This window comes from Miniopterus schreibersii, assembly GCF_964146895.1.
Source record: "Miniopterus schreibersii genome assembly, chromosome: 9".
NCBI classification, from domain to species: domain Eukaryota; kingdom Metazoa; phylum Chordata; class Mammalia; order Chiroptera; family Miniopteridae; genus Miniopterus; species Miniopterus schreibersii.
The window spans coordinates 49541289-49829646 of NC_138118.1; the positions used below are offsets into that span (position 1 = coordinate 49541289).

Consider the following 288358-nt stretch of genomic DNA (forward strand, 5'->3'; position numbering starts at 1 on the left):
AAGAAAAGCCCTGAGGAAGTAGAAGGAAGGAAATAATAAGAATCAGAGCAGAAATTAATGACATAGAGACTAAAAAACAATACAAAAAATCAATGAAACCAAGAGCTGGTTCTTTGAAAAGATAAACAAGATTGATGCACCTTTAGCCAGACTCACTAAGAAACAAAGAGAGAGGACCCAAATAAATAAAATCAGAAGTGAAAGAGACAATATAACAACTGACCCAACAGAAATACAAAGGGTTGTAAGAAAATATTATGAGCAACTATATGCCAACAAATTGGACAACATGGGGGAAATGAACAAATTCCTAGAAGCATACAACCTTCCAAAGCTGAATCAAGAAGAGGCAGAGAACCTGAATAGGCCAATAACAACTAATGAAATTGAAGCAGTAATCAAAAAACTCCCAGCAAACAAAAGTCCTGGACCAGATGGATTTACAGGTGAGTTTTACCAAACATTCAAAGAAGAATTAACACCTATGCTATTCAAATTATTCCAGAAAATTCAAGAGGAGGGAAAACTCCCAAACTTTTTATGAGGCCAGCATCATCCTAATCCCAAAACCAGATAAAGATGCTACAAAGAAAGAAAATTACAGGCCAATATCCCTGATGAACATAGATGCTAAAATCCTCACTAAAATACTAGCAAATAGGATCCAGCAATACATTAAAAAAGATCATACATCATGACCAAGTGGGATTTATTCCAGGGATGCAAGACAGGTACAATATCAGCAAATCAATAAATGTGATACATCACATAAACAAAATGAAGGACAAAAATCATATGATAATATCAATAGAAGCAGAAAAAGCATTTGACAGAATCCAGCACCCATTTCTAATAAAAACTCTCAGCAGAATGGGAATAGAGGGATCATACCTCAACATAATAAAGGCCACATATGACAGACCTACAGCCAACATCATACTCAATGGGCAAAAACTAAAACCATTTCCATTACAAACAGGAACAAGATAGGGTGTCCACTTTCACCACTCTTACTCAACATAGTACTGGAAGTCCTCGCCATAGCCATCAGACAGGAAGAAAGCATAAAAGGTATCCAAATTGGAAAGGAGGAAGTAAAACTCATTATTTGCAGATAACATGATTTTGTACACAGAAAACCCTAAAGACTCCATCAAAGTACTACTAGATTTGATAAATGAATTTGGCAAGGTAGCTGGATACAAAATCAACATCCAGAAATCAATGGTATTCTTATACACCAACAATGAACTTTCAGAGAGAGAAACTAAAAAAGCAATACCATTTACCATTGCAACTAAAAAAATAATATACCTAGGAATAAACTTAACCAAGGATGTAAAAGACCTGTACTCAGAAAACTACGTGACACTGAAAAAAGAAATAGAGGAAGATTTAAACAAGTGGAAGAAGATACCATGCTCATGGATTGGAAAAATTAATATCGTTAAAATGTCCATACTACCCAAAGCAATTTATAAATTCAATGCAATTCCTTTTAAAATACCAACAGCATATTCACAGATCTAGAACAAACATTTCGAAAATTTATATGGAACCAAAAAAGACCCCGAATAGCTGCAGCCATCTTGAGAAAAAAGAACAGAGTGGGAGGGGTCACATTACCAGACTTCAAACTCTATTACAAAGCCACTGTAATCAAAACCGCCTGGTATTGGTACAACAACAGGCATATAGATCAATGGAACAGAACAGAGATGCCAGGAATAGACCCACGCCATTATGGTCAGTTAATATTGGACAAAGGAGGCAAGAGCATCCAATGGAGTAAGGGCAGTCTCTTTAATAAGTGGTGCTAGGAAAATTGGACAGATACATGCAAAAAAAATGAAACTAGACCACCAACTTTCACCATACATAAAAATAAACAAAAAATGGATAAAAGACTTAAATGTAAGTCACAAAACCATAAAAATCCTGGAAGAAAACATAGGCAACAAAGTTACAAACATCCCACATGGTGGACTTTTCACTGATACATCTCCTAAGGCAAGAGAAACAAAAGAAAAAATAAACCTATGGGACTACATCAAACTAAAAAGCTTCTGCACAGCAAAAGAAAACAGCCTCAAAATACAAAGGAACCCTATGGTCTGGGAAAACATATTTGCCAAGGATGCATCTGATAAGGGGCTAATTTCCAGTGTACAAAGAACTCATATTACTCAGCAAGAGGAAGACAAACAACCCAATTAAGAAATGGGCAAAGGACTTGAATAGACACTTCTCCAAAGAGGACATACAGATGGCCAAGAGACATGAGAAAATGCTCAATGTCGCTAGTCATCAGAGAGATGCAAATTAAAACCACAATGAGGTATCACTTCACACCTGTCAGAATGGCAACCATCAACAAATCAACAAAAGGCATGTGCTGGCGAGGGTGTGGAGAAAGGGGAACCTTAGTACACTTCGGGTGGGAATGCAGACTGGTGCAGCCACTATGGAAAACAGTATGGAGTTTCCTCAAAAAATTAGAAATGGAGCTGCCTTTTGACCCAGTGATTCCACTCCTAGGAATGTATCCTAAGAATCCTGAAACACCAATAAGAAAGAATATATGCACCCCGATGTTCATAGCAGCACAGTTTGCAATAGCTAAGATCTGGAAACAGCCCAAGTACCTATCAGTAGATGAGTGGATAAAAAAGCTGTGGGACATTTACACCATGGAATACTACACAGCTGTAAAGAAGAAGGATCTCGTACCCTTTGGGACACTATGGATGGACCTGGAGAAAATTATGCTAAGTGAAATGAGCCAGGCAGAGAAAGACAAACATCAGATGATCTCACTTATATGTGGAATCTAAAGCACTTATTAAACTGATGAACAGAATAGATTCAATGACATGGAAGCATAGATGAGACTGACAAATGTCAGAGAGATGGAGGACTGTGGGTGGGTGGAGGGGGAGAGAGTAACCAAAGAATTTATATGCATATATGCACAACCCAAGGACATGGACAATGGTTGGGAGAGGGACTGGGGAGTGGGATGGGACGGGGTGGAACAGGTCATGGGGGAGAAAAAGGGACATCTGTAATATTTTAAACAAAAATAAAATTTTTTTAAAAAAGTCCCCAAATCACAAAAGAGATCAAGAGAAGGAAAGAACAGAGAGGAACCATAAAAACAACCAGAAAATAATTTACAAAATATCAATATGTACATATCCATTAATAATTAAATTTAAAAGGACTAAGTTCTTCAATTAAAATATATTGAATGACTGATATGTGCATATATATATGTATATATGTATATATATATATGACATTCATATGCTGTCTTTAAGAGATTCATTTTAAATGTAAGAACACACAGAGACTGAAAGTGAAGGAATGGGAAGAGATATATATTCTATGCAAATGAAACCCAAAAGAAAGCTGGGGTAGATATACTTATATCAAGCTTTTGGTAGCTGTCATATACTGTTACAGAAATGCACTGTATAAGAAGAGTGGTATTATTACTCTAGAAAAAAACCATTGATTGTATTTCCAAAATAATCTGATTGAAATTATTCAAAATATTTAAATATTTAAAATATATAATTATTATTTTAAACTTTGACCTCTCACTTGAGACAATATTTTCCATATTTAAGCTTTTATTCAGGTTAAAACGGATTCATACACCCCTCAAAGACCACATGGATACCTTAAATACCCTGAAAAGACATCTTGGTCTGATAAACGCTTCATGGGCTACATTGGTGTTTCTCTAACTTTACGTGCATCGAATCACCTGGGGATCTTGTTAGAATGCAGATTCTGTTTCTGCAGTAGACCTAGGATGGGGCCTGAGAGTTTGCATTTCTCACCGGCTCCCAGGTGATCATCCTGCTGCTGCTCTGCAGTCAGCAGCACAGAACTGAGCTCTAATTAACTTTCTGTAACTGCCTTCCTTTGTGAGATGGATCAAGTAAATATTTCTGTTCCTTCATCTTCTCACTGGAAAATAGTGATAACATGTGCTTTAAAGGCCTCAGAGAGCTATTGTGAATATAAAATAAAATTATATGTGATTATTCAATAAAATTTTTAAATATTCTACCTATATTTTATAGATTCAATGGTTCTCTCAATGGGTATTTTTAACCCTCTTTCCCATGACATATGTGACATACATTAACCATCCTTTAAAACTTCATTTGATTTTCCACATAGTTCTGGTCTTCTAATAACTCACTAACCCATAGGAATGATTTAAGTAAGAGTAGGAAAGAGTTAGGTGTGAAAATAGAGAGACAGAATCAATTAAAAAATTATACTGATTTTTACTTTCCAGTCAAGATGTCATATAATGCCATAGGATTTTATAACTTAAAGAGATTTTAACCTCATTTTGTCAAAGTGTAAATGAAGATTCAGGAAGAAAAAAGAGAGAGAGAGAGATAATTGTCCTATGGTACATACACGTTAGTAGTCAAGAACTAGGTTGTACAGCCCTGGCTGGTGTGGCTCAGTTGGTTGGATTTTGTCCCATGCACCAAAAGGCTGCCAGTCAGGGCACAAACCTGGGTTGTGGGCTCGATCCCCAGTAGGAGGTGTGCAGGAGGCAACTGATCTCATCAATATTTCTCTCTCTTTTTCCCCTCTCCCTTCCTCTCTAAAAATCAATAAAAATTCTTAAAAAAAAAAAAAAAAATTAAAAAGAAATAACTATGTTGTACAAAATTTCAAGATGAAAGAACAATTACTACTTTCTGAGATTAAAAATAATCTGCACATAAAAGTGTTTTAAAAGTGTAGGGTAAAGATAAAGACATTAAATTTTAGAAACAAATAGATTGGATAATCTACTCCAAGGAACTCCTTAGGTTTTACTTGTAGTTTGTCAAAAGTCCACAAGATGGCAGAAGAAATACAATGTTAAATATGGTGGCAGCGAAGAGAGAGAAAAATGGTCCAGAGGCTGGTTATTGAAAGACTGGGCCTCTGACTTCGACATGTTTAATCAGTTTATCAATGAAACTCCTATCACTAATATACAGAGATATACTTTACATGAAACACGTCCTATACCTGAGTTTGTTTAACATGGAACCAATGGCATGGCTGTGTATTTATAGTGGAAAGAGCATAGAAAGAGGCTTGTGTCCTAGTCACAGTTTTAACACTAGAGGAATTATATTGAGCAAGTTATCTAAGAATTTGAGATTCATATTCATAAGACTCTTATATTCTTACCCATAATTGTGGATAACAAATAATAAAGCACTACTTAAATTGGAGGGTTGGAGGGTTGTATAGAAAATTGTTTTTTAAACTATAAAGCACTATACAAGTGTTGATTACTTATATTATTTCAGTCTTTTCCTCCACTTTTTTGACTGAGATGGTGGGACTGAGGACCTCAACTCAGGTAGCCTTCCCCCACTCTGGCAATCACCCTCAGAGCCCTCAAGCTCCAGAAAGCATCAGTTTTCATTGATTCTGGCTGGTGTCCATATATCTGGCTCCCAGACTCCTTTGGACATTTGCAGGCTTCTCTACTCTAGGTAAAACATTCTATCAGCTCTAATACTGTGTCTCACAGGACTTTTGCTCCCTCTGTTTGTAAAAGTCCTCACTTGGCTCTCATGAGAGGATAACAGGAAACTTCTTCAGAGTCACATTGCTGGCGTCACTTAATTTTCAAATCTATGGGACAGAAGCCAGATAGTGTCATACTTGGCCCCTCACACTTTCCTCCATCGTTCTAGGATCCTTTCTGTAGAGGTTTTTCTTCCCTTCTGTTACTGTCTAAACTCCAGTAATTCAGACTCAGCAATAGCCCCAACTCTCTCTGTATCCCCAAGAAGGGCATGGAGTCACACTAGCCAACCACATCCCAACAATAAAGCTTAGTTGAAGATTCAAATTAATCACTACAGTCTGAGGTTACATGAAATATGACTCAAACTCTAACTATAGCAGCAGCATGTGAAAACACTCGTGCTAGTCCATCTGTGAGAAGGGAATAGAATGTGACTTGTCAGATCTGGAGCTGGATAGCACAATGGGCTGTAAAATATTCCCCAGCAAAGGTTGTGGCCAACTGTTATTATTGGAAAGAGTGGCCTAAATGCATTCATCAGAGGGCATCTAGCTATTCCATGAAGATACAGTGCAAGTCTTTGAACACTCTGAAAATTCTAAGTAATAAACTCTAAATTAAAAATAACAAAACATTTATCAGCTACTTACAGGCAGGTGTTTTCTATCATGAAAACTTTTTCTCTGTCCTTTTTGTTAATAAATTTTCACACTAAAATTTAAACTCCTCAGCTGTTTAAGTTATTATCAAGATGTGCTTGTCCTCATTTGTGAAGGAGGTATATTTGATCCACTGTGATTTCCCTCTGGGAACTCACCAGTCCCAATTTCCAGCAGTACCTTGCATTCAAACTTTCCTCCTTTTCCTCCATCAAATCCTACTTCCCAGACTTGCATTTATACTGAATGATAAGAACCTGATAAGTTCAGAATGAATTAAGTATTCCTTCCAAAGCTTTTCACATTTCCAAGAAAGTAGAACAGGATAAAGCAGGAAGAATGGTTGAGATTTTAAGCAGTTTCTAAGGCCCCTAAAAAATCATCTCTATGGTCTCCTAACATCTTTTAGTGGTCTATATAAATACATCAAATTTCTGTCCTTTGTTACTAGATAGACAAGTGATAGAGGTGCAACAAACGGAAAGATTATGTCTGGAATGATTTGACTTGAATGGGCTGTGTGAGCATGTAAGATGGACTTTAACTCACCTCAGGAGCACATCTCAAAGATGTAAGTGGGCAGCCTCCAGGGCAGAGGCAAGTAGGGTACAAATAAAGGCCCATGTGACTTCCAATTGAACACAGAGTCCTATACAAATTAGGATATTTCATATAAAGAGAACACATAGTGCTTTTAATTGGCAACCACTAAGTCGTAAGTGGCAAGAACAAATTATCCAAAATATAGGCATTAATATGTAATTAAACAGCTCTTCACTTGAGCAAGTGCAGAGGAGTGGAATTGTTTATACAGACTGAGCAACAAGAAGGAGGGAAGGTAGTAAATACATATTAATAAGCTTGTCTATCACAATGCTAATATTAAGCTCAAATAAGGAAAAACACTTTTGGCACATTAGTGAGTACATATAGCAGAGTCTAAAGCAGTGTAGAATAACTTCTGATAAGTTGCCAACTTTGACATATTATAATTACATCCCTTAAAGGTGTTGGGTGGAAAGTGAGGGACAACTCTCATCCTACCATGTCTTGCTTAGACAGCCCATGACTTCACCTGCTAACTAACAGAGTGGACAGACCATTCTGTCAGAAGTTTCTCAGATTTCTTTTTACCCACCAGCATTATTATTTTCATAAACTGATTTGTAAATCTCTCATTTCCTCATCAGTGCAGAAGTAGTCTCTTCCACTTGAGCATATAAGTATGCTAAAATATTTCCTATCTTTAAACTGAAACACATTAAATTCCTTTTGCTATTGCAATATTCTAGGCAAGTGGTCAAAGCCTCCATTGTCTTTACTAACTGGAAAGAAGGCTTCCATCTTTGCCACTCTCCCCACCTCCTACTCCCACTGTATTCTCACCCAAGTATTCAGAGTGTCCCTGTTAAAAATGCTGATCCATGTCACTCCTTGGTGTAAAACTCTCACTCAGAGTATAAGGCAAAGTTCATGAAATATCCTTCAAGATTCCAGGTGGTCTGTCCACCATCCACCTTTAACTCTGACCTTACTTTCTATTGCTGTCTCCCTACATCATTTAGTTCTAGACTAACTGACCAGCTTGTCCATCTTTGCATATGCCAGGCACACTCCCACAACATGGTCTTTGTATCTACTGGTCCCTTGACCCAGGGGGATATCTATATTCCCAAATATTCACAAGGATTTGTCCCTCACTTATTCAACCTTTTTGCTTAAAAATCATTTTCTCTGCCCAGCCGGGCGTGGCTCAGCGGTTGAACATCAACCTAGGATCCAGGTGATCAGGGTTCAATTCCCTGTCAGGGCACATGCCCGGATTGCGGGCTCGATCAATGACTCTCTCATCATTGATGTTTCTATCTCTGTCTCTCCCTCTCCCTTCCTCTCTCTGAAATCAATGAAGATATATTTAAAAAAAAAAAATCATCTTCTCTTGAAGTCTACCCTAATCACTTTATATAAATTTGTATTCCACTCCTAGTTCCTTCATTCCAGTTCAGGAAGTAAATATTGGGTGAAAGTGGTATGGACATAGTGGTATGGACTAAGGCTGCTGGTAGTTATGGTGGAGAGGAGTGCACAGATTGAGCAACATGTAGGAGACAGAAGTGTCAGGACAGTGAGTGACAGGGTATGGCATGTTAAAGGGGAATGAGCTGTCAAAGGAGCCTGAAAAGAAGCAAACAAAATAGCCAGAAGAGAGGGGATGTGATGAGAGACAAAGAATGTATTTTTCTTGGGGGGCTGGAAAATAGTTAAGAGTATCAAAGAAGATAAGGACCAAAAAACATTCCATTGGATGAGATGGCATGAAGAAGTCTGTGAGAATGCATTGGATATAATTTCATGAAAGTCCATGGTTGGTCACTCTTCCACTGCACTGCTTCTCACCAAACACATCTCCCTTTCTGTCTTCTCTTCTGACCAGCACACAAACATGTAAATCTGCACATCACACATGTACACAGACACGTCTTCACTAGGTGTGGTAGCTTTAAAACACATGCACAATCTCTTTGATATTTTGACAGTCAAGAGGTAGTGTCAAATTCTCCTGCCCTTGATTATGGGTTGGCTTTAGCGACTTACTAAAAGTGATGCTGCCAGACTGCTGAGGTGATATAGCTGCTGCTTGGCTTTGCCTCTCTGTTGAGACATGTCCCTTTGGAGCACTGGGCCACCATGTAATAAGGCTGACTACTCTGAAACCACCATGCTGGTGAGACCAGAAGGAGAAAACACACAGAACAAGAGAAATACGTGTGGAGCCCCATTGCTTTCGGTGTCCAGCTGCCTGAGTCTTAGCTCACTCCACTGTGGGACTGAGGAGGCTTTTGAGATGACCCCAGCCTCAAACTGCATCTGACTATAACTACAATAGAGACCTTTTAAAATATTGATATTTAATATAAAATTAATTTATTAATTTTTAAAAAGTTAATTTTATATTAATATTAATCAGAACAGAATACCGTATCAAAATAACATAGACTGAGTAGTTTAAACAACAAGAATTTCTTTCCTCACAGTCTAGAGGCTGGAAGTCTGAGAAGAAGGTGCTGGCATGGCCAGGGTCTGGCGAGAGCTCTCTTCCTGGTTTGTAGATGGCTTGCTACCTTCTTGCTGTGTCCTCACATGGTGGAGAGAGAGAGAGAGAGACAGGAGAGAGAGAGAGAGAGAGAGAGAGAGAGAGAAAGCTCTCTGGTTTCTATTTCTGGAAGAACACTAATCTCATATGAGGGACCCGTCCTCATAACCTCATCTAACCCTAATTACCTCTCAAAGGCCCCATCTCCAAATACCATCACAACAAGAGTTCAGGCTTCTCAGTTTTGAGGGAACATAAACATTTAGTCCATAACAGAGATCATGGTCTGGAATGCCTTACTGAGTCTGGTGCCTACTAGAACCATGAGAGATAATAATAATGAATAATTTTTGTTTTCTGTCACTACATTAGGGATAATTTGATGTACAATGATAAACAACTAGAACACTGGATGACTCCTATTTATCTTTCAGGCTTCTTCCAGGTATTTCATAGAGGAGAATTTTCTGTACTAGCCTCCCCCATTTCTCCCACCCAGGTGTAATGTAGCTATTATTCCTATGCATTCCCCCAAAGACTTTATTTCACTTTACTATGGTATTTATCTCAAATGAGTGTAATTGCCCATTTCCACTATGAGTGTGTCTGAAGACAAACAATATAAAAGTTGTAAAACAAAGTTTCTTCAAAACAAAAATGTTTAAAACCCATGCACATCTGATATCTCTGAGGAGTACCTTGGGATAGAGAGGAATTAGGGCAGCATCTGATGTGGAAGGAACAATATATTACTCCTACAGAAAACACAAGTTTTACTCTCCATCTTCAACCTCCAATAATTGTGTGTGTGTGTATGTGTGAGTGTGTGTGTGTGTGCATGTGTACAAGGGTGTCTAACAAGCCTGGATGAATTTTAAGAAGGCACAGACCTGAGGGAAAGCATAACCAGAGGTAGCATGATTGTTTTTGATATAATTATAATAATTAAGTGGGGCCACAGATGGTGATTAACATTACAAACATTAAACAAAGGAAAGCTCCAATGAACTCAATTAATCAAAGCATATTTATTGAATATCTGTAATGTGTCTAGAACTATCTTATTTGCTATGGGAGAAATGAGAGATTTATAAGGAAACCTTCAAGGAAGTGATTATCTAATTAGTGAGACAGGATATAAATATAAAATGTATTTAATAATAGAGGAGATAAATGGCTTATTTAAGCATATTAAGATCTGATACAACCCAGCAGGAAATAATCCATGTAAATAACATTGTGAGCAACACTATGTTCAAAAATATGTTTTAAAGTTGGGACACTTAAGGTTTAGGAATATGAGCTACACCAAGTTGAAACACAAGAGGAACTGCTTATATTTATATGTTTCATTAATTCAGCAACTATAAAAAATGCAGATATCCCAAATTAAGAACTCTCTATTCAATTTTCTAATTAAGAAAAAGAGAAATGAACTCCTATGAGATCAATAAGCACATTTACTTATTAATTTTCCTCTTTCAACTTTATGTTTTTTAAAAGCCTCAACATCAAAAGTTTTCTTATGATCCAAGGAAAAGCGCTACATCAAATTTGATTCAGGCTATCCAGAAATATCTGAATGTTTCTTCTTATAATTTTCCCTGAAATTCATAAGTCCTGTTCCAAACAATTATTACTTATTCTTTTGTAGGCTTTGTGGGTCAACTTGATAATTTTTCTCAATAAAAATCATACTGTTTTTACTTTTATATATAAGGAAAAGTCCATATAAAAGCAAAATTATTTTAAAAATGAACAAGACACGTAATAGAGAGATTAAAGAAAGCAATAGAAATGTGTTAAACTAGTTACCTTTCCCTTTATTCTATTAGTGAATGGCTCCATCATTTACCCAACTATAAAGAAGATCAACTTAAGTAGCTTCCAATTTAGTGGGGATACAAATGATAAATAGGAAATTGTAATACATTGCTCACTGCTTTAATCAGAGCAGAACAGAAGGCTATGGAACAGTCAGAATGAAAGAAATGGAAAAGAAACAGGAAGGATCGGTAAAACATTATTAACAAAATCAAAACAGGGAGCATGTTAAGCAGAATTAACATCACAGGAAGAGATATAAAGAGAAAGGAGATTCATCTGCAGGAGCAAAAGCAAGTCTCATATGGCTACAGTCTCAAGTGCAAGTTAGGGATTGACAAAAATAAGACAAGAGATGAACAGGAAAGAATCTGTAAAGTTAAGGAGTGCTGGACATACTGAGGAGCAAGGTGGAGGCACTGAGGGTTTTAGGTGAGAAAGTGAGATTTGCTTATTGATTTTCCTCTTTCTATTATGCAGAGAATTGATTAAAGGATGTTAAAACAAACTCAGTGAAAGAAATTAGTGATCTAAACTAAGGTAGTTGAAGTTTGCAATGCACATGGAAGCAATTCAAGAAGTATTAAGGGTATTGAGACAGGATCTGTTGATTAATTTGTGGGATGTAAGATAACTTTATTTACGGTGATCTGGCAACCTGATGGATGGACTTGCCAATCCCTGACACAGATGACACAAATATAAATATGGTTTTGGTTGGGTGAAGTGATGTGCTCAGTCTTAGAAAGTGGTGATTGTTTCAGGTGCATACAGAATTTGCAAGAGGAACTCAAGACATGGAGTTGGACAGAGCTACAATTTAAAGCCATGGAATGGAATGGATTTATGCAGATAAAGTGTATAAAGTAAAAAGATAAGTCTAAACAGAATCCTGAGAAGCACTGACTTCAAATAATCAGCTGTGAGATGAAGCATTTTCAAAAAACCCCAGCGGGAATGCCAGGAGTAGTGGGAACCAAGAAAAGAGTATGCTTTTGGAAGGAAGCACTGGAGAGTAGCAGCTGCATCCTTTTGCTAGACGTTGGAGAGGAGAAGCGGCAATGGACTGGCAGTGGTGGAAACCATCTTACCCAAGACTGAGTGAAGTGTTATGAAGTATTAAAAAAAAAAATGTATATGTAACTTTTTCAAGAGTTCTCATTGAGAAAAAAGAGGTCATCAACTAAATCTCATTATAAAGATTAATTTTTGAGAAACTAAAAGAAGGTAGCCAGGATGTTGTTACATGTAGAAAACCTCCTTTCTGTTCTTCTTTTAACAAACCTAAGTGAATACATTGTCTTCTTAGCAAGTGGTTATCTTGGTGAACTTTAGAAAGCCTCTAAAATTCAACTCAGCAGTCATGTACAGGTGCCTGCTCCTGTATGAGTCCATCTCACCCTCATTCAACTGAAGCTTCAGTTCCTAAACCTTTGCCTTTTCCCTTCAACCCCTAATCAATCAAAGATTGAATCCTGCAATGTGACTGGGATGGGGTAGTACATGGAAGAGGTCACTCAAGCTGGGAATTGGTAAGAGCCTCTCATTTTCTTTCATGTAGCACCATTTAGGAAGAACTGGGACTTCAAAGAACTTCACCTTGAGACTTCATGGGTAATAAAAATAGACCCTAACTTGGTCATCCCTTTATGGCATTTTGGTACTGTGAAAGCTTGAGTCTAAACCTGAGGACGTGCTTTCTTGAGGATTCTCAAAATTCTTCTTCCACTTAACTTGAGTACAGCCTCTTTTTGTAGTCTTTGAAGGAAAGAACACAGCTATCTCCATGTCAAGAGTTTTCCTAATTGAGTGTTCTACTTCTGGATGTGATGAAGGCAAAGCTACTTGACATTCATAATAGATTCTGATATTATAATCACTCAGGATAACCTGTCACCAAGATAGTTCTGTTTCTTTGGATACGTTTAACTTGCTTTGATTGAATTGGCTGCTTATAGTAGCATTTCATCTGCATAAGAAAAAACACTTCGTTCACAATGATCAATCATCTCCTCCCCCCCCCCAAAAAAAAAAAAAACCTGCCACGTTTCAGCTACTTTTGGTGGTTCAGATATATAGCTATGCTTGTATGAATGTTACTTCCACACTTAAGAATTTTTCTGATCTGGCATAGGCTAGTGGGATAGAGGAATTCACCAGAATGAAAGCATATTTCATAGCTTTTGAGAAATATTTAGAACACTGAGATTTAGAGAATGGAGTCTTGAACCAGAATGACTGGGTTCAAATCCCATCTTCATCTCTTATTAGCTATGTGACATTGGGCAAATGATTTATCCTTTCTGTCCCTCAGTTTCCTCATCTATAAAATGAAGATATTCTTGGAATCTTGCTTAGTAGGTTGTTATGAAGATTAAATAAGTTAGTATTTTAAAGGACTTAGAAAGGTGCATAGTACATAATACTATGCATAGTGCATACTAAGTGATAAATAAGTACTTGTTAAACAAAATGAAGCATTATAATCTAGACAGGCTTAAGTCACATCCAAACTGAAGTTAACTGAGGATAAGCTATTTGAGAGAAGAGTTCTTTCCACATTGTTATCTCTCCTGTGATGTCTGGCATGTTTGTCTGTACATGGCACTTTCTCAATAAGAGTTTATTGATTTTAATTTTATTCATAAGAACAAAAACCTAAATAACTCTGGAGAATTAGAACCAGGAATTTTTCTAACTGCAGGTCAAAGAAGAAGACAAAATGGGAAGTATTATAAGAACACCACAAGTTTAATTACTGTACCATATGCAAATAGTGGTAATTTATGGCCAGAGTTATAATTTCCATGCTAAATAGCAAGCCCATTTCCAAATGCTGAAAGTGTGATGTACACTGCTGTCATGTCTGTTATAAACTTTTATTTATTATTACCAGGCTGCTCCGGCCTACAGTTGAATTCTCCCAGTGACCTTACTGTCCTCTTCTTGTATACATAATTGACCTAGCTTGGCTTCTCAGAGTCCCTGGGGTGCCCTTTGGCTCTCTACTCACACATAGTCCTTCCATGGTGTATTCAACACATTGCACATCTCATTGTCAGGCACACCCACCTGGACCCATTCTCCTTCTGACTTACATGTGACACTGCCAAACTCTTCATCATCATCTTGAGTCACTACTCCCCTGCGGTCTTACATCTGGCCCAGGGACTTGGAGAATCAGGAGTGAGGCCCAAAATTCCTGGATAGCTCTCACTGCTATTGGGATTAACATTTGGGTTAGACTAACCATGCTTTCAGCTTCTATGAACTACAGAGCACAGTGAACCTAAGTGTATCCAGCATGACAGCTGACCAAGCCTTGAATCCACAAGCAAAGTTTAAGCAAAGTTTAAGCCTTCTCCAGCACACAGCCAAGATTCAGAATTTCTCATTTTTATTCCTCATTTTATTGCATTAGGACACTCCTATTGTCTCCTTATTCTAACTATTGCACATGAGGCTAATAATACTTAATGTAACAAAGAGCTTTACCTTGTCCAAGCATTAAAAAGCCAAGGTAAAATAATTTTAAAGCAATATAGAAGCTTTCTAACTTGATAAAGCCTACTTTACTTTGGACATGACTAATTTACTTTTTTTAAGTTTTCAAAAATTGGTTTCAGGTATATAGCACAGTGGTTAGACAATTATATAAATACAAAGTGAGCCCCCTGGTAATTCTAGTACCCACCTGGTACTATACATAATTATTAATTACATTATTATTGAATACATTCCCTTTACTATACTTTACAATCCTGTGACTATTTTGTAACTTCTTTCTCCCTTCATCTTTTCAATCATTCCCCTCACCTTCCTCAGATGTGATAACCACAGTTTGCTCACTGTATCTATGAGTCTGTTTCTATTTTGTTTGTTCATTTACTTTGCTCTTTAGATTCCACAAATAAGTGAAATCATATGGTATTTGTCTATCTGACTTATTTCACTTAGCATAATAGCCTCTAGGTCTAACCATGTTTTGCAAATGGTAAGATTTCATTCCTTTTTATAGTCAAATAATATTCCATTGTGTATATGTACCAGATCTTCTTTATCCAATTATTTGTTGATGGGTACTTGGATTGCTTCCATATCTTGGCTATTGTAAATAATGCTTAAATGAACATAGGACTACACATATCATTTCAAATTAATGTTTTAAATTTCTTCAGCAATATTCCCAGAAATGAAATTGCTGTCATAAGGTAGTTCTATTTTTAATTTTTTGAGGTAACTCCATACTGCTTTCTACAGTGGCTGCACCAATCTGTATTCCCACCAATAGTGCATGAGGGACCCTTTTCTCCATATCCTCGCCATCACTTGTTTGTTGATTTTTGATGATAGCCATTCTGATAGGTGTGAGGTGATATCTCATTATGCTTTTAATTTGCATCTCTCTGATGCTTAGTGATGCTGAACATCTTTTTATATGTCTCTTGGTCATCTGTATGTCCTCTTTGGGGAAATGTCTATTCAGGACAACTGCCCATTTTTTAATTGGATTGTTTGGGGGGGGTTTAGTGCTGAGTTGTATGAGTTCTTTACAAATTTTAAAATTAACCCCTTATCAGTGTATCATTGGTGAATATCTTCTATTCTGTAGGTTGTCTTTTCATTTTGATGATGGTTTCCTATGCTGTGCAAAAACCTTCTAGATTGATGTAGTCCCATTTATTTATTTTTTCTTTTGTTTCCCTTGCCCAAGTATATATATCAGGAAAAAAAATTACTAGGAGCAATGTCAGAGAGTTTACTGACTATATTTCCTTCTAGTTTTACGATTCTGGGTCTTACATTTAAGTCTTTAATCCATTTTGAGTTTATTCTTAAATATGGCCTAAGAAGGTGGTCTAGTTCCATTTTTTGCATATATCTGTCTAATTTTCCCAACATCATTTATTGAATAGACTGTCTTTACACCATTGTATATTCCTTTTTTTACTACTAATTTTAGAGAGGGAGGGAGGAAGGGAGAGAAAGAAAAAGAGAGAGAGGAAGAGAGAAAAAAAGAGACATTGATGTGAGAGAGATACATAGATCAGCTGCCTCCCATATGCATCCTGACTGGGGATTGAAATTGCAACCTAGGTATGTACCGTGAGTGGGAATCAAACCTGCAACTGTCTGGTGCATGGGACCACACTTCAACCAACTGAGCCATACTGGCCATGACCCATTGTATATACTGGCCTCCTTTGTCATAGATTAATGTGATCATATAGACTTGGATTTATTTCTGGGCTCTTTATTCTGTTTCACTGGCCTATGTGTCTGTTTTTATGCCAGTGTCATGCTGTTTTGATTATTTTAGCTTTGTAGTATAGTTTGATTTGATATCAAGTAGCATGATACCTCCAACTTTGTCCTTTCTCAAGGTTACTGTGGCTAGTCAGGGCCTATACGTTTTAGAATTGTTTGTTCTAGTTCTCTGAATTACATCATTAGTATTTTGATAGGGATTGCATTGAATCTATAGATTGCTATGGGTAATATGAACATCATAACAATGTTCTTTTTTTTTTCTATCCATGATCATGGTGCATGCCTTCATTTATTTGTATCTTTTTTAATTTCTTTCTTCAATGTCTTATAATTTTCCGAGTATAGGTCTTTTACCTTCTTGGTAAAATTTATTTCTCTGTATTTTTTGATGCAATTGTAAATGGGATTGTTTATTTAATTTCTTTTTCTGATAGTTCTTTATTGGTGTGTAAAAATGAAACCTATTTTTACTGAATTCATTTATTATTTCTAGAAGTATTTTGGTAGATTGTTTAGGGTTCTCTATATATTTTATGGACATGACTAACTTTTAAATGGTCAAGAGCAGTGTTCTTCAATTGTATTCCATGATACTGGAATACAATTTCCAAAGAATGTTAATGGTATTTACTCAAAGAAAAAAAAAATAAGAGGAGCAGGCTATGAGAATAACTGAACAAAGCTGCATGGAGTATAAAAAATCAAACAGGCCCAGCTGGGCATGGCTCAGCAGTTGAGCATCGACCTAGGATCCAGTAAATCTCAGTTCGATTCCCAGTCAGGGCATATGCCCGGGTTGCAGGCTCAGTCCCCAGTCAAGGGAGTGCAGGAGGCAGCTGATCAACGACTCTCTCATCATTGATGTTTCTGTCTCTCTCTTCCTCTCTGAAATCAATAAAGATATATTTTTTAAAAATCAAACAGGTTGCTTTATTGCAGAATTCTTCAACTGTTAGTAAATAATATCACAGTATGAACTCTTAAGAGGACAAGAATGCATGTGGAGCTTCTTAGGTAGTTGATGTTCCATAGAATGTGGTTAGGAAAACATGCTTTTCTAAGGGCATCACTACTGACAGGCTTGCACAGGTTATGCATATGCATGAGCTACCAAATGCTAGTGAGTTTGAATTTGCTTTAGTTCTAAGATTGGGGAAGACCATCACCTGCATTAGCTTCTAGTGCTCTTGCAGTCTCTAGTAGAAAGAATAACTGTACAATACAGCAGGTTCTCAAATAACATCATTTCATTCAACATTTTTCATTATAATGATGGTAGATGCTGTGCAATATTTTGTTTATTTAATTAGCCTATGGTAAAATTAGTTCCATTGTATGTCATTTTGCTTAAAGTCACAAAACCAATTAATGACTTCAAGTGAGGACTTACTAAAGTTGACTGACTACATTAGGTCATAGATATCAAAGGCATCAATTAGTTAATCATGCTAACATCAATTTCTATTTGCAGTTTTTATCCAGATTGAAAATAGAGCAAAGTTAATCATCTCTCTGGCCTTACTTAGCTTTTTAGCTAGTTAGCATTACCCCTCATGAGTCCATGTAAATAGGAAATTTGAAATAGAAGTTAAATCCAAGCAGATATAATATCCTTTAAAAAATAAAAATAAAGGCTGATGTTCTCACCTACTGGTCAGATTTTCTGTATGCATTTCCAGAATCAACTGATACATCAAGAAATGTTGAAAGCACAAAATAAGATCATGATAAACTGTTTCCTTCCAGTAAGATAGCTGAGGATGATTCATCTTATGGAGCCACAAAAGGTAGACAGTTTCTATGGTCATTCTTATTGTGTGAGGAAAAGAAGTGGAGGAAAGAATCTGCCCTTTTTTCCCAGTGCAGTATTGTGTCCTAAAACAGAATGTAGGGTTCTCTTATCTGTATGAGAGGAGGTTTTGAATTCTTAGGAAAAAAGGTATCATATTAGCCTAAGGTTTTAAAAGGTGATTTTGAGAGTATTCTGCTCATCTCATCTGCTTGTTATTTTGGGACCTGTGGGTACCACTGTTTCAGGATCTGGTGTCCTGGTACTAGTGAGTTACCACACTCTGAAAAGTGATATTATTTAACAGTGTGCTTTAAAACAGCATCTACTACTTCAAATCAACAAGGGCATTAATAGCTCCTTAAAGCTCAGCAAGCATGGGATCCAATTTTCTCCTTTCAAGATTAGAGTGTATTATTACATCAAAAAGATGAAAACTGAAAGCTCTCAGTTGTAAAACTGAGGATGTAAAACTGAGGATGGTTTTATCTTCTAGACAATTGATGGAAGCAAGAATGTGAGTATTACCAGCTAGAGTAATATACTAAATATTAATCTATTTTGACAGAATCTTTTATATAATGCACATCATATAAATTATAAATCTATAACATATTTATTACATAAAATGTTATACACACTTTTAATATTTTATAATATAAAATATTTATAAAAGAAAACATTAAATAAAACTGTAAATTAGGACTGATGTCACTGAGATGGTAACATAGGTTATTCCTGACTTTGCTGTCTCTCACAAGAAAAACAACCGACAGCTATTCACATACAAGACATCACAGAGAGCCTGTTCTGTTGCCTTGCTAGGGCAGGTAAGCTAATTAATAACCCCATCTATGACTGAGTATAGTACCAAATCTGGCCATCTAATAAGTCTGGCCAGAGAACCCAGCCAATGGCAGAGACCATACTACAGCTTCACTTGGTCAGGGAACCAATCCAGCAGGCCTGTCCAGCTGTGCTGAGCCACTGGCACCCCCGCTCCTGACCTCAGAGTTTGGGCATTAGCCTTACCCCCTGCAAATCTCAGAAAATTCTTGTTCTTGAGATATGTAAGGACACTACCCCCAGTACTCAGTGGGGAAAGGGATACCCCACTTCCATTGATAACACTTTTACTATGACAACACTCTTGGCCATAGTTTAAACTCAGGATTTCCATAAATGTTCCACTGAACCTAGTATTAATCAAAATAGACATTTAGAAAACAAGGTAATTTATTTTTATCAGACAAATTTGGGAATAACATACTATATCCTCCTTCTTAGAGTTTTAAAGACTCTCTGATAAGTCCTGTTACAAAACAAAACAAAACAAAACAAAACAAAACAAAACAAAACAAAACATTTTTTTACATCATTTGCTGTTCTTATTTAATAAGAAAGGATCTGTCCCCCTCAACTTTCTACAGGGACATAATGAGTATATTTAAAACAGTGTTTGGAAGTGATTTATTCTCTTTTTCTCTTCTTCCCATTCCATCTGTTCTCTATTAGTTTGAGCTATAAGAACCTGGCAAGTGAAGAATGAAGGTTAAAAAAAAAGAAAAGAAAAATAGGTGAAGAAAGGAAGAGAGAAGGAGAAAAGTGTGAGGAGTGGAAATTTTCAACAAATGTAAATGGGCGAACCAGAGGCTGAGCTCCGGAGCTATGGTCACCTGCAGAGGGAAGGCTTGGAGGTCGAACTGCTGGAAGAAGAAATGGGTTTTCCTCATCCACAAGGTTTTTCATGAGGAAGCTCTCCCAATATCAAATGACATGGTGACAAATATCTGTGGTTGTTTGTAGAGAACAGCCAGGGAAGAGTTGGTATTTCAATCTTTTCGCTGGCAGAAATCCCCTGAAGTGGTAACGCAGATGATTCTTCACTTCCCTAGAGTTTTACAAGACGGGAAGTCAAGAGAGAGCCATGAAGATCTGCTGACTGGACTTGTGCTTATATAACTAGAGCCCTTAAGTGATTCTTTAAAAATAATTTTATTTATAGAATTACATATGTGTTTGCATGTAGATGGGTGTGCACAAAACATATAATGTATATTGATGTTTTAAAGAAGAATAAAATAAACACTTGTGTTCTCTGTAATACATAAAGTTAACAATATCTTTGGGACGGACGCCTCAAAAGCATGTCTCTGATCACAGCTCTCCTCCCCTCCAGAGTTAACCAGGATCTTAGTTTGTGTTTATCGTTCCCTTGTGTTTGTTAATTTATCACACATGTACATATCCTTTAGCTATATATATTGTTTAGTTTAACATATTTTTTGAATGATACATGGCCTCAAATTATATGTTCTTCTATGACTTGCTTTTGTTGTTGAGCATTGTTTGTAAGATTTACCCATGTTGACATGTGTAGCTCTTGTTCATTTACTTTTATTGTTGAATCCATTGCATAACCATATCATAATTTATGTAGTCCTTTTCTATTGCTGGACAACTTGATTATTTCCACCTTTTTGCCAATACAGTGGTGAACATGCTCATCTTGAGCATATAGTTAGGGAATGGAATTATTTAGTGCAAGCATAATAACATCTTGAATTTGCTAGATCTGAAATTGTTTTTCAGGGTAGGTGTAATGGTTAGCACCCATTTTTTAATCCTGTGCTTAGTTATTTTGACTCTTATCTTTAGCTTATGTTCTCTCAACTTTTAACCTTCAGCTCCACTGTGAAGATTTTTTAAAGAAAAAAAAGACAGCTGAAACAAAGTCAGTCTCCTACCTTAAAACTCATTCAAGTTCACCTGATATAAAGTGAGGAGCGAGCCAGTGAAGCAAAATGGGCCCTTGCTGGTAGCTAGCATTGGTCCAGGTCTGCAAGGTGGTCCTGGGTGGGCCTTTCTGGAATCTGTCTCCTCAGGGTCATGGTCTCCACTGATTGGTTTGTGCCAAGGTAGGGGGCCATTAGTCATCAGAGCTGGTCCTGAGGTCAGTCATGGCATCACCCCCTCCCCCCCTCCCCCATGCCTTGCTACTTTTCTGGGCCTGGAGCTGAAACACATCTGAGGCCTAGATGTTATCTCTAAGGCTTAATGCTTAAGGGAGTGGTTGTACAAGGGCTTGTATGGAAGTTGTATGAGGCTATTCTCTGGCCCACTTTGTTCCTCTTCTAAGGGGGTCTACCACACGCTAGGCGAAGAAAGGTCACCCTGGGGGCAAGGTCCTACCTTACAATTGTGCTTTGCTGGGCGCTGGAGGCTTTCTGCTCCACTGACCTTCTATACCTGGCCTATCGTGGTCCCTACTCTGCTCATGCCTGTCTAACTGGCTGCCACATAACTATTTGTATTCCTGCAGCATTTATAAACCTTGCAGTTTATTCACATCCTCAAGAACACTTGGTTTTGTTAAACTTGTAGCCAATTTGCAGCAGGGCAGTAGAGTTTACTCCATGATCAGCTGCTAGGAGGCGGAACTTGTGGAATTTTGAATTTACCCTCTAAGAACATCTCTGTGCTCTTGCTTCCTTGTGAGTCAGCATGAGTTCAGGCCCAGCCACTGTGGTATAGTGTCCTATGTCGGGACATAATGTTTGATAAAATAAATATTTACCTATGATCTCTATCCTTGAAGCTGAATAATTCCACTCCATCCTGTGCAGATATCTAGACTAGCAAGGATGCCCCTGCAGGAGGGGAGAAGCATCTTCTGATCAAATCAGTGGAAGATGTGGGTTAATCTGACTTTATAATCCTCTCTTTCTGCCTGGTGCTTGGAGGCAGAGCTAATGTCCTGGTGCTGAATAAGTCCTTTGGTTCTGAGACAATTTAGTGTGGCATTGGGCCAAGAGGATAGGAGCACATCTTAAAAAGGAAAATGGAGGACCTTATGCTACATAAGGAAACTTGAAAGCTCAAACAACTAACTGCAAAATAAGAACTGTGATTGTATTTGTACTGCAAGCAAGTTAACCAGATGATGCAAATTCATTTTATTTGGTGACATAAAAACCCTCCATGTACCTCCTATTTCATATTAAACCTAATTTAAACTTCTCTGACAATCTGCACCTTAACCCAGCTTTCTTGTAACTAGCAAGCCTTATTTTTTACAATCCTCTCCTAAATTTCACCTTGTCTTGTCAGTTTGGTATCCTCAAAGCCTTAGGGATATGTTAGCGTTGAATTGTCACTATTTACCTTTCTCAGGAATGATCTCTCCTCACTTCTTTCTCAATATAAGTAGTCTGAGGTTACACTTAAACTGTACTTTAAATCACAACAGCTACAAGCCTACACCAAACTTGCTAGAAGAAATTCCAGGTTTTGTAAAGACTTCCATTTTCTAGAAATTTCCAACATTTGTTTGTAGTTAATAATGAAATTTTTGTCAAGCTACAAAGAAGCAATACCTCAAATAAAGCTCCTGGAGGTCAAACCCCATTTCCAAACCCTTTCTTCCATCTATTGACTGTGGCCCATGTGGCATTGCCAGTGATTTACTGCTGTTCTCCCCAGTGGTGCAACTGGGCATAAAATGTCACTGCTAACTCTGCTGGGAGTACTAGCAACTCTTCAATTCTGTGGCTCACCCAAACATCAATCATCTCTTCCTGAATCCCTAGTGTCATGTTCCTCAAGATCCTGATGAAAACTTCTGCCAGTGGTTTCATCCATTCCATGAGTGGCCTCATGGTCTCCCTCTGTGAAATAAGGATATCTATTTATTAGTAATGACTCTCTCTAAAAGAAATCAAAAGCAAATTCAAGCTGCCTTAAGCAGTAAACAAGTCAGTAAATAAATATTGACTCATATACCTGAGAAGTCTTAGCATAAGATAGATTTTGACCAGATTTCAATCCAGGATCACTAACAAAGCTGTCAGGCTTAGTATCTCTTAGTTCTGCTTCCCTTTATATGATGACTTTATTCTTATTCAATATTTTCCACATGGTAGAAAAGACAACAGTTGTCAGCCTCAGGTCAATATCTCCATAGTTTATGAACAAAAAGAAAAAGTGTCTCTCTCTTTCCCAGTGTCTGCTCTCATGAACTGCTCAGATAGGTTCTGCTTGGCTTGCATGTCCATCGTATCACACTCATTGATTAAGAGATAGGTTATCCTGATGAGCTAGGCCAGATCTGGGGCTCAGCCTTGTAGGCAAGGAGATGGCAGAACTATGCGACTGACAGGCCCCCCTATGAATCACGTTGAATGAAAGAGGAACATTTCTCCAATTGAAACAGTAGTGGTGAAGCATGAACATGTGTGAACACAAACAGACACACACAATGTCCACTAAGCCACTCTAAACTAAGCCCAGTTAGGGGTCCTACACTATAGACTCCCATGGCCCCATGTGGAAGAGCTCTTTGATGGCTCTTTCTTATGGCACAAAACTATCAAAAGGTCAGCATCTAAATTTCCCTCAATGTGAGCTTGGCTGATTAGAGAGGTTCTGGAGTTGTGCACAATTGTGCCTAAAATCACTTTTCTCAGGTAAGTTAGACTTTGGCACTAAGTATGGTTCACTGGTCCAGCTACCCCTGCTCAGATGAGTTTCTTTTAGAGGAACTCGCTTGCAAACAGCAAGCTCAACTCACTCAGTTCCACTCTGGTCAATCAGATAGGATTTTATACCTTTAATCTCAGTGATTAAGGTGTCGGTTCCTTTTCTCCTAGGAGGGTCCTAAATACAAATGTATACTTGGAGTAGAGGTGCCCACTAAACCTACCACTGATACCCAGAGCCTAACTTTGGAAATGAATGGTGCCTCATTCCATTGTTCAATGTAATCTGAACCCCAAGTTCTAAGACTGCAAAAAGAACCCACATTATTTTCTCTCAGGGTCCATGTCATTCCTGTATCTTTATGTTTTCCTTGTCTATTTCAACCAATATTGCTATACTTTTTCTCTGAACAGTTATGCATTTGTAGTCTTTATAACATTGAACACCTATACACCATAGTGAATTGTATGTTTAACAAGAGTATGTAGTTATAAAGCAAATTTTATACTTCTTGTATTGCTTAATGTATACATTCGATGCATACTTTTAAATAGTCCTGAAAGTATAAAAATTGGTCACCTTTTCTAAAAAGCTTTTTTTTTCTTAACTAAAAATTGTAATATAGTTCTGAGAATAATTATCTGACAAATTGGTTTCCTGAGAGATGGTAGATATCTTACTGCAAATCACTCTTTTCCATTTTTCCTCAACTTTCTTGGAGTGAAACATTTACTGATACTTTTGAACTAATGTTCCTCAAACTGTTCAATAAATTGACATTGATTCTGCAAGATGTCTTTCCAAAATATTCCAGAGATATACTTACTATTTTTCTCTTTTGGAGACTTACAAAGTAGATTAGCAAAATAAAGATTCTAAATGTGTCTGTGCTAAAGAAAGCTGCTAAACTTAATTTAAACGTAGTACCTTCCTATCTTATTTTAGCAGAGATTGTTTTTATATGAAATGTCTATTAAAATCATGTGACTCTAGTACTTATGGAACATAGTACAGGAAATGCTGACCCATTAAGAGACATGGACTTCACTTTAATAAGATGACATCTCTGAAATGTTTTTGTTTTTTTTTCTTCCCCTAAACGACAGCTACTTCACTCAAGGTAGAAATAAAAATATTAAAGTATCATCAGAATGGTGTAAGAAAAAAGGACAGCCCTAGCTGGTTTTGCTCAGTGGTTAGAACATCAGCCCGTGGGCTGAAAGGTGATACATTGGTTGCAGGCTCTATGCCTGGCCCCATCAGGGCACATGTGGGAGGCAACTAATCAATGTGTCTCTCAAACATTTATGTTTCTCTCTCTGACTCTCTCTCTTCCACTCTCTTTGAAAAGCAACGAAGGGGGGAGGAAAGGACATTTACCTGGGAAATCAGTCATCTAGGCCCTACGTCAATCATAGCACATCTAATGCACAAGTTTCACTTCTAACTCTATATCACTGTATTATTTTTTTCTTTGCTTCATTTCTTGTTTACATTTAATTTGCTATTTGCTATTTGTTTTTAGGGTGTTTTAAATTAAACCTTTCATTTATTCTAAAATATTTATTGAAAATATATTATGTATGGGCTCTGTGTTAGATGTAAGAATGAAAAATTAACAATAAATAGATGAACAATACCTTTAATTTTCCAGCCCATGGAGAATTTCAGATAAGTAAGCAATCTATAACACAGTATCATAAGGGAGATTCTAAGGTCCTTCAGAGAGTGTTATCTCAAGTTTGGACAATAAGTTAAGTTTTCTGGAAAGATATAATGTCAAAGACTTGGGTGATAGAGCGACAATGGGGTGACCACCTGTCAGGGAGCAGTGTTCCAAGTAGGGAGATTAACGTGTGTTCAGCTGAAAGGAGGTTCAAGCAACATACTAAACTAAACATTTAGTGTGGCTATGGCATAGAAGGAGTTGAGGCAGGGGAAGAGTGGATAGATGAAGTGAGAGGTTATAAGACCCTTGCAAGCCATTTGTAAGAGTTTGAACATGATCAGATTTGCATTTTAGACAGATAATGCTGACTACAATGTGAAAAATGAATTGAAAAGAGATAAGACAAAGCAAGGACATCAGTAGTGGAACCTATTTAATAACACCAGGGATAACAGGGTGATTTTTAAATTGAATATTAAAGTTCCAAAGTGGGAGCAACTCATATATATGAGACACTCTGGCAGCTGATCCATGCTTTCCTTGGCTCTCTGCAGCTTCAGCTAATGGGGTCACGAGGGAAGGCAGAAAGCATGGTCAACAGAAAAAGGCAACAGGAACAACCACACAGTAGTCTATGCCGAAGATCCAGCAACTGGTTGACTTATAGAACAAGTATTCATAACTCATAACAGTGCATCTTGATTCTGCTGCTAATTAGAACCACGAGAGAATTTGTTAAATGCTGATGTTAAGGCAGAGATTCTGATTCAACTGATCTGGATTAGGGTCTTAAAAACATCCCCAAATGGGATCAGTAGGTAGGGCTGAGATCCAATGAGAACCAGGAATTCAGACCTATATATTTTAGCTTTGTTAATTTATATTCCATAGTCTAAGATAGTTGTTCTCAAACTTTACTAGGCATCAGAATTGCATGGAGGCTTGTCAAACTCAGATTTATGGGCTCCATTTTCAGAGTTTCTGATTTAGTAGGTCTGAGTGAGATCTGAGAATTTGCATTTTTAACAAGTACTAAGGTGATGCTGCTACTGGTCCAGAAACTGGACTTTGAGAACCTTTAGTCTTAGAATCATTTTAGAAATGAGAAATTTTATAAGTAGTTTATTTTTTACTGGAGGAAGTTTTCTTATTTTATTAATTTATATATGTGGAGTCTTTTTAGTTTAACACTCTGTGTTCTACAAAAACACCAAAATGGGAACAAAGATTAAAGAAGTATGGTATGCTTTTATTTCCTTATAGATGTGAGAGGTAAATACAAAGCTTTGAAGAGTTTGCTTAAAGTGCTCCTTAAGCTGATTTTTCTACTTAAAAATTTTTTTGTTCTGATTCATATAAGGGAAGATGCCCATGTTTTTAGACTGAGGCATATACAGTGGGAGAGTATATGATAACCTCATGGTCCATGACTGTTCACGATTTAGGAAAGCTTGTCCACCATAACCATCACAGGGGTATGTCCGACCTATGTTTCTGTCTGAAATGAGTCTACAGCTATGACAAACCCCAGAAGCTGGGGCTGTCTGGCTGTCTCAAAACTCAGAGTCAGAATCAAGTACATCTTACTCTGATCACGCTAATTCATTATTCTTTATGTGGCATTTTTGTTCTTTTAATTCTCTAGGAAACTTGGTTAGTTTACAAAGGCCCTCTTTTACCCAGCAAAATATTACCAAGCAAAATTTGATTTTCTAGTTAAGCCTGATGTCTTTCTCAAATGCACACAAACCATTTCAGAGTTCTTGTTAAAAGTAAAATCTACTTTTTCTTTACTGTTCATGGTTTAATCACATAATATAACTTAGGTCAAAAACTTAATGGTTTTTAATATAAAATAACTTTCATTCTTTAAAAAAAGTGAGTCCCACAATGTCAAAGCTTTCAGTGTTACTCTTTCTGCTTAGCTTGTCAATATTTCTTATGCTAACTGGTGAATAAAGTTTTATGGATAGTAAGGAATTTTCATATTAAATAATTTATTTAAAAATTTAATTTTTAAAATGTTTGGCATGTTTTATACAAACTATACATTTTATTGCAACAGTATTATTTTTAGCAGTAACAAAAAGAAACCTACTCAAAAGCCTAAAACATAATAATTATTATGGACTTCTATTTCTAAAAATGTACCAACATCAAACATTACTGGAACTATAATATAAAACTAACACCATCTAAATAAAATGAAATGATGCAATTTTGATATTAAAAAACTGATTGACTTCTCAATTAGAGAAAAAAAATCTAGCTAAACAGATGGATTCTTGAACATGTACCAAGACTTGTACCAGGTCTTGAACATGAATACACTTGGTTTTATTGGACCAAGACCACTAGCCTTGGTTGTGATCTCTCCTTGTCATTAACTCATAACACTTTACCAGACTGAACTGTTCCAGGAATAAGATGACAATTGAATTTGCTTTGGGGAGAATCATAAAAACTGACAGCAAAAGCCAATTTGACCAACTTCCCACACTCAACAATCATAATCACCTGGGGATACTTGAAAGAATTCAGATTCACAGGTCCTTTCCCTGGAGAGGTGGAACCCAGGAATCTAGTTTTCACAATCACTCTTGGCAATCTGATAACTGACCCAATTTAAAAACTGGGCCCTGACTTACTGATTTAAAATAGGCTCAGTTGGCTGATCATTGTCCTGAGCACCAAAAGGTTGTGGGTTTGGTTCCTAGTCAGGGCACATGCCTGGGTTGCAGGCTCAATCCCCAGTAGGCAGTATGTAGGAGGCAGCCAATCTATGTTTTGCTCTCACATCGATGTCTCTCTCTCCTTCTCTCTTCTTCTCTCTCTAAAAGTCAATTTAAAAAGTGTTTTCTGTTACTCCTCACCTGAGGATATTTTTTACATTGATTTTCAGAGAGTGGAAGGGACGGGGAGAGACAGAAAGAGAGAGAGAAACATCACTGTGAGAAAGACACATCTATTGGTTGCCTCCTGCATGTGCCTTTACCAGGGCCGGGGATCAAGCCTGCAACAGAGGTACATGCCCGTGACCAGAATCAAACCTGGATCCTTCAGTCTGTGGGTCAACACTCTAGCCACTGAGCAAAACAGGCTAGGGCAACAAAAAATGTTTTTAAAGAAAACAGGCTTCAACAGTTCTCGGTTCTCAACCTTGGTACATAGACTCAATGAAGGGAATCAGTAAAATACCTTCTGAATGGGAAGGTATGCTGCAGGTCCAAGAATTTCCATTGTTTCCAAGTTTTCAGTTTCTATAACCAGGGTCTGGGTGATGCTGTGCAAACTGAGGCAGATTGATTCACAGTAAAATGCTCAGAGGTTGCTGCAAAGTCTGCAGAAACTCGTACATCTGCCTACTGTTGCCCATAGAACTACAAAATGGCTTTCGCTGTTTTTATTTCCTCCAAATCTGAAAGAGGTTCTTCTGATTAGTGGAATCTAAACTGGAAACTCCTGGTAGAGATTCTGGAAAATGTAGTTGCCAGGTTTCTTGCTGTTACAATGGGTGGGTGCAGCCATGGGTGGGGGAGAGTGGAGGATGAAGTGGGTGCAGGGATGGTGGGGATGGGAAGCTGGAAAAGGGGAAATTCTGTTTAATAGCCAACACAAAAGGTAGCAAAATGTGCAGGTAAATTTTAGCAGGAGTTTGTTCCAAACTATGGAAGTTAGTTAGTCCCTGACCGTATTCAAAACATAATACAAAAATTTCTCATCTTTCCTGTGATTGGTTCTGAGTAGTGCAGTAATGAGGTAGGCCCAGTGGGTCCCTGATCTTCTGCAGGGTGGGGACTAGTGTGAGGCAAGAGTGAAACTTAGGGTGCAACGTTTAAGGAGTCACTCAGTCTCGGGGTTGTGGCACTTATCTTGGGCCACATCTCTTTTCATTTATAATGGCTCATCAGGTCCCAAGGGGAGCTCTGCCCATCAGGAGGATTTTTTTCTCACTGATAGGTTTCAGGGTGAGCCCAGAGTTTCTTGTAGTGCACAAACATCCATTTTAAGCTTGCACCTACCATACCAGCTGAACCATCCATTAATCCTGCTCTTCTTTTTTTCTCCTCTGTAAATGCCATGAAGAGCTTTCCATGAGTTGGTAGGAGTGAGCTGAGGGAGAAGTGACATCTAACAGTGACAAAGGACTGGGGATCTGAAACACATGCTCATGCAGTTTGCTTATGCTTTCTGGCTCTGCTAATGCTCAATTCCATATGTACCACTTCCATCTTACAATGGATTGCCCGCTGGGCCTTCCACTGCTTGTGACTTGTTGATTGCTACTCATGAGGGAAACTCTGGTCATGCAGTCACCTGATGGCCCAGGATCAGTGACTCTTTCCTATTGGGCTTGTTGTAAAACCTATCTCATATCATATGAGATTGCACTATATCAATAAACTCTCTCTATTCAACTTTATTCCCCTTGATCTAGCATTCTCAAGATCCAGTATTATACACATGTTCCTTCCTCTTTCCAGTACATATAATTCCCATTTTGCAGCTCCACTAGTAGCATATACCCACTGAGCCGTGCTTGGATTTGACCTTTAATATGGTAGCCCGCAGGGAAAGTAGAAGTAGAGATTAAGAGGGCAAACATTGCATTGTGGGTGACCTGCTTCATTTGAGACCTCTGCCTAATCTTCAATCAAAGAAAACAGCTACTATCTTTCAATAAGAGGGAATGGGCCATGTCTTCATGCTCAGTAGTTTCATGGGACTCTGGGAATTCAAGGAGCTCAACAGCATCTACTCTTTTCCATTAGTGTTCTACCATGGTACAGAACTTTCAGAGCTGATGATTTAAACTCTTTTACATTTCCCTACTCCTACAAATAAATTGTCATCCTCTCCTCTCCGCTTTCTCACTGCAGGAGGCTAGGATTTTTATAAAACATGCTAAGGAGGCTCTCTGACTCTCAGATTGTGCTTCTAATTAGTGATTTATCACCTTGAGACCATCTTTATTTCTCTTCAATGATGATCAGCAATTGCCACCCAGTTTAAGAATGTATTTAACCTCTTTCTTGCAAGTGCCAGAGACAGGCCATCAGTCAGCACATCTTTCTCCACTGGTGTCTCATCCCACTTCACCTTCAATGAAAGTTTTAGCAATTGCACTCTTACAACATACCAGTGGCTATCCATACTTCTACTACTACTAATCATGGGGTTCTCATTGTCAGCTCACCAAAGAGAGATCTAGCTCCCAAATCCAATTTAGAATCCACTTTATAGGACCACTCTGGTACCAACTATCTTAGATTGGATTTTCTGAAGTGAATTCTGATATGAGAAGTTATGAGCAGAAAACATATTGATCTCAGCCAAAACTATGGGGGCTATGGAACTGAGATGGCCCTTCAGAATTACCCCAAACTGAGACAAGAGTTCTTTGTTTTCTCACATCAGGAAGTAGTTGGTCATTGGCTACCCTTGGGGAAGGATAGAATTCTGAGTAAAGCAGTTCCCTGGCTGAGTGCAGCTCCCACTAAGGGATGCAACTGAGAAAAAATAAGCACCAATATTTGGAGCAGCTGGGGGATAATGTTTGGGTCCTGGAGTGGAGATCTGGATGGAGACTGTCATTGCTCTTTGTTGCGCCACTAAAACTATGCCTGTTAAGCTGTCCAAACCAATGAACACTTTTTATATTTTAACTTGACTTGATTCTTTGGTCATTACTCTCCTTTTGAAATACTCTCTCTGGCTTCCTTGAAATTACTTCCTTAAACTAGAATCTGTTGGTTTCCTTATCTAGTCATTGCTCATTCTCTAAAGAGAAAGGTTATCTTTCTCTGCCTGTCACTTAGAAGTTAGTTTTCCTCAGAGTTCTGTCCAAGGCTCTTCCAATCCCCAGCTGGTGTCACTGCTGATCTGAAAACCTGAGATATTGGGACTGGGGGCACTTCTACTCTAAACAGAATAATTTAATTTTGTTTTCATATTAGGCCTTCTTAGCACATTTTTCTTTTTTCTTTTTTCAAAGACAAGAAAGCAAGAGTTAAGGCAAACATTTGCTATGCTCAATAAACAATGGACATTTAGGTTGTTTCCAAGCTTTTGTTGTTAAAAACAATGCAGAAGTGGGTCAGAGTAGATATAATTCACATTTCGGTAGAAATCATCAGATTGCCTACTATAAAAAAAAAATCCCATTTACCATTGCAACAACAAAAAATTAATGTACCTCTGAATAAACTGAACCAAGGAAGTAAAAGACCTGTACTCAGAAAACTACAGGACAATAAAAAAAACAGACAGAGGAAGATATAAACAAGTGGAAGAGTATACCGTGTTCATGGATTGGAAGAGTTAACATCATTAAAATGTCTATACTACCCAAAGCAACCTATAAATTCAATGCAATCCCTATTAAAACACCAATAGCATATTTCAGAGATCTAGAACAAACACTTCAAAAATTTATATGGAATCAAAAAAGACCCCCTATAGCTGCAGCAATCTTGAGAAAGAAGAACAAAATTGGAGGGGTCACAATAGCATATATCAAGTTATACTACAAAGCCACGGTAATCAAAACAGCCTGGTACTAGCACAAGAACAGACATATAGATCAGTGGAAGAGAACTGAGAACCCAGAAATCTACCCAAGTCATTATGTTCAATTAATATTTGACAAAGGAGGCAAGAGCATACAATGGAGTAAAGACAGTTTTTTCAATAAATGATGTTGGAATAATTGGACAGGTACATGCAAAAAAATGAAACTAGATCACCAACTCATACCATAAACAAGAATAAACACAAAATGGTTAAAAGACTTAAACATAAGTCATGAAACCATAAAAATCCTAGAAGAAAACATAGGCAAAAAAAAAAAAATCAGATATTTCACATAGCAGAATTTTCACAGATACATCATCTAGAGCAAGAGAAACAAAGAAAAAGAAATAAACAAATGGGACTACATCAAACTAAAAAGCTTCTGCACAGCAAAGGAAACCAGCATCAAAATGAAAAGGGAACCCACTGTGTAGGAGAACATATTTGCCAATGATACATCTGATAAGGGGTTAATTTCCAAAATATATAAAGTGCTCATACAACTTAACAAAAGGAAGACAAAAACATCCAATTAAAAAATGGAGAGAAGATCTGAATAGATGCTTCTTCAAAGAGGACTTACAAATAGCCAAGAGACATATGAAAAAATGCTCAAAGTCACTAATCATCAGAGAGATGCAAATTAAAACCACAATGAGGTATCACTTCACACCTGTCAGAATGGCTCCATCAACAAGTCAACAAACTACAAGTGCTGGCGAGGTTGTGGAGAAAAGGGGAACCTTAGTACACTGCTGGTGGGAATGCAGACTGGTGCAGCCACTATGGAAAACAGTATGGAGGTTCCTCAAAAAATTAAAAATGGAACTTCCTTTTGACCCAGTGATCCCATTTCTAGGACTATATCCTAAGAAGTCTAAAACACCAATCAGAAAGAATATATGTACCCCTATGTTTATAACAGCATTATTTACAACAGCTAAGTTCTGTATACAGCCCAAGTACCCATCAGTAGATGAGTGGATTAAAAAACTGAGGTATATTTACACAATGGAATACTATGCAGCTGTAAATAGAAGGATCTCTTACCTTTCAAAACAAATAGAGGGACCTAGAGAGTATTATGTTAAGCAAAATAAGCCAGTCAGAGAAGACAAATATCACATGTTCTCACTTTTATGTGGAATCTAATGAATAAAATAAACCGACAAACAAAATAGAGCCAGAGATGGAAGCATGCAATAGACTGAGGATTTTCAGAGGGAAGCTTGGGGGGTGAGGGTGTGGCTGGAAGAGATTAATCAAACACTATATGCATATAAGCATAACCAGGGACACAGACAATAGTGTGGTGAAGGCTGAGGAGGGGGTGGGAATGGGAAAAAGGGAGTCAATGGGGAAAAAAAAGAAAAAGAGAACATTTGTAAAACTTTCAACAATACAGATAATTTTTTTAAAAAAAGAGTTACATGTAAGGAATAAAACCATTAAAAGATTTAAAAAAACCTTCCCAGGGCAAGGGAGTACCATCTCCTGGCTACCTGCTTTGAAGTATGAGGGCCAGGTAGAAAAGAACATTTCGAGAGCAAAATAAATTATCTCAATAATTCATCCTGCCATATTTGAACACACACTGACATACTCTTTTAACAGTTCACTGCCAATACTTCTGTCATCCAAAACTGAGTCATCCCATGTGCGACCATTGACCTTCCACATTCCTGTGACCCACATTAGTCAGCAGTGACAATTTATCAGCACTGATCAATCTGATCCATTGCTTTGTCTTTCAGTCCTTCCATCAGCATAAGCCATTGCACTTGGTGCCAGGGTAGCCTGCATTGCTCTCTCATCCTCAGTCCTTTCCGGGCCATTGTACCCGTTAGTGAACCTTGCACTCCACGTGACACATTTCCCCATCTGTGTCTTACTGAGAACATTTCTGTTACTCTTTAGCAATGTCTTTTCATTGGCCTATGTTACTCTCATTTCTTTAATTTATAGTCTCCATTATGTTTAATGATCAGTATTATGGCATATTTCTGCAATTCTAATATATATATATTTTTAATCTATTGCTTTTCAGAGAGAGTGGAAGGGGCGCGAGAGAGAGAGAGAGAAAGGGAGAGAGAGAGAGAAACATCAATGTGAGAGAGACACCGATTGGTTGCCACCAGTACTTACCCAGACAGGGGCTGGGGATCTAGCCTGCAACCATTTCCTTGGAGGGAATCAAACCTGGGACCCTTCTGTTTGAGGGTTGATGCTCTAACCACTGAAAAAAATGGCTAAGGCTAGCATAATATTTTTAACATCCATTTTGTTGTGGCTATCACACAAATTTTGATCACAGGACTGAAGATTAGATTAACAAACTTTTATGATTAAAATGAACTTCCTATTTATTTTGTATATTTGCACACAGCTGTAGTAGTGTGTGTGTGTGTGTGTGTGTGTGTGTGTGTGTATGTGTGTGTGTGCAGTATAGTGTGTAGTGGAAGCAAAGATTTAATGAAAGACTTGAGACAGTTTCTCAACTGAGTAAGAAAGTTTAATCCCCCAACCTTAAAATGCCTAAATTAAATACCAGGATTATCTCACCTTACTATTAAATAAGTTTTCAAATTCCTGTTAGAGCCCAAGCAAAAAGGAAAATCTACACTTTAGAAATGTTTTCTTCCCCTTAAGCTACTTGTAAGCAACCATTTGATCAATTGGACACATTTTCTAAATCAAAGCCACTGACATAAAAGATTCAGATAGAAAATCAACCTTTTTAAATAAGTAGTTTAGTATTGTGCTTAGTACTGTGAGGTGTTCAAAATGGTCTTAGGGTTTTGTGTGTGCATATACACATAAAAATGTAAAGTTAAATACATAAGAACAAAACCTTAAATGTCATAAGGCAGTACATTTTTCATACAAATGCTACAAACAATAAAAACCATTCATTGAAACTTGAACGAAATCAGAAATCATGTGAACAGGTATTCGGTAGGCCTTTTATTTTGTTTTCTTTATGCAGGCTATTTTGATTGGAATTATAATGAAAACTTAGGGCTTGAATTGGGAATGTCTTTAAAAAGAGAGAGAAAAAAAAGGATTGGGAAAGCAGGGACAAATGTAAGGGAAAGCAAAAAAAAAGAGAAAGAAGCAGAAAAAAAGGAGATAAATGAATATAAAATCAGGTTAAAGAGGATGTCACCAATAAGAGACATGCTGCTGAGTTGCACCCAAGACACAGACCCCAGGGCACCCTCTGACTTGGGGGAGACCTAGGAGGGTTGGATGGAAATCAAATTCATGTGAGTGCATTACTTACCTCACCTTAGTCTCATTTTTCTTTCTGCAAAGAAAGAGTCTGACCCCAATGACCACCAAGGTTTCTTTTTGCTTCAAAATACAAAAATCCTATGAAAGGCCACACTCTCAGCCAGGTGACAGCTGGGCAATGCGAGCCTGTGTTTACATTCCAAACATGTTTCAGAAGCACCCTGCAGAGTTCGAAAAGCCCCCCTGAACTTGTCCATCAAAAATTCTTAAATATGAGCTGCTCTTTAATCTTTGTAAAAGTGTTCTTTCTTCTTTTGTAAGAGACCTCTGTCTAAAAAAGCCATCTGGGAAATATTCACCTCAAGCTCTCTGTAGGGTGGAGACACTGTTGAGCTGCCTAGAATGAGTACAAATCTGTCCAATGATTAGTAACTACCATCAAAACCCTAAATCATTTTCAGCTTGGAGGAGACATATGTGCTGGGATGGGTCCCAATCAATTTGTCTGTTTCAGTTGAGCCCCCGAGTGAATTAGGGCTTAAGCCAATTCTTAGTAAATACACCAGATTTTAGCATCTGGAAGGAAGCTGATCCAAAACAAATTATATGATCCATAGAGTATGTAGCTCTGGTGTGGTCATCTGATTCCTGAGCAGTGACCATACTCTGGGTGAGTAGGGCGAACTTTTAACCCGACAAATGACAATTTAGTAAACAACAGCTGCACAGCCCTTTCACCAGTGGAACTATAAAAACTCAAATAAAATGAATTATGTTTACAGTGGTATTAGCACTTCAAAAATGGCTATTTCCTTTAGTCTGCAGCAATCACACGATTCAGCTCTTCTTTAGGAGATAAACCATGCCTTAGGAAGACTGAATTAATGTCTTTCCTTCTCAACTGGCTATTTTATTTTATCTTCAGCTCTATTTAGAGTCCTTTCTAGGGACAGGAAGAATCTGTCTTGGATGATTTTGTTAACAGCGTGGCTTATGCGACATTTTATTACTAATTAAAATGGGACCGAAACTGAGTAATGGCGTCACAAATTAACACACTCCCATTTGGATCCCCCAGGGCTTGACTCAGCAGAGTGCGCCCTAATCATGTAGCCCTAAGCACTTCTAGGTGGTTACTGATTGAATCTACAGATTCAGTTACAGCGAATGACAGTATGTGGTCAGTCTCTAAATTACTTAATGCAGTCTCTGGGTCATGACAATATGCACATTAAAACAGGTGGTGTAAATTTAGCCAGAATGAGCCTGGTTAAGGCAATTTTTATAAAAGCTACTCTCCACAACTTGGAGATATCTCAAATTCAGTTAGGCAAAGTGTTTCAGTGAAAGTGGTGCATTATCCTAAAAGCCTTTTGGTGATGTTATCTTTTGTTTATAAAATGACCAAAGGAAAATATTAAATTGATAAGTAAACTGTAAATGTCTGTATATTGGAGTGTAGATGTGCAGGGTAATATTTTGCCCAGCAGTAAGCTCCTTTTTAAACTAGAGTAAATAGGAAAAAATGATGATGCCAAATTACTAATCAGAATGCAGTGGATTCTTATTAAGAACTCTCATTTTATCCTAAACATCTCTGAAACACATCTAAATGCTAGATATGGACACCGTGTAGTCCTCAAGGCATAAAATCAATTAAACCACACTATATCATCTGTTAGTTTTCTTCTACTTTTAATACTTTATTATTCTATGAAATAATTTCACTTGTCAGTTTTTTAATTTAGTTTTCATTTTTGGTTGAAGCTGATTTGCTATTCCACCCAAAAATATTGCAAGGAAGGAGCCAACGATGAAGATTTGGGAGAAACTACTGAGTTCAGGCTCTCAATGGGAAATAAAAGGTTTTCAGTTGTAAGATTTTTTTCCCTCAAGATTGCTAAACATCCCATGATTAATTGAGAATTATGTGTATTTACTTATTGATTCATCATTTTATAATAGTTGATCATACATGCATTTCCCTAGGTCCTTAGCCTAACAATGTCATATGTTTTTTGAATGACAGACACAGAGCCCAGAATCAAAATGCTGTGCTCTATGTCATTCAATAGCATATCCATTGCTTTTAGTCTTATTAGTCTAGCAGTTAGAAAGTGTAACATACTCTATTATCATAGTTATAGTTCATATTGATTCTGTGTGGTATGTAAGGGAGATGAAAGGAAGGGACGTGTCTTCCAGCTGCCTCTCAGAATTCTGTTGTTCACCTTATTTCTAACTTGATTCTGGAAGGCTTCTTCACAGGTAGTTTCACAATATTAGTCTTAGAAATACAGAAATTTCCTTAAAATATCCATAATTTGGGAAATATTGTCTTAAAAATCATAAATAATTACCATAAAGATCTACTCTATCAGTTCCCTTATTTTTTATTAAAAATTTATAAATGCACTGTCATTTTTTCCTCAAAACTAGTTTTAATGGAGCCAATTTTTATGCACCCTTCCTTTTGCAATTCAGGATCTATTTTTAAAAATCATTTACATATATATAAAGAACCAAAGATATTCAGAACACAGACTTGTGATCTAATGTTTAGGGAGCAAATCCAAAATTAACTATGAGGTAAAGATAAATGCAATAGAAGATTTCATAGAGACACAAAGTTCTATAGAAGATAACAGAGTCAACATTCTTTCTCCTTTGTAATTTTCCTTGAGTTATGTTACCCTCCTTTGTAGCTTCAACTGTTTCTTTGTGGAGAGTCTCTCAGTGGTTCCTACTGCCAGCTCTGAATGCAATCGTGTGAATCTCTTCCTAATTTAGTATTTGGTGACTTCATACCAGTGGCCATCATGGTAGTATTTATACAATGAAAATGAGCAGATGGGCCTTGGTTGGCTAGCTCAGTTGGTTAGAGCACCATCCTGATTCTGCCTCAAGGTTATGGGTTTGATCCCCACTCAGGGCACATGCAAGAATCAACCAATGAATTTATAAATACATGGAGCAACCAATCTCTACGCCCCCATTCCTTCCTCTCTCTCTAAAATCAATTTAAAAAAGAAAGCAGATGTTACACATCAGGACTTTTTTTCTTCTTTATAGCCAATTGTTAAACTTTGGCCAGTACATCACTGGTCTTAACCTTATCTTAATTCAGGTTAAGTCGTGGTGAAAATAATTTTAACTTTTTTCTCAGTGTTTTTAAAATAAGTGCACAGAAAATCATATTAATTTAATGAGTTATTGCTATATGTTATACAAAATTAAGTTCTTTAGAGAAAAGTTTCTCATAGATTACTACAAAAGAAACAGGTAATAGTATGCAAAGATAAAATGTATGATTTTCAAGCCTGCTTCAGCTGTCCCAACTGAAGACTGGTTCTCCTGACTGGAGAAGCAAAGGAACACTGATTTTACTGTGAAAAATGGGGGAGAAAAGCAAAAAAAGAAATTCTCTCTTTTTTTTTTCCAAATTCTACCTTCATCCTCTCAACCATCAAATATAAAAGTGAAATAGGTCTTGCCACCCAAAGTATGGTCTTCGACCATCAACCTGGGCATCTTCTAGGTGTTTGTTAAAAATGTGGAACCTCCAGGTTAATCCTAGACCTACTCAATAAAAATCTACCTTTTAACAAGGTTCAGAGGGGATTAATGTACACAATGAAGTTTGAGAAGCACTGGAATTGAGGGGATAGATGCCTGGAAGAGGCAGGGAAAGGAAGGAGCTTTGGAGGAGGGTAAGATAATGTTGGGTTAGTACAGAGCTACATCCATTCAGTTGTTAGGCCATGAGTTGGATTCCCAGAAAAGGAGAGACACAGCAGAAGACTAACCCAGGAGTTTTCTATGACTTCTTTTTCAGATAACTGTTCTCTCCTCTACACCTGTGGTTGATTGTCTCAGTCCCAGCACCTGTTTTAAAAGACAGTGATGCTGACAAGATAATTCTCAATTACTGCTGAGAAAATTGGAGAAAGTTGTCACTGTGACCCCTGAGGGTGAAGCTCTTCATTGTTTCACCCCATAGAAAATGCAGAGCAAGGAAAAGTTTATTCGCCTTTCATTTTGGCACCGTTTCACACCAAGGCCATGTGTAGCTGAGCAAAGCCAAATGAGACTGACCAAAAAAATCTGGTCTAGTTAGACAGTGCAATTGAACAGCAGCCAGGCAAGAAATTGGAATCCCAGAAACTCAAGCTCTTACTTATTTGATGCTGACAGCCAGGTTTTTTGGTCTTGTGTGTACTTTTCTGCACTATATAACCATATCTCTAAGTCACTTATGTACATGAAAAAAGCACTGCATTGAGAAATAGAAGACCTGGCTTAGTTTCCAAATGTGTGACCTCTTTATGGGTCTCACTTTTATCATCTGTAAAATGGTTATGTGTAACTGCTATTGGGACCACCCTGGTCTTTCCACCTGTCCTCACACTTTTGACCTTAGAATAATCTGATCTGAGCCATTTATCTACAAAACATTTTGTTCTCTTGCTCCAGCTGTTTCAGTGTGTCCTAGCAATGTGTTTCCTTTGTCTTTTGGGTCCTTAAGCCCTACATTTGTTACATTTGTCAGAAAGCTTTTTCGGAACTAAATCATGCACAGACATTGTGAATAATTCTACACATGAGCAGTATTTTAACCTAATATTAAGCATTCATTCTTTTTGTGATAAAAGTGATGTCCTGAGACATCACAACTGTTGGTACAATTGACAGTTATTTGAAATTCTAATATGGTGAAATCATATTATCTGCAGAAGCAAACATCTTTTAACAGGAAGACAAAACTGAGTTTTCTTTTATAGACATTACTCTAATATTTCCTACTAAAAATTATCCCCAACATTAGAGATTGCTTGAGTTTCATAGAGCACCTATGGATACTCGTAATTTAATAGGACATCATAATTTAGAAAATTCAACCTATTAACTCTCTTACTGATGTTAAATTTCTTCATATTATTATGACTTGGTTTCATCATCTGTAAAATGGTAAATAATAGTACACAGTTCCTAGGTTTGAAAATGAGAATTAAACTAGATAATGCTTATGAGCAATGCTGCCTGGTAATCAGTAAGCATCTCATTAATGTTAGCTATAGTGTAATTATTATTATTATGTCTTTCATAAAAACCTAAATCACAAGGTTGGCAATATTTCAAACCATTTGATAATTATTCAATTAACACAATCCAGATATCAAGGTCCTTCTAGGTTTTGACACACGTGTAATAAAAATCTAGTCCAGGTGTGCTCACTGAATTATTGAGAGAAGAGAAGTATTCCATTTTTCTTCCACCCCTTTAACTTATTGACTCCTAATGGTACCTTCTCACTTCAAATTCCTTTGAGAAGTAGCCAGGCCTTTCATCAGCCAATCAAAGTAAGTGTTCATCTCCTATCTCTCCTTTCTTAAATATATCCTTCTCAAAAACAGATAGCAGGCTCCATTGATTTCATTACTCACTCCCTTCTCTTGCACGTTCCCCTAACGTTATTTTTGTTCTTCCATAACTTCTACTCTCAGAATCAATCAGTAGATTCTTTTGTGTGTTTCATTATGTTCCCACCTCTAGATCTACAGAAATGTCCTTCTTCCTCCGCATTACCCTCTGTGAATTCCATGCTTCCATTATTATTATTACTTATTACTTCCATTATTATTATTCTCAGGTTCCCTTGCAACATGAAACCTTCCCTGATTACTACAGTGAAGTCTCCATTCTCTCAATTCTTACTCCTTGGGAGGTATAGAGTAAAAAGTAAGTGTGGTTTTCAATCTTAGTCTAGCTTGCCAGCTGTGGAAACTGTAAGCTTGTTTTTTCATATATAAAATGTGCATAACAATGCATAGCAAATAGGTATTGCTGTGGCAATTAGATGAACTAGTGAATAAATAGAACTTACATAGCTAACAGAGCATCAATAGAAAAAAGTAGATATTTTAATCATGTTCTCTTGTTGCCCTTGTAATATAGGGTAAACTATTTGACTATTTTATGTCATCATTGTTTTTTAAAATATATATTTATTGACTTCAGAGAGGGGAAGGGAGAGGGAGAGAGAGATAGAAACATCAATGATGAGAGTCATTGATCGGCACACCCCTGACTGAGGATGGAGCCCACAACCCGGGCATGTGCCCTGACAGGGAACCTAACGAGGATCTCCTGGATCCTAGCTAATGCTCAACAGCGGAGTCACACCCGGCTGGGCTTGAGTCATCTTTTATTAACAAATGCTCTATATTTGTCTTAGCTTTCCCTTGGGGAATTGAGTTGGTGTTATTCATTTTTTATTTTATTAAATTTTATTGGGAAGACAACAGTTAATATGAACATATAGGTTTCAGGTGTGGGTTTCTATGTTACAAGATCTGCACATAGCACTGTGTGCCCACCACCCAAAGTCCTATTTTCTTCTGTCACCAAATGTTAGGACCCCTTTCACCCTCCACCCCCTTCCCTCTGACAACCACCACACTGCTGTCTATCTCCATGAGTTTCAGTTTTGTATCTCACATATGAGTGAAATCATATGGTTCTTAGCTTTTTCTGACTTATTTCACTTAGCATAATATCCTCAAGGTCCATCCATGTTGTTGCAAATGGCAATGTTTCGTCTTTCCTTATGGCTGAGTAGTGTTCTGTTGTGTACATGTCCCACATCTTCCTTATCCAGTCCTCTATCGCAGGATGCTTTGCTCCATTTCTTATATGGAGGTAGATGGTATATTTTTAATTGTTTGTTGATAAGTTTTAATGAGTGTTCTCACCATAATGAAAAGTCTATGGATTATCAAACCGATAACTGTTTATGTTCTGAAATTTGTATTATAGTACATATAATTAAGAATTCCTTATTCATTAGACATGAGACTTTTAAAAGATTTGCTATATACTATCAAAAAAAGAAGGACCCACATGTTTATTAAGCACTGATTACATGGTCAGCAGTATCTTAGATGCTGGGAATAAAAAGTGATTGAAATAAAAAGCTCACACTGTAGCTGTCAAGAGACAAAAGCAACAGATTAAATGCAATAAAGGGGGTAAATGCTCTAATATAGTGTGGACAAGCAAGGAGGAACAAACCAACCTGGAGAAGTAGAAGAAATCCTAACAAAGCTGTGCTGTTTTTCAAATGAAAGTGTTTCAAGGAAGACTGCAAAAAGGTTTTCATGAGCTCTATCTTGGTAGATACTGAGCACTCCCCCTGCTGTTCTCTTATGTAAACATCTTTTCTTTTTCTTTTTCTCTTTTTCTTTCTTTTTTTTTTTTAAGAGAAAAGTGGATGGGGAAAGATTAATCAAAGAACTTATATGCATATATGCATAACTCACAGACACAGACAATAGTATGGTGGAGGTTTGTGGGGGGATTGCGGGGTGGGGGGGATCAGTAGGGAGATAAAAGGGGACATCTGTAATAGTTTCAACAATAAAGATAAATTTAGAAAAGAGAGAGAGAAATGTTGTGCTTAATGGTAAAGTTTAGCACGGGGCATGGCCTGAAGTGGAAGCAGCAGGGATGGGTAGGTGACCCCTGCAGAGCCTCATGTGTCAAAGAAGGTGAGGAAGGCTACCATGCAACAGAAGAGCCCCTGACCTTAGACAGGGCAAAGCCCAGAATGGCATAGGAGAAGGGTTGCGGCTTGAGAGATGGGTTCTTGGCGTAGCCAATGATCAAATTACCAAACACTGTTCTAATTCTGGCCCCTGAACCAGCCACGCCCACAGGGGCAGCCCCAGCACCATGCACTTGGCCGCTGAGTCAGTGTCCCAGGTGACACCACTGCTTTAGAACCTCGTCTGGCCATCCGGACCGGGGAGCCGCTGTAGCAGGGCTGGGGGTTTGGTGGTGGTAGTGGCAGGTATGGTACAGGATAATGCTCTTTAAGGAGGGCTCAAGAATCAGTTTTTTTGTTCCGTTTTTTCTTCGTCAGATTCATCTTTCACAAATATTTTCAGCCACATTATCCATAATTATTCTGTTTCTGAGAAGGAACCTGGGTTTTCCTCCATACTCAAAGCCTCAATGCCTGCTAAAGGGAATCAATCTAGGGACCATCTTTCTAGAAACAATTTCCCCTTTTCACCCAGCAGAGAAAAGCGTTAATCTAGGGGATGATCTGTTGTGAGGAGTGTAATAGTCCCAAAATCCCTGCTCCCATGGTGACCCTAGTGCCTTAATTAAAGATTTGAGTTCCTATATGAACTGCATTATAATCCCATCTTTCTGCGAACTGGTGTTTCGCCACACACTCCATTCTCTAAACTGTCCTCGTTCGCTTAGACAGCTTGTTTCTAAGTGCAAGATGAAAGTGCATCTCTTCCCTAGTAAATTAAATCAGGATTAAGTAACAGCGACATTAAGGCAGCTGGTCTTTGCAAATAGCTGGCCTCTTAAGCATGTCGCATTGTATTTTCAGTGCGGTTATTTATTGTGGACTCTCATCCATGAAGGCTGTTTGCATCTCAGTTATTTACAGTCACTGTCCATGTGGTCCCAGCCTTTCTTAAAGCATCCACACACATTGTCTTTAATGGCCCCTGGATTTTCATCCACGACTGTTTTAGTTCCCATTATTGAAACTGAAGCCACTTCCTCCTCTGGCTATTACTGCGTAATAAACCTGTCCTGACAGTTTCTGCACATGCTAGCTCTGGGACCACCTCTAGCGCTCTCTCCAAACTGCTTCTTTCCCACTGGTGTGCACCGCCCAACAATTCTGCACCAACCTCAGGGGATGAGGACTTTCTCATATTGCCCTTTCCCCTTATTTCAAAAGTACACTCCAGGAGGGACCCCTTTCCAGTTGATTATACCTCCGTGTGAATGGAAGTCAGTACTGAAATCTACTAGAGTTATGCACGCTTTTAAAATATGTCTTGGACTCCTAGTTGATCTTTCTGATTTCTTTGTTTGCATTTTTGCTCTCAGAGGTCCTCTGAAAAACGGCCAGGGCTATTCTGTATTGAACGTAACTCATTTATATGACATCATTGGCTTCTAATGGCTTTTGTAACCCTGAGAATCAAACTTAAATTTTTTACCCCGGTCATCAGGACCCAAGTGCCTTGGATTCTCTGCCTTTTGGATCCCATCTCATACGTGTCTTCTTTCTTTTCTCTCACTTAGATCCAGCCACACAGATTTTCCTTTCTTTTCCTCAGGTTGGTGAGAACTGTTTTTACCCTAGGGCCTCTTACTGACTCCTCCCTTTTCCCTGAATGCACTGTCCTCAATCTTTGCATGATTTCCTTACCTTTCTTTAATTTTCTTCATACTGCGTATCTCTACCTAACCAATTATATGATTTTTTTGTTTGTTTGTTTCTTGACTTCCTCTCTATAAAGTAAGCTTCACAAGAGCAGGGACTTTCTTTTTGTTCCCTGGTAAAACCTCAACACCTAAAATACAGCCAGGCACATAGTAAGTGCTCAAAAAAAATTAATAAATGGTATTTCCAGCAGCAAAGTTATAGTAATATGATAGCCAATATTATCTGATATTCATTTTACATCAGGTAAGTTTTAAGCACTTTACATAAATTATCTCAATCTTTTTAAAAAAATATTTTTTTTAATTGATTTCAGAGAGAAGAAGGGAGAAGGAGAGATCGAAACATCATTTATGAGAGAGTCGTCATTGGTCGGCTGCCTCCTGCATGTCCCCTGCTGGGGATTGTGCCTGCAACCCAGGCGTGTGCCCTGACGGGAAGTCGAACCTCGATCTCCTGGATCATAAGCCAATGCTCAGCCGCTGAGCCATCACCAGCTGGATGAATTATCTCAATCTTGACAGTCAGGTGAGATTGATATTATCATAATGACCTTACACCTGATAAACTAGATAGTAGTAAGTAAGAAGGTAAAATCCAGACCTTTTGACTTCATGGCCTGAACGAGATGTTACCTAGTGTTCTCTAAATCATATTACAAAGGCTGCTCTATGTGAATATTCTTTAGCGAGACTCTCGATAATTAAATGTGGAATATACTTAAAGTTTGGAGCTAGACTCTGTATTTCATGCTTTGCGGCCTTAAAAAAGTTATATAACTCAGGGCAAGTCTCTAGATGCATTGGACTCGGTTTTGTCATTTACAAAACTGATTAATACCATCTACTTCAGAAGACCTGGGAAGGAAGCAGATGTTATGTGTAATGTGCAAATATACAGGAAGGTTCACAGAAAAAGATCAATAAATGGTTATTTTTATGAGGATGGTAATAGTGGTAGTTCTAGCGGTGCTACAGCTGTTGGTGCTGTGGTTTGCCAAGCACAGCTCAGCTTCTCTGCCAGTGTAAATGCGGACATGACTGCCATGCCTGGAGGGTGTTTGCCAGGACAGAGCCGACAGGAGGCTGTAGTATGGGGATATCGAAGAGCTTCATGGATAAAGGTCACATTTGTAACACTGCGGATGACAACTGACGTCCAGGATGAATAAATCTAAGCGCCAGGAGAGCCAGCTTCTCACAGTAACTCCAGTGTTACCAGGTGAATGGAGAATAATTCAATTTGAGGAAAGAAAGAGACTGCTACTGATTTGGGAAAATAAAAGTTTAGAGTTAAAAATGAAGACCCAATAGGTGCATAACTTTCTAATGATCATCAGATTGGCTGTGGGCCAGTTGCAGGAAGAGCAGGAAACTGGAGGAATAAGAAAGATAAACTGTTACTGGAACTTCTGAATGAAGTAGAAGAGTTTTATAATAGCATGTAATGAGAGTGTAAACTGAACTAATTAATATCTTAATCATGTGGCAGAAATGTTATAAACATTACATATAAAAATGATTCCAACCCTTACAACAACCCTATAAGGTGAATAAAATTATTATCCTCATTTTTCAGATGAGGCACGCAACAGGTACAGAGGTACAGTCACTTCCCCAAGGCCCTCAGTAAGCAGGGGGCTTCTGGGAGTTTGTATTACAAAAATTATCCTGGAAAAACCATGGAGGTGGCTACATTGAGCCAGAGAACACATCAAAGATAAGATTAGAAATATTGTTACAAATATTAAAAATAAAATAATGATGGTTCCCAAACATTTCTTTCATTTTTTATTTTTATTTATTTATTTTTTAATCCTCACATGAAGACATTTTTTTTTTTTTTCCATTGCTTTTCAGAGAGTGGGAGGGAGAGAGACAGAGACAGAGACAGAGAGGGAGAGAAACATCGACGTGGGAGAGACACATTGATTGGCTGCCTCCCGCTCAAGCCCCGACCAGGGTCAAGGGTAGAGCCTGCAACAGAGGCACATGCCCTTGGCTGGAATCGAACCCAGGACCCCTCAGTCTGAGGGCCAATTCTCCAATCACTGAGCCAAAGCAGCCAGGGCCCAAACATTTCTTTAAATAAAACTGCAAGAACACAAACACAAATTGTCAGCTGATAAATTAAAATAAATTTTGACAATAAGGATGTGACACACATTCTTCAAAAAGTATTTGAATATTTGAATAGCAGCATTATAATAAATGTTTTTCATTCTCATCTAATTTTGTAAGCACTTTTGCTCATGCTTATTAGAAACAGCATTTTTGGTGAATCTTGTTTCCTTCTCTCAAGATTTATCTGCAGGTAATTTAATTAATGGAAGAAAAAGAAGCTCCATCTATCTCATTAGATAAATTTTCATTGAAGATTTTTCTTTTTATGCTTAGTAATTTTCAAAATTTGATATATATTTATGGTCTTTGGCCAAATTATGATAATTTATAATTTTAACTTAACCTGAAAGATAATATTAATACTTAAAGTCCGATGGTTATGATATATTTTAAATGAAAAGTGAATATACATATTTTTGTTGCAGAATTGTATGAAAGAAATCAGTTTTTAAAATATAAAACATTATATTATGATAAAATTTTGTAGAGCAAGTAGAATAGAAATATGAATATGAGAAATAGGAATAATATTAAATTTCCAAATGTTAAATAAGAGCTTGTTATTTATTAATTAAAAATATGGTAGTGGGTACAAAATTCTTATATTTTGATTCCATTGCTCTCATTTTATAAAGCAATAATAATAATATATTGTGGCATCTATAACATGTATATTAATAAATGTTTTATTTATTTCCTCACCATAAATATCCTGAGGATATTTTCTCCATTGAGAGTGGGAGGGAGAGAAAGAAAGAGAGAGAGAAACATTGATGTGACAGAGACATATTGATTGGTTGCCTCCCTCATGTGCCCTTGGCCCAAATCAAACCCAGGACCCTTCAGTCTGAGAGCCAATGCTCTAACCCCTGAGCCAAACCAGCTAGGGCTCAATAAAATATTTTAAAAAATCAAAAACACAAGAGACTAAAGGGTGAGAAGAAAGAAGTTGAATTACACAGTTGTGATATTCTTACATTGTTTTTAAAATTGTATAAACTTAGAAGGTAGACCATTTGTGGGGAGCCGCTGTGGCCCAGGCACAGAGGAGCTGCCTGGGTGAGCTGCAGATGTGCTCCCTTGCTTCCGGGGAGATGTGGGTGAGCTGCTATGGCCCCAGGCACAGAGGAGCTGCCTGGGTGAGCTGCCAATGTGCTCTCCTGCTCCCTGACTCAGACCTTGAGGCACCAAGGCAATACTAATTTAGCTTACGGCCTTAAGTTCCAGAAAAGCTTATCAGGATGTTGGTCCCGGCCTGAAGGGTTAAAGGACAGTCAAGCCACATACCAAGCCAAGGACTCAATCCTCCCCGCAAGTTCCCATTAGAAGCCGAAACAAAGATAGGCACCAACGTCAGAGCTCCTGCAAGAGGCAGGGTGTTTACTCTGAGATAGCATTCAACGGCCTTGAAGGAACTACTCAAGGGGTAGGAATGAGGAGCGGGGTGCTATTCAGCAAAATTAACAGTGTCTGTATAAATTGAGCTGGGAAAATAAACTCGGGGCTGGCAGCCGGCAACAGGCATGAGCTGCAGCCCTCCCGATCCCATCTTTTTTGTGTCTGTCTTTTCTTCATCCTCACCCCTTCCTCAGGACCGTTCGACTCTGCCGGCGGGCTCCGGCAACCATTATTACTTAAAGATAAATAATATAATCACTAGCAAAATCATCAACAATAGCACAAAAATATAGCTAAATGATAATGCATAAGAAAAATGGTATAGGAGATTAAAGATAGTGGCAGACTGAGTGGAAGCTACACTGACACTCTTCCAGGAACAAACTGGAATTACAACTAAAATATACAAAAACCATCCTGAATAATCAACTGCAACTGAAGATAAGCTAGGAGCACCCTCATAACCAAGGAGGAAAAGTGAAGACCGCACAGAGGCTGGTAGGAAGTGTGGAGGTGAAAGAGGGCTGTCTGGGCTCCCACAGGCTTCGGCTGAAGGTCTGGAGGGAGATCTCAGCTGTGGGGCTGCCCAATGAGGACTCTGGAGTCTAAACCAAAGGCTGGGCTTCCCAGCCAACAGCACCAAACTAAGAAAAGTGCCCACACAACATCTGGCTGTAAAAAACAGCAGGGTTCCTGTTTACCAGGGAGAGGCAGCTAGAAAGGCAGGCACCATCTTAAAGAGCCAATGCACAAAGTTTTGGGTGCAGACACGCACCTTGGGCTCCAGCAGAGGAAGGGAAGAGTGTACTGGAGCTGTGTGAGGAGAATCTAGGGTTGTAGGCTCTGGAGATAGAGCTCAGAGGGCTCTATCTAGATTCTTGTGTCAAGTCATTTTCCCATACTGCAGAGGACATCTTTCACAGGTAGACATTTACCTTCCCAGCAGCTTTTGCCTGAGGGGAAAGCAATTGCCGCACCCTGCTAGAAAAACCTCTCACCCTAACCTGTGGAGTTTCTACAGCCTGAGGCTCCTTAAGAGTATGATAACAATCAGCCACGCCACCCAGTGGATTTTCTACAGCTTGAGGCTCTTTAAGAGAATCAGATTAATCAGCTTATAGGTAGAGGCAGACCTCAGAGTGCTTTGAATCTTTGCCTGATCTGCTTCTGGACTTGGGCCTTCAAAAAGCAGACTTTGGTGTGCATCTTGGTCCTGTCCAAACACACCCAGACCCAACAGAGGGGGCCTCAAGCCATGGGTTGTTGATAGCTCCAAATAGGGTACTCAAGGCCAGTCACAAACAGCATTTGACACTGGCCTGCACCAGAGACAGTCCAAAAAGACAAAGTCCTAGCAGACCTACCTAATACACAGAAATAAACCCAAAAAGATAGCCAAAATAGGGAGACAAAAAAACAAGCCCCAAAAGAAAGAACAAGAGAAGTCTCCAGAAAAAGAGCTAAATGAAATAGAGATAAGCAATCTATCAGATATAGAATTCAGAATACTGATTGTAAGGATGCTCACCAGCATGAAAAAGATATAAAAATTATGAAAAATGACCAGTCAGAAAGGAAAAATGACATAGCAGAAATAAAGACTGCATTGGAAGGAATAAACAGCAGGTTAGAGGAAGCTGAGAATTGGATCAGCAAATTAGAAGACAGGGTAGAAAAAAATCACTCAATCAGAGATTCAAAAAGAAAAAAAAACAATTAAAAAACAGGACAGTCTAAGGGAGCTGTGGGACAACATGAAATGTAACAATATTTGCATCATAGGAGTGTCAGAAGGGGTCAAAAGTAAGAAAAGTTTAGAGAATCTGTTTGAGGAAATAATGACAGAAAACTTCCCTAACCTGGTCAAGGAAAAAGTCACACAGGTTCAGGAGGCACAGAGAGTCCCAAGCAATAAGAACCCAAGGAGGCTCATGCCCAGACACATAATAATTCAAATGCCAAAAATTCAAGACAAAGGGAGAACCTTAAAGGCAGCTAGATGAAAGCAGTCTGTTACCTACAAAGGAGCTCCCATAAGGCTGTGATCTGACTTTTCATCAGAAACTCTACAGGCCAGAAGGGAATGGCATGAAAAATTCAAGATAATGCAAAACAAGAATCTGAAACCAAGACTACTTTATCCAGCAGGGCTATCATTCAAAATAGATGGTGAAATAAAGAGCTTCCCAGATTAAAAGAAAAAACACACAAAAAAAGCTAAAGGAATTTATCACCACCAAACCAGTATTGCAGTAAATGTTAAAGGGACTTCTGTAATTAGAAGAAGAAATAGAGAGAGAAACATAAGCATAAAGAAAAAAAGGGCAATAAATAAAGACCTATCAATAATAACCTTGAAGACTTTAAGGGAGAGACCAACAGCAATACAGTCATAGTCATGAACTTTAACATCCCACTGACTTCACTGGACAGATCTTCCAGACAAAAAGGCAACACAGAAAAAATGAGTCTAAATAGCACACTAGAGTAGATGGATTTAATTGATATTTACAGAACATTTCACCCCAAAGCTGCAGAATATACACTCCTTTCGAATGTACATGAGTCATTCTCAAAGATAGACCACATGTTAGGTCACAAAACAAGTATCTTCAAGTTCAAGAAGATTAAAATATCAAACATCTCAGATCACAAGGGCATGAAATTAGAAATCAACTACAGTAAAAACACTCAAAAACATTCAAACACATGGAGGTTAAATAGTATATTGTTAAACAATGAATGGGTTACCAATAAGATCAAGAAATAAATAAAATCTTCCTAGAAACAAATGAAAATGAACACACAACAACCCAAAATCTATGAGACACAGCGAAAGCAGTCCTAAGAGGGAAGTTCATAGCACTACAGACCTACCTCAAAAGGCAAAAAAGTTTTTTAGTAAACTATCTAACCCTACCACTTAAAGAATTAGAATGTTCCCCTGTGAAGCCCTCTGGGCTGGGGCTTTTGTTTGCTGGGCTTTTTTCAATTACTGCTTCTGTTTCATCAGTTGTTATTAGCCTATTCGGGTTTTCTCATTCTTCCTGATTCAGTTTTACATGATCTCACTCATATGTGTAATCTAATAAACAAAATAGACTGAGGAACAAAATAGATCCAGAGACATAGAAACATGGAACAGACTGATGAATCTCAGTGGGAAGGTGGGGGCGGGGAGAGATTAATCAAAGAATTTATATGCATATATGCAAACCCAGGGACATAGACAATAGTTTGGTGAAGGCCTGGGGGGGGGGGAGCTGGGGGTTGGAGGGGATCAATGGGGGGGGAGGGAGCTATCTGTAATACTTTCAACAATAAAGATAAATTTAAAAATTTTTAAAAATATGAAAATAAAATAAAGAAAAATAGTATAGAAAAAATACAGAATTTATCCAACAAAAAGAAAATGAAATAAGGTAAACATGAAATAAATTGCATGATAAAAGAGCTAACATTAATTATAGTGATAATTACTTCAACTGTAAATTGACTAAACAACCAAATGAAAGATATATATTTTCAGTTTAAATTAAGAAAAAAAAAATAAAGAATACAACTATGTTTTTAAAAGATATATTTAAAATATAGCAAACATATAATTTGAGTAAAAGTGTGAAGAAGAAAAAAAGCATACTTTAGTGTGGCTGTATACACACTAAATATGCTTTGACAAAAGTAATACCCCCCAAAATTATAATGTCGAGAAGATCAAGTTAGTTAAGAACAATATTAAGTGTATATGTACCTTTAAAACTTCTATACAGATGTGAGAAAACTTGGCATAAATAAGTAAATAAATAAGTGCAAGGCATAGTTAGAGATGTTAACAACATTTTCTCAGGATTTGATAAAATGGACCAAAAAAAAAGTGACAGTAAAAATATAAATGATTTTAAAAAACATTATGAACCAATATTCATAATCTAGTTAACAGTTACTGAATGTTACATTTAACAAATATACATGGAACATTTATTAGAATTGACTATAGATTTGGTACTAAAACATGTCTTAATAAATGCTGAAGGCCTGAAACCATTCAATTTATATCATCTGACCACCATGGTATTTAACTAGAAATTAATAGATATCTGATAACATATTTGGAAAAAAAACTTAAGTATTTGGAAATTTATCATCATACCTCTACATAAACCATGGAGCAAAAAATAAATAAGTAAAGCAAAACTTTTTTTAAATGTCACAATTCATATCACACTGGAGATTAAATCCTTTGCACCTACTTAAACACAGAATAAAAAATTTAAGTGTTAACTTTAGAAATGTGTTGGGGGCTACATAGCTTTTGAAAATTCTCTTATGGAGAACTTGAGTACCAAAGGGTGAAATGCACTGCTCAAGCTCACGGGAGATATCTAATGAATAATCTGTGCCTTCAGAGACCATAGCAATTAAGGGTGAATTGTGGGGAAAGGGTGGTGAGCACATAGGGGTTGTTAGTCTGATTTTTCTACATCACTTCTAGATTTGTGTATTGAGAAGCTTCAAGTTCCTGGAGGGGCAAAGCATGCACACTCACATGCACACAAACACACACACACTTCCTAGTAGTTTTAGGTAGTAGCAGGTGTCCTGCAGAATGGTGCAACAATAATTTCTATTCTACTAAGTGTGTTTGGATGTAGTGGAAAGTTCATCTTCTCTGAAAGGACTTTGCATCAGAAACAAGGGACAACTCCAGTATCACCTGTGAACTGATGACAATGTTTAAATAGAAAAGTGATGTTGCCATAGATGCCAATATAGATCTGTGACAGCAAATATCAGTTGAACTATTTTGATGCTTTCTGAGGTAAAAGAGAGGGACAAGTGCTTAAATACATAGGAGAAATAATTTTGCTGTCCTAATGGAAAAACTATAGCATACACTTATTGACCTTTTACTCTGTGTCAGGCACTTTAAGAATTCCATATATATTAATTTATAATTTTCACAACTAGTACATGTGATAGACATTGTTATAATTCCATTAGGAACACAAAAATTCATCAAATATGAATGTAATGTTCCCAGAAGCTGGAATGGAAATTTAAAGCAGAAATAGAGATTCATATTGAAATCATAAAATTTGAATATAGCTATTTTGTAGGTTGGTGTGTGCATAATCTGTGGATATGACAGACAGCATATGTGTATGTAAAAACATCCTTAGAACTTCAGATTTTCCCAGGTTGATGCGGTTTGGGAAGCACTTCCTCAGTATTTTGTTTTCCATGGTTGCTTTTCCTCTCCATGGGTCAAGTTGACTCTCACCTTCAACCCACAATTTACAGTTGCCACATCACATCAGCTCAGAAGAAACTTCACAGGTCCAACTTCTCTGACGAGTGACTCTCTATTCTGATTGCAGCTCTGCTCTGAGCAGAGAAGGGGAGATAAATCCCCCCCCCCCCCGCCTCCACACACACAAACACAAATCAGTAAAAGAAAAAAAAATAAAACAAGAAGTTTAGCTTCCCCCTCCCCCCTACATAGAATTGTAGATATAGCATTTTAAAAGGACCTAAGCAAATAGGAAATTCCTTTCATCTCATTGTATCTTTCATGGGCCAAGGACCATTCATATATGTGTAACAAAAAATATCCAGAGAAACAATAGGAGTGACTTTTATTTTCATAATGATTCCATCATATGTCCATTTTGTCATGCAGAAATTATGATGTTTTTGATCTCATAAAATGTTTGGATGACATTTATAACATAAATAATTCAGAGGAAAGGAAAACACTTAGAATTCACCGCACTTTTGTTCTTGGGGATTGAGAGGTAACCTAACATAGAATAAACAGTTTTAATGTGTTTGTTATAATGTCATTCTTTAATAGCATTTTATGTAAGTAACACTCAAGCATGGCAACATAATAGCCCTGAGAAATACACAATTCAAACTGACTGGAAAGCATTATTTTACGAGGTGAACAGACAAATACATTAGTGAGTAGAGTGAAGATGACTGTTTTGTTGTTGTTGGAGCTAGTTCTTCCAATTCAAATCACCTGTGCACTATTGAAAGAAACCTTGTGATGAAACCATAAACACTGAAATATACACCGGAGCCTCCTTAGGAAAAATATATTATTGGCGATTAATTTCACCAAAGAGCACATACATAGAATCTATAGCAATTGGTTTTGATTTGGCAGAGGGGATTGTATTCTTGTGGAAAAAAGTGATTGGATAAAAGGATGGTGTTATACATTAAGAAAAAAAATAAAAATTATTTCCAAGACAGTCTTCCACAACTTTGTCATCACACATAAAATTCCATAGAGTTCTCAATGCCTCTTGTTAAGAAAACATTTTTACTTACTTAGTCTGCTTATTTCCTTGTCAAGACTTAAGATTTTTACAGGCTTAGCTATGCTTGAAAACAAAGCTTCAGTCTCTCTTGACTTTAGCTAGAAGAATAAATATAGGAAACTGTCATCTTTTTCTCAAAGTTTTTCTTCATTTAGAAAATATGAAGCTCCAGAAATGCATTAAAATTATAAGGTATATGTTAAAATTATTTTAAATTAAGGGTAAGTTGAAATATAAGCAAGGGAGATACTGAGAATGAAGCAATTAGAGAGTAGTGTAGAATCATGGGATTGACAGATTTGTTGAGATAACTTTTAATTTTTGTTGTTTCCTTTTTCTCCACTTCCATTATTGCAAGCCCCAAAATAGAAGAAATCTCAAAATCTAACTTTTGTCAGGCAAATGCTTTATTCAGTATCCAATTAAATATTAATTTACTAACTACATTTAGCTTATTTTCTTACACAGAGTGAACATTCACTGTAATGACAGTTTCATCATGCTAAAATCTATTCACAAATCTACACTTTGAAAAAAGTGCTTTTCTAGGAAATGTTATATACAACACACATGGAAAACATATTAAGTCTTTGAATTGTCAAACTACACAAAATAAAACCAATCAACCACCAACATTCAGTATATGTTAACAATATTTTTGAAAAAGAAATTTTTCTTTACATTTGGGAGTTCTGTTCAAGGATTTCTATAATTTTAAAAGTAATAAAAGTATATACAATTTAATAATGTTAAAGTAAAAGGTATTAAATAGCACAAATAATATTACAAAACTAAACACTCTTATCATCTATCAGTTGAATTTATATGAAGCAAGAGGACCTGTGTAGTTTCCCCTGTCTTTTGACTCTACAACAATTGTACTTTAACTCTGTACATAGAATAGCTTGACCATAAACACAGAAGATGGTTTTGGCTTTACACACTTTTCTATTTCTGCACATAGAGGAGAAATAAAGAGGTTTATTTACACTCTTTATGTAGGCAAATTATTTATATAATTTGCTTTAGAGACTACTTTAGAATCATACACATTTGCAACAATAGATTTAATTAATAGCTTTTCTTTAAAAATGAACATATTTATGTTCTGTTCAACTATTTTCACCCCCTTGAGGCCTCCTCTTATAATATAATTTACCACCACTTAGATAATTAATCATATTCTTAGATTCTAATGATCAGTGATTACATTCATTTTGACAATGATTTTTAGTTCTTGAAGTTTATATATTGCAGTGCTTCAAAAGGTGACATGTTTACCTTGATAACATTCTTCAGGGATTGTTAACTACAAATAAAACTTTTGTACTAAATTTTGATTAAGTGTATCATGCAATTTCTGTTTGTACCTGGAAACATGAAAATATCTTTAAAGGTAAATAAAATAAAAGAGCAACATTTTTGACTTTAAAACAAATATGAAAGTACGAAGAAAATTTCCATGTTTCTTTCATCTAATTGTTATTTGGAGTAAAAAACTCAATATTAAATTATTCTAATAAAATGATTCAAACATACAACTAGAAGATAATTATTTTATTCATCACAAAACTTCCCACATTTGTATTTACATACCAGTGAACACAATGCATTAACATTCTTTCAAAAGAAAGTTATGTCTATTTTTGTTCAGATTAAGTGTGTTGTTGTTTTTTTCATTTCTCCACAAAATGAACACCCCTCCAGCACACACAAAAGATCATTAAAAATGAACTGGTTACTTAAAAATCAATATGATATCTAAGGTTGGTAAACCAAAAAAAAAAAAAAGTAAAAAAAGAGTTAATTATGGAATTAATTATTAAAGTTAAAACCTAGTCATGTTTTTTATAAACTTTTGCTAATAAAATTGCATTTTCTACTTCGGTTTTTCTTATTATTCCACTTTGGTAGGTTTTGTGCCTCAAATACATGTTTGAAATTTCAAAAAGTGTTTTTTCTTATATTGTTTAACTTGCCACAGAGACTAAAAAATTAGAACTAAATAATCTATTAAAAAGTATTAGATTATAGTCTCTCAGTCTAGAATAACTTAAATGACTTCCAAAAAAAGTGCTTTTGTTTGGAAGACAGTAACATAAGAATATAAACTTAAATGCTATACTGACATAACTCAAATCAAAGACATTTATAGTGAGGGTCATTCATTTTATCTTCTGAAACGAGGGAACAAGAGTCCATGACAGATCTCAGCTACTGACAATTTTTACAAAATTGAAAGTAACTAACAACATATTTCTCTGGAAGCATATAAACTCGTTTTCTCTTTAGGAGCCACTTTTGTTTTTATGTAACTTTCAGATGCCCTCTTCTTTGTCGATTCTTCTCTTCTACATTTCTTTAGACGGCTACTCTGTCACATGCATTTATATTACTTTACTATGTAAAAGCTGTGGGTTTGGTATTTGTCTGCATATATAAAATCGGTGACAATGAAAAATCCTTAAAGCAAGGAAGGAAGGTCACGGGGTTACGGCCCTCCTTCAACCAAGGGACGTGAGAATTCTAGCTGGACAACCACCGTAATGATTTGAAGAAAAGGTAAATAAAGACATAAATAAAATCTAGGTTAATTTAAATATTTATCTGCACCATGAGGACCATGACATGTCTACGGCTAGTCAGTACCCTACAAGAAAAGCATGCTGGTTGCGGGTCAGGTAACATTCACTGTAGGCCTGTGTAATCACCCTCGGGCATTGCCCGCGGGTCAGAACAAGATTCTCCGTTCCAAGTTGGATCACTGAAGACAGACTAGGGCAAGCAGAGCCCCGGGTAAGAAGACATTAGGACTCGGGCAGCTGGTTCCTCCTGTTTCTGCTCTTCCGGCTGCTGATGAGGGCCTTGAGCTTGCCGTAGTCCCCTCTCACCTTCGGGGCCTCCTCCGGCGGCTGCTGCCGCGTGTCCTTGCAGTACTGGTCGATCATCTGCATCTCCGAGTGGCTGAAGGCCCCCAGGATGTCCTTGGGGTGGAAGGGCAAAGCCCTCACAGAGCTGGCCCAGGTCCACGGGGACCATTTGTCTGTTACCACCGCTACCATTTCGGAATTTAACACTTTGAAGTTGATCTTGGCTACGGTCTGCTTGAAGCCGTTTTCCGTTGCGATGCAGTGATACAGTCCTTGGTCGGAGTCCTGGATGGAGCGGATCAGGAGTCCTTGGGGGGTGGCGATGATGCGCTCGTTCAGCTTGACCTGAAAGGCAGGCGGCACAGTTCTGAGCACCCAACTCTGGGTCTTCTAAAAGCATATGGGCAACAGATACAGAATAAGGCCGGTTTCCACACATTTGGCAAAAGGATGGAATACTAAGCAACTTCCTTCTTAGTGGACACAGATTTTAAGTCAGTCCCATTTCCTTCTTTCTCACAGGAGAGCTTATCTCAAGGGAACTGACTCTATTAAAGAGAGGGTGAAGTGATCACCCATATTGCCAAAAATAGCTTAAAGTGCATTGCTTTTGGATTGAAGCCGTTTCTTCACAGATAAGCCCAGAATTTTGGTTGCTTTTGGAATGTGACTCACAGTTAACATATAGAGCAAATGATATTCACACATAATTTAAAATATCTCTTTCATCCCGGAGTTCTCACCTTTTATTGTAACAAATTAAAACTTGTTAGTGAAAACGTGAAGCGACAATAAAAGGGATGGATTTCACCTGTTTCAATGAGTGAATAAATATTCTCCTAACTAAAAATTATATAAGCAGAGGCAGTTTTGAACATTGTCAAAGACTTTTTCCAATTATTCCCCACTAAAGAATCACTAAAAATAAAAGCTGCAATGTCATTGTCTTATAGACTTGTAAGTGGTTTTACTTTCCAAGGAAAAGTAATAAAAAGCTATGTGGTTAATATATAATTATTCTATAGGCTTAAACTTAAAAAAACAAACTATCATTTGCTAGACATTAGATAAATGCTGGAAAGCCACCGAACCTACAGGTCCAGCTACAGTATTATCAATAAACAGATTAAAAACCTAAGTGGTAAGAATTTCCTTGACATGTATACTCTGGAATAAGCTTTCACTGAGGAAAAAAGAAATTTGACCCAAAATAATATAAAGGAATGCATGTGAAGTGTTTTTCTAAATGGTACATTTCTGTGTAAATGTATATTTATTACTAATGGGATCCAAATCAAAGAAAGGCTCTTTTAGATAAAAAGTTACCCACACACAAAAGCACAAAAAAAGTATAGTGTTGAAACACAGACAAAAGAACAGAACTAGAAAAGAAAGAGCAGGAGGAAGTAAAGACTAAAGTAGGTAAAGCAAAGTTTTGATGTTAATTTAATTTTTAAAGTTTAAATGTGCATCAGAAGTAGTTTAAATAATGTAGAAATACATTCAGAAATGAAAGAAAAGGAAGCTTTTTCTTTTTGTGCAAAATTGGGAAAAACTTTGGAGGTCAATTTGACAATATTCATATAACATGTATGTAATATATATATAGTATTTTGTGCAGAAATTTTATTTCCAATAATTTGTTTAGGAGATATATTCTTACAAGTATACAGATTTTGTTTGCATAATGTTTTTATTAAGAGGAAAAACAAGAAAAAACACAAAAACAAATAGTAGCTTTAGCCCTGAGCAGTTGAGCATCGACCTAGGATCCAGGAGATCGCAGTTTGATTCCCGCTCAGGGCACATGCCCTGGGTTCGGGCTCGATCCCCAACAGGGGGCCTGCAGGAGGCAGCCGATCAGTGACTCCCTCATCATTAATGTTTCTCTCTCTCTCTCTCTCTCTCTGAAATCAATATATATTTTAAAAAACTAAAACAAACAAACAAAAAACCTTAAAGTACATTCATACAATGGAGAACTATGCAACCAAGAAAAATGAGATAGCTCCATATATACTGATATTAAATAGTGTGTGTGTTTGGAGGGAATAGAAAAATGATGGAGAATATTTGGAGGAATATATAATGATTGAATACTTCATTTTGGGAGCCTTATACTTTGGGAAGTGGGAATAAGTTTTGTGGGTTTTTTTAATCCTTACCCAATGCTATTTTTTCCCTGCTTTTCAGAGAGAGTGGGAGGGGGGAGAGAGAGAGAGACATCGATGTGAGAGAGACACATGGATGGTTGCCTCCCACATGCACCCCAACTGGGGCCAGGGATTGAGCCTGCAACTGAGGTGCGTGCCCTTGGCTGGAATCAAACCCGGGACCCTTCAGTCCATGGGCCTACGCTCTAACCACTGGGCAAACCAGCTAGGGCCGGAATAAGTTTTAAGGTCAAGGGGAGGAGGGCTTTTATTTTTCACTTTCTATTATTTAAAACTATTTGTACTTTTCTCCACTAGTTTTTATAATTTTTCTTACTTTAAAAAAAAAAAGTTCAATATTTATATATCATTGACATGAGAAATAGTTATGTGTTTGCCTAAACTACTAAGGAAAAATTAGGATAAATTTAATGAAATATTAATAGTACAGTCAACTAAAGTTAGAACTAGTGGACTTTAGCTCTGCTTAAATTCAGCACAGATTAGATTTTTATAATTATATTAGAGTTAATAATTTCATAACCTTAAATTATAGCATTCTTATGTTTTGATTGAAAAAAGTTAAGACACTAATATATGAGTCTCCACATTCTTGAAAATTCTGAAATAGAACATTAGAATTATCATATGAGATTTAATTCATAACATTCCATTTTAAAATTAATTTATTAATTTCTATGGCTTGTATTCAAGGCTATGTATATTCATCCACTTTAATTTTAAGTAATAAAAATTATATTCACGTAAAGTATATTATTCTATCGAACTTTCTACTGAATAAAAGAAAACCATTTTATTTTTGCTAGATAATCCCTGTTCGAACTTTAGATTCCCTATTAACATACAGACAGACAGACTTTCTCAGGAAGGATGGTTGATGACCATGTATCATGTTCTAGCCTGAGAATTCAATTTCTATGCGTTAATCATCATCACACATTGTGACTTCTAACCCAGGTTACTTTGCAGGGCAGTTATTATTATAATCTATATCCATTCAAAAGAATTTAAAATCAATTAGACTGTAGAAACCTCCAGACTTCTTTGATGACAGATATTGTAGCATAGAAAATAAATATCAAATAAACAATTTTCTTACTAATAAAATATTTTAAAAAGTTTTTTAGTATCATTGATTAAATTCTGGGGCAAGAAGGGGTCCTGAAGTCCATCTAGCTCAGCTTTTCTCCAGATAGATACATCCCTTCCCATGCAAGCGTTCATCAGCCTATGTTTAATATTTCAGACACAGGGTATACACAATTTCCTAAACAGCTCATAACGTCTTTGGATAGGCAGCTCTGAGAGTTAGAAAGTATTTTCTTAAATGGAGCCAACATCCATTTTAGTAATTCTGGTGCAGTGTCTACACTCTATAGCTCGAGGTGTAGCCAGTCTACACAGCCCTAATTAGCTAGGACCAAAACTGCCCCCCATACTGAACACACATAAATAAAGAAGACTCCTTCCCTCCATCAGACTTCACGATGCACTGCAAACAGAATTACATTTTAGACTGCTCGAAGTCCTTATATATACATGTCTCTTTTTCCTGTCATTTGTCAGGACAACATGGCATCGATATTATGGAATTCATTATTTATAATATTTCACCCTATGCCACTTTACAGTGTTTCCCTTTTAAAACAGCTCTTTCCAATCAGCGAAAGGCTAATGTAAGTGTTCTTTTATTTGGAAATCTAATTTCCCCCCCGAATCACTAAATAAAGGCAATGGTCCCATAAACAATGATTCCCTATATTACCTAACCAAGCCCCGAGAGTTATGAATAATAAAGCAGTGGAAACAGATTACCACACAGCAGAAAAATGTTCTTTACCATAAGGGTTATAGTTTAGGGTAATTTTTGGCTGAGGAAAATTGAACGTGGTTTTTTTTTTAAGGTCCTTTTATCTTGTGAATCACACAAAGCTGCTGTTGTGTGAGAACTTGGCTTCTGGATTTGCACACATCTTGTTTCCTTTACAAATGCTTCCTCACATCACTACCCCGTCCGAGTGCCCAAGCTCTTCTTTCAATCACCCTGTTGTAGAGGTGAGTAGGCAGAGAGGATTTCTAATTAATCCATCAACTCCACGGACAAAGGATTTTACAGAAGGTGGCACTTGTCATCCCTAAGACATAAAAGGATGTTCACGTGCTTTTCCTTTTTCCTTTGATCTGCACCGCACTGAGGGCTGGTGATTTAAAGCTCTTTCCAAAGCCCCGATTGATCCCGCTGTGTTCTTACCTCTTTCCTCCTGTCTTTGTCTTTCTGTAACAACCACTTGATAGATGCCTGCGGAGACTTGGGGGCACACTCGAGGAAAGTGGTGTTATTTTTTACTCCGTACTGAACAATTTCAGCTGCATTTCTATATGCTGGAGAGCGAAAGTAAATGGAGAGAGAGAAACTGGAATTTAGAGCATATTCTCCTATTTGAATGTCTGTTTCTATATACAGTGGTGGTCAATTATGGCAGCCCCCAAAGGCAGTCTTAACCATTTAGCAAGCACGCTATTATACGGGGGTGGGCAAAAGTAGGTTTATAGCTGTTCATATGGAAAAAGATATGCAGGTTAAGATAATTACAGTAGCTTTATAAATTCTGTTTTGCTTACTCACAACTATAAACCTATTTTTGCCCACCACTGTACATTGCTTATCTGTTTTGTTTAGTCTAAAGGGAAGGAGAAAAAGGCATAAGGAAATGAATATTTATTCAAGAATTACTCTACACCAAATAGCAGAGGTGTAACAGTAACAGGAATGCATTTAGTATCACTACGAACATTTTAATTACTGCAACATCCTTGTGACTCAGGTTCTCTCAGCTATTCACAGCTGAGCAAACTGAGCCTCTAAGTTACAAGGAAACATATCCTAGCTTAGGAGTTAGTAAGTGCCAGGCAATATTGAAGCAGGGCTCATCCCACCCCTAACCATACTCAATGTACTATAAAAAAAATTCAGAAAACTCGGAGAAGGCAGGAAGCAAGGTGTATCCACGGTGAGATGCAGTGGCTGAGAACACAGGCTTTGGAACCAGAGATAAAATCCTGATTTCACTGCTACTGACTGTGTAACCTTAGATAAATTAATTGAGCCCTCTGAGTCTCAGTTTTACTTGGCTCTAAAACATAGATTATAATAATTTCATACAGGTCCTTTAATAAAATTCTTAAATTAGGAAAAGCATTTAGTATAATCATGTAGTAGCTTATACATGGACAGAATACTCACTGATAAAGCCGGAAAATAAATACACCCTACTCGAGCAGAGTTTCTTGAACATTAAGTGAGATAATCCATAAAAAAACAGTTAGCTCAGGTTCCAACACAAAATCAACATCGATGTTTGTTCATTACCTCCACTGCCAATACTCCTACCACTGTGACCACTACAACTATTAAGGAGAACGGACCCAAAATTTAGAAAATACTCAGTAAATACTCAGTAAATAGAGAAAAGATAACTGGAGTTTATTCCTTCAGTTACATGTATGGAGCAACTAAGTAAAATGTGTCTAAATTTTATCTTTGTAGTTGGTGTAGTTAGTAACAAGAAAGTCATTCTTTGCTAAAATAACACTCAGATTCAAAAAGATTAGCAATGGAAGCCTCAGTGTTAATTGTTAACAAAGGCACAACTGGAGCACCTTGGTGAGCCTGGAGGAGTTCTGCCTGGAGCTACTTCTGCAGGCTGGGCGATGTGGGGGCAGGGGGTTAGGGGGAAAGTATAACAACATGATAGCTCCACGTCAGAATGGGAAGAAAGGGGTTAGATAAATTGTAAGACACAAGGCAGGATTATCAAAAGTATATGGAATGGTTATGGATTGTAAAATAAAGCCACTGTAGTACTCCAATATTCAGAGCAGGATTATTCATAGTAACCAACAGGTAGAAGCAACCATCAATGTCCAGAGATGGATGAATGGATAAAAAAATGATATAAACATACAATGGAATATTTTCTCCCTTAAACAGAAAGATATTCTGACACATGGTACAACACGAATGAACCCGGAGGAAGACATTATGCTAAGTGAAATAAGCCAATTATAAAATGACAAATATTGAAAGTTCCCAAACTTTTGTTTTTCACAATTCTTAGTATGCATACAAATAGCATTTAATTTTTAATTACCATATATGAATACCAAGAATTTTCATAGCAAATCTTTCTTTAGAATGAAATACCTGAGTCTATTACAAGCTTTCCCTAACTGAAATGAGATATGGAGCACTGTTAGTCTTTTTTTTTTTTTTTTTAAGTCCCCACCGGAGGATTTTTTTCCCATTGCTTTTCAGAGAGAAAGAGAAAAACATCAATGCGAGAGCGACACACCGATTGCTTGCCTCCCTCATGCCCTCAACTGACGCTCTAACCACTGAACCAAACTGGCTAGGGTGAGCATTGCTACTCTTTCTCAAGTTTGACCATCGCTCCCTTTTACTACCTTTGAGATTAAATCCTCTGCATTGGGTCAGTGGATTGCCATGTCTCACGTCTTGTCTTCGGCTCCTCCTATAAGTGCAGAAATAGATGAAAGACTTATAATTAACAATGTATTTAAAAGACAGAATTTTTAATTTCAAAATCTTGTCATTGCCTAAGCTTTTTTAGAGAAAAGAGGTCTGATTATCTGATATTTCTTGTTCAATGTTTCAATTATAAGGTGGGTACTTAACCTTGCTTTTAATCTAAATTAATTCAGTCTCTCCCCACCTACCACTTGTGATATCATGGCTGTGAACCTCCTATTATGTGCACTTCCTGGGTAAATGCTAGATTCCAAATTAATAGTGTATTTTTAGCATAGAGACATTCACCCAAAGTTTCCTAAGATGATCACCCCAAAAGTATAAAGTCACTACCACCTTCCTTCTTATACATTTTTCTTAATTAAGCATAGTTTCCTTTAAAACGTCAATACCTTTCTAAGTTTTCAGATCAATTAAAATTTTCACAAGATAGCTCATACAGAGATAGAACATTGATATTTAATATAAAGTTAAGCAGAATTGTTCATTTACTAATTTAAAATAAGCATTTTCCTTCAACTTCTTATTTTGAAAATATATAAGTCCACCGAAAAGTGGGTATATGATTACAATGAACACTGGTATACCTAGGTTCATGAATTGTACTTTGCCATAGTCATTTCTTTTTCTCTCATATGCTAGTATATGTCATGTATGTGCTGTGAGTGCACATATATGAAAATCTTTAGAAAGCAAGTAGCACACATGTTTCACACTTAAATGCCTCACCATGTATCTTCTAAGAACAAGTAATTTCCTAGATATAATTATCACACTAAAAATATTAATATTTATTCAATAACATCATATAATACACATTTTATATTAAAATTTCCCTAGTTGTCCCCAAAATACCTCTTATAGATTTTTTTGCAATGTTTAGAATGTTCTATTAAAGTACAAAGTTGTCGGGATTAAGCTAAATAAAAACATTGTTAACACCACTCAAGTCACATACACGTAAAATTCAGAAAAGTCTTAAGTTTTGCCCGGCCAGGCGTGGCTCAGCAGCTGAGCGTCAACCTACGATCCAGGAGATCACGGTTCGATTCCTAGTCGGGGCACATGCCCGGGTTGTGGGCTCGATCCCCAGTCAGGGGCTTGCAGGAAGCAGCCGATCAATGACTCTCTCATCATTGATATTTTATCTCTCTCTCTCCCTCTCCCTCCCTCTCTGAAATCAATAAAGATATATTTTTTAAAAACAGTTTATAAGCTGAAAATTATGGAGATTTCCCAAAATGGATATAATGGCTCACTGCTGCGTATGGCATCAATAAAATATGTAAGATCTTTGAGTGAATGTTGTCCCTACTCTTCTGCAATCCAGCGCTCCCTAGATATTTGTTCTTTGGGAAATTCACACTCAGGCAACAAGAGAAGAAAAAACAAACACTGAGATAGTCATATAATTTGTGGTATAATTTCCTTCATCCTATTGACTGTGTTGAGGTTAAGCAGCCAGAGTGTTTTAAGTTTATTCAGGATCTACTTAAGGTTCACTCATTGCATTTAGTTGTTATGTATCAACAGCTGAAGCACTTCAAAAATTAGCTACATTCCTTGTAAGTTTGTCATTATTTAAATAAAAGTTTAAAATTACTTACAAACTATTTAATTTTCTGAGTCTTAGCATTAGTTAAACATATTAGTTTCAATGTTATTATATAGTACAACAAATCAAAATAGAATAACTGACATTCTCTTGGAAATGATGTGTGAATCTGAGCATTGCAGTAAGAGACAAGGAAGGGAACTCTAAATATTGGGAGTACAGGTATAAATTGACTATTTACTATCAAGGCTGAGAAGTATATATGAATGAGCATGTCACCTAAGTGGGTTAGCTGTTAAGTCTCTCTTAACATTTTTATCCTTAAAGATATATTAAAATATTCATAATATATATGTAAGAAGAATGGAAATATTAAAATCACACAGGGATGATCATAGTTACAGAGCAAAACTAATCTCAAAGTTATTGATAATGAAAAAATTTCATTTTAAAGTTACAGCAAATTGTTAATAGTTTATGTGCTCAATGGGTTATACTCATTTATTTATGGAAATATAGGTACAAAGCTTCATGTCACTTAAATATGCTTTTTCCCAAAAAGTCACACGATCCTTATTCAATTATATATTTCTATACAGCCACAAAAACGCAAACTAGTGGAAATCACTCTTGTCTCAAAAAATGCAATTATTGCTGTTCTCTAGAATAGTTCCTATATCAGGTTCTTACTGCATTACATTTGCTATATATTTAAGTCACAGCATTATCTACTATCACCCAGCTGTGAGTGTTCATCATATGAGCACCACATGGGAGTTCTTGTGGCTGAACTGGTCATTTTCAGCCATCATGACAAACAATATCACTCACAATGGTTAATTTTATTTTTCTGTGATCAGCACCACGTCATGGTTTACTCATGTACATGAACCCACAAGCTGGGCAGTCTAAATTTACAGTATCACATAGCTTTCAGACATTAAAATACAAAAAATCATTATTATGTCTTGGTTTAAGTGATGAGATCAGCAAGGCTAACACTGGAGACTTTTGTATGTGTAGATTCCCTGTAAGACGTTCATATAGCATCGCAAAAGCACGTTGGTAGACAGAATAATATTATATTTCATGTAGGATTTGGGATTTATCTCAAGTTGCTAATTTCCCCCCCATTATAGTCTATTCCTTTGGTTAAACGATGAAATTATTTTCTTCTTGTATAGAAAACAAATATTTACTTGAAGACTGAATTGATTATCCTGTCTTAAAATTTCTAACTACATATCTGAATCCAGAATAAATAATATTTGAATCTAAATTGCAATATTAATACAAATGCCCATATATTTAAGATACTTATGGATAAAGAGGCAAAAATGCTTATATTGTTTACTATGAACTAACTTCTTTAAAAAAGAGAAATTACTGAGCCAATGATATGTAACAACTTTATGCCAAAGTATGAACTCATTGACTTCCAAGTATAACTCTATTTCTCTTTTTCCATACAAAGGTAATGTTTTTATTTCATTCTTATGTTTCTCTCACACTGATGATTCTCTCTCTCTCTTCCTCTCTCTCTAAAAATCAGTAAACATCATATCCTCGGGCGAGGGTTAAAAAGAAATGAACATGGAAAGTTCTCCAAATGAGCATTTTTATCATTACTATTTAATCTGTAAAGAAAATAAATACTTTATATGGTAATTTGGCAAATAGTTAATTCATTCAGCAAACATGTTTTGCTTTCATTAAGTTTGGAAATAATTTGGAGAATTTAAACAGTATAGATATTTTTAATGAAGGTTCCAGTATATGAGCCAAAGCTGAGTATGAGCAGGCCAAGGAACACCATATATATTGCATTTTTGGCTCTTTGTGAGAGTATAAGGACATTGCTGGAGAAACCAAGATAGTTCTTTAAATGGCTACTACTTTCTAATCCGTGATGCATGTTTTTGTTCATTTGTTTGTTTGTTCCTGTTCATACTGTTTTATTGACGTATAATTGACATACAAGTTTCAGGTGTACAACATAATTTTTTGATACATGTATATATTGCAAAATGATTGTCACGATAAGGCTAGCTAACATCTGTCACCATGCATTTTTCCTGTGATGACTGCTTTTAAGATATACTCTCTTAGCAACTTTCAAATATTAAATACGGTACTTTAATCTTTTTGATGCAATTGTAAGGGATTGTTTTCTTAATTTCTCTTTCTGATAGTTTGTTATTAGTGCATAGAAATGCAACAGATTTTTGTATATTGATTTTGTATCCTGCAACTTTATTAAATTAATTTATTAGTTTTAACAGCAAATCAATGGTACAAGGTTTAATACCAGGCACCGTATTGTAACTTTAAAGAATTGCAAGATTGTTTCAGTTCTGTTTATTACAAGAACATGATTCAGGTCATGATTTGTGACATGAGGATGATGATGTGGAATCTATGTTATATTTACATCTTAGGAAGAATAACTGGGGTTGTAATAGGTGGGAGAATATTAGAACAAATGAATCAACTCATATTACAACCTAAATCTGTAAAAGATATCTCAAATATGCAATGACAGTCTACACATATAGTATAGAATTTTACTTGAGAAATATTCTTTGTTTGTTAAATAAGAATGCTTGTTGGTCAAAGCCAAGGTCTGAAAGCTTTACAGGGAAAGACTGCTAATCTCCAGTTCTTTCATATTATAGAAGAGACTGGTACGCTTATACGACTATGGTAAGATTCACTTTGTGGTCCCTACATTTCTTTCTTTCTTTGAAGTATAGGGTTTCAGTTTCCTTTAGCACTAAATCTGTTTAATAAATTGAAGATTATATTCCAGGTTTTACAGATGCCAACTTTTAGAACAGCTTACCAAGAAAAAACCATTGCCTTACAAACAATTAAGGAAATAATTTTGAAATATCATTGCTATCGTAATTAGGAGTGTAAAGGAGTGGGGAGGAAGGGATCAATGGGGGAAAGAGAGGGAAAAGGGTGTTTGTAATACTTTCGTCAATAAAGATTAAAAAAACAAAACAAAATATGTTTGAAAATATAGTGTCACAAAAATAATTTTTAACTTGTGATTCCTTTTAGAATTATCTTGCCTCTTACTTTTGCCCAGGTTCAGACCTGCAACCCAGAGCAGATGGAAGATCTCAGGGTAATGAGGTCCATAAATTCTATGTGGAAATCACAAGAAGTCATAGGCCTCCTGACTAAATCTTAAAAATGACATGGAGGAACATGGGTCTTTGCACACAGATACTAAAGACTCCTGGTTTAAAGAATGGAAGTTCTCTTTATATCTCATGAATTTTAATACAAAAAACTTTCAAATGATCTAGCCCAGGCTACTCCCCTCTACTCCAGATTCATATTTCTAACTTCCTACTCAACACCTCTATTTGAATATATCATAGGCACCATTCACTTATCAACTTTCTCCCCACAAACCTACTCTTTCCAGTCCTCTCTTTCTCATTCAATTCTATCTACATATTTTCAATGCTCAGTTCTGAACACTTGGTTCATTTTTGAGGCCTCTATCTTTCTAACATCCCACGTACGCCAGCAGGTTCTGTGAGCTCTATCCAGAATCAGACCACTTTTGCCACCTTCACCTCTGTCATCTCTGTGCAAGTCACCATTATATCTCACCTGGATCATCAGGGTAGCATGTCTTGCAGCTTCTCCCCCCCCCCCCCTTTTCCTACCCCAGGGTGGCAATCCCAGACAAACCCAACTACATGATATTATTAAACCAAAGTCAAATTATCACTCACATATGCAAAATCCCTCCTTTGTTTTCTATTTCAGTTCAGCTGTAAGGATTTCTGGCCCCTCTCTTTGGAATGCTATTGTCCCAAATAATGACATGGTACCATTTTCACATTCAAGTCCTAGTTCAAAATCTCATCCTTGGTAAGGTCTCCCCTGCCCACCCAGTTAACATTGCAATCCCCCTGCCTCCCCCTTCTTTGTCCTTTTAAAATTCATAGACTTTCTCATTTTTTGATATACTAGAGGGTTTCCTTATTTGTTTATTGTCTGTCTCCTCCCTTTAGAACTTACTAGCCCACAAAGCAGGGGCTTTTGTCTTTGCTGTTGTTGTTAGAGTGATACACCTACCTCTAGAACATTGCCTGGCACATAAGTGTCCCATGATACACATTTGTTGAATAGATAAAAGCATCGGAATAACCTTTATATGTACAAGGGCAAGGGTTGTTTAAACTGTCAGTGTCCTTAAAAGCCTATATCTATGACAGGGGATATAGTACTTATAAAGCAACAGCCAATGATTTTACTTGAAAGCTCATTGGTGCTCATGGCTGGTCCTATTTGCTCTCTCCTGCCAGCACTAATTTGTATAGGTTTTGGTCCTGTCACCCATCACGACCCATATCAAGATGTGCCTGAAAATATCTGTGACTTTGGCTGAACCTAAATTCTGCATATTCCTTGTTCTACAGTCAATTTCTCTTCTGGCGGTCCCCTTCCCAGTTGGTGCAAGTTGGTTCAGAGTTTCCTGCCTAAGTCTTTGCTTGGATAAAAGACACTCCCTCACCCAGCTGGGTGTGGCTCAGTGGCTGAGCATTGACCTAGGATCCAGGAGACTGTGGTTTGATTCTCGGCCAGGGCACATGCCCGGGTTGGGGGCTCAATCCCCAGTGGGGGGCATGCAGGAGGCAGCAGATCAATGATGACTCTCTCATCACTGATCTCTCTCTCTCTCTCTCTCTCTCTCTCTCCCCCTCTCCCTTCCTCCCTCTGAAATCAATAAAGAGATATATTTTTTAAAAAGACACTGCCTCAGACTGCCTTTCCCTCTTAATCTAACCAGCAATCATGCGTTCACCATTCTAAAGCGTAAAGAATGCTCACCAAGGTTTTGAAGGCTACTCAGGGTGCCCATCCTGGAGTAATGCTCTTTTTGCCTAAACTAGCACAGGCATTTTTTTTAAAAAATTTTATTGATTTTTAGAGAGAGAGGAAGGGAGAAAGAGAGAAACACCCATCAGTGTGAGAGTGACACACAAATAGGCTGCCTCGTGCATGCCTCCTGCATGCCTCCTACAGGGGATTGAGCCTGAAATCAGGCATATGCCCCAATGGGGAATGGAACCAGCTACCCTTTGGTGCACAAGAGGACACCCAACCAACTGAGCCACACTAGCCAGGGAACTAGCACAGGCATTTGATTACAGTAGAACAAAGTGGCACAGGGAAACCCCAGGAAGGTGGGACTTAAGGATATACTCAATCAAGCATATAAAACAAAACAAAACAAAAAGATTTTACAAAATTAGGTAATGTATAAAAAAAAAAAAAGATAAATCCTGATTGAAATATTTGATGTAGCACAGGTGGGGGTTGAGTGGCAGAGGCGCCTTAAAAGGAGAAAAAAACAATTTCCAACGTAAAGTACTCTAACATATCCCTGAGAATCTCAAGTTATAAAGCACTAACGTTTTCTTCATATCAAGGCTGTTCGTGGCGCTAAACATAGCTGCTGCTTTTAGGGCCAGTTTCAAAGCAAACCGCAGCTGGCCGGTGACATGGGTTCTGCTTCTCAGCGGGCTGTTCCCTACTCACCGCTTCCCGGTTGGGTAGAACCTAGAGCAGGAATGGCCGTCCCAGGCGCAGTAAGGGTCCCGGGCCAGGCAGCAGTCGGCACAGGCTGTGCCGTAGATGTGGCAGCGATGCAGAGACACTTGGGAAAGCCCTTCGTTGGAGCTCACATACAACTGTTGCTATTAGAAGAATGATGATGATTTATTTCAGATGTGGAAGTTAAAAGAGGGCTTTCAGCAGGAACACATTATAGTATATGCCCACAAACCCTTGGATTCATTTTGAAAATAGACTAAAAACAAGAAGCGAAGTCTAGAAGGGTATAAAGCCAAAATAAATAGAATTTTCCTACGTTAATATGCCTATAGCATTACCACTTTCCTGTTTAAAGAAAAAAGCTCAGACTACCATGTAGAATGGTAATGTGTTTTAGACATTGGGATTCATTGTTCTCTGAGATGTGAGCTAATATATTACAGGTTTAAATTATGACGTTTGCTTTTTTCTTTGAATGCTGTCTCCTTGCAAAGTACAAGGCAGCTCTCCTGTTCTTCAAGTCTGGCAACCTATCACGTTGTAAATTTGAAAACAGTGAGGTCTAAAATACAAGGCATTTTTAAGTTTAGAAGAAAAAGTAGATAGTAGTACATAAAATTTTAAAAGTACATTTTTCACATGCCTTTGAAAGTGACGTATTTCTCATTAGGTGATTTTTTTGAATTATTTAGAATAGCAGTATTTGTATTTAGACACGTCTTAAGCTTTCTGTATATCTAGAGCTACTCAGCACCCTAAGTCATAAATAAAGATTTCACCCTTCTTTTGTAGGGTTATTTGGAGTTTTTTTATGCTACTGCTCCAGTTTCTTTAGCTGAGCATAAAACGGTTCTCGGGAGTTGAAGGGTAGTTTCTAACTGATGCTAAGCATTTTACAGAGGCCCGATACACATTTCGAAGTTAGCATAGGACTCTAAGCTGGAACTTGAATACATGCCCATGCCCATTCATGTGCATGCGCACACCTACATCTACACATATTTTATACATATGCTACTTAAAATTAAATCAGTGGGGACATCATTGGTCCAGCAAGCTCTGGAGGCAGGCTTCTTGGATTCAAATCCTGACTCAACCATAAACTGGCCATGAAACTTTTCTCAATCTCAGCTTCATCTTGGGTAAAACTGGGGTAATAGATCATCTACTCAATGGTTTTTGTATGAACTAAATGTAAGGGCTACCTCCACATAAAATTCTTAGCATAGTTCCTGACTCCTAAGAGCTCGCTGAATGTTAAGTAGCCGTAGTAGTAAATTATCAATTAACTATCAATTTATAATCTTTCAATTCTGTTCAATCATTTGAATCACATTTCACTCTATGTCTAATGTAAAATAATTCTTTTATTCAGATCAATTAATTTTTCAAAAATTGGGCTGAAAAATATTGATCCCCAGTGAGACATTCAAACCATAAGAAAACAATTGCATGTTTTGACAATAATCATTTCTCTGGCAACATTTGAAATAGTGCTTATTGAGTACATTGATAATAATATAGTGAATGCATCAACTTCTTTAAAAAATTTTGAGGAAATTGGTTTGAGAAAGGAATACAGATAGTTTCATTTTAGAAATTATCCTTTTTATTAATCCAACTATTATCTACTATATAGTATGTAAGAATAAATTAGACAATAAAGGTTCATAAAAAGGATAATAAAGTAGTTTGAGTAGTAGAAAAGGTACTAAATTCATGACATTTAAATATATATGTAGATATATATTACCATTGGCATTTTGTATTTCTTTCCCACTGTAAAAATAATGCTGTATGCAGTTGGACAAATGAATTCCCCCCAAAATCAAGTAATTACCCTGCCCTCTATCTAAATGATTTAATGAAACATTTGTAATTATCTACAAGATGTTGAAGACATTTAATATCAGTTTTTTCTGTGTATATGTATGTGTTGTATATTTCCATTTTATGGAATGCATTGTGACCTACAAGTTCACAACTTGAATTAAAAGTTGGAATGTGTAATTGTATGCTGAACTACTACTATGCCACACAAATGGCTTTGTGTTCATCTTGAATTTTGCTCTAATACTTTCTCTTTCCATTAAACTACTGTAAACAAAGGACTTCCCTGCTGCTGACTTCAAAGACGATGCTAACTAGGGGTCAGCTCTCTAGGACACTGGGGAAAATGACAAATGGCTTCTTGTTACTTGGGAAAATGTTTGTTATGCACCATACAAACATTTTTAAAGATGAGATCTTTAGCTTTGTTGCGTCCTATTTATTTTTCTTCATAAAATTAGTGGAGTGAAAAATAGTACAAGACTGTGGATTACTTGTTCATCTGCAACAGACCAAATATGGTGAACACTAAAATTATGTCATCAGTTGTGCTAACACATAAAATCTTTATTCTCTATTCCAAGAAAAACAAATCCGAGGCTCTTACAAACAGCAGTTACCAAAGACCCAGTTTATTTTAGGAAAGTTATATAAATTAATTTGTTTGTGAGAAAAGCACTACCTTGTAGAGGCAGAAACTTAGCTCAGTGAGGTTAAATGGTTCATTCGTAATTTACGGTCAGGTTGGGATTCAAATGCATGCCAGTCCTGCTCTGAAGCCTACTCCATTCTGGATTATACTGCTCTGGCCCCAAAATATTTGTTTTGGGGTACCACTGGGAGATGGAAGGTGCATATGTTACACATGTAGAGACCGGAACTGGATTTTTTCTTTCTGTGATCCTTGTGTATTTGCCCGTGCAGGCACAAAGGAGGTTAAACATTCCCGATAATCAGAGTCTACCATTTCTTTACCAAATCTGGAACCTGGATATGGCTTAGATGTGAAACACTCAGATTTTTTAATGACATATATAGCCCTAAAAAAAATAACATTTTCTTAGAAATAAGCATAAAAAATGCATTGCACATTTGAAACATGCAACAGCAGCAGGAACTCAGCAGAGGATTGATTACTCATTCCAAGCCCCTGAGAATGTGATGTTATAGTAGCCCAAACTTTATGCTAAATTCTTTCTTCAGAAAGATTATTTTCATTTTGGTTCGTTTAACATACAGTAATATTTGAGAATATGGGATATGCAAAATGTTGGCAATCATGCTGACATATGTATGTTCTGCTCTGACGGATTTTTGTACAAAAATAAACCTGTTTTGTCTTCACTAATAGCTAGTGAATTCTGCAATCAAAATTGAAGGTGATTTTGTGGTATCCTGTAAACAGCTTTAATTATTTTGCTAATATTGAAATTAATTTTTCAGAAATTATAAATATATTTTTTCATAGTAATAAAATTTTTTACATGCAAACAAAATTAAAACGGGATTGATTTTACCTTTTTAGATGAAATTTTCATTGTTGTTATAGGAACATGATTCTGAAAAATTAGAAAAACATTATGTTAGTTGATCAAATAATCATTAAAAATAATTTTGCATTAAAAATTTATTATCTTTTCTACTGAAATTCAAAAAATCATCATTTCTCTCTAAATGCATATGTACTTGCAAAGTCTAGCAATATTTGTCTATAATACATTTCCTCTGTGGGGAGTAAGGATGGATTTGTCACACAAATATATGCCTAAACTGAAAAAAAGGTTGCAATTATAACACATATATCAATATAGTCGTTAGAAAAAAAGGACAATTTGAGAGAATTGAAAAAAGTGTATCTTGGAATACTGAATCCAATGAGTAACTCAGGATTGAATCTGGGTACCTGGATGGGGGGCTGCGGACTAGTACCCCATCTTTTTCCACAACACAGCACTCTGCATAAGTCACTGTTGTTCACCCGACCAAATCTGTTTTGGAAAGATGTATTAGCCTGAACCATACTTATTAATCCCTTTCGTTGCAAACAAAGTAATATTGTTACGGATCTTCTTTTTAATTTTATTTTTAGGGTGAGGAAGAGGGAGAGAGAGAGAGAGAGAGACAGAGACAGAGAGAGACAGAGAGAGACAGAGAGAGAGGTGAAACAACCACTGGTTGCCTCTCGCACACGCCCGAACCCGGGACTGAAGCCCGCAACCTGGGCATGTGCCCTGAACTGGAATTGGACATGCCACCTTTGGGAGTATGGCATTTCGCTCCAAACAACTGAGCTGCACCGGGCAGGGCAGGGATCCTTTTTTTATAAATGGGATCTAGTTAAAGAACTTAAGAATTTTCTGAAATAGTAATCTTTTTGAAAGTCACTCTATTCATAACTTTAGCTGGTAAATATTATTAGTTACTTTTAAAGATTAAAAATTAGACTTGTGATAACCTGATGAAGGTCTGTGACATTTTATTTGATTAACTCAGGTGGGAGCAACCTCTCAAAATCAACTGTGCCCACAATGATTTCACTTTCTGGAGCTGTGTGTTCTTACATTTAAAAGATAAAATGGTGAGATTTCTAAACTCTCTATTGCAATAAGTTTTGATCATTGCTTAGAAATACGCACACATACAAAAGAAAGCATTGCAACTTACATTCACCTAGGCAACTTCTTTTAGTTGTACCTCCAATTCAAGTTAAGTTTATGGAAGCTGGACATATTTTCAGAAAATATTCTGAACAGAGGATTAAAATAAGAGATTGTGGTTCTGCACAGTATATAAAACAAAGTGCCTGGCTTTTTAAAGTTACATTGAGTATATTAGTGTGACACTTAACTAAGGAATTTTTTTCTATTCAAATGCATTATTTTCTTACGTGCCATTACAGTATATCACACACACTCAATTATTTTTACCTCACCTCAGAAAATGTGACACAAACACCACGTCGAAGACAGTAACTGTATTTGGTAACTGTATCTCTCAATTTAGCCATATCAGTCACTGGCACAGGCATGAGTGAGAGGCTCAAACACTTTCAGTCTCTCTTGGGCTGATGTCCCCCACGTGCATTTTGACTGACTCTATTTTTCCACTGAGAGTTTATTCTTTGTGATGATAACACCAGCATAACTCATATAACAGACCATAAGTAGTTAGCACATGATCAGAAGAACTCACGTTTCTTTAAGACCTTTCCATAACATGTATGTTTGAGTTTGTGTCAAACTCACTCAATTAACATTTCCTGATTACCAGAAAAAGATTATTTCAGAATTAAAAATGAAGTGCTGCAATAAGGCATTTTTACTATCTTCATGAGGACTTCAGAATAAGGTACTTTAAATTATTTTGACTAGCCAAATTTCCCCTAGTGAATTGAATGAGAAAAATATATACATTTTTTATATATTGTGATTCTGGTTAATCTAGTGAAACAATTTCTTTACAAAGCAAGTCATAGAAAAGGCACTTGAAAACACATGATTAATGTTTAATGAGCACAATTTTAATGCACTAATCACAAAAAGTTTATGACAACGTGAACTAGCATTAAAAATTGTAAATTTAATAACACTGAACAATTTGCCAGTTTCTCCCATTTTACATTTGATGGTTTCATTTTAAAAAATGTTTCTTCACATTGAAAATTTATTAACATCATCTAACAGCATGCCATCTTGACAATTTATGTGCTTATAAATTCAATATTTTTGGTGACTGTGGTAATGTATATTAATAAATCAATGCATTCTGAGTCCACTAAACTAAGCAAAGCAGCTCACTGGACTAGTAATAGTCTGCCAGGGTTCTGAATGCTACTTTTATGCAGTTATACGCTGACCCTAGTGTTTTGATGTCCATGGGCCAATGTTTAATTGTTTGAGTTGGAAATAGTGTAGAATTGATTCCATGTCAAAGGTTCTTTTTCAAGCCTAACAGCTCCTCTGTCTGTGCTTTTACCCATCTTTTCAAAGCAGATGTAAGGGACCACCTGAACTACAAGGACCCACTCCTTAAGGAGAGAAGCTTGTACAGACACCACAGATCTGTTTTCCAGGTTCACAGACACATAAAGAACAGGCACTCTGCCCTGAGAGGCAAGATCCTGCAGGACTCAACTTCCCTCTGTCCCTCTGTGTGCCTTTTTGTTGTGTTTTTCTTTTCTTTTCTTTTTTTTAAGTCAAATTCAAGAGCAGAAAGGATAATACAGTGAAATGTCAAGTTCAGAGAGAACATAAAATTTTGAGTGATAGACAACATTTGTTTTACTTATTAGGGTGACATTTAAATTGAAAGCAATAAAAAAAAAAGAGAGAGAGAAAACAAAGCAGTTTATCTTGAAATTCCTGCTTAAAAATGAGAAAGTTTATCTAACAATCAATAATGTGGAAGTATTTGGGTTTCAGTGGTTTGTAAAGCAAATGATAAAAGCCCTTTCATGGCAAATCTGCTAGGCCTTGACCACAAGAACTTATATTTTAAGAATAATGATGAGCAAAATTCTTCAAGTTGTGGTGACAGCTGAAAAAACTAATCCTTTTATGTTAAGATAGCTTGAAATGCATAAAAATATTTCAGAAAAATATTTGTTCTCTGTTTCTCACTTTATCTGGTGTTTTCTACCCTCAAAATTTATAACATTCCTTATTTGAGCTTAGGCAAAATATTATTTTCCTTCAAAGTGTCTGTAAGATTAAAGAATGCTGTTCATTATGCATGTTCAGAGACCAATAGAAGAGATGCTCAAACCTTAAAAACTTCCAGCTCCTCCAGGATGAGCTCACCACTGGCAGAGCTGTTAGTCGGGAGAACCACCACCTTCTGCACAGTACCCCGATCTAAGGCAGAGGAAGAAACAATGGGATGTTACAATACTTTTTTTAATGGAAAGAAAGACACTTAGACATAAGATTACTGGCTTAGATTTAAAATACTATTCTTGTGTCTATAAACATTTTCTAAGCATATCATTATGCCACTCTATGAATCATATATATTTTAGGTTTAAAAGAAACCAGTTGAGATTTAGCAATGTGTGATTAAAGCACATTTTTGAGTGTTTTGATAAAGTAGCAATACATTTCCTCCAAAATATGTTTCTAATAAAATAACTGAGATACATTATAAATATCAAGGCATTATTCTTTTAATGCATGAGCACTCACCTGTGAATTTTTAATTTGGAAAGGTAAATTATCACAGATACTGAAACATTTTTTAACTCTGTTGACAAATGTCAATGAGAAGAGTTAATTTGAACCAAGCTGGACAGGACTTTACAACAAGGAGTCATTTAGTGATGAACACCACAAATCTCAAATCTCATATCTCAAACTGTCCTCTTTTCCACAGGCAAGAGATACTCTGACATAAAAGATCCATTTCATGTTTACAGTTTCTATTTTATGAAACTGATTGAAACACTCAAAATAATTCTTCATGAAAAATAAACTCTACTTGAAAAGGTTACCAACTAAAAAATTAAAACCTGCTGGAAAAAAAAAAAAGTTTATATACAGAAGAACAAGACTTAGAGATTTTTCCAGAACAATCCTTGAATCTTATGAGGATACAAAGTATCTGATCTTAGAAGCACCTCATCTTAGAAGTTTCAAACTATACTCTGTAACTTAAAATTCATTTCTTCATACTCAAACATAAATAAGAATCCCAAAGCTTTGCAAGCTTTAGGTGTAATTTAAAAAGTGTGACTTTTTAAAACTGATTAGCCTCTTTAGAATGAGCCCTGGTAACAATCTGTACTATTTTCTTGGAAGATAAGGAATGAAAGTATATACTGAAAGTGAAAAAACATTTGAGGGTGCCAGGCAGAGACATCACAATTGAAAACTGATGAATGTGGGTGAAGGTGTTTCCCAGTTTCTATTAACAGTCCATCACCAAGAGCAGTGGGAAGTTCTGGGGAATAGAACATACCCAGAAACCTAAAATGAAATCCTTGTAATTATAACAGTTAGTGTGTGTGTGTATGTGCATGTGTGCGTATGACAGATGAGGGTATAAAAACATCTTTGTTTTAGGTCCTGTTATCAGAAAGGTCATGCTTTTTATTTTCTAAGAAGTCACAGCAGAGTCTCATGGCTCCTGCTGCAGCTTGTAAGGATCACTCCTTTCTCCACGACAGCAATGACCTCTTTCCTGAGCAGAGACTGAGCAGAAACTGTGTTTAAACATAGTCTCAAATAAAACTACATGAAAGGAAACCTTGATTACAGGGGTTTTAAAAGATAAAACTATCAACTCGGAAAATATTAATTAACTATTCTCAAATGAGACAACTGGCTCCTTTTTTACCCAATCTTAACTTGCTATGAGCAAAATTTTACATAAATCATTATTTCTTCTGAAAGAACCCACATAAACATACTTTATTAATGCCATTTATAAAATATTACAAAGATAGTAGCTATTAAAATAGTCTAAAAAAAGGTAATGCAAAACTTGTTTTTTACTCATTTGCAACAAAGCTAGAATACCTTGTTTTATTGCTTATCTTCCTATTTTAGTTATTTTTGTTTGTTTGTTTTGCTGGTAATGATGAGTAAGTTTCCATTTTATTTTAAGACCATTAAAGGGAAAGATATATTTTTTTCTACCAAGTAACACTGAATGTGAAGTTATCTGAAACTCTTGTAAAAATATAAGTAAACTTAAGCATTGGCAACAATACTGAAAATGAAGTTTATATAAAATCATAGACATGCAAGATCCATATACAGAAACAAATATTTATTGGATGCCTACTATGGGGGTGGTTCTATGATAAAAATGTATTACTTAAATCTGACTTTCAAGAAAATAAATAACCATTTTAATTCTTCTACTTCTCCACGTTTAGATTTGTATTGGTACTTTAGGAGCTAGCATTTCTACAGAGCCCTTCATTACACTGATTTCATTTTAATCATTGTATTCCAAATGATAATATCTGTTCTTATTATAATTAAACACACTAAAAGTTTTTATGCATAAATTAGAACAGTCATTCAAATTTGTGGTTTCCAATATGAATAAAATAGGTTTAAATCCCTGTGTTATTGTTAGATATCACCCTTAACAATGGTTAATCCAGTTTTTATGAGACATTCAACTTATATAGTTTGGAGGGCTTTCTTTAAGTAAAATAATACAAAATTATATATATATCTTTTCCTTTAATGGTCTTAAAAAAAATGGAAATTCACTCATCATTACCAGCAAAACAAAAAAATAACTAAAATAGAAAGGCAAGCAATAGTTTGTCTAATTTTGTTGCAAATGAGTTAAAATAATACAAAAACAGAGTTGTTTGGGTCTTTCTCAACAGGCACAAATGAGGAACTCTAAAGTCAAGGCAAATCCACCTCTTATAATTAGCCTATTTCTCTAAAAGAAGATTCTATAAAACTGGACAATGACACATTCTTTAAATCGAAGAAGTTCCATGTAATATATAGACATCCAATATATACTCTATCTTATTACTACAATTTTATCATTCAAGATCACTCACATGTCAGCAAAAGGTTGGAAAATTTCTTCCGTTGAATATAAACAAATCTACCTCTTTTTTTCATTGGCCTTCCTTCTACAGCTACCGCGATCATACACATTCTGTTTTTCACAGCCCTCCAGTTTATCTTTATACTCTCCCTACTCTCTCTGTGCTCTAAGTACGATCACTCCCTTCAGTAATACCTTATTCAAATTAAAACCCAAATCACACTCCCTGTCTTTCTCTGGATGCTCTGCAGTTTGGCATTATCCCATTTAAAAAGTGATGCTCAGAATTATACAGATTTTTTTTTTTTTTTATGATGATACCAGATCTCACTGAGGCTGGAATATGTAAAAGGCACAGCAATAGTTCTAGTAGTTCATCAACAAATTAGGTGACTGCACAGAATCTCTAGGACTTGGAGTCTCAGAAACAAATATCTCAACTCTAGTGAACAACATTTGCAAGGTTCCACTCTGGACGTCTATATTTCTGCTCCTGATTCCCACAGCCTCTAGTTCATATACTCAAGAGACAGATTTAATTTGGTCCAATTTAATCATAACTAAAGCACATCATAAACCAATATTTAGTAGACAGTTCAGTTGTCAAATGCTTAAGTATCATTTTAATCAGCTGTGGCCTGCGAAAGAGTCAATATATATGGAATCCCCCATGGCTCCTGCCTAAGCAGCCCCATGTTAATGGGATGGTTTCTTTCAAAATGCAGTCCTAGTAGACACTGATGGTTTTCTTTTCAAAACACTCACACATCTTTCCTATATAGGAAATACTTTTATTTTTTAAATATTTTTTACTTATTTCAAAGAGAGGGAGAGGGAAAGAGATAGAAACATCAATGTGAGAGAGTCATTGATCAGCTGCCTTCTGCACACCCCCTACTGGGGATTGAGCCCGCAACCCAGGCATGAGCCCTGACCTGGAATTGAGCCATGACCTCCTGGTTCATAGGTAGATGCTCAACCACTGAGCACACCAGTTGGGCTATAGGTATAGGGAATACTTTTGAGGTATCCTTGGGCTGTATCATTCACCACTAAGTAAATAAGTTGACTTGGGTTGTCTTCCATCCATTTTCACTCACTGATTCAACAAGAAATTATAGAACACCTTCAGTGTATCAGGCACTATATCAAGTATGTATGCAGAGATAAATAGGCATAGTGTTCAAGAGTTCACAGTTTATAATTTATGGTTTTCTGAGTAGCAGGTGTGTTCCCATTAAAATGTTAGTCATTGAAAAATATGCATTTTAGAATGTTCATAAAATTCCCAATTACTTATGTCTATATAAAGCTATCTCTGTGTCCTTCACTTTGAAGATGATAATGTAGTTATCAAATGTCTTCCTTCTGGGGGTAGTGAGAATGGCATTCCTTGAATGTACTCACAACATGAATCATTTTTATTGTCCTGCAGAATTGGGATAGTGCTTTTATTCCCTTGGGAAAAGTACCACACCTACAATAAAGTTACAGTGAAGTAGATTATTTTTCTTTTTCCCTTAAACCTCAGTTTGCTTGTGTGTACAATGTAAATAATAATTATACCTTTTGTGATAGATACCTGTTACTAAGGCCTACCCAGAATCACCTCCCTTTCTTTTGATAATAACACACTGAGACATTTGGGAAACAACCTCTTTTTCATTTTCAGTCTGCATAGTTAAGGAATGGTGTAACACCTTCCTGATCCAGAGAGAAACACAGGACTCAGGCTGGTCCCAAAGGGATTCCTTTGCCCAGTGATTCATGCAGGAGTAAGCACAGAACAAGCCAGGGTCCATCCATCCCTGAGAATTACATAGGTGGAAACCTCTTTCTTTCTGAGGTCAGGGCTGTTAAAGATGTAAATCTGGAGTTTTGGAGCCATCCTTGCTGCCATATGCTGAGGATTTATGTTGTGAGTACATTCAAGGGATGCCATTATCACTACCCCTAGAAGGAAGATATTTGATCACTACATTTTGATCTTCAAATTAAAGGATACAGAGATGGCTTTATGTAGACATTAGTAATTGGGAATTTTATTGACATTCTAAAATGCATATCTTTCAATGACTAACATTTTAATGGAAGCAAACATAAATTCCAGACATCATTTTAGCACAAATTCAGCTATGTCTGAGGCTGCTTCCTGCATTTCCCAGTTGAACACACACACACACACACACACACACACACACACACACACTGGTTTTTTTTGGACTAGTTTGAGTAAGATGCGTGGTCACTTTCAGTTGAAAGAATTCTGATTAATAAAAGCTACATGAATACTACATGGAAATTGTTTATCATGATGTCTGGAATATAGTATGTCCTAAACAAGTGCAAGTTATTTTTTACTTATAGCTCAGCCACTTACTAAGGAATAGATAATAGGCATACCTTGAATACATTAAAGCATTGTTACGTGAATCAAGCAAGACAAATCTTTGTATTCTGCATAATATAAACCTATGCACAAAGATAATATAGTAGACTCACTAACGCACATTAGTAATTTTAATTATCTTTTGTTTCATTGAATTTTTAAAGAAAATTCCCCAGACAAGCTTCTTTTCTGTTTTATAAATTTTATGCCACCTAAGATTTTTTCTTTCTAATATAAGAAGCATAGTAATATTATCCTTAAACCCTTCCACTGACTCCAGACAAGAGAACAGCTTGTATTTATAGCACAGCAAGTGCTGGCTGTCTCAAACAAATGACCAGCAATAGCTCATTACCCAGCGGGCCATTTGAATAGTCATTTATATATCTAATCTGCTGAATCTCATTTAAAATACCATCTTTAGGTAGTTTCCCTAGAAATTTCTGTGCCAAACTGTGTGCGTGTCACTACGATTCTGGTTGCCTAGGGATTTGGGAGGAACACTGCCTCCTTAGTCTATGAAAATATTCTCCTTAAGACCAGCTTCATGTGTGCAAGAGCTGTTCAGTCACACAAGTTTTGTGATCAGAAGGGCCCATACTTGTTTTAATGCTCTTCTCTTACCTTCTTGAAATTCTTAATAATTTTTAAAAAGGGACCTTACATTTTCATTTTGCACTGGGCCCTGGAAATTATGTAGTCAATCTTATTTTAGGTGCTGATAATTAATAGCAATTTGTACCAGCTAAGTTGGCCTTATTCAATAAAGTAAAGATCAACATACAAATCCCACAGTCGTATACTCAACACTTTTCTCCTTTTTCTCTGTCTCCATCATAGTGTCCCTAGATGTCAACCTAAGCAGCCCTAAGCATGACCCCAGAGGCAAATTGCAGGAAAATCAGCTCTACTTTATCAATTAAAATTAGTATTGAAAATGATGAAATCATTATATTTTTTAAATGACAGCTCTTCCTTTATTATAATTTTCTAAACCAATTTGTTCATTCAAATAAAGAAACATTTTAAAGTTGAAAAAGACCTGCAAAGGCTCTGTTTGGCAAATGAAAGCTTTATAGGTAAACAAAGAAGAATGACTAGATATCTAACATTGTTAGTTTCTGTAATGAGATCTTACCAACTGGCTGCCTTATTTCATGTTAGTTAAAATATATATTCATAATAGATTTCTTTTTCTGGATAGGTGATCAACTGGCTGCTATATCCTTTTAATTGTATATTTAAATTTGAGAATAAAACTGAATCATTAGTTTATAAAATCTTTATTAGTAGTTTAGTGAATATACTTTTAAGAGGTGGCAGTTCTATTCATGAATGCCCCCTTGTTACAAAAATATATATAAAATATTTCTAAACTAGGTCATTTAGCACAATTTCTCACACTTAGCAAAGCTTTTCACACTTAATAGGCAATTTAAATACTGTAATGTGGACACTTTCAGCTTCACCTCTTGGGGCAGTTAGAGCACCAACTGGTCATCAATGGCATCTCAAGTGTCTGTATTTGAGGGAGGCCCTTGGAAAGGCAGAATCAATGAATGCTATTATTCAGCATCTCCCACAGTGTGTTGATATCAAAAAGTTTGTAGGGTCAAATAAATTTGGAAGGTACTGAATTAACTTAAGTTAAGCAGGTTTCTTTGCTGCAGAATCTTTCAAAATGATTAAAATACATTTCTGCATTGTGAGGAAAATATAGTATTCAGAGACTTTGCTAGTACCATTAATTCATGTGATTCCTAGGCACTTCCATCCATGTTCTTTTAGATGGCCATGTTATATAATACAAATAGCTTTCCAAAGTGTGGCACTCAGCTGACCTCATCAGAATTACCTAGGGAGTTTAAGATGCTGGTTTCCATGTCAGACCACAAGCATAATTTTTGAAAGTGCTAATTTTAAATAAGCTTTACAGAAGATATATAACAAACATTTGAGAATCACAGAAGATGAACAGTATAGTTCTTTCTAACCGATTTCATTTCTTGGCAATTGTCTTTATTTGTCAAAAACAAAAAGCTACTAAATTATTTTTTACACATTTTGTTTTTTGATTTTATTTCTGCCTAAATACAGCTAAAATAACATATTCTACTAATGCATAAAGTTAATGACTAATTTTCAATTCACTGAAATATGCTAAGATTGTCCCCAAACAAAATTATAATTAAAAGTTTCAGGTATTTTGAAAATAAACGTATATGCATGATTAATGAAATTACAAAAATACCCTCTTAATCTGCAAACATTGAAATAATAATAAAACCTAGAATTGGCATGAATATAAGGAAACAGGTGTTTTAAAGCACATTTGGTGAAAATATATTCAGAAAAATCTTTCTGATGGTCAATAAGGCAGCTGGCTACGATGGACTAACTAATGCCAGGATAGCCTTCTCACAGTTAACTCTAAAACTGGACAAACTATATGAGGTAACTCCTTCTAGGTAATGAATAATAGGAGAAGACAAAAACAAAGGAAACTCACAGGAAATCTTTATGATTACCCAACTATTTACTTGGGAATAATTTCCCAACAGAGGTACAGAAAGCTGGTGTCCCAGTTTTGCATAGTGGTCCCAATGAGATGAGGAGAAAGATACAAGAATTTTGGGGCAGCAGAAATTAATGAACTCTGTGGCACATGATATCAGAGAGAAGGAGCTGCCAAGAAAGTGGATTCCAAACTCCTTGTAGAAATCTGCTGTGAGTCTGTAGCTGATTCCCGGACTATATATATTCAGGATGAAACTACTTAAGGCTTAACAGATTGCAGCCACTATAGGGAGAATGGAATAGACAAATTATAGGTTGAGCAGTTCTGGGGAAGAATAATGCTGGGTGAAGTTGGAGTTCTGGCCCTATCACAGTAGACAGATCTCATTAACACCTTGTTAAAACTCCTGGCATCCAGTTGACACAAGAAAGGCTGAGCCTAGAAGAGTAAGTGCCACATTCTAGAGTAAGACTTACTTTAGGTCTGTCCTAACAAAACCTGAAACCAAGATCTGATAAGACATACAAGAGAGAAAGTTTGGACTTAAAACTAAACTACAAAAACTGAAATAAAATATTAACTCCATAGACTTAATAGTAGAGATTGAAAGAAGAGTCAATGAACTTGAATTCAAAGGAATAGAAATTACCCAGTTGCAAGAACACAGAGAAAAAAAGATTGAAGAAAGTGAAAAGGTTCTTTTGGGTATGTGTAATGTTATCAAATAGTCTAATATATGTGTAATTAGAATTATGAAAAGAAAATAAAGATATATTGAGGAAGAAAAAATACATGAAGAAATAATGGCTGAAAACTTCCCAAATTTGATTTTAAAAATACTATGTTGAAGATCTAGGAAATCAGTGAGATCTAAGCTGAATATAAGTAAAAAAACAAAACAAAACAAAAACACAAAAAAAAACAACAACTATACCTAGGCAGATTATAGTTAAGCTTCTGAAAACAAAAGATGTAGAAAAAACTTTGAAAGCAACTAGAGGAAAAAGACAAGTCATGAGCGTAAATACTGCTGACTTTTTATTAGAAACAATGAAGGCCATATGATAATGGAATAACATTTTTTAAATGCCGAAGAAAAAAAAGTTAATCCAGAATTCTACATTCAGGGAAAATTTTTTTAAGAAAATGAAGATGAAAACAAATATTTTTTATAAATAACTAAAGATAGACAAGGTTTTGTCTACAGATCTTCTGCATTTGAAGAAATGTTAAAGGATGTCTTTTAGTCTAAAGGAAAATAATAAAAAATGGAAACTTAGGTCTATAGTAAGAATAAAGAGAACCAGACATGACCCTCTTTCCATCAGAGCTGATTGATTGGTTTGTAGATATATTTTGTCACTGCTGCAGCCAGTTGCAAACATAAGAAAAATTGACATAATGACAAAGCTGATTCTTGCTCCCTCCTAAAGAAAACAGATTGAAACTCCAAAGAAAGAAACTGTGATCCTAGTCAAACCACATCTAAAACCACCCTATTATTGTGATTTTCAGTTATGTGAACTAATAAAACTTTAAGAAAAAGGAAACAAATAAGCAATGACATTTCTGAGAATCTCAAGTTTAGGTAAAATATCCCCCCCCAAAAAAAAATAACCCAGCAGAGCTAATTTGTGACATCTTACAGAGTGAAAAAAAGTCAGTACTTAAATTTAATCCCTCCATATGAGTAGGGAATTATATTTTATTTTTAATTCAGGAACATTATCTTTAATCTGCAATTCTAAATTTCAAAAGATTTTTTTTTTTTTTTTTTTTTTTTAAATTTCTTGGGAGGCAAAACCTATCCTGACTTGAACTCATTTGGCCGCAAAACCTGACCTGCTCTTACTTGAGGCTATTTATAGTCCTTATTTATTACACTTGGTTTGAAGATTTCTCTCACTACAGAAATAGCACTGGGTATTTCATGGGGTGTGGCCTAAGGTCCTAAAGCCATTTCACCTAATATATATATGCACACTTATCTTTACATTTTCAAATACTTCTGAATCCCAAAACACATTTGGTTTCAAATAAGAGAATATAAGCAAGGGTTGTTTTTCTTTATACTTTCTTTTTGGTTTTCACTTATTATCTATATTTTAAAAATAAGCATATTTAATTTGAACAATAAAAATAATTTAAGATATATAATTAAGCAAAACTATAGGTAGAAATCATGTTCTGGTTAAAACTAACACGATAAAAAAAATTAAGTACTCAAAACACATCTACTAAAGGTACTCTACTAATTCAGGACACTGCTATTGAGTCTGCCTAACGTCAATTATATTAGAAGAGATACAACTGGTCAGTACTATTCCCTCATATGCTGAACACTGGGTATGCATGTAACTGCTCTATGATGGTTTTCCTTCTGCAGTTAGCTCTCAGGAGAAGATATCCATGACTCATTAATAGCCCCATTAATGGTGGTTCATACACCACTACTGGAAAAAAAACATGCCTACTCTCCCAAACCTGCAGTAGTGTCATCTATTTCTATTTTATCCATTCTGGTCTTATATTTGCAAATGGTATAAACATGAGCAAACCTGCCTCCTGTAATCCACTTTATTTCTCTATAAAATGTGGATACAGCATTTGCCTTACATACCTGACAAGGCTGTTCAAGATCAAAGGAGAGAGCGTATGTGAACATTCCTTGTAAACTTTAGACAGTATAACTAACATTCCTCTCCATAGCCTGAAATTGTCCTTCCTTATTCCCACTCTGCCTGTGACAAATTATTTACTATTCTTATGCCTGCCAAACATTACCAGCAGATTCATCTATGGTCTGTCATTAAAGTTTTTCTCTCAATTTTTCTTACTCTAGTGTATGCAAATGTAAGTAATAGCGTAGAATAATTATGCACATATTATTATTTGCTGGCTTCCTTCCAGAAGAAAATGAACTCTATGAAAGAAGAGACATTTATGTTTTGTTCACTGTTTATGGCTAGTGAATAGAATAACATGAGGATTCTTAATGGAAATTTTAAACATTATTTATGAATGCATATATATACAGTTATATATATTTATATCCAAAGATATGCATGATTGATTTCAATAAATATATATCTACTCTATAGGTGGATGTGTATATGTACCTGGTAAATGCTTACTAATTTCTAGGCAGTATACTTGGGGTTTTACATGCATCATCTCTTTTAATCTTTAAAATAAGTCTATAAAGTAGTACAATTAAGGAAACTAGGTTTAAAGATATGTAGCCTGGCCAGTGTGGCTCTGTGGTTGAGCGTCAACCTGTGAACTGGGAGGTGGCAGTTCGATTCCTGGTCAGGGTACATGCCTGGGTTGTGGGCTCGATCCCCAGTGGGGGCATGCAGGAGGCGGCCAATCGATGACTCTATCTCTCTCCCTCTCCCTTCCTCTCTCTCATCATTGATGTTTCTATCTCTCTCCCTCCCCCTTCCTCTCTCTGAAATCGATAAATAAATAAATATATATATTAAAAAGATGTTATATAACTTGCTCAAGGTCATAAAACTGATAAGTGATAGAGGACAAGATTTAAACCTAGGTCCTTTGAATGTCAAACCATGTACCCTAATTCTTATCCTAGAATATATCCAAGAATAACTTATTATAAATATTCTAATAAGTTATTCTGTATTTAACAAGGTTTGGAAGAAATCCCAACCAAAATTACAATTGGTTGAGGATAATCTCTGGAAATTTTAATTTGCCATAACACACTGCATATCTATATATAGAATTTTATAGATAAGCACACACATGCTTGTATCCATTACTGCTGTGGAAAGCTTTGAAGTTAGATATTTAATAGGTTAGTTGAAAAGTAGAGTTGTGGGGCAAAGTTGAAACAAAAATCTTAAGGCTAATGATTTTACTAAACTGACAATTAACAAGGAGTGACTAAGTTTTAAGTTTGGATTTAGTTGAGACTTACCAAAAAAATAAAATAAATCAGAAAACAGCAAAATGTGTCTATTAAAATTTTTGACCTAATTATTTATTCAACTAAGATTTCTGTCTTCATGAAAAATATCTGCTGTATCTAATGTATCAAATGTGTTTAATAAATTTACAATATAATATGTTTGATTATTCTGGTTTTAGAAGCTAATTTCACCTGTAAGGTTTAAGAAAAACATTATAATTCAATATCAGACAAAGTTATAATCTATCAACATACGAGTTATTATAGTTATTTCCTGGTGACACAGTTAAAGAATGCTCAAATAAGATCTCAGAAATCACTAAATTGTTTTAGGAATTTGTAAATTACTAAAATTTATATATCACTTTTCAGTATCCCTTATTACATTATATATCATAAATCTTTTACTTACATTTTGAAAATAAACAAGTGGACTTACTTTAATTTTTTTTTTTTTAATGCAGACGTATGTAAAGTTCTATGTAAAGTTTTACTGATGCTACACAAAATGCAACAACTAAATTTCCAAAGATGTAAAATTGAGGTTAATTGCTTCTATTTAATCCTTTATCATTTAGGAAAAAAATTACTGAAATTAATGAATTTTATGGTCACAAATTGACTTATTTTCCTGTACAATTTATTTATTTATTTATTTATTTATTTATTTATTTATTTATTTATTAATTATTGATTGATTGATTGATTTCAGAGGTAGGAAAGAAGAGGGAGAGAGAGAGGTAGAAACATCAGTGATGAGAGAGTCATTGATCAAGCCCACAACCCGGGCACGTGCCCTGACTGGGAATCGAACCCCGATCGCCTGGATCCTAGGTCGACGGTCAACCGCTGAGCCATGCCCGGCCGGGCCCTGTACAATTTTTAAATAAGATAGGCTGTCTTGCATTTGTCTTCAAAGTTTAAACCACGTACGGAACATCCACCTAAGGAGCTGGGCGCTCAGGAAAGAAAGAGGAGCACCCCCTCCCTTCCCGCTTCATTTGGTCATCTCCCAAACCGCTGCCCACGTTAACCCCTTCCTACTGCCTCCTGTTCACATCTCATCCTTTCCCTGGGAACAGTAATTCCCCTCTCAAACTTTGCTGCTCAGTTAGAATATAGGATATTGAGGAGAGCCGCACATTATAAGGACAGTCAGATGTAACTGAACCACATCTGGTCATCTCACCACTGCTCCTTTCTTGCCAGCTACTCTCTTTTCTTGAGGCCACCATAACATTATTTCCTCTTATTCCCCTGTTACTTTCATGGTAACTTTCTCCACCTTCTTGGTAATAACTTTTCTTTTCCTTCTCTTTAAGTGAGCTCCCCAGAGTAAAATCCTTATCTGCATAGTCTCCTAGAGTGACCTCAAAGAATTGTCATGGATTCAGCTAACACCTCCATTGCTATTCACTCCCATATCTCCATCTCCAGCACAGCCCTCTCTACTAAAGTGTTATCCACAATAACACCCTCCTTGAATTAGCCACTTCAGTGGTTCACCAAGTTTTTAACTCAATGTGAGACAGACATGTTCTTGAATTTAATTACTGTTCCTAAAAGCTTCTTAATCTAAGGAAGCCATTTAACCTCTCAAAGCCTCAGTTTACACAACTGCAGAATGGTAATAATAATTCTATCTTATTGGGCTGCCTTGAGGTGTTGAGAAATGTATCGTAGGTGATATATTCAGTGTCCAATACATAACAGTCATAGGAAAGGATAGGTGTGCCATTCAAAGGGAATTCATTACTCTCCAAGTCTGCTTGCTGATTATATATTCCTTGATCAGTGAGTAGTACTTCTTTCCTGGTGTTTGCCAAGCCACAAATCTATAAAACACTCTAGACACTTCTCCAATCTCCCATCTTTCCCAAATCAATTTGTTATCATCTGGTCCTTTCCTCTTCCTGAATATCTCTTGAACCTGATCATCTCTTTCAACCTCTGATTTTTAATCCCTGTTTTAATTTAGACTTTCATGATTTGTTACCTATAACATACAAAAATTCTTTTAACCAGCTTTCTTTTTATCTGTAATGTATCCGTAGCATTACCAAAGTGATCTATCTAAAATACATATGGGCAATGGCTGACCAACTCTAAGATGACCCCTAATGAGTCATGCCTTGTATAACTTCTCCCCTTGAGTGCAACTATAGTGTGTGACTTGCTACTAATAAATAAAATAATGCAAAGATTATGGTATGTCAGTCCCATAATTAGGCTACATTATATGAGCTATTTTAGCAGACTGAAGAGAGAGACTCTGCTAGTCTTGAAGAAGCAAACAACCATGTTTTGAATGGCCAATGAAGAGATCCACATGGGAGGGAACTGCGGGTGGTCTCCAGGAGCTAAGAGCCTCATTTCTGCATCAGTAGGGAACTGAATTTTTCCCCAAACCATCTGAGTTTGGAAGAGGATCTTGAACTCCAGAGAGGAATGCAGGCTGGCCTACACTTTCACTGCAGCTTGTGAGACAGCAGAGAAGACAGCTAAGCATTCATGTATGGAAACTTAGATAATGTGTGTAGCTTTAAGCCCCTAATTTTGTGGTAATTTATTATGCAGCAATAAAAAACTATTGCAAGTGTGTATCAGTATGCCAATCCCTTCCTGGACATTACAGATCCTTATATTATAGATCTTAACAAATTTCTCTATGAAGACTTTACAGTGCTCTTTCCCCATACTTCTCTTTGGCTAATTCTCTTACTCTTTCAAGTCTTTGCTCAACTATATAACCTTCTCAATGATGCAAACCCTGAACACACATCTCCCTTCACCAGTTCTGTTATTTTTAATAGCACTTATCAAGTTCAAAGAGATTATATAATTTGCTTATGTATTATGGTCATTTTCTCTTCCAGTAGAATGCAAGCTCCACAGGGCAGAGATCTTAGTCTCTGGTTCACTGAGACTAAGCACCTGTAAGAGTGTCTGTCATATAATAGGTGCTCGCTAATATTTGCTGAACTGAATTGAATTGCCTCTTCCACATGAGCAGATTCTTAAAAAAATCTGCTGTTGCTATTATTTTTTACATATAATATAGCTTTGGCATGCAATGGGCTCAATACATTCTAATGAGTGAATAAATAATATCTCTGTGATATTGTTATGTTATTCTGTACTGGTTGACAAAGAGCTATAAAACATAACATATATTTTTGCATTAATCAATAAGGGCTTTGCCAGAGTTTTAAAACACCAGAATTTATTATTCCTTATTTTAGAAATTCTTAAGAGAAGCCTCAAAATAGTTTCATTCTACACTTACAATTAGGTTAGAATTCAGAGCCTAGTTACATTAGATTTCTATTGCTGCTAAAACAAATTACCAGCATTTTTGTGTCTTAAAACAATGTATGTTTATTATCTTAGAGTTCTATAGACTAGAAGTCTAACATGGGTCTCACTGAGCTAAAATCAAGGTGTAGGGGTGAATGCACTCATTTCTGGATGTTCTAAGGAGAATCCACTTCCGTGCATTTTCTAGCTTCTAGAGACCATTCTAATTCCTTGGCACGTGGTCTCCTTCCTCTCTCTTCAAGGCCAGCTGAGTCACATCTCTCTGATTACATCTCACTCTGATGATGGTGGGAAAGGCCCTCATCATGACTGCTTTTAAATAGCCATTGCAGCCCGGCCGGGCGTGGCTCAGTGGTTGAGCATCAACCTAGGATCCAGGAGATCGAGGTTCGATTCCCGGTCAGGGTACATGCCCGGGTTGTGGGCTCGATCCCCAATGACTCTCTCATCATTGGTGTTTCTACCTCTCCCTCTGCTGCCCTCTCCCTGAAATCAATAAAGATATATTAAAAAAAAAAAAAGACGTCATCGCGAACCTTTTTTGTTCCAATTTACATTTCATATTCTAAAATAAAATACTTATCTTTTTAAAAAACATTTATGCTTGTTTTCTACAATTCGAACTCTTCCCAGTTCAACAGAAAGATTTTTACAAAATAGCTTTCCACAAAAACCACCCCACAACTGACATCTAGCTATAGATCTCCTTTGGGTAGTCCTATAGAAAGGCCTGGCCTTGCTGAGTGGTAGCTGTGGATTCCTCTCCTGGGATAAAGGCTGCCAACTATGCCTCAAGTAAACCTAGCAGCACATCAAGGACATAGTGTGGTTATTTCTTCTTAACACATGACAGAAGTCTTTACAAATGTCTTTAGGCTACAAATTATCTTACACTCATATAAGAGTTTAGGGTTAAATGAAAGCAACATACAGGGAGGAGGTTTGACTGTGGTTGTTTTCTAGTCATGTAGGGAAGCATCAGTGGTTAATAGTAAATAAACCAGTGTGATCGAGCAAATCAGAGCTGCATCTCTTCCTGCTGAGAGGCACTATCTCATTGCCTGATATTCTGAAATCCTCCACATATGCCAATTGAATATCCAGAATCCATTTTAATTAAGTAAGTGGAAGCATGCCAAAGAGATTCATATGTGTTTGGTGAGTGTGTAAGACATTTTGAACACAAATATATGTCCCATTTTAAAACAAATTTGGAAGGTGACAAGGTTTAGTGGTGCATAAAAATTAAGGTGACGTCCTACCCATTTTTGCTTCTCTTCTCTCCCCCCACATATTGCTTCCTTCATTCCTAAATACATGCTGAATAACATTAAAATGTATCACATTCATAGATTAAATTCTTGCATAGTTAATTCAGACACAAGCCCAGTCTGTTCCAAGGCTTCTCTGTCACCTTGTAAAATGAATCTTGTTCACACATAAGACAAGGTGACAACTTGTGGATGGTGAAACTGAGTGATATGACTCAAAGAAAGCAATGCCAATGCTAATGTTGAATGTCGACATATCAGAAATATCTTCACATATGTGGATTTTAATTTATAGTAAAATGAGAAAAATATAAATTAAATTACTTTAACTTCATAAAAGAAAAATACTATAAAGTATATGATGATAAATGAGGTAGTAATGTGGGAAAGATAAGTGCTTAAGATGTAAAATCAGACAGCAAGAGTTTATATTTTAGTTGTATCATATACTAAATATCTATATGATTTTAAATTATCTGAGCTTCTGTGCAAACATGGTGAAGGATAAGTGCAACTCACTCACTCATTTATTCAAATAATATCTACTGAGTGACAACTTTGAGCGATGCACTGTTCTAGGTACTGAGCATATAGCTATGATTAAATTAGACAGATAACCTTGCCCTCCACGGAACCTATATTTTTTCAATTCTTCACAGGTTATTTATAAGGGGTAGGTGAGAGTCAATGACATATCTGGCAAAAGGTAAGCACTATAAGTAAAGTTAATTAGCATCATTATAATAGTAATACAATAAAATAGTAATAAAATCAGAAACCTGAAAAAGTACACTTATTTGCATAAGTAGAATACTAAATAAATGAATGGTTAATTCAGGCAAGCTAGCAACACTAACATTTATATAATCATTATATGAGACATTATGAGGTCTTTAAAATATATTTCTGACTATTAGCTTAAAGAAAAATTATTCTTTTTGTAATACATCTTCTTTAGCAATGTCATATATTTATTTTTGATAAATTATCTTTTAAAGGTAAAATTTAAATGAGAACATTTGTATCTGGATTAGCAATCACTGTATGAGCTATCTTCCATTTTTTTGTTTCTTTTTTTCACATAGCCCTTTTGCTACTCTTCTACATGATCAAGCAGTCATCACACCGTGATTTATGATCTTTCTTCTATCAATTCAACCATCTTTCCACTCTGTTTCATTAATATTTCCTACTGTGAAAATCCCTGTAGAATCCTTGGTAAAGGATCAGATGTTTCCAGACTCTGCTTTGGAAAGCAGTGAACCACAGTGTTATTAAAAGCAAGTGTCTTATAAAGGGATTTGTTCCTTAGTCCTAAGAGAAGGGGAAGTCTAGACATTATCCTTAGAGTGACATTCATGCACAGCTTCCAACTGACAGTAGTATTTTGTAACTCAAATGCACCGCTCCAGCTATCAAATTTTACATGAGATATTTTTGGGAGTTCTTTAAAAGTCCAAATGCCTGGCTCTGCAGTTCAATAAGTGTGTCATTCCAAGAGATGTGACTGCCAAAACTAGTTAGTCACTATGAAGGTAGTTACCCTATAATGCTACAAGGCAAACACATTAAGTCTTTAGTCACATTTGTGGCACATACTTTAAAACTCCACATTTTCAAAGAACGTACAGGAGCCAACATTCCAACTTAGTACCCTCCCAGTTAAACAGAAGCTAATAAGAAGCATGAAACCATATATACTATATAAGAATTTTGGCAGAACACCACATGTATCAACCTTATATTAAAAATCATAATGGCATTAAATCATCCTAAACCTCTAACATCCATTCATAAGAATACTCACATTCTTTCATCAGAAACCACATGTCACTCTGATTCATGTATAGTACTAAAAATATAAATTTGACAGAATGTGTCAGAACTTGACCCAGGCACTTAAATATTTTCATAGTTCCAGAAGCAAAAGAAAAACAGGCAAAAATGTCTTCACTGTGCTGTAGTCAGCTTTGAAAAAATGGCCTGGATGTAAGCAGTAAGTGAAGTTAAAATAGAAAAGCTAATCCTATGAGTGCCCTTGTCTGCTGTTTTCAGTCCTTTGTAAAGATTAAAATTTCTTAAAAAGGAGTAAGAAACATAATAATACATGATTTTAAATACTTTTTTTTCAAAATGTGATCTTTTTTAGAGGGGATAGTTGCAGGAACACATGGGAAAGTAATTAAGTAAACTTAGATTTTAGTTTAAGTTTTAATAGGGTAGCAAAATAATTTTTACTCAAGATAAAATAATAAATATTTATTTGGGTCACAATATAAATTTCTGTATGATAGGCTACATATTAGAAAATAGCTTCTTTAAAAAGTAAATTTTCTAAAATTATACATGAAATTAAATGACAAAACAGTAATCAGCAAAATTTTCTGTCAAAGGCCAAATAATAACATGTTTTAGGCTTTTGGGGCAAAGTGGTCTCAGTAGCAACTACTCAGCTCTGCCCTTGTGGCACAAAAGCAGCCAAGACAAAAGTAGGTGGATGTGGCTATTTTAACAAAGATTTTTTATGTACACTGAAACCTAAAAATCTTACAACTTTCACTGCTCATGAAATATTCCTCTTCTTGTTATTGTTTTCAATCATTAAAAATATAAAATTACATTCTTAGTTTATGGATAACATGCAATGGGGTTAGATTTGGTTCAGGTTGTCTTTTCTTGACCCCTAAAAACTAGACATTAATGATGAAAATTGTAAAAAATAAATATGAGAAGACAAAGCTCACCTTCCTCCTTCCTTCCTTCCTTCCTTCCTTCCTTCCTTCCTTCCTTCCTTCCTTCCTTCCTTCCTTCCTTCCTTCATTATTTTATCTTTCTATTATCTATCTATCATCTATCTATCTATCATCTATCATCTATCTATCTATCATCTATCTATCTATCTATCTATCTATCTATCTATCTATCTATCTATCTATCTATCTATCATCATCATCTATCTACCTATCTATCATCTATCTATATCTATCTATCTATCTATCTATCTATCTATCTATCTATCTATCTATCTATCTATCTATCTATCTATCTATCTATCTATCTATCTATCTATCTATCTATCTATCTATCTATCTATCATCTATCTATCTATCTATCTATCTATCATCATCTATCTATCATCTATCTATCTATCTATCTATCATCTATCATCTATCTATCTATCTATCTATCTATCTATCTATCTATATCATCTATCTATCTATCTATCATCTATCTATCTAATCTACCATCTATCATCTATCTATCTATCTATCTATCTATCTATCTATCTATCTATCATCTATCTATCTAATCTACCATCTATCATCTATCTATCTATCTATCTATCTATCTATCTATCTATCTATCTATCTATCTATCATCTATCTATCTATCTATCTATCTATCATCTATCTATCATCTATCATCTATCAATCATCTACCTATCTATCTATCATCATCTATATCTATCTATCTATCATCTATCATCTATCTATCTATCTATCTATCTATCTATCTATCTATCTATCTATCATCTATCTATATTTATCATCTATCATCTATCTATCATCTATCATCTATCTATCTATATCTATCTATCTATCTATCACTTATCTATCTATCATCTATCTATCTATCATCTATCTATCTATCTATCTATCTATCTATCTATCTATCTATCTATCTATCATCTATCTATCTATCATCTATCATCTATCTATCATCTATCATCATCTATCATCTATCTATCATCTATCATCTATCTCTCTATCTATCTTGGCATCTGGTAGCACACAAAACATAATGAGGCAGTCCCATGAGAGTGGAAGGCTAGATTATCAGTCTCTCAAACTTAGCCAGAGTAGTACACTGTAATGGGCTACTTGTAACAGTTACTAGGCATTGAGCCACACAACTACCATGGAGTTTCTGTGGGTTACAGAATCATCCATAACATTCAAAGTTAATCCAGTTACACACCATTGTATTTGCATTCCAATATACTGTCACATAAGTTTTTCTTATGGCATCTTCTTTGACAACTGTCTGATTGAATTCCTCCAATTTTTCCATGATAGTACAGAAGCCATGAGAGCAGCTTGACTTATTGTGGCAATTGGAGCATCATTACTTATTTATAACAGCTGAAGGACTCTTTATTACTTGGGGATTGGCAATATCCAAGAAACATTATATCTTTCCTAAAACATTTATATACACAAAGCTAAGAAATCCTGAGAATAGTGACATGTGCTTCTCCCAAATTCCAGTTCAGAAAAGTATTTTATTTACTTTTAGCAGCAAACAAGCACTAAGAATTCCTTTTTAAAGAAATTTCACCAGCAATCCAAGAACTACTTGGGTACCAAATTTTTAAACTGATATATTGGTTGTTAGAATTTCGGGTAAATTGAGATCACTGTGTTTTTTTAAACTGATTTCTTTTTAAAAAATATATATTTATCGATTTCAGAGAGAGGAAGGGAGAGGGAGAGAGAGATAGAAACATCAATGATGAGAGTCATTGATGGGCTGCCTCCTGCACACTCCCTACTGTGGATCAAGCCAGCAACCCGGGCATGGGCTCTGACTGGGAATCAAACTGCAACTTCCTGGATCATAGGTATGATGCTCAGCCTCTGAAACATGCTGGCCAGGCAAGATCACTGTTTTAAGTCATAGTGTGGTCTGATATGACCATGAGGATAAGGTTCAGTGATTAAGTGAGTTACTATCTCTTCAGAAAGATGCTCTTGGTAGAAGTATGGCCATATCATGCACTTTCCTATTAAAACAGTCTTCAAGAGACTCCTTTGGCTTTGTAAGCAATCATTATAAAGTTTCTCACTAAAATTAAAAACATATTCCTAAATACTGTTTTTCAAAATGACACAAATGTTTAAATACCAACGTAAAAAGTATATGTAAAGATGCCATATACTTATGTGGTAAGAAAAGCCAAAGAACTTGTGTAACAGCATGTTTCTTATTGCCTTTTATCTGAATAAACACTGCAGCACAGTTTATAAAGACTTGAAAATTCCATTTATGAAATTTACATATTTCGTGTAGAGTTTCATGGGGGGAAAAAACAATAACCAACAGCCTGGTTGTAACATCAGAGTCCACCATTAAGACAGGTTTCAAAAGGTAAAATAAAACAGTTATTTTTTTCTGGGTAATATGAAACATAGGGGAGAGGTGTGACTCTAAAATCACCACTTCAGGAAAAAATTAACTTTTTTCTCTCTCAATTAATCTTGACAAATATTTATTGAGATCACAAGGTACTGTGAAATGCTAGATAGAAAATATATATCAAAGAGAAATAGAACCTTGAGAGGAATGTGCAATAAGAATATAAATATGGGAGAGTGGGTTAAGCACTGGTTAGAGGGCCTTAGAAGTGAATAAATTGAGTTTGGAGCATGATCTCTAAAATGTTATTGGGTCACACAGTTTGTGTTATCTAACAGTACATTGTAACTGCAAATACTGAGCTCAGGAAATGGTAATGACTAGAGATATACATTTGGGATTTATTTACACAGAACAGATAATGAAAACCAAACAATTCAATAAGATGCCAATGACCATGTGAAAAGAAGAGGACCATGGACAGAACCGCCACACTCACGGGCAGGAGGAATGCAGGCTAATGAAGGAAACTGAGAAGGAACTTCCAGAGAAAAAGGGACTTCTGTGGCTTGTGGCTGAAGCAGCAGGTAAAGAGAAATTCTACAACGACAAATGATGCAAAGAGGAGATGTTGGTATGTCAATGGTTAAAGGCCATTGGATTTTCTTATCATGGGTGTATTGAAGACCTTGGCAAAACCAGCAGTCTAACAGAGGTGCAATGGGTGAAGGTCAGGTCTAATTTTATCCTGGCATAAGGTGTTGAAGCCAAGGTTTAAGTGGAGAACAAAATGTAAGGAAAAGTGAATTAGAATATAATTGATAGCCCAGCCGGGTGTGGCTCAGCGGTTGGGCGTCGACCTAGGATCCAGGAGATTGAGGTTCGATTCCTGGTCAGGGCAATTGATCCCCAGTCAGGGGCGTGCAGGAGGCAGCTGATCAATGACTCTCATCATTGATGTTTCTCTCTCTCTCTCTCCCTTTCCCTTCCTCTCTCTGAAATCAATAAAGATACATTAAAAAAAAAAAAAAAAGGAATATAATTGATAAAGAATGGTCCTGGAAATGTCAGGAGGGGGTACAATTAAAAACAGAGTGGGAAATGGTTAGTCTGGGAAGGAAGGATTACTCCCTGGTATAAAGCAAGCAGAGAGCGGATGAGTGAAAACACAGATATGTCCAAGCGAGGGAGAGGTTGCCAAGTAGTACAGGTCAGAAGCTTCTCACCCTCAGACCAGCATGAGCCGTAATTAGATGAGAGTGAAAGATTCATATCTGAGGTTTTAAGTATAAGAATAAACAAGGGTAAAATAAGAACATTATAAGAGAAGCATACTTTGAAAATTATATTTAGCCAAGAAAAAATATCCACGTCTTAAACTGATTGAAGTTTGAGTACAATTTATTCCTTAGCTCAGAATACATATTCCACCACTATGCATCTTATAATGAGGCTTACAGACACATTGTATAACTATTTCTTAAGCTAGTAGAGAAATGACCTAATTTCATGGGCTAGTTCTAATATTGCAACAAGACAAATAAAGACTTTTCATCACTACAGGTAGTCAGGGATGTTAGAAAGATGTTGCTAATTACTGCCTTACAGGCAAACTTGTTTCTTGTTTTCTTTATTTCTTTTCTTTCTTTCTTTTTTTTTTCTTGAGTAGTGGTTCTCAAACTTTAGTGTGCATTAAATTTACCTGGAGGGCTCGTTAAAACACCGATGGCTGGGTCTCATCACTAAAGTTCCTGGGTTGGAGTCTGAGGATTTACATTTCTAACAAGTTCTTGGGTAATATTGATTTTGCTCTTCTGGTCTGGGGGCCACCTTTGAAACCACTGCTACAAGGCTAGCCATTCAACATGTAGGTCTATAAACAAGAGTACTTTTACTCAGCTTGTCTATTGAAGTCAATTGACAAACTAGAATTTGTATTAAAATAGTACCATCAATATATTTTTAAAAAACTCTCTGTATTTAAGTTATTGAGTTCATTTTCAAATGTTATCTAGGACATATCTATCATTATCATTATCACTGAAAAATGAATCCATGTATTTGTAAAAGAAAAAGTCACAGAATTTGCTTTAGTTGAGAAACCACTTACCCATGCTTAAAATTTCTTATCTCTTCATTAAGGTCATTATTATTACATTTTATTATAATATGTGCCAGGAACTATTCTAGGTGCTTTATATGCTAATCCACTTACACACAATCCTATAAAGTAATTTATTTTATTAACTCCAATTTACAAATGTGGAAACTGAGGCATAAAGACATTAACTATCTCACTGATGGTCAGACAGAAGTAAACACTGGGGACTTTTTGGTTCCAGTATCATAGCTCTTACCTATTTTATTACACTCTTTTTTACACATTAAAGTATATTTTGAGCTCAAATACTTACCTGTTCCAAGAAACAGGACATGGTATCTGCCATCAGCAGCATTCACTCGGTCCACAGCTATCTTCGTGTACTTATAGTCAGTGCCTATTCGGACGATCAGAGGCCTTTTGTGGATTGGGTAGATAGAATTGTACATAAGAGGATGGTTCCGAATGAAAGTGACAACGTCATCTGGGAACTCCTTGGTGGTTCTCATATTGGGTGTAAATGCTCCTCCTGGGCACTAAAAAGTATTGTTTTAAAAAATAAGTTAATAAAATACTTACTTAGTTTCAGTAATGATCAAATGATCTACTTTTCAAAATACTGAGCTCAAGTTGTTTTAAGTGAACTTGCTTCCCATTGAGGAGTAAAGCAGCGTAACTATACATTAACTATATAGACTACCCATAGAAAATGAATATACAAGGTGTAAAATTTGGTCATTTGAATGAGGCTAAGTCCACTAATCTTACTCTATTTGTTCTCAGAGAGGAGCTGAGGCCATTGTATATATAACTTTTCACCTTCCTCATCTGTTAGAAAAACAATCATGTGGATATAATCGAATGCTGCTACTGGCTAAAATAAATTAGACTATCATTATCAAACTCAATCAGAACTCTAGTGTGCAGGGATTTTATTTTATCTGATCCCTTCTCCCAAAAGAGGGATGTCTGAAGTTGGAGCTTGGATTGGATGTGGTAAATTAGACCTAACAATTCCCTTCTGAAACTGTTGAAAAGACCCTGGTGACTTCTATTAATTTTAGAATAAAATCCCTACAGCTTAGCATGGCCTGCAAGTCCCAGGCCTGCCTGCATCCACCACTCCCATAATAGTTCTTGCTCTTCCTGAGACTCCAGCATGCTCCTGCCCAGCACCTTGGCACTTGCTGTTCCCCATCTGAAATACTCCTCTCCATGCAAGACCATGGTTTTCTCTGTTACCTCATTCCATTTTCACTTGAAAAGTTTCTTCCTTAAGGGTGATGACACATATAAAAATAGCTCCCCCTCTCCATTTCCACTATCTCCTTAGTGTGCTTTATTTTGCTCCACAGTCTTATTTACCTAACTGTAAATTATATTTGCTGCTTGTATCTTTACATCTGTTTCTCCCTCTGGGATAAAAGCTGTGTACTGACCTTAACTGGGTATATTTTGTTCTGTTTCACCCTCAGACCTATAACAAAGCTGACAAATAGTAAATATTTGACAAAGAGTAGTGAATTACTCTATTATATTTGGCATCTAATTTTGGTGCAGGGGCTGTAAGAAATAAGGGCCTCTATTCTGGCCAAGAGAGGAAAGATTCAGAGCATCAAGTTTAAAGGGGCAGATAGAAAGCCAAAATGAGATCTGAAAAAGGACTGCTGGATGGCCTCAGAGTTCTGGACAGGGAGCATGGCAAGGGCTTCTGAGGAGAAGATTCCATTTACAGGGCACCTGAGGCCAAACTCAAGGGTAGGCTGGGAGCTGCTGGAGCTTGGAACTCAAACTCGCTCACTAATAGAAACTGAGCCGTAGTGATATGAGCAAAGCCGTTGGATATAATCATTTTTTTATTCTCACCCAAAGATATGTTTATTGATTTGAGAGAGAGAGGAAGAAAGAGAGAGAGAATGTTAGAGAAACATCAATCTGTTGCCTCCGGTTTGTGTCTCTGCAGGGGACTGAACACACAGCCTCGGTGTGTGTCCTGGCGGGGAATGGAACCTGCAACCTCTTTGGTGCATGGGATGATGCTCCAACCGACTGAGCCACCAGGCAGGGCAGTTACAATATTTTAAAGCATACAGACATTATTTGTCTAACCCTATTAAATACCTGTCAATATCTCTACTTTCTGGGGGGAAAAACAAAAACAAAACAAACAAACAAACAAAAAAAACTTCGTTAAATTTTTGTTGAAAAAAAGCACTCCTGCTCTGGTTTTCATTTATCTTCTTTAAAGAAGTACAAGGTAAAAGGGAGGCAATAAAGCAAGCTTCCTGACCAGCAGCAGTGGGCACAGCATTGCTGGTAAACAGTAATAAGTCCAGTAACAACTGGAAAGCTACATCTTATCCAAAGGTGGCCATGAACACTCATTTCTAGCTGTAGGAATACAAGCTTAGTGCAGGCAGATTTCAACAGAAGACAGAAATGTGGAACTTTATGTGAAATCTGCCAAAATTTTAATATTGACTCAATAAAAAAAGATAAACAATTCTAGGGACCAAATAAAACATGGCAACCTCTAGGTTAGTCCTTGCAACAGCTATCCAATAATGTTAGTGCCTCTGGGCCAGGAGTGCCAGACGGACCCACATTTGCAAATAAGTCTCAGCAAAGTACTAATGCAGCCATGATTCAGACTGAATCATGCTGAATGCAATTTTTAGACTAACTTTGACCAGTTAACATTACTAGAACTTTTAACGGGACCAGTAAATATAGTTCTCTTTTTGTAGAAAGGCACGAGGAGCAATTAAATGACTTTACTAAGGAGAGATAATGACATAAGTAATAAAACTAAACCTCTCATTTGTTATCCCATTAACTAGACTTTCATCTGGGGTTCATATATTCTTCTTGTACAAAAAAAGCATTATATTTAAATATACATGTTTATAAATTGCCCACAATGTAGACCAAATGAGGACACAGAATTCCACTGGAGGGTGTTCTAAGCTGATGGATGTGTTCCATACTTCTCAAAAGTCTAGGATTATGGGTGTTTTCTACCCTCATTCTTCATACAAAGTGGAAAAAGGAAAATACATTGCTCACTGAATAAATACATGGAAAGAACAAATGCATGGGCAATTTAAATCGTTCCAGACCTTCATAAAACACCACTAATTATGGTCTGCTAAGCTGAGCTGTCCCCTTAAATATCTGCAAGCACTCTCATTTATAAGTTCCAGAGAGATCCAATGTTAGCACATATATTACACTTCATATAATTTCCAGGTAGCAATTATTTTCACATGTGATAAAGTAATTAAATTGTGTGTCTTATTTATGGGATTTACTTCATGATAATAAAAATTCAGATAAAAATTATGTTATGGTTTTTCAAAACCATAGTTATTAATAAGGTAATCCAAATGAATCAATTCAGATCAGTTATTTTATATTTACTCAAATGTCTCCCATTTGAGATTTCTGTTTATAGTATTCACAATAAACTTTTTTCTTAGAACAAGTGTCTCCTAGGATAAGTTTATTTCAAAATCACAAAAGAATTATTTTTGACAATAATTAATCTTTCCATTGACTCATGCCATAAACTCTGCAGATAGGACAGAATAAATGATAGTGATGGTGACCAGAACAAAAATTGATTACCCTTTGCAGACTCTCTATCTGAACTGGAAAGTTTGCTCATTGTAACACTGCCAAGTATAAATAAGATATGGTTAACTTAGCCCTCACCTTGTGTCTGTGAAAGCTTGTGTCTTGAAATCTAAAGATAATATAACATCCATGTGCTACCATAAAATAAAGCCTTTGTCCATTAATTGGGCTGGTGTCCAATTCCTCAGAAGGATAATTTTACTCCACAAACAGTCATTAAGTAATTTTGGTTAAACTTCTTTAAGTGTTTGTTTTCCTCCAGTTCTAGCTTTCTGTCTATCAAGCAGTGATAAGCACTCCTTTCCTGAGTAAAGACATTTTAAGTGTTTTGATTACTAAAGTGTTAGGTGAAATGCTAGGAACAATAACAATGCTGTGTTAAGGAAGTGTCAGCAATTGCTTCCCTTACCTAGTTTCATTCCTACTCTGAGCTATCACTGCTCACCTGCTGATCTTTGTTGCTCCTAAATGTTCTCCTGATCTTCACATCCATTGTACTAGTTTTCATCATTAATATATTCATATATTAATTCCTATGTCCATTCTCTGGACAGCTTTTATCCAAGAAGCATTTTGATAAGCCCAGTAGAAAAAGTAAGAATAAAAAGCTACAATTGTCTTCTAGACACAAGTATTTTGGTAAGAAAGATGGACATAGGCAAAGCAAATATAAAATAAATAAGAGAACTGGGTTCATAATCAATTGACATATATGTTTAAAAGTCAAAAATTTTAAACAAATTTAGAATAGTGGAGAACTTAAGGCTGCCAGGGTCAGTGGCATGGTTTAGAGATAAGTAAACAAAGTTTGCAGTATTTAGACAATTGTAATCGCTGGGGCATTGTTCGGTCATAGAACACAAAGTGGAGAAAAGAGGTAACAGCTGAGGCCAAAAACAGCAGAAAAATAAATGCAAAACTAGTCAGAAGGAGTAACAGGCATGGTCAAGAGGAGCTTGACCTAACACTTGAAAGATGAATCATAAATGGATAAATAGATGAACTTAGAGGCATTCCAGAAACTGGGTTAGTTTCTAGAACTGGTCTATAAAACTTGTATTCTGAGGAAACTGATCTTATGTTTAGACCCTTGGTAATCTAGGCCTTTTACTGAAAACCCAAACAATTACATAGTTGGTCTTGCACTTACGCACCATCTGGCCCTCTTCTTCCTCCCATTTCCCCCCACTACTAAAAGAACCCTTTGCTCCAGTCCCTCTAGGCCATGCAGAGCTTCTGGGACTCACTTATTCTTTTTGTTCTTTGCCTTGCAATGTATACTGTCATCTCTGCCTGGAAACATCCTTTCTTATCTATCCCACTTATCCAACTGTCCTTCAGGACCAGCTTGACTCATATTTTTTTTATATGCCTTCAAGGCTGATGGACAGCAATCTCTCCTCCGGGCTGCAGTATTTATTGTCTATCTTATTCATGCATGTGCTTTTTTGTTAGTGTTTTTTTTTTAGTTTAGTTTTTTTTTGTTTTTGTTTTTCCAATCCTTGCCCAAGGATATGCTTTTTATTGATTTTAGAGAGAGAAAGGGAGATAGAGAGAAACATCCATGTGAGAGAGAAATACTGATTGGTTGGCTCCTGGGAGCTCCCTGAGCAGGGATGGAATCCGAAACCTAGGTATGTGCCCTGACTGGGAATCAAACCCGTGACCGTCCAGTGCACGGGACAATGCTCCAACCAACTGAGCCACTCCAGCCAGGGCTATTCGTGTGTTCTGAATAACCTGAAACATTATGCAATTTGAATTTTCATGTCTATGTGCCTTATGTGCTTAACATTATTGTAAAATTTATTAACTGAATATTTTCAAACATCTGAGATATAAAAATACTTCTAATGTAAGAACAGTGGGACGATGCATGTAATCAACAAAAGTGCTAGCAATCAACTTCTCTTTTTCTTGCCAGCACTACGTGAATTATAAATTTTCTGTGTTCTTTTGCTCTACCAGGTACCAGACTTTTTCAAAGCAACATGATTGAAGCCGACGGTTCTGCTCCACTTCTAAATAGATATTAAAACTGAACACTTTTATTAGGTTCTGCTTTAACAGGATAGAGTATGCAAACACAATCTTCTGCAGCAGCTTTATACACATTGCAACAGGATAATGTAATACGTTAGCTCAGCCACAGAGAGAATCTGTAGTCTTTGGCTGCCCTTTGCAACATACCAAAGGTGTCTTGTTTCCTCCACAAACTTGAATTACTTATGGAAAAACATTATGACACAATTGGCAGGCTTCTTCCGACCGACTTAGACTTGCTGGTTGGGGCAGTTTGCTAACACAGCTATCAGCCTGCTTTAAATGAAGCACCTACAGGAAACATTATGAAGGTATGAGATTTCTGCCAGCGTCCTTTCTTTAAGAATCTGGTCATATATTTACGAGGTTGACCTGGCAACTGGACTACTGTGCAGAGAAATAAAGTATGCCAATCACAATTGATCCTTCATTGGGAGGACTTCAGAGGCAAAATCCCCAACCCCAGAGAAGAGGAAATTCTTTGGGTCACTTGGCTGTAGGTCTTCTGGCTACATGAATGAGATATTAAATCCTGGAAGCCCAGGGAAGAAACAGACACTGGCCACTCTGAGTCAGAGAGCTGACTTTGTGGTGTGTTCAGTAAAGGGTGGAGGGACGAATCTTCAGGGAGGAATGCTTTTCTAGGAGAAGTTCCAGAGGTCATTCCTCCACCCTGCCTCTTTTACTCCCTAAGGATCCCTCATTTGACTTTTTTTTTTTTTTAATTTAAAGGAGCTGCTCTTTTCTCAGCACCAGATGTAGGAAACTCCATTATAGAAATATTCCTCAAGTACTGATTACTCCCTTTTTTAACAGTCAGCTCCAGATGTCTGTCACTAAGCCCTGGCTCATTCCACACTGCTTTAGAACAGGGAAAAGAAAATGCTTATTCTTAGGAGCCTGGAAATAGTGAAAAGTGGGACTCCTAGCAGCCTTTTCTAGTTTCACATTGGTTTATTGTTTTGCTAAAAAGGGTTTATATATCCCCATATTTCATGTAGAATAATTCCTATATGACTTGAGTGGTTCTCTCACTGTGATTTTCAGAGTCCTTTTGATCTGGGTAAAGAGTCTGACAAGCATTGGGACAAGGGAGTCTTTTCTTTAGGGAAAAAAAATCCCTGATTTGTAATATTTGCCAGTTTCCATGGTGTAAATGCTCCCACTACACTGATTTCAAGTTATTAGGGAGATGCCCTTACTTGAGACAAGGTACACACAATCTGCTCTTGTGAGCTGGTGTAAGCTGGCTCCAACACACACTCATTGAGGCTCTGTGGCCATGAACCCTGATTCAATGAATTTTTTTTTTTTTTAATATATCTTTATTAATTTCAGAAAGAGGAAACAAGAGGGGGAGAGAGAGATAGAAACATCAATGATGAGAGAGCCATTGATCGAGCCCGCAACCCGGGCATGTGCCCCGACCAGGAATTGAACCCCAATCGCCTGGATCCTAGGTCGATGCTCAACCGCTGAGCCACACCCAGCCGGCCGATGAATCTTGATTCAATTAGTGTGGCTCTCTTTTATCTGTTTTATTGATTTATCCAAGGAATTTCTCTTAAGGTATTATTTGTGCAGGGAAACAAATTATGTTGAGTATACAAATCAATTGCTCCTTACCATATCCCATATATGTGTTGTTCAAAGAGTAATTAATAAAAGTGTACACAATCAGCCCTGGTGGGTGTGGCTCAGTTGGTTGGAGCATCATTCCATGCTCTGGAAGGTCAGGACACATGCCTGGGGTTGCAGGTTCAGTCCCCATTTGGGGGCCCAGGAGGCAGCCAATTGATGTTTCTCTCACATTGATGTTTCTCTCTCTCTTTCTTTTTCTTTTTTTTAATCCTCACACAAGGATTTTTTCCCCATTGCTTTTCAGAGAGAGTGGAAGGGGAAGAGAGAGAGAAAGAGAGAAACATCAATGTGAGAGAGGCACATTGATTGGTTGTCTCCTGCACACAACCAAGGTACATGCCCTTGGCGGGAGTCGAACCTGGGATCTTTCAGACCTCAGGCTGACTCTCTAACCATTGAGCAAAACTGGCTAGAGCTCTCTCTCTCTCTTTCTCTTTCTTTCTCTCTCCCTTCCTCTCTCTAAAAAAAATCAATAAAATCTTGTTTCTAAAAAGTATAAGCAATCACAACCACCTCTTAATTTTCTGGATTATGGTGAAGAGATGGATTGGTCAACTTCAAATGTCAACTAATTCTCAAAAATATGATTTATCGCTGAATATGTTATCAGTGAGTCACCTGGAAGTGCACGAAATACACTGAATGAAAGAATGAGAGCTCCTGAGTTACAAAGGAGTTTGAAAGTTGCTCAGTTTCCCCCTTCACTTTCCCTTCTCTTATGTAATCTCTGCTTTTTATCCAACACACCCCTAACTGGGGTACCTTAAGATGGTTATATCTCTTGATTTCTCTTTCTTATGTTATACAAAATAATTAAATGTTTCTATTTCCTCCTCTTCTGTTGAACTATGAGCATCATACAGAGGTTATTTAAAAGGAGATTGTGTATTCTATGATAGGACTGTGTTGCCAGTCATGATTAAGTAAGTTTAAAAAAATGTTTTTTTCATGGATAAGTAGCAATGCTGATATCACTTTCCAAAATTAATTCAAAGTTAACTTGCTAATAATATATATATATATCAAAGATTAATCTTTCAGCTAAAATTGAAATATCTCTTCATGATTTATCTCTAAATTAATTCTCAAGTGGTTATTTCTTGACTAAAATTGATGAGACTCCTTAATATAAGGAAGAATTGTGAAAAGCAACTAGCATCCAAATTCTTAGGTTGCCACCAAACGGTGAGCACTTTCCAAGCTATGGTTTTTATGCCAATATAATTAGAAAATATCTCTACCTTGTCTAACATACTCAGTGGTCTTAAAATCTAAATAAGATTTATTAGCAACAGCACTTAGAAAAAAATGCACAGAGTGCTATAACATATATAACATATTTGGAAAAATCCCAAATCTGGGAAACCATGACCTGGAAAATTATAATGAATATACCAGTAAGTCTATGGTTGTATTTAATAACCATGGACTTGATATTTGTTTCTTATTAAATTATATATTATTTTAAAAAGGAAAATAACAAAGAAACTTTTCTGGATACTTACAGTTCCAGGGCGAGGATATGGAATTCTACCCTGATAGGAAATCAACTGATGATTGGGCCCTTCCTTGTGGGCAAAAGGACCATTAAACACAGTCTGTATATCAGATAAATGGTACACACACACTGCGGATCCTTTAAAAACTGAGCTAAAAAAAAAGAAAACAAAAATAGATCCATTTTCTCATTATTTTAATTTAAATACAATTTAAGAAATAGATGGCAAAGTTCATGATAAAAAGTTGATATAATTCATCATGGAAATGTTCAGTTTTATGGTACACTGTAAAGCTAAAATGTTTCTACTATTTTGAAATAAGCCATTGATACGTAAAGCATTAAAACATTTAATTTACTCATGAATGTAACAGACAATAAGTTATAGAAAAGTTCTCAATGTTTCTGCAATATTGTATAAGTTAAAGAAGTTTCAAATTAGTTTATCTTAGGAATAAAAAAATGAGCCCAGCCAGGTGTGGCTCAGCGGTTGAGCATTGACCTAGGATCCAGGAGATTGGGGTTTGATTCCCAGTCAGGGCACATGCCCGGGTTGCGGGCTGCAGCCGATCAATGACTCTCTCATCATTGATGTTTCTATCTCTGTCTCTTCCTCTCCTTTCCTCTCTCTGAAATCAATAAAGATATATTTTTTAAAAATGAATTTAAATTTTAAATACAACTTATTATAGTTGAACTGACAGAAACAAATCTCATTAATAAGAGAACACTATATCTCTTGTCTTGACTTTTAATGTGAGAATGTTCTTACATGTTCTCCTAAATAGTATTGGAGAAGTCTAAATTGTCATTATTTATGTACTTTCCCTGTTAGTCATAGAAAAAAGGGGATCCATAAAAGACTCATTAAATTACCTTTAGTCAGTAAAATCTCATATAAAATTTGTTTAGATCCTTAATGAAAACTATTTCTATTGTCACTAAGGCTGATTGACTGAAACCAACATTTCTACAATTCACGTATTTCTCTTAAATTAGATGTATAATGGAAAACTTCAATGGTCAATGAGAACTTAGATGCCCATTAAAAAAACAAGGTATATTATTAATCATTAGCATTAATAGTCAGAAATGACAATTTTCAATATTAAAGCTATTGGTGATGGGAAAAACTGAAACTAGGAAAACATTTGTTTGAAACAAACATTTATTTCTTACGAATTTGGTTTCTTTTTTCTTTTTTTAAAATATATCTTTATTGATTTCAGAGAGAGGAATGGAGAGGGAGAGAGAGAGATAGAAACATCAATGATGAGAGTCATTGATCGGCTGCCTCCAGCACACCTCACACTGGGGATCGCGCCCGCAACCCGGGCATGTGCCCTGACTGGGACTCGAACCTCCATCTCCTGGATCCTAGGTCGATGCCCATTGGCTGAGCCACGCAGGCCAGGGCATTCCTTTTTCTTTATGAATTCTTGTAAGTTAAATCAGGACTACTCTCTTTGTTAGAACAGAAGTTAAACTTACCCTAAAGAACATATTTTTAGATATCTTACAGGGCAAATGTAAATACGATTTATAATCAATATCCCTGTGATTTTCTTTTTCATTGAATGGCTCATTATAGTTTATAGTCGTACACGTTTCCCTCACTAGGAGAGAATGCTAAAATCTTTAAATTTTCACTTTGTGGTTGATTGTCTAATGAAAGGGACACATTACATTCTGCACTGGCCAGGTGACTGCTGGAATATTGTATTGAATTCTCAGTAACATTCCTAGTATAAACACACACACACACACACACACATCCTGGAAATGGTGAGGATAAGGTGAATGCCTTGAAATATATGATAATTGGAGTTATGCATTCCAGAGAAATTAGAAAACAAATACATCTTCAAATATATGAAATGCTGTCATATGGAATATAAAAACATGTTCAGTATTTTGTTTCTTTCTAAAGAGTAATCACTTTAGATTGCTCTTTTAGTAAAAGTTATTTAATGGAAATGACAAATGTTTTATTTGAATCATGAGTCTTCAAATTATTTCCTTAAAACACAACATAGTATATAACTTTATTTTTGCATTATAATTCATATTTCTCTTTCTTTGAGGAAAATGTCATAATCATTATAAATATTCTGTACAAAACTATTTTGAAAGCATTAGTTGAGCATAAACATATTTTGGTAATAAAACAAAGATAATAAAACAGGAAGGCTAAATCCTAAATGCTATGTAAAATTAAAAGTTGAAAAAATGTTTTTGCAATAATTACTATGTTTAATAATTACCTTGATGTTGTAAAAATGCCATACACTAGTGTTGTCCTTGGATTATCTGTTTCAAGCAGAAACACATCCTCTGTAAAAGAGAAATATAATTCTTTTAAAGTTCCCAAATATTAACTGTATTTTAAATTTTTACCCTAAGAAAATAACTTAAACTATGAAAAATATTACTCAGGAAGATATTCCTGCAGCATCATTCCAATTTAAAAACAACTAAATTAACTAAATGATGGGCTCATGGTAAATTAAATAAAATGTTATACAAACACTAACAGGATTTATGAAGAATGCAACCTTATGGAAACCATGTTAATAAAATAACATTAAGTGGAAAAGTCACAATGAAATATAATATGAACTAGAACCATGTAAACCTTAAACTATACACCAAAATAAAATAAGAAGATTACCAATGAGTGTCTCTGGTTAGCAGAGCTATAGGAAATTTTCTGCTGCTTTTTCTTTCTCTCTGTATTTTCTAAAGATTCTTTAATGATAATATACATATAGGGTTGTGTGTTTTTTTAAATTTAAAAGGTGTTATAAATCTCAATTTCTTTTTGGCCTAGAGTTAGCAGTTTTAATATGGAGGATAACTTTTTCACAGGGACTTATTTCTTTATACAAAATAAGGACTTTTTCAGGCTATGGTCAAAGTTGTTTAGTGATATTTTTATTTAATCAACAATTCCTCAGGCAAAAAATAGTTCAAAGTATATTAAAACATAGACAATGGTAAATATAGATAATAAGGTATATTAATACATAATAAAACTTGGAAGTAAATTTCTGAGAGAAAATTCTAATTAATAAATAATTGTTATGATTATAACTATCTGTTTTTAGTGACATTTTTGCAAATAAAGTTCCTGCTGAGGAATACAAAGAAAGGAGTATGTATTTTAAACTCACAATGAATTTAAGACCTCTCAAGCAATAAATTGATACCACTAGCCTTCCCATATGTGAACAAAGGCTGACACTATGTAGATCTCTCTAAAATCAAGAAAGAACCTTATTCTAAGTCACTGAAACATAAACACACTTGTGAAGAATTCGGGGGAAAATAATGAATGACGAGGTTATAACACAAAATCATGGTTAGAACTTTTTTTCCTAGAAAATCTGACATAGAAACTTTTGTGTCTATGATCAACATAATGGCTTTCGAGGAGACCAACTATTTCAGGTTTTATAACTGTTAAAATCAGTAACTTTTTTGTATTACAATACATTTTAATTGTTTACTTCATCTCCTGCCTCAAAATCTGAGTAAATTAATACATTTACTAATAATAACTAGCATCTTACATTTTAAAAACTTAAAGAAAAATAAAAGTCATTTATAAATGGCACTTCATACACTATAGTGTGTAATACATTATTCTGATTAAAAAGTAAAATGTTCCTTGGTAGAAAGCAATCAGATTGTTAGTTTGTATTTAACCTGGGACGTACATTTTTCTTCATGTCTCACATGCTGGAAAAGCCTTTGTCCCAGAGTCACCAAAAAGAACTAAGACTGGAGCACAGATCTAAATTCTACTCTAACGCTTTTTCATCTAACCTCTATTCTGTCCATTAACTGCAATAGTAAAAATATATAGCTGTAATCTTATATAAACTGATTTAAAAACAGAGTATTAGAGTTAAATGTATATGAAATACACATGCATTTTAGAAAAGCACAAACATATCATTAGTTATATATAAAGTACTACAAGTACCTCTCTCTCTCTCTCCCTCCTTCTGTCCCTCTTTCTCTCTCTCACACACACACATATTCATATATCATGGTGAATTCAATGAAATAAATGTTTCAGCAATGCATTCAGAGACAAAACAGATTTTTAAAATATTTAAGGACATTTGACAGTATCCAGATCATTAATTCAAGCTGACATATTGCTTATGCTGAAAATATCCAGTGAAACACATCCTCTTCAGAGAGTTTATTAAATTTAATAAATTTTACAAACTGTCTTTCAAACATTTTTCAAATTCACAGCTCTGTACCTAATTCATCGAAGTGTGTTTCCGGGCCATCTTCATCAGTCACCGAGCACACCAGCCTCGCTTTTAGGAAAGTTGTCCACTTGTTGACAAGGCTCCGCAGTCCGCCAGTGTCATTCTGCAACAGATTTGTAAACACATTTCAGGTTGCTTAAGGAAATAGTGAAGTCTATTAAAAAATTTAACTTGGATTCTTATTACTTGGGGACTTGTAATCTGAAGGATGGCTATATTAACCATATTTGAATAGCAATAGAGAGGAATATTTAAGATATATAGTATGATATAAAATAGCCATATGTTATACTTTTATCTCCTACAGTGTGGTAGCGATTGGAAACGTTTCAAAAAAAATGAGTTTATGAATATATTCCCTAAAGCTTTATAAACTTAACAGTAATTGATGAAAATATTTGTAAAATGTTACAGAATATATGTCATTTAATTTGCCTTTCCTTTATAACTCATTGTCTTCAGTATGAACACTACTGTGTACAGTGAAGCTTGCAGATTCTACTGTGGTCAGCAGAGTTGGTTTATGCTTAACACCAAGTGGCCCCCATAGTTCTAGATTTTCCTCATTTCTCTGTGCCATCCTTTACTCCTCAGTATACCTAATCAGATTCTTTAATATACATATTTCCCCACCCAGGGCAGGGGAAATGGCATTGGGATCATTCACAAAGTCTCTATTGATAACATTTTTCCTTTTTTTTTCTTTTTCTTTTTTTTTTCTTTCGTATCTTCTGTTGGAGTTACTGCCTTGCTGCAAATGACTGAGAAGCAAGTGAGCTCCACTATCAGTGGAATATTGTAAAATTGAAAAGTATACCACTTTAAATACTAAAGGCTTTAAAAAATAATTCTGCACAAAGGATGCTAATCACAAATGTTGGGACATGCCTGTGAACTCCTATATGAGTGGACATCATGATTTTTTGAGCTACTATATATACTTACTGTTTAGACACAAAAATATTTTGGTTACTGTTTATAAATTAAAACTGCATTTTACTGAAGCATTTCTTAATACTTGTAGTTGTAGATAGTTCCTCAATAACTGTCTTTTATTAAGGTTTTGTTATATTTTATTCACAAGAATTATCCTGTTTCTTTCTGTAATATACAATCTAGCTATTTGTTTTTAATACTAATACATTAAATAGGAAAGCAAAAATTAACCATTACTGTTTATTTATATAAACCCACAACCAAAATATTTCCTTGAATTAAGCTTTATGTTGAAATAAGTGCTTATCTCTTATGACTGATGCAAATAAATGTTGTTCAAATGTCTCCTATAAATATTTTATTAATTTATAGTATTAGATAATAAAAGTAGAAAGGCAAACTATTGCAAAAAGAAAAAATAGTATATAATTTGATTTTTTAAATATTTCTTCAAATTAGAATAGCCAAAGCAATCTTGAGAAAGAAAAACAAAGCTGGAGGTATCACCCTCCTAGATTTCAAACTATAATACAAAGCTATAGTAATGAAAACAGTATGGTACTGGCATAAAACAGACACATAGATCAATGGAACAGAATGGAGAGCCCAGAAATAAACCTATGCATATGCGGTCACTTAATTTATGACAAAGGAGCCAAAAATATAAAATGGGGAACACTACCCTCTTCAATAAATGGTCTTGGAAAAATTGAACAGCCATATGCTTTCCTACACCATACAAAAATTTAACTAAAAATGGATTAAAAACTTGAATGTAAGGCCCAAAACAATAAAACTTCTAGAAGAAAACAGGTGGTAAGCTCCTTGACGTAGGTATTGGTGATCTTTTTTTTTAATTTGACACCAAAAGCAAAGCAACAAAAACAATAATAAATAAGCGAACAACCTCAAACTAAAAAGCTTCTGCACAGCAATAAAAACTATCAACAAGATGAAAAGGCAACCTACTGAATGGAAAAATAAATGTAAATCATATATCTAATAAGGGGATAATATTCAAAATATATAAAAAACTCATAAAACTCAATAGCAAAAAAAATGTCTTTTAAAAATGAGCAGAAGACCTCAATAAATATTTTATTGAAGACACAGACATACAGCTGGCCAACAGGTGCATGAAAATATGCACAACATCGCTAATTATCAGGGAAATGCAGATCAAAACCACAATGAAATATCACTTCATACCAGTCAGGAATGCTACTATTAAAAAGATAAGAAATAAAGTGTTGGCAAAGATGTGGAGAAAGAGAACCCTTGTGCACTGTTGGTGGGAATATGATTTGTTGCAACCACTATGGAAAACAGTATGAAGGTTCCTAAAATAACTAAAAATAGAACTATACATGATCCAACAATTCTACTTCTAGTTAATTGTCTGTAAAAATGAAAACACTGATTCAAAAGATATATGCCCCCATGCTCATTGCAGCATTATTTATAATAGCCAAGATAGTGAAACAGCCTGTGTCCACCAACAAATGAATGGATAAAAAAATGAGGTACATATACAAACTTGGAATACTGTTCAGCCATAAAAAAGGATACAGTATTATTCTTCATGACAACACGGATGGGCATTATGTTAAATGAAATAAGTGATACAGAGAATGACAAATACTGTATGATCTCTCTTATATGTGGGATCTAAACAAAAACAACAGAACAGTTCAAAAACAAGAACAGATCAGTGGTTGCAAGAGACAAGGTGAAGGGTGGGAGAAATGGTTAAAACGGGTGAACTGGTTTTTGTTTTGGTTTTTGGTTTTTGCTTTAAGTTTAAATAAATTGAATTAAAAATAATGTTAATACTTACAGGACAAATTCTGGCAATCATGGAATGAATCTGTTTTGTGCTTCTGCTGTTGTCGGTCAGTTTCTCTTTAAAGAAGAAGTAAATCTTAGCATCATTTGGATCAGTTCCATCTGGGATGACATGTGCATCGACAAACATAGGCTCTGAAAACAAATACAAATACAAAGGCTATAAGTATATGATAAAAATCCATCCACTGTTCATCCAAGTAGGCCACAGACACATGCTTTCTCCATTTTTGGTATAAAAAAAATCTGATGTTCCTAGGCAAAAAGTCTAAAAGAAGTCATTGTATTCAGTCAACATGCCAATTTGGAATATCAAGTGCCACAAAATACAGTTATAATATGATAGCTCAAACTATTTTTCTCTGTCTGCAATATATTCTGGAAGTTCAGTAAATGCAAAAAAAAAAAAAAAAAAAAATCTTTGTGCACTGATGAGTTTTAAAAAATTGAAAAATGTTTCTACCAGTTATTTCCCTTGGAATCCGACAGTCATTTCATGGGGGAAAAAAGTTTGTTTTTCAAAGTGTAGTTTTCAATCTAGTGCGTATAAACTCAAATTCATTGAAGCGGAATGAGAGGTGGGGAGTCCAAGATCTGAAAAACACATTTTTCTTAAAATACAGTGTATGAAATAAAGGGGAAACTTCTCAAGGAAAAAATGACGTCATTTGAAGACATAGAGGAATTCCTTACTTCAAGAACAAAACAACTTCTAGGATACTCTATTTCCAGATGTACTGGAGGAATAATTTCAAGAGGCAAATGGACAATCAGTGCTTTCTTATACTGGCCTGTCAGTGAAACAAGATGCTTTACTGTGGTGATTCATGCTTAACTGTTCACTGTTAAGTGAATTGCCAAATTGAGGGTGAGCTAGAAAATTTCCCCAGGGCGAGATGACAAAGGCCTAGTGATTTCTTCTTCCTCTAAACAATAGCAATTCATTGAAATTGTGCATTAAAGTCAAATGAGCACCTTTCATGATGTGAATTCCATGTGATCTCAAGAATTGGAAGCAGCTGAATACCGATAATCATAAAATTATCATAACTATGATTTTTATTAAGTATTAATCAAATTATGAAAAAATATCCCATACCAGTTTTATAACTTAGAATCTAAGTATAAAAAAATTAGAAGTTTCTGAATGTACCCTATTCATTTTATCTGTCATAAATTTAGAAAATTTTTAGCTTTGGCATTATGAAAATATACAGTCTAAATGATAAATAGAATATTTAATGATAATACATTACACTTAAACAACTAGAGAAGATTCTTGTGTACAAGCATGTATGATGTATATCACTGTCATTTTTATTTATTCATATATCCTATGATAATTAATTGTATGATGGGTAGTACAGACTTAGAATATGTTTCAATTATTTATTTACCCTAAAATTTTAAAATCATAAAGTACAGAATTATTGTTACTCATGACCTAGTACTGTAATTTTTTCACCATTTTTACCTGAATTTTATTATGGAATTAAACAAATTAGTTTAAAGCACGATCCAGAAAAAAAAAAGTATGAAATGTTTTCTTACCACTTAGCCATTTGGAATTGTGTTGATCAGTTCTGACTGCATTCCTCTTAGTTAAACTTCGAAAAATAGCAGCATCTGTCCCCATGAAATCTATATACATTCCAGAGAAAAGTTCCTCATCTATAAAAAAGAAATTGTCAACACAATTGTAAATGTTTTTTAAGGCTATTTTAAAACAAGAACTTGTTTAATTAGATCAACACATATATTACAAAGTGTTTATAATTGTTAACTCGTTTACATTGTCCACCAAATAAAAAATTGGATACAGCTTTATCTGGTCTCATTATTGATTGTATAATTACCAAAGCAACTTTATTCTATGAAGAAATAAAAATTCCTCTGCCTGCACTTAAACTAAATGCCTGTGTTTATATAGTGTGTAGCAGAAATGGCAGAACTAATATATGTATAACAGATAACAAAGTGGCTTAATTAATTATTACTTTGTTTTAATAAAAATACTAAATACAGAATCAGAAAACTGGCTTTCTATTTTTGGCAGTAATTAAGAAACTGGGAATTAGGACTAAGTCATTTAGTTGCCTGAATCTCAATCTTCTCATCTATAAAATATGGCAATTGAATTACGGATCTCAAAAGTTCTCACCACATATTAAAAATTCTATGATTTACTAAATGAATTGAAAGTAATAGTTTTTATTATTATTAAAGACATAGAGGCAACATTAAAAATTCTCAAGATACTACTAATGATATAATAATTTAATCATGAAAGTATATAGATTGATTTTCAGTGCTAGAAGGTTTCTATAAGGTAAACAAAGTGCTACATTTTCATTTGCACAATATATTAACATTATGTTAACATTATAATATTACGTTAATAAGCTATATGTGGCTTAACATATTAAGCTATAAAAACAGAATGAAGAGACAAGAAATATAAGATATTTAAAAATTAACTTATCATTATTGACGGTAAAAACTGATATTTTAATCTGTATACACATAACATTTAACATTTAGTTTATCCATATTAATTTTTATGCTAGTAAAGAGAGTAAGTATTGAATGGGTATGTGTGACCCTTGAGTATAAAACAGTAGCTAAGTATGTATTTTTTTTTAAATTAAACTTATCAGATCAGTCCCACTAAACCACAACACAGCTGTGTTCTTTGACTAATGTTCTAGAATTACTCCCTGGCTACTGTCAGATTGTGGTCATTTTGGCAGGACTGGAACATTTTGAAGCACTCTAAGCTCACTGTTTAGTAACAAGCAATACCAAATGGCCCAGGAGAGAATGAGGAATGGAATGTTTTTAATATGTGCTCACCAGGTCATGAACTGGACCCCTACAAGTTAGCAATTGGGTATGGCAGGTATTGTGCCTCCCAATTCTGCTTCCTCATAGGGGTCTAAAGCCCATGAAAATAGATGATAGAAAGAGAACAAAAATGTGCATGAAAGTATTTTGAGCAGTTTAGTTTCTTTAAAATTCTGTGGACACTTATGAAGCATCTACACAAATATTCTGTAGATACAATGGTTGTTAAATTGAAATAACTTAGTAATTTATTATTTCATACTTTAGCTAATCCAGTTACCCCCAAAGCAGTGAGATATAAAATGCTGTTATTTAACAGACTGACTAGCACAGCTATGAAATATCATATCTGTATTCAGGAAAGAAAGAAAAAGGATACTGGGGGATGGTGTATGGTGGAGAGGGCTGATTCTAATCCTATTACACACTACCTTATTAGTTATGTCTTAACCATTACAAAAGCCTGCATATTTGGCTGACTTCATTTTCTCTCTTAAATTCTCAATAATTAGGAATAATAAAGTGTCTGCTGTTTTTGTGTAAGAAATATTAAATTAATGTCATTTTGGGAAGAATTTTGAGAACAGGATATTTTATGAAGAATTTCTTTGTAGGACTTATGCAAAGATAAACTCGTGCTTTTATCTTTAATCCAAAAGTATTTTGCTTTCCATTTGTACTTCCACTGACCAGAAGAAACTCATGGAGTTTCTGAGAGGTTCTTTAAAAGATATCATATGACACCTTTGTTGTGCTACAACACTAACTAAAAATAGCAAAAGAACACTAAACATACACATTTGGTTGGATGCCACAGCTGCATTGTGAAATTTGGAATTCAAATCCCCAGTGTTTCTTGGCACTTTAATAGAAGTATTTTAACCAATCTATGCTATTTAGTGGATTGCATTTGAACAAAAATGATAAAGCACTGTATGGCAAATTGATGGGAGAGAGACACACTAATTGGTTGCCTCCTGGGCATTCGCCCCTACTGGGGCCAGGGATAGAACCTGCAACCTAGGTATGTGCACTTGGCTGGAATCGAACCTGGGACCCTTCAGTCTGAGGGCCAGCACTCTGATGACTGAGCCAAACTGGCTAGGATCTGTTTCAGTTTTTAAGTTAACTGTTTAATGACTTTCAGTGATAATATAAATTATAATTTTAATCAAAATATTCAAAAGTAGTACAGAAACATGAGCATAAGAAATGAAGTCTCAGACCCTTAAAAAATGAGGGCCAGTAACTAAATTCAATTTTGTAAAAAATCCAATTCTCTGAAAGCAAATCTATTAAATGGCTTATCACAGTTTAACACTAAGATTTAAAATGCCTTGTTCTAACCTTATTGATCTAAACAATATTTGATGAGATAAAACTACAGTATTAGTGTTAATACAATCTTTGAAGTTTATTTTTATATTTAACTTGAAATAAATGAAAATTCTATAAGTTGAAACTAGTGTATATATAATAGAATTTCTATATAATTTCCTTTCTAATGAAATAAGACTAAGACACCTAAAGGTTTCTAATTTTTTTGTCCTAATGATATACTGTCATTTCCTCCTGGCCCAATTTGCATGACCATATGGAAATGATTCATTGGATAACTTCCAAGGTCACATATTAGTCAGTGCTAGATGTACCTGTCTTAATTTAATTTCCAGATATTAGAAAGAAAGATGGGCTGCCTATTTAAATGAATCAAAGCAAAGCATTTTGACCACAGAAATTATTTTTCCACCTGTTCTCTTGTCAAATGATGTAATTTTACTATTGGCAATACATACAGAAAGCAAAAAGGGAAAACCATCTATTGTATGTAGAGTTGACACTCGAATCCCAGATTTGTTCCCATAGTCAAGTCATGTAAAACCAGACATATTCTAGAAGTGTTTTAACCAGAACCAGAAGATAGTAGACATTGATTTGTTAATGTATATAGCAGTCAGCAAATGAACCTACTTCTTAAATGATATAGTTTATGGAAAGTAAAAAAATTAAAAAGTACTTTATCACCACCTCTTTTTTTTTATAGCAAATTCTAGACAACCCATAGAGAATATATTTGGCTAAACCACATACTTTGTTAGTCTTTTATCAGAGTAACACCATTTAAAAATATATGTTTTTATTGATTTTAGAGAGAGAAGAGAGAGAGAGATAGAAACATCTATGAGAGGGAAACATCGATTGGCTGACTCCTGCGCGTCCCCTACTGAGGATCCAGCTGGCAACCCAGGTGTGTGCCTTGACTGGGAATTGAAACAGTCACCTCTTGGTGCATGGGAGGACACTCAACAACTAAGTCACACCAACCAGGCAGTAACATCATTTTTAATCATTTGTAAAATGTTACTAAAATAGAAGGAAAAGTGAGTATATTTAATACTAGAAAAGTAACTACAAAAAACATTGAAAATTACCTTATAATATATAACATATATATACACATATACATATACATGCTTTTTTATAAATTGTTGACTTGTTCTAGGAAAGACTGTCATGTTAGATGAAAAAATACATGCATATCATGAATAATCTTGAAAATGAGAAACTGAAATTTATATTTCTCAACAAACACCTTTCGTCCTATTATTCTACTCATGTGCTATCATCCATGCAATTATCAAAAATGGGCACTCCATGTCTTGAATTGTTTTTCCTTAATTTCCTTTTGGTTTTATATTAACCCTCCCCCCCCTTTTATTTTTCACTTACTGATCATAACAGACACTGTGTTCACATTGGGGTTGAAAGAGCACCGTCCTTTTCCAGATTCACACTTTGAGTCAATCATGAAAACTTGATCCTTTATTGTAGATAAAATTGAAAAGGTAGTAATAATAAATAACTTTATATTTAGTTAACCCATTGTTCCTTAGTAAAACAAAGCATCATCATAAATAATAAGCTTTCTGCTTGCTTGCTTCTGCAATCACTATATTAAGATTTTCTTGGCCTATAGAAGAATCCATCTAGCAATTACAAACTAACCTTAACAGGTCAAATTCTCATCCTATTACACTCGCCATAAAGCTGATCCAACAAGTTTTCCTCAAAGCAACATTAGTAAAAACAACTTGGAAATAAAGAATGATGTTAAACCTAAATAAGATAAGTTGAAAATTGACCAAAAGCAGAAAATGTCCAGAGAGGAACAATGTGTATATATTGTAATATTTCCAAGATAATCAAGACTTTTCAAATATAAAATTTTGTTACCAATCACTTAACTTTGTTATATAAAACATTATACTGGATTAAACACAATAATTCAAAATTTAGATAGAAATGTTTTATTTACTCATTTATTTGTTTAACAAAAATACATTGAGCATCTACTCTGTGCCAGGCACTGACAATACATTAGGGATTCAGTAAACAAAACAGACCAACATCTTTGCCCTCAAGTAATTTATAATATACTGATGGAGAATATAAATATGTAAACATAAAATATAAGGAGAATAAATGCATAAAATATAGAGTCCATTAGATGGTGCTCAGTGCTTAGGAGAAATGTTAAGCAAGGAATGGGACTAGGGAGCACGGGGACCGTGGGCAAATTGTTCAATTTGAAATAAAATGATCAGTGTAACTTCATTGAGAAGGAACATTTTGTTGGTATATTTATCTTTTTCTTATGTAAGTTACTAAAAGCTACTGCTAAAAGTCTAAGAAAAACTATCACTTTTGTTGGTTGCATTAGATGACGGAAGTCCTTAATTGTCAAGCTGAGGTTTTTCAAAATTATCCTGAAAGGAATGCAGCCTCGATATTTCTGAGTATGCCAATGAAAGGATCACAATGCTGCTCTAAGAAGACTGGGCTTTCCCTCATGCTTTGACAAGACTGAGAAAGGCAGTCATAAAAATAGACAATGGATTCAAGAAAACAGCTTCCTTTTCAATTGCAATAGTCCAGGAATTAGATAAGAGTAAAACAACATACCAGGATCTCAGTGGTCCTAGTGAGAACAGTAAAGATACAAGAGAATTGTACAATGCAAATCAATAGAGTTTCGCATTCAATTACGAATTGGATGAAGTTCAGGAAGATGACGACAAACAAAGACGATTCTGAAGTTTTGATACCTTCAAGGAAATAAAACTAGCTCATGTTTGTTATATTGAGTCTGATATATTGGCAGAACATCCTGAAGCAAGAGGGGTGCATAGAGCTTGAAAAGAACCACAGTCCTCTAGGCTGGAAAGGTTCTATAAGATGATCCTCTACAATGAATTAACTCTACAGCTGAGGAAAAGATAACTTGCTCAAGATCATGTCGCTAAACAGTGACCCAAGAAAAAGTAAGATTCAGTCTTCTGGCTCCTAGCTACATCTGGTTTTCAAAAAGTCATCATTTATGTAATAACTAAAGTACATACAGAATGATAAACTTGAGGAAAACAATAAAATTAGTAAGCCTGTTTGTGATTCTTTAGTCAGAGACGTACATAGATTTGGCTAAAAAGGTGAGAGTTGGCATTGCAGGAGTTGATGAGATTGTATAGCTCCCACCAGCTCCTCCACTGCATGGCATTCTTGTGCTCACACAGTTATCCTTTAGGTCTTTTCATCACCAGGGAGGGAAACGGTCCACCTGAATATCACTAATTCAAAAACCCTGCAACAAGTTTTCAAACTCATATCCTAAGAACTCTGTCTTTTCCAGTTCAGCCTTTTTCCTTCTTTTCTTTCTTTATAACCAGTATACATTACATACTTTATCATTTCAATAATTTATTAACTTCCTTGAACCTGTGACTTTTTTCATTGCATCCACAGCCTGGAAGGATATGTCTATCTACATTCTCATATTTGCCTCCAAACTTCTTACAAAAGGTGATATAACAGAGTAGATTCAACATAGTATAGATTTGTGATCACAAACCCAAATGGACCCTCTAAGATGCTCAGCAGCCTTTCAGGGACCTACAACCATGATTACTCGACCCAGCAAAGTTATTTAGAATCGAAGGACAGATACAGAGCTTCCCAGACAAGGAAAAGCTAAGAGAGTTAATCACTGTCAAACTACTACTAAATGTAATGTTATAGGGTCTTTTTTAAGAAGAAGAAGGGGGGGAAAAGATAAAAAGTTCAAACAATAAAATGGCAATCAATACATATCTATCAACAATTGAATATAAAAAACAAAATAAACAAACAGGCAGAACAGAAGGTGACTCATAGATACAGAAAACATTTGACAGTTGCCAAATAGGAGGGGACGTGGAAGGGGTGGGTGAAAAAGGTGAGAGGATTAAGAGTACAAATTGGTTGTCACAGAATAGTCATGGGGATGTACAGTACAGCATGGGGAATATAGCCAATAATATCCTAATACAAGATTCATCAGGATGATCACTTAGCAAGTTATGTAATGTCCAGTCACTGGGATGTACACCTGAAACTAATATAATAATGTATGTCAACTATAATTGCAAAAAAAAAAATTTTAAAAAGCCTGGCCGGGCGTGGCTCAGCGGTTGAGCATCAACCTAGGTTCAGTTCCCAGTCAGAGCACATGCCCGGGTTGTGGGCTTGATCCCCAGTCGGGGGCCTGCAGGAGGCAGCCGATCAATGACTCTCTCATCATTGATGTTTCTATCTCTCTCCCTCTCCTTTCCTCTCTCTGAAATCAATAAAGATAAGTAAAAATTTAAAAAAATTTAAAAAAAGATTGCTCCAGTTGCTTCTCCTTTGACACAGGAGAAAGACCAATATCTTAAAGATAGCTAAAAAGTTCTGACATGATTTTGTTTCTGCCACTATTCTCATTAAATAAATAGGTATTTGTTGATTGAATCAATAAGAGAAAATAACAGGACTACAAAGAGTCCATAATGAAAAATTAGGAAAGAAGTCATAGAAAAAATGTCCGAATGTCATAGATGTAAATAAAGACATTGAAAAATGGAAGTCACAACCGGCATGTTATAGATTGGCCTAGGAGAAAGAAGGCTGTTTCAGGTGCTCGGTCTGATCATTGAGCTGAAAGTACAGCCTACGAGTCTGAGAGGTTTTGCGACGAAGTAAAGAAAAAGAAAGGAGAAAAGTTTTTAAAAAGTCGCAGATCTGAGATAACAATTTTAAGCAAAGAAAACATAATTCTATTTTTCAATAGAAAAATGTAAATGCAGTGAAAAAGGAATGAAGATATAAAAGAGAGTGATAAAGGTTATTAATCAAAGAACTTTATAGATAAGAAAAAAGTGCACAACTTTTTTTCAGATAAGAGGAACGGTACAAAGATATGCACAAACAGGAACATTTGGTGTCTAATTTACTTCAAAAGCACAGGAAGTAATCTGGATGCCTGTGATATTCTTGGTCAGTCAAAGGTAAGGATATTTGCTTGATGAGTGGCAGGGTCAGGGGCTTAAATGGTATTCAATTGTTGGAACTATGTTATGGACACATCTAGAAAATCAACCAAAGATAAGGTGTGGGGATTTTCTAATAATCGTTTGGGATTAATGTTTTATTCATGATTTGAAATCATTATTTATATGCATTGCTTTACCTTGTTCTAGGAACAAGAGACAGAGAATAAAGATCATGGATAGAAGAATGATATGGTTAGGAATTAATGTAGCCAGGATCTCTGGAAGGACACCGCCGAAATGCTCTAGGAAAGCTCTGATTCAGTCTCACTAAATAATGGAAAAGCCACAGGGTATAATGAAAGTGTGTGTTGTTCCAAATGTGAAGAAGGCCCATTAGATATACTCTGAGAGCCGATGAATTGCTATTTGACAGGCAGACAAAAGGTGGTGGGTAGTGTCACAGAAATAAAGCTGAATATTTAATGATTATTCCATGCTAACCTGGTTCACTTTCAAACTGAGTTCAAATACATGAAAAATGACGTATCTTAGTACCAACATGAGGTGTTAGCAGTAGGTACTACCTCTGGTCATTACAAAATACAATGTTAGTGATGAAAAAGAAGGATAATTCTTTCAAACTACAACTGTTTGCATCATGTGGTAATTCTACACTAAGGGACCTTAAATCCATTAGATGTTTGATAAACTGCATTCTATAGATATGTAAGTAAATACTATATTATGATAAAACTCTTTGACTTGACTACCAAGAAAAGCATTAAAAAGGTTAAAATTTATATATAACCCTTTTCATACTTAAATTCACTCTTAAAATGTGCACATCTTATTTAAAGAGATTAATTAATGAATATGCTTCCCCTTTGAAATATATCTTTTAAAGTGAGACTAAAGTGGTTCATATTTAGCAAAGTAATTAAAATATATTTCACGCTGGTTTTTTAAAGGAGATTATTATTTTTTGACTGACTTTCCAATTAAGGCTTGGAGTGCATAGTGGCTATTTGTACATGGGAAAATGATTTCATTTGAAATCTGTGATCTGAAAGCTGCTACACTGTTGTTGGCCTGTGCGGTGACTGTGCAGCCTTCAGCAGACAGATTGCAGACATCTGGGCAGTAGTTTATTTAATCGATTGATCACAGGCATGTGGTTCTAATGACAAGCTCAATGCGGCCAACTGTACTTTTCCAAGAAGCATGGCTTTACATTTCTTTAAGAATTTTAATATTTCATAGTATTTTGAACCATTTGGTAATGCCTCAATATGGGGTAAATTATAATTACCTTGTTATTTTTAAGTGACTTTTTATTCACCAAAAGATATATCTGTATAAATTACATGTATGAAAAAATTAATAATAAAAGAATATAGAGAGATTGTTCAATTATATTCATACTAAAGTAGATTAATCTTTGTTAAAGTAAAATAAACTATCAGTAGCAATATTTAATTTTTTTTACAATTCTAATCTGTAAAATTAAATTAAGACATTATTTAAGAACTGGACTTTCTAGATTTAAGATGTATAATGGAACCAAAGCAAGATATTTTGAAAGAATTCAGCTTTTAAAATATTTATATTAAGTAAAACCACATGCTTGACTAAAAGAATGAGGAAAGACTCTTTTGGGCTAATGAACTGTTTCCTCAGTCAACAATTGTAACCTGGGATAAACACAGTCTTCACTATCACAGGTGAAGCTGAACCAGCAATATATTTGACCATACATTAGCTGTATATTTAGTTTTAGAAGATACTTTTGTTCACAGGTCCCCAAACCATTTTTACCAATGTAAGAATAAGGGTGGCATACTCTGGTGTCAGACCAATGTTAGTCTAAAATGAAAGTATGATTTATTAATTATAAAAAATTCTCTGCAGAAGGCACTTGGCATCCTGCTTTATACATGCCTTACAGGTGTGTATCTCATAAAAGTTCACTAAATTTGAAACATATATAAGAAATTACTTAAAACAGATTTGAGAAAGTGAATGTATAGTACAATATTTCTATAATTTGCAGTAAATATTATCAGTACCTTACATTCTAAGTAATTATGAAACCATACCATTTTTCCTTTATCTTTTGCAGCATTTCCATTCAGAATTATATATATTTAAAGACAAGAGGCTGTATTTTAAGTATCCTGACAGAAAGAAGCAAAATGTAATATATTTTGTGTTTACAGGGCTTTTTTATGACTATTGATATTTCCAAGTTCTTACTCTAAAATACAGTTTTAAGTAATCTTTGACACTAAGCAAAGCTAAGAATGAAAAAAATGTTACGCTTACCTCTGATCTCCTCCCTCTGTTCACATAAGTACAGACTGGACTGAAAGCACCACTCCCACAGACATACAAATGAGTGCGGTTGAAAGCCTGAATTACGCGGACAAAGTTCCCACAGCCATGCTAAAAGAACAGGTAAATAAGCGGTTAGTAATCCAAAGATTTCAACTTAGATATCGAAGATAGTCCCACTTAGATAATGAGTAAAATGATATGTCTCTCTCATATTTCATTTCCACCTGCTGTGTAAGTTTTTACATTCTGAAACTTTATGAACTTAATTTTTACCTGAGATTAAGTCCACCAAATTGTTCCCTCATATTTTCTTTAAAACATTATACGCACACATGCACACACATACACATTTTATATAAACATGCACTAAGTGAAATTGCGTTTATACGAAATTGTGTTATACTATATTATCATTAGTACACAATGGCAAACGCTATTGGCCTTTACAATTGGCGACTAAAACAAACCTTGAAGAAAATGCCAGCTGGTTGCTTTATATGAAAAATGATGCAATTACTACCTCTCTGTCCAAAATCCCCTAAAATACTTTCTTCTCCTTCAAAATCTCCTTTCTCACCTGCTCCTACTCCAACCATTAGAAATTGTCATTTATTCACTCAGTGAAATAAAAAATATCATAGTAATTATAAGTTAACTATGACCTTGCAGAAGTACATAAACTTGGCCATCACCAAATGCAGATCTGTGAGTGGAATGATCATTGCACGCTCTACATTTACTAGGCTCACTATCCTTTGCTGACCACAAATTAATTGCGCCTGAGATTGAATGTTGTTCCCTTCACAGTTATATTTCTCTCAAAGAACATTATTAAAAATAACAATCAAAGAACTTACATGTTTATATGCATAACGCTTGGGCACAGACAATAGTGTGGGGAAGGTCTGGAAAGGGGGGGTGACGCGGGGTGGAGGGGGTGAATGGAATAAAAAGGGAAAACCTGTAATACTGTCAACAATAAAGATAAATTTAAAAATATATAGCCCGGCTGGGCGTGGCTCAGCGGTTGAGCATCGACCTAGGATCCAGGTGATCGGGGTTCGATTCCCGGTCAGGGCACATGCCCGGTTGCGGGCTCAATCCCCAGTCGGGGGCCTGCAGGAGGCAGCCGATCAATGACTCTCTCAATATTGATGTTTCTATCTCTCTCTCCCTCTCCTTTCCTCTTTCTGAAATCAATAAAAATATATTTAAATATATATATATGTGTGTATATATATAAACCACTATATATCTATATATATAGATAAACCACTGTTATCTTTTGGTATATATATGTATATATATGTGTATATATATACCATAAGATAACAATGGTTTTCCCAGGGATGGTCAGAGACTATAGACAGTTTTTTTCCCTCTTCTAGATATCATGTGTTTTACTAATTTTTTTATAATGCACATTGTTACTATTAGTAAAATAAAAATACAAACTTTACTGAAATAGAAGTTCCATTTAAAGTCAATTATTATTTTATGTTTTTCCCATTTATATTCATTATTACTTCACAGTAAATATATGCTTATTTTCATATGTACTAATTTTATACACGTGTTCCTATTATAGGGCTTTTATTATCAAATAATCAATCATTAACTTTGCTGTCAACAAAATTAAACCTTACAGGCCAGACTATACACTTTATTTTTATTTTAAGACATTAAGGATTTTTGTTAAATATATAATGTCACTGTATCTTGACACCTGTTTATAGAGGTTCCTGGAAATTGACTACATAACTGCAGATGATAATGTGTTTCTCTGGAGAAAAAGCATAGATGAAATATGGTGTGTATATAATATGTCTATGTTAAGGGTATCTGTGAGCAATGAGACTTGTGTTTATTTTTTTTGCATTCAAGTTTAGTCATTCTGGGATTCTGTGTATACTATTTTTCCATAAGACATGAATTCAACCCAACCCTATTAATAATAGGTTATGTCTGTCTCCTGATGAGTTTTGTAGACCATTTACTATCATGAATTACTGGTATTAGTAAAAAAAGAAAAATAAGTCACTAGTATCTCTTTTATATTCCAAATAAAATTTATATATATTTTGTGTATTTCATATCTATATATTATATAGCTATGTTTATTATGACTAATATTTGTTGATAATTTATAATATGCTAGACATTGGAATAATCCTTTTATGTATTTAACCTCTTTTAATTCCCAAGAGGTTTGAGTTTTTACCTTTATATCTCACATTTATTTAGGAATATTATATGCTACTTAGGCATGTAACAGTCACTCAATTTTTTTTACAATTCAACTGCTTTTAGAAAAATAAAGCGTAGAGCTTTTTAGTTAACCTGCCTGAGACCATATAGCTAGAAAAGGGCAAAGCAGGTTTTCAAATACAAGTTCACTTATATTATAAGTGAATTATGATATTATAATATTAATATTATATTATAAGATGTGTCTAACACATCTTATAGTTTTAACCACTTTAAAATTTGTCCTTGGGTTGGGAATCTATAGTTACAAAAGGGGAGTTTTTATAACTGTTATTAATGTTTAAAGAGCTCTTCCTTTGCTGTCAATTATTTTTAATCTTCACAACAATGTTCCAGTTAAAGTATTAGTCCCATTTTAGTGATGAGGAAATTGAATTTCAAAGAGGTTAAATGAAGTGTTCTAGGTTTAATGAGTAACTGCGCTGTTTTTTTAAGCATGGCCACGCTCTACCATCCAGCTTTTCTACAGGAAGGGCTTGATTAACCATGAGACGGATTTCCACGCTATCTGATGATGCTCAGTGAACCCCTCCAAACTTCCCCACAGAGAAAAACACAAAGGGAAAAACAAATCAGTTGTGTTAATTATTGAAAACCATGTTCTAGGTCCTTTTCATTTCCATTATTCTGCCTTAGTTTCTGTCCACAATACTGACCTAGACCATTGCAATTCTATCAATTTCATTCAGCAAATATTTATGAACTCAGTGCAAGTGCTGTACATGGTGCTAGCAACACTGGGATGAGTAGATTCAATTCCTGCTTTCAGAGTAAGGAGGGCATCATACATCAGGCTAAGGTAGATGCCATAATAAGGTTATATTTTCCAAAACGTCCTATAGGAGGAAAGAAGAGAATGAGTAATGCTGAACTAGATGTAAAGGTTTGAAAGGGGTGTCTTTGGAGCTGGAACTTTCAGAATGAGCTAGAGATTTCAATACGCAAAAGCATAAGGAAAGATTATTCCAACAGAAAGCAGAGCATGAATTAAAAAAGAGGCATTGCCGTGCAGGATTTCCTTGGGGAATAGTGCCTAGAGGGGGTAGAGGATTATTGTCTCATGAAATAAGAGAGGCAATTAGAGTTGCTCTCCCATTATGCCATAGTCTTCAGGTGGGCAAAGAGAGTGGATTCAAGTATACAAGTCTCAGAGCCCTTCAAAATCTGGCTTTATCTTTAACTAGTGGTTTGAACCTGAGGCATTTATTTAATTTCTCTGTGCTTCAATCTTTTTATTTGTGAATGGTGATGATAATACTTGTTGTGAGCAATATAGGGTGTGGCAAAAATAGGTTTACAGTTGTTCATATGGAAGATAATATAATAATTAATAAATGATAATACAAGAATAAATTATTTTGAGGACTCACAACTGTAAACCTACTTTTGCCCCACCCTGTTTAATAATAAAGCACTTGGAATAGTGTCTGGCACATAATAAATACACACTGGGTTATATATCAGATTCTTTCATATGGATTTTCAGTTCCAATTGTCAATACAAACCTGTGAAGAGAACAGGGCATTTATCCTGCACAGAGCTTAGTGTAGGCCTGACCACAGCGGACATCCATGAAAGGTTTGGGGAACAAGACTTCAGTGGAATTCAGTACCATGTATGCTTTCTTTTAATTGCTTAACTCTATTTTGAAGTATTTCTTGGCACAATGCTAAATGAAAAATCAGGCTGCTAACATTATGCAGAATATAATGTCATTTTATTCATATATATATATGCCATGTAATAAAATGCTGGAATAATATACTCCAAATTTTTAAGTTACTGTATTTGGATAGTGTATTTATTTTATTTACTTAACAGAAATAGAGCATTTACTGTGTTCTAAGCTCTCTGCAAATATTAACTTATTAATCCTTTTAACAACCCAATAAGGTAGGTACTATAAGTATGTCCATTATACAGATAAGAAGGCTAAGGTACAGAGGTTAAGTTGCCAGGGTCAAAGAGCTAATAAGAGACTGCTTTCTACATGATTTTCTAGGCTTTCAAAGATTTCTATATTGAACATGTATTAGTTATGTAATTTAAAAATAGATTTTTCAAAACTATATTCTAAAGCACAGGTGAATAGGCCTTTAAAAATATTGACTCTTCATGGCCCATACTATGCAATAGGAAAAAACAACAACAAAAAAAAAACCTCCTTTTTTTTCACCTACACTTCTTTGTTCTGTGGAATAAATCACAGTATTTTGATAAGTGTATTACTAAAGAAAATACATTTTCCAGCACTTTAGGATCCTCTGGTCACAGAAATAGGGAAACAGATACTCTACAATTAATAAATCAAGCTCGACATTGTGTGCATGTAACGCATATATGTCTAAATATATGTAATCCTGCTTAATTTTCAAGGAACTCTTACAGTATTTACTTAACAAATCATTATGCCCTATCTTACTGGATATGTTTGACAGCATGTGCTATTGTTTAGCTCAATTTATTTAGAGTATGAGTCAAATATTAACATTTAGAAATAAATGGAGCATGTAAGAATGTGAATGCACAGAGGCAGAAAGGGATATGGGAGATAGGTTAATCTCTCTTTAGCTGAGGCAGAAAAATGTGGCTATTTTCCCACCATGATCATTTATTTTCTTTACAAACATCAAGTTATTATAGCAATATAGTATATTATTACCTGGGATCAAGTTTTAAATTACATTGAATTATATTCTAATATTATTTTTTACTAACTTTACAATTTCATATAAGTAAAACATCTCAAAGAATAAGGGATGCTTAATTCTGGGTTTTATTTTTCCTTTCTATTGTTACAGCAGTATGAATTAAAATTATGATTGGTTTGCTTTGCTTAGTGGATGATTAATATAATACTTAAAAACAAAGTTTTTAATTTAACCAGAATGTACTTCTGTGTACTTCTGTGCAAAATAATTTACAACAAGCATTATTAATCTAAGAGCATTAATAAACTCATCATTCACTGTGTGGATTCACCAACCTCTAACAATCACTTGGAACAGATTTCCATGCTCGACTGCTTCCATCTCTATTTTTTCAGATCTTGTTTAAATTTTATGAGGTAGCTAGTTGTAGATCTGGGCCTTGGGGATAATGACAGTTGCTAAAAGGTATTTCTAATCATAAGGGGAGAGTTAAAGTTAAAAATGCAGTGAAAAATGTGCTAGTATGTTTCAGGTGTGCACATGGGAGTGGAGGGGTAGCTAGCCCAGGCCCAGATGGGGAGAGATGAGACATCTGCGCTGTTTCTTTAAAGGATGAGTAGATGATTCTCAGGCTGGAAGATAACTAAACAAGAAGAGAATTACATGTAGCACGTACCAAGACTGAAAGAGGGATAAGGTATCAGTATCATTGAAATAAAATAGGGGGACACTTTAACCTAAGACAGTATAATTGCCACCATGTCTACCAAGCCTTTCCTAAATATCCCAGCTGCAATATAATTTTTCTGCGTCTTTTGTGTGTATCCTTAGTATTCACCATATTCTTCCTAGTGAGGTAGCATGTTTTGCTGGCTAAGGCTGCAGATCTAGAGCCATGTGTGCCTGAGTCACACAGTGGCCTCCCACTTGCTAGTTGTGCAGCTATGGGTAAGTTTCTCACTCTTTTAGTGATTCCGTTTCTTTATCTTGAAAATGTGGATGATGACAATAATGTCCATCTTGTGAGAAATTTGACTGGCCCATTCCATGAAATGTGGGCTATTATTATTTGATAATTACTGCATAGATGCCTCATCATCTCTAGTATGCTGTAAAGATTATTAAAAGTAGGAACTCCATCCTTATTGACCTCTGGTTTCTTCAAAATAATTGATTCTTGCCAATTAAAATATCCAATTCCCACATTTAAAAATAAAATATGAAGCAATTAGATGATATCCATTCCAACAGTTAAGAAATTATTTAATATTTGGTTTCAGTGAAAAGCATTATAAAAATATGTTGCTCTGTAGACCTTCTAAAGGCCTATTTACCATCATTTTTCTACCCCTGGCCTTTTTCCTGTGGCCTGATCAATGGACACTTCTCTGTAGGTATCTCACATGTATGAGATGAGATGAGTCTGTCTAACATTCTCTTCTCTTGCACAGAGAGAACTTATTTGAAAGAGCTAGTTTGATTTTTATTACCCAGGACCCAACAATTCTGGCTATACTAGAACAAAACCCTCCACCAGTTGTTTATGTTGTGTATACTAATTGGTTGGCAGAATTTAAAGATATCTATGAATGATATTACAGCATGACAAAACTATGGGAAAACATAAGCAGATATTGAAGATTTTATCTAATGACATTAATTATAAGAAAGCAAATGACAGAGCATTTCTATTTTGCCAAAGGGAGAGAGAAATCTAATGACCTGGCTTAGATTCTTTAGAAAATTTACAGCAAGTTTTGGAACAAGAATATACAAAGGCATCCAAATGCTACATATTCTGTATGAATGGGAAATAAAAATCTTTTTGAACAAAGGACAGTTAAATCCAGTAATTATAGCCACAGGATATTATTGTGGCAAAAAGCAAGTCATGATCAGATACACATCAGTGGATTAAATCTCTACATTAGAGAATGAAAGAAAATAGTTTAATTCATGCACAATTATTGAAATAATAGCTTCAGGGGACAAAAAAGTGCACTCCACAAAATTATGCTTCATTCTACTATTGGTTCCCTAGAAGGCAATTGTAATATTTTTACAAATGTTTATTCCAAATTTTTCTGGGTTTTTCCCTCCAGAGAGTGGTTCATAAGATCCTATGGGTAGCAAGCATGCTCCTGCAAGCTCCTTCTGCCCATTTTAAAATTTCTCTTATAAGATGAATTATGAAACTGAAAAAGTAAGACCCATTGCTGAGTCACTCCTGATGAGCTCTCCTGCCAAAAACACCTTCCAGTGAGACTTAGAGATTCAACACTCCAGATTCTTTCATGGACCTGCACTGAGCCTGACTTTTTCAGAACCTGAAACCTGGGACTGTTAAGAGTTACTGAAAATAAAAATTTCATTTCACACTTTCTCCTTCCACAAGGATTAGTCTTTTCTCTGAACCAATTTGATGAATCTCTGAAATGCTTACTACAAAGTTTCAATGCACAGCCTTCTCTTCTGAAATCAGCATTTCTTACCTCTACACTTATAATGCTACACACTTATGTTTTGTCAACACTAAGTTGAGGCTGTTATTTGTCATGACCTCAGACCTGATTTTGTGTGTGTGTGTACATTGTTTAGTTTTGCTACCCAATCACCATATTTCAATCTCACACCTGCATTAGCATGTATTTCCATGCTTATTAGATTAATGTTGACTTATCCAATAAGATAATAAAGTTGATGAGAGTCAAATATGTCTATTTTGGCACAAAATTGTATTTCTAGCAATTAACACTATGTCAGATGCACAATAGCTGCTCAATCAATATTTGTTGAATAAACGATTGAAAGAATGAATAAATAAATAAACTTCTTGCCCTGGCTGGGTGGCTCAGTTGATTGGAGCATCGTCCCATATACCAGAAGTTTGTGGGTTCGACTCCTAGTCGGGGCACATACAGGAGGCAACTAATCAATGTTTCTCTCTCACATTGTTGTTTTCCTCTCTCTCACCCCCTTCCTCTCACTCTCAAAACAATAAACATATCCTTGTGTGAGGATAAAAAAGACAAAGAAACTTCATTACCAAATTATTTATATAAGTGTAGTGATTTCAATGTTTGGATCCTTTATGTTATTTTTTATGATTTGAGGTAAGATGAAATGACATATATGCTTCATTCTAAACAGTAAATGACTTGTGCACATTAAAGATTTCCTCCATGTATTTCTTTTATAGTAGTCAAGAATAATCTGTCAGTTTCAGCAAGTCATTAGTAGAAATCAATATGGATATATTCCTTAACTCTTTATGGAATCGTACCTAAAGGAACACAATTTGTACAAGTGTTTCACACTGAAAATGTATTGATATTTCTACCTGTCTTGATTTTTGTTTCTATGGTTATTTTTAATTAACAAAGATACCAGCCATCAGTGGTGATTTATGCCTCTGGAATGTGCCACTAGCCACAGCCTTTTTGCTGAGGACCTTTCTTAGGAAAAGCCCACCTGGCATCTGGGAGTTGATGCAGATTCTTGCATTATCATTATTTCAGCAGCCTGCTGAGAATTCCACAGGTTGGATCCTCTTGGAACAGGGTTATTACTGAAATCCATCATGAAAAGTGTCAGGGTGCAATAATGAAAGCAAGCCAGGAAATTTTTACCCAGTCAGGAATTCCTAAATTACAATGTTTAAGAGTTCCAATCTTTCTGTATTTACATTTTTTACCATGTGTCCGGCAGAGGACTTAAAACACCAACACCCGTTGTCTCACTCTTGGCTGCACTCAAGGTACATGAATTCGAAGACCAAATATTTAAGTTTTGGGTTTTTTTAAAGCACTCACTGTGGGATCTTTGCCAGCCATTTTGCACTCTTCGACTTTGATTGTAGATGCTGGCCAGAAAACCTGCTCAGAAAGAAAAATAGAGATTGTATAAATCTCACTGTGCATAGGACAGCTCAGTGTTCTTCATTTACTTTGTGCTAACAGATTTCTTTAAGGTATTTCTATATTTATATTTCAAACTTCTATCTTCTTTCATTTTATAAACTTAAATTAATGAAGATTTTATTATTTTATTCTAAAACTTATGTTTTTATTCCTTCCATCAACTTTTATTTTTAACAAAAGCCTTTCAATATGTGCCCACTTACTAATGATATAATATTAAAATGAGGTCATTATTAATATTAATGTGTACAATATAATGTATATTTCGCCCCTTTGGATTTATAGTACACTTTTCCCAACTGCTTATATCATAATGAATTTACACTTACATTGCAATCTAAGTTTAATATTATTTTGGGTAAACTACACAGCCAGGCTGGTAAATTTAGTTAAAATGGGCCCCTAGGTACATCACAAGTTAAAAAAACTTGGATAAAATCCAAGAGATTCCGGCTCTGAAATACTGTACTAGCATCCCAAGTCATTACAGCCTTGGCTCAGGCCTGGTAGTGATGATTATTTTTTTAATTGTCTATTGCCCATTCTTAAAATAACAAGTTTGGAAATCTCCTTGCTGTAATACATTTATAATTAATCTACTTTTAATTCTTTACTCCAGTGAAGCTCAATTTATTTCCTTATTGGGAAACAGAATGATAAATACTGGCCAAATTGTTCAAAGAACAGTGCATTGAATAATTGTGTTTCTTCCAAGGTCTTCTTGGATTACAAATAAATTACAAGGTAGGTCTTCCTTTAATATGATCATTTTTTCATGTTATACTCCATGCTTCTCTTTTTCCCTTTCTATATATGTACAAGCAGGAAGTGTTTTCTCATTTAGCTGCAGATTTTAGATTGTTCAAAACTATAAAACTAGACAAAGAGAATTGAATTGATTATATTTTCAGTCCATTAAATAACTACTAACTTCCAGTTATTTATAAATATGTGGCCATTATTTTCTATCATAACAAAATACAGAATTTTGTATTGTATTTGAAATTTTTAAAGAGAAAAGCACCTAGGAAGGTCAACATTGCCCTCATGAAAGTAACACACTTACACTCAAAGTTTCTTGACTTATATTGTTAATATTCAAGGAAAGAATGTGATCTTTGCTGCCCACATATAGCCGGTCCTGATCTTCATCCATTAATAGTATCCTGTAGTCTAAAGGATGGTGAGAAAGGCTGAAGTATTCAAAGGTCTTGGTTTCTCGAAGCTCTGAAATAGTGAACAACACAGTGAGAACAGAGTATCTTGTTTCCAGGATTCTATTATTTTTAATAAAAATTATCTCACAGAAATATTTTCCAAAAAAGTAAAGATACATTTTCCTCCTACAATAATAAATTAATTTTAAAATAGAAGTGTTTCAGTGGATATTTTTTATTGTCTCTGAAATAAAACATAAATAAAAAAATGCAATTTTAAAGTTTATGGTGATGATATTTGATTACAAAATTATTCACATTTTGCAAGAATCTCAAGTCCATTTTATTCCTGGCTGTCATCAGCTCAAGACCAGGTAAAACATATTAACCAAAGATATATAGTAAGTTAGCAGATTAAAACATAAACAAAGCCCAACAAACAAATAAACAATAGCAGTGTGAATATCTTCCTAGCCTGTCTTAATGTTTTAGTGTTGGACTCAGCACATCATTTTAGAATTATTTCCTACTCCAAATATTTACCTTATTCCTCCAACATAATTCTAACCATTTTAATATATTTTTCTATAAATTACTCAAAAGAAACCTATTTATCCCATTATACCTCACTCAAAAGGCAATGTCATTTAAATGTTTATGTATATGTTAGAAGAAAAAATAATAAATTTTCAGATGTTCTGAATTTTTGGATTTCAGCATCTCAATGTTCAGTGACTCATGCTCATTTTACTTCCTTTCCATTAAATATATGCGGGTATAGCTGAACTTTGAAGATAATGCACCATGACAATACAAAGGTCGGTAACAATTATAGCAGGTTCAATTTTCTTTCCAGTCAAAATGTTCTTTTGCACAACTTAAGACTTTTCCATTCAAAGAGTTCAGATTTTCTTTGTTCTTTCAATTATGATTTTAAGAGAGTGAAAATCTACAAGAATCTGCTTTCTGGGATTATTGTTTTAATGATGAATTATTTCTTAATTTTTAGTCACTGAATCACAAATACATTTCTAGAAATTCTGATAGGGCTGTGATTTGACTTAAACCAAAATTGGAAATTATAAGAATTCTTGTAGGAAGCTATGAATTACATTCTGTGAGCACTTGGGCTATATCTTATATGTGACGATAGAGAAGTCACATATTTAACCTGTTTTCTGTTCACACTGGTTCAGAATGTCTGCCATAATATCCTTCAAGTAGTTTTATACCTAGCCAATAATCTGAAAATGTCATGGGAGTAACCTAGTGATTATGAAGCCAGGCTATGGAATCTAACTTCCTGTGACTTTGAACAAGTTACTTCTCTGTATCATAATTTCCTCATTTTTAAAAACAAGTATCTTCTACCACAAGTTTCCATAAAAATTGATTGATTTAATACATGTAAATATTTTAAATGAGTGGCAGAGAAAGTATTCAATAAACTCTAATAGTTATTACTGTTAGTATTATCAAGTTTGAATCATTGGTTATAAGAAGGACATATGGAGCTAAATAAAATATACACTTTCCTACTTTTTACCTTTCTTGTTAATTTAAGGAACTCTATCCCTAAAATTAATTACACATCATCTTAAAACATAGGCTCTAATATTCTTTCCATATGACAATAAAGTATAGAACTTTTTATGTGAAAGAAACCATTAAGAAGTTAGAAAAAATATTTCAGAAGAATCTTGAGAAGTCAATCATGAAAGGATATAAGAACAAAAAACACTGAAAGATAATTTAAGCAAGAGACTAGATGGCAAATCTCTGGAAGGAGGGGTTTGAGATGTTGAGCACTGTGCAAGTGTGCTAACATAGTTACTGAGCCTCGCTAGGGATCACAGACAGGCGACATTGTTAGCAGTGGTTGTGTCACTGGCTCAGAAACTTCCTTCAGGAGGAGAGGAAGAAAGTGTGGTGGGATGTCATCAGGAAAAATGTCAACCCCTGCTAGACCAGAGCTTTTTACTGAAATAGGGAAAAATTACAAGGGTTCAGAACATGAGAGAATATAGAATCTAACAAATGCCTCTCAAAGGCTGTATAAGTCACAGGCTTCCTTGACTTTGCCTAAAATCCAGGGTGTTTTATAAAACTTGCTTTTCATCCTATGGAGCAGATTCATGGTTGTGTAATTTTTCTGTAAAACATAGGAGTACAGCTTACAGTGCAGAGTAGATGTTCAATGCATACCTCTTCAATAAATAACTCTCCAGTAAAATACATGGATTAAAGAAGTAAAACGTGACTGAGTTCGTGGCCTCTTGGGATCATCCACTGGCATCTGAATCCTGGCTCTGCCATTTTACTTCTTTATGTATTTGGCAAGTGCCTTTATCCCTCTGTACTGCAGTGTTTTCATCTGTAAAGTCAGGATAGTAACAGTACCTACATCATAGAGGTTTTGTAGGTATAATTGTTAATATACATCAAATGTTTTAAAGAGTGTCTGTCCTCTAGTGACATTGGTTAAGTATTATGTCCTTGGACAAGACATCAAGCTTTTGTCAGCAAAATAAGAAGAACAAATTTTTACATGGGGAGGAAATATGGAGGGCTAAATTTTCTGATTTATATTTATTCATATATTTAATTTTTTTTCACATGTAGAATAATCCACTCAAATTCTTTGAGCAAGAGAGTAAAATAATAAAATTCTTTTTAAGAGAAGTAATTTTTTTGAGTGTGCAGAACAACTTTGGAGTATGTGTGACTGGAAAACTAACAGATGCTGTTTCACAGATGATGCTGATAAAGACCTGCTATGCTAGAAGTGAAAAGAAAGCTGATGTGAGGAACACATAAACAGTTAGAAATGTTTTTATATGAGGTTGGGCTTGAGACAAATGGAAGACATAAATGTCCACTCCCAGAGTTGTAAACTAAGAACAGGAGAAATAAGTGTACATGCCTTTACCACTTTGGGGGGATTCAAAATTTCTTTGGTAGAGAGATTCCTTGAGTCTTGATAGTTTAAGTTGAAATCAAAACAGAGCTGTCCTATGAACATGTAAAATTAGATAACCAATTTGCCATTAGAAATATCAAATCTGCAGGCAGGGCTTTCCAATTCTGCTTGTGGATTATGTGAAGCTCTGAGAGCAAATAGGTAGGTCTGATGAAGTGTAAATCTGAAGTGAAAAGCAAAACATAAAGATGAATTGAGCGCTGGATCTAAAAACAGCAGCTCTGTAACTGAACCTGTGAGTCATGATGTAAGGCAACAATGTGGTATTGTGGCGAGACTACAGATCTGGAGTTGGATAATTGTGAGTTGAAATCCCAGCTTCATCACTTAGGAGGTCTGCTACTTTAAGAAAGCTACCTCACTTCTCCCAGTTTTGATTTCCTCATCTATAAATTGGTTATATTAAAACAAAGTTCAAAGGATGGTCTACCAGTACACACAGAGGATCAATGTGTGTTCCTTTCAGCAGGAGACACAGCTGACCTTTGTCTAACACATATTTTTCTTTTCTTCTCTGCTGGCAGAGCTGGTCTATGCCAACCATAGTGGTTTCATCCCCCAGCCAGTGAGTGGTTTAAATGTGGCCTTGTGACTAGTTATGGTCAATGAGATTTAAAGACAAACCTTCTGCAGGGTATTGAAAAAGTTTCTTGGATCTTAAAATGTAGCACTGGAAAAAGGTGGTTTCTTTTTCTACCTCTGGACATTGGTATGTGAGCATATTATACTTGCAGCTACCAAGAAGACTGCTAGCTGAGAACGGCAAGAAGAAATTTAGGGAAAACCCCCACAAACTCAGTTCTTTAAGAAAGCATTTAACCTCCAAACAAACCCTAGAACTACTCTATAACTGAACTACTTGTTATTCAAAAAAATCCTCACATTTCTTAGGTACCTTGAATTGAGGTTTTCATTTCCTGTTGATGAAACCATTACTAACTGGTATGTCTTTGGAGTGTTCAAAGCCACTACTACCTTTTCACCCTTTCTACCATGATTTGTTTAGTTTGCCTCTTTAAAAAAAAAATACTGCTTTTTCCCCCTTTTCTTCCTAATCTATAATAAAGTAAAATCAAGAGTGTGATCTTAGTAAGGAAAATAGCCTAAATTGAATTTTACCTGCAAGCAACAAACAATGGCAATTCTCCTCTATGTGTTTCATTAGAAAATAATCAGTTTCTTGCATTAATTCAAATACCACAGGGAGCAATAACTGTGTTAACTTAAGACTTTTCTGGTCCAAGGATTTTTATCTATTTTTCTGAGCCATAAAGCTATCTTCAAATTTAATTACCTTTAGCTCATTGACAGTTGACAGCTGTTAACCAAGGAAGATTTACTTTAGAAGTGCCCCTGTTGGAAGCCAAGAAGCCAAGGTTATTTAGTTAAAATGCTATTTAAATTGCTGTTAGTTAGCCATAATTGAACTTTGGGGCTTGGGAAAAAAAACAAAACTTTTTTTTCTTTTTTTTTTAGAATAAAGAGATGACTTCAAAGCATTGAGGATATTTCTCTATCTATAAAAGGAATGACTAAAGCATCCATCATTTTGACTTAATGTAGATCCAAGTTAAGTCAATGAATGATTCAGTTATTTGGCCACAGTTAGGGAAAATGACTGATTTAATGATGTGGCTACAGTGAGAAAAGGAAATCACAATTACTGGCTTCTCATCTAAACAAGTGAAAAGAGTGGCGCTGTCCTACAGTTCTTTAAATCTCAGCAATGATGTTAGCCTTTTTACAGCATTGGAAGTACAACTAGTTGTGTGTTTTCTCAGGACATGCTCAACTGATTGAAAGGAACTCTGGCTGAGAGTATGTGGTATTAGAAAATGTAGTGGCCCCAAAAGGGCAGTGTAGGTCTCTAAGTCCCTGGGAAAATCTCCTGGGAAACGTTATTAAAAAAATACTTCATGCTTCTTTCCTGAAATCTACATTATTGTAGAGCTCTATGATGGAAAATTACTGTAATGCTTTCCATGCCAATGTTCCCTGAGGGAAAATCTGCAGCTCAATATGCTTACCTGAAATTCATATATTGACATGGACTTTGCCTTTTGATAGAAATTATTGTGAGCCTTGAGAATTTAACCAAGGCTGGGAGAGCAATACATTCCCCAAAAATATAAACCCTAGCAATATAAGCCTTGGGGTCCTACTGAAGATAGTCAATATATTGCTGTAGCAGTTACAACATAGTTTAATATATAGAAACATATGCTGTCTGTAGAACACTCCTTATCCCTAACCACATTAAGAACTAACCTTTGTTCTCTGTTATATCAGTCAGTGATCTTAACGTTTGACGTGACTTAAGTCAAAAGAATTCATTCATGTGCTCAGAAATGTGATCTTGGTGGAGGAGGGTGAAGAATCTAGAGTTTTCTTTTATGAATAATATATATTTCAAACTACTAAGAAGGGGAACTCATTTGCTCAGAATACTAAATTATCTTTGGCCTTTTATAAATTTGAAATATAGACAAAAGATTACTTGATTGAAAATCAACTCTTAGGGGTCTATTAGAAACATATGCGATGGTTACTCATTTATTATATTTAAAGTTTACAACGCACTATTACTTTATGTAACTTATGTACTCAATACATATTTATTGAGCTCTTATCACAGTGGGCTAGACCCTTTGCTGAATAAGAGGACACAAATATGAAGATACCATGACCTTATGACAACTCCACTATTACAGTCATGCTTCACTTAATGATGGAGACACATTCTGAGAAATGAGTCTTCAGGTGATTTTGTCATTGTGCTTAGATCATGGAGTGCTTACACAAACTAAATTGTATAGCCTACTCCACACATAGGCTATATGGCACAGCCTATTGCTCCCAAGCTACAAACCTGTACAGCAATTTACTGTACTGAATACTGTAGGCAATTCTAATATTATTTGTGCACCTAAACAGAAAAGATACTGTAAATGCTATGCGAGCCCACTTGCAAACACTAGGGGTGCAAGGGGAGGGCTGTGAATGCAGGCGCCCTGGGAGGGAGACTAGATATCAGGAGGGAGGGAGAAAGGGAGAGAAAGAGAAGAGAGAGCAGAGGAGAAAAAGCAAGAGCAGAGATTCAATGAGACCGAGAGAGGTAAAGCTTGAGATAAGAAATGATAAAAGGGAGAGGGGAGGAGAGGGAGAATAGAAAGAGGAGAGCGGGAGAAAGGGAGGGCGAGAGGAAAGAAGGGAAGTGAGTTTGTGCACAGGAGTGCGTGTGCGTGTGCGTGTGTGCCTGTCAGTGTGCGAGGCAGGGGCAGCTATGCACGGAGTGGGCTCCCGGGCACCCCTCCTCCCCAGCCCACCCTTCTCCCTTCCTAGATAACACTGTGGCCCAGCTGCCAGCAAGCTGGGTGCACAACACAATGAGCTTTCTTGTCTATTTAAACCTTCCAGAGGTAGCAGTAAATTCAATAACGTAGTTGGGTCCAAGCTTTTCTTTCAATACTGCAAACATTTGCTTATAATCCATTATGATCTTATGGGAACACCGTAGTATATGTGGTCTGTCTTTGCAACTTCCATCACTGTGTGTCACATAACTGCATTCCGTTTGCCTGGCCCACCATGTAGTTCCCAACACAAACCTGAGCTCTCCCTCAGGTAGAATGTGCACCTACAAATTTCAAAGTAAATTCTTAGAATTTCTATTCTTTAAGAGATATTGCTACCCACGGGATAATTTCCTCTTCTGAATATCTGTTCTCAGAAGAATATTAAGTAGAGTGGGCTTGCATGACCCATCCTCTCCCTGAGGCTCACTCTTTTTAAACTTGGTTAAAAACTAAACTTCACCTGTCCCTTTAGGGACAAACAGGCACATCAAAACAAGAGCAGTGAAACTTCAGAAGACTGAAACCACAGCCCCTAATTCCTAAGGCAAAGAGAGACCAGAAGGCTTGTTGATAAAACCATATTTGCTCAAAAATAATAGTTCTGAAAAGCTACCACTTTTGGGTTTATCAGTAGGAGTATCTCTTCTAGGTACTTTATAAAATTATTTCATTTAATTTGCATTCAGAGCTTTTGTGTTAGGCCTTAACATTATTCTTCTTCTGCGCATAAAGAAACTAAAATTTAGCAAATTTGAGCAATGTAACAAAGATCACAGTAATGAGTAGAAGAGGCTAGAGCCAGGATTCAAAGCAAGGCGAGTTTCTTAATCCCTGAGCTCAATCAGATACTCTCTTGTTTTTCAAATCAGACAGCAAACTCTAAACTTCTTTGCTGGGTTTCTATCATGTTCTTCCCCTGCACATGAGTCAGTACAGTATCAAATGTAGCATAAAAATTGCCTCAGCCTCTCAAATGTCCTTTGTCAGTTTGGGGAATGGGTAGTGGGGTAGGGAGACCACATTCCAACAACTTAATGGTAAAATTTTCAGAGATGCTGTTCTCACTAAACCACCATAGCAAGTCTGAGAAGGGCTACATGAATGTGAGATCCGAGAGTCAGACAGTTTCATGTACAAGGTAAAAGCTTCCACTTTTCTATTTTTTTAATATGTATATTAATATATAACTTAATATATACTAATATATATATCTTTATTGATTTCAGAGAGAGGAAAGGAGAGGGAGAGGTAAAAATATCAATGATGAGAGAGTCATTGATGAGCTGCCTCCTGCACACACCCCCACTGGGGATCAAGCCCGCAACCCGGGCATGTGCCCTGACCAGGAATCGAAACCCAAATGCCTGGATCATAGGCTGATGCTCAACCACTGAGCCACAGCCAGCTGGGCTCTATGTTTTTTGATGGATGGACATGATTAGCTAAGTGGAAGCAAAATGCCAAATGGATGAAAGAAAGCATAAGGAATACAATTCTAGTTAGTGAGTCTGGCCAGGAAAGGGCAATAGTAAACACAGAATATATCTCCCAGGTGCTGTGCCAGGGGGCAAATTAGCCTAAATACAGAAAATTTTAAGAAGGATAATTCTCATTCTGGTTTGGCCCAGACAGTACAGTTTGTGGCTGTTTTCCCATCAAATAGCTCGCCCTTTGCACTTAAAAGATTCATGGTTTGGATGTTAAACTATATGATTACTCTTAAGCTCCCTCCTCTCATCTTGAATGGCTTTCTATTACTTTAGAACAAAATCCAAAGTTCTAAACATGGCCTTTAAGGCCTGCCATGATCTGGTTCCAGACTACCTAGGTAGAAAATCTCAACCTTCACTACAGTACTTGCCTGTTTTCTTTGTGTTCTCACTCTTCTGGTCTCCTTTTCATATCTTCAATCTATTTGCCTTCCTCATTTCTGCCTTAGAGCCTTTGTGCAAGTAATTTCTGCTGCTGAAAGGATTCTTCGTGCTTTCCTCTAACTCCTACTAATGCCTTAAGCAGAAGCTTCAACGTAACGTAGGTGTCACTGCTTCACAAAGACTTCCCTAATCCTCTCGATGAGGTCAGGTCTCCGGTCTGCTGATATTTGCTCCATTTCCCTCTGTGGTTTTCTCTTCTCTGAAAGGCTGTCTGGAAGTGGAAGCTCATTCTAAATGATCTAAGATGCCATAGGTTCTGTGGTGAGGGACTTGCTAAAACCCAATCTGTCTTCTGTAGAGTTTTGCAGTTGAGCTGCCTCTGAATATGAGATAAAGGTCTTTGTTCATTCACATTCTACCCCTTTTTTCTGCTATATTGAGTTTTATAATCTTTTAATCTTGGTGAATTAAAAATTATGAACATAAACCAATAAAATGAGAAAAAATGCTATCAAATTTCAAAACTTGGAGTGTTCACAATAATATTTTATTAGTATTAAAAGGTAAGGTGAATGGAGGGGGAAGCCCTATTTTGGAATTAGCCAACTCGGGATGAAGTTCTAGCTTCATCATTTGTTGATACAATATGGGGCTTGGTTTACGCCCTTCCTGCAGTCACTCCCTCTACCTTCCCGTCCCCACTTTAGACCTTAAATCTACAAGACACAAGGAAGAACGAGATTATTTATTAATCAGAATGATCTCTAATGTTCCATGCAGCAATAAAAATGTTCATGAAAATCATTCCTTTTTCACACTCTAGAAGTATTATCTATAAAGCTAGTATAATCCTTCCCATTACTATACATCTGATAGGAACAAAGGGCCTGTTTTAAAATCTTAGAAATATGACCACAGTAACATAACTGCATCTTTTCTGGAAAAAAAACACAAACAAACAAAAAACGAAGGAAAACCAAAAACCAAACTTTTTTCCCCCCATACCTAAAGTATATCCTATTCGTGTTGTGTGGTTCAAGAAACTGAACAATTATAATTCTAACTTCCCATTCTCTAAAAGCAGACATGAAACCAGACTTCAAAGATGTTAGTTGCCAATATTAGGCTCCTTGTGTGGGAAGTGGTGTTGGACTTTATCTCAGGGTATGAATAATATACAATTAAGGAATAGCTAAAATGTCTAGGGAGTCTCTGAACTGGAAGGGAGTAAATTCTGAAAAGTGGAACCAAGTCTGAACCTCTTGCTAAGCTGTAGAGGATGGCATGGATGGGCGTTGCTACTGCCAGGGAGGCCTCTTTCAGAGTGTCCACTGGACAGGTAAACAAGGGAGATAAACTTGTAGAGGAGGAAACACTTTATCTGACGCCTCCTTCCCAGAGCTCTTGACACTTCTGAAGAAACTGCTTTGGGGCAAAGTGTTCAAAATCAGTGTGTCCAAGGTGAGACCAGTAGTTCCAAGGTTGTCAGCAGAACAAAAGCAGAAATATAACAATAGAAAGGCAAAAAAAAGAGAGGGATATAATAATAATTGGAGCTTGAGAATGGAGCTGTAAATCAGTGTACTTCTACTAATATAATGTTTGTAGTCACTGCAATTGTTTATGCAGAGATTTGAAGATCTGAGAAACATTTTCTAGGCCTGTTCAGTTTTAAAAGCAGGCTATCTTCAATGTGAAAGCAGTTGTTAAAAAATATTCACAGAAAATAAGGTAGGAGGATATATTTTAAAATATTAATACTAAAAGTCTTGGGGTGGTAAGATATAGAAGTTTAAAGACTTGGAGACAATATCTCAGACCAACACATGTGCAGTGGGCCAAGTGAAGAGCTAAGGCTGACATGGAGTACGTGCCGGCAAAATCCCAGAGCACAGAGTACAATAGGCCCCACACTCCCACTCTGAACCCCAATGTGACCACACTAAACCATTACATGCAGATTCCTGCAGTAGCATTTAACGCTTGTCTATCACACAATTTATACTATTTGCTGGTTTCCCATGTTTTCCATAAAGCTTCCTTTGCATATATTGAGGATTCCAGTGGCAACATCTGCTCAGTAAGTATACTTGATTAGAGCAAGTGTAGTAGAAGATTCCATGGGCTGAGTGAAGTCTCTTGCCCCATTTCTCCCCCATAAAGTTTTCTGAAACTTCGTCCCACAGTTTTCTATGACATAAAGCTTACATTTTATATAATACAGCAGGCTCTACACAAAATTAAAATATTATTTGAGGTATATATTTACTCATTCATTCAACAGATAGTATATGAGCCAGAGGCCAGGCAAAAAGATGAAAAATCTTGGTCTCCCCCCTCAGAGTGGATAGTCTAGAATGGAGGTACCCTAACAATTGCAATGCAAGAAGATGCCTCGGGAAATTAAGGGAACATTGAAGAAGATTAAGTTGCCTTGGAAATAAAGGGAAATCTTAAACAGAAGGAAGTGCTTGACCTTATTTCTTTATTCAACAAATACTAGTTGAGCCACTCTGTTAAACTAATACGTCATCATATTAATAAATGCACTAAGTATTGCAAAAGACAGGATAAGTGTTTAAGGCAGAGACAGCTGCTTTACATCAGGGGTTGGAAAAAGCTTCTGTGGGGAAGTGTAATATAAGCTGTGACCTGAGGGATAAATATGAGTTCATAAAGAGATAAGCACTCTCCAGGGACTGGAAAGAGTTTGTGTAGAGATCCTTCTGTGGAAGAGTCAAGGATGATTAGTTTCATTGTTGATAAAGAAGAGGATTTGAGTGGTCTTTTCTAAGTAGAAGTAAGGAGTCGACCAATATGACAGAAATGCAACTTCCTGAATGTCACACAAGCAGCATGCAAAGATGCATACTTTGTGTAACAAACAAAAGTGACTGAATTTTTCCAAAGTCGCTTGAGGTACCAATGAAAAATTCAGCGAAAGTGCATGATTACCACTTACAAGTTATAATATGATAACAAGTGAATAAAGTAGAATAAAATATTTGTATAACTAAACTATAAGATGTCTGCATAAAAATAAGTATGAATAGACAAAAATCTTGGAAAAAATTCAACTTAACATTCTCCTGCATAATGTGTTCAATTAAAAGTAAGATTCTGATACTACTAATGGCTCAATTCAATATTCTGTCAGTTACAAGAATTAATCAAGAATCAAGCAGTGCAAATTTTCTCTACAGGACTGTATGATGGAAATATAGTGTCATACAGGAGTCTGGTTGCACTGCACCTAACAAAATGTTGATCTAGACAAGAAAAGAAATACCAATTATCCCTAACTGGAAAACAGCTATATACTACAGACATTTTTTGATCACTAGATTCTTTCAGAATGATGGAAGACCACCCACAACTTTCAGTAAGATAGACTGTTTGGAATTTAACAACCCTGTTCCCACCACCAACCAAAAATTATTGAACTCTGCTTTTGTTTGATACATTCTTAAACCCATTTTCATTTGCACACAGGAAAAATATAATAAACTATATACCATAAAATCTCAAATCCAAAGAACCAGACTTTATGAACAAAGAAAACAGAGACATTTTCCTAAAGAGACAGCTATTTTATCTAAACATTATTTAAGTCAACATGACTCATTGTTTAGCCTAGTTATTGCATTTGGCTTCAAAAGAAAGAAACAAGTTTGGGGAAACTAGAGGACAGTGGAAACATGTTCATTTTACTTTAAACATATTCATCAGTCATTCAATGCAGAAGTTCCCTTTTGTCTGTTTCTCTTGTATCTCTCTCCCCTGACATTGTCTAAAATACAAGGTCAGTGACTCTGCAGTGCTCAGTTGCTGCACTGATTTAAACAAAGTCACTGGGAGTGTGCCTCTACAGAGTATGAGAGCCACCCTTTGATTCTTTTCAAGAGAAGCACAAAGGATCCCACCATGTTTTCTGCAGCTTTGAAAAGCCCAAGACTCGCCATATATACAATGGTTTTCAATGCACATGCAAGGCATTTCTCTTTTCTTTATCCTAGTTTGGGAAACCATTTGTTTCCAAATTTCACATGATGGTATTTTATGATGGAGTGGCTGTAGCAACACTCAGTCTTTCAAAAGAGAAGATCAGTGTTCACTTTTCTGCTCTTGCTCTGGAATCATAATATTTATTTCTGCAGGCACTTCAAGGAGAATAGCAGAATATGAACTCAGAGCTTATTTATTTTATAAAACGCTATTACCTCCATGAGATAAGCATTTGCCAAGACTGTCTCTAATTTTTCAGGGTAAAAATAAAATCTTCTGGTGGAAATATAGCACATTTAAAAGAGGAATTGACTAGCTATTAGAAGTGAAAATTTGACCTGAGTATTAACAGCTCCCAGTTGCCTTTTTAACACGGAAGGAAGTTTCATTCCACTGATTTATAGCCATTTTTAATCCCTGAATTTCAAAAAGCAAAACATATTTCACTAGGCAAAATGACAGGTGTAGATAGTGGAATGGCGTTGTTTGAGGATTTCACATTACACAATGCAAGTGATTTGGCATGATTAAGTCAAACAAGTCATTTTATGCCCTAAAATCAGAAGAGTGGATAACAGGTTTCTAGTTAGGCATTAGCTTTTCGCTTCTCTTCATCAAAGAGACATGGAAATTGTCCTTCCCTAATTTAAAAACTTTGCGAGTTTTCTTACTCACAATAATAAATATAAAAATAGCTAAGATTGCCTTTTAATATCCAAATTAAAAATTAATTTTAGTACAATTCATGTCCAAAACTCATTTTAATCTAAGACATACAGGTAATTAAAATGAAACATTGTTGTTATTTTTAACCTAATGAATTTTCTGGAATAAATTCTGCTGTTTGAAGACAGAGATTTATGCTCCAATCTGGGTACTGCATCTAACTAGCTATGTGGCTTTGGGCAAGTTACTTAAATTATTAGTGCCTAAGTGCCCCTGTGTGAATGATGGAAATAATAACACCTTTCTCTTGGCACAATTATGTGAATTAAAGAGAAAATAAGTGTGAAACACCTGGAGTACAGTAGCTATCACTCATAATTGTTAGTCTGCAAGTCAGGACTGGCAGTTCAGTTTTAAATAGGATATCTGTGCACTGTCTTAGCTGTAGGGCACCATTCTGCAGTTGTTTTCTGAGCTAATCCTCCTAAATAAAGTCTGTTGAATTAATACCTAATTTGTATGAAATGCAATCTGTGTATCAATAAAAATAGCTATGATGTTTTAAAATACTAGCAAAAACCATTTTTGAATTCAAACACAAAAGTAAATATACTTTTTAAAATGCAACCTTCCTTAATCTTTATCCAATCTGCCTCTTTTAAATTACTACTTATACTTCCTAACAGTTATTGAGAATATAAGGTACTTATCAATTTACTAAGATAGTAAATAAATCTCCACAACAATCCTATTAACTAGATCCTATTGTTTTCTGTTTTAAGAATAGGAGAAAACTGCAGGTGCACCTTGGGTAACTTCCCCAAGTTTTCAATGTAAGTCTGTGTGACCCAAAGGCCATGCTCTCAAGCCCTCTGTGGAGCAGAACACATTCAGCTGGAGGATTTGGTCTCCTTCACTTTTTCCTGAGTATAGCAGTGGTTTTCAAATTTTAACACACATAAGAAATATGTAAATTGTTTTATTAAAAATGGAAATTCCTAGGAACAAGAATAGTTCCTTCCAGAAACACTTACTCAAAGGGTTATGGATGAAAAGGGGCCACATGCTAAACTTGAAAGCTCAGGGAAGGCCTGCATGGTGGCCTAGCAAACTCAGAGACCTAATGTAACCACAAAGGATGGTCTGAAATTAAAACTTTTTAAACTAAAAGCAGTCTACGGAGGGTAGCCAGGTCCTGAGGCAGTATTTTTCCCTAACAAAGGAAAATCTTCGCTTAACTAAGCCTGTCAGTTGCCTTTTTGCATCTGAGATAACATACCTGATTAAGGAGCCTTTGCAAAACAAAGTAATATCCCCTTTTTTCCAGCCCCTCAAAGCCAGGCACCTCTCAGTGGAGACCACAAATCCAATCACAATTACCCTGTTAATTGTTGACTGTTAACTATCCTACACCCACCTAAGTAAAAATAAATGTGGGTCTATCATTTTACTTTTTATCCAATCCCAGAAGTTTCCCTGCTTTGCTTTCTCCTGCCTCCCTGATCTATCACCAATGGATTCATGTAACCTCCTTTGATTGTATTCTATAAAGTAAGATGCAAAACTGCCATTCTCTGGAGCATTATCTCAATCCATTGGGATTCCGCTTCCTGGCACATTTCTACAGTTTGGCTCAAATAATCTCACAAAAATTCTTCACAGGTTTGAATGTTTCTTATGTTAACAGTGTCTTCTCTCTTTTTTTTTTTTTTTTTTTAAATATATCTTTATTGATTTCAGTGAGAGGAAAGGAGAGGGAGAGAGAGAGACAGAAACATCAATGATGAGAGAGTCATTGATCAAGCCTGCAACAGGGCATGTGCCCTGACAGGGGATCGAACCCCAATCGCATGGATCCTAGGTCGATACTCAACTGCTGAGCCACGCCCAGCTGGGTAACAGGGTCTTCTCAAATCTGCCTGTTGAAAACACCAAACTTGTTTTAGTACCAGGGAAGTTGCTGAGGAAATTAGCCTAGATTGCCTCCTACTTAGGATTCAGATCTCTACTAGCACCTTGTCCAGGAGGATATCCTTGTCCGCCTTTTCTAACAGAGCCTCTCCCATATTATTCTCTATGTCATCACCTTATTTTATTATCCTAAAAGACTTAACTTTATTTCTGGCTTTAAGACTAAAATTTATTTTAAATATTATGCTCTTTAGGGTAGAACTAATATCCATGTGTGATTAGTAGAATGGTTTTTGGAATATATCCATTAATGTGTTAATTTTGACAATGATTTTTATCTGAACCCATCTGAAAAAAATTCAAGATCCCACAAAAGATGATCTTGATTTTCTTTACAAAGTTTTGTGAAGGTATAAGATTATATATACTTTTGCCCAATTCTTCTCTTTCATCAGAGAATTTAGAAGAGCCTCAAAATGCATGAGATGAAAACAGGGAAGAGGGACTGAAGCCCTATACACAGCTATAATACTTGTATAGAAAAGCTTTCTCCCCAAGTTTTGGTACAGATGATCCCTAATTTATATCTGAATATGATCCAAACATTCAGAAACAAGTCAATAATTTTAGGTTCAAAACTAACTTTTCCTTTGAAAACAACATTATAAGTTGTACTGAGACCCAACATTTCTCCCTGCAAAAGTCTATCTGACCGATTGTCATGTTAATATTACTAATGGTGATATTGAATCAAATGTTTGCCCACTATTACTTTCTAAATTTTACATAAATTATCATTTATCTTCATTATAGTCCTACAAGATCTTCAGTGGATGCCCGGCTGGGCGTGGCTCAGCGGTTGAGCGTTGACCTGGGATCCAGGCGATCGGGGTTCGATTCCTGGTCAGGGCACATGCCCGGGTTGCGGGCTCGATCAATGACTCTCTCATCATTGATGTTTCTATCTCTCCCTCTCCTTTCTTCTCTCTGAAATCAATAAAGATATATTTAAAAAAAAAAAAATCTTCAGTGGTTCACAGCATGGGCCTTGGGGCCAGAGTGCCAGAGAAAATACTCTATTCGACACTTACTCCTTATGTTTACTAGCGGAGTTACTTAATTCTTTGGTTTACTAATCATTAAATGGGGATAGCATCATCTATCTCATGGGCTTGTTGTTATGTAAACTAAGTTAATAAATTAAAGCAATTAGAACAGTTTCAGGCATATTATATTGCTCAGAATATATGAGCTGTTAACATTATTCCTATTTTCAAAAAATAATGGTAATATTTCTCAGAGAGGTCAGACATATTTCTTAAGGTCATACAATTTAAAATGACCAGTGCGAGAAAACTTAAATTTGGTCTTTCTGGCTCTAGAACCACTGTCCTTTCCAACATACCATCTTTCTACACTGTCAGGGACCCACTTGACATCAATGGACTGTTTTTTTTTTTTTGAGAAATGCATGTAATGTGCCTATATAGTACATGGCTGAAGTGATAGTAAACTTATAAAACACAGTCACCATGAAAATACCCCTCTAAATCTCTGTATCTGGTTTGTGAAAACATATTTCTCTTTGTCAAAGTGTTTCATTCCCTCTCTGCTTGAGGAGCAGAACTTCCCAAATGAATTCAAAAGCTCAAAATGTAAAACAAATCAGTGAAAAACTGTTCTTGTTGCATCTCCAAGAGGAGCTCCCAAGCCCTCTGTCCAACATCTCTCCCTTCACTGTTTACAAAGTGCAGCCATACCCCTGTTTTTTATTCCATCTATAAGAGATTCCAGGATCCCTACTCTTCCTTCATATAAATTAACAACTATTTTGAGACAGTCAGGAAGTTTGAAAATGGGAGACAAAAACTAATTTCTGATGACACTAGAAATTTGACTACATCTTCTGTGGCATCTTTAGATCTTTTTTTTTTCTTTAAATATATCTTTATTGATTTCAGAGAGAGGAAAGGAGATGGAGAGAGAGAGACAGAAACACCAATGATGAGTCATTGATCGAGCCCACAACCTGGGCATGTGCCCTGACCGGGAATCGAACCCTGATCGCCTGGATCCCAGGTCGACACTCAACCGCTGAGCCACACCCGGCCGGGCATAGATCTTTTTGAACATATATTTCCCGAGTACTTCTTATCTGGACATCACTAATCCAACTGCTGGTGAGAATACCATTAAAATGAAAAAATAAAAAATAAAACTTGTCTTTTAGAAACCTACAGTCTTCCAGGGAAGATATGGTATGTTCATGGTAATATAATACAAGACCGTATAAAATAACTGCTTCTAAAGAGAGACACAGAATGACACTGGCATCCATCATAGAGACAGTAAAACAGAAAATCATTCTCAATCCCTCCCTCATAGCCAATCAATCAGTTGCTGAGTCTTGCTGCTTTACCTTTAAAATGTCTTTCATTTCTTCTGCATCCAAATTATCACTCTTTAATTCTAGACACTTGTCATCTCTGATTGGATAATTGGGTGAGCTAGATAACTGCTCTTCCTGCTTTCAATCTTATCCTTTGTCCAAACACTTATGGAATGCTGAATTAACAGGGGCTTTATGGGGCAATCTGTGTGCTGGCAGCTAGGGATACAAAGATGCTGACCCTACCTTACCAATCAAGTGGAATGTTCTTAGCAGCTCATGCTTCTAGCTGAGGTAACTCCCATCCAAAAGCTCGGCATACCCATGTCTTTTACACACAGGACTTGTGTCATACTTTCAATCTATGCAGTGAATTCCTATTTCATAAACTGACAGTTCTGTGCTTGTTAGAAGCCACAGGGAACTTTAGAAACCTAGCAAATGTTATGGCATTTCTTTTTCTCAAAAAAATTATTTATTATCATAATCATAAAGTGCTTATGCAACTTCAGGGTGTCCCTGATACTGTAGAATTCATTCAAGTATCCCTCTATATTTGATGATCGGGGTTCGTTCACCCAGGTTATAAATGTCCTGATAAAGGGCAAATTCCACGTCTACAAGTATGCCAAGCAATGTCCTTCATGACCTGACCCTCACTTTCCTCCTCAGCGCCAACACCTGGTATTTCCTCCTTGGCCTGTATGCTCCTGCAGCACAGCTACCTGTAATGTCTAAAAAACTTCTTACTACCTCACACTTCTCAGCTATGATCATACTAGTCTTTGCCTTACCTGCCTTGCTTACTTTTCCATGTTTTTAATGCTTAACCAATACTATAATTTCCGTAAAGTCTTTTCCAATGTTTACTTTCTTTTGTGAGAAATGAGAATAAGGACTTACATTTATTAATATATTAGTTTACTGGCACTAAGACGTATTTTAATTATATGTATGTAATCTTTGCACTATGAGGTTTATATTTGTATTTATAAATGTGTATTTATTTTTCTTAATTATGAATATATATTTATATTTCTTTAAAAATGTAATGTTTATTTTAGAATCTTCCAGAATACTTTAGAGAGACAGGAAGACTGTACCTGTTCAATGAAAATTGTTTAAGTAGATGAACAAAGTCTTTAATTTTCAACCCAATTGGGGGAAGAGTAAAGGAGAATAGAAGTTACTCATTTTTTCTTCTTCTGAAAGTAATGAGAAAAAAATTCACTTGGCATTCTCATAGTGCTTGTGGAGCATTTAGCGCCATGAGCTAACAATATAATTAGTCAGGAGGACTTCCAATACCGAGCAATCTACACATGGCTTACTGAGGCAGCAGGCGTGAGAGCCACTGTGGCCACAAAGAGCAAGGTGGCACTGTGGAAAGCATTTACTAGACAGAGCGTCAGTAGCAGAAATATAACAATCTTGTTCTTATAACCGGCTTTTTACTCTTGGGCATATAAGTCTCACTTAGCCTCAATTTTCACATCTATAAATAAAAGGTTTGAACTAAATAATAAGATCCTTTCAAGTATTGCTGTGGGGTTTTTTTTCCAACTTCAACATTTTGTAAAACTACTTTTTACCCCTTCCTCAACATAACCTGAATTCTTCCAAATTTTATCTATATTATACTCCTTCTTCTTTCTTGATATTTTTTCCATTGCTGGACATGCAACTAATCCTCCTATCTGTGAAGTTGTTACATAATTTCTGAACAATGCTTAAGCATATGTACCTAACTAAATTTCAGCTTGTATGTTTCTAGCTTGCTCTGAATTGATACTCAGAATAAAAATTAACACAAAAACTAAATTTGGTGGGGGGAGTGTTTCAAGCAACATTTTCTTTTTGATTTAGACAAGAACCATGCCTCCTTTCTGGTGTCATAACTGAATTTGAAATTATAATTTATGGCTTTAGGAAAGCCATGCAGTCTGTTGAATAAATTCCCCATCTATAAAGGATGCAATAGTAAATAATGCCCTTTCCTTTCTAGCACACACTGGTTTGTCAAATCAAGCAATTAAAAATTATTATTTATCAGATGATAACTTGGCTACCTTCCTATCTCCATACCCTGTACACAGATTAGCACTCAAGGTCAGGTCACAGGGTGCTGCCAAATATTTCTTTTCTTAATAAAAAATTTGAGGGGGAAAGATAGCCTTCTTTAGATAAGTTTAAAACAACTTCTTAGACTCATAGTTTTTGAAGTTTTTATTCTTCAAAGAATTTCTACTCTTTCCATTATTCTATTCAGAATATTTAGAAAACACAAGTAAACTAATCCAAGTACAAAACTTTCTTGAAATCCCAAAATTCTTTCTCAGCATCCTCTCCTTTATCTTAATATTTCTTTCTTACATATACTTATGCGGCCTATGTATTTTATGGAACGTAGTCGTTTTTATTCCATGTTTTCTTTTCATTTTTCAATGCATGATGGGTCTACTTAGGATCTTTTGTTGTAGAATGTAGATCCAGGAATTCTGTCTTTTTCTAACTCTAGAATCCCTCTTTTTCACATGGGGAGACGATAAGATCACTCATAAACCCACTTCAGCACCCTTCCCCTCATCATGCTTCACAGCACGTTTCTTAACATAAGAGATCTTACTGCCTCTTTAATCCAGCTTTTGAATGTCATACAAAATATAAGTTTCTAAATTTAGCTTAAGTATGTCTACCTAATTCTACCATGAGTGGATAATTGCTTAATCTTCTACAGTTACTGCTCCTGAATGAAAAATAATACAAGACTATTTAACCTTCATTTTATACAATTTATAAACAGCTTTTCCACCTAGAATTTCAAGCCAGAGATGTAGCAAGACTAAGTTTTAGCAATGGTGGCAATTAAACTTCTAATGCTTTTTGCTGATTAGATACATAACAAGAAACATTAACTTGTTGACAGATGCTGACAGAATACTTTTCCCTGATTTTTAACACCATAATGTGTATTTTTTAAACTGACAGGCTATATCTGTTATGGTCTCTACTTTATGTATGATAAGTCATATGCATAAAAATGCATTTTCTTAAAGTGGGGTGCTATTGAATATAGTTCTTTTTTCATAACAGTGTTATAAAGAAAAAGAATATAAGTACTATCAGTGAGGGTACAGAGTAACAGATGCTTTTAATGTCAGTTGGTACAAATATAAATTCGTATATTGTTTCTGGAAGGTGGATCTATTACAGGAGATTATCTTTATGGTCTCAGGGTAGGTAAAGCTATCTTAAATTGGGGAAAAAGTGCAAACCATAAAGAAAAGAATAATGAATTGAAATACATTAAAATTTGGAACTTTCACTTATACATCATCATAAATTGTGCGGAAAGGCAAGCCAAATGATGGGAGAAGATTTGTAAACTCATATAACCTATACAGAGCTGATGTCCAGAATATATAAAAATACTCCTAGAAATCAGTAAGAAAAATGTAAACTAAAATAAAAATGGACAATATCTTGAAATGATTGTCCTAGAAGATATCCAAGCAACTAACAAACATTTGAAACAGTGTTCAAAATCATTAGAAATCCAGAGACTACAAATTCAAACTAAAATGAAACACCACTGTATAGCTACCAGATTGCCTATTTTTTTTGGTCTTAATAAACATTTTTAAAAAGATGGTCATTTCTAATATTAGGCAAGAATATAGGACAACTGGAATTTTCATATACTGCTACAAATTAATATGTTTAACCACTTAAAAAATTATTTGGCTGTATCTGCTCAGTTTAAACATATGCATATTATAGTAACCAGCAACTCAATTTAGGTATATACCAAAAGATATGAATAAGAATGATTACTACGCAGCAATAAAAAAGAATGAACTACTATTTCTAACAATGTCAGTGAATCTCTCAAACAAAATATTAAACAAAATAAGTCAGACAAAAAATTAAATATACTAATTACATTTATATAAAGTTCAAGATCAGACAAAATCAATCTGCTGTGTTAGAAGCCTGGACAGTGGTTACATTCAGGGAGAAGAGAGGATAATCACCGAGAGGGGCAAAAGGAGACTACACATATTTTTTAACCTGGGTGAATATATGGTCTCTTTGTGCTAACTTGTGATAATTCATTTATATAGAAGATTTTTGCACTTTTTCTGTATCTATGCTTAATTTGTTGAAAATTGTAATTTTCAAAAGGGGTATTTAAATCTATACACGTATAGTTTCTGAATCGGGGTGTTAGTTTCCTTGTAGTTGTGACAAATTACTATAAGGTTTGTGACTTAAAAACAACAGCTATTTATTCTCTCACAGGTGTGGAGGCCAGAAGTCCAATATCAGTATCACTGAAACTGAGGTGCTGACAGGACCACACTCCCTTTGGATGTTCTAGAGAGAATCTGTTCTTTGCCTCTTCCTCTGGGGCTAGTAACATTCCTTGGCTTAAAACCACCTCACTCCAGTCTATCCCTCTGTGGCCCCATTGCATTCTCTTGCGCCTCTGTGTCAAATTTTTCTCTCATATAAGCAAATCTGTGATTGTATTTAGAGCTCACCTGGATAATCCAGGAAACTCCTCCATCTCAAGGGCTTAAATTTATTCATATGAGTGAAGTCAATTTTGGCATATAAAGTAGCATTCTTGAGTTCCAGGAATTTGGATGTAGATGTCTTTCAGGGAGCCATTATTCAACCTACCATACATAGTGTCATTGACAGTAACCAGTCTGAGTTCAGAGAGGAAAAAAATAACTGAACACTAGAATCATGGAGCCGGAGGTTTGGGAAAACTGCATTTTTATGGGTAAAAGTATCAGGACATGTAGAGAAGAACAGGCAGTCACAGTCCAAAATGGCCATAAAGGATGCCAAGCAATAAAGAAGAAAAAAATTAATATAATCCACTACCTGTAAAAAACAAATTCAAATGTACCTAAAATGTGGTACATGTTCATGAAGAGAGTATCACTCTTAGCTGTATTTACACATCAGATATTACACCAGTAAAAATATTCATTTTAATATGCTAAAGGTGAAAATCATTAACAATTTTTGTTTGTTTGTTTGTTTTGGATGTTTCCCATTCTTTTGAAACCCTTTGTCTTCTCTAAATGCCTGTGCTTATTACTTTAATGCATTACTCAGGCTGCCGATGCAAACAGACTGGCAGAGGGTTGCTGGAGATGAAGCACTAAAGCAAGACTCAGACACAGTTTGTTGGAAGCAGAAGAATCCTTTCATTATACTTCCCCGTTGGGTCTCTGAGGACAATCCCTGCAGAATCAAGATACTCTCATAAGCCCGTTCCGGGCATTATTGTTGCATTATTGTTACGCTTGCAGCTTAATCCCTGACCTTATCAACATCACCAGTTTGAAATGCATGTCTATCCCCTTGGAAAAGTAGCTGGTGTCACTTGTTATTCACAAATCTCTTCAAAAGAAAATGAGATTCTGTTCCAGCATTCTTTCAAAGACAATGAAATAATTTCATTGTCATAATCTCCATAATGAAAACTCAGGTTATTATGCAAATAAAAATGATTTTGCCCTAACATACTATGATTATAAATTAGACATAAAAATGATCCCTGAAATATAGGGTTATGTGTTTTAAGTGAGGTTATTGATAAAAATATTCTTTGAATTCTGAAAAATCATACGCTCCCCCCAAGATGCCAACAAAGAAAATGACAGAAAGCCTTTTCAGGGGTTCCCATCTGTCCTTTGCTTGCAGTGATCTTTAGGGCGGATTCTACAGGAACTTGCACAAGAAGGCAGCTTATGAATTTACATGGTGAGTTTAGACTTACTGCTCCTTTAAACTGATCATGCTTTGGAACAATCTTCCCTTGCCACCCACTTGGGAGGTGGAGGGCAGCTGTTAAAGGAATAGCACAGGTCCCTCCCATTAGAAAGGTCACAGCCTCAAGCTGGAGTGCAGCTCTGAGGGCTCACTGCTGGGCTGGAAAGGAACCTCTTACTTGTTAGATCCTGGGAGAGACCAAGGATCTAACGTTACATTTTTTTCAATGTTTTACTATCAGTACAGGTGCACTGATGCTTATCAGCTGAATATTAGGCTTCCATTCCTTGTGTGAACTGGTGGCCATCTGTGCTCTTTCATAGCTTATGGAGAGGATGTTTACCCAACAATTAAACCCAGTTACATTATGGCTAATATATAACGTACTATTTGCCAGAAATATCTGCTTGAAAAACCAAGACTTATATCTAACACCCATATGTGTTTTCGACCAATAGCATTATTTTCTATTTTTGCATTTTCTTATTCTAGTGGTTTGAAATATTTCAAATGTGGACCTACTGATAGAATAGCATTGTTTTGGTGTTTAGTTATGAGACAAGACATAAGGATTTTGAAAACAGACATTTTGTGAGTAGTCAGGATGCCCATGCTACTCCACTGTCTATGGTCCTACTGCATGGGGCATGGACAGCTTTTCTGGATCTTTCTGTCAATTCTGTTTCTTTACATTGGAATTATTAAAATACACAAAAAATATAATAATCTTACATTTATAAGTAACACTACTCAAAGCCCTTTTTATAAATATGGATCAGTTTATATAATCTTCATAATAGCCATATTAGGAAAGAGACTACAATTTACCATCTAAAATGGGACATTTTCGAGTGTGAAAAGGGAGCTAGTAATAATTACTTCAGAACAACTGACATAAATGGGGACTGTCTCTGGCAAACTAATATGGATGGTGACCATACATATGAGAATTATTTTTATCTTTATACAGTTGAGAAAACTGTGGCAGAGATGTTTAAATAATATGCCCACATTCACAGCATCTACTAAGCAGCAGAATCAGGCGGGGCTCCCTGGGCAGTCTGACTCCAGAGTCTTTGATGTTAATCACAGGCCTGGATGACTGTAGTGGAATCAACAGGACTAAACCTCAAGGAACCTGAGAGCTATAAAAGGAGGTTATAATGTTAACGGTTTGCCTTTGAAATACTCAGTTACAGCATCAGTTTGAGCTGGGCAGATAACTTTCTCCCTGTGCTTAGATGTCATTTCACCATGAAGCTCTTTTAGAAAATAAACTTTTCTCAATCACTTACGTTTTAACTAGACTTGCCACATACTTAGTGGTCTCGTTATCATATATTTATATAAAAGATAAGATTTTATGAATTTATTTCTTGCTTCTTAAACAGGGTTGTGTGTGAGGAGATACTTGGATTCAATGTATTTGGATAACATAGTTATTAATAGTCTTAACATAAATAGCAAGAAAATTTTAATTAAATATTGTTATCAATATTTTTAGAGTTTAAAAATTATTATTATTTCTTGAAGGGCTCTCTATGAATATGCAGATAAAAATTCACTTTTCTTTCAATTTCATAAAAATGTCAGGATAACAATGGATTTGACAGGTAATCTGAACTGAAAAAAATGACCCCTTTAAGGATGCAGTTTTGGATATTTGCTGTTTTCCATCCATTCAGAGGCATGTCTACTTCTGATACATAACAAAGCATCTACACTCAAACAAGAAGGAGACATGAATATTAATTAATTATAAACTAACAAAATGATCACCTGGAAAGAACAAGGGTTAGCAAAAGGAGGGAGAGGTTGGCACTGCCATGCTGCACAACCTCTTTTGTGTTTTGGTAGTAAGAACATTTAGCATGAGATTTATCCTCTTAGCAAATGTTCAGCAGCACCCCAAACAGGGACTTTCCAAGGACACAAAAGCCTATAATGGTGGAAAAAAGTAGGTCAGGAAAGGAATTTATGCCAATACAAACTATGTAATTCAGGCTTAGAGTTTAAGGATTAATAACCAAAGAAGCATTGTGGATATAAATTCTTTTCTGGGGAAAAAAATGTTATAAATATTGTCATTATCTTACTGACGCTCTGTTACTGGGGAAGACTCATTCACTTATACACGTCCCTATTGCCGAAGGAGCTAGAACTGAAAAGAAAAGAGACTGGATCCTTTATCTGGGCCCCTGGGCCTTAGTGGGAAGACCAAGAGACCACCCCACCCCCACCAAACCATCAAGTGCAGCAGAAAGTTAAGGTGTTAGTAACCTACATGGTTACTAACCATTTGCCTCCCCTATACTTGGGAATGAAAATTACAGCCCTTGAGATTGAGCTTGAAGCAAAAATCAACACTAGCCCCATCCTCCCCTCCTCCCCTCTTCCTCCCTCATATTTCATTCTAACAACCACGTGCCACTGGGTAATGGGATCAGGAGGCGCAGTCACTGAGGCCCTAACCTCGCAAGTTTTATCATCAATGTATGTTTAAAAAAAAAGCCTCTCTTCACCTCCATCTATGCTTTTCATTAAATTAATTCCTGAATTTAATCCTGTTATTTCTTTTTTATTTCTTACATATGTACATGTTTTCCTTGATTTAGAGTCAAATTTCTGACTTCCAAGAAGACATAAATGCTTCAAATGATGCGAACTTTGACGTCAGTGGTATGGGGGAGTCCTTTATGGAAGGAAATTTGAATTTTCAGGACAGGCTCCTGTGCCATATTTTTAAAACCTATAAACTATTCAACAAAATAATAATCTCATAAATGTTCAGCAGTTAAAAGAAAAGGTATGGGAAGACCAAAAAAAAAAAAAAAAAGAGTGAGAGAGAGAAACAGCCAAATTTCAAGATTCATTGCTAAATCAGCCAGGGCACCTCAGTATTGCTTATCACTAGATACAATATTTGTTTAAGGTATATAAATTTTTGGTCTAAGGTACATTACAATTAAAAAACCTGATATAAAAGGTTGTCTCCCCATCAAAGAATATGTCACAAAAATGAAAATCATATATTTATAAGAATTTATAAATCAAAATTTATTTGATAGATGGCCAGTTCTTCTCTTTCTCTAGACCCCTGACCACCTGATAATAATATTGAGGAAAATATTTTAAACAGGTCAGTTACAGCTTAGAGTTAACATGAAAAACATGTACAGGAACTAAAAATTCTTTGCTAACTAAGCAAAGTAAGAATTTTTACCAGCACAAAGGTTTTTACCAGCTAAATGTTACTAGTGTCTTAGTTGCATGATGTGTTTGTTAATATCTTGTTATTAAATTTAATGTTTGTAAATATGACCAAAGATACTCTATGTTCACAAAGCAGGAAACTGACTCAAACAGCTGGATAATTTTCCCTTCTCCTCTAAAACTTCCGTAATATTCAAATATTGAACTGTTACATGGGGAGTTTTGCTGTGTTTTACCTAAGATATTGTTTGAATTTCACCTTATTTTTCAATGCATCTGAAGGACCCAACCACACTTACAGCATTGACACATAAAAAATACTATTAGGCATTTGCTACCCTAGATGGTGTAGGCTCCTAAATATCTCTGCATATGAGAAAAGCTTTCAGGAGAGTCTTGCAAGATTATGTATCCTGGACCCCAAACTTTCTCTGGGTGGGGCTCAAGATGTATACTTTAAATAAATCTTTCTGACAATACTGAAGCTCAAGCAGGTTTGAGACCCAGCGATCTATATCATGACAGAGCAAAGATGTTTGCCTGTAGGGCCCCATCTGGCTTAATTGATGACCCTACACTAGTCCCCAGAAGAAAATGTTTAGTTAAGTAGATGTCCAGATAGATTCCAAACTGAAAAACCTCTGTGAGTAATGTACAGCAAACTAGTTTGAGATTAGAGCTTTATATTGTAAATTCATACCACCACAGAACTTTTGAGGATCAATATCAGGCACTATTTATACAGACAAGGAAAATACTAAATAAAATATGGCATAAATATTGGTATTTACACATCACACATACTTAAATGGGAGTGCACAAAATGAATAGACAATTTTAAAAATGCCTGAGATAAATAGAAAAAAGAAGGTTCAGTTACATCAGGTTGAGCTATCCAAGTTCATGAAGCAGCCAAGTGCAGGTCAGAGACCATCCTTTGTGCATCCTGGGGATGTTTAATTACATCAAATGCATTTTAGCCCAGACTGGGTCCAGTTTTAAACAGAGCAAGTATGAATTAGAGGTAACTCCCCATTGTCTTTTTCCATTCACTTTAGGAGCATTAGTTTAGGGAGGAAACAAAATTTTCCACTCCAACTCAAACTTAAATATAACTGAATCCCAAACATGTAGAACTGAGTGGTACCTAAGAGGATGACATTTGGACTCTTTACTTAGAATTACATTACTGTCCCCTTCACTGCAACACTCAAACTTTATAAGAGCTTTTGATTTTTCAGACTTTTTTCTTTTCATTTTTCATCGTTTGAAATTTTTGTCTGAAAGTCCCTCCTGAAACAAGCATTCATCATATTTTATTCTTAGACCATAACTCCAAGAGAAATAAACAGGGATGAAAATTCAATTCCTGATTTTTTGTATGTGAAAGGAAGTATATTTAACTATATAGAGGAAGCATTATAATGACTTACACATACACATTTAGATACTTTTTTTTCCTTTAACCACTAGAAATCACTTCCTTTGCTGCTTATAACAAGTGTATTGCTAAGTTTTGGTATGCCTGTCTTAGAGTTTTGGGTTGTTTTGGAAAAACACCCAGCATGCTCCCAGAAAGGATACCTGATCGTTTGCTCTATCATTTCCAAGTTAATCCTAGATTAACATCAAGCTTCAGGTGGATTCAGTAATCTCACAAATGCTAAAGAGCCCCTCTAAGTCAGGGTACCAACTAGTCCTCTCAATCCTGGCTATCCGGCTGCAGGAACTGAATCTCATATGCTGGAAAAAAAACCAAAAGGGAGATTTAAATCTGATTTACAGCTGATATGATTTTAGGTGTGTGTTTTATGTTAACAATCATTCAGGGGCACACACTTTGAAACTAGTACACTACAATTGCCACAGTATGTTGACAGTCTCTTGGTTCCACTGGGTGGTGAGCTTTTCTCTGAGAAGAGGCATGAGGCCTTATTTGGTGATGATAGCATGGCTTCTAGCTCAGCAGCTGGCACAGAAAATGATTCTGAACTGAAACTTAGAAATCTCCAACGCCTGTCACATATGTTTTGGTTTAAGAGTCCCTTTGTAAGTCTGTCAAACAATTTATTTTTTAAATGATCTGCTTTCAAGAATGTCTCATCGATTGGGCTACAAACTCATATTTAAATTTGATAAACAATATTTTAACGAAAAGGCAAAAGATATAAAAGGCTACTTATCTAACACCTACTTAGCTTTTATTCAAATAAGCCTTACTTCCTATGAAATAATCCTGTGGTTAAATGTCTGCCTAGTAAATGAATGTAGACTAGTGCTTTTATGTCACATTCCATTCAGCAATAACATTATTTCCTAGGAGAAATTAATTACTGTGTACTTTTTACCGAATAAAGGTAAAATTAGGACTGTGGTCCAGCAGCTTAAGCTTATAATCATAAAAATAAGCTTTAAAAAAAATAGTTCACTGATGTCAACTATTTTCTGGTTTCTTCATTAAGATTTTGGGACTCTATGGACACTGTTACTGCTTCCCCAAGATGCTTCCCCATTTGTATTAGAGAGACTTTCCAGAGTAGAGCACCATTGTATTTCTGCTAACATAAGCTCAGACACAGAGTAGGCCCAACTGCGCCCCTGGAAATACGGCTGCAATGTGGCAGAAAAAACTGACTTACCACAGCAAAACCTATAGATAGCAGCCTGAGCTCGGTCCAGCAACATGAGTGCCACAGCAACATTATGCTGTTTCCACTTGATAGTATTAAAACAATCTCAATCGGGGAGCAAGATGTAAGATTAATGGACAGAAACCTAGAATGGAGGTTTGAGATTCAAAGCTGCAGAGGTCAAGGGCCCACGGTCATTAGTCTTCCCGGGGTGACGGGAACAGAACTGGCAAGTACATTCAATCAAAGGGGATAAACAGGGAGTGGGAGGCCACCCACACAAACCTTTGCTTGCTTGCTTGGTTCTTTTCATAGAATACCACGGAGGCACGTGTTGTTGGGCTGGAAGCATTCTGTTTGGGGAGGCCTACTGCTTGGTTAGCGCTTTTTCTTCCTTAGGTAACTCTGAAGCATAGTTTTGCATTTCTTCTTTAATTGATGTTTGTTTATTTAGTGTCAGCAATGTTGACATAGCTTTATGTGTGACTTTAAGTCAAAGGCATTGGGATGGAATAATATGGGTTTTCACTTAGTTAGCAAAGACCTTTATCTAGTTGACCAAACACGAGAAAATGAGAACATACCAATATGTGCATTTCTTTGTCATTTTATTTTCTGACAACAGTACTACAGAGCAGATTATGACTACATTAAAAAGTTACTTTTTCCTATATTTGGCAAAACTTTGATTTTTAAATCTATCCACTGTTCCTAAGCCATAGGAATATCTATCCTCAAAAAATTATAGATGATATAGATATAGATACAGATATAGATATCTGTCTATATAAATGTATATATTGTGTGTATATATATATTTGTATATATGTTTGTGTGTGTGTGTGTGTGTATATATATATACACCTTTCCAAAGGATATTGCTTCCAGACCAGTTAATTTTTAAAACTTTATATAAATACATTAGAAAAATGCAGTCACTCGTAATAATGTAGTTTACAATTAAACTTGTCACTGAATAGCATGATGTCACATATTTACTAGCAGTGGTTTTCATTATTACAGACCTGCTTTGAATATGCAATAAAACACCTAAATTTAAGAAGGCACTGCATTGTATGACTACTTCACATTTAAAAGAAGTATTTGTGCCACTATATCAAATCAAATATATACTGAGCCAAAATTCAGCTCTGTTCACACAAATTAAATAGCTGTAACTTTAAATGCTCAAAGCCCTTAGTGAGATAATCTTAAAATTCAAAAAAGTAACTACTATTGAAATAATAACATTCATTCTTTCAAAGAATAATCTTGAGTGTGTATTATTTGCCAACCACTAGGCTTTGAAAATACAATGTTGAAATTAGCCCCATGTCTCTCTCTTCATGGAGTTTTTATTCAATGTTTAATTTAATGCTGCAAAGATTATTATGTTGTTATTAAAGTAATCTTCACTTATCTAGTGATTAGAGAAAATATCAAGAGAGATTGGATATAATGTAGGATATTAAAAAATAATACTTAAGAAAAACAAAAACCACCACCAATACCCTACAGCCTCCAAAACATTTAGCCAGATAAAATGCTTTTATTCCTATAGATTCACATAGGTGTATCTGGTTCTTAAATCTATTGCTCTTGATTTTACTAGATACAACAATGTCATTTTCCCAAATGCCTGCTAAATATCTTTCTGATTCTTTAAGTGTAACTCCAACTCTGTGTATGTTGATTGGAACTCGTTACCTTATCTTCAAACCTGCTCTTTGCCTTGTTTGCCTTCTGCTGACAAAGGTGCTATGATTTTCCCAGACACCTTAAATCAGTATCTTTCATTCCTTCTCATTGTGTTCCCAGCTCTCACCATGTTCTTTCTGCTGGATCTGATACTACTCTACATCACATATTAAATAGTTATTTTCATCACCTGAATACTGAAATAATTTCTTAAATGGTTTTACTATCTTAGTCACTTGTGGCATTTATATATGCTCTGGGGAAATATTAATCTTTCTAACATAGTATTTCTTTAAATCCTTCTGTTAATAATTAGCTTTATGATCTTAAACAGGTTATTTAAGCTCTCTGAGCATAAATGTGTGAAATTCATGATGTCTATAGTCTCCTTATCCTTTAAAAATCAATGACGATATGTCAGAGATGTAAAAATGTTTTTGTTAATAGCTTCATTTCCACAAATATTAAATATATACTTAGACTCTATAATCATTAACCTCTCTAGCCATATCATGTATGATGGGTCCGCTTAATATTCCACAACGTATTCCAATCATTCTATGTCCATGTCTTGGCTTTTGTTGTCTCTTGTACTTGGAATATTCCTTCCTAAAATTCACCTTTCCATATTTAATCATGCAGATAAAACATTCAGATTTTCCTGATCTTCCTCTCCTCCATGTCCACAGAACTTAGTCCATATGCTTTTACTGTATTGGACTTGTAAGGAGATCATCTCTGACATTATCATCCCTGTTGTAAATGTGTTAAGAGGAGGTGCGATACTTTGCTCTTCATTATACCTTATAGTGCCTAATTCAGTGCTTTGCATATAGTATTAAATAAGTGTATTTTTAATAACATTTGTCTAGCAATTGGAAGGAAAATATTTACATTATTATAGCAGGTTAAAAATCCCAAAGTCCTTTTAAATATATTTCCTCAATTAATTTGCATAAAACTGTATGATGTAGATCATAGATTCAATTTGCATATAAGAAAATTAATTCTCACGTGAGTAAGTAATTTGTCAAGGTAATATAAGTAGATGTTGATACTCAGTCCTAAAATTAAAGGAAAGAATGTCTTCTGAGAAGTTCAGGGGTTTTTTAAAATGATATTACATTCAAAATTCATATTAAAAGAAATCTATTTGTAAAATAAAAATCACACTTTAAGAAATGTACTGGTTTAGAGAAAGATCTGGAATTAAATCTTTTAACACAATTATTTTTTTACTTCTATGTATTTTTCTACTTATTTAAGAAGTAGTAATGTCACCTAGGGAAAGCCTGGTTTATCAGTGAATTTCATGATTATGGCTATCTGAAATATAATCTGCACTCCTGGAAAGAACCAGGGCAGTTGGGGAAGATGTTCATTTAAACTGAAAATTGGGTGTTCTGAAGAAAAAAAATATTAACTTGGTGTTAAAGGAACTCATTCTTAGAGGTTCCTATAATGCAATAATAATTTTAAATATCATTAGAAATATGAAGCATATAAAATATAGAGAGCATTCATAGACTGTGTTTTTAACATAAGATTTCTATGGTAGAAAAATTAAACAAGAATATAAGCTTCCCACAAAAGGAAGTTCTTAAGCCTATATAGCTTCAAAGATGACATATTTGCTAACTAGATGTGTTTAGAGAGAATGCAGAGCAATGTGAGGCTGAAATTGTGAAAACAATGAAGCTTGTGCATCATTTAACATGAGCAGGTTTCAGAAAAGCAGAAAGAAGTGAGAGAGAATTCCAGGGAAGGATTATGCTGGTGCCTATTGGAGGAATCCCTATTTGGAAAGCATGATTTGTTAATAAACAAATTACCAATTTAATATGCCATTATGGGAATTCATAATAATATTTTATAATTAATGGCTATAGGAAAATATTTTTAAATAATTAGACTTTACATTTTCAAACATAGAGAAAATACATTTATGTATTTATGATATATACATAAGGTCTTTTTTTTTATCTTGGGACCCACATCCTAATAAAAGTGTCAGTATTTCAAAGTATTACAGTATGAAAATCACTAATAAATAATGATATTGTAAAGTTAGGCCTGTTCTCATGTTAGTCTACAGTGTTGAGTGCACTGACTTCCCTATGCTTTTCGGTCTTGTTCCAGGGGCTTTGCGAAATTTTGCGAATTGCTAGTACAGGCAGGAGGAACATGATAGCCTTGAAACCAGGCAGGAAAATGAGGGTGGAGAATAGCCTTATAATGCCAGAAGTATATTTATCATTTCTTTATATACCCATATGTATAACACACACACACACACACACACACACACACACACACACACACACACACACACACACAACCAGCTAGTTAACCTTCTCCCTGTGGAAGGCATTATGAGAGGGAAGCACTCCACACCTTTAGAGACCAAACATGTGATGTGAGCCAAGCAGGCCAGGGGATACTATACACTGATCAGAAATGGACACTGAGTTTTGGCCTCGGTGGTAGGATACAGTGCCAAGGTCAGTAGGGGTAGGAAACTGCATGCCCTGTCTAGAGGGGTGGGCATTTCCTAGCAATTATAGCCTCTGTACTGACAGATTTTCCAGTTTTTCAAGAGAAACAATTTTGTTTTTATTATGAAATCTTGCAGTTTAAAAACATTAACTGATTTTTAGCACTGTGTAGGGGAAGCTATACATGTCTGTGGGTCAGTCTGACTTGTGGGCGGCAATGTGTGGCTTCTAGAATCGAGAGCGCTGCGCTTCTCTCTCCCAGTGGAGACAAAACAAATGGCAGGTTTGAGGCAGCACCAGAAACAGCAAATATTCCGTCATTTTCTAGCTCCCACATTTATATTTTAAAATGGGACATTCATTATAATACACATATTCATTAGTAATATATTTGTAAACAGCTGATGACCATATACTTTCTTTTCTCTGGAAGCAAAGATTATTCATGAGATTTATGTGATGACGTCAAACTTGTTCTCTGGGGGAGGGGGGGAGGGAGGGGGAGGGACTGTGGTCTGGAGAAATTCCACAAGTAGCAGATTGCAGGATTCCAGTTAATGTCTGTGTGGTTCCATAGCCTGCTATTGTGGCTACAGCAAGTGTCATAAAAGAACCGGGGCAAACAACCAACAACATTTGGGAAACAATTTATCTCTAAATCAGGAATTTCCCATATTACATGCATTATGAGCTTGCTTTGTTAAAACAAAAGCTGCATTGTAACACTGAAATACACATTTAAAATTAGATAGGTCAGGAAAGATTTACTATTCCTAAAATCCAAATTGAATGTATATTTAAGAGCATAAAATGCCTTGTATATATTAATGGAATGAATTCTGAATAACTACAATTTTAACTACAATGAGAACAGAGAAAGTTTTTCAAAAGGGTATTTTTATATAAAATCCTGATATTACGACTGAGTGCAATTTTTAGTAACTTGAATGAATGAACTAGCATGCCCCCTCTCCTTCTACACACAGATTTGGTAGTGCTGTAAGTAATCACATATGAACTTAATGTTCACAATTAACTATAATTAGCTAGCAAAATAATAAAAGTGTATCTTTTAGCAGCAAAGAAAATTAGCATCTCATTATAAGACTAGCAGAGATTGTTTAATATACAAACCTACTTATTCATAGGTCCATTCTTAAACGTTAAAAGTGCAAATTTTCTGTGTTACTTTTAACATTTATAGCCTCATAAAAACTCTCAAAGAAGAAGTAAAACTGTGCAGTAGGAGATGTTTTTCTATGTAGCCTCCCTCCCATTTCTACATTCTTCCCCTCCTGTCTTTCCAGACCCCACGCCAGAGCCCTCTGTCAGGGTTGAATTCTATTGACTGATGTTCTCCGTGCCAGGCACTGTGGCAGGAGGGAAATGAATCAGAGGAGCCACGAGCACCTCAACTGTGTTTTTGATTAATATGTTTTCCTCCTGTTTCTATTTAGAATCATAGGATTTATCGCTAGATGTATTATTTTCTCCCCCAAACCAGCATCTCCTTTTCCTGAGAGCACTACTCATTTAATAGCACCTTATCCGTTTCTGGGATTCAGAGTTCACCATCATCCTTGGCCCTTAGTCCCTCATCCCTCAACCCAAAAAGGCTTTTGTGTCCTGTGGGTTCTAATTCTAATCTTTAACTCCAATTTTAAGTCCTTCTCCTTCCCGACTTCTTTCTCAGACTGTACTTTCTCTTCTGACCAATTCTTTCCCTGTCATGTTACCAAAGCTTATTTTCTTATAGAATAGATAACAGATGATCAAAAACTCTCATGCTTAAAATTGTTCAGTCTGTCTGTCTCTCTTTTTTAAAAATATGTTTTTATTGATTTTTAGAGACAGAGGAAAGGAGAGGGAGAAAGAGAGAGAAACATCGATCTGCTGCTTCCTGCATGCCCCCTCCTGGGAATCGAGCCCTAAACCCAGGCATGCGCCCTGACAGGGAACAGAACCAGCAACCTCTTGGTGCCTGGGCCACGCTCAACCACTGAGCCACGCCGGCCAGGGCTCTCTCTCTCTGTCTCTCTAGCAAAGTAAAAGTTCAGCCTATAACTTTTAGAGTTCAGTGTTCTCCATTGTGTTTCTGAACTCTTTCTCCCATACTCAGTTTCTACTAAGCATTATGCACTCCTCATTATAGAAACAGGCTCAATCAATGCTCCTTTCTCCACCAGGAATGAGCTTGTCCCACCTGAGTAGCATGACAACACCTTCTAAAGTGTCCAAAGTTCATCTGAAAAGCCCCTTTCTCTTCCATGTCTTATCTGATGCCACTAATCAAAATCGCCATCTTCCTCTCCTGTGGTTCCACAGCACCTTGTCGATGCCTCCATGAAAGCAGTCTGCAGTTTCATTATATTAGCCCTTTCCCCATTAGACTGTAAACTTCCTGAGACCAAGGACCATATTGCTTTTTTAAAGTCATTATTTATCCCTTTCATTCAGCACATTGATTTGTTAAATAGGTTTTCTCCCTTTTAACTGAAATACAGAATTTTCTTATTTTTAGATTAGAAAATCAAAGGTTGACATGCTAAGTTACCTAATCAGGGTTCTTGTCGATTTAGCCCCCTTGACACCCAGCCTCCTACGCTATCAGCTAGGCCATAGCAATAAACATAACATTGCCAGAAGATGCACCATGTGTCAGGGATGTTCCACTTATTTTTACACGCTATTTCTCACAGCTCTATAGCAATCTCTATTTTACAAGTGCATAAATTGAAGCATAGAGATCTTCAATGGGTTTCCTGAGATAATGCAGCGAATATAACACAGAGCCAGAATTAAGTACAGGAGTTTGGTACCAGAGCCCAAATTCTTAAGTTCTCTGTGGTATTTGTATTTTAAAAAGAGTACAACAGAGACAGTTTAAATAATGGCTTTCTAAAGGTAGGTTTAGACACTTGTGCCCTGAGTGGGAAGAAGAAAGACCTCCCCTGGAGTCCTTCAAATCACACCACAGATGCCACACCTCCTTGCTTTATATTAACTGCTTGCCTTAGAGGAACACGTGTATTTTTGCTGAATGAGTTCAGGCTTTAACACTGGTCACCATTAATTTATGCTCCTCTATAAAAGTCAACATGAGTTTCTGGCTGCAAATTTGCCCTGCCTTGCTAATGAACTAAGTTGTGTTTTCTATCACTGTTCCATTTAAATTGATGTGACCTCATTCATTAGCATATATGGATTTACAGCTGTAAGAAAAGCACAAATGTTTTAAAAGCATCTGCCCGCTCAAAAAGTCAAAGGGAGGAGTCCGCTGAAGAGTTAAAAGATATGTGGGAAAGAAGATAAATTTAAAGATGATTTTATTTAAGTTTCCCTATAAAACAATCTTTCTAATACACCACTTTGTTACTTCCCCATTTGAAGACCTTTAATTTTTCTGCATTAACTGCATGATTAGTTTCACAGTCACTGCAAAGGTCTCTACAGAGCTAGCTTAAACTTACCCTTCTAACCATAACTCCCATTCAGATGCTTTATATGTTCATTTATTAATACACTTATTCTACGTAAGTTTACTGAGTGACTACTTACTATGTTTCAGGTGCTGTTCTAGGTGCTAAAGGGTGCTGAAGTGGTGAATACCACCAAGTCCCTCCCTGTCCACATGGTACTTACATTTTAGTAAAAGAAACAAATCAGAGATAATTTTAGCACTTGGTATATATCTATAAAAAAGGAATTCTCAAAAATTTTGGTCTCAAAATTCTTTTGCACTCTTAAAACTTATGTACCTCAAAAAACTTGTGTTAGGTCTGTTTATTGATACTTACAATAACAGAAAATAAAGTTCACAAAAAGTTCAAATATATATATAAATGTATTTAAAAATAACTATAAAAGTGATAAAACCCACTCTATATATAGACATAAATAATATGATTTTGTGAAAATAGTGAGCAGAGTGGTAGTGTTTCACATTTTTTTCATATCTCTCTGATGTCTGGCTTCATAGAGAAGAGTTGAATTTTCCTATCTGCTTCTTCATTCAGTCTATTGCAATATCACCTGTCATATAGCTTCTAGAAGACACAACACAGTCATAAAAGAATGAGAGAAAAAAGTCAAGATCTTACTATTATATTGAAACCAGTCTTGAACTCATGGAGCGTCCAGAGAAGACCTTGGGGGCCCTCAGTGTACGCTAGACCACAATTTGAGAACCACTGGAATAAGGGAAGAAAACAAAGGGCAGAGGGTGAGGTAGTCATTTTAGATAGGGGTCAGGAAATACCACTCTGAGGAAGTGAAAGCTGAGCTGAGGTTTGAAGAATGACCCAAAATAACTGCAGGCATAGAAAACAAGGAGCGCAAAGCACCCAGAGTATGGATGAGCTCAAAAGAACTGAGAACCTAAAAGGAGGGTCAATGTGGGAAGTGTGGTGAGCAAGGGAAAAAGTAGCATGAACTGTGGTTGCAGAGCAAGGCAGAGCCAGACTGAGCAGGGCAGAGGTCATACACTAGTGGTCTGTGGTTCTGATCTGGACATCTGTCTTGCAGATGTATTTTGTCTGCACAGTGCCTTTTTCCCCTCTATTCTTATCGAACCAAATATTTTTAAATGAGGATTTCACATAAAAATCTGGATTTCTGGATTCTCTTAAACAGATTAGGACACTAGGAGGGTTACTTCTAAGTAGGGCAATTAGAGCTAAGTAGCCCTCTACTGCATCAGAGGGAGCCACAGTCTCCTCCACTCATTGCTTTTTCAAAGGGGAAGCCATCTCCATTGCAGACAGCCTGGCCTATTTCATTCATTAAAGTCCCCTTCCTCACCTCACAGACATGTTCTACGTGTGAGACCTCTAAGGAGGAACTCATTGGCTTGTGTAGCATTTGTTTTTTGATTCCCAGTGAACTGTTACGTAACATACTCTCATGTATATTTTTTAACACTTTATTAAATTTATTGGAGTGACAATGGTTAATATGAACATATAGGTTTCAGGTGTGTGTTTCTATGTTACAAAATCTGTATATTGCTCTGGGTGTCCATCACCCAAAGTCATATCTTCTCCGGTCACCATATATTAAGACACCATTGACTCCCCACTCCCAACACCCTTCCCTCTGGCAACCACCACACTGCTGTTCGTGTCCATGAATTTCAGTTTTATATCCTATATATGAGTGAAGTCATATGGTTCTCAGCTTTTTCTGTCAGTCATGTATATTTTTAAAGGACAACCAGTTGTGTGAAAAAGTGATTGTACGGAGCAAGAGTAGAAATTCCTGTTAAAATGTTCACCATGCTCTGTCTCTTCCAGCCCTCAAGTGTATCACAAACTTTGTCTTTGCACCTGCCTTTCCCAGTCAGAATGCCCTTTCTCCCACTCACACCTTACCTTAACTTCTCTGCCTATAAGATCTATCTCATAGCCTTTTCTTCAGAGCAGAGACCACGATTGATCCCTGTGGCTCTTATGGTACTGGTTGTTTTGAATTTATAGTTCATGGTTTCAGAACTTTATACATTAAGAATAATCTCATCAATTAGACCTTAAATTCCTTGATGGCCTGAATTCATCTCTCTCCTGGTCTTACTACCTGGACCTGACTGCTTCTGCCAATCCAACAAGAAAAATCACAACTAATAATGACTTTCAAAGCACAATTTCTTAGGTGCTTTCCTTACACAATTTCTAATAAGCTCTCAGTACCCCCTTGCTTGGTGATTGATTGATCAGAATAGGCAGATCTTTGGGAAATTATCAAAATTATGTCTACATTATAAGAAACTGCTTTTACATGATATGTGCTATCTGTTCTATATATTATTTAAAAGACCATGGGTGAGTAATTTAACTTCTCTCTGTTTCTTCATCTGTAAAAATGAAGTTGTAATACACAGCACCTCTCTTATGGGCTGTTGGGAAGATTAAATGAGATAATACATACATAGTGCTGTTCTTAACTATCATCAGCAGCACAGGCTACAGAAGCTTGTCTTCACATTCAAGAGAAATGTCTGTGCTATTCATAAGTCAGGGAAAAAATCATTTTTACAAAGTTCTTCCACTAAAAGGCATATGGAACATATCTCTTTGAGTTATATTACTTTTTTAGTAATAAAAATATTTTCAGCACCTTCAGTATAGGTATTACTTAAGAACACCTTTCTTGGGAGAAATTTATGTTTAATCAATTAATATATTAATAACTTCTCTAATAATGAATTTTTAGTATTTTGGGAATTTTAGATTTTCTTACATCATGTTTTCCTTATCAATCTCCATAATCCATGGTTCTATATTTTAAAGAAACATAGAAGGCATCAGACAGATTAAGAGGAGGGACTATGGAACGAGATGGCTTATTTCAGACCCTGGATCTGCCACTTGTGTTGTGTCATAACTAACTTCTCTGTGCCTCATTCATTTCATCTGTAAATTAAAGCTAATAACAATATCAAACTTACAGGGTTGTTTTAAAATTAAATAGTTTTTGGTGATGATTTACAATTTATGTCCCAAAATATAGGAGAACATTATTAAATAATTTAGCAAACACTGAAATATAAATGATACTGCTTTGAAATCATTAAAAATATTTTCAAATATTTCATCATTGCATAGCTCCTTAGGCAATATAAGTGAAAGCCATTTGATAATATATGTTAGGTCACACTGCAAATGGCACAAATTTTTCAATTCTTTGTCAATTGGATTCTCACATGCAAAATACTTATTCTTAAGCAGTGTGAAAATACTTGTCAGTAAAATGAAAATGCTGCTGGTCTCAAAGAGCTCTCATTTTTTTGCTCTTTCCATCATTGCGTTGCTCCCAGCAGTGCCTGGGGAATTGCTCTCAGGGTCACGCCAAACTGGACCCAAGAGACAGCAACAATTACATCCCAGTGGTGTTGACATTCAGCTTTGTCCCACAAGCTGCTGAGGACAGGCAGGGCGCCATCTGTCATGTTAGATGGCCACATAGCTAGCTATAAGTGGTAGAGATTACTTTTCTGACATGCTATAGTTTGTTTCTGAGCCAACCTTCTGAAGTCTGAAGCAATTCGAGTTATCTTTGGAAAAAGATCATGGCAAGATTATGAGTGTATATTGGTCATATACAGTTACAAAATTTAAATCATACTATCACAGGAAACATGTGTAAGTCACTTTTAATTAAAACTTGTGAATTTTTAATGTTTCCTAATTTATTATGTATTTCCAGTTATGGCAGTTGTTAGTCATGCCCTACTGAATTCTTCAAATTTGGAATGTTTTGCCTCATTGTCCTCCAACTGTCACGCTCTTTGTAACCTAAATTTCTTCCACTTCTGGGAAAACACTCTCCTTTATACTGAAAAAAAATTATTATATTTTAAATCCCTCTAAAGATTCAAGTGTGATTTTAGTTACTATATACTCCGTTACCTTATCTTGTCTCAATGTCTTCATGTCATTTGTTGATAATGGCCACTGATGTTTCAAACAGTATTTTAACTACATTTCCCTTTAAATATGTGTATTAGTTGACAGGTAGAACTAAAATAACATACATTCACCCTGTTGTGTTTCTGTTTTTAAAATTAAATTCTGTCTTTACACAGTTTTAGTGATTGTATAATTTAAGAATATTTTCCCATGTAGTCTTTTGTTCTGCATTAATAAGAAAATTGATTGTAACAAACTATTTTGTACTTTTAACATTTTCCCCAAATTAATTTTGCAAATTTTGAAATGTAGTAGATAATTTATGATGTGTGAGACTGGATGCAGTATAGTTGGAAGCAATATGCCTGAAAGAAGGCAAAATTCCTCTCAATAGATCCTATTTAATGAATTCCCACTAATGGTAGAATTTTTTTCTTTCAACCTAAATCACACCTTTGGTTAGGGTTTTTGTAATGACAAGTTTAAAATTTATATTCTTCATTCAAATTTAATAACTCAATGACTCAAACCTCTTCCATTGCTGTGAATTTTATTTTCACAATGGAATTTATTGTATTTGTTTCAAGTCCTATAGAATACAAATAAATATGTTTTACAAAAATTAACATTGGAATGCTGAGGTAATTTAGAAAATTTCATGTTGTAAGCTACAAAAGAGAAGAGTAATATTTCATATTGCGGGGGGTGGGGGAGGTATTAAGAATGGTGCCTACAAGGGAAAATATTTTGTACGATACTAGAGTGATGAATACATGTCATTATCCATTTGTCCAAACCCATTGGATACATAACATCAAGAGTGAACCCTAATGTAAACTAGAAACTCTGGGTGACAATGATGTATCAATGTAGGTTCATCAGTTGTAATAGATGGATCGCTCTGGTGGGGGGTGTTGATAATGGGGGAGACTATACATGTGTAGAGGCAGGGAGTATAAAGGAAATCTCTGTACCTTACTCTTAATTGTGCTGTGAATCTAAAACTACTTTTAAAAATAATAGAAATAGTGCTCAAATTCCTAGCTTGGGTACTGGGGTATACAGGGCTGCCATTTACTAGATACAGGACTAGGAAGAGAAAGGAGTCTGGAAGGAGTAGGTGGTGTTCAGAGTTAGACAACTTGAGTTTGAGGATGCGCATGAGATATGGATTTTCATATTGGTGTCTAGTACATGGTTGTGTAGGAGAATACTGGATACAGGGGACATCTCAACTGGGGATACTTCTAATAAGGATCATAGAATGAAGATGGGGCTGGAAGCCTCTCCAGGGGATAAGTTCACCCAGAGTGTGGAGTGTTACCCTATGGACACTGATATTTATGGAGTAGGCAGAAATGAAATAATTTGAAAAGATTAGAAAGAAGTTGTCAAAGAGGTAGAAAATGGCTTGAAAGTTACCATTAAAGCTAATGAAAAGTATATTTTCAGGGAGAAAAGTGGTCCAGTAGCATCAAATGTTATAAAGAGGTCAAATCAGATAAAGAATGCAAAGTATTTTAACATAGCAGTGAAGAGGCAGGTGCCTCTTTGATGAGGTAATGGCGGAAGAATCCCAAGTGCAGAGTGTGGAAGACTAATGGGGAGGCGAGGACATGAACAGCAAATATGGAAACACATCTAAAGAGCTCTGACTAGAAGGCAGGCAGGTGCTGCTAGAAAATGGCCCTCGAAAGGAACTTTTAATGATGGCAGACACCTCAGCATGTATTAATAGAAATGGTCATTTAAACAGGATTTGTTGGAGACACAGGGGAGGGATGGTAAGTGATAGAACAAAGTCCTTTTACAAAGGATGTAGAACTCCAGAGCTCAAGGAATCAAATAGCGTTAGGAAGTGGGACACTTGTTTGTTTTTTTCATTCAGGAGGGCAAGAGGCAGAGAGAGATGATTGCAGCCAGATAGCAGGCACCTGATTGTGCTCTTAAAATGCTACAGGAGGAATGGGAGGCATAAGGACAGATTCCAAACATATATAACACTTTGTGAAACCCTCTTTCAGACCATGTATTAAATTATTCAAAAAGTATATATCTGTGTGCGTGTGTGTATGTATATATATATATGAGCTAAAATCATAGTGTCAAACACCAACATGGAGTAAGAATAACAGGAGGCAACCACAGAGAGGTTAGCTGGCATTTAAAATGAGTTTGGACACATAGCCAAACGTAAGTCGGAGTGGCCTTGGGCCAGAAGACTTATAAGTCTTTCCTATCCAGTTTTCAGAACATCCAGTTCTCTTTGCAGGAAGCTAATCATAGTACTTCCCTAACGAGATCTGCACCAACCCCCTTCAACCCAATACCTTTATCACTTTATGACCTATTACTCCATATCTCACTCACTCTACTTCAGCCCCTTCCTCCTAGACTATTCCAGGGATACTCCCGCACACCTTTGACCCTTGCTCTGGGTCTTTCCTCTGTCTGCAATGCTCTTCCCACAGATATTCTCTTGGTTTTCCCTCATCTCCTTCAACTTTCTGCTCAAATCTCACCATCTCAGAGGCCTACCCTGACTACCAGTTCAGTACTACAGCCTTCCCTCCCTGTCCCTGCAGAACACCATTATTCTACTTTCCTTTCCATAGTGTTTATCAGTAAGATATTGATATTTTCTTATTCATCATGTTTTATGATTTTTATCTGTATCCTTCAACAAGAATGGAGACAGATCCATTTAAGGTCCACTAAAATAGGAGCATATGTTCTGTTCAACGATGTATTCAGGTTTTCCTAAGAATATCTGGTACATAATAAGTGCTAAATAATATTTATTAAATAAATGAATGAATTTGGATGATGTGATTTACTATATTTAAAAATCATGGTGACTGATTATATTAGAAATACATGTTACATATTTACAGGAATCTTTCAAAAGATCTATGCCTTTCAGTGTATTTTGGGGGAAATGTAATTGAAATGATCACTCTTATCTCCACTTATAAACGGTAACCTCATCCAAAAGTAGAATATAGTACAGTGAAAAATAAATCAGCATGTCCTCTAGGAAGTCCCTTGCATTGTAAATATTCAATAACTATTCTATGAAATTATAACTTTGACGATAAAAAAAACTAAAGTTAATTTGATCATTAGGAAGTATAGTGGTGTTTCTCTAAATAATGGTCTTCCACTATAAAACTTTGTGCCTGAGTGTTTTGTTGTTGATGTTGTTGCCTTGGAAAGGAAACACACATTACACACATAGTCTCAAGTTATCAATCATTTTACCCAAGAAGGCAACAAGACATGATTATTTTTCTGAAGGAAACTCAAATATTACTCCATTTATACTTTCTTAGTGAATCTTGTACCATTTTAATATATTCAAAAACAACCTGTAAGATATAAGGGAAATATGAAATGTGCTTTATGATGAAGCCATGTTTTGTTTTTTTTACCACTAACACAATAGCATCAGCTTCCAAGAAAATAGATTGATAGTTCATCTGAATGTACTGTTTTATTCACTACTTACAAGAATAATGGACAAGTTCTGGCACCAGTAGAGGAGTTTTGCATATGTAATTCATTAGGAAACTGAATGCTAACATTGCTACATTCTGCCAGAGCTTATCTTATGTAGTATGGAAAAACCAAACACTCTCCTAACATGTGGCGTTTGTCTTAGTAATCATGGAAACAATTATCTGCACTTACAATTGGCTTCACATGAGCAGCAGCAGCAATGAGTTGAAATGAGGTTAGGAATTAGATTCATACTGTTCCTGTGGAGATAACCAATCAGTAGGGCTAAATACCACTAATCAGCCAGTGCATTATCATGAAGACAGTGTGAGGGGAAAACGTCAAGCTACATAAAATTTGCTGAGAATCATATAAGACTATGGATACAAGTATTGTTTATTAGAAACAAATCATGAAATAAACTACTCATGTGATTCTGTTGATTTAATCTAATTCTAAATATTTTGGAATGCATTATATTTAAATAAAGTATAAATGTATCAGCAAGGGGAAAATGTAGCATACAGAAACATTTAGGCACACAAGAAGTGATTGTGTTCTTCTGAAGGTCATGTGTATGGTAAAAATTTACTGTGACCATATGAAGAAGAACCACAATCACAACTGAATTCAGTCATTATTACTGATGATAGTGCAGATTATTACACCTAGTTCCCAAAATGCTGCTGATTTAACACTGTATGGATTGAACCACTGACATGGCTCCCTTAAAATCTCAAATAATCTCAATTTAGTAAATGAGCTGGGCTAATCATGTCTAAGAACACAGTCATCATTTTCTGGGAAGTAATTTATTGGCCTGAAATGCAATACACTTTCTGGCATTTTTACTTTCTCACAGGCTGGACTGTAGCAAGAAATTTGAATCACTGAACAGCATTGGGTGAAACTTCAAAATATGTTCTGGAATTTTAGGAAATCTATTTTTTCTGGTGTTTTACACTGTTAAAGATGACTCATATAATTTACATATTTGCTAAAATACAGTCATATTTTTAAAAGCCATTTTATAGAGGTTCTGACTCATAGTAGGTAGTCAAGGAACATTTGGTGATTTGTTCAGTACTAATGTCAATGAAACATTTCATCTCAAGCAGGCACACTAGAAGCCAGATTAGTATTGGCTTCCCCCTTGAGAAGTCAGGATTAGCTCATGTCTCACTTCAAACAATTTATTTTTCTTGTATGCATGGCTGAGTTCAAGAGTTCTTTCCTTGTTTAAATTGGATATATTCTTTCTTCCTTTTTTTGGGTCCAAGTCCTATAATACACTATAGAAATCCAATAGAACTCTATGAGATTATCTGGAAAACTTTTATATATAAGTGTTTAATTTGGACAGTTTCCACATAAAAATGGATATACACATATGAAAATTTTAAAAAGTGACATTAACCTAAACTCATTTATATAACAGAAGGAATGACGGTAAACACACCTGAAATAAAAGAAAGAGGATTCCTTGGCATGACATTCCATGGCACAGATGCTCAAAGAAAACAAGTAGTTCTCTTCCAAAATTGGTTTAAATGACTTATTTCATGTTTTACTATTATAATACTTTCTCTCAAGTATTTGTTAATATGCCACAATGCACCCTATAGGTACTTCTTCTGGTATTTAACAATCAATACAAAATATATATGTTAATAAATGATCATTCTAACAAACCAACAGCCTCTTTCCAAAATTAAAAGAAAAAGGCCTGGAAAAGTTGATTCTGCCTAAGCACATCACAGCATACATGACATTTAGATTTTGTCCCAAACCTCAGAGGGCAGAAACACACATCTTAGCATGCCCTCTTGGACTCTGCCTGATCTGGGATAGTTTCACACTGAATCAGAGGTAACACACTTGGAATATCAAATAAAAGTAATTGCATAATATGATGGCATAAAAAATTGATTTTACCCTCATTGCATGAACTTTTGGGAACAGGCCACTTACTTCCCCAATCCAATTTTGCATACTCAGACATAAGGTCACCACCCTCTCACTGGAATGAGATTTCGTGTTTTTGTCCTATGACTCATGCATGCTTCTTGCTGTTCCTCCCACCCTTGACACAAAAAAAGGCTCACAATTTGCCCAAAGACATGCTTCAAAAGCAGCTTTACAGTGATTCCCTTCTCTGTACCCTTCACTGTATCAAAGCACATCTTTAAATCCTGAGAAAAAGACCCAGAATGTCAATAAAATTAACTCATGTATCAATTAACCATAATTTGTAAGAATCACTACTCATGCAATTTTCACTTGGTAGTCACTATTTCCTATAAGAAATGTTTTTTAGAGTCACTACTGAGTGTGAGGCACTAAGGTTACTGCAATGGTTTGTACCACAATCTCTAGGGTTAAAGTCAGTATCATGGCCATTTTGTGAGCGGAAATTTCATTTCAGAAAAAAAAACAAACAACAACAAAACATTTTTGGTTAACTTAGTGCTCTTCATTTAAATTGTATTATTAGATTTGAATTTTAATTCTAATCTATTAGTACACCTATTTTCATTTTTTAGTCACAAAAAATTAGAAGCAAAATAAATGTGTCCCTAATTTTACATATACTCAGATGTTCAATACACTGATTTCTCTTAAAAGATATGAAATATTTTAAATACTCGATCCATTTGAATTTCTATATTTCAAAGGCAAGAAAACTGAGATTGGTCCAAGTTCATAAGTTTTTTAGTAAAAGAATCAAGGCAAATTTTTTTGATTCCACCATAGAAGACTTTTAACTATATAACTAGCCTCTATTTGCTATAAAAATTTGAGGCCCCATTAACTAAATTTTCAAACACGAGATATACTGTAAAGATATCTGATTTAAAAAAATACCACTATGCTACAATATGGTCAAGAAATGAATGAAACTGCGTTTTACAAAATTTTGCATGGACAATTTATAGCGAAGATGAGCAGTGATTATTTTGCACCCATCTAAACAGACAGGCCAGGCAGAGAGAAACTGCAGCCTTGGAGGGAAAGTTGACGCGAGAACATAAGCAGTCTGCTCTCACACAGTGGCACTGTTTTTCATGGAGGCTGGTGCAAGGTAACCAAGATGTAAACTGTAACCACATGTTCAGCAGAAATATTGAAGGGACTGTGTTTCTCGGTAGAAGGATTTCTTTATGTGTTTATTACTGCTTTGATGTATGCCATAAATTTCTGCATAAAGGTCACAAGATTGTGATGACACATCACAAACCAAGTTGTTATAACACATTGACCGTATAGGAAAACTGTGTAAAGAACTGCAGAATAATAAACATTAAGGGCAGTGTATGAATTTTAAAAAAATACACAGCTTAGATTCTCTTAAAAAAAAAAAAAGAAAAAAAGCCTGCTAAGGAAATCTTTGGTTCCCACAAGGTATAAGCCAAATATTGTTCTGTTGAGTTGAAGTCCTTCTTTTTATAAAATCATTTCAGTTGGAGGCTTTCACAAGATTACAGTTTTGTGATAACCTTTATCTTTAGAATGAGACAAAGAAACCAATTCTTATAGTTAAATCTGTCAATTCACTAAACATGTTGCAACTATGGATTTTCTCTTACATATTATTTCTAAAGCAGAATATCACCCAATGTCTGAAATAAGATGTATTTTTATGTTTTCAGACATTTGGCAAACAGGTCTTCTTCCATTTTTCCACTTTCATCCCTAAGTCAATTGTGTAAAAGATAATTTCTGCCTTTTTAAAAAACCTGTACATTGGTGAATTCATATAAAAAGTAAAATTGCTTCAAGTAAAAACTTGAACATCTCCTTGATGGATTTTAAATACATGAATCAATTCAAAGTGATTGTTACAGCCATGTAAATGTGTTATGTTTAAAATCTGGTATCAGTACTATGTCGCAGCTTTGGCGCCTGCTCTGGCCCCCACTCCCGTCTCCTTGCCCCCGGAATACTGCATTTATAGATCTGCCTGCTCACTGCCCCAGTGACTCTGCCTGCGCAGCCCTTTCATCTCAACGTGCTCTCACTGCCTAGTAAGCCATCAGTTTACACAAACCTGCTGCGTTAAGCATCTATCACAACAAACCTGCTGGTGATATATTGATTTTTTTGTCAGTTGTCCCCCTTGAGACATTAGAACAGCTGTGTTTTTTTGTAAAATTCCACTGAGTCTAGAGCAAACTCACATTATCTATTCAAACTAATTCAAACAGAGGGATAGGTAATCACTAGTGAGTGCGTCTCCTGTTGAAGATGCTAACACCAATCAGCAAATTAATTCATTATAGCTTTACACATACCAAATCTATTTTGTTTTTACTTTTGTGAGTTTATTGTATTTATAACATTTGAGTAAGTGCTTCTCAGTTGGCACTTGTGCAATAAACTTATATACAGTATACATTCAAACGCCCATGCATATATGAAAAAGGCTCAGCTGAGTGTGTATGTACAGCCAGAAATTAAACTTAAGGATCACTTACATTCTCAAGCTCTCCCATGGCAAATGAATATGAGAAATTCCTTGTGAGCAAAGAGTCAGTATTCTAGGAATTAGTTAAAAGTAATATCTTTTAATTTATTAAACCAGACATGCTAAAATATCACCAGCATACAGTCTAGCCCTTAATGATGAATAATATGGTTGAATTTATGTTAGATTTAAAAATCTAAGTAAGTAAATATTTTCTTATAACAAGACAACAAAAAGGGAATTTGAATATTCCCAGGTAACAAATACTGGTCAATTTTTCTCTTATTCCAACATTGACCACTGAGATCTTTATTTAAATATGTTTTTTAACAACATATGTGAATATGGTTGTCTTAAGACTCTTTTTTTAAATTTTACTTTTCAATTATAATTTACTTTCAATATTATTTTGTATTAGCTTTAGGTGTACAGCATAGTGGTTAGAGAAACTATATTTTACCAAAAAACACTAAGATCTTTACATGTGTCTGTCTATGTGTAAAGTCAGTGACAGATTATGTTAAAGGACAGCATATATTTTTAACCTCTAAATGTTTGGCTTACATATACAGTTCAAATAATTAAACTGAAATATCCCATGAAAAGATTTCTATTTTAAAGTAGCTATCTAATTTTATAGAGCAGTTCTAAATTTAAGGCATGATGCATCAAATAAATTAACATTTTTTCAGATGAAATATTCATTTAAAATGTTCACAAAGTTTTAAAGAGTTATTAATTATCTAAACAGACTGGGCTTACTAATTTTTAGGTAACATACAAAACAATTATTTAAATTTGATATAAGGGACAGTATCAGGAAATAAAAATAAATAGAAAAGAGTGAGTCACTGAAACTTTATAACACTTTTTGAATGCCTCTCACTATGGTTCTATCTTCTGTAAATTTATTGAATTTAGAATAAAGCAGAAAGATTAAACCGATGATCCAATGCCCTAAACCAAGATTAAATGGATGAATCAAATCCCCAAATCAAAGCATCAGTAGAATGTCTAACAAATTAGAGTATTAAACAGTATAGTAGCCTCAAGTCAAAGATTAAACACTATTACCTTCAATCTATAAACCATTTATTGAGATGCTGGTTACAGGTTTTACATTTCTGAGAGGTAATTATAATATAGATTTGTTATATGAATTGGAAGTACTGCCTACCCTAAGTATAAAGAGTAGTGAGATTGGATGCCTATTAGCAATTGCATATCATGGGAAAAAGTCTTGAAAGACTTCAAATATATTCATCTCTATAAAGCCATATTCATGTTTATCACAGTCTAGTGTAGAGGCTTTTTATGTTATCTTAGACATATCAATGAGAGTAATTTTGATTTTAGTTTACTGCTTTAATAGTAGTCTTTATAAAGGTAAACAAATTTATACATTATGAAATAAAGAAGAGATTTTAGAAAGATGTCTTTTGGCATTTTCCTCCTTTAAATCACTTAAACTCAGGGATGGCTCCTGAGGTGACCACTAGGACACTGAGAAGAATTTTATAGTTGACATGAGATATGAGATTATTGACATGAACACTTTATAATACTGATGTAGTGAAGAGACATCTGAAAGAAAGGAGCTATCCAGTGGACATCTATTTATATAGTGATTTACAAAAGATGAGGAAAACCTGGTATCATTCTTACTGGATGAATTTCTGTCTGTGACACTAATTCTGTTTCAAGCCTAAAAAGTATAAAAATCCATGAATTGGTTTTGATTATGCTTAGACGTAAGAAACACTTAAAATATTTATAACCACATTAAAGAAATATATTAAGTCCAATTAAGCAGATAAATTATGCAGTATTTTTCTCATAGTTTAATGCTAAAACTAATTTTGACTTGATCCTATATTTGAAATAAGTTTTGAATTTTATATCACATAAATAAATGTCCTTTTTGTTATTTGATCTCACAATGCCCTGTTTGAGAAAGGGTATTTATTATCACTTTCACTTAGAGATAAGAGAAAAATTGTGAAGTTTAAAGAAATAGGACATACCAAAATTAAAACTGGAATCTGTGTCAGTATTATCAATCTCATATATTTTGTGTTACATATAATCACCTATATATATCACCTTTTAAAGTTATTAATAAATCTGTAATTACTTATTATTCATGATTTCCTTTAAATATAGAAAGTATCATTTTCCTCTTTCTTGTATTACCACACATCCCTGTGACAGACTTAACACACTTGTAATACATGTTTGAAATTATAATTTAGTTTAATCTCTAAAATATATTCTTCTCAAAGAGGTATAGTTACAAATTTATTATGCATTATTAGTAAAAATATATATTATTTTAGATAGCATAAATATAAATCAAAGTAATTCTATACATTTCCACATGGAATGCAATGCTTAAAGGCAGAGATGTAGTTATCTTAAGCATAAATATGGTCATAAAAATATATTGTAGAAAGAAAAAAGGGTTGATTTGTAGCACCCTCCTAAATAATATCCAAAACAATATAAATATTTTTTCATCTATGACAATTGTTAATAACACAATCACAAATTACTGATTTAGTCAAGTCAAGCAGATGGAGTTGGGAGTGAGCAAAACTCATTCAAGCTATACCTCTGGCACCTTTAAGCAAATTCAGCAGCCATATTATTCAGTTTTTCTTTCATGTAGTCTATTGTTCTCCTAATTGGAAAAACTAATAAATGTGCAGAAGTGAATCAGATTAAATGTGTGTTACTAGAAGCCATTTGTTTTCAGAAGTCTAACATATTGAAGGCAATGACATTGTGGCTGAAAAGTCTGTCTGACAATCTGGATACTTGTTTAATTTAATGTATCACATTTTCTTTTCTTTTTTAAAAAAATATGTCTTTATTGATTTCAGAGAGAGGAAGAGAGAGGGAGAGAGAGATAGAAACATCAAGGATGAGAGAGTCATTGATCCGCTGCGTCCTGCATGCCCCCCACCAGGGGTCGAGCCTGCAACCAGGGCGTGGGCCCGGACCGAGAATTGAACTGCAATCTCCTGGATCCTAGGTCGATGCTCAACTGCTGAGCCACGCCGGCCAGGCAAGTATCACATTTTCAATACTTGTATCATTTGTTGCTGTCACTTTTGGATGAAATTTTACCATGGCTCAGTCAAGGGTAAGAAAAAAGAGAACTAGTTTTTATTTTGATCTCTTTAGTTGCTGATATGGAAAATGTTTCCTTCAAGAAGCTGAGGGTCTTCCAAGAGTCCAAAGGTATCTTTCCCTTTACTTGCAGTATTCTTTCAACATAGACCATAAAGCTCAATAAAAAGATTAACGACAAGGTTAAAAGCATATAAGGAAAAATGAAAGTAAGTACAGAAAACAAAATCTTGAAAGGGTACTTGGTAAAATAAACTTTGGAAACCACTTCTAAACAACCAAATCTAAAGGCTCAAAAATGACCAAAGCTGCTTCTCACTTGAGGTTTGGCTGAGTTATTTTATTATATATACTTTCTTTTTAAATCTGGATAAAATACACATGTTCAGTGGTGACTGAACTTTGCCCAACTAGCTTGGCACATAATGAGCTGCACAGTTCATGGGGTTCCAAAAATACCAAAGAACCAAGAGCTCAATGTCAGAGAAACATCGCTACAGAGCAAGTTTAGATTCTGACAAGGTGTTTTTTGTTTTGGTTTTTAAATTCTGTTTTAGACCATATGACATTATTAGCATATTTTCACTTTCTCCAACACTCAAAACAACAATCAAATATCCTATGCATCCAATGGATGCATTATATAGGCACAATGCTATTATTTTATGCCCCTTGTTTGCAGTATGGTATTGTAGAGTGTTTTTTTTGAGAAGCATATGCACATATAACCTGTACATTACCAGAGGCCTCCCTACACTAACAAGATTTAATGAATCTTGCTTCAGGCGCCAGGCCTGATACAATTAAAAGTCGCCCAGCAATGCCATGTCTAACTCCCTTGTGCTTTTCTCTGTTTTACCTCTTGTTTCAGAGCAGTATGCATGCTTCCACCCCATGTGAGATAGGGCTTTGATGTTTCACCCATCTGCTGGTTTCCATAAATATTTTGAACATACTCAGCATTCGGTGATGTTTAGCTCATTTACAGATGGTTCATGAGTGAGACAGGAGAACTCTCATCAGTCACTGAAGCCCTTCTACCATCTTTCCTCTGCATTCCTTTTCAAGCCCAAACTCCTGACGTATGTCCCCCCTCACTGTGCACAACCTGTTGCAGAATGAATCCAAACCCCCTCTCTCCTTAACGCCATTCCCCATGATACCTCCCCCAATCCTGTAGTAGTAAGAGCCTACGGAGCCAGCTTATCTTCTCCAGCCTCCCTTAAACTCTGATAAATGAACTTCATCTGTCACATTACACACACAAAAATCTTCAAATAATTTAGGATCCATAGAGAGGAATGGGAATGAGGAAAAAAAGGAACAAAAAAGTAACACAAAGCAAGAAGAAAGAAGTATATTCCCTTTGGCACATATTTTTCTTGTTTTAAATGATTTATCATTTTAATATATGGGATCGATTGATAAAAATATTTTCAAAAAGGAAATGTCAAATTTCTTTAAAGAACAGACAAAAATATGCAAATTATTTTCTTGAATCCTAGGAAAAATATTTTACTTTTCCTCCTGAATGTAAGAGTCAAAATCAAACCAGAAAATACAAACCTATAAGGATTAGTAATTTTACCCTCTTAACTAAAATACATTCTCCAGATTATTGAACTATTACACTTTCCCTAAATGAAGATTAGTTTTCCATGTTAACTAGAAAATGGTATTACTATGACATTGAATGTAAAAAGCATTAGAAACTATGGAATTCAAACAAGAATGATCAACTAGGAAAAATTATTTTTTTTGATTCTTCTGAAACTTTCATGCTTAGTAACAATCTCCCTGAAAGTCTAAAAATAGTAAATGCCTTTAAGAAGCCATATATTCCTCCATTTATTTTTCTATTAGTTGTAGGCTGCTTCATTTAGAAATACGGTTTTGACCAAAGAACTTATATATATATATATGTATAACCCATGGACACAGACAATAGTGAGGTGAAGACCTGGGGGGGCAGGTGTGGGGTGGAGGGGATCAATGGAGGAACATCTGTAATACTTTCAACAATAAAGGTATATTTAAAATTTTAATTTAATTTAAAAATTAAAAGTTTTGCAATCACTCTTGGAATAATGTTAGAATCTTAGGATCTCCACTTTAACAGTAAATGTGGATATTTTTTATTTTTCTAATACCAAGGTCATCTATATCCTGCAGAGTTAGATAGACTCTTCTCATGAGGGTATATGAACAATATTTCAAAGACCCTCATGATTTTCCCTTCTTAAATATGCACATTCTAAAAAAAAAAGAGACAGAAGTAAACAGATCTCAGACATTATAGGAAAATGATGCACTAAAAAGCTTTGAAACCAAAGGGGGGAAAAAAGAGGAAGACAGAGTATCCTACACATAATAGACTCTATAGACACTCTGCTATTTGTTAAATTGAGAGTATAAGCCTCTAGATCATTTTTCACAAATACAGTCTTCAAAACCATGCTATTTATTGTGCATTAAAAAAAAAAAAAAAAGGTATTTCTAAAGTTTCAGGCTATCTACTCAAGTTCCTAACTAAACTTCCACTCTGAATTACTAAATCCTCTGTTAAAATTTGGAATGTGTAGTTGTATTATGATCTTTTTAAAATCTATTTTTCATTGTTTTAACAAGATATGATTATATTTCTTGTGGTTTTATTCTAAAGAAATACAGGGCATTGATTATTCTTGGAGTATTTTCATATTCTTTAAAAAAGAATGGGAGCTAGGAACGGTGCTTCATTGGATAGCCTAAAGTTGTACTTCAACCTTAAAAAATCTCTTGTCTCTACACCCTTTCATCAGAGGATGAGGGGAAGAGGCAGAAAATGTTATACCCAGAGTTTCTACTAATTTTTTAATCCTAATCACCCCCTTTCACTAGTTTATTTATATTGGCTTCTATGCCTAGCCCTCCTTTTCTCTTAATGTTATACCTTGAACTCCAACATGAACAAATTAGGAAATTGAATGTCAGTATCACTGTTTTATTACAGACACAATTTCTTTTTTCTAGTCTGTATATTCTAAAACCATACTCTTTCTTCAGGTAAAACTCAGGTTTTACACCTCCACTTTCATTCTCCCCTTATCCCTGTAACCTTCAACAGTAATTAACAGTAATCATTAACAGTGTCATTTGTTACACAGTCATTATTCCCTTCATCTCCTTAAAGTGATTGTAAATTCCTGGATACAAGACATCAATCAGTTACTGATATTCTGCTCAATACAGGAAATAATGCATTAAATGTGGTAGGTTCTCAATCAGAACTTTTTAAATAAGAAAATATCTTGAAAGGCTGAGAGGGGTGTCATATTGATATGCACCACTATGTATTTTGTGTTCGTTTTCACCCTGTGTTTATGTAGACACTGGCTCTGAGATTACATGAATAATTCAGGGAACTACATTAAAGATATTTTCAAAGTATATCAATTCCTGAAAAAGAAAGAAAGACTGCCCCATCAAAAAATCAACTTAACTTGTCTTTTAGCCATTAACTTAAATTGTTCCCTGCATCCAACGTGAAACAGACAAATATTTCAAAAATGTAAACAAAACCTGAAAAAGTTACAGGGATTTTAATGTTTTATCATAACTAAAAAGTGAGGACATTTCTCCACTTTGGATACTATTGCTATAACCTACTTGAGTTTTAATCTTTGTCACACATAGTTGCTGAGAAAACTAACCTTATCTCCCAAAGATAACATATTTTTGCCATTGTTATGAAATAAATATATAGTTTATAGTAAAACAAGATAATCCTTCTCTTGGTAGACAATACAAATACTTGAGACAAGTTCCTAAATATTTCCAGTTACAATTTTAATTGTGGCAGATACATAAGAGATTGTGTTAGAATATACTATTTTTTCTTATTTAAATACGGTGGCCTCTATTAATAAAGGATATTAAAAACCACAGCAACTTTGACTTGTGTACAATTTAAACTTTTTGTGCCTCCCTAGTAAAGTAGAATATAAATCGTTCTTCATGTGTTGTACAGTTATTTCACATTGTCATTTAAGTTGAATGTTTATTAGAATTTAACCTTCCATAACTTTTCCCCCACAATAATTATGGAAATTTTTTGGAAATGTAGAAACATGGATGCATGTTTCTGCCAACAGATTTTTTTTTAACCTGTAAAACAAAAATTTATATATTTCCCTAAAGTGCATGCTTCCAAAGTAGAGGAATTTAGACCCTCTCTGATACTGGCCAATTAGCACTTACTGGGATTTTGGAGGCAGTTGACTACAAATGTTTTATTTTCTTTTCTTTATAGATGCTAAATGAAAACAATGGTGCTTTTAAAAATCTACTAATTGTTGGGGTTTTTTGGCCCAAGAACTCTCCCAATTCACAGATCTCAATTTACTTTTTATGCTCATGTCTAAAAGACTGAATGGATTCACTCATATCCTACCCCTTACATCCTTCACACTGCATTTCCAAGCTCTCCACATGCCCATTAATGATAGCGAGAGAAGAGAGATGATGATGTGGGGATGCTGTGGACAAGTGACAAGTATATCCAAGCTCCAGTTATTCTTCCTAGTGGCCAAGACACTTAAGCTCTTTGGGCCTCAGCTATAATACAAAAGGGCAAGATTAAATGATGTCCAATTTTTCTTTCAGCAATAAAATTCTGATTCTAAATATAGGAAAGTGATATATATTCTTTCTGGTTACCAGGATACCACTTAGCATTTTACTACAATTAGACTGAAGTAAGACTGCAACATAAAACATGTCTCAGTCACTAACCCATCCAATCCAGCCACAATAACCTGATGTCTTCCTTACTGATTTATGTACACACACACACACACACACACACACACACACACACACACCCTCCATAAATACACACTCTCTTTGAAAGTACCATTTATTTTACTTAAAACCTTTCCTAAACTAGTTTTTAGTAATGGTGCTTAATCGCTATGTGGCTTACAGTAACAAACCAAGGAGTCTGTGTGTGGTGAGCATGTGGTCATGAACAAGAGGAAATCTGAATTTAAAGGGCAGGCACCAATGGAAAATGGAAGCCAGCCGACTGACTGTTTTTCCAGCTGTTTCACTGGTTTAAAAAATTCTAATAAAACAGATAGTATTTCTTTATTGCCTCATTAGTTTCCCCTATGTAAACTGACAATGCAGGGCAGTGTTCCCCACATCCTATGTTCAGATACAGCAATATTTTAATTTTCAAAGTATATTTCTTGACCAGGCTTAACAAAGAGGCAAACTTTCATAAAGGTGTTAAAATAAAAATCTGCAGAAATTCTAATTCAAATTCTAATTTCTAACATGAACATCAAACTAGACATTAGCACAGAATGATTAAAAAATTAGAGATTATTAAGTTTAAACATAAAAGGGTCTCAGTAATATATCCAATCTACTAATTATAGAGGTAGAAACAATGCTGGACTTTAAAAAACAGAGGGTAGAATGCCTCAGAAAATCTCTTGTTAAATATCCAAACAGTTGTCTTATTTTTAAAAATGTATTTGTGATCAGGAAAAATTAAGGTAATTATTCAATTTAGGGGTGTCAAAGATGAAGTTTAACCTGCAGAAATTATGTTAATTGTTCTAATTTTAAAAGTTTTCTTCTACACCCCACCCTTAGAATTGACCAATCCTTAGGCATATGATTTTAGTATGTGAATGAAGTTTTGTAGACACTAAATTTATGTTTTTCATAACTTCTTAAATGCTATAAATAAAAAGGGCATACAGAGAGTACAGCTACATGAATATAAGTTTTGTGTTTAGTTTAATTCATGTAGATTATAGTCAGTATTCTACAGTATTTTTAGCATAATGACAATATTATTTACATTACAATACGTTTAAATTGCTTTCATTTTTGATTTGCTTAAATGGTAGCTCACTGTCTTTTAAACAGTCCCACGACTATAAACATTGGATTCATTTTTTCAAATCTTGGAAATGCTTGAAGTGGAAAACTTGAAAATGCTTCAAACCTTAATAAAATCAGAATCATAAAGTGATTATTCTAAGGTATCATGATTTGCAGCAAAACAAGGTAACAGTCCAAACTGGAGATGTCTTTCCTTTAGTCACTGCAGCGGCGGGAGTTCTTCCTCATTCACTCTCCCGGACCCTGGTATTCAAGTAGGCCTGGTCATGCGCCCACCATCAAGAACAGGTGTCTCTCAGGTTACCCTTTGTAAAGGGTCTACATTAAAAATAAAAATAAAATTTTAAAAGATAGTATAGAAAGGGAAACAAAAAAGGCACCTTGGTAGCCACCTGGCAAGCCCACTAGCAGCTGGACCCGCAGCTCCTCCACACTGGTAGCGCCGGTGGGTGGACAGGCCCTCTCGTGACCCTCCATCCACCCCGGCGGCTGTTCCTCAGGAGCGGCTGTCACGAGGTTGTCTGTCAGGCCCTCGTCCAGTCTTGACATCCTGTGGCCCACTGGCCTACATCTGAGCCTCTCTTTCTTCTGTGCCAACTCCCTTGCATCCTATTTCTTCTTGCCTCAGGCTCCCGCTAAAGGAAACCTGCCGAGGCTGGGGGGCAGGGCGGCGGCTGAGGGGCACCCCCCGAGGGAGGCGGGGGGCACAGCGCCTGTGGAGCACCCCCCCGAGGGAGGCGGGGGCACAGCGCCTGTGGAGCACCCCCCCGAGGGAGGCGGGGGCACAGCGCCTGTGGAGCACCCCCCCGAGGGAGGCGGGGGCACAGCGCCTGTGGAGCACCCCCCCGAGGGAGGCGGGGGCACAGCGCCTGTGGAGCACCCCCCCGAGGGAGGCGGGGGCACAGCGCCTGTGGAGCACCCCCCCGAGGGAGGCGGGGGCACAGCGCCTGTGGAGCACCCCCCCGAGGGAGGCGGGGGCACAGCGCCTGTGGAGCACCCCCCCGAGGGAGGCGGGGGCACAGCGCCTGTGGAGCACCCCCCCGAGGGAGGCGGGGGCACAGCGCCTGTGGAGCACCCCCCCGAGGGAGGCGGGGGCACAGCGCCTGTGGAGCACCCCCCCGAGGGAGGCGGGGGCACAGCGCCTGTGGAGCACCCCCCCGAGGGAGGCGCCCGGGCCCCCGCGGGACTGCCCAGCGGCCCCGTGGCCTGGCCGATCCACATTCTAGTCACTTCTCCCTCTAATCTCCCTTTTAGTAATTACAGAAATAAAGATCTAAAACGAACTAGAGCTAGACAAAATTATTCACTTTCGTTTCCCGGATCGTGGGGGCAGTGTATAGGGTTGCAGGGCAGTGAATGGAAATATTAAACTTAGGGATTTCCATCAAAACATAAAATATAAAACAAAAACAAAACAGACATTAAAAATTCAATATTATTTTCTTTTTTTCTGTGTGGGATAGGACATTACAGTTAAACAACGTCTTCTTTTTGAAGGGGGCGGGGGGGTGGGACCATAGCGGATGCTTAGGAGTAGAAAGGCTGCTGAGGTCAGCGTTAAACCGCAGCCTTCAGGCCCCGCATGCCCAGGCCGGCTCGGGCCTCCCTCCAAACTCCAGGGGAGAAATCTGAAGGGTAAGTGAAAACGAGGGGGAAACGGCAGCGCACACAGGTAGAAAAGAAGGTCCAAAGGTGAAAAAGGGAAAAATGAGAACCGTGAAAACTGAAAAGTAGAAAGATAGCTAGTTGAGGTAAAACATTGGAAAACAGTGTGAAAGCTGTTTAATTGACTGCAAGATTTGATATTGGGGAAAACAAGGGATTAAATAGAAATTCAGGCTAAGAAGGTTAAGAAGAAGTTTGCACCTACAGTTTAAGATTAAAGCTACTGTGCTACTTTGTTTAACTATAAACTTTGGAATTAACAATTGTTTGAGTTTATTAGGAAGTATCTTTATTAATTGGTAGTATAGTCAGATAATACAGAAAAATAGATCATAAATTTGTTGGAATGAATATATAATGAAACTTTCTTAAATATTCATAAACTTGGAAATTATTTTTCCTTTGTAGTTACACTTGACACACCTCGTTAAAACTGTGGTCAATTATCATAAAGAATAACAGGAGAGAATTTAGACACAGTTTATGTTGACATTTCCAGAAGGTTTATTTTTTAAAATAGTTTTTCAGATTAAAAACTGAAAAATATATAAACCCAAGTACTAAATGTGAAATAATTCTTATTAAAGATGAGTAATATTGAGATCCATGTATAAGAATAAAAACAAAGATGTGTCAAAGAATTATAAAAATAAAACAAGAAGTATTGTATGTATTAGGATATATATGCTCAGGGCAATGTTTTTAATCTGTTAATATTCACCAAAATATGGGCAGAACCAAATCACACCAGTCCTGCAGCTCCAAGGACTTGGGAATCAGGCTTTGTAATAACATTCTATTGAGTAGTGGGAAACTTGTGTAAAAATCTCTTTCCTTGAATAAATCTACAAAAAGCTAGGATATCTGACACTAGATTTTCACTGAAATATTTGCATTAAAAAGCTTTATCAACTTTTTAGGTGCAAAATAATAACCCATGTTATCACATCATTAGCCACAACAGACTACCCATATCTTCTCTGAGAAAAAGAAGAAGAAAAAAAAACTAGACCTGATGATCAGACTGACTAGTGGCTTGATAAATTCTATCACCCAAAATGTCAACAGTGTAAATTATTTTATAGGTGATTTGTCCCTTCATGCAAACCTCAAATTATGCACATGTACCTTCTCATTTATGAAAAATGTGCTATTGACAAAAGTAAATGTATTATTTTGTTCAGTTTGGGTATAATGAGTATTATATATATATGTGTGTATATATTATATATATATAATGTATATATATATATATAATTTTTTTTTTAGGAAGATATGATACAAACCTTGTTTTATGATTTTTACTTCCTCTTTTCTAACTATATTTTTCTTGAAAGAATGAGCTCTATATTTGTCTTTTATGTCCCAATACAACTAGGGAAGCAGCATTCTTATAAAACCTATTGCTTTACCTAGAAATTATTTTTCCATTTGTCACTGTGCCCCACTCTAGATCAAGAGTAGAAAACTCCATGTTGGTGAGGCTCAGGAAGGTAACACAGGAAAACATGACAGAAGGGGATAGCCCTATACAGCCCCCATGTATCCTTCCTAGACCCTCTGACCTTTCAAGAAAAGTGAGAAATATGCATCATCAGTTGAAATCTCCTGCCATTTATATGTTAGCAGGTAATTAGTTTTTAAATATTATGGGAGCCGAGCACATCTTTTTCTAGGCCTGTGACCCACAAGTTTCATCACATCTAGAATAATGTTTCTTAATATAACTGAACAATACATTTCTCAAGGGCATGGAACATATTCTTTTAATTCTCTCAATCTATATACAATTATAATAATAATACCTAACATTTAGTATGTTGTTACTGTGTGTCATGTCTTACTAAGTGTTTTACATGTTACCTCATTTAATATTTACAATAATATTATCAGATAGGAGCTGATTTAACCTTATTTTATAGTCTAGTAAATAAAGTTTAGTAAGTAGAAGAAATTTCCATGAGTTATAAGGCTCATAGTTGGTGGAGCAAAATTTCAAACCCAGGCAATCTGCTCCTGGGCCTGACCTAGGCTTATGCATTTGCCTTTGGGCGGGGGAGGTTGTGCAAAACAAAATCAATTATTTCTAATTTGGTTTAAACCAAGAAAGCAGGAGGACCTAGTCACTATTGTCCTGTAAATTGTCCACTAAAGATAAGTAAAGAAAGCCCCTCTATATAACAAATAAATTTATAAAATATCATTCTTGCAAGACTGATTTATTGCATGTACTATGAATTCTCCATCACCCTTTTCCTCCTCACTCCTGAGACAACTTAAGGACAAGAATGAAGTACAGTATGGAAAACATATAATTTGTGTTCGTGTGTGTGTTTCCTAGAACAGATGATGTCGGATGTATTCTGACATCTGAGTGGCTTAATATCCTGAGTGGCTTAACAATATCTTGGGAAATATTGTGCTATAACGCCTCATTTGTACATTGCACTAAACAGTTCTGGTGTAACTGGGTGGGGGAAACGAATCAGTGTTGCCAGCTGAAAAGGGTGATACAAGAAATGACAGCACATCATTTTGGTGGATAAACTCCAGAAATGAATTAGGAACCTAGATCTTATAAAAAAGTCAAGCAAAATTTTTTCTAATTGTCAAGTTAGACTTCAGTGGTGATTTTGGTTTTATCAACAATACTCTAAAACAAATAAATGTTAAGTAAAATGATCCATGAAAAAGAAAAACTACCTTTGACTCATGATCCTACAATTTACTAATGTGACTATTTTAGTATTTTACAAAAGTAATTTTATTCAACACAGCACTTTTTTTTTTTGCACCATTCAGGGAAGTACGGTTTTGAAATCTGCATTCTGACACCCATGCAAAATATACATCTACTAAGCCAGATACTGGTATTTTACTTCTGAAAATATTTTAAGCACTTAATTCCCACTTGCCAGTTCCTACTTTACTTCACTTTGTCTATATACTTTGCAAGACTTGCTAGCAAGTCCTAAATAATAGCAGCACACTAAATCTAATCATTTCTTTCAAAGGCAATATATAAATCTTTCTATTAAAGACAGATCAATAAAGTTACAGGCGGAAGCTTGGAAACAATGATATTTTAGTTTTATGCGACCGGAATCCTGAAAACACTCAATGTCCTAGAATACCATTTAATAAGATAGTTGTCTGATTATCTTCTTTCAAAACTGCATCCAATGAGCAAAATATGCTTTCCTGAACTTACCCATATTAGGTATATTGTACATTATAAGGTGTTAAACTTACACATTCCAGAAAAACAGAAAATGTTTTTTCTCTAATTAAAAAAAATCATATTGGTACACTGAAACATAAATCATACAGCTCTTGATAACCGCCAAGCAAAATTATTAATTCATGCTGTTTTATTATGCACAAAATATGACTATCCTCCATAGCTAATACTGACACTTTTAAAGGCCCAAAGTACTCAGTATTCTGTTTGTAATTTACCTGCCCATAATATTACTTAGTTTATTTCCACCACATAACCCAGATACATAGTGTTCTCCAGAAATTCTCCTATTGTAACTGTGCACATATGTTTCATAAGCTAATGAAAGCCATTAGCCCACGGCTTCCCTGCCTGCATGACAATAGTAAGATCATAGTAGGAAGGACAGGGACCTAAACCAAGATAATTTGCTAAGAAGAAGGTTAAAGGCATATTAAGAAAGGATTCTCTGAACTATTTATTGGTACTTTATAATCCTGGAACATAGAGCTCAACAGGAATTGATTCACTATTTTTGTGCTTTCTGACCTACTGCTCCCCTCCAACATGCAGATACAATTCATTCATTCTTTCATTTTCAAGTATTTATTAAGCATCTACTGTGTATCATTAAGCAGGCTGGAAAAAACTATGATATATATAAAAGGACCAGAAACTGTTCCCATCACTATAAGTGACATTTTTTGTCAGTGAGAAGCAATCTTTGCTATCTTGTATCTACTCCACCCTCCCTGCTATAGCTATCACACTGTATATAACCTCTTCACCTTCTAAAGAGTGTGTTATCCACAATTAGACACAAAGTGCATACAAATGAAATTGTCTATGAGAGAATATCCTTTGCACAAGCCTTTGTTTAATCCTCTTAGCACCAGGCTTTAGGCTAGGCCTGATGATCTAATCTAAATCAAGACCTAGCTTAGGTTGTCAAGAATCTCACTCAGATGTCGTACATTTCAAAATATAAAGGAAATTGAAAATAGAACATGCTTTTCTAGGCCATGGCTTTGAAATGGATCTCATCATTTCACACAGAATGAAGGGTATCTGTTCACTCTTAAAGAGCTGTCAACACTCAAGCTGCATTTGCCTACACTAATGATGGTTCTCTGGCATTGTTGAGGAGAGGAGCTAAATTTTTATGTTTAGCAAAGTCTTTATCCTGGAAAATGTTAGAGCAATAGACTGAATAGAGTTCTCTTTCATTGTTAAAAGGAGTTACTTGGAGATTTCCTGTTCTCTAGCAGAAACTAAATTTGAAGGATCTGGGGTCAGTGGTTCCTAAACATGACTGCAGATGGAAATCATCTGGGGTAACTTGGAAACACTAGGGATTTAAAAATCCCTAGACATACTGACTAAATTGGTCTGGGAATGGTCTTGGCATCAGGATTTTAAAGCTCCCAGGTGAACCTAATGTGTAGCCAAAATTGATACACTGTTCTAAGATCTTGGACTTAACAATATCAGTCATTCCAAAAACTCAGAATTATTGATTTTTTTCCTGACCTAATTTCTTCTGTCTTATAACCTCATGATGGAGTTGCAAACTGCTGATGGAATGAAAGCCCAGAGAAACATGTCTCTGACCTCTGGTATGGAATTTATTTGGGGGCATGAAAGATGTTTCTGGAGACCTAACTATTTTGAGCCTTCGATATTTAAGACAGGCTCCTTCATGCCTTTGCTCTATTCCTTCAAATATGGCTAAGATTGTGGGTGTGTATGTGTATGTATATATGTATGTGCATATGCATGTGTGGGTGGGTGAATGAGAGAGAGAAAGAGAATAGAAATTCAGATATAAAAGGAATGGAGAGGACTCTAAAAACAGCCCCCATCCCCACTACCACTATAGGCAGTTTAGAATTTTTAATGGGCATTTGAAGACAATCTCGCAAACTGTAGTCAAGCTGTCTGTCAATTGATCAGTCAGACAGTCATAAGGATTCTGCATAGAGGCGCTGCTGGGAATCTGGAGGTAAATAAGAAAACAGAGCAAAACTCAGCAAAAGTGCTTTGCCTCAGAGAACCTTGGTTAAGTGCAGTAATCTCTTCCTTGGCATTCCAACTGAACTCCTCTTTCAATTCAGTTTATAACCATGATTTTTAAAAATGTAATCCCTGCTAGCAGAATGATAAATGTCTACAATGGGTTTAAAGCCAATATTCTAAACTAATTTAAGATAATGTTTTTATTTCAAAACTGGTTCTTCTATGAATTGATTTGTGTCTGATGGCACACATCCTGGTGTGCTGGTAGAATAGTTATTTATATCGTCGGCTTATCCTGCTGACTAGAACAAGTGCTCGCCGAGGAGAAACCTCATACCATATTTCTCTTTGTACTTATAGATGTAGCAGACAACAATTCACAAGGTAGGCACTCGAAAATATTCATGGAATTCAATGCTGTTCTTACATCTTTTTTTTTATTGAATAAATGTATTAAGTAAATCTCTCTAAAGTAGGGTGCAGGAGTGGGGAGCAAAGAGAAAAAAGATGAATGGACATGACAGTCTTTATAAAAGCCAAAAAGATTTTTCTCATATTGACCCATAATTTGCCAACAATCAATTCTAACCAGATTTCCCAGTTTCCACTTTAAGGTGAACATAATTTGTACTGTTAGAGCTTAATTCAGATACTATGTACCCTGAAAAATATCTATGCTAGTAATGGACCTCAGAAAATTTATCTTCAGTTATTAAAAATCTAAGATTTTTTTACCCAGAAGCAATTTTAGAAAAGGTTTTAAAATCCTGCCTTATCAATATTTATTGTAAAATTTGGAAACCAAAGATGGATATTTGTCTTAAAGGTAATTTCACCTAAGTGCTATGGCTCTGAATTTCATTTCCAAAGCACAAATAGATGATGCATCTTAACTCCAGGCCACCTTTAAATCAATTCCTGCTACACATTCCATAAGCACCTGGGTTCCAAGGCTTTTACCATTTCATGAATAATTCTAGGCTACCCTTGATAGTTGTTGTTTTTTCTCTCACTTCAATTAAAAAAGAAGAGGGGATGTGAGGAAAACAAATGCAATTTGATAAACTGCTAGATGATTATATTTTACACATTAAATTTCTAATGTAATGTCTAAAATATTTATTATATAACTATATGTAGAGAAAAGTGTAAAATAAACATCAGAAAATTAGAAAGATGTGAGATAAAGTAAACCAAGGCAGATCATCACAAGATCCCATAAGGACAAACTGTTGAAAATAAACACATTATAAAGGAGACATAGCTATTACAGATACAATAAGGAAGGACAGATGCAATCACTTCCTTTCACCTGAAATCAGAATATTTCATTACTCTGCAGCAAAGCGACATGTGCTTTTTCCTTCAACAAAATATAACCTATTGAATGTGTTTTTCCTTCAGTAATAGAAAACTGCGTATACCACTGTAGTTGACATAATTTACTGAATAATCAGAGTTCATCAAACTAGCATAGAGATCTCTTTGCTTATCTTACTTTAGGTATCAAAATAAAAAAATACAACTGCATAGAACATATGCATTATTAGAAGGCCCTGAAAAAAATTACACATAATTATATTTTCACATAAAGGTTTTAAAACTCCAGTCATATCAGCAGGTTTTGAGGACTAATGGAAAAAGGAATTGATGCAATTAGGTTGAACAGTGGCAGGAAGCATGGCTTTTAAGAGAATCAGCTTAAAGAAAAAATCCCAGTTGCATGTGCATTAAAGCTGTCAAGATGCTAAACTAAAGATCTGCTCTTTGTGCCAGCTAAACCCCTGCCCATCTTTGGAAAGTAACTTTCTGAAGCCATGCCAAGCCCTCTGCTTGAAAATAACATCTTAATCGGTTTCCTCTAATAAAATTCAAAATGCTCTTTAGGTGATGATAATAGACTCATTGTTTTATTCCAGCTTAATGTTCTGGTCTCTTAGAATGTTCTGAGTATTACTATTCAGGGCAAAGAAAAGAAAAAGAAAAAAGTCCCTGAGTCTGAATTTATGGAGAGACAATCTGGCTGGATGGACTAACAAAAGTTGGATGCTTTTAATGCCAGAAAGAATGCTTCTATTTAAACCCAGATTTGTACGTACGAGCAATGAGACTCCAGCCTCTTCCCATTTTCTGCCTGGTTGTTAAATAATAGCATTTAGGTGTGGTAACAGAACTAGGCTGATAATGTTTAAAAAATGCTGAAAGCTCTTATTGGCAACTGACACAAAATAAATTATTCAATAAGTCTTTTCAAATTGAGGGACAATTTAAGTCATGAGGTTTTGTTTTTGCTTGAATTATGACAACTTGTGTATATTTAAGAGTTTGGAAAATTTATAAAAAGAGCACTAAAATAATCACATCTTATTATCAAAACTACTACATGCCTGGCAATCATCTGAAGTATCGTCATTAAAAGTTGTCAATCTAGTCTACTGCATGATTTGTATACATATAGACATAACTCTAATTCCATAATGAAATTCAATAAAAATATTATTTATTTTATATAAGCCAATTTTATAATCACTTTGCAACTATTCACTTACTCATTAAACAAGAGGCCCATGGGTTAAGAATTATAGTTCTGTTAGAATTGTGTTTTTAAATGTTAGTTTCTAACATTTAAAATAAGCTATGGCCACACATACCACTTCTACCTGACCCAACTAAGCAAGATCAGAATACGAGGGTGTTTGACTCCCCTTACTCTGTTTCTAATTTTGTTAGTGCTGTCTTAAAATCTTCAGCCCCGCTGTGTTATCCAATTTCAGTCATGAATAAAGTGCAAACTTGGTGCACCTCACACAGTTTGTATAATTATGTCTATTTACAGAAGAGAAAAGGACTCTTCTAGTCCAAATTTTGTGAAATAATGATTTTAGAAAACAGAAGCATATAATGAAAGATTGTGTTTCATATGCTATAAATGGGACTTTCAATTGATGCTAACTATAGTAATGGTGTCAGCTTGGGTTGCAAGACTTCACTGGCTATAAAAGCAGCAAGTAGAGTGAAATGAATTTAGATACTTATTTACAATTCCTTTACATATTACTTGCCACATTCTCATTCCTGTTATCTGTACTAAAAATGAATTATCTCCCTCTGGAAGGCTGTCATTCAGCAAGTCATTTTGTTCTATTACTAGCCATCAGTAATGGGAGGGAGGCAAGGCACAAACACATAAGTCACCAGAGTTTCCTGTTCTCCAACCTGCTACTGTACACCTAAGTATTAAATAACACTTTAAATACTAAAGTGTTTGAGAAGCTAATTATGTAATTATTATATGATTATAAACTGGTGGTAATTGAAAATTTAAAGAAAACATAAATAATACCAGAAACACAATAGTTTTCCCCCCTGACTTCTCAGTTTCTGTTATATGCATTTACAAGACAGTGTACACTTAGGAAAGACTGAAATCGTATTGAAATATAATGGGGCTTATTCATAGGGTATATGTATGTAGATATGGTATGTATATGTGTGTGTGTGTGTAGATAGTGTATTAATTTTTATCAGATATATATTTCCCTCTCCCTAATTCTGTCTTTAGCAAGTGAAACTCTATACTAAGGAAATGTTTTTCATGAAAGAATTTATCGACTACTTCTTTGCTGCTATTACTCCTAGAGACTCAAGAATTTCTTCTTGTGAGATCAGCAGTCTGATCCTCTTCTTAAAGAAATAGTTACCTTCTATAAACTACACCGCTTTGACTCCTTTGGTCTATCCATTCCATATAGACTAGGGACTTGACATTAGCCATTACACATTGTATATAAAATTAAATATGAGCAATCTTATAGTCAAATTCTAGTACCTGCTCGTTTTTATAAGAAAATAGTTTCAGTGAGGTGATAATTTCAGAATTAATTAGGGTAGAATATTTCATACTTTTATTATCAGTAATCTTAAATGCTGGCAAGCTGTAAATTTGAGAAAGGAAAGAATATTAGGCACTTTTACTGACATTACTTCAAATTAGAACATAAGATTATTTTAATGGTATTTTTCTTCTAAGGCAATACATAAATGAGCAGAGTAGAATACTTTATTCTAGGGGTTGATGAAAGGGAAATCGTGATCCTGATATACATTCCACATCAAATGAAAATCTTAATTACAAGAGCAGTTACTTGGGAAAGACAAGTATGTTCCCTAATTTACATGAATTAGCGACAAATAAAAATATAAATTTTGGTATTTATGAATTTCCTCAATCTTTTCAAAGAGAATTTAGAGGCATTTCTAATGTGGTGTTAAATATATTTAAAGTCTGACATATAATAATCCATAAATTATTGCTAAAATAAGTATTTAATTAAAAATTTAAGGCAAGTTTAAACTATACTGTTGTGTATACTTTGAAAAGCAAAGTTTTAATATTCATATTAATGGCCTAGCATTTCTGCAGATATTGTAATATACATTTTCAGAAGTTTGCTTATTCCCAATAAGCACAATTCATAATTTATTTTCCTCCTCCTATTCCATTTCCCTCTTCTAGTTTTGTCTCTGCCACCATCAAATGGTATGTCCTTAGCCAAGACATTTGGCCCCTCTGGGCCTCCATGCCTACCTACTTTATAGGCATTCTGTAATAAATGAGATATCAAGTGGAAATTCTCCAAAATGTAAAAAACATTCTGTAGAAATAACATCACTATTGAGTGTTCAAGGCATTTAATTTCCACATGAGGAAGGACTGAAAGGAAATCATGCAACTTGGAAATGCAGGCTATAGTTGCCATCTTTTACAGCTCAGCACATTGTTTCATGGCCAGTGCTGCCCTAAAATAGCACATGGCTTAGCACTTTGCTCTGCCTTTTATGTGTTCTGCTTGCCAAGTCATACTCAGCGTTAGAAAACGTCTAACCTTTCTGTTCCCTGCTTTTAAATTTGTTTTCATTAACAACAGAGGTCTTCAAAAACACATAACGGAAAATGCAGAAGCAAAGAAGTGCTGGAATTTGCCCAAAGCTCACGGCTCTTTTTCTCAATACTTTTATTGTTTGACAGTAATGGAACTATAACAAAAATGATAGGTTTTTTTTCATACTCATTATATAAAAGGTATTTAGGAAATGGAAAAATTGGATGTGTCTCAGTTTATATTTAGTTGATGCTGCAGTGGTATCTATAAAAAAGAACACTTGAATCTTTTTTTTTTCTTTAAGAGAAAGTGTAGTCTATATTGAACTTATGAAAACACACCCTGATATATTTGCATAGAGGTGAGGAGAGAGAATACATTTTCCTCTAGTTATCCTGAGCTCAGACTTGCTCCCATAGCCAAAAGGGAGACCTCACCTATAGCAACTCACTAAACATGCTCCAGAGGGGTAATTCCTTCACCCTCACCTTGATGAATCCAAAATTGAAGGGGGAATTAAAGAATGAATTTCATTTCCTTTATTTTCTGGAAGGCTTGATGTTTTAAGAGAAAAGCAAAAGTCTTCTGTGACACCTTTAGCATGATAAAATGAGTTCCCAGAATGCCTTCCTGAGAAAATGTCCATTTAATTGTAACTTCTGTGGACCTTAAAATGTATTCTAGCCTAACCTACAGACATGGTTCCAACTCTGGAGCCTGACTGTGTTTCAATCTTATCCCTTTGCATCCCTGTGGCCTCAGGCAAGTTACTTTCTCTGAATCTCCATTTTATGAAACTAAACATAGTGTATAATTCACAGTGTTGCTAAAGAATTACATGAGATTAATTAACATCTGTAACATATACTTTTTCTCCACATATGTGAACAACATATCATTATGTTTGATCAACATGTGAACACATTTAAAATAAGGTATCTAGCATCACTTAAACCATCTTCATTTGATAGAAAGTTTAATCATAAATGTTTACACATATCTGTGGATAATCGCTGAATGTGATCCATTTTTTCATGAAACTGCTTTGGCTGAATGACTGAATAAACAGCATGTAAGCTCGCTCTTCTAATTTCAGATCACATGAGCGTGTCTTTTCTGTTCCCAACTGCAGGAATCTTGTACCTTTAGAATGGCTTAACACCACAACACCATCTTTTGGCAATGCAATTAAGCTTATTAGAATATGAGAAAATTCACCTAGGGCAAGAATTACTTTTTTATGACAGGGTTTCTCTTTTTTCTTCTAGAAATCTTTTTAAAAAGAGAGAGATTCACAGCATATCCTTGTAAGACATTCTACCCTAATATTTCTCAAGAAACTTTCTTTGCACTACTTAAAACTTCCCTCCTCTAATTTAAGGCTATGAAAAGAGATTTTGTTTTATTTTGACTACTAGAGTCCTATATAAATATATATTATAGGGAAAAATAGATATATAGAATTCCTTGGCAATTTCTTCTCACCTTCTATTCCCACTTGTATTTTGCTCTTTACATTACAAATTTAGTGCCACTCTACTTAAGGCTCTTGATCATTTAGTAATGTCCAACACGCCCTTGATTCATCAGTTCCTTCCTGATTTCAATGACAGTCTCACAGAGGAAAAATGCAGAGAGCTTCTTATTACACAGCACCCCTTATTGAGTTTGGGTTTATCAAAACGTGCAGGTGCTATTTAAGATGTTCAACTGACATTTAACTGAGACCATCAGAAGAAGATTTAAAAGAAACTGCAGTTAACACAAGTTTTCCCAAGAACTAAATATTTCAGAAGATCAGTACAACCAGAGTGAGCTTTCTCCACGATGAATGGAGAAATCAAGAACAATTGGCTTTATTTTCATCTCTGGGGCAACCATAGGACAAACTGTTTTCAGCAAATGTGCCTTGAAAGGTTAATGCTATCAGAGTTCATAAAGAGGTAATTTATTATTTTGAGTTTATTGTCCAATAACAATTCATCAGCTCTTGGGTTTAGCTCACTAGTTCATAGGGGGTCCTTTTATTTGTCATTTAATTAACTAAGCTTCTTGTCAAATGAGGCAGATATTACAAGATAAAAGATGTATAAAGTTCCACCCTCTTTCATTTATATATTATCCATGATCTGGAGACATTTATAACTTTATTAATAAAAATTCAGCACTGAAAGAAGGCAAAAAGAATCACCAAGTAAGTAACTGGAAGAACTGATAAGGCTCTACACTTGATATACTTGTTGCCCATTACAACTCACAGTGACATTTTTATGTTCCTAAAGCACTACCATGCACATGTAAATGTAAATGTAGGACTTAAACTTGGACTGGAAAATTGGCCAAAATGAGCTAAGGGAAAGTGTATCCAAATAGTAGAAACCTTTATGAAATTTTAACTTTTTGACAGTCATTGTCCTTCTGAGTTCTAGGCCGTCATTCACAGGCGGCCACGGGGTGAGGAACAGTTTAGTAGCAGGGCATCTTTACTGTTCTAGTGAACACAAGCAAAGAATGAATAGCGACAAATCACTGACTTTCTGCCATGCATTTAATTATCAATACATTTATTTTTGAGCTTTCAAAGCTTGATAAGTGCTTTAAGATATTTCCATGGGCACCTTAATAACTTATAAGAGCCCTGAACGAAAAGAAAAACTGCAGTGGAGCCAGGCTGCTGCCCACTCAGTAAAATAATATTCACTCAGGCTTTTTGAAGTCTGTAAGATATTGAGTGCACCTTACTCTTATCCAACTTTTTTCTTTTCTTTTTATGACGAGCTTTTTTATTTTTTATTTTATGTTTTGAGAGACTATTAAAAACAGTATACTTATTATTTTAAAATTTTTTTATTGTTGAAAGTATATAGATGCCTCCCTTTTCCCCATTAACCCCTTCTTTATTTCAAGATATTATCTTTCTAGACCTAAAAACATATAAAACATGATAATCCAGTAATCATCAGGATTGCTTAGAAAAGTAATGTGTGATAATTCAGAGGTTTGTACTGGGAAGACAAACATCCACATTACTGAATTATTGCTTCTTTGGTAATAGAGGTGGAGCTACTGCGTAATTTTGGATAAGTTAAATTCTGAACTGCAGTTGATATCCAACCTTAAAACAATAAAAAAAGAAATTTTGCTATTTCAGTAACTTAATACATATCTTCCTTACCATATTAAGATTAACAAATCGAGTAATTAAATCTTGATTAAAGTATTGAACTTAAGGTCTATTTTTTATTCACACACAAAGTATTCCAGAGACCAAATATTCCTGAATAAATTTCAGTGTATTCATCAAAAGCATGGAAAAATCTGATATGTTATTTAACAGCCATTGCTTTAGGTGTGGTATATGACCTATATTTGGTATTTATATGGATAGTTATATTTTATTTATATATCCCTATGGATATATTTACACAGATATATTTCATTTCATGGTACAGAAATAGGTCAGAAGTTATCCCACATGCCCCCTTCCTGAGGTTTTATGGTACTCATAAGTCCGCCAATGTCAAGCCATTCACTATGCCATGACAATCATTAGAAGTAAACCAAATAGACTAGGTTCTTACTAAGTTCAAGCTCATCATAAAAAACTGAACTTCTAAAAAACAGAATCTTCAAAAATTGCTCTCACAAGCTTTTTATATTTTAGTGCTATGCTGAAGAAATGGATATTTGTTGCATTCTACCTGCTGTCATTGTTTTAAATTATCCAAAATTCACTAAAGAATGGTTGCAATGTGTCAAGGCTCTATTGGTTGAGGAGGTATAGTGGTAAGGGGATCAAAATGTATGTTAATTCAACATTTACTGAGCAATATATCAGTCTCTACACTAAGTGGAAGGGTAGTAATTACAGAACAAGTGAAGACCATATTTCTGCCCTAAATGAATTTACAAATACTAACTTTAATGCAAGCCCCCATGCACATATTGCATTGTAATGGGATGTACTCTATATACCACCCAACACACTTTCCAAACTTAATTCATTTAATTTTCAAAACAATTACATGAAGTGTTATTCCCATTTTACAGATGATAAAATTCCGATTAGGGAGATTAAGTGATTACCTCAATGTAGCATACCCAGAAAGTAGCAGACAATCATGATTTAAAACCAGTTTTGTTTGACTCCCAAATCCCTGAATTTTTGAAAATTGTTTGTTTAGTTTTGTTCATTCCTCTTGCTCAGGTTATTTACACAAAATGTTTTTGAGAGCATTAAAGACATTATTATAGACGACTTTCTTGAAGGAGGTGATATTTATAAAATAGAACTAAGCTTAAATATCACATAATTATAGGACAACAAGGGATGTTAGAAATAATTTTGTCCAGTTTTTTTAACTGGTCAGGAAACTGAGGTCCTGATAAAGTTTCAGAATTAATTAGTGAAAAATCAAAGATTAAAAACCCTGATAGTTTGGTTCCTCTGTAAATACTCTTGTCACTATGCCAAATTGCCAATGACACATTCACACATTTATGCATATCAAAAATGTCTGTTTTAAATATATTTTCTAATATTTTAATAAAAATATTTTGTAGAGGCCAGTCAAATCATGGTAAACATTTCCCCACTTTATTATAACTAAAATGTTGGTGCTTTTTTTCATTATACAAAAAATATAAAAGTATTATGCACATACAAAATACATTTCAGATTATTACCAGGAATAATTAGAGATATTTTATAATAAAAAAGAGGTCAATTCACCAGGAGGCATAACACTCCTCAATATGTCAGTATCTAGTAACAAAAATTCAAAAACATGAAGCAAAAACTGATAGAACTGAAACAGAGAAATAGACAAATCCATAATTATTGTTGGGGAGTTCAACTTCTTCTGTCACTAACTGAAAGAACAAGTAGACCAAAAATCAGTAAGGATATAGAAAACATTAACAATCCATCAACTGATGGAACCTAATTAGCATTAATAGAATACTATGTGGCAAAAGCAGAATACAGGTTTTTTTCTATATAGACTATATTCTATGATATAAAATAAATTTAAATAAATTTTAAAGAATTTAAAACACACGATACCAAAAGTTAGAGGTCTATAACAGAGAGATATATCAAAAATATATACAAATATTTATGAGTTATACAAAATATTTCTAAATAACCCATGAGTAAAAGAAAACATAAAGGGAGAATTAGAAGACATATTGAACTGACTGAAAATCAAAACACATTTTGTCAAAATATGTGGGACACTGCTAAAGCACTCTTTCGAGGGAAATTTATAGCATAACAGCATAACTGGTTATACTAGAAAAAAAAATTCTCAAATCAGTAATTTAAGTTTCCATGCTAACAAGTTATAAAAGAACAAATTATACATAAGCAAGAATAAATAAGATAATTAAATTTTGGAGCATAAATTAAAAAAAATGTTAAACAGAAAAACAATAGAAAAAACCCAAAAGTTGATTTTTTAAAGAGATCAATAAAATGGAAGAACTGATCTCTACACAGATCAGACAGAACATAAAGGAAGCAGACATACATTATCAATATCAGAAATGAAATAAAGAACATTACTACAGATCCTACAGACATAGTGAGGATAATTCTATGAATAACTTTATGTTAGTAAGTTGAATATCTTAGACTCACAATAAGAACTGCTAGCTGAGAAAGTAATCTTATTATAAGAATTTATCTAATTTTTAAATAGAAACATTTAATACATTTAACTCAGTAATCATATTTTATATATATATCAAAATGTAGAAAATATTTCCATTTTTATGATGCTTAGAATCTTTTCTTAAAATTACATGCAACGGATACCTTTTTTCAAATTATTTTGTGTTTACTCCTGATTTTATAAGATACTACATGCTAAACTCTCTACTGGAGAAATTCAGTGCTTTCTCTTTTTATATTAGCAAGCAAAACAATTTTTGTCTATTGAACATAGGTATCCTTGCCTTTCCATATGAGCTTTATAGATTCTATTGGTTATCTGGGGGGAAAATACAGTGGCAATAATGCTATGAATTATAAATCTGTTAAAACTACTGAATTTCTTTTCAACAAAAATTTAACTTAAAAAACATTTTCATAAAATGTATATTCACTTGAAAACCTATTTGGCATAAAATGAGAATAACAAAAATTACAAAATGTAAACCTGCTAGGAGTCAGTTCTCTTAACATGCAAGATTTAGCTACCACAAATGTAACTAATTAATAACATCTGAAGTACACTCTCCCACAGGACTGATGACCATTTAGCTGACCCTGCGCCATCAACAGAGATGGCAAATCTGTAAATCGTTTCTTAAATGTTATCAGTCCATCATTCCACCATAAGAAGAAAGGACAGAACTTGGATGAGAGGAGGGATCTCTTGTCTCACATACCTTTAAATCACCTGTGATTCTTAATTTGACTGTAAATAAGACAAGATTGAGAGGATTCTCCTCAAGTTCCCCCCAGAAAGAGACAGGCAGAGGACCAAGTTACAGTGAAGACTTCAAGACAAGTGAGCCGGGAAGCAACGTAACTATAAGAAACTACGAAGGTGCAAAAGACCTCTGCCCGATGTAACTTGAAATTGTTTAAACTTCCTCAAAACCATCTTCCAAGTCCTGACTTTTGGTTGTGAAGTAGTTAGAGAAATTTTGAAATATGAAATAAATGGAAGAAAGTATATATATATATATGTATGTATGTAAATTAACATCTATTTGTATAGAGGGTGGGGCAAAAGTAGATGTACAGTTGTTTGTATGGAAAATAATACAATAATTAATAAATAATAATACAAGAATAAACTCTGTGTTTGGCATACTCACAACTGTAAACCGACTTTTGCCCCACCCTGTATATGTCAACTCTGTACAACATTCTGTGTTTTGATGTCAAGACTAAACCACTTTGGAGGAAATTTAGTAACCAATTCAGATAAGTCGTCATAAAATCGATGAGAAACTTAAATAAGAAATTTGGAACAGGCATCTCAAGCAGGTATATTATCAGATCTCTTAAGAAAATGACTATAAATTTATGATTAAAATTTAAACATTTTAACAATTTAACAAGTACCAGTTTTTGCCCAAGGTACTTTTCCTCGATACTTTGCTTAATATATAGTTTAACTTAGGAGTTTTTTTGTTTTGTTTTGTTTTTCTATATCTTTATTGATTTCAGAGAGAGGAAGGGAGACAGAGAGAGAGAAACATCAATGATGAGAGTCATCCTTCATCAGCTGCCTCCTGCACACCCCCAACTGGGGATCAAGCCCACAACTCGGGCATGTGCCCTGACGGGGAATCAAACCATGATCTCCTGGATCCTAGGTTGATGCTCAACTGCTGAGCCACGCCCAGCCGGTCTAGGAGTTTTTTGTATTTAATTTAGAAATTATGGAATTTCCCTGTTGAAATACTTCTTGAAAACAGTCTATATATTAAGTGATACTTTATCTCTCTGATTGTTTCCTATTATGACTAGAGAATAAAATATCAGAAATTATAAACTTTTCAGTTCAAGAGCTTAGTTTAACATACTGTATTCTACATATGTTATAAATTAAGGTAAGTCTTATTTTGCAAGAATCTGTTTTGAGTTTGGGAGCATTTAAAATATTAGAGATGCAGTATTTTTAAAAGCCCATCATGACTTCTAGTCACTGTATACAGAGCAGTTACTGTCCTACACAGTATTGAAGTTTAGTTTTAAAAGATTTTATTACTGAACTTCCTTAAAAGACACATTTTAATTGTCTCTTAAAATACTGACTTGATGAAATATCTCTGGTGACATACTTGTCTTTAATATTTACCTATTTTGGATTAAGTTCAGGTTAAAAAAAGTTTGGTTAATTTTGATTAAATAGTGAGAACATGTTTAGAGACCTAATCTGTGAGGCTACTCCATCTTCCTATATACCGAGAGAAATGGAGAAAATAGGGGAGAAATTGTACTGCTCTGTAATGCTTTTCTTTTTTATTTTATTACATATTTCGTAGTTCTTAACTTAGGAGAAAAGGTGTAAGCAGTCTGTGAGATGCTTTAGTTAGTAATTATTTTTTTTAAGGACACTTCAAAGGGTCTGTTTTCCTTCACAACTTAACTGGACAGTCATGGTTTTAAGGGGAATTCCTGGCTCAGAAGCTAAGGAAGCAATCAAAAGCTGACACACTCCAAGTTCATAAGTCTCCTCCCGGGCTTATGATAACCTTGAAGAAAGCACTTGGTGACTTAGGAAAGAAAAAAGAAAAGAGGGAGGGAGGGAGGGAAGGAGGGAGGGAGGGAGGGAGGGGGGGAGGCCATTTGACTGATAAGTGTCAGTCATACTGCTATTTAAAATTCACGATAATAGTGTTTCAAAGACAACCTGCCATAGGAAGGTCTTAGAGTATATCGTTCCTCAAATGAAAATGAAAATATTCCCATTGACACTGAGGTTTATGCAGAGACAGAGTTGAAAGAAGTAATAAAAATATAAATAACCCTGACTGGCAGAATAACCCTGATCCATTTCTCATTCCACCTGTCCAATTAGTATGGGTTATGTGACTGACTGAAATCATCCATCTCTAAGTCCTTTGAACAATATACATTAAAGCTCATGTACACATTTGGCAAACCATTTCCGCATAGGACTTTACAACTTTTATGTTTGTGAAAATGTGAAGTCACACTCATTTCCCTAAGCTCCTGAAGAAAACATCTGTACACAACAACAATTGAAAGCACATTCTGAACTATTCCTTTAGTTCCTTTTCAATTAATTAGGAGACTTTGCCAACCTCGGGAAGTCCTTGTGGAAACAGAGGAAACATCATTACATGGAAAGGCGAATTTCAAAGCTAATGGTCAAAAGCTATCAGGAACATTTTTCAGTAATTAAACCTGCATAGCTCTTTCTGTTGATGAGGCTTAGACAGAGAAGGTGTTTCTCAACCAAACCAGGTGAATATTAAGATCAGAGATTTTAGGGTTTGGGTTCTTCCTCATCACTCCAGTGCAAACACAGAAGAAACTTAAAAAGGGGCAGAATATACATCAAGCATTTTCATAAACAAATGCAATAGAGGGCTTTTGTCTATTAACCAATCATTTAAAATAGCCATGTCATCCAAAAACCAGTCCCATAAATAATTCTAAAATTAATCAATACTAAATATTACTTTACTATCTTTAATTTTTTAATCTGGATAAGAAAAAAATGTTAAATAACATTTTTCCAGAGTATTTATCAACTTTCTTACCATCAAATGTTAAATAAACTCTTGCTTGGGGCTGAGAAGATCCTTTTACACAGATAGAACAAACAAATACTCCAACCAACATGCAAATTGCCTGGAATGCCATTTCTTCAGATTTTCAAGTTAATGTCCAAGGGAAATACCTTTAAAAAAGAGATAACAAGTTTCTTACATGTCATTTCACATTTTAGGAGCACACCCACACCCATACCAACATAACCAGCAATCCAGACAGAACACTTTATTCACAAGACATGTCTGAACTTTTATAGTCATGCAAACAGTAGGAGGTGCTGTGACTTTGCTTCTTAGATATGAAAATTTGGATTTGATTCATTTAGTCTGGAAGTCTTTGCAAAAGAGAAACTATTTCATCTTCTAAAACATAATGCTAATATTAGAACAGTCAGGAAAAAGTTAATGATTCCCAAAGGAAACCCAATATTTAAACTTGATCTTCTCTCTAAAAATCACATTCTGTTTAAATGACTTGAGAATAGGTATTAGTGGATCAAAACACTCCTTTCTGCCACAAATACAGTAGTAGTAGGAAAATCCCACATGAACATTCATGTGTACCCAATCATTTCCATACTCATTAGTTCCTGGCTGTTAAATGGTGTTTCTATACATAAATCCACATGTGCTCAATCCTTGATCACTAAAATCACTTGAATCAGTTATCAGCCAATTTATACAGATGACCATGCAGCTGTTAATGATGCAGATGAGGTAACCATGGACTGGTGCCAAATTCAAACCAATGACCTAGTGGTGAGCAATCCAGTGAACCATGTATCCCTCAATGCATACAGTATTTAAAGTAAATCAACCAGAAAGTGGCTGTCAAAATTCCAAAAGATAAATCAGAGAGACAAGTACTGTTTGAAACTGTAGCTATTAACTAATGTCTGAATACCAAGGAAGATCAGGTAATGTGTTAACTACAGAGCTATAAAAGCTCCAGTGACCACACCAAGCAAAATAATCTCAGGACCACAAAAATATCCCATCATTTTGAGTCTAGCATAATTATACACTAAAATGACATGACACAGCTTAATCTAGAAATTAATTTTTATAGGCTACAATTCTGATCTTCAATATCATGTGGCTTTTAAAATTAAAATCTTATCACTGATTTTATTCAATAAAAATGCCACTGAAAGTTGTAAACACTGCTTGATTAGTACAGATGAAAGAGAACAATTAAACTGAACGTGCCATTCAAAACAAAAATTGTAAATTGATTTCCTAGGTGGTACACAGGTTATGAGAGTTAGAAACCAAATCTATGCCTCTCTTACCACACAGATGGAGAAAAGCCTAGAGATGTTTGTGTTGGTAATTTTCAAAAGAAACAGTTTCTTCCTGCTTCCACAACCTCTTCACCCTGTCATCCCTAAATTAACTTAGAAGAAAATTGATTTTATGGAGTGACTTTCCCTTAGTCATCTGCTCCCTGGTAAAAAGCCATAAATATGCCTAACCTTTGTCTCTTTATTAAGGAGGCTGATGGTATTTACACATTTTTACATATTGCTATTATCAGTATTTTATCTGGTATGTTTCCCCAAAAGAGACACAAGCCACAAATTGCAAAAAGTAAGAGTGGAGATGAAATGACCGGTCAAATGAAGAGACTATACAGTGCAGAGTGAGCTCAAGCCTACTAGAGAAAAGTGACTCAAAGCAAGTGTCTTACACACGCCTCACACCCCCTATTTCAGAACTTCCTCCCTTTAACTCAGGCACTTGGGCTGCCTGTTTTCACTTCTGACCGAAACACCAGTAACATGTAAGCAAAAGCCTCTTTTACGTCCTCCCAGCAATTCTGCCTTAGAAGTCACTGAAATACTCAACTTTAACTCTCCGCAGGTGTCACAGCCTAAAGAAACAACTCAAGCCGGGCTCTCAGCAAGGGAGACGGTGCCCTGACCAGCTGCGTCTGCCCTTAAGAAAATACTCAGGCTTGAGCACAGCGGTGTGTGAAAAGTCCAGACACACACCCAAAAGTTAGATTTTGCTAAATTTGTAACGCTGAAAATAAGGAACGCAGCTTACCGAGATGGGAAGCGATCAGCACGGAAAAAGCAACGCGCTGCCGGTCTGGCTCCGCGCGCGTCTCTAGCCCTTTTCCCAGAAGACCTGAATTTCTAGGACGTCCTAGGGGTGAAATTCTCTCTTCGCGGGCCCCCGAGTTTCTTTGTAAAGGACTCCCCCGCGCCGCAGCGCCGTGGCACCCGGAGCCCGCTCCGCGCCGCTCCGCCGAGCGCCCGGCAGTGAATGGAAACTGGCGGGCGCGGGGGGGCGCGCTCGGTGTCCGGTTACAGCGACGCGGCGCGCGGCTCCCGCGGCCCCGGCGCGCCGCCCAGCCGGCTCGCAGCAGCCCGCGCGCCCGGCCGCCCCGCCGCGCCGCGCCGCGCCGCGCCGCGAGGCCCCACCCGGGGCGCGCCCGCGGGGCGGCGGGGAGCCGGGGGCGGCGGACACCGCGCAGCCCCGACGTGCGGGAGCGCGCGGCAGCCGCGAGAGCCCCGGCGCGCAGCCCGCTCAGCCCCGCTCCGCCGGCCGCGCGGCGGGGAGCGGCGCAGAGGGCGTGCTCCCGGGTTCCGGGGGGCCCGGCAGCTCCTGGGAGGCAGACGGCTTTACTTGGCCACACAAATCAAAGTGCAAAACAGTTTTTTTTCTCTCCCCCCAGAGAAGGATCCCTGCATCCTTTTAAGGCAAAGAGGTGCCTCTTTAAAATAGCATGAGTCTTGTCTTTTTCCTGCAGCAAAATCGGCCCTCATAAAGCAACAATCTCATCAACAGAAGTGTATTCTGTTTAATGGGTATTGTTTTCTATTGTGTTTACTTAATGTACTGAGGGCAGTAACTCTGTTGACCGCTCCACACCGGCTCATTTCCAGTATCTTTCCCTCCAGGATACTCCCAAAACATAATTACAAGAAATTACTTCACAATTTTGTGGAGGAAGGCTGGTTTGAATTATGCCAGCAGCTAGAGGTTTACAGTTCGAGACATCAGCGGTGTACTTCTAGCTCTACTTTCAGGTAAACTACTTAAACTCTGGAAATGGCTTTGATGTTTAAGTGAAATTATTTCTCCAGAACAGCAGGAGAAATGAGCTTCCACCCCAGTATCATAGAAGGTACTTGCTTAAAAATCACTATGGGCTACAGCCCAGCAGGTGTCACTATACAAAGGGACTACGAGTGCAATCTCTTCCTCTTGTTCCTTATAATTTTCTTTACGAAGTAAAGCACATGACTTCTTATAAATTGCGTCATAGAAAATACTCTTGTGAGTGCAAAATCATTGCTGGAGTGGGACAGCTGAATTAAATCTCAGGTAGGAGGAGGCGAAGAGGTGATCGGGACACATCTTTCGTGATTCTAAGCACCACCTGTTAAGTTGAGTCTATAAAAACCGTCTGGAACTCTTTCTGCATAGCTGAGATAGGGAGGGATCACATCAAGTAAGAATACGAGTTTAAGAGTTAAAAGATTATATTCCAGGGCCAATATTATCTTTAAATATCTAAGTTGATGGAAGAAACTTCTCATCTAATAGATGTATTATTTTTAAAAAATTAATACAGTTAAACTATCTTTTGTGATGATTAATACAATGAAAATGTAAGAAGCTCCTTGACAAAGTTTGTAATAATGAATTCTACCCATCAAACATCTGACAATATTAAAAAAACAGATGCAAACCTGTAAGCACTATGTACATTTCTCTGAAATATTTCTGAAACTGATTAAGACCCAAGTTATATAATGACCACTTTTGTCTTCCTACTGATGTCTGATTCAGCATTAACTTAAGGAGAGAGAAGAACAAATCGTTAGAAAGGAGATTGCTGTGAGCATTAACAAATTGTATAATTATTAATTTGGAAATTTGGAGGCATTAGACAGTGACTCATCTGTAAATCCATGTCAGGTAGAATATATTATACATTTTATTTTTAAGTTTCAGGAACCAAGATAAAGACATTTAAGGTGAGCCCAGCCCATGTAGCTTAGTGGTTGAGCATCCACCTGCAATTCCGGGCCCACGCACATGCTGGGATCTCGGGCTCGAGCCCCAGCAGGGAGTGTGCAGGAGGCAGCTGATCAATGACTCTCTCATCATGGATGTTTCTTTCTCTCTCCTCTCTCTCTGTCGCTCTCTCTCTCTCTCTAGGAAATCAATAAAGATATATTTTTTTAAAAAAAGTAAGGTGACACACATGTCGAACTGTGTATCTACAAGGGAATTTACACAGTTTTCAAAAGCCCAAAGAATTAGCTCAGTCTCTCACAAGGCTTTTGAGACTATGAAAAATGGCTTAATTCAATCACAGCCTATGAAACTTGTGCTGTAAATCCCATCTTGCCTGAATAAACTTCTTTCCAATGTATTTAAATGAATGGTATTTTAGTACTGAGCCATTTAATGGTATTTGCTTAGTATGGAGACATTTACCATAGGCCATGCCTCAGAATGAGTCATGAAAATATTGCTAGGCATTAGCCAAGGCGGATTCAAGCAAAGGGACACAATTACTGTTCATGGTTGCCTGAAACCTGGGCTATATAGTGAAATTTTAAAAGTGGCAAAAGGTTCCCCTAATAAAGTTTATCTCAGCCTCTATTTCTCCAAACTGGCTTAGAAACCTAAAACACTTTTTAAAAAATCAGAACTTGTATAAGAAACATTGGTGGCCCATGCCATTTTTCTAGGATGTAGCTTTTGACTCTATCCTTACAGGTGGAAAACAATATTAGCTAATTGAATGAGCTAGTTCAGGAAAGAGGGACACTAAATAGATCTATAAGATTAATGACACAATTAAAATTTAAAGGCCACTAATTACAAAGTTTGCCCTCATCAAAATGTCTTGGGGGGAAAAACAAGTTAAAATACTTAGAATTGCTCTCATTAAGATGTTAAAGAAACGGTACAACATCTTTACACTGAAGTTTCTCTGCTGAAGTAGAGCGGCCTTATTTTTAATTTTGATATTTTTGGTGGTCCTAAAAAAGTCATTTAACTCAACTCAAACTGATTTTGTGCAGCTAAAAATTCTATTTCAAATGTAAAGAAAATAGATTGTTTTCAGATTTTTCTCCATCCTACAGATGAACTATATGAATAAACTTTAACTAGAGAATCTCAATCCTGCAGAGATTGAAAATTGTCTTCTTATTAGTCATAATTAGTCATAACAAATAAAATATTTGCCATGGAAGAACTTACATCATACATATTCCAGGCACTTTGTATATTATATGCACAGCATTTTTAATGAAGTTACTTTTACTAATGGGAACATTGAAGGCTTTCCCAAAGTCATATGGATAGTAAATATTGCAATAGAAAAAGAAACTTAAACGTGGCTGATTTACCATCTGACATTTTTCAATATCAATCTGAGCAATTGTTACACTTGTTTCCTCCCCTCTCCTCTTCTCTTTAACTCTCCCCTGTCCTATCTTCCCCCTTTCCTCAATTTCTATATGCCAGCCCTTTACATTTCCTGAATTGTGTCTTTAGAAAGTCTGTACTTCAAATGGTTATTTACTTTGTTTACAGGAGTTTTACTTCTTGGGTTCTCTTAGCTCCTCTGAGACCAAACCGGTCAAACAGGTCTGGGCTAGAAATGTGTGTGTGGAGTTGCTATCTGCTCAGTTGATAGGCTTTAGTATTTGCTCCATTAAAATCATTCTTTATTTTTCAACAAGGTGAGTGTATCTCTTTTTTCATTGTTAACCATTGCTAATCTATATCCCTGACCCTTGATCTCTTTCTTTACTAGTATGAGACTACGATTCTCAAATTGTAGGTTCTCCGGCTTTGAACAAAATAAGTTGGTGACAGTGGTTTCCTCTGGAGAGGGAAACTGGCCAGAAGGAGAATTTTCTATGTTTGTCTCTTTATACCTCATTAGTTGTAAACCAAGTGAATATATAAGATTTTACAAAATTCAAAGTTTAAGTCTTCAACATTTCTTTCAATACCTTTAAACATCTCAAACACAATAAAGTACGTATTTCCCAACTCAACCAAAATAAGAGCCTGTTGCAAAATTTCAGATGTAAAAATAGGATAGTAAGGGATTTCATAGTGATCGTTTGTTAGTGATTTTAGTTCTTTAGAATGTGCATGTGACAGATTAAAAAAGAGTGTTGTGATCACACATACTTTTATCACAGGGGTAAATGTAAACTCTGCACTTGTTTTTTCCTTATTGGAATATTTCACATGAAAACTCAATGAGAAGACTATACATAATCTTTGAGATTATATACAATAGCAGTTGCAAAATAACCAACAGCATTTAATAAATAATATTTGTTAGTTGAATACATGCATACACACCCACAGTAAAACTTTTAAGAAAGGCAAGCTGCTTTTATGGATCTATCATATCTAAAGGTCTCTTTCTTTTCACCTGTTCACAAAATGCTTTTCCATATCTATTCTCATAGGGGAGCCCTGAGAAACCTGTGTAAAGTGCCTCTGATGGTCAGATGTGTGTAATGAAGCTCAAAAATAATAACCAGCTGGAGCAAAGAATTTGAGACTGTTACGGCTAATTGACTCCCCTCTAAGCCCTTCAACATGGCCAAAGGCCTTTTCCATGTAACCTTCAGATTTTACTATTTTTCTCCTTCTCATGGACTTTAAATAGTTGACTAGAAAGTTGAGTACTATTAAATTGTGTAAACAACTTTCATACCCTAGCAGAGGCATTCTCATAATGAAAATCATATGGCAAACTCAATTTTCTTCTACACCAGTGATTTCCAGATAGAGAGGGCTGTGTAGTAAATTTGAAAAGCATCAACTACTTATGCTTATTTACTTTCGTACTTTATTTTTATCCTAATTATTCATGATGATACCATTATAATTAACCCTAGTTATGCTTAACAGGAAAGGAACAAAAGGAAGGCCAAATATTATAGTCATTTGTGCAGCTTTGCCAGGAAACTGCAGTTTAGATACATGCCCAGTAAAGTCTGGGTGACATAGGGAAGGTAAATGTCTGTCAGTCAGACCTGGGAACAGGTCATTGGCCAGAGTAGGCATGGCCACTGCAAGCCTGGGATGATTTAAGATACTTAAGCTCCTAAACAAAGGAGTTTGCTCTCTTGCTCACTTGTGCCCTTGGGACTCTTATTGCAGGGGGTGGGCTCTCCTGGCTCCCTTGAACTCTCCCACGTGGCTCACAGCCATGGATTACAACTAGCCTGATGCTAAACTGGACAAAGCTCCACCATAGAAAGGAAACTTTGGACACTGGCTCTGCTTCAGCTCTATTGAATCCCTGGCTGCTACATATCTTCCAGGACTGGGTTAAGGGAAATGTGACTTTGGAAACCAAGGGATATAATTCCACTCAAATAAAACTTTCTACCACATCTCATCCTCCCATGGGGCCTCTGGAAATTCTTATTCTACTGATACCCCAAGAACCCCACTTCCACTAGCAAAAAAGAAAGGCAATCCATGCTTTTCTCCGATAACAATGATACTTAATGCTTTGAAATTTCAATTTACATTTAATAACTTTAAAGAATATACAATTTTAATTTTTTAAACAAATGTGGCATAAGTTAAAATATGCAACTCTCAGAGTACATTTCCATGAAGTATTTTCCTTGATAGATTGTGTCCATTGCAATGGGCTCATTGAACTTTAGAGCAGACATGTACCAGAAGGCAGTATGATTTAAAGAGCATGTGGTATTTAATATTTTTACAAATAGTTTATATTTTCATCTCCATAACAGTTCTAAAGAGAAGATCTAAGTATCTCCATTATGCAAACAAGAAAGTCAATTTAGAAATCCGAGGCACCTTCTCCTAGGCAATGAGTTCAGATCTGCGTGTTCCAGAGTGATGCACTTCTTGCTCCCCATTGCTCTTGGGCGTTAATCTAATAGTTCAGTAAATAGGAAAGGGGAGTGAGACTTTCACCTTCCCTTCTAGGCTAGTTAAGACCTGGAGAAGGTTTTTTGTTATTTGGGGGTATTTAATATTTTATCTCACAGATCTGAATTATAAATGCAGACAGCTTATCTTCATCATGAGATTATGAACAGTTTGAGAGGATAGTGTAATCTCCTTTGTATCTTTTAGATTAGCTAGAAATAAGATGATTAATGAACAATCTTGACATATGGATGGTGGAGGATTTCAGAAAATGTGAGTGGAACATTGGCCAGATAAAAGATCACACATTTATAAAACAAAACTTCATACAGATTCTTTGATCATCTATCCAGGTACATTTAAAGTTTTATAAATTGGTTCTATTCCCTTCAAATGTCGTTTGTTACTTATGTAAATCTAGTAAATGTCAATCCAGAAATAAATTTTTATAGTGGATTCGAGCCTAGTAACATGAAGTCCATCAATAGCAAGAAAGGCCAAGTCTGATTTTATTATATTATTTTATTTTATTGATTGATTTTTAGAGAGAGTGAGATAGAGAGACAGAGACAGATGATAGATAGATGATAGATAGATTGACAGATAAGTAGATAGATGATAGATGATAGATAGATGATAGATAGATAGATAGATGATAGATAGATGATAGATAGATAGATGATAGATAGATAGATAGATGATAGATATAGATAGATAGATGATAGATAGATGATAGATAGATAGATAGAAATACATTTATTTGCTGTTCCACTTATTTATGCATTCATTGGTTGATTCTTACATGTGCCCTGACTGGGGATTGAACCCACAACCTTGGTGTATTCCGACATCACTTTAACCTGCTGAGCTAGTGGACCAGGGCCAGGTCAAGTCTGATTTTAAAATTACAAGTAACAGGTTACGTGTTATGCTGATTGTTACCAGGGTTACTGAAAAACCTTTTGTTTATTCATTGAATGATAACATTACAATTTATTTTCATGGCTCATACATTCTCTTTCACTGTCTGATCAGGGTTAATCCCTCATCTCTTCGCACCTGTTCCTTCCTCTGGTACCTCCACGTCAGATGTGTCAACTGCTTTGCCTTAGCAGTCCTGGATCACACCATGGGTTCTCATGCTTCGTGGTTCTGCACATGCTATTTCTTCTGCGTTTTTTGTTACTGTCTTTGTTGTTTCAGTCTCCATCTCACCCAACTGGTAAAGTCTCTCTTATTCATTGAGACTCGCCTCGAAGAAATCCTACAATCCAAGGCAAAATCAGTCAAGTGCTGGATGTTATATTTAGACTGGTAAATTCGTCAGTTTTGATGTGAAGTATATTTGGAGTTAAATCTCTGATACCTAACTAACTATATCATTTTGAGTATTGCTTGATTTCCAGTTTTAGTTTTATTTACAAAATCAGAATTATAACAACAACCACCAGGTCGATTGGTTAACTAGATACTATAATGTGTGTTAACACTTTCTCCCTCACTCTTGTATTCCCATAAATTTGTTTTATCTCTCTGCTGTATCACTTATTGTTACAATTGTGTGAAACTTTTCTCCATTGAATCTCAACTGCTACAGAACAGGAACAGATAGGAAACTTTGATGTTTTGTAGCCAGCGGCAAGGCCAAGTTTTTGTACATAGTTACTGCTGGATAAATGGCTGCTCAATTAATTAAACTAAATGTTTGTTCAATGATGTTTTGTAGACATTAAAGGCCTAAATAAAATATTTTATTGTCACTGATGACATTGCATTCAAACATATGCAATTTCTTACAGGCTTCTTAAGTAACCACTTTCCAAGGTTCATAACTTTACTCTCTAAGGTAATTATGTTTGATTTTCCCCTTCAGGCCATATTTGAATTTGAATTTGAGTTTGTAAAAACTGTGGGAACATTTGAACTAGCTTGATTCCTGATAATAAACTACTTTAGGAACAGGTGGTATGAATTAATTTTAAATTCTTTTTTCATTTTAGTTTTAAAATTAAAATTCAGGAAATATGTTTTGAGTTCTCTGTTTAAAATTTAAAACAAGATTCTCTGAAAATCTTATCACATTAAAATAAAAATAAAAACATGATGAAAAGAAACTAGGGACAGCAATTCTTGGCTTGGAAAGGGAAAAATTATCTACTTCTAGGCATTAAATATAATTTTGTTTCTTCTCATGTTTCTCTTTAGAATTTTTTCATTCTAGCTTTCTTCTACCAAGGTTTTAACTTGAAGCAACAAAAACTTAATGTTTTAAGAACTAAACTTTTTACTAATTGTATTTTCATATTTTGTTAATTGTGTAGATTTCCATCACAATTTTTCTTTATTTTTAATGTATATATCATTTAAAATAATCTCATATGTTAAAAGCCTGGAGTTAGTAATAAAAACATGGTTTTTAAAAAACTTACTTTGCTAAAAATTATTTAATTTATCAGATTCCTTTAGTTAGCAAGTTCCCCTAATGCATTCAAATAAAAAAATATATATATATATGTATGTATATGTATATGTATGTATACCTCCATTTTCAGGAAATATCTATGGTTTAAATGAAGAAAGATATAAAAATATCATCAATAATCTCAATTATTTAGTTTTAAAATGCTATGATGAATAGATTAGTGCCAAACTTTTATAATTATGAGCATATTACTTAAAGAATATATGGTATACTTTTTGTATTTATATACAGAAAATCCATATTAATGAGGAAAAAGGGCATTTGTACTTCATGATTATAGACTATATGAACATTTTACAAAAGTAAACTTTGTTAAGAAGCATTGAGCATTGGCCATAGAATCAAGTGCCACTGTTAAGTATTTTTCTTATTGCTCACTTAGACAGTATTAATGGGCTCCCATACTCCAGAAGATTCACTACACATGTAAGGTTTTATTTAAAGAACTTCTTTTCAAAATGAACTATTTCCTTTCCTGGCCTTAAACAGCCTATTCTTCCCACCCTCATACACATGCATATATTTTGAAGAAGGGTCCTATTAAAAGTTGTTAGGTATATTCTGACCCTGGGTCTACAAATTTTTTTTTTTTTAATTTTTTTAAATCCTCTCCCTAGGATATTTTTCCCATTGGTTTTCAGAGTGGAAGGGAGAGAGAGAGAGAAACGTCGATGTGAGAGAGACACATCTATTCATTGCCTCCTGCATGTGCCCCATCTGGGGCCAGGGATCGAGCCTGCAACCGAGGTACATGCCCTTGACTGGAATCAAATCCTGAACCCTTCAGTCTGCGGGCTGATGCTCTAACCATTGAGCAAAACTGGCCAGGGCCAGGTTCTACAAATTTTAAGAACAAACACTAAAATATACCACGATTTATTTACAATATAGATATACTGAAAGCATGACCTCAATTTTGACAGTAAAATTAGAGTTGTGCATCCATTTATTGATGTTGTTATTTGTCTATGTGTATATATATATAGACCAGATTGGAAAGGTTTATAAAGTGCAGCAGCCTTCATGAATTAAGAAATATTTCATTATTTGACTTCCATCAAAGTCTCATGCACTCACATAAGCTCTTTGATCACAACACGTTGTTTCTCCATGGGATTTAGGTTCTTTATATACTATACACACATATCCTAGGGTATGATTTGGTTATATGACATATTTTTACAAAATATGTATATTTGATGCTTTTAGTCTTTCATTTCCATTTAAGGCTCTGTAACCCCATAATCATCTGTTGATTTTATTCTTTTTTACACTTCCTCCCTTATCAACCTTTTAAAAAATATTAGGATAATTATTTGAGTGAAACCAAGATGTGGTCCTCGTATCTGCAAACTGAAACACAAGAAATTGCTTTTAATGAAAAGAGTAAATTTTGGTTATATTTTGAACAATGAGTGGTTAAATGATGCACTGGTTAACAGAGTAAAGCTTTGCATGTGCCATGCTTTAATCAGATTTTGAAAGGCAAACAAATTTTCTTTCCTTTTAAAGTTTAACTTGTTCTCCATATTTACACTTGGGAAAAATAATCTCTTTACTGCTCAGTTTCACCATTTTTAAGTTAAATTCTTTTTTAAAAATCACAGATTCACGTAAGCTTAAGTGTAAATATACTTTCCTCGAGGCATCACAACCTGGTGATTAACTAATCAGGTCACACTGATGATCCCTATTTTACTGAACATGACAATTTATACAAAAGTTTAACCAAAGCAAAGCCCTCCCCTAGTATAATAACATTTCTAAAAATGTTTCATACATGCTCTTGCAAGCAAGTACAGTCAGCTGCCCTGGTGCCTACGGTCTCTTTCCTCTACTCCTGATCTTCACCTCTGAGTCAAAAACCTATGCCCACTGCTAAAATAAGGATGTCTTTAAATTTAATTTTACTCTACAATGCCAAAGAGGACTGAAAATTAAGAGAAATACTTTATTCCCATTTCAGATACTTTTTAACAGAAAGCTATTAGTTCAGTTTGCATCTTATGTCCTAAGAAATTTTTCAAGAAATAGCTGTTAGCATTTACAGCTTGTATTTTTAAGCATGTTCTATATTCCACCTCCCACCCAAGATTTGAAAACAAGGAAAGCTAGGTAAGAAAATAAATCTGAATGAAAAATAGGAAAGACAGAATACTGTTCTTATAATCTCCATCCTTCCCCACCTCTTTTAAGTTATCACCATCTAGCTTTTCTTTTACATATTCTGGGAGATGTATTCTCTCCATGCAGGTCATGGCCTCATTGTCTTGACTAGTTTCAATGGCTTTCTGAATTATATCAGCATCACTCAGGAGGAATTGTAGACTGAATTGTGTCCTTCAAAAAGATATGTTGAAATTCTAATTAACTCCACCCCCCACCCCATACCTATGATTGTGACCTTATTGGTAAATAGGGTTCTTAACAGAGATAATCAAGTTAGAAGGAGATCATTAGAGTGGGCCTTTAATCCAATATGACTGGTGTCATTAAAAGGACAATGACACCTGAATAAGGTGGCAGAGATTGGAATTATGCTCCCATAAAACAAGTAGCATCTAGGGTTACCAGAAGCTAGAGAGACAAAAAAAGATTCTCCACAGAAGGTTAAGAGAGAGCATGGCCCTTTGGACACCTTGATTGTGAACTTCTAACCTCAACACTGTGAGACAAAAAAATCTTATTGTTTTAAGCCAGCAGTGTGTGGCACTTCATTACAGCAGTCTAGGAACTTAGTGTTAATTAATTTTCTGTTCCTGCTCCCTGCACTGTGGTACCTTCTTTTCTCTGGATCATACTACTTGTTATAAATTAAAATTCTACGAAAACTTGGACAAGTTCTCTAATCTCTCTGAGCTCCAGATTCTTGATGCACCCAATGTTATGATGTTTCCTCTCACAACGGTGTAGCTTTAGTCAAGTAAAAAATATGAAATATCTGACATGTATTAGGAATCATTGATTATATCCCTGCTTCACATTTTATGATTATATATAATTTAAAAATTTCAATTTCATATTTATTAATGAAAGTCAAGTTTTGTGTCTTAAAATATTTAATTGAAAAATGAAGACAGTTATTGACAAAAATAGTATTAAGACTGGATTAGAGTTGGAGATATCGGTATGAACTGATATTTAGCTTAATATATAAATATCTATGGAAATAAATGGTTATAGATGTGAATGTGTTATGCTTAATTTTATGTGTCAACTTGGGTGGGGCACAGTGCTCAGGCATTTGGTCTAATGTTATTCTGGATATTTCTGTGAGAATGTTTTTGGTGAGATTAACATTTAAATCAATGGACTTTGAGTAAAGTGGATTGCTCTCCAAATGTGGGTGGAACTCATCTAATCAGATGAAAGCCCAAATAGAATAAAAAGACTAACCTCCCTTGAACAAGAAGAAATTTTTCAGCAGATAACCTTGGACATGAATTGCTACATGAACTGCTTTCCCCTGGGTCTCCTTCCTGCTGGCCCATCTTGCAGATTTTGTACATGCTAGCCTACATAACTGCATGGGCCAATTCCTTAAAATAAATCTCTTTCTGTAATGCACATATCCTGTTAGTTCTGTTTTTCTGGAGAATCCTAATACAGTATGAATACATGGGTTAGTATACATATATGTGTTACTTATACATTGAGAAGTCCTAAAAGTAATGACACTGCAGTAGCAACAAGCATATCTAATACATAGATCTTGGTTTCTAAATTCTTTCATCCAATAAAAAGGAACCAAGGATGTTTGGAAAAATGGCTGATTCTAGTACCATGGAAGAAAAAGCAAAAGGGGACCCTAGGTTACCTTGTAATTCCAAAAAGTAATAAATGCTCATAAAATGAAAGGATAGAGACACTTCAAAGGGACACAACTAACTTAAAAGAGTTCCGCATGGCCAAAGCTGGAACAATTTGAGCAACAAAATAACAGAGTACTGGGTTATAACCTAAAGAATAAAATAAGTCTATATGAGTAAATTTGAATATATAATTGGGGGAGAAAGACAAATTTTTCTTCCCAGAAGAATTTTAAACAAGATGTGTAGAAACTCCCCACTAGAGAAGGTGAAGATTAATACCTGCCCCCACCCAGCTGGAGGGTGGCCTAGACTTAATGACTCACTTCCAAAGACTAGAAACAAAAAGGGAATAGTAATGACATAGTGCAAAAATATGGAAAACAATACCAAGTAATTAAGATTAATATCATGAATGATTCAATCCAAATAGCATGTACTTCTGATATGATTTGAAGAGAAGGGCACTTCACCTGTGTTGCATTCTTTCCAAAACCCATAACCACAGTCTAATAGTGAGAAAACAACAGACAAACAAACCAAGATTAGAAACCATTATGCAGTATACTTGCCCAATACTCCTCAAGATTGTCAAGGTCGCAAAAAAACAAGGAAAGACAGAGAAACTGCCATAGACCAGAGAAGACCGGGGACCGGGGTGTGCAGGGGGGCACAGGACCTGACAACTAAATTACAATCTGCTACCCTGGCTTAAATCTAGAACATAAAGTAGATATTAGTGAAAAACTTACTGAAATCCAAGTAGAGTCTGAAGTTCAATTAATAGTTATGTGCTAGTATCAGTTTCTGAGTTCTGATAAGTATACAATGCTAATGTAAAATGTTACATTTTACAATGGAAGGAACTGAATGAGGTTATATAAGAACTCTGCACATTTGCCACTTTTATGTAAATCTAAAATTATTACAAGATAGAAAATTTATTTTTTTTAAATAGCCTCAAATTTTAAAAGTAAATAGTAGAGATGGATTTTCAATGACAAATAACAATTCTTTGGCCGATTCCTCTCTTCCTTTAGTCTGTCCCACTCTTCCTTTTTAAACAGTATAAGGGCCTATGCTAATATGTTTTACTTAATTTTTGAGATGATCTTTTTATTCATGGAATGATAGGTGGAAGTAGACTTCATACAATAACTAATTTACTTTCAATCTTCTCTCCCTGTAAAAGTGAGATTGTTATTATCTTTAATTACTCTTTTAATTTTGTTTCTGTTATGTATTCTTATACTTTTATTCCTTATTTCATTAACAATAGCCAATATCTCTTGAAACCCCATTTTGTAAGCTATACTTTCTTCCAGCTCTTCTCTAACACCTTCTCTTTAGTCACTTGAGCATTTTCTGTTATGTTGTCAAAGTTGGTTACATTTTCTCCTCTTCTATAACAATAATTAACTCTTCTGGTCTTTATAGTTTTTAAAATAAAAAAACAATATGAGCTTTTTTTTATTCATGTCCACTTAAACAGTGTTTACCAGAGAACCATGCTATTCTGTGATAACATTTTTTTCTATCTAGTTCATTCATTCATTCATCTCATCATTTACATCTTTTCTGGAGTTTACAATGACTTTTTAGCGGGGGTTCCATTTTTCAGGTTTTATGTTCCTCAAGTTTCTCAAATAACAAACCTATGAGATACCCTCTCTTTTTTTTTTCCTCATGAAATAATTTTCTTCTCTAACCTTTTATTCTCCTGCTCCAATCTGGGCTGATCAATTTATAAAACATTCTGGTACGTATCTCTATGTTTTTTGAGGGCTGAATTCTCTATTTTCTATATTCCACATGCCTATCTTCCTCTTTTTTGTGTTTGTTTGTTTATTCCTTCTTTTTTTCTGAAGCTCACACTAAAAGAAATTTCTCAAAAAGACTATGTGGGAAGTAACATCCTGACACCGTAATTATGTGGCAATGACTTTATTCTGTCCACCATTCTGTCCATATGATCCAGGATGAAGATTGGTTAACTATGCAGACATTATACCACATTCTTCCAGGATCCAATTTTGTTGTTAAGAAGTCTGATGCCAGTTCTTTGTAGTTAACCAGCTTAGTCTTTTAGGAACTCCTCTTAGTCCTTGCTATACTGAAATGGTACAATACGTTTTTAAATGTCTTTTTCACATATGCTGGTAAGCACTCAATTAGCTCTTTTAATTTGTAGACTTATGCTCACCTATCTCAGAGGCGATTGCTTACTAATTTCCTTTTAATTCTGTTTCTTGTACTTTCTCTCCTCATGCTTTCTAGAAATATTTATTAGTTTGATTTTCAGCCCCCAGGATTGATTTTCTATGTCTTTTATCTTTTGTTTCTTCTTGAGAAATTTCCTTAACTTTATCTTCTAAACTTAATGAATTATTTTGAGGGCAATAAATTATTAGTTGCTAAGAGATCTTCTTTTTGTTCTCTGATTATTCCTATTATAGAACCCTACTCTTATGGATACAGTGTATTCTTTACAAAAGTTTAATGACCCTACTATATTTTTTCATGTTTTATTCTCTTTGGTGAATTACCTGCTTCCTTTGGATCACTTATTTGTTTGTTTACTTTGGCTTTTGCATATTTTATACTTTTCAATCTTGCCTGTAAACTTTAGTTATCCACGTATGCAGACACAACTATGAGGTTTCTTGACTTGTGAGGCATTTGCTGATTGCCAGGCTGCTTGGGATAGGGTCAGGCATTTGGATTGTGATACATTTGGATCCCTAAATATCAGACTATAGATGGTCTTATTATAGGGTAGCTATTTCCACATATGCAAAGGCTCTTAAAATATTAATTTTAAACCTTAAAATTAAAAGCTGGTTGCCAAGTGTTCTATATTCAATTGTAAGAAGCAGAGTAGATCAATTATTCCATCTATCTACTTTAAATTAATCTTCCACCTTATATTGTAACTGGTACTTCCAGTTCTGAAACTTCCTATAGGTTTGCTGCATATATTGACTCTCTCCTAACCAGCTGCCACCTTGTCCTATTTTATAAGCCACAGATTTTTCTACACTTTACCACCTGCTTTCTGTCCTCTAGAAATGTGTCAAAAGATCATGAATAGTCCCATTCTGCTTACCTTGTCAAGTATTCCTTTAGAATCCCTTTAATGTAAAGTTAAGGGGGAAAGGATATAAATATAAATGTTCCCTGTACCATTTTGAAGAAAACTTCCCCTCTCCCACCCCGCTTTTGGTTTGGCATTACCATTTCTCCATCTCACCACAACATTGGTAAAACTTTGTTTTGGACTGGCAAGATTTATGCACTAAGAAAAACAGAATGCCCATACAATTGCTTTTCATGCCTTGCTGGTAAGATATTGGCTGTTCTAAAAATTTACCACATACTAGCTAGAAAGTAGATAATTTTAAGATTGAAATGCATTATGTGTGGTATAGAGAAGACTATCTTCTCTCATTTAATTCCTGACCTCAGTTCCTCATCTACTGAATTAAAAAAATATATATCTGTGCTCCCTTCTGAGTTGAATATTTTAAAATTTTATATATAAAGACTCTGTTAGAGAGATTCTTTTTCATAATTTTAATAACATCTCAATAGTATAACCAACCAATAATATTTTTAGCACTTTCAAGATATTCTATAAAATATTCACAGAAATAGTTTTGGTCTATGAAAGAAAAAAATATCTTGGAATTTTTCCCCATAAGTCTTTCTATATGTTTGCATATAAACTTAAATAGGGCTTCACTATACACTATGCCTTCTAATTTAATAAGTTAATACATAATTAATAAATATGTGAGAATATATATACTAAACACATTCATGTAAAATGCTTCATGCATTCTCTAGTCTTGAAGACTGAAAGTCTCTATACCTCCTTGTTAGGGTATTTTTCTTTATCACCAGATAATACAATTACCTTCTCATGTGGAGTGGAGTGGTGACTTCAATGGCATTTTAATGGATTTTAAGTGGATCCTGACCATGACCTTATCTTATTTGTATGTAACTTTCTGTAAACCATTAGGCCTCTGTCTTTTATTCAGTTAAATTCTGTGAAACAACACTGGTGCATTCCTTAGTTGCCACTAGTTTTTGTTATGTAATAAAACAATATTTGTAGATCACTTTTAGTCATAGGATGAATTTGTGATAAAATTAGATCATTTATTTTAATTATGGCATAAAAAGAGTAAGGTGAACCAGTTTTGGATTGGTGCACTTGAGCTGAACATTCCATATGATGTCATTTCTAATGTCAGCAATGGTCTCTGACTAATTTATGGCCATTTCAATGATGTCTAGGCCACCTTGTCTTTCTCCACTGGCAGTAGGTATTTATAGAATTTCCTTATGTGATGCCCTGGTATATTTGAACCATTTACGGTAAAATACTTTGCCATCTTTATTTCTGTATGTAAAGTTAAGGTTAAAAGAAAATGCATTAAAACAGAGAGTTTATAATCATTGTATTTTGGTTACTATATTTAATATACCTTTATACAAATTATCAATAGACACTTTCCTTAATTCAAGATTTCTTTAGCCCCCCCACCCCAGGATAAACCAGTATTATTGTCTAAAAACCAGCTTCATGCTTGATTAAACTAAAATCTAGTCAAACCATCTTTTATTCCTAAGTTATCTATAATATTTAGAATCCTAGAAATAGAAGGGATATTTGAGATCATGCCGTCTAATTCACTCTTTATAGCTATGGAAACCGAAGCTTGGGTGGCTGGTGAATTGCTATAATAATGAAACTAATATACAGCTCTGGGTCTTAGGTAGAATCAATATCTGTTGGTCACCAATGTAAAGCTTTTTCCATTGCCAATTTGTCCACCATACTCTCATACCACTGCAAATCAGATATTCATTCTCATGGTTCAGAGAACTCATATGAAAGGGTTAATATGCCAAAAGCTATTTGTCATTTACCATTTTACAGGAATTCATAGAGTTCTTGCAGCACAGGATATGAAAGATCTTAGAGGTCATATAATATATTATAATCACATCTTCCATTCCCCTGAGAATGTGTGTGTTATGTGTAGTATTACATAGGCTTAATATACATATATTTTGTATCCATTTTATATCCTATGTATATATTTAAATCTTAATTTTTTTATTCAATTAAAACTATTTAGTGATTACTTACCATGTAAGAGGATAATACTTAGAACTTTACCTATATTATCTAATTTAATCTTTACAATAATCCTGAGATGTTTTCTTATCCTGTTACAGATGAAGAAGCAATGTTAAAGAATTAGTCTTTGAAAGAGTGAACATCTCAGTTCATATCTCAAAGAGCAGGAATTCAAATTCAAGTCCATCTTTCTCCATGGTCTGTATTGTTAACCATACTCCTTTGGCTCTTTACACTCATGCTCTGCAAAACTGCCAACCTTGTTCTTTCTCACTTCAGGATTTTCAATCTAATGGGTACCTCTGGCTGAAAATGCTCTCCCTTCTGTCCTTTGCATGAGTCACAACTTCCAGTCATTGAGATCTCAGTTAAAAAGTCAGCTCTTCAGAAACTGTTTCTTGTTTATTTATTCATGCTTATTCATTGTATTTGTTATTCATTACTTTAATTATTCAGATGCTTATTTACATTCTTATTTTTATGATACATTTCCATAAATTTTTATCAATCTATCATCTATCTATCATTTACTATCTATTTAATCTATCATCTATCTGTATCTATCTATATCATCTATCATTATCATCTATTGTCCTTTCTCCCCAGAGTGTAAATTATTAAAAACAATACATTTGTATCTTTCATAACTACATTCTCCCTAATCCAATGCCTGGCATGGAGGAGCTCTCAAAAATTATCACTTAATAAAAAAATTAACTTTCATGATTTACAGACTCAGCATTTTTTATGTTATTATAATCTTTTCATAGGAGTCAATGAATATTTTTAATAAAATAATTTACTTTCAGTTATAGATTACAACCTGGGAAATGCATTATAATTTTCTTAAACAATTCTCTACTTTTAGTTTTTAAAAATATTTAGTTTGTTTTCAACATTTTTGTTCTAATTTGAAGTTTCTCAACCTTGGCACTTTTGACAATTTGGTCCAAATATTTTTTTGTCAGGTTTGGAAGAGGGATGCTGCCTCTTGCATGGTGGGATGCACAGCGGTATCCTTGGCCTTTGCTTACCAGTAATTAGTAATTTCACCATTCCCAAGATGTAAAAACAAAAATGTTTCCAGATATGGCCAAATGTGCCCTGGGGCACACGATCACCCCAGTTGGGCACTACAACTCCAAATTATGCTGCAATAAATACCTTTGGGTATAAAGCTTCCTTTCATATGTAAAAGTATTTCTAAGGGTTAACATCTCAGATTAGTTTTATAGTGAAAAAGTAGAAGTTTAGGGAGTAAATTACCTTGCCAAAGATTACACAGTCATAAAGCGGCAAAGATGGAATTTTATCCCCAACAAACATGATTCGGGGCTTTGTGTTTAACCACCATGTTTCAGGCCCCCTCAAGGAGGGACCCCTAGAAGGTGGTCGCAGACTACAGTATCTTGCTTTTTGATCCCCCCCCCTCACCCTGCTCCTACTCCTTTCCTAGTTTATCGTGTTCTCTCTCATCCTGGCTTCTGGCAATCTATTTTCCTATCTCACACATGGAGGGTCCTAGCCGTGCTGTTTCTCCCCTTTCACTCACCTCTCCCTTTGTCTTGGTCAGGTTCCAAAGAAGCAGACCCTGAGCCAAGGCCATATGTGTAAGTGATTTATTAAGGAAGTGCCCATAGGGGATACTGGTTAGGGTGTTGAGGGAAGCAGGAGAGAGAAGGGAAGGAAGCCAAGCAACAGTGCAGATGCTCTCTCAGGCATAAGTTCTGCAGAAGGTATCTTCAGCCTGATTCTGCAAGGAGCTCTGAAGTATATGTTATGCTTTAGAGTTACTTGGGCTGGAGGCAAGAGAGCTGGTTTCCATAGCATCTGACAGTCTTCTGTGATTGTTAAAGGATAAGAGATAGGTTGTTGAATACACACCAAACCATTAACACCCCATCACCGCTACACATAATGGTAAAAAGAATCTAAATGGATCCGTGATGAGCCTCCACACTATCCACTACATACTTCTCAGGTATTAAGTCAACTTTACCATAAAATTTACCATCTGCTCAGTTTTCTGTTGCTGTGACCACTCTACTTGGTCCTGGCTAATAAACCAGAAATACTGAAGCTGGCTGTGAGCAATGGTTCTAAGACAGGGAGTTCTGGGAGAGCCTACTCTAGGAATCTTCCATCTTAACACAAAAGAAAAAAAATGAGTGTGTTCATGTGTGTTGAAATTCATTGACACACTGACAAGATATCCCTGGGTCAAAGTGGCCTTTTTGGGGACTTCCATTTGGAGGCTCTGTCTTCGGCAGAACTGGAATTTTTGGCCTGAGAAAAATAGCAATTATCTTACTTAGGGACAGCTGCTCCCATAATGAGGGCTTAAATTTAACTATGTAGCTATAAACTAGTCATCTTTCAATTCATAAATATGAACTCACTGTTGTAAAAGTAGCCAAGGGCAGGTAGAAGGGACACAGCAAAGAAAATTACAGTTTTATTTCAGTGCCATGAAGAAATTGTCACATGAGTCTCGATACACAAATTTTTACAAACTAAGGATTATGCAACTATTGCCCAATAAAGTGAAATAGAACGATTGCACTTGGCCATAATTGCCCAGTTTCTGTCATAAAAATAAGATATTGGAAAACATAACTGTGCAAAATAAAGAGAAAAAATTTTGAATTTCTTCATATCAGAGCCTGCGAACATAACTATGAAAACCCCAATGCAATATCAGTTGCAAAGAAAATTTACACAATTGATATCATGTAAGTGCCATTAGACACTGCTGCTCTACAGAATCTTTTCTCTTCTCTGCTGTTGTTTGGTCGCCTTTCTTCTCTCTTCTCTGTCCTCTCCCCTTTCCTTCATCTACAGTTTAGTGTTTATTTCTTAAGAAACAAGTTTGCATATCCCTTATTTATCTCTTGCCAAGAGACTTTTCTCACTTTTCAACTGCAGACATCAAGGTATTTCTTTTGATGAATCCATTCCAAAGAGTTCCAACATCCACTGATTAAATATTATTGCTTTCAGTGAGTTTCAAATACAAAGATAATATTTTAGAAATGTATTATAAGAAAATAAAGACTTCTCTTCTTAATATTGTAATGCTGATTAAAAAAACTTAAGTAGTTTGTATAATCAGGTTGCTATTTGGAAGGCCTAATTGTGAATAAAAGGCTCAGTTTTCTCTTCTACATCCAGGAAACACTGGCTGGACTATGGCTCTTGCCAATAGTCTCATAGCCGAGCAGACAGTCAGTTGCAGAAACTCTGGCTGAGTCATGTCTCCGCATAGCTACTCAGTAATGAGCCATCTCTAGGGACATTCCTGAGATGTGCTGAAGATATATTTCTGGTCTCTACCTGTTTCTTTGCCATGCCCCAGACCATGCCCACATTAATGGAATTTCCAGTGTATTGCCTGCTCAGGATAAAGGGAATGTCTCCAGCATTGCTACTTCATATTACTCAATAAATCAGTAACAGAAGCAATGAATGGAATGGAATGCAAAATTCTTGGCTGTCAGCCCCAGATGGAACCACTTCCTTCCTATAAGCAAATAGTGGTTAATAGGTTGGCTTGAAGGGCGGTGGGAAAGGGATAGTGTCTAAGTAGTTAATTTTACTCTGAAAATATAGAAAGCACTTACCCTTTTCAAAGGGAGGGACTTCTTTTTCTATTCCTTTTTTTTCCTTCTCTTGGAGTAATAAGTATGTACCCAGGTAATAAAGAGTCAGTGAACAAATGTTTGCTGATTTTCATAATTAAACAAATGATTCAAAAGAGTTACTGAACAAACATTTGCTGATTTAATGAATAATATTATGATCCACATGTGAAATACATTAGTGAGGTCCCAGAAATTCTATATTCTTTCCTTTCAAACCATATTCTATTTGTGTCTTAGGAGAGCCTCCAAAAGAAAATTGACGCTGACTATATAGAAAGACAGCTATCTGAAAATAAAAGGTAATAAGTTAATAAAATATAATAAGATGTTGGAGACAGTGAAACATAAAGAGAATGCAGAAGCAACTCTTCTTTTCTCCCCTATTTTATTAACAGTCCCATCTGTACTGAAACCACAGGGTAGGAATGAACACATTTTCTTTCAGACTCAAGAAACCTGCTTCTTATCACTGTTTCCTAATTATCTTTTTCACGATGCCTTACTGCTGTTAACTTCTAAAATACCTCTTTAGTGTAAGCACTACGTTCAGTCCCCACTGGAAATCTCTCAGGGCTACTGAATCTACTTCCTCCTGAACCTCACCCTTTACCCAGTGCTGATGTTCCTGTACTCACGCACCACACCCTTCCCTCCACACAGCAGACATCACTATTGGATCATTTTCTGCAGAAATTTCAGTTTGAGACATGTATTGAGATGACTGTGATTAACAGGAATGGACAAAAAAAAAGATAAAATACACTTGTTCTAGTGACTGTAGTTATTCGTCCTTTTAGTCCATGTTTCAAAACACCACCACGATTTTTTTTTTTAAAAAAAAAACCAATAAATCTGATTATTCCACCTCTCTGGTTAAATCTTTCACGGCACACAATTTCCAAAAAGATAAAATGTAAACTCTTTAGCATGGTAAAGGGCTCTCCGATGTGACCTTAACCAGCCTCTTCCACTCCCTGTCACGTTATGAGTTCCGAGCTCAGTGTGTCTACATCACTCACTGTTACTAATAGTTGGTTCCCTTTCAAGACTATGTCTTTGCATTTGCTCTTCCTTTTATCTAGGAGACTTCCTCTCTCATGTTACCTTTTAAGATTTGGTTCGAATGCCATCACATCTATGAAGTCTTCCTCAGTTCTCCCAGACAAAGATAACTGTTTATTCCTTTAACTCTTCAAAAGCCCACAAAAGTCAGTGTTTAAACTGTGTTAGGTTGCTGTGCTGAGGATAAGACATGGTTCCTATTAAAGATCATAGACTAGAGGGTCTATGAAAATATTTCAATTATAACTTTTGTGTTTACTTTTTATTTCACTTACTTTTATATAATCCTCACTGAAATCTGTGTTCTTTGAATAACTCTTTGTCAACCCCCATTGTGAAGTGTAAGCAGAAGTACTGGGAGCCATAAGCAAATTGGTGTCAAGAGGGAGGCAGGATGGACAGAAGAGCATTACAGGACCTTCCCATTATTAGTTGAGTATTGGTCAGCGCACTCGAGATAAACATTTCCTGTTACACCAAAGCTTTCCAAACAGGCTTTAGCTTTTAAATTTACTGGGATGTAGTGACAGCTGCAGATCTGCCTGGGGATGAGCTGTAAGGGAAGTGGATTATGGATATAATTTTAGAAGAAAGCCAACCAATTAGAGTTAGTCCCTTAATAAAGCAACTTCTCTTAGAAGGGGTAACACATTAAGTAGTCCCTTAGTGTGCATTTATTAGGCATCTCTTTAACAAATGTTTATTGAAGATATTCTCAGTGTAAAAGGTTTGCTAGGTAGAGGTAACACAAGAGATAGACATAATCTCATATGGAATTTACATTCTGAAGGTGAAGAAAGACAATAAATAACATGTGTAGTAACTAAAATGACAAATAATCAGTTAACTATTTCACTATAACTTTGTGACTGGGGTGAAGAAAGCATAGAATAGAATAATACAATCTCACCTTTTGGGTCAGACAAATTTTCTACGAGGAGCTGATGCTTAATCCATGCTCTTATGAATGGCAGGAGTTAGGTGAAAAGGGGAGGGCGGAGCACTCCTGTGCAAATTGCCAGTGCTTGTACGGTAGAGAATTCTTTCAAGGATATGAAGAAACCAGAAACCCCAAAACAACATTCATTAAACTGAGCCTGAGCTTAGGGAGCAATCAGAGTTTTGTAGCCATATTCAAGGTTTTTAAAATTTTGTTATAAAAGCATCTGATAGGCACTTTTTTTTTTTAAAGGGAAGGGATTTGAGCAGAACATTGATTTAATCAGATTTCCTGGCTAAAGAATCATAGCCTGGAGATGGACAGTGTTGATGTGGGGATAATTATCAAGTCAGAATATTTGAAAATATTTGATATGGACTTGACAGAACTCGATGCTAGATTGGAAATAAATTTAAGGGAAGGGAAAGTATCAAAGATGACTGTCTGCTTTCTGGCTTTAGCAGCTAGTGGGAAGCTGACTTCACTCTCTACCAGCGGAACACAGGAGGGACCCTGCCTGCCATGAGCTAAACCTGCATTCAGGTATGGATGCAGTTCATGTGGGGTAGCTACAGTGAATCTGGCTGGAGACATCCAAAGGGCAAATGGTGGAGCTCAAAGGTCAGGAACAAGGTTGGGATTTCTATTCTAGAATCTTTCTCATAGAAAGGGGAAATGAATTCATTGTCGAAGACAGTAAAGCTCAGGGAAACTGTGTAGACTAGTAATGGAGGAAGGCCTAGGAGAGGGCCTTGAGGGACTTCAGCATTTGAAGGTTTGATAAGCAAGGAGGGGTGAGCAAACCAGACTGAAAGCATGTGCGAAGAGGCTTACCAATCATTAGCAAGCTAATGGTTTTAGAGGGCAAAGTAGTTTTACTAAGAGGTTTGCAAAAAGCTTGGGTAATTTCTTGCCAAAACAAATTTTGCTTAAGTCCAAAAAGTATTGTTTCACTTTCAAGTAATTTAAGTTCAGAAGAAAATTATTAAGGGATATTTAATAGTTGTAACAACAATATGATCCAAATAGTATAAAATCTAATATGGATGGATTGTGTTTTATTATGATTTTTTAAGAGAAACAAAACCATTTTCTACTGAATTATTCATGTGAATATTAGTATTGCGTTATCATGAAAGTAATATAATCACAAGTGCTAAGATTATTAGAAGAACTGAAAAGTATAGAAAGTTAACCTTGAAAGAAAGTGAAGTATTTTATCCCATGGATAGAACTTCTAGGCTAAAAATCAAACCTCTATGATATATGTCACCATCTTGACACTTTCCATTGTTTTTAGATAATTCAATTGATTTTGTTTTAGTGAATATCAACTTCATAAATCATCTAATTTGCCGAAAAGTAACAGTTGGCTTTTAAATTTGTCTCCCTATAATGAGATAACTCTTTTTTTTCTAAGAACATAATAATGTGTTGGTCTTGGAACTCCCTGCCAGAGCAGTGAACTGACATTGATAAGTGTATTTAAAACAAATATCATTTCATACAAAAATAATATATGATGATGCCTATGCCAGGATATTCTCTTTTAGACTTTTATGTCAGAATTTAATCATTTAATTTAGAAAGTAATTCTTGGTAAAAATCAAAAATTTTAAATCCATACTTTTTTTTCTTATAAAATAATACCTTAGAGGATTACTTTTTTCCTTTGCAAAGACAAGTGAAATAGCCTGAAGGTGTGGCATTGTCATCATTATCTATTAATGCCATAGGAAAAGAGATTTGGGGTAGTAAGTAAACTTGGCACTCATAAATCTTTGTAAAGCACAACCAAATATCTTGCACTTTTGGAAAGAATTAGCAATACTTCTTGAAGATAATGCAAGAACTGAACAGACAAGTACAAATGATTTGTTCCAAGTCAAGAGTTAAGAGGTCTTCTGAAATATTCAAGCAATGAGAAAGATTAATAAATGCTCTCAGAATCATGACAATATTATATTATTGTTAAACCTTTCATACAGAGGTAAGTGGTTTGAATGTCTGAGAGCCAGGCAGTTCAAGAAGTGCACTTCTCAAAGAATTAGCATTTGGGGTATATTTAGAAAAATGAGGATTTCTATAGGAAGAACATGACTGGAAAGCTGTAGTATTTGAGAGAAGATATTAAGGGCTGTATGAAAATATGTTACAGGAACCAGCTAGTAATACGGTGTGTCTAGAGTGCCTGGTGCTTAGAAAGAAGTAACAAGAATTTAGGGTGACATGGCAGCAAACTAGACAATCGTTGTTTGGTCTGCCTAGCACATTTCCCCCCTCAGAAAATCCATTTCTTCTTTGAATCATATGTTTGTTTGGTTTTTTATCTTACTCAAAATATGTGATTCTATTTGGGTCCACCAATTATGATATAGTGCCTGACTTCCAATCTCATCCTTAGCATAAGAATGGCAGGTGGCCCTTGGAATTCTCTTCTTAGATTTTTTTTTTTTAAAGTTGAAATGAAGGACACTATGTCTGTGTCTTCTCTGCAGTTTGGTCATTGTGGTGGGCTAAGCTATGCCCCTCCCCCCAAAGAGGTCCCTGTCCTATTCTATGGAGTCTACGAATACATTAGGTTACATGACAAAAGTGAATTAAGGTTGGGGATGTAGTTAAGGTTACTAATACGCTGACTTTAAAATAATGAGACTGTCCTGGAGTATCCAGTTAAGTCTAATATAATCACAGGTCTTTAAATGTAGAAGAGGAAGGCAGAAGAGGAGGTAAAATAAATAAATACCAGTGTATTATGAAAATTTGAGAAACTGTATGGTCTTCAAGTAATTTAGAATTTCAGTTTCCCATTCTCTCTTATATTTTGTGTTTCCTGGTTCAGATTTTCTTCCTTTAGAGTCCTTGTTAATACAAAGGTTAATGTACCATGTTTCTTTGGTCCTGTGACATAAGCTTTTTATTTTAAAATTTTTATTAATTTGGGATGCATAGTGTAATCAATATGACCTTTAAAGTAGTATATATCATGCTCCTATTTTTCCTTAAATGCTGTTCTCAAATCAATAGTGTGTCTGTGATTGATAATTTCTTAGAATTGAAATGAAGTGTGTTAATGAACACATTAGATGAAATGTGTTAATGTCTAGTTGCCATGAGGATTCAGTAAGTTAGTACACGTGAAGCATTCAGAAGAGTACTTAGTATATGAGTTTCACTCAATGATTGCCAGTCATTATTACCATAAACGTCATCATGATTATTGTAGCTAGGACAATGAAATCATTAGCAGTATAGTTTCTGAAGCTTGAGTTCAAATTTTACTACTGGCAAGTTATATAATTTCTCTAAGCCTTGGTTTACTCACATTAAAAATGAAAACATAAGACTTCATTTAAAAAATAGCAAGATCAAATGAGAACATCTATTTTAGGAGCCTGTTATAGTGACTGCTACAGAACAAAATCATAGCTGAGGAACTATCAATCTGCTCCCAATTAGCTTTGGCCAATCATTAGAGCATTTAGCCTTCTGAAACTTGGGCTCTGTTCACAGGACCACCCTTTGACAGCAGGTGTTTTTAGGAAATGGAGAGGCAGGAGAGAGCAGATGTATCTGATGTGACAGATTTTGGCTTGCATCATTTTTCCTAGATTCCATGATTACTTTTGGATTTAAACTTGATATCTCTGGGTCTAAAATGACAGGTGATAATAGCTTTGTTGCTGTTGTTTGTAGAAAGGGATAGAAAATATCATGGGATATCCTGATAGTGACCTTAGGTACAAGTTTTTTAGATTCATGCAATGACCCTTTGGCTTCTCTCTGTGTAGAAGTCTCTCAGTTTGATGTGTGATTGCAAGTGTTTCCATTGCTGTAATATAATTGACGAGGGGGTTGGGGGCAGTAAAAGTTAATGGAATGCTCAGTGGGCTTGAATTGGCCTTGTAGAACTGATTGTTAAATTTCAGGAGCTTTGCAAACTTTGATTAACATTGCAGGTTAGTCAAACAGTCATTATTAAAAATTAAATTATGTAAATTTAAAATTAAATTATATTAAGAACAAAGGTAGTGAACACCCAAAGCTCATCAGTTCCTAATTATTTCACTACATATCACTATTATTTATGCTTTTGAGGCTATTTAAATATATTGTCTTTGTATGGTGAAATGCTATCTAACGATATGCTATACTGTGCATCACTTTTCAACTCTGATCATTGACAGCACATTGGTAGTTTTAAATTGGCCATGATGGTAGCATATCCTACAGAAGAGGGCCCACCTCCTCAAGATGGTTCTTAAATGTTTACTCTGACACCACTTGGGTTATCACAGAAGTGGACACATTAGAACAGAGTGGAAATGTTGTTAAGCAATCATCAGGCACAAGGGCTCATCACTAGATTTCCATGAATTCACTTTATGTCAAAATAGTGGTAGTTTTAAAACTGTGTGTGTGTGTGTGTGTGTGTGTGTGTGTGTGTGTGTCCTTTTTTCAAAAGATAAACTAGTGAGTTCAGGGGGACACAGCTTATGCCCAGTAGGACATAATTGTTAAATATTCAGGAATTTTGATAGTTAGTTGATAAATGGTTGGAAGTTTGAAACTGTCTATGATGTGAGAATATTTGCACTACAACTCAGGTGGTTTAGTTGTTTTTAAGTCCTGGTTTATCAATGCCACACCAAAATTCCCTATTTATTCTAGAGTCCCAACAAAATGTTATCTGTTTTATCATTGTGCTCATTTTATGGTCATTCTTATTCAGACCTTGCACGGTATGTAGTCACAATCTATGAATGATATAAGGATAAACTCTATCAAACATTCAGAAAGTACATTAAAACTGAACCAATAAAAACCAGAAAAATTATGGATTGACACAATACATGTATTGAATATAGTACAATTTTATATAGTTTCCTGTTTAAAAATGTTGTTCTCTGAAACCCTCTAGCATTTATTTCATTTGAATTCTGTCCCCTATTATGCAAAGAAAAATCTACTGGAATTACTTTCCCCTCGTTAATTATTTTAGTCAATAATAGGTAACTTTCTTTAGTAGGAATAAAAAAATACAATAAAAACCTTTTTTGCTCAATTTTCTAGACACCACTACTAAATCTACATTTTAAGGAGTGTTAAGTAGAACTATTTTCAGTTCAATGTATATAAAACAAGGGTTAAATTCTAGAAAATAATTATAAAAGCAAGTGCTCATATATTTATTGATAACATTTTTTGCTTGACTTGGGTGATTAACTAGTGATTTATTAATTTTTAGAGACCTAAACATTCACTCATGGCTAGCCTAGAGCTGAAAGGTAGCACCCTTCTTTAATTACTTTTTCTTTTATAACACTGAAAATGCTAAAATGAGTTATCATAGATACATTGTTAATTCCAATTAGTTTTAATTTACCTGATATAAAGTAGTTAATTAAAAATGTCATTTACCAAAAAGTATTTTTCCAGAGATATTTTTCCAGGGATTTGTAGAAAACTGTCTCTTAAAGTAGATAACAGAAGAAAGATATCATTTGATAATACAAAATATCACCTGGACTCTAGTATTGTTCTCTCTCAAAGAATCCAGTATAACTGCTTCTGCCACTCCTATTTAGAGTGTGGTGCATCATTGCCAGAAATTGCCTGAGCATGCCTGAGGCTTTTGAAACTTTATCCTTAAATTCCAGAGGGTCTATCACATCATGAAACTCTCTTTGACTTTGTAGATCTATTAATCCAGTGCCAGCCCAGATGATGTTCTCAAGGATAGAATCAGGGGCCCCATAGATTGGCACTCAGTTCATATGACATGACATAAAGAATCATACAAGAGGACAGAGTTATATATTATCACCTATGAGAAGTAACTAAACTTATTTCAGTGACAAGGTGGATGTGATTTCTATATTGTAGACATTTCATATAATTTTAGAATTTACTCCATTTTTGAGATCAAATTCTATTTTAAGGGCCAAGAGTCAGTGCCTACCTGAGTAGCTGAGCTAATTTTAAGTGATAAAGCAAACCTATGCAAAATTATGAAAATACTAATTTATTTTTTATGCAATCCTATTTATTTTGTATCTGTTGTTCATGTACCTAGAATGTGCTGTGTATAGAATAGACTCTAAGGGAACAGTGATTTTTTAAAAAGAGACATATTTCTTGTTCTGAGGGAACTATGGAGCACTGTGGAGAAGACCCGCATTAAAGAACAGTTCTAAATGCATTATAAGTGTTACAAGAAGCACAAGGGTAAGGCAGGAATCAATAACACAGGATTTGACATAGTTTTCAGAAGTCAAGGGATGCTGTCCAGAGAAAGCAATGTTTCCACTCAAGTTGAAAGGAATCAAAGGAATTAATTAACCAAAGAAGTGGGGTGGCATTACTAAACTTACAGGCATCTCTCTTTCTCATTTGTATTCTAGGAAGTTGTCCTCTTACCATTTGTCTTAATCTGTTCAAACTGCTGTAACAAAATATTATAAACGAGGTGGCCTACAAACAACAAACATTTATTTCTCACAGTTCTGGAGGCTTAGAAGTCCAAGAGCAAGGCACAGGCAGATTTGGTGTCTGATTAGGGCCTACTTCCCTGTCAATAGGCAGCCAGTCTTTCCTGTGTCCTCACATGGCAGAAGGCAGAAGGGAGCTCTCTGGGTCTCATTTACAAGGGCTCCACTCACATCTATGAGGGCCCCATCCTCATGACATAATCACCTCCCAAAGACCCCACCTCCTAATACCATCACATCCAGGGACAGAATTTTACTGTAAAAATTTTGGGAGGACACATTCAGTCTATAGTACCACTTTTGGAACTCTTCTGAATTACATGGTCATTGAGAGGAGTGGTTTATGAAGGGAAGAGAACCTACATGGACACCTAACATTCCTCTTTCCCCTCCCCCACCGCTTCATAACCATACCTTCCTACATTCTATGATCCCAAAACCTAGGCAGGATTCCATTTAATTCAGGAATCTCATGGGACTACCTAAAAGAAAATTGTACTCCTGCTGGATGGAATGAAAGCAGTCACACATGATTTACTATTTCTCTTTTTCCTCTACTCCTTTATCCCCTCCTCAATATTTATGAGTTATCTGTAATTATATGCAGGATGTTGTATGTATGCACAATATATGTTTCCCTTTCTCCTGCAGAGAGAGGCTTCATAATTATTCACTTAATTTTCAAATAGATCTGGCCCAAAAATAAAAGAATTGTCAAAAAAAAAAATGTCCTAACTCACTAACATCAGTCAAATATCTACCTGTATTTTTTTCTTATTATTTTGTGGTTTAATTTTAAATTTAATTATTTAAATACATATAATTTAATTTGGTATGTAGCAAAAGGTAAAAACTCAATTTTTTCTATACCATCTGTTGAATAGTAAATGCCCTCATCATCAATTTACAAGGCATCTTTTATTACATATTATGATCCCATATGTTATAAGGTCTATTTCAGCACTGTTCATAATCTTGCAATCTATGTCCTGCCTTTTTATACAAACCCATTGTTGTTTTAATTCTTGTAATTTCATACTAAAATTTCATACTAAATTTGCATGTCTGAACTAATTTATTTTATATTTTCTCTATTTTAAATGTACACTTTGAAAGTATTTTGTCAAGTTACCAAAAACATTGAGGTAGTGATTTGGAGGACATTAAATCTATACAGTCATCAAGGTAACTAATTGCTGACCTAGCCGGCTTTGCTCAGTGATTAGAGCATCAGTTCGAAGACCGAAGGGTCCCAGTTTTGATTCTGGCCAAGGGCACGTACCTTGGTTGCAGGCTCGAGTCCCAGACCCGGTTGGGGTGTGTCCGGGAGGCAACCGATTGATGTGTCTCTCTCACAGTGATGTTTCTCTCTCTCTCTCTTCCACTCTCTTTGAAAAGCAATGGGAAAAAATATCCTCAGATGCTGATAAAAAAAAAAAAAAAAAGGTAACTAATTGCTTTACAAAATCAGTCTTCTCATTCAGTGAGCTAGCATCTTTTTCTCTTTATATATATATACATTATATATATATATATTATATGTATTCTGTACATTTCTTTTAAAGTTATTCCTAACACTATTATTTAGAACGAACATGTTAAGATGCTAACATATTTAAATGCTATTACAAATGCAGTTTTTCCTGATTATCATTCTAACAGATTAGTGTTGGCTATTTTTTTTCTTTCTCCAATTTGCCAAACTCTCTTATTCATTATAAAATATATAAAGTTGATTCCTTTGGGTTTTCTGTATAACATACAAATGATGCAAACATAGATAATCTTTCTCTAAATCTCTTATTGTTTTGTTTTGCTTTACTGTTTATCCCAGGTTTTCTACATCTAGTGTAATAGTAACAGTCCTGCTAACAGTGGGCATCCTGGCTTTTGTCCTCATTTTAAAGGAAACTAATCCGTCAGTGTTTGAATAATTGTGAATAGTCCTCTACTTGTAATTCAAGGAAAGTGATTTCCCATTTGAAAGAGAACACTTCCTTTAGGATCATCTAACGATCTGTGTATATTCTCAAGATTAAAATATTCATTTCAGCATAGAATCAAATCCTGTACTCTTTAATAACAAAGTTATCCAGTGTATTTAATGACCCCCAATACATTTGCATTTATTCTTATTCAAATTTTGCTTTTTATGTATTTCCAAGAAATGATGCATCTTACCTAAAACATTTCAACTCATGAATAATTGTTATGCATGCTTTAAATAAGGCGGTTTGAATGTGTGTGTGTGTGTGTGGGGGGGGGTGCACAAATTACCATGCACAATATTGGCAACAGCCCAGAAATAGAGCTAAAATTTCACTTCCTTTATGAAACCTCTCTTGGGCTTTTGGATATAAATAATTCTTCCCTCTTAAACTTGTAAAATATTTTGTTTCCAACACTCCTGTGGCACTTATCACATACAATTAGAGTATATTTTACTTTCATCCCTTTTTAGTAAATTATGATCTCATTCACAGGGTCAGAAATTAGTTTCAAACAAGTTAGTTTCAATTCTCAGCTCTGCTTCTTATCTTGATATGTGAAGTTCATAAGCTTTCTAGAGCAAATCATTTGACCTTTTTACTACAATTTCCTCAACTGCAAAGTAACTAAGTAATATTTGTAATTTACTTAAAACTTTATTTTAGAGTGTTCTTTTGAAAATTAAACACATATATTAAAGCTCTTAGAATAGTTCTTGGCACATAAAAGATATACAATTAATTACAATGAGTAGATAATGACAGTAGCTATGTAAGGTTACCTTTGTGTTAGATACTCTTGTTAATGTTTATATATATATATATATATATATATATATATATATATATATATATTACATCTGTCAACATAAGAAACATTTAAACCTGTAGAGAATTTTTATGAGTTAATTTGAGCCAAACTGATGACAATTACTAGGAAGCAACATCTCAACAGACTGAAAAAATGCTCCAGAGAATGGCAGTTTTGCATCAAAGGAGAAGACATAAGGGAGTTACAAGAAATTCATTGGTGATAGACTAGGGAGGTGGAATAAAACAAAGCAGGGTGATGTCTGGGATTGGATATAAAGTAAAAGGGATAGACTCATACTTCTTTTACATAGGTGTGTATAGGATAGTTACCAGTTAACAATTAACATGATAACAATAACAGTTAGGGGCTCTGTGGTCTCCTGTTCCAGTGGGAGATTATGCTCTGGGGGTTCTGAAAAAAGAAAATTACTCTGACATTCCAAAGGAATGCTATCTAAATACAAAGATGCAAAAAGACAATAGACAGTCATAGTTAAGCTAAAGGTTGACCTTTGTCAAGGCAAATACTGGCCCAGGACATGACTACAGGGCCATGACTCATTTTCAGTTAGAAAGTGTTGATATCAGATCATCCTATGTGGGTACTTTCGGTCTCTGAGTTTGTAAGGCCCACCAGGTAGACATCCTTGAGATAGTCAGGTTTAGTATGTGACCCATTTTTGTCCACACATCTCATTTTCCAATAAATTTGTGAGAAAGTTAAAGATTGCAGAGATTAAATTTCTTGCCCAAAGGCACATCCTTAGTAAGTCAGGAAGTTGCTATTTCAATTCAGTGGGTCTCGGTAAAGCCTCTGCTCTTTAGCAGTACACACTTCAGCTCTCCAACCAGTACTATGAAAGCAGGGGCCTCTCTTCTGTACAAATATACAGTTTCACATAGATTAAGGGTGAAGCCCTATATGGACAACTCAAATACTGCAACTAACACATATATCAGTGGTGCTCTAACTTTGCTGAACTTTAGAATTATAACAGGAACCCAGGTTTCTACTGCCTGCTGCCACTAAAGCCAGACTTGTGAGAAAGATCCTGGTGAAAAAGGAAAGAGGTTTATTCAAGTGCTGGTAACCTGAGAAGAAGGGGGACTCTTGTCACAAAGCACATTGTAATATCTCTGTGCAGGCAGAGGTTTTTATAAGGACAGAGAGAGAAAGCAGAAGAAAGAAATCGGGGAAAGGGTTGAAAAGGCCTCTACGTGCAGACCAGCACAGTCCATTCTGAGAAGGATCTTGAAACTGGTCAAGTGATGGTCTAATGTGAGTCATCCTGGTCTCTGTTATCCTGATTTTGCAATTGAAGTTCAGCAAATTTCCTGGAACTGGGATGACGGAAGGTCGTAATATGTATCTTCTGAAGTTAGTTCCTAGGATTCTTTTTTTTTTTTTTTTTAATCCTCACCTGAGGATATTTTTCCCATTGCTTTTCAGAGAGCATGGAAGGGAGAAAGAGAGAGAGAGAGAGAAACATAGATATGAGAGAGACACATTAATTGGTTGCATCCTGCAGGCACCCCAACCTGGGCCAGGGATCAGGCTTGCAAACAAGGTATGTGCCCTTGGCTAGAATCTAACCCAGGACCCCTTATTCCCCAGGCCAGTGCTCTAACCACTGAGCCAAACCATCTAGGGCAGTTCCTAGAATTCTTATACAAGCATGCTGTTCATCTACAAGCTATATATTAGTCAGAGTTAGCATTTATAGAAACAATGTCAAAAAAATTGTGGGGTTGTTACTGATTGGGGTTACTGGCTGGGACTTCAGTTCTTCTCATCAATGCAGAAAATATTTTAAGGTCAACGAAAATGAGAGTAAAGAAAAGTGGGATTTATCAAAAGTACACTCCAAGTGAGGAGTGGGCCAGCTGAGAGAGACAATGGCAAAAAACTCCTGAGTTATAAGGTTTAAATGAGGAATTTTCTGGGTGGAGACTTTGATTTGCACTCAGGAATGATTGACAGAAAAGGGTTATATAACTAAATTTCTTCTCTGCATGCCCTTTCCCATAATACATACAGAAAAACCCACAGGGGAGTCAAAAGCACAATGCAAATTTTATTATCATTAGTCCAGGGCCCTAGCAAGGTTGCACTGAGCTCATGTCATTTTCCTCTAAACTTGCGCCAAGAACCAGCTGGTTCTGAACCTGTGCACTGGCAGTCTGCTGAATGCTGGGCCACCCATAGAGGGGAGGTCTGAAGGCAATGTTGGTCTGACCCCTGTCACAACCCTAGGGCAGGCCCCACCCCAGCCACTCATGTCTAACTTCCTACCTAACAGGATGTATCATAATTCCCCACTGTTACAGATTTACTTGGTATTGGAGTGTTTGTTTTTTTAGCTTCTTGCTTTTTAATTCCAATGCCCAGAGTGCTCCTATACCACTTAAATATGAGTCTCTTGGTGTTGAGTCATGGCATCAATACATTCAAACCTCCATAGATGATTCCAATCTGTAACCGAGATTAAGAACCAGTTGTTTATAACAGTGGTCCTAATTGGAATCAATTAGTATTTAGAGGAATAAACTTCCAGGTCTTTCAAGTGGGTCAGTTAGGGCTTCATAGAAGAGGTCATTCTTGACAGGACATTTAAGAAAGGAAAAGTTTACAGGGAATTATGGGCCCAAGTCTGCCTTGGGCTGGCTGGTAGTCTGGGTTCTTGACTTCATGCAGGAAAGACTTCACAACACAAGTCTAGGTGATTTTAAGAATGCATTTGTTAAAGCTGGGGACAGTGAGAACTTACGAGAAGGAAAATGAAAAGTTTACTCCTGAGATAAGGCATGGGAATGCTCCAGAGAGAGCCCCATGCTGGCTTCCTTTATCTTGAGGTTTTTTTCCTGCTTTCTAAAGGTGGGGATTATTAGAAGAGGTCTCAGGGGAGGATCTCAATAGGATATCATCAATTTTTGCAGGTGTGTCCTTTCAGGGTTGTGGTCTCCACTGATTGGCCAGCACCAAGGCAGGGGGTCATTAGTCATTACAGCTGGTCTGCTTTTCTGGGCCTGGAGCTGGAATACAATTGAGGCCTAGATGTTATAGATATGGCAGAAAGGTCCAGGGGAAGGGGGAGTTCTAAACCACAAAACCAGTAATAAAAAAGGTCACCCTGGAGGTGAGGTCCAGCACCAGCTTTGGCCATTGCTAGGCACCCAGGGCTTTCTGCCCTGGTAAATTTCTGTATCTGGCTGTAAATTGCTCAGCCACTTTGTTCAGCTATCTGTCTCAGTTTCCTCATTCCACTTGCCAAAGAATTTTCTTAGTTTCTTACTATCTTGCTCAGGGAAAGGGTATAAATATGAATGAACAGAATTTCAAATACACAGCAGAAGAGAAACAGTGCATGTACACTGGGGCGATTGCCAGAATTCTGGATTCCTGATCATCTTGTACCATCCCCTAATCTTAAGGAATAATGTTTTTAATTCATAATTTATAATCTCCGTCTTTTATTCTAAAAACGTCTTTCTTAGTTTCTGCCTTCCCACCCCCTCTCTGGCAAACCATTCATGTTATATTTTCTTTGACTATCCCAACAGATTTTATTCTGATTACTTACTTACACTCTGCTTATCATTTACTTGTATCCAGTTTTAACTTAAGTGTTTACTACAACATATAGATTTTGCATGTTTCAAATATAGGGCCATTTTTTTCAGTTATATGTCCTATAATTCTATATGTAGTATATGCACATCAAATTATTTTTCCTTAAAATAATGTTTCTCTATTGTGTAATTTGTTGCAAATAGCCCCACTACTTTTTTTTACTTTTGAATAATTTAATTATTATATTTCATGTTACTATAATTATTAATAAGTATATTTTATTAAAAAAACAATAAACAACTTAATGATTTAAAATTAGAGTAAATATGCATATAAATAAGTATAAGATGAAGTGCTAAGCTGGAAAATGACTGGCATTTTGAAAATACATTAAAATTCAAGTCTATGATAAGAAGACAGTTTAAATAATTCATTTATGTAGCTCAAGCTGCCTTATTAATAAAAGTATCAGAGATTTTAAAAAATGATTACAGATGGGATAACAAGTTGGGTATAACAGGGATTTTTGTAAAACATATTATTTTGCTTCAAATCATGTGCAAATGATATCCAGGAATTAATTGGTCAGGATGTGACTTGAGTCATAACTTAAAATTCCAAAGAAGACAATAATAAAAACAAGTCTAAGTGGGGAAAAAAAATCTGTTTACTACAAATCTGAAGTAGAAAATACAAATGTCAAGTATTAAGATATTTCCTTTTCAATGGAATTGGTAGCAAACTGCAACATATGGCTTGAAATCACATTGCTGACAGTTTTTTTAAACTACTCAGTGGTTTCCAAGATGAAACCAAAAAATAAATAACATACTGTCTTTAAAATGTAATAAACTAGTATGTGTCTGAGCCATTTAATGAAATCTTGAAGTGTTAACTGACTCTGTGAGAGAGACACAGTGTATAAGTGAAATGGATAGATTAGAAAGTTAATAGAATATTTGAACTGGTATCTTTGTAGTCCTGTGGCCACTGACTGTTGACATGACACTTCAGATAATAAGAGAAATTTTATAGCCCCAAGTGTGGCAGGATAGTAAGAAGCTAGGAAATTCCTTGACAAGTGGAATAAGGGAAACTGAGACAAAATAATTAAACAAGGCCAAGTGATTTGAACAATTTACAGCCAGCTAATAAATCACAAGGTTTTATTTTTCCTAACAAAGGACACTTAGGAGCAAATGGTTTACACATTCCAGACCATCCGGGACAGAACAGCCTGAGTCCTGGTCCCTCCTCAATGATGTACTTGATGATCTTTGAAAATAAAAGTAACCAGAAAATAAGCCCAACCCCTCTATATGCACATTTTGATGAATCAACATATTGAAGGACACACCTGAAAAGCTAATGAATATTCTGTTAAAACCCTCCCCTGAGACCTCCTCTAAGATTCAGGCTGGTTAAAGAAAGATAAAAAGCCTGAAGACAAAGGACCCATGGCCCACTCACTAAAACATGCCCATGCTTTGTATCTCTGTTCTCTTTCTCTAAGGGGCTCCATGAGACTTGCAACCAGGGGAGCAGCAGGAAGCATCATGGGCTTACCTCCTGAGCCTGTCTCCAAGGTCCCCTTTTTCTCTGACTTTCCGGTGAGCGCACCTCTGTCACTGTAACTTTAATTCTAGGGAGCCAAACAGTCCTGCTTATGCTCTCGCCTGTTGTTTCTTCTATCATAAGCCCTTCCTTTGTTTCACTGTCACCAGCTTTAATAAATGTACTCTCAAAATCACCTGGACTCATGTCATGAAATCTTTCCTGCAAAAAGTCAAGAACCCACATACTACTGGCCAGAGGCAGACCAGCCCTGGGCCCAGACCCCATTCAGTAACATAATGAAATGCACATGAAGCTTTGGGGTCATCCTTTGGATGAAGTTATTGGAGTATTTGTGAAACAATTGCTCTAAAACAGTATTCCCTGGGACCATAGCTAGTAGTTGCCAAATCCATTGGAGCACAGATATCCTGTTCTGCACAAAAACACAATTAAAGCAATCAATTGTGATTTTACCCCCAGAATATGGTTTCCTATATAGGTCAAAGACTAAAAATTAGGATATGACAAAGATATTTGTCATTTACAATGGTCCTCACCAATGGAAAACATGATTTGTTAAGACTTCCAAAATCATGTCACTTTCACAAATAGCTCTCCAGCATTTTACCACATTATAGTGACATTAAGAGATGACTCATCTACTGGAAAAAGCAAAGATCTGGGGATCAGATTTGTGTATGCTTTCCCTCAAAATCTCTGTGACCTCAGGTTAGCCATTACATTTTTCTGAACCTCTTGTACTTCTGCAAACTGGCAATTACCCTAGTTTAGTGGTTTTCCATTTCAGGGGGTTGTTGTTTATATGTGGTGAAAGGCTCGTGTTATATGAAGTCAGATGTGGAACGTTAGATTTTTAGAACATGTCAGTATGTTTGTCCACTTGCTTATCTATTATGCACCAGACAGGGAGTGACATTTGGAGCTCATGTAAATGGGGAGAAGAGATAAGATAATTTTAGCAATTTTTGAATCATATAATATTATCTCTGAAGTTGTCCAAAAAGAATTTTGAGAAAAGTAAGGTTCAGTCAATGGTTGTGAAAAAGAAAACAGTGTATACTGAAGCATTTTAGTAGTTCTATAGGCATAAAATTAAAATTTTGTTTCTTATGGCATAATTTTAACTTTTTAAAACTGTTATGAAAGATTACTTTTATTTACCGATTATTAAGTGTCTGATGCTTTCCTAAGCATTCTACAGTTAATGATTCATTTTGACCTCCTATCAACCTGAATTATGGATGAGAAAACCAAGGCATCAAAGAAGTTAGGTTACTTGCCTATGATGACACAGGGATTAGGTGCTGGAACTGGAATTTGAACCTAGGCAATTTGGCTCCATAATCTGTGCTTCTCTTATTCTAGTTTGTTATAAAATAAATTGATACCTACAAGAAGTGATCATGGTACTAAGCTATGTTATAACTCATTAAGTACACCATGGAATAATGCAGCTTCTGCATTCACTGTGCATCTTCCTCAACTTTCTGTAAAATTCCATCATTTATTTAAAATATCCAGTTTTATGCATAACTATCTTCTAATATAAAACTCTAAGAGCGAGTGTATTGCTTAAACACTTGCATGTGTGTTAGTAGCCTTTACGTATGGCTCAGTTAGTTGCGTGTTGCCCCGTGCACCTTTAGGTTTGATTCCAGGTTAGGGGAACACAGGAGGCAGCTGATCAATGTTTCTCTTCCTCTCTCCCTCTCCCTTCCTCTATGTCTAAAAATCAATTTAAAAAATCTTAAAAAAAAAAAAAATAAATCACATACAAAACTTTTACTTATTTAATGTATGTCAGTGAGAAAAATTTCAGTTGTCTTAAAGATGTTAAAAACTAACATCAAGGGCTAGAAAACAGAGTTGCAGGTAATATCCATTATTTCGCTATTTTGGTTTGTTATATCATATATGGACCATCTTTTTTTTAAAATTTTTTTTTATTGTTCAAAATATTACAAATGTCCCCTTTTGACCCCTTCCATCCTGCACCCACTCCCCTCCCCAGGCCTTCACCACACTATTGTCTGTGTCCAAGGGTTGTGCATTTATGCATATAAATTCTTTGATTAATGTCTCCCCACTCACTCCCACCTTCCCTCTGAGATTCGTCAGTCTGATCCATGCTTGCATGTCACTGAATCTATTTTGTTCATCAGTTTATTATGTTCTTTTTTTTTTTTTTAATGTATCTTTATTGATTTCAGAGACAGGAAAGGAGAGGGAGAGGGAGAGAGAGAGAGAGAAACATCAATGATGAGAGAGTCATTGATTGGCTGCCTCCTGCACGCCCCCAACTGGGGATGGAGCTCAAAACCCGGGCGTGTGCCCTGACTGGGAATGGAACCCTGATAGCCTGGATCCTAGGTCAATGCTCGACCGCTGAGCCACGGCTGGCTGGGCAAAATTTGAAATAATCTGGATTTACTTGACCCATTTCTATTGTGATCAGAATTCATTCTGAGGGCATGCAGGAGGCAGCTGATCAGTGAAAACTCTCTCGTCATTAATGTTTCTATCTCTCTCTCTCCCTCTTCCTTTCTCTGTCTGAAATAAAGAAAGATATGTTTTTTTAAAAAAAAAAACAACACAAAAAACTCATTCTGAGTATAAAATGCTCAACCAATGTAAAATTGTCTTTCTTTCATTCTTAAAAATGTTTGAAGTCTTATGTGTATGTGAGCACAAAGAATATCAGTGGGGTCCTTTGCACAGTCAAAAACTAAAAGTGCTAAAAGTATGAGCTGGGGTTGGGGGTGGGAAGAGATTAACAAAAGTACTTATATGCATATCATATGCATATTTGCATAACCGTTGGACACAGACAATAGTGTGGTGAAAGCCTGGGCAGGGCGGGTGGAAAGTGGAGGGGGTCAAGGGGAAAAAATGGAACATCTGTTATACTTTCAACAATAAAGATAAATTTAAAAAAATAAATAAATTTTAAAAAATAGTATAAAATAAGAAGCAGGTTGGCTAAGACTAATAGCTTCTTTCTTTTGGATGTGTTTATAAAGAAGTTAACCTTTTAATAAGCCTTAGGACATATTTCATTTGACCCTTTTTCTCTCTTTTAACTATGTGTGTTATCAACTTCGAAAATTATCCCTTCAAAATGTCTTATATATCCACCCCTATGTTCATTCCCACTGTAAGGTACATAGTCCTGGTTATCTGTTTGCATTATTGCAAAATACGGTGTTTGTGTTTCCAGTAATTTTGCCTCTTTTCTCTAGATTAATCATTATGAACACAATTTTATATTGTCAACCCTTTTAACAAAAATAATAGAGATTCCACATTCCTACCATGAAAAATTCAAAGCACCTTTGTGTGAAATTTACAAAACACACACACACACACACACACACACACACACACAGCTTTCCTACCTAACTCATTAGTATTGTCAGTGTCGCCTTACTGCTGCATGTATGTCAGTCTCCTCACTGTATGTTTCATCTATCCTCTCCTCTTATTTAAAAATTATTGAGTTTTGCTTAAGATTGTGAAAGAGCTATTGTCCCCATTTCAATAGAATTTATTCTTAATAGTAAAGGGGATTCTCATTTCATTGTCCTATCATTTTATTTTCTATTTATTTACTCATTTTATTTCTTCTTTGAGGGTATGGTTACACCTGAAAAGTAACTTTAGCTTTGTTGTTTGCTTCCGTGTGCATTTCCCCCCCAAAACTTACTGCACTTTTATTTCATGACACAGGGAATACAGTTGCCCATATACAACCAGTGACAGAACATAAACCAAATGATGCGAGAGAAATTGAAGTTAGAAATGTTGGTTTGAAGTTATCGTAAATGATGGCTTTGTAAACATCAAACTCAAGTGCAGTTTAGTCACACATACCATATCCTTTCTGTAATGACATTCAATTGCTTACTTCCCTGGGACTCATTTGTTCAACAAATGTGTATTGTGCACTGTTCTGGGTGCTAACAACATAGTGGTGAACAGAGAAGAGCCAGTCCCCTGCTCTCCCAGATTTTAGATTTTAGTGGTGCAGAAAGGCAATAATCCACAATAGCCCACGTGACTAGGACGGTGGATAAAGAGGGCCTGTAAGAGCTTACAATAGGGTGTTGACCTAGGGAAGGGTCCCAGAGAACTTCCCCTGAGGGAGCGCTCTTGCACTGAACTCTGGACGAGGGCAGACGTTAATTTGTGAAGGAAGGAAGAGAGGAATGTTCCAGCAGAGGCAACAGCAAGGTTAAAGATCTTTTGGTAGAAAGAAACATGACTGGCTCAGGACTTTAAAGAAGAACAAAGTGGTTGAAAAAGAGCAGGTATGGGGAATGTGCTGGAAGACGAGGCTGGAGAAAGAGATGGAGGCCATAGCTAGCCTGCTGCTAATCTCTTCTAATGAGTTTTTTTGTTTGTTTGTTTGTTTATCACATTAAGAGTATAAGGAAGCCAAAGAGAGGTTTTCAATAGAGGGACTGATATATGTAGAAAAAGACCCAATTCTAATTGGCAGCTAAGAATATAGGATACTGTAGGTTTTAAGCATTCACAATAAGAGTAAACAGGAATTGTTGAAAGGCACATTAAATACTATTTACACAAAGCACTTTAAGTTACAATTCGAAAGCATATTGTTTGTGCAGATGTTTAGAGTTTGTATGATGTGACTAATACAGTGGCAACGCAGAGCCCCTTTATAAATACTCTATTTAAATTACCCACTAGTATAACCCAGTGTTTTTAAACTAAAACACCCGAACTGAAGAAGTGAGCAAAATGTTTATGTAATATATCTGTAGATTCTTAAGCAATTTTACCCCTATGCCCCTGGTTTGCTTCCAGCTTAGGTAAAAAATGACTTGAAATTGTTACCATCTGACAGCTGCTGACAGCTTTGAAATTAATCGAGTATTGATTTAGCTCCTAACAGGTGTCTGTCCACCTGATATAGCCAACAGTCCCAATTGCTACCAACTGGCTTCTTCTTCACAAAGTTAGTAAAAAGGCCAGGATCGAGTTGTTTAATCACATCAGTAAGAAATGAAAAAGACCACAAGGTTACTCTTCCTCTTTCCTTGAGACCACAACAAATCTGCTTCTTATCATTTCTCTTCAAGTGTTTTGCCCAGTCACATTGAAATGTACCAAATGAATGAATTCTCTGCTTCCCTTATAGAAGAACTTCTAAACACTTTGCTCCCCTTCCCCAGTTATTATACCCTTTGCTTACTTAGTAAACATTTTAAAGAATCCCTGCCTTTTCTCTGTATTCCCAGAATTCAATTGTAAACTAAAATGTTCACTTAAGTCATGAAGAAGGAATGAGCTGGAAAACCGAATTGCCTAATTACCTCATTGGGTGATCCTTGAATTTGGGAATAAAATACATCTGAAGGGAGGGACTGTAGTAACTATGAGTGATCCACGATTCAAGAAATAAACCTAATGTTTATTTAATGTTAAAATCAAACATAGACCAAGAAAGGAAATCCCTGTAAATTCAAAAAAAATTAAATATGTTAAAGGCTCAAATGACAAATGAGAATCTGTGATTTAGAATATTCTATTTGTTTTATTTTTAAGACTGAGTAGAATGTAACAAATGTTCATTTTCAACAACACTTTAAAGTGCAATAGTGAGAAGTAGTATTGCAAGGAGTTATTAAAGTTGCTATAGACTGAATGTTTGTGTCCCCTCCCACCAAATGCATATGTTAAATCCTAACTCCCAATGAGATGGTATTTGGAGGTGGGGCTTTTGGTGGTAATTAGGCTGAGAGCAGAGCCCTCAAGAAGTGGGACTACTCTCCTCATAAAAGAGACCCCAGAGAGCTACCTCTTCCCTTCCCATTCTACCATGTGAGGACAGAGAGAAGACAGCTATCTGTAAACTAGGAAGCAAGTTCTTCACAGACACTGAATGTGCGGGTGCCTTGATGTTAGGCTTCCCAGCTTCCAGAACTGTTAGAAACAAATTCCTGTTGCTTTTAAACCACCCAGTCTATGGTATTCTATTATAGCAGGGGAATAGACTAAGGCATGTTGAAATTATCAGAGAAAGTATTTCTCTTAGTTAGTGTAGGTTCTTTTTATATTATGAAATACATTTTAAAGGTGTTCTTTTTATATTCTTATGATATGGCCTTATAAGGTTTCTTGTTTCACAATGTAGGGAGTTGAAATTCTGTAGAGTAGTAAATGAGAAGCAAATCTAGAATAGAATTCAGGCTTATTTTTCAAAGCCTACTTATTTTCCCATTACCATCTGTTAAGTTTTCCTTTTATAGTAGGTTTTTATCATATATTAGGGTCAAAATGGAATGCTTCTGAGCTATGACAAAAAATCTTGTAGTTATGGGGATAGTGATGAAGAGAGGAAAAAAAACTTGTGTTGATGAACAAAGCATTTAACATTTTGGTGTATCACTCATGGAGAAACAATCTTGAGATCATTTAACACCTGTTTTTTGGTGTGTGTGTTTTTTTTCCAGGTTCTGATACATATGGCTTACAAAAACACCTTTATTTTCCTTCTTAGGTAAAGGATTATACTGCTTTTTAGCTATGGGAAAACGGAATGCCAATAGCAGAAATAATGTGGGAAATTTCTAAAACTCATCAAGTTTGATCCCATATATTTATCTTCTAACTTCTTTAAAGAATTTAATACTAATTCTAAACAGATATTAATTGTGAATCTTCCAGAAAAAGGAGAGAGAATCAATACTTTTCCTACAGAAATTGCTCACAGACATTGGGGCTTCTCCAGTGTTCACTTGTTGGATGAACATTAAAAAACAGTCAGTCAACTTTATAAATACGCCATAATACAGAAAGTCTAGATTATTCCTATTTTAATTTGGGCTTTATCAAAGTGGATCTACCAAAATTTCTCCTCCATAGAACACCTGGCACATGGCATGACCTCTATTTGTTTGAGGAATTACTTATTTGAAGGCCAAACTTTAAGTTAAGCAATGGAAACATCAGGTCACCTAAATCTAAGGGTAACTGGAAAGCATATCAACAATAATGTGAATGATTAGTTCTTTCTTTGTGATAATGATCTTTAGTAAATGTATCACTTGTCTTGTATTACTGGGAGCATCATGACTTTCATTTCGTTAGCTAATACCCTCATTTGAATTTCATAGTATTTTTTCTCAAAGCTTGATTTTTTTTTCTTTTCTTTTTAAATTTATCTTTATTGTTGAAAGTATTACAGGTGTCCCCTTTCTTCCCCTCACTGATTCCCTGCACCTGGCACCCACCCCTGCCCCCTCCCCAGGCCTCCTCCTCACTATTGCCTGTGTCCATAGGTCATGCATATATGCATCTAAGTTCTTTGATTCATCCCCACCCCCACCTTCCCTCTGAAATTCGTTGGACTGCTCCATGGCTCTATATCTCTGTATCTATTTTGTTCATCAATTTATTTTGTTCATGAGATTCCACATATATGTACACATAGATATTGAATTTTTTCTTGGCAGAGAAAAAGTCTTAATAAAATTAAGTAGCAAGTTATATGTAAGTAAAAATGAGTGACTATTTGGTTCTTTATTCACAGAATGTTGTTAGTTCCCTTGTGAGAATTGGTTAAATAATTATTATAAGGCAAATAAGTATGCTAAGTATTAGCGAAAGGGCTGCATTTTCTAAGCATTTGCTGAACACTTAAACAAATAATAATGTTCATAACATCACCATTTTTAAAATAATTTAATGGAATTCTTGCTGTACCCTCAGGGGAAAATTTCCCTCACTTTGGGAACCAGGACTTGGAAATCTGCAATGTGTAGAACTGCAAGGACAAGTAGCATAAATTCCAAGTGGGTCACTCAAAATGATAGTAGGTGCGGCTTTTCCTTCTACTACAGTTTTGTTTCTGACCTATTCTTTCTATTGGGAGTAGAGTGCCACATAAAGGCTTTTGATTTAAAGTGTACACAACTTTACTGCATCCCAGAGGGTGGCCCCCATTCTCTCTAGTAATGTATCATCTTCAAGCTGCCACCTCAGCTATGAATTTAACAGGCTGTTACACTGCTCTGTTGGGCCAGCAGTTTTTGGATGGTATGGAATGTGACCTTTTACCTTGCTTGTGGTCCCACTCTGGAGTCCTTTTTGCTCTAAATTATGTCCCCTGCCCTGATGTCATATTCATGTAAGGTCCCATGCAAGTGAACCCTGCAGCCAAGAAAGACAAAAATGTATCAGCGTGCCTGTCTATTTCTGTCAGAGTGAACTTCTCATTGTCTCACCTAGGGCAGAAGAGGTCCAATGTAGTCGATTTGCCTACACTGTCCATTTGTATAATCCTTAGGAAAGTGTGCTGTATAAGGAAATTAACATTAGGGTCTGTTTCTGGAAGGTTGAATTCTGGGGCCCATGTATAAGCTTCATCTCCACCTCCATGGCCACTTTACCCAGGTGTCAATTGTGCCAGCGTAAGTAATCAATGACAAAGGCTTGGCTAACTACCACTGGACAAATCATCCTGCCTGCTGAATAGTTTAGTGTTGCTTCTCTGGTGGATGCTCTCTGGTGGGTGTGAGTGTGTGATGCACAGGTCTTCACACGTTCATTCCCATTTCTATGCATACATTTAAATGTCTCTGTTCCAGAACTTCTTGTCTCTGATATTGTTCTTTCTCCTTCTAGGTCCATAATCAGCCTGGCAAGCCATTGTCCCTGCCTGTGGTTTCATGTATATTCTTATCTAGAGCATTTCACACAAAGTAGATGACCAGATGCACTGCCCAAATAGCTGTCCATTGAGAGGATCCCCAACTGCCTTACATGCTTTAAGCCCATTTGAATATAATAGTTAATAGGAACCCAGAAATAAAGCTACTTATCAGAATGGATCACTTAGAGAGCTTTCTCTTGTTCTGAGTCTTTTGTTTTTAGCATTTAGTTTTATTCAGGGTGGGCCCCACTGAGTTCTGCTTTCAGCCATCAAACTAAGAATACAATTTAATCACTCCCAATCCTGTTAGCACACTGAATCTTATACTTGCTAAGGGCACCCATATCAAAAATCTAGTCTAACTTAAAATTAGAATCTTCTGTATTCATTCTAGCTCCTTTAGGATTAAGTTCTACCCAGATTCCACCAGCATTTGTTAGTATAGTATAAAATTGAGACTATTTGTAGAAGTAAGCATAAAGTTATGGCCCATGCCAAGTCAGCTTGCAATTCCAGAATTGCCATACCATAGTTCTCAATCAGGGACAGCTTTGCCTGACTCCCTTCTTTGGGATTGTCAATGTCTGGAGAAATTTTGTTTGTCACAACTAGAGTGGTGCTAGTGGTATTTACTGGGCAGAAGTCAAGGATCCCACTTAACATCTTACAGTGCACTCAATACCCTCAACACACAGATAAAATTATCTGACCAAAACATCAGTAGTGCAGAGGTTGAGAAACTTGCTAAACTCAGAAAAGTGGTTATGTGGAGTAGAGAAAACCCACTATAGGAGGGGCTGGAGGAAGTACCTTTACCAACAGATGGATTAAGTGATGGCTCTGTAAGCTAAGAACCACATAAAAAGAAACCATTGCAGAACTAGGCTCACTGATGGCAATGAGGATGAGCCCACCTAATGGCTATGACTCAGTCCCTGAATATAATTAGAATAGAATAGAAATAATTGGCACAACCTCACATTGGGCCCTTGGTCTGTGGAGTAAGAGCTATTATTGTCCTGTGTTTCACAGCCATCTAATTCCTCATACAAATCACTTTGCTTCCTGCAAAATCTATATGATTAAAAAAATATAAAAATGTTCTTAGTTAAAGAAAGGCCAACATTCAGCAGCTATCATAGAAACTCAAGTAACTAAAGTTTCCCACTTAAAAAAATTTCAGAAAGGTTTCCTTCACATAGTAGAAATCATCAGTAATCATATAGTTTCACCATTTTTCCTTGTTCATATGATGTGGGTTTCTCATTTACATGAATTCAGGAAAATAGAGTTTATTTTGTTTTAGATGCAAGTTTGTCAAAATAACACAAAGAAACAACGATAACAAACAGAACAATAACAAAAATAAACACGGGCCTCGCTTATTCACCTATGTACCAAGCATGCAATATTATTCCTTTGCTTTCTCTCTGTAGGTACAGACTGAAAACACAAACATATATCCCCAATCTAAAATACTTAGCTGCCACCTAAAGAGTTAAGAGTTCAGAACTTTATATCTAAAAGAGAATCATAATCTCATGGATGGTAAGACAAATTTGACTTAATTAAAAATGATGCTATACAATTTTATTTTAAATAAACTTTATTTACTTGGACATTACTACCTGAAAATTAAGACATCCATATTAAATATATGTTATATGCTTTATTAAATTGAACAATTTATTTTATACTCCTAAAAGACTCCTTTTGTTTCTAATGGATTTTCTACTTTCAGCAGAAGAGCAGGAGAATCCAGGAATCGAGAAGCCTATATCTAGGCTTTACAAGGTCTTGATAAATCGCTCTGTTCTTTGTGCTTCTGTTTTGACACTAATAACTCAGCCTTTGTTCTCCACCTTATCACAGTGGAGTGCAGATGGAGAAAAGCACCAGAGAGTTGTTGTTATTGAGAAGACAAAGTGGTAAGTGATAATGGTTTTAAATAGGATTTTCCTGGTGTATAATTCAAGAAGACAAAGTAAAGGGAGAATAGAGAACAATAAATAGAGTGTGTTAGAGAATTTCTCTGTCTGAAAAGTTTATGATATAATTATTTTTTCCTATTTATCAAATAATGATAATTACTTTTTTGTGTAATCATTTGTCCTAAAGTCTTTGATTCTTATCTAACTCAGTAAAGACAAAGAATTATTCCCTGAATCTTATGATACAAAGTAAAACAAGACCTGAATGCTAAAAATGTAATTTTATAGATACTGTGTAAAATCCAACTTCATACTATAAATTTAAATATAAGTAAAAGAAATACTATTATTTTTATTATAAACCTTTTTCTAATACCACCCAAAATCCTGCAGAAGGGATCTTCAAATGAGATGAAGAACCCGAGAAAAGCCTATTATTTCATTTAATGAAATGGTGTATGTCAAAAGCTTTCTCTGTTCTAACTAATGTAGTTTTTCCCTTATACCTTACATCTTATATTATATTAGCTCTAAATTTCTTACTGTGTTTGTTGTGTTTCATTTTATTTTGATAAATGTTTATCATTTTCTGAACTAAAGATATAGCCATTTACTCAACGAGTATTTGTTAAGCGCCTTCAAACCACAGAACTAACTGCTAAGGATCAGAAGAGAATGACCCCTGCCCTTGAGGATCTTACTATATATATATATATATATATATATATATATATATATATATATATATTTAATTTTATTTTTGTTTAAAATATTACAGATGTCCATTTTCTCCCCAATGACCCGCTCCACCCAGCCTCTTCCCCCTCCCCAGTCCCTCTCCCCACCATTGTCCATGTCCTTGGGTTGTGCATATATGCATATAGATTCTTTGGTTACTCTCTCCCCCTCCACCCACCTGCCTCCTCCATCCCTCTGACATTTGTCAGTCTCATTTATGCTTCCATGTCATTGAATCTATTCTGCTCATCAGTTTATTAAGTTCTTTAGATTCCACGTATAAGCGAGATCATGTGATATTTGTCTTTCGCTGCCTGGCTTATTTCACTTAGCATAATATTCTCCAGGTCCATCCATACTGTCCCAAAGGGTACAAGATTCTTCTTCTTTACAGCTGTGTAGTATTCCATGGTGTAAAAGTCCCACAGCTTTTTTATCCACTCATCTACTGATGGGCACTTGGGCTGTTTCCAGATCTTAGCTATTGTAAACTGTGCTGCTATGAACATGGGGTTCATATATTCTTCCTGATTAATGTTTTAGGAATCTTAGGATACATTCCTAGGAGTGGAATCACTGGATCAAACGGCAGCTCCATTTCTAATTTTTTGAGGAACGAGGATCTTACAATATTAAATAGTAAAATTAAATTAAATGTGTAACTTGGTTTAGGAGCCCTAATGGTTTAGGAGCAATAATGTGGTTGAGTGGAAACTCAAAACCATTTACTGTATTTTGAATTTTCAAATAACCAATCACTTTATCTAAAGAAAATATTTCATTCAAATTATTTAAAAGCAGAGTGACAAAGCATCACTGAAAAGAATTATGTATTTTTAATTTCCACATAAAATATAAATCCTGAATATTTATTCAGTTTTAAAAGTATTAATCCCATTCCTCAAATAAATTAAAATGAACTCTTATTTGATCTTTCACATTTGTATGAAATGATTTATTTATTAGTTTAGAAATCATTTGTGTGATTTTGTACTTATCTTATTGGGACTGATTTAATTTTATTGAAGTGGAAGAAAATACTTTGTGAGATTTAAATATTCTTCAGTTTATGGAAACATTTTATGGTTGAACATATTGTCTATTTTAGGGAACACTTCATGTGAACCTAAAAGAATGTTTATTCTGCAACTTAGAAAGACTGTCAAAGTGATTGATGGCATTGTTAAAATATTGCCCATTCTTATTCCTTTCCTCCCTCCCTCCCTCCCTCCCTCCCTCCCTCCCTCCCTCCCTCCCTCCCTCCCTCCCTCCCTCCCTCCCTCCCTCCTTCCTTCCTTCCTTCCTTCCTTCCTTCCTTCCTTCCTTCCTTCCTTCCTTCCTTCCTTCCTTCCTTCCACTTAGTTAGGTAGTTACTGAGCAATCATTTTCTCAGAGATGGATGCTAAAATCTTCACGTATGGTCTTAGATTTGTCAACTTCTACTTTTAGTTCTGTAAAATGTTGCTTTATCTCTGGAAAAAATGAACCTTTCTATCATTTTACATTCAATCTCTCTATGTAAACAGATCTTTTGTACACATAAAACAGTTGAGTTCTTTATTTTAAAAAAATCTTGGTTCTTACTGTTTTATCCAATCTAACAATCTCTGCCTATTAATTGAAATATTTAGTCCACTTTTATTTAGTGTACTTCTTGAAATGTTTTAGTTTTGATCTTCCCTGCTTTATTATTTTTTACTTATTTGTCCCACTTGTTATTTTGGGTTAATCTAGTATTCTTTGTATTATATTTTAATATCTCAAGTGGCTTATTACTGTAACTTTTCATATTATCAGTGGTTACTCTAGAACACACGATATACATTTTTATCAGTCTCCTTAGAGCTAATATTAAACCATACCACATAGATTGTAAGAAATGTGCACCAGTATTATTCAGAAAAGGGTTAACATAGCATGTCTCACTACTATTTTTGAAAGGCTTGCTTATAAGTTTGACACTTGACTGGACCTGGGAACTTAATTTTGGGGATGGTTGCAACAATTAACTGATAAGCATAGCCTCCTGTACCTCAACCATTTGTACAAAAAATATAGTTTGTGCTGAACACCTGCTTTTCTTATGGGAGCCTGGAATTGAGGTACATGCCAGGCAAAGAGTGCCTATATGATTAACTCCCAATACAAACCCTGGGCACTGGGGCTTTAATTAGTGTCCCAGGTTGGCAGCATTTTATGTATGTTGTCACAACCCATTGCTCAGGGAATTAAATGTTTCATGTGTGACTCCATTGGGAGAGAATTGTTGGAAGCTTGTGCCTGATTTCCTTCAGATTTTGCTCTACTCACCTTTTCCCTTTTCTTACCTTACTTTGCATTCCGTCACTGAAGGAAATCATAGCAATGAATATGACTATATGCTGGGGACAAAAATGACTAAATTTATCCACATAAATTAATTTTTGGTGCTCATCATACCTTCTTTAGATAGATTTCCTATTTATGCTTCTTTTTTTTTAGCTCAAAGAACTTATTTTACTATATCTTGTACTGGAGGTCTACAGACAACAAATTCTTTCAGCTTTTGTTTATCCGAAAATGTCTTTATATTGCTTTTATTTCTAACGTCTGTATTTGCCATATGTAGGCACTGAAGTATCTGTTTTATAAGCTTAGTGGTCAACTAGTGATTTGTTAGAGATTTCCTTAAATGTCTGACCCCCCCCCCCCCCAAAAAAAAACAACAATATAAAAACAACAAGGAAACAAGCAAACAACTCTCTTGGTCTTTAAAAATTGGCTGTTTTAAGAAATCCCTTTAATGCATGCCCAGGAACTTTATAATTCTAATTTAGCCTTCATTCCCTGTTTGTGTGAACTTGAAGGTCAGCCAGAAATGAGAGCTTGGGATCTTCTCAGGTCTCTTCTGTGCATGTATCCAGCTTGGGCATGCATGTGATCATCTAAATTCCCTGAAATATATGAAAGTTTCTCCAAGCACTTATTATATCAAGTATCTTCTTCCTCAGGCTCTTCTTTTTCAGGCTTATTGGTCTATCTATTACTTCTCCTGATTGTTACTTCTTACCCTGATAGCAGTGGCTAATAAATTGCCTTTAAATCATACCCAAAAATGTCACCTGGGAAGTTACCTCTGGCACTGGGAAGTTCCAAGGCAGGTAAAACCAGTTCAAGCCCTTCAGGGAACTAGATATAGGTGAAAACACATAACCATGATTTGTTGAGAATTAGACCTGCATTATTTCTTCTTGTCCCAGCAACCCATACAAGAAATGCAGAAGCTGGGGACTTGCAGATGGTAATAGGGTAGGTTAAATGCCGCAGATGTCTTTTAACAAAATTCAGTAGTTTTTTGTTTGTTTGTTCTTCCTTCATTAAGCACTTTCCTGGTTGTAAATTTTTAAATTCTGGAATCTAAAAAAAGTTGATCTTTACATTTTTTGCTAACTTGTTCATTGCTGTGTGATAGGAACAAAGTTTTAATTTCTTTGGCTTGGCCATTTCCATTGATGTCACTCTTGCCTTCATTTTTGAAGGACATTTTCCTTGAATATAGAACTCAGAGTTGGCCTTTTCTCCCCCCTCTCAATATTTTAATAATGTGCTTCCATTGTCTTCTGGCCTCCATTACTTCTGAGAAATTAATCATTCTTATCATTGCTTCTCTCTATATAAGATAAGATGCCTTCCTCCACCTCTGGTTGCTTGCAGTTTGTTTTGTTTTGTTTTATTTTTTAGCAGTTTGATTGAGATGGAAATTTGATTGAGATGGCAGTTTTTTAGCAGTTTGATTGAGATGCATGCTTTTCTTTGTATTTATCTGTACTGGATTTTGTTTGCTAAGCTTCCTGGATCTCTAAGGTAGATATTTTCATCAACTTTGGAAAAGTTTCAATCAGTTTTTCAAATATTTTTCTTTCCTATTCTCTCTATCCACTATTTTTTTTTGGACTTCATGTAGAAGTATACTAGATAAAATTATATTGCCCAACAGATCAGTTACTGTGTTCATTTAATTTTTAAATACTTTTCCCCAATTTCTGTTCTTCATATTACATAGTTGCTACTGATTGTTACTTAAGTTTACGGACATTGCCTTCTGCTGTCTCCAATATAATATTAATATTATATGATGGATTTTAAGTTTCAGATACTATAATTTTTAATTTTTATTTTGATTCCTTTAAAACAATTTTCATTTATTTTCTTAGATTCTTCTCTGGTTCACTACTTATGATAATTCCTTTAGTTCAGTCACTGAACGTACCTAGTAGCTGTTTTAAAGTCTAAGTCGGCTAATTCTAATATCGGACTAATATGATATTGAATGCTTTTATCTCAATTGTGAATCAATTTTTCCTGCTTCTTTCGTATTTAATATTTTTTTAATTGCATATTGAACATTGTGAATGATACATTGTATAGACATTGGATTTTGTTATATTCTTCCAAAAAGTAGTAATTTATCTTTTGGCATGTAGTTAAATTATTGACTGGCACCTTGAACTTGTAGAAGCTTCATTTTACACATTGTTAAAAAGGGTTTTGTCCTTAGTCTTAAAAAAAAATTCTTAGTTCTAAGACATAAAACTATGTGAGGGTGTGAGCCCTCCTAATTCCAATGGAAATCCCTCTAACCTAATACATTTCAAATTTCAAATTCCAGTCCCTCTACAGTGACCAGCAATTGAAGTCACATTTACATTTTCTGCTTTTCAGCTTTTGCTTTCTGCTGTATTTCTTATCATCTCTTCTGCTCATTCACAGGTAAAAGGTCAGCTAAGGATGTGAGGAGACAATGTGGCTCCCTCCTTCCTGAATTGATCTTCTCAGTTTCCAGCCCTCTGGTAATCCCAAACTCTGTCCTCTGACTCCACATCTCAGTCCAATAATACTGCAGCTTTCTGCTTGACAGTTTGTTTTCCCTGAACGTTGTGGACTGGGTTTTTCTCAGGAAAAAAGCCGCACAAACATAGACCTCACCCAGTGAAGTTCCTTTTTAAATTGGTTAGTTTTCTTCAAATTTCTGCCTGGCTTGTGTCAGTCTTCACTGCTTTCAATTACTTTATTATCATTATTTTGAATGTATGTGTCCATATTTCTTAATTGTTTTTTGCAGTAAAGTTCATTTCATTTAAGCCAGTATGACATTACTGAAATTGAGAAGTGACTTTTGGAACTGCATTTCTTGGAGACCTATTGGGTTCCACATATGGTTTACACATAGCTGCAAAGGGTGATGAAAAAGTTAGGCTGGTTCCAGAGTCTCATTGTCTTCCTACTGTTGCTTGAGAAAGAGCTGATCTCTTTTTTAAATGTTTTATTTTATTCATAATTGTTGCCCATTGCAAGATTTTATTTAAAAAATAAAATCTGCTAAGAGTAATTTGAAAAATTTCTTAAGCAGACCATTTATTCAACAGATTTTGAGTAATATCATGACACATGTTATGCCAGACTTTCAATTTTAATTTCAATCAATGACCAATGATGAGGTTTATGGTAAATTTTTGAATAACTTATTCTGTTTTATTTTTCATTTGCCCAGCCTTCTGTATTCATACATCTAGAATACTGAAATGAGCAGCACTGTCAGAAACAACAACAAAAATTCCCCAAACTTTCTATTTCAACATTTTACTAAGGTATACAATTTATATGTAATTTCTGGCCACCAAATATTTTGACTGAAGTCATTAAATAGGGTTCTCTAGTTCCAGATTCCTAGTAATAGGAACAATTGAAGTACTTTAAGTTTTCTGAAGTTGAGAAATCAACATCAAAAAACAATTAGGAACAAGGTCACTATGGAATAAGGTCAATAAATATTTTATTATATGATCAACTTAAACATAGTTTTATAAGACAGCAGTAAATACTATATAGGAAAATTTTACTGCTAAATTTAAATAGTGGCACATATAAGTATATCTAAAAACTTTACCGCTTCTTTCCAAAAATTTGTCCAAGCAGCATAATTGCTTTTGAGACAAAGCACTCCAATACCTTTTATCAGGAAAGAGTTTCCACCAATGAAAAAGACATAGACTATTTCCAAATAAATATGATTTTAATTTTTCAGTTGTAAAAAGTATAAAAATTGAATGTCAATTTTATAATTCTTGTTTGGGTGGGAATACCTCCTTGTTTTCTTGTTGAGTTTTGCATTTCACCTGGAGAGAAAAAATATGAAGGGAGACAACTTAGAAAAGATTCTGTCCTATCTTTTAAGGAATGCTGGAAAGTATCCCTCTCTGCTCTGTTTCACCAAATTGTATAAAAATCTCTATTAGCAGAGTTACTTTTATTGGGTAAAGTTTTTTAATTGTTTTACATTGACAACAGCCTAAAAGTGATACTATATAATTATTTATACCTTTATGAGTCAGATTATCACACCCTTCACTTATTTATTTTTAATCCTCACCTGAGGATGTTATTTATTTGAGAGAGAGAGAGAGATGAATGTGCCTCCTATAGACACCCCAACCAGGATTGAACCTACAGCCTAAGTATGTGCTCTGATAAAAATTGGAACCCGGATCTTTCAGTGCTCAGGATGATGCTCCAATGAACTGAGCCACACCAGCCAGGCAGATTATCACACCTTCTGGATAATGAGAATAAAAGTTGAGATCGAAAAACAGGCTAGAGATAGATCTCAAAAATAAACTTTATAAAGGTTTTAGCTGGATAGAAGGTTGAAACTGGGTATTGTAGGCCTAGATAGAGAGGAAAGTGAAGGGCTGAACAAGCAGAAAAAGAAAGAGAAGAGAAGGGACTCTGAAAAATTGGGGGGTGGATTGGAAAAAAGTCAGAAGGTAGCCTAGTTCTATATTTGAAAGTTGCAAAGAGAGTAGATCTTAAAAGTTTTCATCACAAGAAAAAACTTGTATGTATGCTGATGGGTGTTAACTAGACTTACTATGGTGATTATTTTACAATATATACAAATATTGAATTCTTACATTTTATACCTGAAACTAATATAATGTTATATGTAAGGTATACCTCAATAAAAAAGAAAATAGTCTAATTCTGACAAATATAAGCTCATCTAAGCATACAGAGAGAATATTTCATCTAACTCCTTCAACTTATAGACAACTTAATTTCTCTCAGAGAGTTCGCATGAATCTTCTCATATTGAAATAGCTGGATCTCAAATTGAAATAGCGAGAAACAGGCCCAGGCCCAGGTACCAGACTCCACTTGTTCCCATTTCATTTCACTTCACTCTATTACAAAGTAATGTCAACTTGATTTTCTTTAAATACACTTTTTTTAAAAAAATTCAATTTATACCAGTATTGACTGCAAATTTGTTGTTATGAAGAACTCATTGCAATTGTCCAAATGAGGCTGAACAAAAAAACTCAGCATAGTTGTGTTACCGGGCAGGGGCGGGCAGAGCAGGGCTGCCTCAGGCGGGGCTGTTTCTTCCTGTGGGAAAGATTTCACAGCACACATCCAGATGGGTTTGAGAGCGTGTTTATTAATTCTGGGGACAATGAAACAAAGGAAATTAGGGTAGGAGAAAAAACTGGGATCGCTGAGGCAGTGCTCTGCTTTGGTTCCCTAGAAATGCCATAGGAAAGAGGTGCGCCAAGGCTGGGCTGCTTCAGTTCACTGGGAAGTCAGAGGAAAAGGGGCCTTGAAGACAGGAGCACGGGGTGAGCCACTGCCCACCACCCCCTGGCTGCAAGTCTCATGGGGACCCTCAGAAATTAGGAAGAAATAAAAAGTTAATGTGCGGGAAGGGACTTGGGCATGCTCTAGAATGAGCCCGAGGGCTTTTATCCATTTTTTTTTTCTCTGTAGTCGAGAATCTTAGGAGAGGGTTTCAGCAGAATATTCATCAGCTTTCCACGTGTATTTTTAATATGCTGATGCATTAAAATGAGTGTATAAGGGAATTTTGGATAATTCTTTGCTCTGTTTTATCGTTTACTTTTATCTTAGGTCTGGCTTTAATGAGGTTTTTGTTATTTGTTCCCCAACTTCATCTGTCCTTGGTTTAGCTGGCACAAATGGCATTAATTGAGTCTTTGTTCTTTATTTTCCCAGGCAGGGAGATTTAAGCTATGCATTTCTGGTTAGGGAGGAGAGTATAAACCATTTGCTCTCAAGTGGCCTTGGTTAGGTAAGATACAGTCTTTCAATCCACAAGCTGGTTGCAAGCCGCCCAAGCTGTTGGGCCTTGTTTAATTTTCTTGTCTCAATTTCCCATTCCGCTTGCCCAGGGATTTTCCTAGCTTCTTACTATCCTGCTACAGTTGGCTTATGGTGAATTCAATTATCCAGAATATTAAATAGTTGCAACTTAATGCACTCACAGGAAATCACAAAAAAGATTAAAAAAATAGCTAGGATTTGTATGAACATTTCTCAGTTTCCCTTGGAATTATCTTGTCCTCAATGGAACAGTGTCTTATTCCCTTTCATTTTGTTTCTCTAGTGCTTATTCAGCATAAAAACAGGAATTACGTTTGTGTAGTAATATATCATCAAGATCAATGGATACACATTTATTTAAACTTATATAAACACATACCTACACACATACACTTTTCCAATTTTAAATTCTATAACTGCTTCCCTTAAGGGATCTATCATGGTGCAGAATTACTCAGAGTCCACACCTAGATTAAACTGCAAACCACACATTCCATAAAGTCTAAATCTGAGTGTCTCATAGTAATATCACTCCTGAATGTTGTTTTAGAAACGTCTGCCAGATCCCACGTCTGGAACTTGTTACACATACAAGCATGATAAATAGGAAAAAAATAAACAAGGGAGTTGAATTTTTAACCAAGGCAAGGAACAAAAACTGCCAGCATGATTTCAATCTCCAAAGCACTGAAAGGGTCGTCTGTGTCTAACTACCATTTGCGGGAAGGGAGGCAGAGGTATAGGATGGAATAAATGCATCTTTGGATCAGTTGCAAATATAAATTTTTTTGAATAACATGCTTTTTGTGGTGATGTGACCTGAGAAAACATATTGGCTGTAAAGTCTGTAACCAAATAGTCCTTTTCTTGTGGAATATAGTGCTTATTCTATAGGAACGATCTTCCTTCATTTTTTAATTGAACTAATTTTTATCTCATGATCATCAATGATAAAAAAATATGCTCATAGGTGTAGCCAGGAAAAGTAAATTGTCAGTTTAAAGGCTAGTGACAGAATTATTCAGGGAGGGCTCTGTCTTTTCCTGAACACTACTTCTATGAGCTATGTTTAGTTAGGCAAAGATATGTCTTAGGATTCTCACAAAGCTGAGATGTGTTAGGACTGATATAAGAAAACTAAATTTCTCTCCATAATGAAGTTAGACTAACTCAGGGTTTCCCCAGGTTGCTATAAAGAGAAGGACATTGCCCAGGGACCTGAAGTTATTGGAGTTGGTAAGGAGGGCAGGTTAAAAAAAAAAAAAAGGTCCAGCAAGATGGTCGGGATGTTGGGCCCAAGAAAGCGTCAGCTGTAAGATAATCTCAATTGTGGTTATGGTCCAAATATTTTGAACACAGGTATCCAATTTTTAATGGAAGTATGTAGGTAGTTGTGATGTACTATGCTCTCTGTATACTGTAAAGTAACCTCCCACTCCACTGTATGCTTTGACCTCTACTCCTGGTTTTTTAGTAAAATACTTCTGCCCAAAATATCTTATGTAAATATGATTTGAGAAATATAAGAAAATGTTCCATGATTGGGTCCACATAGCATAGAGAAAAGGAAAGGCTGCTAAGACTATTTCAGACAAAGCAAAGAATGAGAGTAAGACATGTCTAGAAGAACCTAAAAACCACTTAGTGGGATTGAGGGCAGTGTTTCTTCCTGTTGGTAGAAGGAAGTTTTGATATCCCCTTCTTAAAATTAATACAGGAAAATAAAAAATAAAATGGGATATGAAAAGTGCCAGAATGGGAGTAGGGTGCTTCTTTATGCAGGGTGGCCTGGCAAAGCCTCCTGGAGGAGCTCATATCTGAGCTGAAGTATAGAGGATGAGCACGAGGCGACCAGATAAAGGTGCAGGGGAGGAGTGACAGAGGGAGAAGAAATCACTCCAGAACAGAAATAAGCCAGTACAGCTAGAGTACAATGGATCAGGAAGGTCAGGGAGAAAAGAAAGGACAGGTAGACTGTGCTCGATCACGTTGCCTTCCATGCTGCCATAGTCTTGTTTCCTTAGGGAACAGAGCCTGAGGCAAGCTTACATGCTAGCGCTGCATTAGGATGAGTGTAATCTTAGGGCGGCAAATATGAGGCAGGGGGAAGAGTCAGCAAAGGGATAAAAGCAAGTGCATGTAAGGGTTTACTGAGCTAACCACAGATTGTGCTCAGTCAAGAAGTTGATCTCTGTAGGGTCCACATGGAACTTCTTAACAGTCACTTTGGGTAGATGGAAGAAAGCAACATCTGTCTCTCAGCTCCTTCCACATTCTGCATCTCATTGGTGAAAGGTTGCCATATGGGATTTTCTCCCCCTTATCTTCCTTGCCTTATGTAGGCACCTGCTAGAGGAACCAGAGGCCTTGTGTATATATGGTTGGGTGAACACTAAGCAGGTTGTTGCAGTGACCTTTGCCACAAATCATGATGGACATCATACAGAATCCAGACTCTAAGCAGAGGGGAAACTGAGTTAGCCACAGGAATTAGGAGATGATGCTGCGGACAAGTGGCTGGGGTTTTTCAAAGATTTAGAATTTTATTCTAATTTCAGAGTCAAGGCATTGTTTTAAGCAAGTAAGCAATATTGTCTCACTTATGGATTTAAAAAATCACTGCTATTTGGGGGAAAAGAGCTTCATAGTGGGAGATAGAGATTTCAGAATTATCAACATGAAGCTTTTTGTTGTTTTTTTTTTAACTGGCCACCTCCACTGAAAATTTAAAAAGATGAGAAAAGAGAAATTATACTTTCTCTCAGTGTGAAATCTTTGATGGCCTTTATCTGAATCATTGTGGCGAATGATTAGATTGAGTTGAAAATAAAATAAAGGTTATAAAGAGAAACCACTAAATTGAGAACCCTTTGGAGAAGTCGTAAGGTAATTTTTGTCAAAGACAATATTTTATTTTTAAAGGGTTGGTTTTAAGATATATCTATGTATTGGGAATGATCCCATCATGATATAGAAATCTATGAAATAGGATTAAGTAGGTATAATTGCAGGGCAACGTATTAAAGTGAGATGATAGCTGGGTTGGGACAGAAGTGTGGGGGGGTGGCCTTAAAGAAGCAGGAATGCTTCTTTAAGCACAACATTAAAACCCTAATCACCAGTTATTTTATATCTATGTGTACTATTAAAATGCCCATTCCATCACTAATCAGCTAATAATTGGCTATCACTTTTAGAAATCTATCAGCTAAAGTTTTAGAATGCAGGTCCAAGTTCCAAATGTATCTCAATATTCTTTGCCACCAAAGAAAAACTGAGGAATATTACATTTAAAAAAATTCATCTGTTGCTATTATTTAAAATAATTAATTACTTGGGAAACCATATATTCTTTCAAAAGAATATCGTGTGAATATTACGTTCTGGATTTTGTTATCAGTGAATTCAAGCCAATTTCTTTCCTGTCCATAACAATTTACTCTATGAGGATGTAGTGAAATTAGCATTTTTATACATTTCTGTTGGGAGATGAAACTGGTAGAACCTCATGAAAAGAAAGTCAATCATTATGATATCAATAGCATCAAATATGTACATGCTTTTTGAATCCAATATGTTTCTTCTCAGAAACTAATCTATGACAACAGACTTTAAAATACTGGGGGAGGGGGGAAGAATGTGTGTAGTATAAACTGTTTATTACAGTAGTGTTTGCAAAATATAAGTGTGAATGCAGACATCTAATAATATCCTGTTTTCATATTAAAGATATAAAAAATGAAATATTATGAAGCTATTAAAAAGTAGTTTCCTTATGGCTATGTAAGTATATCAAAGTACTTTGTTAGAATTCTAAGTAAGAAATAAGAAGTAGGCATGTACTATCATTAAACATGCCTAAAATATATAGAAAAATGGCTGAAAGAAAATGCACACAGATGCAGAAAGACATATGACACACACTGTTACAACTCCACTGCCATTTATTATTAAATATTCTATGAGGTTTTTTTAAGGAATTTTCAAATCCTGTATGTATATGCCAACAATATTTGCATTAAAGCAATTAGATCCTTTTAGCTGAAGTACAATGAAAGGTCTCAGTGTTAACAAAAAAAGTATGGCCTAAAATAGTAGTACTACATGTGGATTTGATCTACACATTAATGAATTCTAATTTAACACAGAGAAGCTACGGTGTCTTTTCCACTTACTACTGAGGGTTTCTTTGTTTCTGAGTACACTTTGTTTGCTATCCAGTCATGCGGCAGCCCTTCTCATATTCTTGCCATCTCCCCACTAGAATCTCTAACTATGGGATTGAAAAGCTTTTCTTGGATTCATGTTTACTATTTTAATCCAGAACTTCTCTTCCAAATGATTGTTTTGGATGCTGCCATAAGGACCTATGAAGGCAGTTAGAATGCAGTTTCTCAGGAATCGTACAATTTCTGCATCAGTTCCCTCTCTCTCTTTTTAAGGAACATTGAATTTTAGAGTTTAATTTAAGCAACCAGGCTAGTTAGGAAAAAAATACCTTAAACAGACAAAAAAATGCATGACTCCCTTTCCCCAGTTACATTTGGAAATGACTATTATCCATTACAAGCTTTACTTGTATTCCTGGCAAGTAGTAGAGAACAGTGAATTTGTTTTACTACTGACATAATTTGGAAATGGAATCTTTGCAATATTTCCTGAGGTATCTTTCTTCTTCTGCCCCTATATGCGTTCAGTTTTTCTAATTGTCTATAAATAAGGAGGCCACAACAATGAGGGGTTTTATTACACACATACAGTTATTCGAATGCTATTATCCTTCTACCATATTTCAATTACCACCACTGCTAGCTCATGCCAAGCTACCACATTGGATATTCTAAGGAGTGCTAAGGTTTGCCCTAGGATGCTTTTGAGGATGTGGAAAAGAAGAGTAATTGAGACAACAATTACCAAGGATACATTTTCCAGAGGATATTGAGATATTAATGGGTAAACATTAATATCTCAAAGATAACTCCTTATAGCTCTTCAAAATGATAATATATCAACTTTTATTTATAACAATATGAAGTGATGACAAAGTCAAGCACTAAGCACTTTAAAGCCATGATATTAAAAATTCCTTTGCTGGGTGGGAATAAACCATGGTTATGCCTTGCTTTACTGGCTGAGTCTTCAGGGGTTTCCGAGGCAATATACATGTAAAACCCAAGAAATATAATTGTGCAGTAAGAGGGAAAGTAAAAATTACCAACCAATCAATAAAATGTAGAACAACCTCTGTTTTGAACTGTTGTTAATTGTTGTGTAAGCACCAGTAAATAAAAAGAGCAAAAGAAACATCCTATGTTTATTTTAATCTCACAAGAACTGGATTTTTAGGTTAATTGTCCTGGGAAGTGAGTGAAGACATTATTAGATAAATGTACTTGAATATTCTGTACCAATATGTGTTGTTATTGCTAATGATCCTTTAAAAATGCAGCAATTTAAGGTGTATGAGATTTTAAAATTACATAAATTACAAGAAAGTACTGCTTCCACAAGGATAAGTTAGCTACTAAAAAAAAAGAAGGTCTCATCAATTATTATCTGGTCTTATCAATTATTATCTTGTTTCAACTAATTATCACCTTTTCTCCTAAAAAATGAACCTAAACCCTGATCTATATTGTGATTACATACAATTTGCATGTTTGAATGAACTGCGTTTCAGAATAAGATGTATAGAATTAAAACTGATGTTATTTATTAACTAGCCCATTTTATGTTGCAATATGTAATATATCACAATTTTTATAGCTAAGTAGCTACAAAGCCCTAATGCAAAGGGTTAGCTCATTATTCTATATAAGTCTCTATTTCTGTTAAACATACATTTTAGCATATTTAAGGCAACATACATGGTTTTACTCTTTCAGTTTATGAGGCCTTGCCTCTCAATTCACCTCTGCTTTAAGTAGTCCACAGGGAAGGCATTTATCTGAGAATGGGAATTTAAGGTCAACCCAACATTTGAGATTATTCATAAAAGTACTAATAAGAAACATATACTTTAGATTTATGGGTTTAACTCAATGCCAAACTAAAAAGTGAGATAACATTGGGCAGTGTTTCTCCATCTCCTGCTCCCAGTTTCTTTTGTGCACCTAACTCAAGTAACATACCTTATTTCTTTGGTTTGTTTGTTTATATTTTTAATACTCATAATTACATTTGCACTAAGCAAAGAAAGCATAACTATCTTGTTCATAAATCTGTTTAATTTTATGATTTAAATTTTGAAATCTATACTAAATTCAGTTGGAAAGAAGAAAAAGCTCAGAAAAAATAAATATTTGTGTGTGTGTGTGTGTTAGTCAAATATTATTGTGTGATGTGTCTGTATATATATATTGCTTAAATTCTTTGTAAATGTTGAAAGAATAATTGAAAATTTTTTATTTTTTATATATAGTGTTATTTATTGTCACTTTCTTCAGGACCAAGTTTTTTCAAATTCTTTATAATTATTTTATTATTTAACTTCTTTTACTGGACAAAGGAAAAAAGTTAAATGGTTCAAAAGAAGTATGAAAAAACCTCAATATACCTCAATAATATTACTTTTTGGCACCAATAAAAAATTCTATTATATCTTATTCTTAATACTGTTCTCAAGATAACAATATTGCTCTTTGGAATGTTCTAAAGTATCAGTAAAAATTCCTCTTAAAAATTATTGTATCATTTATTTCATTAAAGCAAAGAATATTCTCATTTAAAGGCACATTTTCCTTGTTTTAAGTTCTCTTACAAAATAAATGTACTTTCAAGTATTATTTTCTAGATCAGTTTTTTTTCCCCCTGAGGCCACACATCCCAAAGTTTTTTTCTTTCTTCTTTTCTCTGTCTAGTTTATATTCCTTTCATCATTTGTCTTTGTATCTTCCTTTGAATGTACTCAACTCAATTTGAAAGTTTTGTACATGTATACGTAAAAAAGAAAGCTGCTGATTTTTTTAATGTTTGCATCTATGCCGAAAAACATGCAGTGCTATGTAGGATGTTGTATTTATCAGATCATATTCAATCCATATTCAAACCATAATTAGTAAATTGGGAGTTCATAATTTTCTTAAATTGAGTGTGGAATATAAAACCCTGCTCAAAGTCTAAGTAACTCTAGGATATTAGCACAATAACAACTTGAAACTCATTTTTAAAACGGCTTCACATATGAACTTTAAATAATTTTTAATATCATTTATATATAATTGTGTGTTTTTTCCATTTAGATGCTGTATGATGTTTAAAAACTTATCTGCATGAAAATATCAATATATTTCAGTTTTTAAAAGCAAATGTTATTTATATATTTTTATCAATGACATCCAAATAGTCACCCGATATGTTTTTCACTTTGTGGATATCATTTCACCCTTAGGGGGTCCATAAATATTTACAAGTATGTAGTTTAGGACCATGAGTTGTATTATGGATTCAAATAAATTGGTACAACACAGATGATGCATATTTAATGATCGATTAAGTTCAACTACTTTATGTAATACCTAAACTGGTCCTTTATGCCAAAATTGGTTTATATCACAGTCTTACATACAATTTTAAAGTTTACCTATTACTGGGTTTTTCAACCTTGGTCATATAAATTTTAGTATGCTTAACAGTATTCCTGACCCCTGGATGCTAGAAGTCAAGGGTTTCTCTGTAGTATGACAACCAAATATGTCTCCAAAAGTTCCTAAGTGTCCCTAGGTGGGCAAAATTGCTATGGTTTAGAAACAGTCATCTATTCCCATTAGCCACATTATGCTTAAACTCCTCTTTATTCATACTGGTTATACAGAATAATTTTTTCTGTATAGAAAAATGATTTATGAGACAAGTTAGACTGAAAAAAAATGATGAGAAAAATCTTATCGAATTTTTCATCTTGAGTGCATCTTTAATAGTTTGCATGATTGCCATCATTTTGAGAAAATTTGTAGTGATACAGTTATTTTATTTTAATTTGAAAACACATTAGTTGATTTTTGTATACTTTGGTGTTGAATATTATCTATATAAGCATCTTGTAATCATTTAGACATTTAAATCAGTCATCAAATTTTATGATAATCAACATAAAATTCCCTCAAATAGTCGTTTCAAAATATTTATAAAAGTTTAATGACAAGTTTAGTTTTTATCTTTAATTTTTTTTCTACTATAAGTGCCAATGAATAAGCAATTAACCCTTTCTCTCACAATAATGAACTCTGAGGACTCATTCATAGGGGTTAACATTTCATTGGCCACAATAGTGAAATAACCGTTCCTCACTGTTTATGAATGAATTAAAACATTAAAATCAAGTTTTAGTGAAAAGTTATTTTTCACATGCCTAGAAAATCTGACTCCTGAGAAAGAGGCCAGGGAAGGAAATGGGGTAGATGCCTGAGCAAGACTGATTTTGGTTAATGGAACTTTCCCCAGGATATGGAGTGATTCAAAGGACAGGCTAAAGTAGAATCTGCCAATAGTGGTAGAATAAATATGGATAGAATTTGCTGTGCTTCTTTTTCTCATGAAAAAATTCCAGGCACTGTTCCTTACTTCCTCAGTGCCATGATTAAGTCAACTACACTCCTGAGAGAGGTTGAGGGTGAAACTGCAAGAGTGGGAAAGAGAAATTGTATTACACTCAGTCCTTCATCCACTTGACCTTAGAAACTTCTCCATCTTTGCAGCATAGTCTGATATATCCCATGATGATTACTTTAATGAGTATTCCATTTATTTGGACCCTCTCCTCTGAGAAAATTGAGAAAAAGAACAATAAATCCTGCAAGCAGTTTTCCATTGAGCATGATTCATCTGGGGGGAAAAATGGAACAAGTATTGGAAAAGTAGTGGCATCAAGAAGCAGGGTAATGGCAACAAGAAGTGGGATGACCAAACCAGGACAGTCTTACAGGACACCCCATGAAGCAATGGAAGAAAGTGTATCTGTCAGTGGGGAGGGGAGTAACACTGGCAGAAGGGGAACCTCAGTCCTTGAGCAGAAGACAGTCCCCAGGGGTATGGCAGAGCTGTGAACAAACATCACTAGGAATGATGGGAAAGGCTGTCGCTGGAGCATAGAGACAGCAGAGACAGGTTCCAGAGTTGAAACACACAAAGGTTAAAAGCACCCTTCAGCAGCTCTAGTATGACAGGTGAGGAAAAACCAAGGAGCTGGAGGGTCATTGTTTGGGCAATGACAATGCCTGCCCGTATTCAACCTAAGATGCTCATGTGAGGGATTTGGGATACTGCAGGCTGCACGTACCCTATTTCTGTGCTGGGGAAATCTATGGAGTAGCGAGAGAAGGATGGAAGGGGAACCAAACCTGAGCATTAATTTGAAATAAACTCCTGTGACTGCTAATACACTTGAAAAGACATAAAGGTTTTGATTTGATGTTCCATGAGATGCCAGTGAAGAACTTTACTCTTTGTAACCCTTAAGTTCTGTATAATAAATTTCCTGACTGCTATGATTCCGTGAGAAAATCATTTCAAAGTTTTTTCATTAATGGTTAGAAACATGCAAACTCACTTATAGTAAATCTAGGATTCACTAGGCTCCAAAGGAGAGAAAGAGAAACCTAACACTAAACTATCCTGTAGAGTCTACAGTGTAGACTAACATATTTAGAGCTTTGAATAATGTACCTTTGATTATAACTCATATGTAAGCTCAAGCCATGTGAGAAATCAGAGATAGCCAAGTATTTGGAAGCAGAAAAGAGATGACCTAGGAACACAACATTTTCTCACTGGATGTGGCCAGTTGCCTACCATTTGCGTGTGCAGCAGATGGCAAAAGACAGTGAGGGTGGGACTGGCTGGCACTTCATAGACTGCCAGGCTTCGTCTGGGCTCTTGATAAATATTAATTAATGAATTGAATCCATTGAAGAGTGCTGTCCATGCTGCCAATTATGACAACCAATCTTTGTTTTATGTATTATTATCCTCATGTTAGCATGACAGGGAATCTTTGGTATGTCTTTATAAAGACTGAATGGACTACACAGATAACCCAACAAAGGTGAAACTCAAAGGCACACTGTTTTTAGATCTTACTTTATCAACATATTATTAAAATCATATTCTAGTGATATCTTGATTAGTAATTCAATCAAAATAATGTTATAATATTTTAGCAAAATCAATCTGTGTGTGATAGAGACTGGGAGAGTGTCAAGTTTTTTCTTTGCCTGGGGCTATCGTGAACAAGGAGGGAAAATAAGCCAGACAGCATTCATTCACAAAGAGGGCTTATATTCCCGGGGTACACAATCCATGTAATTTTGGAGTGTGAAAGTGTAAACTGGGCTCCTGAATTGAAAACCATTCAGAGGGATCTGTGTCCCTCCCTTAGGAGAGAGGGGGTTATAGAGATACAGCCCTGATGAAATGAAGGTGATCTGAAGATTAGCAGTCCCTCTGAGGGATTAGAGTTGAGGAACCATAAAGAAATTTAGATGTTCAAAAGCATTCCTAAATTAAGATGTGTTAATTCTAGTTTTTCTGAAGTAATTTCCAAATGTAAAGCGTCGTGGCAATACATGTTCTTTGTTATAGCAAGTTACCCAGAATGTCTGCCTGCCTTGACAGCCTGTGAGTTCAGATAAGGACTCATTAATATTAATGCCCTGATTGATTCCACAGACTCTCTTTTATGGCAAGATATCACCCTCCCTCCTAGTGTGAAATGTCTGCAAATGTTGGCCACTTGTTTCTGGGAGTCCTCCTGTGCTGTCTCAGAAGTACTCAGTTCCCTTTACTCCAGCCTTCTTGTCAACGATACTGCCAGGCGATGTCCTAAGGCAGTGATTTTCAACCTTTTTCATCTCATGTCACATAAACTAATTACTAAAATTCTGTAGCACACCAAAAAGTATATAATATTTTTTGCTAATCTGACAAACAAAAAATAGGTGTAATTATGATTCATTCAGACCAGATGGCTATTGTTGTGTTGGCTCTTGTCATTTCTTTTACTTGACAATCTGAGGGAAAAGAGGTCAGTGTCCCTGACAAAATAAAAATTGCATGTTTTAAAAATACTTGCTGCACACTGGTTGAAAACAGCCGTCCTAAGGGGAGGTAACTGGTCACTGGCAATTTCCCAAGGTTTATAAAAGGATATTGTTAGGCTCCAGAGTTACCATATGGGAATGAAGTCTCCCTTCCTCCTTTGTGCCCTGTCATTTGTGCTCTACAGTAGCAAAATTAGTGTCTCAAGCCCCTCCTGAATACAGCTCCCTCTAGTTTTGGTTTGTTAGACCTAGCCCTAGGCACAGATAAGAAACATTCAGGCCCTGGCTGCTGTCTTTGAGTGGCTGGAGCATCAGCCCAAGTACCCAAAGGTCACAGGTTCAATTCCCAGTCAAGGACACATACCTGGGCTACAGGTTCAATCCTCGCCCCATTTGTGGCTTGTGCAGGAGGCAACCAATTGGTGTGTCTCACATCGATGTTTCTCTCTCTCTCTCCCTTTACCTCACTCTCTCTCTCTCTCTCTCCCTTTCTCTCTCCCCCTCCCTCCTTCTCTTCCACTCTCTCTAAAAACCAATGGGAAAAATATCCTCTGGTTAGGATTAACAAAACAAAGAAGCAAACAAACAAAAGAGAACAAGCAAACAAAAGGGTAACATTCAGGCATTCAGGCTATCCCTACTTGTCCTTCAGGAAGGAAGATACACATTGCTTCTCCAGGGAAGCATTTTCTGACTTCTAGAATGTGTTAGGATTCCCATCTTTATGTTCTCATAGTTCTCTATACTTCTATCATTTTCATGATTTGTTTTGTCTGCTTTCCCTTTCTAAATTCTTTACTTATAAATGCAAAAGCTGTGTACATTTAGAGAATATTGTTCCTTGGCAGGGACACTACTGCACCAGTCTAATAGGAACTACTGACATAGGATTCTCTAAGTTGGGGAGAAGAGGCTCTGGTCCTCAGCATTAATAAAACATGGCAGATGCTTAATAAATATTTTTTCTTTATTTATTAAGTTTATTGGGGTGATATTGGCTAATAACATTACATAAGTTTCAAGTGTATGATTCTATAATAAATGTTTTCAAATTTTTCAAGTAAATACCCAGAAGAGTGATTGCTGGATCACATGGTAACTCTATTCTTAATTTTCTTAGGAGCTTCCATACTGCTTTCCACAGTGAATGTACCAATTTACATTCCCACCAGCAGGCAGTACATGAGGCTTCTTTTTTCTCTACACCCTCTCCAGCAGCTGTTATTTCTTGTCTTTTTGATAACAGCCATTTTAACAGGTGTGGGGTGGTATCTCATTGTGGTTTTTATTTTCACTGCCCTTATAGCTAGTGAAGTTGGTCTTCAGCAGTAATAAAACATGGCAGATGCTTAATAAATATTTTTATTTATTTAGATCTGTTGGCCATTTGTATGTCTTCTTGGGAGAAGTGTCTGTTCAGGTCCTCTACCCATTTTTAACTAGGATTGTTTGCGTTTTTTCTTGATGTTGAGTTATATGAGTTCTTTATATATTTTGGATATTAACTC

The 288358-nt window shown here is 35.6% G+C and overlaps 1 protein-coding gene across 1 annotated transcript; it reads right to left on the bottom strand.

Annotated features, from left to right (window-relative positions):
• Positions 1 to 54652: 54652 nt before the first annotated feature.
• Positions 54653 to 219237, bottom strand: SEMA3C (semaphorin 3C). Its single transcript, XM_081147554.1, has 18 exons — positions 218920 to 219237; positions 216859 to 216998; positions 138329 to 138489; positions 137155 to 137217; positions 128411 to 128530; positions 122475 to 122565; positions 118452 to 118571; positions 116893 to 117035; positions 114108 to 114222; positions 112095 to 112164; positions 109838 to 109982; positions 101326 to 101548; positions 77592 to 77680; positions 74345 to 74386; positions 70983 to 71140; positions 63775 to 63842; positions 61562 to 61692; positions 54653 to 57481 (listed from the first exon to the last, which is right to left on the bottom strand). The coding sequence occupies exons 2-18, from the start codon at positions 216959 to 216961 to the stop codon at positions 57074 to 57076; spliced, it is 2250 nt and encodes a 749-aa protein (XP_081003680.1). The 5' UTR covers positions 216962 to 216998; positions 218920 to 219237; the 3' UTR covers positions 54653 to 57073.
• Positions 219238 to 288358: the final 69121 nt, after the last annotated feature.

What these genes read in the sequence shown, in the direction of transcription:
- SEMA3C (XM_081147554.1), bottom strand. Translation starts at nt 216,961, where the DNA reads ATGGCATTCCAGGCAATTTGCATGTTGGTTGGAGTATTTGTTTGTTCT. An exon ending in ACAGAGGGAGGAGATCAGAG is followed by an intron (nt 122,566 to 128,410) that starts GTAAGCGTAACA and finishes TCTACAATAAAG; the next exon opens with GATCAAGTTTTCATGATTGA. An exon ending in AGGAGCTGGAAGTTTTTAAG is followed by an intron (nt 74,387 to 77,591) that starts GTTTGAGCATCT and finishes CTAATTTTTCAG; the next exon opens with AATCATGTTCCTATAACAAC.